General features: G+C 45.8%; 4 protein-coding genes and 1 long non-coding RNA gene across 7 annotated transcripts in view; 2 read left to right on the top strand and 3 right to left on the bottom strand.

The window, feature by feature from the left end:
• The window catches only part of KANSL2 (KAT8 regulatory NSL complex subunit 2), a 220339-nt gene extending 163337 nt beyond the window's left edge, over positions 1–57002 (bottom strand). The window contains exons 1-3 of the mRNA XM_030196841.1: positions 56978–57002; positions 28859–29117; positions 26793–26971 (exon numbers count right to left, since the gene is read on the bottom strand). Coding sequence (XP_030052701.1) covers positions 26793–26971; positions 28859–29109 — 430 coding nt within the window. The 5' untranslated portion in view covers positions 29110–29117; positions 56978–57002. The remainder of the gene's footprint in view (positions 1–26792; positions 26972–28858; positions 29118–56977) is intronic.
• Positions 57003–77008: 20006 nt separating this feature from the next.
• LOC115465945 lies at positions 77009–86275 on the top strand. The gene is made up of 3 exons (XR_003941481.1): positions 77009–77019; positions 79809–79810; positions 85776–86275. It is a non-coding gene; the product is annotated as an uncharacterized LOC115465945 (long non-coding RNA).
• Positions 86276–86368: 93 nt separating this feature from the next.
• CCNT1 (cyclin T1) lies at positions 86369–123078 on the bottom strand. The gene is given in 10 exon segments (XM_030196840.1): positions 86369–89486; positions 89736–89773; positions 89776–89805; positions 94113–94276; positions 94668–94713; positions 95093–95155; positions 96051–96111; positions 97354–97482; positions 121444–121525; positions 122923–123078. Coding segments are annotated over 10 exon segments (2109 nt in total). The 5' UTR covers positions 123066–123078; the 3' UTR covers positions 86369–88133.
• Positions 123079–123478: 400 nt separating this feature from the next.
• TEX49 (testis expressed 49) lies at positions 123479–215664 on the top strand. 3 transcript variants are annotated; one of them, XM_030196837.1, is made up of 6 exons: positions 123479–123630; positions 156653–156793; positions 161589–161733; positions 207705–207813; positions 209049–209112; positions 209219–209335. In XM_030196837.1, the coding sequence occupies exons 1-5, from the start codon at positions 123546–123548 to the stop codon at positions 209076–209078; spliced, it is 510 nt and encodes a 169-aa protein (XP_030052697.1). In that variant the 5' UTR covers positions 123479–123545; the 3' UTR covers positions 209079–209112; positions 209219–209335. The 3 variants fall into 3 exon arrangements, with proteins under 3 accessions (XP_030052697.1, XP_030052699.1, XP_030052698.1); XM_030196839.1 differs by lacking the exons at positions 207705–207813; positions 209049–209112; positions 209219–209335 and adding an exon at positions 215385–215664; XM_030196838.1 differs by lacking the exons at positions 207705–207813; positions 209049–209112; positions 209219–209335 and adding an exon at positions 188241–188908.
• A 16122-nt stretch (positions 215665–231786) lies between these two features.
• On the bottom strand, positions 231787–262732 carry LOC115464311 (adenylate cyclase type 6-like). The gene is made up of 11 exons (XM_030194700.1): positions 262616–262732; positions 259689–259805; positions 259266–259424; positions 258986–259161; positions 258436–258471; positions 258247–258298; positions 258171–258212; positions 235020–235283; positions 234412–234616; positions 233813–233937; positions 231787–233360 (listed from the first exon to the last, which is right to left on the bottom strand). Exons 1-11 carry the CDS (start codon positions 262730–262732, stop codon positions 233232–233234), a joined length of 1422 nt encoding a protein of 473 aa, XP_030050560.1. The 3' UTR covers positions 231787–233231.
• Between the last annotated feature and the right edge of the window lie 2121 nt (positions 262733–264853).

Genomic DNA, 264853 nt, shown 5'->3' with positions numbered 1-264853 from the left:
GCTGTGTGTGACCACCACCTGCTGAGATAGAGAACATACAGAGGAGTTTCCGGCAGCACATGACCACATATAGGGAGGCAAAAGTTTGCTCTCTATCTCCACCTGCTGGTAGATGGACACAACCCACCAGTCTATGGATTGATCAGCTTGATGATATGGAATTTATCTTTAAAATTAAGCGTGGTCTGGAACACTAGAGGGTGGCCAATGTAACGTCAATTTTTAAAAAAGGTTCCAGAGATGAGCATGAAAATTATAGTGCAGTGAGCCTGACGTCAGTGCCGGGCAAAATGGTAGAGACCATTATAAAGAACAAAATTACAGAGCATATTCAAAAGTATAGATTAAATGAGACAAATCCAACATGGCTTTACTGAAGAGAAATCTTGCCTCACCAATTTATTAAATTTCTTTGAAGGGGTGAAAAAAAACATGTGGATAGAGGTGAGCCGGTCGATACTGTGTAACTGGAGTTTCAAAAGGCATTTCACAAAGTACCTCATGAAAGACTCCAGAGGAAACTGGAGAGTCATGGGATAGGAGATAGTGTTCTATTGTGGTTTAAAAACTGGGTAAAGAAAAGAGAGTTAAATGGTCAGTATTCTCAATGGAGAAGGGTACATAGTGTGGTTCCCCAGGGGTATATGCTGGGACCGCTGCTTTTTAAAGTATTTAAAAATGATCCAGAGATGGGAGTAACTAGTGATGTAATTAAATTTGCTGATGACACAAAGTAATTCAAACTTATCATTGAGGATTGTAAAAAATTACTTATGAGACTGGGAGACTGAGCATCCAAATGGCAGATAAAGTTTAATGTGAGCAAGTACAAAGTGATGCATGTGGGAAAGAGAAACCCAAACTACAGTTACGTGATGCAAGGTTCCACATTAGGAGTCAATGACCAGGAAAGTGATCTACATGTCATCGATTATACGTTGAAACCCTCTGCTCAGCGTTCAGCAGCAATTAAAGCAAACACAATGTTAGGTATTATTAGGAAAGGAATGGAAAACAAAAATGAGCACATTATAATGCCTTTGTATCACTCCATGATGCGACCGCACCTCTAATATTGTGTGCAATTCTGGTCACTGCATCTCAAAAAAGATATGGGTTGATGATCAGAAGCAGTCTATAGTTGCCAACAGTGCCTGTTTGCTCCCGCCCGATGATCAGAGCCAGTGAGTGTGTGTAATAACGCGCTTGCCAGCTCTGAATGCTAATTGCATGCAAATGCATGCAAAGAAGGGTCTCCCGCATTCATCCCTCATGATCAGTGGGCAGTGCGCCAAACAAGGGCACTGCTACCTCTGCAAACCTTACGCCAACTCAAGAGCTGGTGTTAGGATTTACTAGCGAGAGAGGAATGAGGGAGACCCAATGAAGAGGTATGACAGGTCCGTCTTACCTAAGTCACCCTTCCCCCTCCCCCAAAAAAAACACAAGGTCTGGAGGTCCAGTAGGACTGCTAGCTCCCCCCCCCCCCCCCCAAAAAAAAATACAAGACCTGGAGGTCCAGTGGGACCGCTAGCTTCCCCCCTCCCCCATCACACAAAAATGCCCTGGTGGGACCACTATCTACCTGCCCCCTCCACCCCCAGCGGCCTAGCTCTCCACTGTGTTGGTAGTAGTTGAAGGGAGGGACTAGCACTCCCTCCCTCCACTTCAGACGCCTTCCTAAAATGGTGGCATCCCGCCCTACCCTGGGATGCACCAGGTGGGGCTTAACCCATTTATGGACACCACCATTTTGGGAAGGCCCCCCTGAAGAAGAAGAGCTAGTCCCTCCCTTTTCCAAGTACCACCACCACTACAGAGAGGTAGGCCATCGGGGGTGGAGGGGGGCATTTTTGTGCGGGGGGGGGGGGGGAGGGTGAGTAGGAAGCTAGCGGTCCCACTGGACCACCAGTGTTTTTGTGCTTGGAGGGAGGGGCATGGAAGTCCACTGGACCTCCGGGTCTTGTTTTGGGATGGGGTGGGGGTGGGCTTAGGTTTGACAGGTCCGGGAGAATTTCCTGGACCTGACAAACCTCTTCTGCTGTTTGACAGGTCCCGGTTTTTGACAACCCGAACCTGTCAAACAACTTCTGCGGGAGGACTGTGCCTTGGGCGCATGCCTAGGCATAATCCTCCCGCAAAAGTACCCCTATGATCAGAGAAGTACCCCATTTTCAGAGCTAATAGCGCACATAAATTTGCATGCTATTAGCTTTGATCATAGGGGCGTTATAGCCCCGCGCTATTCTGGCGCTACTTTTAGAGTGCTGTTTGGAAGAACGCGGGGCTTCTGATCATTGGACCAATACTGAAATTAGAGAAGGGCGATGAAAATGATAAAGGGGATGGGACGACTTCCCTATGAGGAAAGGCTAAAGCGGCTAGGGCTCTTCAGCTTGATGAAAAGACGGCTGAGGGGAGATACAATAGAGGACTATAAAATAATGAGCGGAGTGGAATGGGTAGAGGTGAATCACTTGTTTACTCTTTCCAAAAATACAAGGACTAGGGGGCAAGCAATGAAGTTACAAAGTACTAAATTTAAAACAAATTGGAGAAAATATTTCTTCACTTAACATGTAATTAAACTCTGGAATTTGCTGCCAGAGAATGTAGTAAAAGCAGTCAGCTTAGCAGGGTTTTTAAAAAAGGTTTGGATAGCTTCCTAAAAATAAAGTCCATAAGCCATTATTATTATTTTTTTATTTATTCGATTTTCATTTTACAAGTATACAAACTTGTTTTAAGAAAAATTGGAAAATTGAGGTTACAATATTTCAGGAAAATCTATTATCATCATAAACTTTCCTTAAACCAATATAAGTCCACATTAAAGAAGTTCAAAAACACAATACTGTTGAAGCAATTAAACAAGTAATTATCATATAAAGAGAGCGAGCGGACGCATATTGGTCGTTATATTACCAAACATTATTACTAGTTGGAAGGGCTATTCCAACTGTCCTTCTAGATGTTATAAAAGTCTCGAGTTGGGAGGGATCAAAAAACACAAATTTTTCGGATTGGTAGGAGACTAAGCACTTGCAGGGGAATTTCAGAAAAAAAGTTGCTCCCAATTTAATCACTTCTTGCTTCTCCTGTAAGAATTTGTTTCGGCGCAGCTGTGTTTGCCTTGATACATCCGGAAAAATATTAAATTTTCAAACCCTTAAAAAGCTTTGCAGAATTTTTATATTATAGTCTTAATATCCAAAGTTTATCCGGTGACAAAGCCACCATAACCACCAGGGTAGCAGGTACTACTTGTTCTGTATCTGACAACTCTAATAGAGCAGATACATCCAGGGGTTGATTTTCTAATTGTTGTTGATTCCTGGGTGGAAGATAAAACACTTGTGTAAAAGGAGGTATATTCTCCTCCTTTATTTGGAGAGTCTCTGAGGTATAATTTTAACATCTCTTTAGGAGCTATAGTAGTCAAATAGGGAAAATTAACAAACCAAAGGTTATTACTTCTAGAGAAGTTTTCCATTATCTCTGCTTTTCGTCTTAAATTAATTAAATCTTTTAACATTGTATTTTGAACTTCTTGTAGTTATATTTCTTTAGCCTGTTGTTCGACCTGTGAATTCAATTGCTTAACTTTATCTTCCACACTGTCAACATCTTGCTTAACTTTCTGTATCTGGGGTATTAAGGCTTTGCCCAAATCAATTATAAAAGTGTCCAAAGGCAATCAAGTGTTACTTCAGGAGGTTTAATTTGCGAAACTGTAAATGAAAAGGCTCCTACCTCCGTTTGCTGTTGTTGTAAAGCAATACCTGCCCCACTAGAGTTGTTTCATTCCTCCATCGATGTTCCGATCAGCATGGCCAGCCCCACTCCTTCATGTTCTTCACTCACCCCCAACGTCCCTTCTACTACTTCCCCTTCCGGGGTTAGACTCAGTGACGCCGTTTGAGGGGGCAAGCCCACGAGGTACTGGAGGAGGAGGAGGCAGCGTTCAAGCATCGGGGCTCAATGAGACTTCCAGCTCTAGTGTATCCCGCATGCCTTCAACTGCCGCAGGAGACAACAGCGAGCCGCCCACCGGCGTACTAGCGACCCGAGCCCGCTGCAAGAAAGAATCAAGAGGGCCACTTCGAGTTGGGATTCCAAGTCGCTGGGGGACTACGGCTGCAGCTTTTCCCCTTCTCTTCACCAAAGCCACTAAAAAGAAGAATTCCACAGGAGCTCAAAAAAATGCGTCCGTCCTACTCGGCGGCCATTTTGAACCCCATAAGCCATTATTAAAACAGACGGTGAAAATCCACTGCTTATTTCTAGGATAAGCAACATAAAATGTATTGTACTGTTTTGGGATCTTGCCAGGTACTTGTAACCTGGATTGAACACTGTTGGAAACAGGATGCTGGGCTTGATGATTCAGTCTGTCCCAGTATGGCAACACTTATGTACCTGCTGGTTGAAGGACATTGTTTTAGACAGGTCTGGTTGTACTAAAGAAAATAGCAGGTAAGACCCAATTTCTCCATACTGAATACACCACTTGCCACAGCCCAACAACTTGAAGAAAGCTTTGATTTTAGATAGGCAAAACACAGTTAAAGTACTTAGGCGCACGGATTGCAGTGTAGCAGGCTAAGCCACATACACTGATTATGTACTAGTGATTTACAAAACTAGGAATACTTTAGATTTGTAGGTGAAACATGCTCCATCTTGGTTAGGTAGTATTTCAAACAACAAAATGACAGACCTTCGCAATTGTGTTAACTTTTCTATGTGCTCCTGACATACTATCTAGGGTTTTGCGGGAGTTGCAGGGACACCTGGGATAATTTAACTGGGGGTGCCACCTACCATGTGTTGGTGCTCTTTTGGTGAAGGAAGGAAGGAGGTTAATTTGTGTAAGTATTGAATTTGTGCAAGTATTATATAGTGTTACAGTTCAATGCAGTCATAGAATGGCATCAACGTCCTGAGAAACGGGTGCAGACTGAGATGTTGGTGGGTGGGGGTCTCTCCTGTGTAATATGTGGACCACCAGGGAAGGGGTACTGGCAGAAGACAAGGGGACTGGAGAATCCATTTGTAATGCATACTCTTCAGATAGGAAAAATGCATTAGTGGACTCTGGGGAAGGGAGAATGTATTTTTATGACTCAGAATTTGTACCTGGGCTGGAAGTGGTGGCTTTCAGGTAGTGGGAGCATGGTAAAATTATGTATAATCATACCTGATAATTTTCTTTCCATTAATCATAGCTGATCAATCCATAGACTGGTGGGTTGTGTCCATCTACCAGCAGGTGGAGATAGAGAGCAAACTTTTGCCTCCCTATATGTGGTCATGTGCTGCCGGAAACTCCTCAGTACATAAGTACATAAGTACATAAGTACATAAGTACATAAGTACATAAGTAGTGCCATACTGGGAAAGACCAAAGGTCCATCTAGCCCAGCATCCTGTCACCGACAGTGGCCAATCCAGGTCAAGGGCACCTGGCACGCTCCCCAAACGTAAAAACATTCCAGACAAGTTATACCTAAAAATGAGGAATTTTTCCAGTCCATTTAATAGCGGTCTATGGACTTGTCCTTTAGGAATCTATCTAACCCCTTTTTAAACTCCGTCAAGCTAACCGCCCGTACCACGTTCTCCGGCAATGAATTCCAGAGTCTAATTACACGTTGGGTGAAGAAAAATTTTCTCCGATTCGTTTTAAATTTACCACACTGTAGCTTCAACTCATGCCCTCTAGTCCTAGTATTTTTGGATAGCGTGAACAGTCGCTTCACATCCACCCGATCCATTCCACTCATTATTTTATACACTTCTATCATATCTCCCCTCAGCCGTCTCTTCTCCAAGCTGAAAAGCCCTAGCCTTCTAGCCTTCTCAGCCTCTCTTCATAGGAAAGTCGTCCCATCCCCACTATCAGTTTCGTCGCCCTTCGCTGTACCTTTTCCAATTCTACTATATCTTTTTTGAGATACGGAGACCAGTACTGAACACAATACTCCAGGTGCGGTCGCACCATGGAGCGATACAACGGCATTATAACATCCGCACACCTGGACTCCATACCCTTCTTAATAACACCCAACATTCTATTCGCTTTCCTAGCCGCAGCAGCACACTGAGCAGAAGGTTTCAGCGTATCATCGACGACGACACCCAGATCCCTTTCTTGATCCGTAACTCCTAACGCGGAACCTTGCAAGACGTAGCTATAATTCGGGTTCCTCTTACCCACATGCATCACTTTGCACTTGTCAACATTGAACTTCATCTGCCACTTGCACGCCCATTCTCCCAGTCTCGCAAGGTCCTCCTGTAATCGTTCACATTCCTCCTGCGACTTGACGACCCTGAATAATTTTGTGTCATCGGCGAATTTAATTACCTCACTAGTTATTCCCATCTCTAGGTCATTTATAAATACATTAAAAAGCAACGGACCCAGCACAGACCCCTGCGGGACCCCACTAACTACCCTCCTCCACTGAGAATACTGGCCACGCAATCCTACTCTCTGCTTCCTATCTTTCAACCAGTTCTTAATCCATAATAATACCCTACCTCCGATTCCATGACTCTGCAATTTCTTCAGGAGTCTTTCGTGCGGCACTTTGTCAAACGCCTTCTGAAAATCCAGATATACAATATCAACCGGCTCCCCATTGTCCACATGTTTGCTTACCCCCTCAAAAAAATGCATTAGATTGGTGAGGCAAGACTTCCCTTCACTAAATCCGTGCTGACTTTGTCTCATCAGTCCATGTTTTTGTATATGCTCTGCAATTTTATTCTTAATAATAGCCTCCACCATCTTGCCCGGCACCGACGTCAGACTCACCGGTCTATAATTTCCCGGATCTCCTCTGGAACCTTTCTTAAAAATCGGAGTAACATTGGCTACCCTCTAGTCTTCCGGTATTACACTCGATTTTAGGGACAGATTGCATATTTCTAACAGTAGCTCCGCAAGTTCATTTTTTAGTTCTATTAATACTCTGGGATGAATACCATCAGGTCCCGGTGATTTACTACTCTTCAGCTTGCTGAACTGACCCATTACATCCTCCAAGGTTACAGAGAATTTGTTTAGTTTCTCCGACTCCCCCGCTTCAAATATTCTTTCCGGCACCGGTGTCCCCCCCAAATCCTCCTCGGTGAAGACCGAAGCAAAGAATTCATTTAATTTCTCCGCTACGGCTTTGTCCTCCTTGATCGCCCCTTTAACACCATTTTCGTCCAGCGGCCCAACCGACTCTTTGGCCGGTTTCCTGCTTTTAATGTATCTAAAAAACTTTTTACTATGTATTTTTGCTTCCAACGCTAATTTCTTCTCAAAGTCCTTTTTTGCCCTCCTTATCTCCGCTTTGCATTTGTATGTCGATATCAAAGCTCCATCCGCAGGACTCAGCACTTAGAGAATTACACCCACGAAGGGACACTCTGCCCAGCTCACCACCGCCGAAACGGGGGAGGGGAATTAACCCAGCTCATCCCCACACAAATGGGGGAGGGGAATCCGTCCAGCTCATCCCCGCGGAGCGGGGGAGGGACACCACACCCGCCGATGCGGGGGGATCTGGCTTATCCTGCAACCGCAACCACGGGAGGAGCTGACTGACCCTAACACCGCCGAAGCGGGAGGGGTACAAAGCTGCCCTACAGCCGCACAAAGCGGGAGGGAGTGCCGGCAGAATTTTAAGTCTCAATCCAGCCCCGCAAAACGGAGGGGAGAGGAATGCAGCAGCTCACTGTAACACAAACTCGTCTTAACTCTTGAAGAATCCAAGTGAAAAACTTGAACACGAAGTCTTTCTGAAGTAACTGAAGACTAAACTTGAACCTGAAATGCAACCAGAATAAAAACAGTACAGATATCTGGGAGGGGCTATGGATTGATCAGCTATGATTAATGGAAAGAAAATTATCAGGTATGATTATACATAATTTTACCTTCCATATCATCAAGCTGATCAATCCATAGACTGGTGGGATGTACCGAAGCAGTACTCACCCAGGGCGGGACATTGAAATCCCTGACCTCAACACTGAAGCTCCAAACCGGGCCTCCGCCCGTGCAGCCACAGTCAAACGGTAATGCTTGGAGAATGTATGAGCCGAAGCCTAAGTTGCCGCCTTGCATATCTCTTCCAAGGAGACGGACCCGGCCTCTGCCATCGAGGCCGCCTGAGCTCTAGTGGAGTGAGCCTTCAGCTGGATAGGCGGCACCTTCCCCGCGGCCACATAAGCCGCTGCAATGGCTTCCTTGACCCATCTTGCCACTGTAGGCTTAGCAGCCTGCAGACCCTTACGAGGACCTGCAAACAGGACAAACAGATGATCCGATTTCCGGAAATCATTGGTCACTTCCAAGTATCTGATGATGACTCGTCTCACATCCAGATATTTAAGAGCAGAGTACTCCTCTGGGTAGTCCTCCCTACGAAAGGAAGGGAGACAGAGCTGCTGATTCACATGGAAGCGAGAAACAATCTTGGGCAGGAAGGAAGGCACTGTGCGAATAGTCACTCCTGCCTCAGTGAACTGCAGAAAAGGCTCTCGACATGAGAGCGCCTGGAGCTCGGAAACTCTTCTGGCTGAAGTGATAGCCACCAAAAAGACTGCTTTCAACGTCAGGTCTTTCAGAGATGCCCTCGACAAGGGTTCAAAAGGCGGCTTCTGCAATGCTCTTAGTACCAGGTTGAGATTCCACGCAGGCACCACTGAGTGCAGAGGAGGGCGCAGGTGATTAACTCCCTTGAGAAAGCGCACCACATCTGGCTGCGAAGCCAGGGAAGCACCCTTCAGGCGGCCCCTGAAGCAAGCCAGAGCCGCTACCTGGACTTTAAGGGAACTGAGCGACAGGCCTTTCTCCAGACCTTCTTGCAGGAACGCCAACACTGAAGCAATTGGAGCAGTGAAGGGAGAAAGTGAGCATGCTTCACACCACGCTGCAAAGATACGCCAAACCCTGGCGTAAGCAGTAGAAGTAGAGCGCTTCCTCGCTCTCAGCATAGTGGCGATGACCTTGTCTGAGAAGCCCTTCTTCCTCAGACGCTGCCGCTCAATAGCCAGGCCGTAAGACCAAAGGGAGAGGGATCCTCCATCACCACGGGACCCTGATGTAACAGGCCCTGCTCCACTGACAGCCGCAGAGGATCGTCGACTGAGAGCCTGATCAAGTCCGCATACCAGGGACGCCTGAGCCAATCCGGACCCACCAGGATTACCCTGCCGGGATGCTTTGCCACCCGGTCTAGCACCCTGCCCAACATGGGCCAGGGCGGGAACACATAGAGAAGCTCTTGTGTCGGCCACTGTTGGAGAAGAGCATCTACTCCCAGGGATCGAGGATCCCGTCCTCTGCTGAAAAAGCGCGGCACTTGGCAATTGGCCGATGACGCCATCAGATCTAGGCTCTGCTGGCCCCAGCGCTTCGTGATGTCCAAGAACGCCTGAGCAGATAGCTGCCACTCTCCGGGCTCCAAGGTATGGCGACTGAGAAAGTCCGCCTTGACATTCATGACTCCGGCAATGTGGGCCGCTGAAAGCTGCTCCAGGTTCGCTTCCGCCCACTGGCAAAGATTCATAGCCTCCTTGGCTAGAGGGGCGCTCTTGGTACCTCCCTGGCGGTTGACATAGGCCACAGCCGTGGCATTGTCCGACAGTACCCGTACAGGCTTCAACACCAGTACCGGGATGAACTCCAAAAGCGCCAACCGAATGGCTCCGAGTTCCAGGAGGTTGATAGACCACTTTGCCTCTGCAGGAGACCAGAGCCCCTGCGCTGTCCTTCCCAAGCAGTGAGCTCCCCAGCCCGACGAGGCGTCCGTCGTGACGACAATCCACTCTGGGGTCACCAGAGGCATTCCCGCAGACAACTTGTCTGTCTGCATCCACCAGCTCAGCGCCTTGCGCATTGCTGGGTCCAAGGGAAGGCGCACAGCATAATCCTCCGACATCAGAGTCCAGCGCTGCAGCAAAGAGTGTTGAAGTGGTCTCATATGAGCCCTGGCCCAGGGCACAACTTCCATCGTGGCCGTCATAGAGCCCAACAGCTGCACATAGTCCCAAGCCCGAAGGGGAGAGGCTACTAGGAACTGGTCCACCTGAGCCTGAAGTTTGACAATCCGATTGTCTGGCAGGAACACTCTGCCCACTTGGGTGTCGAATCGAACTCCCAGGTACTCCAGGGACTGAGTCGGGCGCAGCTGGCTCTTCTCCCAGTTGATGATCCATCCCAGGGAGCTCAAAAGAGCAACTACCCGGTCCACAGCTTTGCCGCACTCTGCATAAGAGGGGGCTCGGATCAACCAGTCGTCCAGATAAGGATGGCCTTGTACCCCTTCCTTTCGTAGGAAGGCCGCGATGACCACCATTACTTTGGAAAAGGTCCGCGGAGCAGTAGCCAACCCGAAAGGGAGGGCTCTGAACTGGAAGTGTCGTCCCAGGACTGCAAAACGCAGAAAGCGTTGATGAGGAGGCCAGATGGGAATATGCAGGTACGCTTCCTTGATGTCCAAGGATGCCAGGAACTCTCCTGCCTTCACTGCCGCTATAACAGAGCGGAGAGTCTCCATGCGAAAGTGCCGCACTTTCAAGGCCCGATTGACCCCTTTGAGGTCGAGGATAGGCCGGACAGAACCTCCTTTCTTTGGTACCACAAAGTAAATGGAGTAACGTCCCTTGCCAAGCTGACTTTCTGGCACCGGAACGACCGCGCCCAGGCGGATCAGATTGTCCAAGGTCTGCTGCACTGCCACAGCTTTGACCGGAGACTTGCAGGGAGAGAGTACAAACCCGTCTTTTAAGGGTCGGCAGAACTCTAGTTTGTAGCCGTCTCTGATGACTTCCAGCACCCACGCGTCTGAAGTTATTGTGGTCCACTCGCCCAGAAACGAGGACAGCCGTCCTCCAATCTGCACTGGGGCGTGGACCAAGACCCCGTCATTGGGTACGAGACCCTGGGGGAGGACCGGAGGGAGCACCTCCGGGACGGTGGTCTCTGCGAAAGGAATGCTGCTTGGGGGAGAAATTCCTCTTGAAGGAAGAGGGGGCAGAGGAACCCGACTTGCCCGGGCGGTACCGACGAGCTTCCTGCAACCGTCCTCTGGAGGTACCGGGACGAGTACTAGCCCGAGCCCTGACCTCTGGTAATTTCTTGCCCTTAGACGTGCCGAGATCGGTCACGATTTTGTCCAGCTCGACCCCAAAGAGCAGCTTGCCTTTAAAAGGCAACCTAGCCAGGCGGGATTTAGAGGCGTGGTCAGCAGACCAATGTTTCAGCCAAAGCCACCGCCGCGCAGAGATTGTCTGAGCCATGCCTTTCGCTGAGGCCCTCAAGACATCATACAGCAAGTCTGCCAAATAGGCTAGGCCCGATTCCAGGGCCGGCCAATCAGCCCTCAAGGAATGATCCGAGGGGGAAGCCCGCTGCACCATAGTCAGGCACGCCCTGGCCACATAGGAGCCGCAAACTGAGGCCTGCAAACTTAAAGCAGCTGCCTCAAAGGACGACCTTAAGGCCGCCTCCAATCTTCTGTCTTGGGCGTCCTTTAGGGCCGTGCCACCTTCCACCGGCAACGCCGTTTTCTTAGTCACCGCAGTGATTAAAGAATCCACGGTAGGCCACAGATAGGCCTCACGTTCACTCACAGCCAAAGGATAGAGGCGGGACATAGCCCTAGCCACTTTAAGGCTCGCTTCTGGGACATCCCATTGAGCCGAAATTAAGGTGTGCATGGCATCATGCACGTGGAAGGTTCTAGGCGGGCGCTTCGTCCCCAGCATAATGGCAGAGCCAACAGGGGCTGAGGGAGAGACGTCCTCCGGAGAGGAAATCTTCAAAGTGTCCATGGCCTGTAACAACAGGTTGGGCAAATCCCCTGGGCTAAAAAGCCGCGCTGCAGAGGGGTCATCCGCTCCATCCGAGCGGGGAACCGTCTCCTCCAAGGAATCCGCAAAGGACCGTTGGGAGACCTCAGACACGCTGCCCTCATCTACATCGGAGGAGACAAATTCCTCCAAGGCCTGGGAATCAACCCGAGGGCGTTTACCTCTGGGAACCTCAACCTCTTTACCAGACGAGGGAGCAGGGGCAGCGTTGTGCATGAGGAAGGCCTGATGCAGCAGCAAAACAAACTCGGGGGAGAAACCCCCCAGACTGTGCACTTCCGCAGCCTGGGCAACAGCCCTAGACGCACCCTCAACCGGCGCTAGCAATAGCGGGGGAGAGACATGCTGCGCATCCAAAATGGCGTCCGGCGCGAAACTCCGCGAAGGAGCCGCGCGGGAAGAACGGCTCTTAACTTTAGCCGCTTCTGTGCCGTCGCCCAAATTAAGGGCGTTCTTGGCATTAATGTCTCCAACCTCAAGGGCGGCCCAAGAAGAAGCCGTCCGAGCCGCGTGGCCGGCCAAGATGGCGGAGGCGAGGAGCGGGGGATGGGCGTTTATGGCGGGAAAAACCGCCACGCCGGAGGAAGGACCGGGACATTCATCGGTCACGAAACTGTCACCCAACAAGGGCGAATCAGGCTTTAAGACCCCCGCATCCCCTCTAGAAGCGCTCAAGCGACCCGGGGAGCGACCCTTTGCGCCCTCGCCTTCCGACGCCATATGCCACGAGGAGAAGAATCGGGGAACCCCCTGCCCGCTATAAAAAGGTAAAAATTACCTGCTGTCCGCTCCGAATTGTAACGACCTGGTGTCCCAATGAGTAGCTGCAATAGACGCTTAAATAAACGTCGAAATAAACGCCTTTAAGGACGTTCAAATTTTTTTTTTTTTTAACGGAGCCAGCGGGAGGGGGGAGAAAAGGAGGGACCTGGCACCACCAGGTTTGCACTTGCTCAAAAGAGCCCTCAACCCCAGGCACTCAACAAAACCTAAAAATTAGGCTTGGAGGCCTAGCCAGAGCTGCTGCTGTGTGTGACCACCACCTGCTGAGATAGAGAACATACTGAGGAGTTTCCGGCAGCACATGACCACATATAGGGAGGCAAAAGTTTGCTCTCTATCTCCACCTGCTGGTAGATGGACACAACCCACCAGTCTATGGATTGATCAGCTTGATGATATGGAAATGGGTTTTGCAGACCTTGGGGCAGTTCCTAAAGGATGGTAGACTGTGTCAACGTGAGTATGACTTAGACCCCAGCAGCTATTTCAATTACTTGGCAACTATGCCAGTGTGCTCATCGGAGGGTGGGAAGAAGAGCTGGGAGAGAGATGTGACATACTTTATGAAGTTGAAGGGGGGGGGGGTGCAAAAAGGGGCTAGTTTTGTATCTTTATGCAATACTACAGCTGATTCCAGAGGGGAATCTAAGTATTTGGTGGCCTGGGAAAAGGGATTTAAGTGTAATCCTGGAATAGAGAGAATGGTGGCAAGTATGGATGAAGCCGTCTAAAATCGCTATTGGCTAAGCTGGTGGATATTGCATATGATTTACAGGGATAATGGGATGGGCGCTTAGCACATACTAATGTGAATCTTAAAATAAAGGTTGCAAGGTTCTAAAGAAGAATGATGGTAAATGTATGTTTAGTTGCAGTCCGATATGAAGTTCAGAAAGCAGGAAAGATAGTTCAATTTCCAAGTATGATTTTGACCAGCGAATTTAGGATGCATATACTCAAAGTTGGCTGACAGCAGCAGGCAAAACCCACCAACCAACGCTGGGCAAGCACACCGGCACCGGCAGGAACTGCCCAGCGAGCCGGAACACACATACTGGAATCCCCCAGACTGGAGGACACAGAACTGGAACACTGGACTGCAATCCTCAGGACTGGAGGACACAGGGCTGGAACACACACCGGACCGGAACACACTGGACTGGAGCGCACCAGACTGGAACACACACCGGACCGCAACACACTGGACTGGTCCGTACAGCTTCACCTGCGCTTGGCCACTACCCCCCCAAAGTTTGAGCCCTTGGGTTCGAGTGGCCGGCAGGACTTACCGGACACCGGATGACACAGGGACCATGAGTGGAAACAGAAGTACTCCTAGACCTAAACTGACCTAAATGCTCCCAAGCCCTAAACCAGCAGAAGTGTTCCTAACAGTAAACTGACAAAAGGACTTCCTAAGCCCTATACTAACAAGCTAAACACAAAACTAACAAGCTCCCTAAGCACTACTCTAGCAAGCTAGAGACAAACTATCAAGGTGCTTCCTAAGCACTACTCTAGCAAGCTAGATACAAAACTAACAAGGTGCTTCCCAAGCACTACTCTAGCAAGCTAGACACAAAACTAACAAGGTGCTTCCAAAACCAAGAGGGAAAAGCAGGGGAACCACAAGGGAAAAGCAGGAAAGCTAAACACAAAGACACCAGTGCACATTGCAGTAACCTGGACCTTAGCAAAAGCAAGCAGGGAAACTAGACACAAAGTCAGAAGTGCACACTGCACCACCCTACCTAAAGCAAACACCACCGTTGCAAAGGCTCTGAAGGAAACACCACCACTTCCTTATCAAGGTCCTCCCTGATGATGTCACACTCCCTAGACCCAGGCAGCACCCTGAAACACAGAGCACACTGAAACCCATAGAGGCCCAACCCACACCAATGCAGCACCATGAAGCACTTGAAGCCAGTACACCCAAAGAGAGGTAGAGCTAACTCAGTCCACACACACAGGTGCAGTATAGTGAAACAATTAGAGTCATGCTGCTGGAAGCTGCCAGCACAGAGAGACAGAGCTAGCTCAGAAAGGACAGACACAGGAAACAGACGCCAGCTAAGAAGCTGACCACCAGGAAAAAGGTAAGTTTGAGAGGGGTTCTGACCACGATCATAACATCTTAAAGGGAGGTGCATCCACAAGTTCCACCAAATAACGGATCCTTGAAGAGAAAAAGAAGCCTACATATGTCCTCCGTTTAACAGATGAAAACAAATATTTTTGATGTTATTTTCTGGGGGGGGGGGGGGGGGCTACTTTAGTATGAAGGTGCATTGCTAAGTGCTGGAGGAATATAACTTGTTCAAAATGTTGAAGGTTGTAAAGCATTTACTATGTTACTATGATGCACAGAAGGAATAACTAGGTGAGAGTAAGGGTTAATATTTTAACCCCGATTTTCTTCCTCAAAAAAAAAAAATCCCTAATTAACTGGAAACTAAGCACCTACATTTACAGACAACATGCTGTAAATATATGAGAGATCACATGCCAAAAACAGAGTAATCAAACTCTAGTGAAAAATATTACATTCCACAAAAGGGAGCAATACCTGATATACGCTCCACACCTTATGGGATAATACACAGTGCTATATAAATGACAAAAATATAAATACAGATCAAAACAACCTGAAGTCACTCTATAGCCCCTCTCCTACTTAAAAATCACAGCTTATAGGTAATACTAGCCATTGAGCCCGTAAAAACGGGCTAGTATAGGAAAGGGGGGGGGGGGGGGTTGAAAGCCCCTTCCCGTCGTCCGGCCCGGGCCCTCGCTCCGCTATTGAAACAGCGAGGGAACGCAGCACACAGCTCTGCTCTGCTGAGCTGCTGTTGGCCTTCCTTCTTCTTCTCTGCCTGTGTCCCGCCCTCGTGTGATGTAACGTCGTCAAGGGCGGGACACAGGCAGAGAAGAAGGAAGGACGGCAGCTCAGCAGAGCTGTGTGCTGCGTTCCCTTGCTGTTTCAATAGCGGAGCGAGGGTGGGGGGAGCGTTAGCGACGGCGGTTTCGTCCCTCGCAAATGCGCAGTACAAACCCTCTCTGTTCTGCCCCCATCATCATGTATTGACGCGGGGGCGGGGCAGAGAGGGTCTCTACTGCGCATTTGCGAGTGAGTACGACACTCGCCATTTATATGTTTGAGAATTTTGTTTATTGTCAGCGCACATACATTTCCTGGATTCCTAACATTTCATGTGTATTTGAGGAATTTTAATATAATTTTTGTATTTAATATCTTTAGTTATATATCCCTGAGGCAGCCCTTATTGGGAGAAATGTGGATCACATGAGTAAAGCTTTAACAAAGAACTTGTTGTGTGGACCTTCGTCTGAGATCTATTTTTTTGGATTGTACAGACAGAACCACCCACTTTAGTAAAGGAAAGGAACCCTACAGGAAAGCGCCTGAATTTCTGAAATTCTCCTCGCTGAGGACAATTAGCATGGGATCAGCCAAGGGAAGTCTTGCCTCCCCGATATGCTTCATTTCTTTGAAGGCATAAACAAACATGTGGATAAAGAAGAGCCGGCTGATGTAGTGTATCTTGATTTTCAGAAAGCTTTTCTTCCTCATGAGACGCTTGAGAAAATTAAACTGTCATGGAACTGGAGGCAATGTCCTTCTGTGATTAGGAATTTGTTACTAAACAGAAGACAGAGGGTAGGGTTAAATGGCTATTTTTCTCAATGGAGGAGGATGAATAGTGGAGTGCCACAGGGATCTGTACTGGGACTGGTGCTATTTAACCTCCCAAGTGTCTGCTTGTCAGATGCTCCGCTTACTCGTCACATAGCTTCAACAATCTATGTACCACCACTGGCTCGACTCCGCTTCTGCATTCCTCAGTGGATGTTTTCCTCTTAATGATTACTCAGTTCGTATTTGAATTGCTCCACAGTGTACCAACTTTCTACAGTAGTGGATGGTGCCCCAGAATCTAACTCAAGGTCTTCCATTTCAGCATGCTCCATGTCACAAGGTTCTCAATACAGATGCCTGTGGTGGGGTCGGGTGCTCACCTTGATGGTCTCCACGACAACATATCAATCTTTACAACAGTCAAGAAGTTTCCTGTGAAGCTTATGAAATTCAGCCTTCTCAGGGGCAAGGAACTGCAAAGGATAGAGTACTCTGTAGTAGAGATTTTAAGCAGATTGTGGAACAAGCAGATTACACAACTAGGGATGATAAGGTAACTTCTCAAACCCAGTGCATTTCTGTATCCTATAAGTTGTATAAATCTTCTTTGGGGCTACCTGAACTGCCAGTGGAGTCTCCCAGTTTTTGATTAGACTATTTTTCATAACTGTATGAAGTGGAACAGTGATTACTTCTCTACAAAAGTCATAATCCAGAACCTCACAGAAGGTGTCACAGCGTTTCTGAATGAGGATCTTCCTCAGTCTCTAATTTGAAAGAAATAGCTTGAACATATCACAGACAAAACCCAGGAAAGGATATACTTTCTGGAGATGACCTACATCTCTCAGGTGGTGGTGAAGAATCAGATGTAATGCCATAGGACTCCTCAGCTAAGAGATCTTGTGGGTCCTGATCTGTCTCCCAGAGAGGTACATAAGTATTGCCATACTGAGACAGACCAAAGGTCCATCAAGCCCAGCATCCTGTTTCCAACAATGGCCAATCCAAGTCACAAATACATGGCAAGATCCCAAAAACGTATAACACATTTTATACTGCTTTTCCCAGAAATAAGCAGTGGATTTTCCCAAGTCCATTTTAATAATAATCTATGGACTTTTCCTTTAGGAAGCCATCCAAACCTTTTTAAACCCCGCTAAGCTAACCGCCTTTACTACATTCTCTGGCAATGAATTCCAGAGTTTAACTACATGTTGAGTGAAGAAAAATTCTCTCCTATGCATGCCCCCTAGTCCTAGTATTTTTGGAAAGAGTAAACAGACGCTTCAAGTCTACCCGTTCCACTCATTATTTTATAGACTTCTAACATATCTCTCCTCAGCCGCCTTTTCTCCAAGCTGAAGAGCCCTAGCCACTTTAGCCTTTCCTCATAGGGAAGTCCCATCCCCTTTATCATTTTCAATCGCCCTTCTCTGCAGCTTTTCTAATTCCACTATATCTTTTTTTGAGATGGGGTGACCAGAACTGAACACAATATTCGAGCTGTGGTCACATCATGGAGCGATCGCAAAACGGGTAAATTAGGCCTTACCTGCTAATTTGCTTTCCTTTAGTCCCTCCGGACCGGCCCAGAATGTGACTGATGGGTTGTGCACGCCTTCCAGCAGGTGGAGACTGAGAAAAAACTGTGACTCTAGAGAGCCAATAAGAGCCCTTGCCAGCCAGAGAAAGATCCAGTAATAGAGTATCAAAGCAGAAGAAAAGAAGTACCTAATCTGTGCATCCAAAAAACATGAGCAGCCACCGGCACATTGCCAACCAAGGGTGAGTGCCTGAAAACATATCTTTGTTTTTTTTTTTTTTGTTCTGTTTTTCAATAGAGAAACAAACTAGCAACACAGTTCCAAAAGAAAACCGACACGGAACCTCTGAAAACTCAGATATCTGAAGGGAGGGATCTGGGCCGGTCCGGAGGGACTAAAGGAAAGCAAATTAGCAGGTAAGGCCTAATTTACCCTTCCTTAGCATCCCTCCGGACTGGCCCAGAATGTGACTGATGGGACGTAACAAAGCAGTGAAATCATGGGAGGGACCCTAACAGCCCCGCCGACAACACGCGCGCCCCAAAATCAACCGAGCGACGACTGAGAATGTCCAAACGGTAGTGCTTAGAAAAGGAATGCAAGGACGACCAGGTCGCCGCCCTGCAAATGTCCTCCGGAGGAACCATACAACGCTCTGCCCAGGAAGTTGCCTGACCTCTCGTAGAATGAACTTTGACATGGTCCGGAACCGTTTTCCCGGAAATAAGATAGGCCGAAGCAATCATCTCCTTGAGCCAACGAGAAATCGTGGGTTTAGAGGCCATGAGCCCCTTACGCGCACCGCCAATCAAAAGAAACAACCGATCAGATCTCCGAAAAACTTCCGTAGATTTAATATAGTGCTTCAACACCCGCTTGACGTCCAAACACGTCAAACTCCGCTGCTCCTGCGAGCCAGAAAATGAACCTAAGACAGGCAAAACAACTGGCTGAGAAACATGAAACTGAGATACCACCTTGGGAATAAAGGAAGGCACCGGCCGCAAAACTACACGATCTGGACAGAATTCCAAAAAGGGAGACCTACACGACAAAGCCTGCAACTCCGAAACTCGCCTGGCTGACGCGATGGACACCAAAAACACTGCCTTCAGAGTTAAATCCTTCAAAGAACAGGACAACAAGGGCTCAAAAGGAGGTTTAGTAAGAACCGATAGCACCAAATTCAGATCCCACGAAGGGAACACACTTGACAATGGGGGACGAAGAAGATTAACCCCTTTAAGGAAATGTACCACATCCGGATGAGTAGCTAACGACTTCCCTTGGACAGGATCGCGAAAACATGACAAAGCTGCAATCTGCACTTTAAGGGAAGACAACGCCAAACCTTTGTCAAATCCCCCCTGCAAAAAATCCAAAATCTGCGACACCGAAGCCGTCAGAGGAGAAAGAGAATACTCCGAACACCAATCTTCAAAGATCCTCAAAGTACGTACATAATTCAAAGAAGTAGAACGCCGTCGGGAACACAGCATAGTAGCAATAACCTGAGCAGAATAACCTCTCTTTGCTAACCTAGCCCTCTCAAGAGCCAAGCCGTAAGACAGAATCGACCCGGATCCGGATGAGCGACCGGACCCTGCGACAAAAGATCTGGAGTGACCGGAATCCTGAAGGGAAGATCCACCAGAAGACGTCGAAGGTCGGCATACCACGGCCTCCGAGGCCAATCCGGTGCCACCAGAATGAGACGACCCTTGTGAGCCTCTACCTTCTGCAGCAGACAACCTAACAGAGGCCAAGGAGGAAACGCATATACTAGCCTGTCCGGCCAGGATTGAAGAAGAGCATCCACCCCGTGTGCTTTGGGATCTCTGCGACGACTGTAGAACAGAGGAAGCTTTGCACTGACTGCGGACGCAAACAGATCCATCCTGGGAGCCCCCCAACGATCCACCAACAGACGAAACGCCACTTCGCTTAACGACCACTCTCCGGGATCGAGGAGGTGATGACTGAGAAAATCTGCCTGAACATTGAGCGTTCCGTTCCAGCTATATGAGCCGCTGACAGAGCCACCAGGTTGACTTCCGCCCATTGCAGAAGCGGCGCCGCTTCTCGCTCCAACGGTAGACTCCTCGTCCCTCCTTGCCGATTGATGTATGACACCGCCGTGGCATTGTCTGACATTATTCGCACTGCCTGCCCTCTCAACAGATGACGAAACCTCTGGAGCGCTAGACGGATGGCCCTGGTTTCCAATAGATTGACTGAATAGCTGGTCTCTGGAAGAGACCAGAGGCCTTGAGCAATCTGCCCCTGACAGTGAGCACCCCAGCCTTGAAGACTGGCATCTGTCGTTACTACAACCCAGCTGGGCTGCTCCAGAGATGAACCCTTGGTTAAATTGGCTCTCCGTAGCCACCATCTCAGACTGGCCCTGACTTGCAACGAAAGTGGCAGATGGTGATAAAACGATCCGGTCTGGGACGACCACCTGGAAAGAAGGGACCTCTGCAAAGGCCGCATGTGACCCCTGGCCCAGGGCACCATCTCTATTGCTGCCGCCATCAAGCCCAGAATCTGAAGATAATCTCTTGCCAACGATCTGGACATCTGTAAGAAGATTCGAATCTGAGCTTGCAACTTGAGCACGCGAGCCGGAGGGAGAAACACACGGCTGAGCCTCGTATCGAAGAGGGCACCCAGATATTCTAAGGACTGAAAGGGCTGAAGATGACTCTTTTGTAGATTGACTACCCAACCGAGGGAGCGTAAGAACTCGACTACCCGAGCCGTCACCTGAACACTCTTGGAAAGACTTTCCCCGAATCAACCAATCGTCCAAATAAGGGTGGACTAACACACCTTCTGTTCTGAGAGCTGCCGCTACCACCACCATGATCTTGGTAAACGTGCGGGGAGCCGTAGCTAGTCCGAAAGGAAGGTCCCAAAACTGAAAATGATGGCCTAGAATCGCGAAACGAAGAAACCTCTGATGTGCCGGACGAAGTGGAATGTGAAAATAGGCTTCTGTAAGATCTAGCGAAGTCAGAAACTCTCCAGCCCGCACCGCAACAATGACAGACCGAAGAGTTTCCATCCGGAAAGGGGGCACCTTGAGAGCTCAATTGACCGCCTTGAGATCTAAAATGGGACGGAAAGTCTCGTCCTTCTTGGGCACCAGAAAATAGATGGAGTAACGGCCCTGACCTCTCTCCGCCGACGGCACCAGACAAATCGCTCGAAGATCCAGAAGCTTGCGCAGAGTAAGACGAACAGCCCCGGCCTTGATGCGAGACCGACAAGGCGATTGCAGGAAAGCATCTGACAAGAAACGAGCAAACTCTAATGTGTACCCGTCTCGAATAACCTCTAGAACCCACTGATCTGAGGTAATTTGGGCCCACCTCTCTTGAAATTGCGCCAACCGAGCGCCCACTGGGACCAGAGGCTGGGCCCGCACACCTTCATTGCTGCAAATTGGAAGAGGTGGAAAAGGAACCCCCTGTCCCCCGACCTCCTCCCCAAAAGGACTGAGTTTTTTGGGCAAATCTAGACCGAGGGCCTTGAAAACCTCTGGTTGAACGGAACCGACGAAAATCACGCCCTCTGCCACGAGCGGAAAAAGAACCGCGACCAGAACCTCTAGGCCGATCCTCCGGTAACCTCGGAACTTTAGCCTCACCTAAGCTATTCACCAGCTTGTCTAGCTCCTCCCCAAACAAAAAGGAGACCTTAAAGGGAAATTTACTCAGTTTGGACTTAGAAGCTGCATCCGCAGACCAACCACGAAGCCAGAGAGTAAGGCGAGCCACAACTGAAAAAGCCATAGACTTTGAAGAGGCCCGAAGCAAATCATACATAGCATCTGCCAAAAACGCAGAAGCCATCTCCAGCTTAGCCACATCGTGGTCAATGGCCGAAATATCATCCGAAGGACGGTCCAAAACCCGCTCAGACCACCGGAAACTTGCTCGTGCAACCAAGGAACCACAGATGGCGGCTTGCACTGCCAGAGCTGAAACATCAAAAACATTCTTTAACAGGGATTCAATCCTGCGATCCTGGGGGTCCCGCAGTGCCGTGTCACCATCTACCGGCACTGTGTTCCGCTTAGTCACCGCAGAAACCACAGCATCCACTACCGGAGAACCTAAAAGCTCTTTATCCGCCTCAGGAACAGGGTAAAGCCTGCCCATGGCTCTAGCCAACCAAAAACCAGAATCCGGACCCTCCCACTGAGCCTGGACAATATCCCTTATGTCTTGATGCATGGGAAAATCGACTTGCCGGCCCTGCGAATTCCTTTTATCAGCACATCCACCTTCCTAGTCTCAACCACAGTACTATCCGGGTCATCAAAAAGAAGCGTAGAGGAAATCTGAGAAATAAGCTCCTGAAGGTCATCCTTATGAAATATCCTGACCACCGAAGGATCCTCCCCTAAGGAAAGGGAATCACCCTCATCTACCGTCTGAGAAAAATCCTCTGAAAAAATCTCCTCAGGAAAGCCAGACTCCTCTACTAAAACCGGGAGCTCTGGATCAGGATCAAAGGAGTCCTCCTGCTCTGCCTGCAGGGACTGTCTGACTCTCTTTAAAGGCACAGCAGAGCTTCCAGCGAACTCTGTGCTGGAGGCACAGCAGGAGCTGATTGATGTAATAAAAATGCCTGATACATTTGAAGGACAAACTGCGGAGGAAATCCAGCAGCTCCCTGAGGTAACAATGAGGATGAAGCCTGTTGAACAGAAGGCATCAGGCCCAGCAAGATCCAAAATGGCGGGCGTTCCCGCCAAAATCGGCAATGAGGGAGCGGGAGACGCGACCACAACACGGGAACCCGAATCGGGCCCCCCCCCCCACGCCTGTAGCACCGAAGTCGGCGATTTAGCTGGTCCTACACCCTTGCTCCTCAAAAATCTCATCTGCCGTACAAAACTTACAGACTCCGCTTGAACCGAGGCCCCAACGCTGACAGATGGAGCAGCGCTGCAAGCGCTCCGACATCGCAAACAGCTGATCGCCAAAACAAACAACAGCCCCCGAAAACGAAAGTAAAAGTGCTACTCAGCAGAAAATAACAACGGAGCTGCCCTGCTTGTTCAAATAGACTCACACACAGTAGTGCTGACAATCACGGAGCCCAAAGCCCGGATTCGCTTTTTTTTTTTTTTTGAAAGAGCAGCTGCCTCTCTCTGCCTCTACAGTTCTCCCCAATGAGGAACTGGAGGAAATTCACAGGAGTCAGCCTGTTCCAGACAACAGACTGCTACTGAAAGCATCTCAACATCAATATTATGCTTAGTAAATAGGGAGGAATAGGGGGGAGGGACTCGACCATCCGAGTGTGGCACCCCCACGGACCTCAGCCCCAAATAAGCAGGTTTTTTTTTTTTAAACAAATGCACAGGAGAAACTGAACCTTTTTACCAGAAAAAATGACACTAGAGAAAAGAAAAGAATGAGACTGAAGGACTCACCACCTTCCACCTGCTGGAGACTGAGATTACTGGATCTTTCTCTGGCTAGCAAGGGCTCTTATTGGCTCTCTAGAGTCACAGTTTTTTCTCAGTCTCCACCTGCTGGAAAGCGTGCACAACCCATCAGTCACATTCTGGGCCGGTCTGGAGGGACGCTAAGGAAGGCATTATAACTTACCTCTCAGCTCATCAGCTTCCAGCTTTGACAGAGCAACAGTGGGCTGTTTTGGAGAGCCCTATTCGAGTGGAGGAAGTCTGTAAGGTAATTAATCTTCCTGTTGGGAAGTCTCCAGGTCTAGATGGTTTACCTAACGAATTTTACAAACCTTTTGCAGTCAAGTTGGCCCCATTACTAGCTGACCTTCTTAATGCTGTGCGTTCGGGAGAAAACCTTCCCCTTTCCATGATGGAGGCTTGGATCGCAGTTATTCCAAAACCAGAGCAGGACAAAACAGACTGTGCATCATATCGCCCTATTTCTGTACTTAATTCTTTTGTTAAGATAATAGCAAAAGTTTTGGCCAATCGGATGGCAGTAGTCCTACCTGATTTAATCCATCCGGACCAAGTGGGCTTTGTCCCTCAAAGGCAGGCTATGGACGATGTTTGTTGTATGGTTAATTTACTTCATATAACCAAGAGAGATTCCTTTCAGAATTGTTTTCTTGGCCTCGATGCTGAGAAGGCATTCGATAAGAGTCCATTGGCCGTTTATGGACCGGGTCTTAGATAGGTTTGGCCTTTGCTCTGGTTTTCGAAGCTCTTTACACTTCTCCCCGGGCGTGTGTACGTATTAATAGAGGTATCCCTGGTATGTTTCCCTTAACTAGAGGTACCCGTCAGGGCTGTCCTCTGTCACCCATGTTGCTTGCTTTAGTCATGGAACCCCTAGCGGTTGCAATACGCTCTGACCCTGTTTTGGGCATCAGTGTGGGGGATCGCGAGTATAAATTTGCTTTATTTCAGATGTTTTTTTTTATACTTGACCAAACCGCTGATCTCTTTGCCTAATCTCCATAAGCTTCTGACTGAATACTCTTTGGTTTTCGGGTTTTAAGCTCAATATGTCTAAGTCAGAGGCCTTGGCAGTCGGAGTCTCCACACGGGTCCTGGACTCGCTTCAACGGTCGTTCCCATTTAGATGGATGTCTAAAGGAATTCGATACTTGGGGGGAGTTTTGACCACGCTGTTGTCCGACTTGTTTTCTGCCAACTATCCTCCTCTCTTAAGGGAACTATATGGGGATATGGAACGCTGGGAAGCGAACTCTTGGTTTGGTAGGATCGCCATGTTGAAAATGAATATCTTGCCTCGTTTGATATACGTTTTCCAGGTTCTTCCTCTCAGTGTATCCCGGGCATTTCTCTCTGGTTTGCATGATAGATTAATTCGATGTATTTGGTGTAATAAGCATCCTTGTTTACCTCGTTCCTTTTTTTTTTAATCGGGATCAGAGGAAGGGAGGTCTTGGGGTTCCTAATGTCTTTTGGTATTACAAGGCCACTCAAGCACATGCTGCCCTGGAGTGGTTTCAATCAAGTTCTCACAAGCTATGGATTTATCTGGAAGAGAGCTCGGTTGGCCCTCGTTCTCTGCAATTTCTTATGCGGCTTCCACGTAGACATCGCAGACTGCTGAGGGATATCTGCCCTTCCGTTCATACTACCTTTTACTACTGGGATGCAATGTTTTCCAAGCCTGACTCCATTTTGTCTAAATTGACACCTATAGCATACAACCCTCTTTTTTCTCCCGACCTTGTTCCAGGGCCATTTACCCACTGTGTTTCCCTTGGCTTTGTGGTCTGGGGTCAATTATTTGATGATGACGACCTGATCCCTTTTGTTACTTTGGCTCAGGAATATTCCATGCCTCTTCATGAGAGCTATACCTATACCCAGTTGCAGCATTTTCCGTCTTCTGCTGCGGTAAAAGCACAGGTACTTCGGGAAGACTTTCCTCGAAGACCTTTGTGAGGACTCCAGGGGCACATGGGGCTTTATTTCATATTTGTATAAATATCAGTGAAAACATGTACAACCTGTTACACCGTTTTCATTGGCACCTGGAACTGGGGATTGAGATTGGGGATGATGACTGGAATCTTATTGAGAACAACATATTGAAGATGTCTATATCTGTTCCATTTAAAGAAAATGCTGTTAAGGTACCGTACAGGTGATATCTTACTCCAGTTGGTTTAAATCATATGTTTCCAACCATCTCTCCTCTATGTTGGAGGGGGTGTGGTCAAAGAGGTACAATGGGTCATATTTGGTGGACTTGCAATAAGGCCCAGGCTTTCTGGAAGGCTATCCGCTCTAGACTTCAGAGCTGGTTGGCCAAACCTATCCCATGGTCCCTTAAATATTTCCTATGAAGCCTATGGGACTTACTAAATCTCAGGCTCTACTTGTCAGGCAAGCTTTATCAGCAGCCAGAGTGACTTTGGCTACTCAACAGAAGGACCCTTCTTGTTCCTTCTTTGACGAAGTAGCTTAACAAACTTTGGTATATTTGTGAAATGGAGAAGCTTTGGGCACAACGTTGCCGCATTCAGGTTAAATGGAAAGCAATCTGGGAACCATTTCTACAACATTGTTCTTGTTAATGGAATTTGGGGACTCTGTCTGAGATGTGGGTTGTTTGTGTGTGTGTGTTTACTTTTGGTGGGTAGAGGGTGGGCTTCGGGGGGGGGGGGGGATTGAGGGGAAAAACTTTCAAAAATGTTAGAAGTATACATGTTATAATGTTCTAATGAGCTATATTTTTGAAAATGCTTTACCATGCTATGGCATTGTGCATTTTTGTTTTTACACCAGTTGTACACGCTTCTTATTCAGCAACACTATATATATACGTCATTGTCTTACACACTTCAATAAAGACTTCTTGAAATTAAAAAAAAAAACCCAAACAAAAAAAATCTAATCCTCAGAAGGATGTCTTTTCGTGGACTGCTCCTGCAGGACTAAAGCATGCACACTACTGTCTCTCAGCAAAGCAGCATACACTGCTGGGCTCTGGTCTCTGTCTCCCCAGAGTTACCAATACAGTCGTTAGTTCACATACTATCTTTAACCTGTCTGGCCTAAGTTGCGAGGTTCTAAGGTGAACTTGGCCTACCTATCGTGGTTGCAGTTCATAGATATGTGGTGGAGTCACATGCAGTTGGGAATCGCATCTTACCTCTGGGCCTCCTTAATCTAGTTGTGCCCTGAGCTTTTATACTTCCTGAACCATGCCCTGCTGGGTCCCCGCCCCCCCCCCCCCTTGGGCAGAACTATGAGCTTTAAATTAGCTGCAACTGTGAGGGAGTGGCAACATCCTATATATGCTCTCATACACCTATTTAATTTTTTTCAAGGGTGTTTCATTGGTGCTGTATCAATTAAAACTGACTAGCCATGGGCTTTGCACACCAGCAACTAATATTTTCTCATTTCTCACTGTCAAAATCCTGCAGGTTCTTACCTAGAATTCTGCTGGCCTCACTGCGACTGCTCTCCTGAATTTGTGATCCCAGATCCGATCTTGCATATGAGCTCAGTTGGCACAGCAGTGTTTCACCAGTTGGCCCATGGTTTGACTTCTTCATTTGGGCATGAAGTGCAAGGGCATTCTTGCGGGCATGCTCTGCACAGAATACCACACTGAGGAAAAAAATAAATAATGTGAAATAAGATTTCAATGTTGCTCTTAGAAATTATCTTTCTGTAGGTTGGACAAAATAAATCATATTGAGAACAGCAACTAGTGCAGATCTTCATAAAGAAATAAAACTGTATTCAGACTGTCCAATGTTTTAAGCCCCATCTAAACATAACTGGATCAAAATGAACCATAAACTTAAATGGAAAAAATTAAATTCATTTTGGCCATCTTTTGATAATTGCTGACCATTTGCAGCTTCCTCCCAATATTCAAGGATAAAAAAAGTCACAAAATACTAAACTTGATTTAAAAATCAATGCATACAGCGATGTATTTAAATTGTTAACCTATCATCGTGTATTTTCTTTCAATATATAAATCAGTATCCACTTCCTTCTTTCACATCTCCAATAAATAAGTGCCAGAGGAGCCCTCAAGGTATCCACAATAAATGATGCATAGAACTTAAGTCAATTAGAACAGTTTGTATTTCCAAACCGTCATTCCCAGTATCTCTAATTTCAATTATCTTGCTATTTAAATATTGCCCTTAGGCATCTGGGATCTATCAAAAAGAAAAGGATTAGCAAAAGTGTGGTAACTGCTCATCTTCAGTAGGACACAGCTAATGAACTGAAGAGGACTAGTCTCTGTTCCAGTACTGGAGTGGAAATGAACACTAGAATAAAACCTTTTCATTTTCAAATATGGTGTCAAAAGAGCATATGCTTAACAAATTTCAAGTCTTGATCAAGGTTTATTTTTCATTTGTAACCCTTGATACCCTCAGATAAATCAGTACTGTGAAATATGGCAAGAAAAGTTCAAATTGTTACTGTAGCAAAAATGTTAAAAAGACAGTTCCCAGCATTCTATGGCTTTAGGCAGATTCTGAAGAATCCACTTACTACCTTGCCTGCTGAAAAAGAAAAAAAAGAAAAAAAACAAACAACCCCCCCCCCCACCAAAAAAAACAAAACAAAAAAAACTAACAACTGAGCATCTTCTGCTCCAGTCTAGGACACAGAGAAAAAGCAGCTAGATGCATGGTAGGAGTGAGACTACTTTGGGCTGTCATGTAGGTGGGCTCCATGGGCCAGCTCATGCAACAGTTGAACCCAGTTAGCCATCCATGAACAACTTAATATGTGGCCATTAAAAAAAAAAAAAAAAAAAAAGCATGAGATTTAAGAACTAGAGCATACTTTCAAGACCCTGAAGTAACCTCACTTATCCCTCCTACATGAATTCCCTGTTTCTACTCCTGGCTTGGGACTAACCAAACAAGGTTGAGAGGGGAGATTGTTAAGGAGTAGAAAGGACATGAACCGTGAACTGGCCATAGGAGAGGAAATGTCAAAGGTAAGAAGCCTTTGAGAGGCTCAAGGAATGGAGATCAAGGTAAGATGGAGAGAACCCAAGAATAGGCCAAAGGGAAAGGAAAGATGATGAGGGAGAAGATCTAGGATAAAGGGGGAGAAGAAGCTGCAGAGAAGGGCAGCTCAAATGAAGATTAGAAAATGGGGTGGTGAGCAACAAGACTCAAGAAAAGGCCATTGGGCTGGGGGGGGGGGGGGATCCTGAGTCTGGGGCCCCCTCGTGTTTAACACAAAGTAGGAAAGAAAAAAAAAAAGTGAAGCAAGACCGGGGGAAGGGGGGAGGCTGAACTTGGTGGAGATGGGAAGGGGCAGACAGAGCATTGCACAGGAGAGTGAAAACCCCAAGGAAGAACTGTAGTAGCATGTAGTCCCCACTCACCAACCCGAAAAGAAGCGTGGTCAGCAGAAAACCTGGGAAATAAATTCTAGAGGAATATTTCAAAACCTCGCTTTTTTTTTTTTTTTAGGCAGCCAGTACCTTGCATTTCCAACCGTAAATGCACATACCCATCCTTTTTCTCAGGCTTAGGAACAGCATTGGGACATCTCTTGCCATTCTTCACGGATACATAACTGCATTCCCTGTATGATGCGTTCTTGTCCTCAAGGATGTGTTTAAGGCAGTACTCTTGACCATCCAGACGAGGCTGTGAGCACACACGATGGCTGAAGGAGCATGCCAGAGGCTCCTGAGGTCTTGGTACAGGTGTGAGACGTCCCCGACTCGATGACAGCACATGAATCCGAATTCTGTTCATACCCACACCTGCCACATGTATATAAACGTACAAGTCAACCAGGTGCTTTGTTAGAAGATATGCTATCACATGCCTAAGGATCATCACAGGGACAACCACCACAGGAAAGCTCGGGATAAGCAGACAGAACCCTTAGCTGCAAAGGGAAGAGGAGGAAGGGGCAAAGATCATGTAAGATCTCTGATGTTTTACAAACATGGATAGTGTACACTTATTCCTGGAGGAATTCTATATAAATTTTTGAAAATTTTGTACAGGAAGTTTTTAAAATTCTGCAAACTGAACAAAATCTTTGTATAATAAAGTTACAGTGTAATACAGAAAATTGTTATTCAAACATGCATACTTTTCATATTTTGTACAGAATTTCACTAAACCCTTGCCCACTACTAGACTTGACCCGCCTCAGATCTTTTCCCCTTTGACCCGAACACAGGCTTCATTTCTCCTTTTCTCCATAGGCAAGCAGAATCAAGTGATCTGATATCCTGACAGTGCCAGAAATAGTGCTCCTCCCAGAGCACAGACTATTCAGAAGTTTTTCTGCGCCTTGCAATCTTCCTACCCAAGCCTATGGGTCCTCTGTCTTATTCAGTCCATTTTTTTCCTTGCTCAACAGAAAAATCCGAGTTCACTCCTCTCTGATATTTAGTCACCTTTACTCCTCCTCAAAAAGTGCTCCCAAAACGTCAGCACACAATGGGGTAATTCTATAAATATAGTGCTAATATTTACATGACAGTTATGCTCATAAGTGCCTAGAACACTAGCATATAGCTTGTTGGAATTAAACTACCATCTTTATGCTGATAATTTGCAATTTTTCATCCCAACTGAGAAGTCACTTGACTATATATTTGTAAACATAAAACACAAAACCAAACCATAATCTAAGAAATTAAATCAAATGTTGTTGATTTGACTATTCCTATTGTAAAGGAGGACAAGTATATCTAGGCGTATAGACAAACTTCACATTATCACTGTAAGCTCATCTGAGAGATATTAAGAGTCGCTAAGAATGCTACATGAACTGTGTGACTGTACAACAGTCCTAAAAAAAAAAAAAAAAATCTGGAAAGTGCATGATAATGCCACACTGACAACTGCACCACACATTTTTGGGGAAGTCTAGATGCCAATTAGCCAACCATAATGATCTTGATGGACAACAAACAAAAGATTGCAAACATAAATAGATCACTTATTTAATGCTCTATGGATAGTAAAATTTTGAATTGCACTCTCCAGTAAACAGGGAGCCTAGCAAAATAGGAGTTATATGATCAAACCTAGAAGTTCTGGTAATAAGTTGAGCAGCTGAATTTTGAGCTATTTACAGCACTCAAAAAGTATATTTATTGGAGGTTCCCTCATTTCACCAGATCCAACTAGATAATTCTCACTCTTCAATTTTCAGGTGGCAGGACCCACACTATGGAACGGTTACCTTTGTTTTTATGAAATAATCACCAAGCCAGAGAGCTTTACAAAGCTGTTGAAGAGGTACTTATTTGGAAGAGCCTTCGGATAGGGTTTCCTTCATTATCCAGTAACGTATGACGTTTACTGCTTTCAAACACTACCACCCCCAAATTACCAACTCATCTTGCACTTACCAAGACTGCCTTGCCAGCCATGTTTGACTAATATAAAAGGAAAATTTTACCAGATTTCAGACTCCTCCTGTAGAAGGAAAAATTAGGTTCTTACCATGATAATTTTCTTTCCTTTAGTCATAGCAGATGAAGCCATTACGTATGGGTTATGTCCATCAACCAGCAGGGGGAGATAGAGAGCACTCAACTTTTCACAGTGCCTCATGGCCAGCTAGCTCCACTGCCTCTTCAGTATTTGAAGCTTCCAAAGCAGTATGGCAAACCGCAATGGGAATAACATGAACTTCCCTCACAGCGAACGATGGCCCCTTAACAAGGGCATGAACTCAAAAAAGGAGGGAATGAACTCATCCTCCTGGAGGGAATAAACTCGTCCTCCACTTTGTATAAACGGAGGGAATACTTGCATCCTTCTGGAGGGAATAAACTCATCCTCCCAAAACATGAACTGGAGGGAATGAACTCATCCTCCTATAACTGTAACAAGAATCCTGAAGACTGTTTTCCGACTCCCCAAGGAAGGAATATAACTTCAGGAAACAAGAACAGCACCTAAAATCAGAATCAATGCAATACAGACAATCATACAGGGAGGGCTCATGGCTTCATCTGCTATGACTAAAGGAAAGAAAATTATCATGGTAAGAACCTAATTTTCCCTTCCTTGTCATCAAGCAGATGAAGCCATTACATATGGGATGTAACAAAGCAATCCCTAAATAGGGTGGGAACAAGCCACACCACGTGCTAGCACCTGTGCTCCAAAACGCGCATCCCTCCTGGCAGCCACATCCAGTCTGTAATGTCGGGCGAAAGAGAGCTTAGAAGCCCATGTTGCAGCACTGCAAATCTCATGAAGAGATAGTGCTCCAGTTTCCGCCCAGGAAGAGAAAATCACTCTTGTGGAATGTGCCTTAAAGGCTTCAGGCAGAGCCCGGCCAGACAGCAGATATGCTGAAAAGATAGCTTCTTTGAGCCAACGGGCAATAGTGGCTTTAGACGCTGAAGACCCTCTGCGAGGACCTGCAAACAACACAAAAAGATGATCAGAGGTCCTGAAAGAATTTGTAATTCGCAGATACTGCAACAGAGTCCTGCACACATCCAAAAGGTGCAACTGCCCAAATGAATCTGGAAACTCCTCCTCAACAAAGGAGGGAAGAAAAACAGGCTGGTTTAGGTGAAACGCTGAAACCACCTTAGGCAAGAAGGAAGGCACAGTCCGAACCGTGACCCCTGACTGAGAATTTCAGAAAAGGGTCTCTACAGGACAGCGCCTGGAGCTCTGACACCCGTCTCGCCGAGGTAATGGCCACTAAAAAGACGGCCTTCAGTGTCAAATCGTTCTCTGAAGTACGCCGAAGCGGTTCAAAGGGCCCCTGAAGGGCCTTCAATACTAACCCCAGGTTCCAAGCTGGACAAGGTGCCCGCACGGGAGGACGGAGCCGAAGCACCCCTCTAAGAAACCGTGCCACATCTGGATGAGCAGCTAAGGACACGCCTTCAACCTTGCCATGCAGGATGGCCAATGTTGCCACTTGCACCCGCAGGGAATTATAGGCCAAGCCTTTGTGTACACCATCCTGCAAAAAGTCCAGAATCGGCGAGATAGGAGCCCGCAACGGAGAAAGCGCTCTTGAAACAAACCAGACTTCAAACTGGCGCCAAATCCTGGCATAAGCCACGGAAGTGGAGTGCTTATGGGCCTGCAGGAAAGTGGAAATTACCTTATTTGAGTAGCCTTTATCTCTCAATTGCGCCATCTCAATCGCCATGCCATAGGACCAAAGCGGCAGGCGTCCTCCATGGCCATCGGACCCTGTGACAACAGGTGCGGAACCAGAGGTAACAGAAAGGGAGCCTCCAACAGCATCTGTCGGAGGTCCGCATACCAAGGCCTCCTGGGCCAATCCGGAGCGATGAGCACTACTTCTCCTGGATGCAGCCGAATCCGCAGGAGCACTCGCCCTATCAAGGGCCACGGAGGGAAGACATACAGCAATCCCAGGGGCCAGGTTTGAGCAAGGCATCCAACCCGGCAGAGCGAGGATCCCTCCGTCTGCTGAAGAAGCACGGGACTTTGGCATTGGAACTGGTCGCCATAAGATCTATCACTGGCTTGCCCCATTTGGCACATATCTGCAGGAATACATCGTCTGCTAGTTCCCACTCCGCTGGATCGATCTGATGCCTGCTTAGATAGTCGGCTTGCACGTTGCTCTGACCTGCAATGTGAGCTGCTGACAGGGACTGTAGACGCAGCTCGGCCCAGTGGCAAATTTGTTCAGCCTGCACGGCTAGAGCTCTGCACTGAGTATCGCCTTGTCAATTTATGTAGGCCACTGCTGTCGTGTTGTCCGACATCACTCGGACAGCCAATCCTTCCAGGGTCACTTGAAAGGCCAGAAGCGCCTGAAACACCGCTTTCAACTCCAGGCGGTTGATAGACCACTCCGACTCGTCGGGCGTCCACAGACCCTGGGCATGCTTCCCCTGGAAATGTGCGCCCCAGCCCTTCAGGCTGACATCTGTCACCACTAGGCACCAATCGGGGAGCGCCAGCGGCATTCCCCGCCGCAGCATGCTGTCTGAGAGCCACCACTCCATGCTGAGTCGGGCCGCAGGGAGCCAAGAAAGTCTGCACTGATAATCCTGAGATACTGGAGACCATCGTTGAAGTAGAGAATACTGTAGAGGTCTCAGGTGCGCTCTCACCCATGGCACCACTTCCAAGGTGGCCGTCATCGATCCCAACAGCTGGACAATGTCCCAAGCTCGCGAGCGGGGCATCCTCAGGAACAGACGTACCTGATTCTGAAGCTTGCACCGCCCGAGGGTGTGTCGAACCTGGCCCCCAAATATTCTAGATATTGCGAGGGGGTCAGGTGACTTTTGGCCATATTGACGACCCAGCCCAGAGATTGAAGGACTGAAACCACTCTGGCTGTAGCTAGATGACTCTCTTTTTCTGAGTCTGCTCAGATGAGCCAGTAGTCTAGGTACGGGAGAACCTGGATACCCTCTCGCCTAAGAAAGGCAGCTACTACCACCATTACCTTGGAGAAGGTTCGGGGAGCTATGGCGAGGCCAAAAGGCAAGGCCCGAAACTGGAAATGTTTTCCCAACACCGCAAACCGCAGAAACTTCTGGTGCGGGGGCCAAATTGGTATGTGCAAGTAAGCTTCTTTCAGGTCCAGAGACGTGAGAAACTCTCCTGGCTGTACCGTCGCAATGACGGAGCGCAGGGTTTCCATGTGAAAATGCCGCACTCTCAGGGACTTGTTTAATTCTTTTAAGTCCAGAATAGGGCGAAAAGACCCACCTTTTCGCGGCACCACAAAGTAGATGGAGTATCAGCCGTAGCTGTGTTCGGCAGGAAGTACTGGGGACACGGCTCCTAACTGAATCAGACCTTGCAAAGTCTCCTCTACCGCCGCCCGTTTGCATGTCTCTCACTGGGGCATCGAATTCTATTCAGTATCCGTCTCTGATCAGGTCCAAGACCCACTGATCTGCGGAGATTTTGGCCAACTCCTCGAAAAAGAGGGAAAGTCTTCCTCCGATGACAGGAAACGAGGAGGGGGCCGGCGCACCATCATTGAGAGGGTCGCCCCTGAACTCCAGGCCTTGAACCGGCAGCTGCGGAACGTTTGTCCGAGCAAAAGGAGTTTCTCTGCTGAAAGCGGGCACGCGAAGTGAACTCAGCAGCATGCCCCGGGCGATACCTTCTAGCTTCACGGAAGCGAGGTCTGTAAGAGGAGCGGACCGCCTGACCCTTAGAGGAAGGCTTCGGCCTATCTTCGGGCAAGCGCTGAGGTTTGGAATCCCCCAGGCCCTTAACAATGTTTTCCAGCTCTTCACCAAACAGGAGAAGGCCTTGAAAGGGCAACTTCACCAACCTTTGCTTAGAGACCATGTCCGCCGCCCAATGTCGTAGCCAAAAAGTGCGGCGAGCCGCCACTGCTACAGCCATTTGTTTAGCCGAAGCTCTGACCATATCATAAAGGGCGTCAGCCAAAAAGGACAAGGCCGACTCCATCCGCGGAGCCACTTCAGATAAGGTCTCCGCTCCATCACCGGGCTGTTCCACTGCCTGCTGTAACCAAGCCAGGCAGGTTCTAGCAGCATAACAACTGCATGCAGACGCCCGAACAGTGAGACCTGCCAAATCAAAGGACCGCTTCAGAACTGAATCAAGCCTGCGGTCTTGAATACCCTTCAGGTCAACACCTCCTTCAACAGGGAGGGTAGTTCTCTTTGTCACAGCCGTGACCAGGGCATCCACTTTAGGCATTGCAAAGCGAGCCAAATGTTCCTCACTCAGAGGGTATAATTGCCCCATAGCCCTGGCAACCTTCAAAGGTCCCTCGGGGTCAGCCCATTGAGCCGAAATAAGCTCTTGGATGGAGTCATGTAAAGGAAAGGCTCGAGCAGGCTTTCTGGTACTAGCCATCCTTGGGTTAACAGAGGAGGCTGTGCCACTCCCAGGATCTTCAATCGAGAGGGCTTGTAGGGCATCTGAAATAAGCGCTGGCAGCTCCTCGCGGTGGAAAATCCTCACCGCAGACGGATCATCAAGCTCCTGTGGCAATTCTGCACCCGACTCTGGCTCCTCAGCCCAAGAAGTTTTATTTATTGCATTTGTATCCCACATTTTCCCACCTATTTGCGGGCTCAGTGTGGCTTACAATACATTGTAATGATGGAAATACAAGTTGTTACAACTTGATTATGGGTTACATTGTGAGGAGTTAAGTTAAGACAAAGTCAAAGTATCGTTAAGGGGAATAAAACAATGGAAAAAGAACGATGGAACAATGGAAGAACAACGGATACTAATAGGGCAACAGAACAACAGCAAGAGAACATTCGGGTATAACATTTTTATCTGTAAATTAAGGTTTAAATGTGATAAAATTATGGGGGATGAGAGTACAGAAGAGAATGTATTGATGCATTGCTAACAGTGTGTGTGGACTTCATGTGTTTTGATCCTTTCAATAGATTTTTTCAAAGAGATGAGTCTTTAATAGTTTGCGGAAGTCGGTTAGTTTGTAGATCGTTTTCAGGTTGCGTGGTAGTTTATTCCAGAATTGCGTGCTCATATAAGAAAAGGTTGATGCGTGCAGCACTTTGTATTTTATGCCTTTGCAATTAGGGAAGTGGAGGTTGAGGAAAGTTCGGGATGATCTTTTAGCGTTTCTGGGTGGTAGGTCTATTAACTCAGACATGTAGGCTGGGGCTTCGCCATGAATGATTTTGTGGACTAGTGTGCATACTTTAAAAGTGATGCGTTCCTTGAGTGGGAGCCAGTGTAGCTTCTCTCGTAAGGGTTTCGCACTTTCGTATTTTGCTTTCCCGAAGATGAGTCTGGCTGCTGTGTTTTGGGCTGTTTGAAGTTCCTCAGTATTTGCTCTTTCCAACCTGCGTATAGTGAGTTGCAGCAATCCAGATGGCTGAGTACAAGTGATTGCACTAGGCTGCATCCAAACCAAAGTTTCAGAGTGCTTGTCTGACACTGCTGTCTGGATGTCTCAACGCCACCTGAAATTAAATATGACCAAAATCAAGCTTCTCATTTTCCCCCCCAAACCCACCTCCCCGCTCCCCCCGTTTTCTATTTCTGTTGATGGCTCTCTCATTCTCCCTGTCTCCTCAGCTCGAAACCTTGGGGGTCATCTTTGACTCTTCTCTCTCCTTCTCTGCTCATATCCAGCAGATTGCCAAGACCTGTCGTTTCTTTCTTTACAACATCCGTAAAATCCGCCCCTTTCTTTCCGAGCACTCTACCAAAACCCTCATCCACACCCTTGTCACCTCTCGTTTAGACTACTGCAATCTGCTTCTTGCTGGCCTCCCACTTAGTTACCTCTCCCCTCTCCAGTCGGTTCAAAACTCTGCTGCCCGTCTCATCTTCCGCCAGGGTCGCTTTACTCATACTACCCCTCTCCTCAAGACCCTTCACTGGCTCCCTATCCGTTTTCGCATCCTGTTCAAACTTCTTCTACTAACCTATAAATGTACTCACTCTGCTGCTCCCCAGTATCTCTCCACACTCGTCCTTCCCTACACCCCATCCTGTGCACTCCGCTCCATGGATAAATCCTTCTTATCTGTTCCCTTCTCCACTACTGCCAACTCCAGACTTTGCGCCTTCTGTCTCGCTGCACCCTACACCTGGAATAAACTTCCTGAGCCCCTACGTCTTGCCCCATCCTTGGCCACCTTTAAATCTAGACTGAAAGCCCACCTCTTTAACATTGCTTTTGACTCGTAACCACTCGCCTCCACCTACCCTCCTCTCTTCCTTCCCGTTCACATAATTGATTTGATTACTTTATTTATTTTTTGTCTATTAGATTGTAAGCTCTTTGAGCAGGGACTGTCTTTCTTCTATGTTTGTGCAGCACCGCGTACGCCTTGTAGCGCTATAGAAATGCTAAATAGTGGTAGTAGTAGTAGCTGTGGAAGACGGATCTTGGGAAGAATGGTCTTATTCTTTTCAGTTTCCACATGCAGTAGAACATCTTTTTGGTTGTATTGTTTGCGTGAGTTTCAAGTGTAAGGTGGCAGTCAGTGACTCCAAGGATTTTTAAAGTTTCTGAAATTGGAAGATTTAGTGTTTATAGCGGTAAATTAATTTGTGTTATATTGGGAGGTAAGTATCAGGCATTGAGTTTTTTCTGCATTCAGTTTCAATCGAAATGCATCTGCCTAGGTGTTCATGATGTGTAAACTTTGGTTGATTTCATTGAAGATTTCTTTAATGTCTTGTTTGAAAAGGATATATATTGTTACATCGTCAGCGTATATATATGGGTTAAGGTTATGGTTTGATAGAAGTTTTGCCAAGGGTATCATCATTAGGTTGAAAATAGTTGGTGAGAGGGGTGATCCTTGTGGTACTCCACATTCTGGTGTCCATGCAGCAGACGTAGTTGAATTTGATGTGACCTGGTATGATCACAAGGTTAGGAACCCCTTGAACCAGTTTAGGACATTGCCTCCGATGCCAAAATATTCAAGTATGTGTAATAGGATTCCATGGTCGACCATATCAAAGGCACTTGACATGTCAAATTGTAGGAGGAGTATATTGTTGCCGGTTGCAATCATTTGCTTAAATTTAGTCATTAGGGTAATTAATACTGTTTCTGTGCTGTGATTCGATCGGAATCCTGATTGGGCATCATGCAGTATAGAGAACTTGTTTAGATAGTTTGTGAGTTGTTTTGTTACCATCCCTTCGGTTATTTTGGTTATTAGTGGTATAGATGCTACTGGTCTGTAATTAGTTATTTCGCTTGCGCTTTTCTTTGTGCCTTTGGGTATAAGTTCTGCCAGACCCCTCGGAATCCTCATAGCCCGAACACGGGGGGGGAGGGGGGGGTGCGCCCTTCTGCGTTTATCAGGAGGATAAGAAACAGGCAAACCCACTCCAAAAGGCCAGGATCCACCGGGGGGGGAGGGGGGGGCAGGCAGAGGGTCCGAAGATCCCTGTAGAAGAGCTCTTTTAAGCATGTATGCCCTATGCAGCATTAAAACAAAATCAGGGGAGAAAACCGCTCCCTGACCGCCTGGATCCTGCCCAGGGCTATCAGCTCTATTATTAGCCTCACTCAGAGGACCCCCCCCCCCCCGGATTCAGGGCTTTCCGTTGCAACGGAGGCCGCGCCATGTGGAAAATCCAAAATGGCGTCCGCTGCCAGCTCAGAGCGCGAAAGATTGCCACTCGCCATGCTCGGGCCGGCTCTACCGTCTGTACAGCACGAATTACAGAGCCCCGCTGCTGATTTGCGCTTGCCATATTTAGAACAGCGCTTTACAGTCTCTGTAGCCATCGCCGAAAACAGCGGTAAAATTCAAAAATGGCGGTTCGCGCCAAAAACATCCCGATCGCAGGCCCACCCCGGAGTCAGAAAACACTGTTACCTCACTAGACCGAGTATCACAGCTCCAGTCCTGCGGAAGAATCTCAAGAAAAAAAACCTCTTTTCCAAGATCGCTGGACTAAAGCGCGACGCAACTTTATTTATTTATTTATTTTAACGCTGTGAGGAAAGCAGAGGCAAAAGAGGTAAATAAAAACACTCCAGAGGCTCAGATAAGTGGGAAAGGCAGGGAAAGGCGAACCAATGTGCCTGCATCCACTGAGTGGGAAAGGACAGGGAAAAGCAAGCTAATATGTCCACATCCACGGGGCATGGGTAAGGCAGGGAAAGGGCTGACCTATGTGCCTTCAAACTGAAGCTGCTATAGCCTCTAACACCCCGGCTAACAACTGGCAAGCCAGGAGCCACCCCCAGGCAGATTTTTGATGGAGCTCGAAGAAGCTGCAGCCACCCTGCTTGGGGAGATAGAGAATACTGAAGAGGCAGTGGAGCTAGCTGGCCATGAGGCACTGTGAAAAGTTGAGTGCTCTCTATCTTCTCCTGCTGGTTGATGGACACAACCCATACGTAATGGCTTCATCTGCTTGATGACAAGGAAGCTTCACATTTACAACTCCAGATAACTTCACCATAGCCACAGTCTTCACAACCAATGTATTTATTTTATGTGGACTACATTTCTCAAGAGTATGAGGAGCGCCCTACTCAGTGTAGCTTCTAGAAATCAGACTATTCCTCCTCACTCAGGCACTCAGAACAGCAGGCTCCATCATCAGGCCTCCCACTAAACCAAATCCCTGTTTCCAGTGCATACACAATTCTTGAGAAAGTTGACAGCATACATAGCTATGGATACCCCAGCACCACCAGATGGAGAAACCAAGTCCTCTGTTACCTTGGTCCTCTAAAACACACGGCCGCAGCTTGCACGTATAAAAGTCTCTGGAAACCCTTAAGAAAAAGATTTGCAAACCCCTTTCTCAAGCCTGCCTACTTGATCTCAAGTATTGTGTTCTCTACCCCGCACTATGACAAGCTGTCACTTCCTTATTACCTTGTGGTTAAAGAATACATCTAAAGATGACCTGGCTACACTCCTTGAGAGAAAAGTTTATGACCACACGGCTGACACCGTTTATAAGAAATTCTATTCAATAAGCAAGGCTGTGACATCATGAACTTAAAGATCATTGCAATACCCTGCATGCTCTGTCTACAGACCCCACGACTTAGGCTTTCACCTCCAGGAACAGCTTCCCACTTACTGGTGAGCTACCTATTCCCATCATCTTTACCAGTCAACAAAACCAGCATATAAAATACCACTAATTCCAGAGAGTAACAGGTAAGATAGGCACAATACAGAACACTGCTCATAAGCCTCTGATAACACTCTAGGTACTAGACAACGATGCATTAGATGTCAATAATCCCAGGATGAAGCATAGTCAATGCTGACAAGGCCATATATCTGCTGTCAATGGATGAGGAAAGCTCCTGCTAGAACAGAGCCCTGCCAGCAGAAACAAAAAACAACAAAAAACACATAGCTATCAGAAAACAATGTGGGTACTACAACCTAGCTCCTTGTCTTCAAAATAGACACAGGCGCTACTGAACTCAGCTAAAAACTGGCAGGATTTGGACATCTGTCACTGCTAAGACATGACCCAAACAGAAGAAAAGATACATACAGGAAGGAAGATAAGAAATTCAGAGTGACATCCAACAGCGATAACCCGAGGAAGAACAGCAACTGAAACATTAGGCAAGAAACACCTTATGAGAGCACACATTTGAAAATGGAAATGAAGAGAAACCACACAATAACTGCAGACACCCAGACTATATAAGTCCATACCACGTAGATATTGCATTTGCTCATTAAAAAAAAAAATGTTTTTAAAGTTAAGGTAGTTTATTAAGCAGCCCCTCAAGTTCAGCACCATGAGAAAAATTACTCTCCAATAAGAGCAGGTAGAAGAACTGCCTGAGGCGGCTTGTAAACTGCATAACAAGGATGCATAAATAAAAATAATAAAATGGCAATCTGGAACTCAGTTTCTTGGGGAAGAAAACAGAAAGGTGAATCAAAGTAGTTTTGAATATACAAAAATATAAGAAAAACTACATCAAAGGAGACCTGATTTTAAGCATATCACTGCAGCAAAATACCATTCTAGGTAGAGGAGAAGTGCTCTGTTTAACACACCAAAAGGCAACATTTATCAATATAGGTGAGTTCAGTGCTCTAAATGTTTAAAGTTTTGTTCACTACACATAATAGAAACGAAGATCGTACTCTGTTTTTAGTGTGAAAATTTGACTGCAGCACTTAGGTGGTAGTGGGGAAGAGGGAAGGGACCCAGCACTCCCAAGTATTGCCCTCAAGCTCAAGTTAACTCCCCATATTCAACTGGTATTCAGTTAAAAACTGTACCAAGAGTCCGCCTCAGATAAGTAGACCAGAGGCACCTTAAACCCAATAACATCTCCCAGGGAAGGGGAAAAAGGGAAAGGGACTTGGAGACTTCCAAGTATATTCACAGACGGCTCCTATCATTCCTCCTCTTTCTGCACATCCGGAGGAAGAGTTACCTCAACAAACTAGAAATAACTACTTTAGGGGCCAACAGAGCTATTTTAAACCAAAGGACTGCACGATGTACCATCACCATCCACTGGAGACAAATACAGAGTGTTCTATAGCTGCACAATACCCCTAAGGGGTGATCACAAAGAACTACTTTCTTCCTCGGTCCCTATCATCTGGTCAAACAAAACCCACAAGTTGTAGACTGGTCAGTGGACAATAAGGAATAAATGATTACGCACGTCAGCCTAGAGTTCTGAGCAGTATACTATATCCTTCAAGTCTTCATTCATTATACTTAGCTGATGCTATTACCCAGGGACCAAGAGTGACTCACAGTGACCCTCCCCCCCCCCCCAAACATATTACAGATAAACCTCAACCATAGTCTCCAAATACTTGCCTGAACCAGGTCCTTCAATATTCAAAATCACTTGCAAAATCCTCATATAAACAGAAAACATCAATCTAGTTGTCCATGTCAACGAGTAAGCTGGTACCAAGTACTGCTATTTTTGCAGAGAGGCGCTAAGGAGCTGGCACTATTTATAACAAAATTGGATTTTTGTAATTCTCTATTTGGGTATGTCTTGTGCAGGCACAAATGGTCCAAAATGCTGCTGCTCCTTTACTTACTGATATTCCTAGATTTGAGCATGTCACACCTATTTTAAAATAAATTACATTGGTTACCAGTAAAATTTTGAATTATGTCCAAAGTGCTTGTTTTCATCCATCAACGCATTTATAGCACCAGTTCCAAAACATTTTATCTATGTACCAACCTACATATGATCATTACATTCTGAAACAGCTAAGCAATTATGTGTTGCTGCGAGTCGTCTCACAGATACACAATCTTTTTCTATTCCTGGGGCATATTTATGGAATCTACCTGGATATTTAAGACTTTGCTCAAGTAAACAGCAGTTTAAGAGACATTTGAAAGCATATTTTATGAAAGATTTCTTGAGCGATGACTTTTAGTGATGGGCAGGGCAACTTTTCCTGGAGAATTTATTATTGAATATGTGTTATGATTTTATGTATGTGATTATTGTAACCTGATCTGGTATAGGGCTAGGATATAAATATGAAAATAAATAAAATCTTCTGAAGGGAGTTTCCTCACAGCCACTTACCTTCCAGGAAAAAAAAGAAAAGAAAAGAAAACACACTGTCCTAGAAGACAGCTTCAGCCGCCACTTGGACCATCATTAGCGGTCCCTAAAACACGTCACTGTCAGATATTCCATGCCCGACACACACTGAACTGACTGGTTTGCAACCCATTTCAAAGCAAAAAAGATCCTCTCTCCTGCTCCAAGAGTCCAATATACCAAGCAGAAGCTTTTTCCATTCACCTAATTTATATTTACTCCCTTCCCCACCCCTTCACAAGCCACACACATCAGATGATCAAGAAACTTATGGTCCTAGTCATTCTTATTTCCTACTGACCTCACCAACCCTGGTTCCTATGGCTACTGAACTATCCAGTGCAGTGCTCCTTTGACTTCCCTTCCATCATTCCATTGCACAACAGCATGCTGCCTTCACCCCAATCTGAGATCTCTGAAACTACATGGATTTTGAAAGTCACCCAGTTTCAAGACAATCAGTCTCTTCCCATATATAAGAAATTGTTAGTGTCTTAAATTATAGGATTTGTGAGTGGAGGGGCACCAAATGACACAGATGTTGCGTCTAGTGTTTTAGGAAGTGCCAATCTTGCTCTACAACACCTCTTAGAGCTCCAAGTCTCACACCTGGTAGCCATATGTACTTGCCACTACTTAGGGGTTGAGAGAAATTGGCTTCCCCATTCACCATGTTTCAAAATTTATCAAGGGCCTTCTCAACCTGTAGACCATCACTGGCCTGAGACCTCATCAACCTCCATCAGCTAACACTGCCATCTTTCTCAATCCATGGCAGCAGCAGTTAAGTTCATAGTCCAAAAAAACCACTGTACTTTATGTTCTCTCTTCAGTGATCTGAATTGGTAAACTTTAGGTTCTAATGTACTACCCCCACCCATCCCCCACACACTCTGTTCATCCAAAATAAAATCCTTTCCACACTCATCCAAAATTTGTACTAAAATTGTCTGTTACCCAACAAATCAATTGTTCTCTCCACCCTATGCCCACCAGCAATGAACTTCCAAACTTGGACAGTCATTATGCATGTCTCTGCTACCTGCGCCAAATCACAGACATTCTGCAAGACAGCTGTTCTGCTGAGTCTGCTTGGGTTGTAGGAAGCAGCCAGCCAGCAACTAACAGAATCCTCGCGATCTGGATTTAAGATTGACAAGCACTGCAATAGAATGAGGCGCAATCTTTGGCTATAACCACATAATAATGGCTAAATAAAGTTGTGCAACCCCCCCCCCCCCCCCCCAAAAAAAAAAAAAAAAAAGAAAGTGAAGTTACTCACATGTAGTAGGTTTGAGAATATACATCCTGCTATCCTCAGAAAACTGACTAAGCCCTGCATCGACTACCCAGCACTCTAGAAAAAAATAAAAGCCTTTGGCATCTCTGTACCACACATGCACAGGTATCTTCCTACCCGACTCACTCGAACAGAACCAGAAGTTGATTTCAAAAAGCTTAAAGAATTTAACTCAGAGGGGAGGTGGGAGGTTATACAAGGAGAAATTAGACCTTACCTGCTAACTTGCTTTCCTTTAGTCCCTCCAGACCTGCCCAGAATTGAACTGATAGCTGGAGACTGAGAAACGTCCGACTCTAGAGAGCCAGTAAGAGCCCGGCCAATGTGACCCTAGCCTCAGTATTTGACTAACAAAGTAGGAAAGATGAGAAAGACCCAACCTTCTGTGACCTGTGGAATCTAAGCAGCCACCAAGCAGTCATAAAATGTGCTTGAACGACGGCAAAGCCGTGCAGTAAAGCTCACCAACAACTCCGCAAAGGAGAAGAAGTATGGCTTAACAGGTTTGTTTGTTTTTTTTTAAATAAACTGTCAACTCGCAGAGCAACTCCATCCTAGAACAAACAAGAAAAGAGCTCCAAAATAAATATAAACAACCACTCTTCAAAGAACACAGGAGGGACCTGGGCCGGTCCGGAGGGACTAAAGGAAAGCAAATCAGTAGGCAAGGTCTAATTTCTCCTTCCTTAGTGTCCCTCCAGACCAGACCAGGATTGAACTGATGGGAAGCTAACAAAGCAGTGGACATAAAGGAGGGACCCCAGCAAACTCGCTGTGAGCACTCGAGTAGCAAAAATCGCCTCCTGTTGACACTGTACATCCAGTCTGTAGTGTCTAGAAAAAGAATGCAGCGAGGCCCATGTTGCCGCCTTACAAATGTCTGCGGGTGGCACCAAGAATCGCTCCGCCCAAGAAGCTGCCTGTCCCCTTGTGGAGTGAGCCTTAACACCCTCTGGGACTGATCTACTGGCAAGTAGGTAAGCAGAAGCTATCATCTCTTTGAGCCACTGAGAAATAGTGAGCTGAGAAGCTGCCAAACCCCTACGCAAACCGGACCCAAGTACAAACAGCCAATCCATGCGTTGAAAGTTGGTCAGTAACCCTCAGATAGCGTTTAAGAACTCTTAATGTCCAACGTGCACAACTTCCTCTGAGACTCCGTACCTGAGGAAGACCCCAAAACAGGGAGGAAGACCGACTGGGAAAGATGAAACCGAGAAACTACCTTAGGCAAAAAAAAAAAAAAAAGGAACTGGGCGCAAAATCACACGCTCCTTAGAAAACTTCAGAAAAGGAGGCCTACAGGAAAAGGCTTGCAGCTCTGAGACTCTCCAAACTGAAGAAATGGCCACCAAAAACACTGACAGTTAAGTCCTTAAGGGAACAAGACGACAATGGCTCAAAGGAAGGACCTGTCAGTTCAGAAAGCACCAGGTTGAAATCCCAAGCCAGAAAGGCAGCTCTGACCGGTGGCCGAAGACTGACCCCTTTCAGGAAACGCAAAACATCTGGAAGAGTTAACGGCTTACCTCGCACCCGGCCTCAGAAACAGGACAGCGCCGCCAGCTGTACCTTGAGGGAAGAGAGAGAAGCCTTTATCAAAGCCACGCTGCAAAAAATCCAACACCGTAGCCCGGAAAGGAGAAATACCACCATCTGCACACCAAGCCTAAAAAATCCTCCAGGTAAGAATATAATTCAAATACAAATATAATACAAATAACCTCTCTTCGTTAAGCAAGCCCATTCAAGGGCCAGGCCATAAGACAAAAACCGAGCTGGATCTGGATGAGGGACCGGACCATTCCTGCCCTTTTCTCGCTGGCTTTGCCACCATAGCTGTGTTGCAGTACCAAAATTCATACCCTCCTGTTGGGGTCAAAAGTCTCTTAAGTGCCCCTGGTCAAGAACTTTTGACACATTTCCTGCTGCTTGACCAAGTCATGAAGAGCTGGTAAGATTGTATACAGCAGTTGGTTTTGTATTGTGTTGAGATATTGGAATTTGTATTGGATATTGATATGTGGAAAATAATAAACATACTTAAAAAAAAAAAAAAGATTGTATACAGCAAATGAGCATTGAAGTCTGGTACATCTTCCTCCCAAAAGAATCCAAGGTTCTAGTTTCCGAGGCATAGTCCCTGGAACTCCTCGCTCTTTTGACAGCGGATTCCATCACCATGGAATTATGGGGCAACTGCAGCCTATCAAAATCAAGCACACTGTGGAGCTGATCTTCCTGGGCATGACAGAGACCGACAGAGGGGATTCCCAGTTCCAGACGAGGTACGTGGACAGGTGCAGTCACAATCTCCTTAGGAGATGTGTAGTCCAGAACCTCAAGCATCTTGGCCCCAAGCTCATCCAAAGGACATGGAATGGCATCAGTCATTTCCTCTACAAAAGATGGAAATGATTCTCCTTTCAGGTAGAGGGAAGGGTTCAGAAGGAACCCCATAAGACTCGTCTGAGGAAAAGTACCTGGGATCCTCTGAATCCTATGAGAACTCCTCTTCAGTGGAAGATAGTATCTCCAGATGGGGTTGTCAACTGAACCTGCCTCGGAACCATGTCCTCAAGAGTGGTATTGAGAAGCTGACTCCCATCTCAATTCCGGCAAAGCTTCCTCCACCGACGTCGACGGAGTGACGGCTTGGGTGGTACTCCACAATGGGGCCACAAGCAGCATCAGAGGCCGCACCACAGACTGAGGGCCAAGCAGGTCTGCAATGGGAGAAAGGGTAGGCGCAGACACCCCCCCCCCCCCCCCGACACCAATGCACACCATTGCATAAAAGCCATCCAGCTCAGGGAGCAAGGCCCAGATGCGTTCATCAATGGCAGAAGCCGGGAAAAGCTGGGATACCAGCTGAGATACAGGTTGCAGAACTGCTGGGGTTGACATGGGAGCTGGCGAATTGGTACCTCCTGTATAAAGTGGGTCCTCCTAGCACAGACACTTCTCGGATGCCAAATCCTTCGACACACCAGAGCTCTCGGCACATGTCAAAGGTGACCGATGATACTTCTTGGCCTTCACCCGAAACTTGTCATCAAGGCTCCTCGGTGCCAATGACGATGTCAAATCCTCACACTGCCTCGGGGTCGGGTTAGATGATGGACGATCCTGGGGCCCTGTACAGCAGGAGACCTCAAGGAAGGTGGAGACCCACTTGATACTTCACTGCTCCCAGTATCTATGGGTCTAGTAGCAGCCATGCTGACTAACGCTCCTGGTGTGATGCTCAACATCGATGCCGACGTCGAGGAACCAGACTTGGCTCCAAAAATCCCCTCTCGTTGAGCCTCTCCAGAAAGCTGGGTCCTCTTCTTCATGCAAAGACAGAAAATACAGTTAGCAGGGCTATGGTCAGGCCCAAGACACTGAGGACACCAAGAATGGGTGTCCCCAGAGATTGTCCAATTGCACCGGGTACAGCGCTTGAAAGGAAGGGAAATGAAAATTCCATCAGGAACACAATTTAGAAAGAAAAAAAAATAGCCGGAAGGCACAAAAAATAGCTCTCCAAGGCCGAGCAAATGAGGGGATACTAAGAAAAAGCATCTACTCCTCTTGCGGAAAAAGAAGAACCGAGGAGACCGTGTTTGTACGCCAGGCGGGAAGGAGCTCATGCTCCACAAAGCTTTCATTTAGCTTTGGTAAATGCTGGACTGGGCGATGCTGATTAGTTATCACCCATGGGCGGGAAGGCACTCACGCTCCACAAAGCTCTCGTTTAGCTTTGGTAAATGCCGGACCGGGCAATGCGGATCGGCGTCACCCACTTGTAAGAATATAGAAGCCTGCTTGTCCTCAGAGAATCCTTAGCTACCAAGGTCACCAAAAACAATACTAGGACAATTAGATATGCAAAACGTTGAGGCCTAGAACTCAATCAACCTGAAACTATACACATACTAGGTGTGGAAGTACAGCTTGGAACAGAACAAGTGTGGCTTGGAGATTGGGGGGGGGGGGGGGGGGGTGTTGGATTCTAGACAAACTCTTCAAACTGCCCAAAGTGAACATCTGCTACAAGTGAGTAACTTTGCTTTACTCAAGGACAAGCAGGCCATTGTATTCTTATAGATGGGAATCCCTAGCTACCAGTTTCACCAAAAACAATACTAGGACAACTAGATACTCAAAACGTTGAGGCCTAGAACTCAATCAACCTGAAACTATAGCCATACTAGGTGTGGAAGTACAGCATGCAACAGAACAAGTCTGGCTTGGGGGGGGGGGGAAGAAAACAGTTGGATTCTAGCCAAATTCTTCAGGACTGCCTACCCAAACTAGCTATCATGTCAGCTACCTTGCTCAAGGCAGTAATGAGATGTCAATGTGTACACATGACCATTTCACAGATTTTCAAGACTCCCCTATGGAGGCTCAGCTCAAGTGGGCTACAGACATAGCCATGGCTGACACTGTAGCCTTGATATGACCCCTCAGGGTCAGCCCAGCCTGGGTATTGTTTAGTATAGAGCTGTCTGGTTTTGAAGATCAGCCAGCTTTGTACATATAAAACATTCCCTTATTTATGACCTAGTAGGGCAATTAGCTAGCTTGTATCTTCTTGGTCTTCTCAGAGACAATAGAAGGCTTGCATAGCCCTAGTAATGGGCCATAAATTTTAACAAGTGTCTGTTTGCTTCAGGACAAGTATGAGTGAAAAGTATTCGAAGGAGGGAGGTTACAAAGGGCAAATGGATAATTGGGATCAAGTGATTGGACAAAATTAAGCTTCAGTATTCTGGCTAAGCACATCTTATACCAGTCAGATTCTGATAGCTTCCAAAGGAAGGAAGAAAGGACGAAAAAAAAATGTCAGTATAGGGAAAATAAAATCTTACCTATATAAATAAGAATTCAATTTTCTGTAATAGTGGGATAGAAGAATTTTTATTGTAACAATTTACTGTAATAAATTTTAGCATTATAAAAGAGAATTTAGGTTGATAGGTTGAAGTTGGTTCTGGGTTTAAGGTGGAGATAAGGCTATGGGGTTTGGGAGGAAGGTTGGGGTCTCCACTATAGGCATGATTGGTGAGGTTGAGGCAAGGAATTTGCAAATACTTGACGTCCCTTCTGGGTTACCATGTAACAGTGGGGGACCCCCCCCCCCTTTTGTTCTTCTCCTTTTGGTGGTCACTGTGGAGTCATCAATAAATGCTGAAATTTGTATTTTGTAGAATAGTAACTGATAGTTGACGCTGTTAGAAGAGTGAGCATTCCTGGGCTTCAACCTAGAAGGTATGATGTCACATTATAGTAGTTCGGTACAGCCCTTGCTCATGGGGATTTCAGATTTAGAGGGTAGCGGGTGGTGGGTGTTGATGGTGGAGGAGTGGCCTAGTGGTTAGGGTGGTGGACTTTGGTCCTGGGGAACTGAGGAACTGAGTTCGATTCCCGGCACAGGCAGCTCCTTGTGACTCTGGGCAAGTCACTTAACCCTCCATTGCCCGCCGCATTGAGCCTGCCATGAGTGGGAAAGCGCGGGGTACAAATGTAACAAAAAAAAATGGTGGATATCATTCTATGTTGCTTTCTTATGTACAACTTCAGTGAATGTTTGTACTTTGAAAATAGGGGGAGGGAATGCTAAAATTTGATGATGGAATTGTTACAAGGGTTTTTACTCTGTTTGTATTGTGACAAATGGCTGTATACTGAACTTGCTGATTGTTATTTATGTTTTTGCCATATCAATAAAAATTGTTGAAATATAAGAGAGAAAAACTGAACTCTGGAGTGTTTTTTCCTTTGCCAGAAGGGCTTTCTTTCAGTCTCTTCTGAAGTTGTTCAGCTTCCCCTTTAGAAGCAAGGGGGGCTATACAGTATAGGTAAAGAAGATGAAATCTGCTAACCAATTAGAAACTAAATTTATTTAGAAGTTTGATATACCACTTAGCTAAAAGGTCAAAGCAATTTACAATAAAATAAAATAAAATTTTTATTTAAGAAAGAACGCCATGAAAAATAGGAAAGAACCACATTACACAAACCACAAAATACATGAATCAAGACAAGTAACAAGAGGAAGGACAGAAGTTAGGAGGGAGAAAAGGGGAAGGCAGAGTCTCAGCTCACAGGCCACTAAACTAACTGGAACCAAGTCCAAAAGCTGATGCCAAAAAGCTTTTTGCTTTAAATTTAGAAAAGGAAAGCTCAGCTCTTAAAATCAGCAAGAAAGCTATTCCAAGAGATGGGCCCCCCAAAAAAAGCAGAAGGTCACCAACTGCGAGCTGAAGTAACCACCACCAAACACACAACTTTCCAGGTCAAATACTTCAAATGACAGAAATCAAGTGACTCAAAAGGTCCATCAGCTGAGCAAGGACAACATTGAGATACCATGACAGCTGCAGGTATGTCAACAGCAAACCTCTCATGAAGTGAACAACTGGAAGCTGTACAGAGATGGGCTTACCTCCTACACAGTGAAACACCGATAGCACTCCAATGAACCCTTACAGAATTGGTTTTCAAACCAGACTCAAAAGGTGCAGGAGGTATTCAAGTAGATTTTGTAGAGGACAGGTAAGAGGATCTAAGGCCTTGCCCTCATATCAGACAGCAAACTTCCTCCACATAAATGAGTAACACCTCTTAGTGGCGTCTTTCCTGGAAGCCAGTAAGATGCAGGACACCCTCCCCCCAGGCAAATCCAAGGATTCAAATTCTACGCTGTCAACATCCAAACTGTGAAAGCCAAGGATTTGGAGGATGGAAGGCAGGAGAGAGCCATCTTCTGGGTGCTAAGGGTCAGAAAATATTCCAAATCTCCAATGGATGTTTGGAGGACATTTTCAGCAGAAGAGGAAACCATATCTGCCTCGGCAAGTCCTATGAGAGGTATCAGATGATATGCATACAGAGGTCCCTTCCCCAATGCAGGAGAAAGGCATTCAATGCTAGGCTGCCATGTGATCTAAGCCTGGAACAGACATTTGTTGAGATGAGTGGCAAAAAAAAAATATCCACCAGAGGTACCCCATGCTCAGATGATCTTGCAGGCTACACCCATGTAGAGAGCCCAAGCATACGATTGCAAAACCCTGCTCAGTCTGTCCACCAGAGGTACATGGCTTGAAGTATCATTCCATGTAGAAGTGCCCAATGCCACATCCCCACTGCTTCCTGACACGAGTAGGAACCTGTACACCCCCCCCCCCCCCCCCGATTGCTTCCATAGAACATTATTCTCAAAAACAGACATAGGTAGTAATTTGGTTATGTAGCCAATCTTCCAAGGCCTTTAGAGCGTTCCAAATGGCCTTCAGCTCAAGAAGGCTGATATGAGGATTCATTTCTGAAGTAGACTATCACAGCTGCAGCCGTGCCTTTATGTCCAGACCTTCTGATTCTCTATATCTGGCTCTGTGACCCCTCCAGACTCTTTCCCTGCTGTTGATGTTCCTGTTAGCCAAGCCTCGCTTTGGTGTCTCTGTTTCCAATCTTCATTGCCCAGTGTGACATCAGCCACCTCCTTTATAAGGACCCAGAAAACTTTTCTGCATTGCCTTTGCAATAGGTCTATTTCCATTTTCTTGTTACAGTTATAACTATGATTCTGAGAGAACTGGTTGTCTTGTTAGCTGTGCCTCAGGGCACAGCCTTGAGTTCTGTTCCTGCTCTTTGTTTTAGCCAAGCTCTGTTCTGTTTCCCTGTGTGTATGCTTCTGGTTTGAACCTGAATGGATCACTTTCATGTTAACTATGCTCTCCAGCTAGCTCTGTTCTGTTTCCCTGTGTGTGTGGTTCTTGTTTGTACCTGAATGGACTACTTTCCAGTTAGCTTTGTTTTCAAGCTCTGCCGATACTGTTTCTGAGCATGTGTAGTTCTTGTCAGTTTGTTCTGAGAGTCTGTAGTGCCTGCCTTGACCTTGATTAGTTCACTACTGTGCAGCTGTGTCTGCTGCCTCTCTGTCTACCTGGTCTTTCCCTTCCCAACTGTGGGTGCTGGTAAGCACATTGCTTCTTTGTTTGTTAGTCTTCCATGTAGCCTGCTTTAACTGTCTGCTGTGTTTGCTTCCTGGCTCTTGTGAGCTCTGCTCCTTGTCTGACTTGTGTTTGTAAAAGCAGCCTTTCCCTGTTGCCTGCTTTTTCCCCTTTGTCTCTAGTGTCTGTATTTGACTCTGTGGCCTTGCCTTTAGTTGCTTTTGTGCGTTTTCCCTTTTACCTTAGAATGACTGTGTGGCCCTGTCTTGATTTACTTCTCTGTATGCTTTGTTTGAGTCCTCTCTATGAGGATTCTGTTTGAGTGAGTTACCCTTCTGTTTAGCTAGGACTACTAGCGCAGCCCTGAACGGCCTTTCTCTGTGTGGCACGAGTGAGTTGCTCTTCTGATTAGCTGTGACTACTAGCGTAGCCCTGAGCACCCTCTCTATTTGGTTTCTATTTGAGTGAGTGGGTGGTTCTTCTGTTTAGCTGTGTCTACTAGCTCAGCCTTGAGCTACCTCTCTGTGTGATTCCTGTTTGAGTTAGTTAAGCCCATTCGTCCATATAGCTGTGGTTCTAAGTACAGCCCTGAGCTACATTCCTGTGTGGTTTCCCCTTCAGTCTCTCTTACTCTCATGACCAAAAGCAAACGCCGGCGCTAGAGGCTGTTAGCGCCATACTAGCGCCGGCGTTTGCTAACCCCTGGATTCAGTGTCTGGCTTGCCTCTGCTTCGTACCTTCTCAGAGGACTTGTCTGCTGCAGCCTAGCTGCAGTCCAAGGGCTCACCATCCCTGTACCCATGACATAGACTAAGTTCCTTGGGTGTGAAGCTCATCTACATGAGCTCCCCATTCTAGGTTGAATGCATCTTTTAACACCTTCTGAGGTGGCATAATGTAGAATGTTAGCCCCTCAGTCAAATTCAAATCAAATTATCTACCAGAGAAGGGCAAGAGCCAACTCTGGCAGAATTTGAATTGCATCTGTAAATTTCCAGCTGCGCAAGACCACTAGGAAGCTAGGTTACACTGGGCCACTCAAACTGAGTCGTCCCTTAGGAGCGACATGCACTATTGAGGCCATGTGGTCCAACCACCTCAACATTTGATGAGGTGTCCTGCTTGCTGCTGCAGACTTGGAAGGCTAGTACTGTCAAGGTGTCCGCCCTCATTCTGGGAGAAACACCCAAACCTGCAAAGTATTGAGCAGGGCTCCTATGTACTTCAATCACTGGACCGGGAGAAGGTGGGACTGGAGTAGTTTATGACAAATTCTAGGAGCTCCAACACCTGAATAATTAGGTGTATTGACTAACACTCCTTCTTGTGATGTGCTCTTGACCAGCCAATCATCCAGATAGGGAAACACATACTTTCCCACCCTGCGTAAATATGCCGTTACTATTGCTAGAGACACTTGGTAAACACTGGGGAGCCAACACGAGGTCAAATGGCAGGACACGGTACTGGTATTTCCCTATCCGAAACCAGAGACTTCCTGTGACTGGGAAGTATCAAAATGTTGATACAGACATTCAAGTCCAGAGAGCATAGCCAAATCATTTTCCTGAATCATGGTAAGAAGGGTGCCTATGGAAATCATCCTGAACTCTGACCAGGAATTTGTTCAGAGCCCTTAGGTATAGGATGGGACAAAATCCTCCCCCTCCCCACCATCTTCTTGGGCACAATTAAGTACCTGGAATAGAATCCCTAACCTTCTTGCTCTGGTGGCACAGGTTCAACTACATTGGTTTGTAGAGCAAAGATTTCCTCTACAAGTACCTGCTTGTGCTGAGAGTTGATGTATGAAGCTCTCAGTGGGCAATTTAGTGGTCTGACACCAATGCAAGGCATAACAGAGAGACTATTTGAAAAACCCACTGGTCGGAGGTTACAAGGGGCCACCTGTGTTGGTAAAAATTCAGCCTCCTCTGTACCGGTAGGCCATCCAGGACAGTTACTTTGAACATGGCTATACTCTTATGGAGCCAGTTAAAGCTCGTCCTTGGCTTTAACTGGGGAGCTGGCTGGGGCTTCTGAGGGTGGGACTGGTGAGACCAAGCACACTGGGTCTTGGGGTTCTGGGAAGATCAAGAAGGTGGTGGAAACCTACACCTTAAGAGTAGTAGGGTCATCGCCTAGGCCCACTCAAAAACCTCCTAGAAGGAGGCTGTAGCTGGAGGTTGCCAATACAGTTTGGATAGTATCTTTATGTTTCTTGATTTGGTCTGAGACCTCCTCTACCTTTATCACCAAACAGACTGTCACCTCAGCATGGAACATTCACCAATCTCTCCTGAACCACTGGTTCTGGATCAGAGACGTGCAGCACTATATCAAAAGAATTAAATGTGCCTCTAGCTAGATATTTCTGACACTACAGCTGCTTACTGGCCAACAGGCTCTGCAGCCTGTTGCTGTGGGAGAAAATCTGCAAGACTTGGTGTACTGTGGACCAAAGACTTAAGGCTCGTGTAGAGCTAGTAGGACAGGATACGGGCAATAAGCATCAAGGCCTCAAAAGCTTTCCACCCAAACAAGTTGTGTCTGAGCTGCTCTACCCAGGGGTGCTGAGGTCTAGGGAAGGTTCGACTAAAGGGAGTGGTGAGGCAGCTGGGCCCTCTTGAAAACAGAAGCATTCTGGATACAATACTGTGTATCAACCTTGTGTGCGGCCTGCACCGACAGGGGAAATTCCCAGTTCTTCATCAGTGCATCTTTAAAGATAGGTGCAATGGTACTACTCTTTCCTTTGGAGAAGACTTGTAGTCTAGAACAATTAACATTTCTGCCCCAGGCTCTTCCTCCATCTCTAACAAATAGTATGGCCAAAGCCATCTCCCTAACAAAGCCAATGAAAGAGATCCTCTGGTGGAGATTTACATCTCTCAAGTTGGGAAGAGATCAGATGGTATCCCATAAGACTCCACCCATGTGAAGTAGCATGGTCCTCTTGAGTACCATAAGCAGTCTCACTCAGACCTGACCAAATAAGTCTGCCTGCCTCAGCTAAGTGGAACAGTGTCCATGCTCCAAAGAGCGCTGAGGTACGGCCCTACCGTCTGACTCTGGGAAAATTTCTACCCCCGCGGTCGAGAACAGTAACGTATGTGTTGATGTCCATGTTGACACCCTTCAAGGCACTGACATAAGGATCTCTGCATAGGAATGACCTGAGCCTCAGAAAAAACCTAAGGCTGATCTGAAGCTGGCGCAGACAGTCAATGCCTCAGCAGTTTGCAGCTGCTGCATCTGCACCAACTCCTCTCTGAGCATGGCTCGGATAAACTCATCGAAGGAAGTCACCGGTAAAGGTGAGAGAGCTGGGAGAGAGGCAGCCTAATAGAGCATTGGTGCTGAACTGGAAACGGGGACCTGGCTGCTTGGAGACTTGCGCATCAGCACCTCTTCCAAAGAGGGGGAGCACTCCTCCTAGTGCTGGCACTTCTCAGGTACCAGCAAAACCAATGCCGTTACCATGTGTTGAAGACTGATGCTCAGCACTGCAGTCCTCTGGTGCCAGTGAGGACAATGTCAAACCCACACGTGTCCTCAGTGTTTAATGCTGATTAGTTCTAGGTATCATTTTTAGTCAGCGTCCGCCCCATGCTCCACTGGATGATATCACACATATGCGAGAATACAACAGCTTGCTTGTCCTCGAAGTATCTTAAGCTACAAAAGCCAAAGAGGGAAGCTTGGGAAAACTGGTACACAGAATTTTTATGGGTTCTGTGCAGGTGACAAGCCTGCTGTCCACAGAGAACCCCATTACAGGTAAGGCCCCATCTAGGTCAATCCACCATTTTACCTCGTACTTCCTGCTTTCTCCAGGATCAACCTCACCCTGCCAATTTTCTATTTCTCCCATTTTGCAGGAGCTAATGCAGAAAGGCTCGCGGTGAGCATGTGGCTTTGATCGTAAGCATAATACTGTGAAGGCAGAAAGTTAAATTTACTATACTTTTATGTACAGAACACTTGTGGCGGGGGAGGGAAGCAGTAGTATGCCGGATGCATGGGCACATGGTTTTGTGGTAAGCTTAGGCTCTTATGTACATGTCCAAAAGAAAACAAAAGCATCAGCACACCCTGGTGGCACCTGTTATGTACAAGCAATTTTTGCAAGGCATATATTTAGACACATAAGAACAGGGCCAATATGTACTTTCACTTTTGTTTTGTTCAGACATATGTATGTCTGCAACCTCCTGCCTGCCTCTGAAGCTCACAGGGGCTTCCTTCAGGTTACAAAAGGAGACAAAAACAACAGTAAAAAAAAAAAAAAAAAAGTTCTCTCCAGAAACCTTGTACATACCTGTACAAAATAAAAGTTCTCAGTATGTGTTAAAAGCTTGTTTACCTCTTCATTGCCATGGAATATGCAGTAGCCTCATTAGAATCCATTTTAAAGCAATATGCAGCCATACATAGGTTAACACCTACACAATACCTCTCCCCATTGCTCAGCACACATAACCCTTGATAAGCATGGATTAGTCCACAATAACTTTCTGCACCAGCACCCCAAGTTTCTCTTCTTTCTCCTTCCTGGCTCTCTGCTCCCTCTTTCCCAAATTTCTCACCCCCACCTCCCAGCTACTTACATCCCCTCCACCAACAGCCAGGCTCCAACTTTTTCATTGGTCTCACCTTAATTGTATCCTTCTCCCGTGGCACTAGGAATACCACGTGGTGCTGCAGTGCAGCATCCCTGCTACCACTGATGTTCTAGCCTCATCCCTAAAAGGGTCCATTTCCACCAACTGCCAGCCTACGTTGGCCCACTGTAGAAGCTACAACCCAGGTACCGCCTCTTCACCAGAAAAACTGATTTTACTTCCTAGAATTCTATGGAAATATACTGCACGAAAGTCATCCACAAAGCTACAAGGTTTGTATAATATATTCTATTGATCCTACTTTGATATCTTTTTGCTTTTTAGCAGGAAAGAGGCTATGTAAAAACCAAACAAACCAACCTTCTTTGCTGCTAATGCCTGGCGCACCAGCAATTTGTTGCTCGGGCCGTGGCCCGTACCTTTCTGCTACCTACGTATAGAAATAAGTGTACACATTAGTGAAACAAAAAACACACACACAAAATACTTTTTTTAACTGGATCCGAGGAACGTGAACTCCAAAAGCTAGCCAAAAATGTAGTCCAAAAGGTATAACTTGTTTTGTGTGTGTGGGGGGGGGGAGGGGTTTTAACATTTAAATCGTATTATAAACAAGAAAGGAAAATATACGGACGCAGAGTAAACAAATGAGACACCCAGTCCATAAAGACGGCACTCCCCACGAGACCTCCCCCACGCCTGCACTCGCCGCTCATTCTCCACCTCCTCCTACCTCCATTTTCTGACGGCTGCAGCAAGCGTAAGAACAAATGAAATGCAGTGTGATAGTAGGCAGTAATTTGCCCAGAGCGAGACAGCCAAGTTTAAGCCAGCGTGTGAAAGAGGGAGACACGAGCAGAACAGAAATCTCTCGAACGAGAGCCCTAAAAAGCAGATATACCTTCCAAAATCAGACAAGGACCCTCCATCTTACCTTCACTGCCTCTCCTCTCTCACTAACGGGCACCGCGCCACGCCACCGCCGTACCGTCCGCATTACTCCAGCTAACGCGCCAAATACCCCGCCCCCTCTCCTTCCACCACCATTGGTCCCCTAAACTGCCAATCATACGCAGAAGCATTCTATATCCCGGAAGAGAACGTTTGTGCGAGATTAAGGTTTTATGAGCTTGATTGGCTTGCTCAAAGGTCAATCTAAAGGATCTCAGTCCTCTCTTTTCATAGGGTGGATGGGTGTTGGGACTGAGGGCGAAGGGGAGCTGGAACTTGTAGGCCGAGCCCTTGCTGGTAATAATTATCCATATTGAAAAGGAAAGGTTTAGAGCGTGTGTAGATCTTACGGATAAAGGAAACATCCTACTCACTCCACTACCGAAAGATGCTAAAAAAAAAAAAAAAGCACAATGGACCTAATCAACTATCGACCAGTAGCATCTATTCCACTCATGACCAAACTCATGGAAGGCGCAGTGACAAAACAACTAACTGAATACCTATATAAACACTCAATTCTGCACGAGTCTCAATTGGGATTCCGGTCGAATCACAGCACCGAAACTGTACTAGTGTCCGCACTGAACCCATTCAAACAGGCAATTGCGACTGGTAACAACATCCTCCTCCTGCAATTCGACATGTCCAGTGCCTTTGACATGGTTAATCATGATATACTAATACACATACTAGAATACTTAGGAGTAGGAGGCACAGTTCTCAAATGGTTCAAAGGATTCCTGACCACAAGATCATACCAAGTAACAACGAAAGATCACCCCATGGATATCAGAGTGTGGAGTCCCCCAGGGATCCCCTCTCTCACCAACACTATTCAACCTAATGATGATACCTCTAGCCAAACTACTAGACAATCAAAACCTCAGCCCCTACATTTATGCAGATGACGTCAGAAGCATAGCCAGGTGGGGCGCAGGGGCAGCGGTCACTCCCCTAAAAAGCTGTTTTAAAAAGTGGCGCCTATGCGCCTCAACCAATATATTTTTTCTGCTCCCTCTTCTGCCGGCGCTCTTCCGTCCGCGATGTCACTTTTTTCTTCCCGATGCATTCTCCCTCCTGCGCCGGCGATTATCAGTCAGCCTGCCAGCGTCGAGGCTTCTGCTGCTTCTCCTCCTCAGGCGCGCGTCCCGCCTACTCTAAGCAACTTCCTGTTTTGCGCAGAGGTGGGGCGCGCGCCTGAGGAGGAGAAGCAGCAGAAGCCCCGACGCTGGCAGGCTGACTGATAATCGCTGGCGCAGGAGGGCGAACACATCGGGAAGTAAAAAGTGACCAGAGACGGGCAGAAGAGAGGGTGAAGCCAATTTGTAGTATTATGGAAGGAAAGGGGAAGACGGCAGGGAGCTGGATGGGAGGGTCAGAGTGAGAAAGGGAAGAGACACATGCTGGTTGGAAGGAGGAGGAAGAGAGGGGCTCGATGAGAAAGTCAGAAAGAAGGGGAGGAGAAAGATCTGGAAGAGACAGTTACTGAATGGAGAGTGGGAAGGGACAGGTGCTGGTTGGAAGGAGGAATAGAGGGGACAAATACTAGAAGGAATGGTCAGAGAGAAGGGGCAGGTGCTAGAAGGAAGAGTCAGTGAGATGGGTTAGAAAGGGGACTGATGGCGAAAGGAAGATGGAAGAGAAGGGACAGACTCTGGAAAATAGGGAGAGAGAAGGGAGAAAGGGGGCAGACATTGGATGGAAGGGGAAAGAGTGCAGGCTGGATGGAAAAAGTAGAGGAGGCACACACTAGGTGGAAGAGGGTTAGGGACTGACACTAGATGGAAGTGGGGGGGGGGGGAGAGAGGGGCATCCTATTATTTCACAGTTTTTTTTGCTAACTCTCCCCTCTTTTCCAGCACCTTCTCTTTGATATGGATCACCTTAAAAAGAAAGGATAAGATAAAACCTCTGTCCATGTGGGTGTTGTCTACAGACCTCCGACACAATTGGAGGACCTAGATAAAGATCCGATCGCTGATATTCAAAAGTTGGGGAAGAAAAGAGAGGTGCTGTTGATGGGAGATTTCAATCTGCCGGATGTAGATTGGACGGTTCCGTCTGCGAAATCGGAAAGAAGTAGAGAGATTGTGGATGCTTTTCAAAGTGCTTTGCTCAGACAAATGGTGTCAGAACCCACGAGGGAAGGAGCGACACTAGATCTGGTACTCACAAATGGGGATAATGTGTCAAATGTCCGAGTGGGTGCCCACCTGGGCAGCAGTGACCATCAAACGGTTTGGTTTGATATGACGGCTGAAGAGGAGGGTGGCCACTCAAAACTCAAAGTCCTGGATTTCAAACATGCTGACTTTAGTAAAATGGGGAAATACCTGAGGAAGGAGCTGATGGGATGGGAGGAAATACAAGAAGTGGAAGGACAGTGGTCCAGACTGAAAGAAGCTATAAATAGGGCCACGAACCTTTATGTAAGGAAAGTAAATAAAAGCAAGAGAAAAAGGAAACCGATATGGTTCTCCAAGCAAGTGGCTGAGAAAATAAAGGCTAAAGAGTTGGCATTCCAGAAATACAAAAAAACTCATGAAAAGGGACACGAGGAGGAATACCGGATGAAACTGAAAGAAGCCAAGAGAGAGATACGTCTGGCGAAAGTGCAAACGGAAGAACAAATGGCTAGAAATGTAAGGAGGGGTGGCAAAATTTTCTTCAGGTATATTAGTGAAAGGAGAATGACTAAAAAGGGAATTGTGAGACTAAAAGATACTGCGAACCGCTATGTGGAAAATGATGAAGAAAAAGCAAATTTGCTAAATAGATACTTCTGTTCTGTTTTCACAGAAGAAAATCCTGGAGAAGGACCGCGATGGACTGCAAAAAGTACAAATGAGATTGAAGTGGATAGAGCTTAAGGTGGACAAAGCCATGGGACCGGATGGGATCCACCCTAGGATATTGAGGGAGCTCAGAGAGGTTCTGGCGGGTCCTCTTAAAGATTTGTTTAATAAATCCTTGGAGACGGGAGAGGTTCCGAGGGATTGGAGATCGGCGGATGTGGTCCCTCTTCACAAAAGTGGTGATAGGGAAGAAGCTGGAAACTACAGGCCGGTAAGCCTCACTTCGGTTATTGGAAAAGTAATGGAAGCGATGCTGAAGGAAAGGATAGTGAATTTCCTGGAAGCCAATAAGTTGCAAGATCCGAGACAACATGGATTTACCAAAGGGAAATCGTGCCAAACGAACCTCATTGAGTTCTTTGATTGGGTGACAGGAGAATTGAATCAGGGACGAGCTATGGACGTAATCTACTTAGATTTCAGCAAAGCTTTTGACACGGTTCCCCACAGGAGGCTCTTAAATAAACTGGATGGGCTGAAGATAGGACCCGAAGTGGTGAACTGGATTAGGAACTGGTTGACGGACAGACGCCAGAGGGTGGTGGTGAATGGAATTCGCTCGGAGGAGCGAAAGGTAAGTAGTGGAGTGCCTCAAGGATCGGTGCTGGGGCCGATTCTGTTCAATATGTTTGAGAGTGACATTGCCGAAGGGTTAGAAGGTAAAGTTTGCCTATTTGCGGATGATACTAAGATCTGTAACAGAGTGGACACCCCGGAGGGAGTGGAAAACATGAAAAAGGACCTACGGAAGCTAGAAGAATGGTCTAAGGTTTGGTAATTAAAATTCAATGCGAAGAAATGCAAAGTGATGCACTTAGGAAGTAGAGATCCACGGGAGACGTATGTGTTAGGCGGGGAGAGTCTGATAGGTACGGGCGGAGAGAGGGATCTTGGGGTGATAGTATCTGAGGATTTGAAGGCGACGAAACAGTGTGACAAGGCGGTGGCCGTAGCTAGAAGGTTGTTAGGCTGTATAGAGAGAGGTGTGACCAGCAGAAGAAAGGGGGTGTTGATGCCCCTGTATAAGTCGTTGGTGAGGCCCCACCTGGAGTATTGTGTTCAGTTTTGGAGGCCGTATCTTGTTAAGGATGTAAAAAGAATTGAAGCGGTGCAAAGAAAAGCTACGAGAATGGTATGGGATTTGTGTTACAAGACGTATGAGGAGAGACTTGCTGAACTAAACATGTATACTGGAGGAAAGGAGAAACTGGGGTGATATGATACAGACGTTCAAATATTTGAAAGGTATTAATCCGCAAACGAACCTTTTCCAGAGATGGGAAGGTGGTAGAACGAGAGGACATGAAATGAGATTGAAGGGGGGCAGACTCAAGAAAAATGTCAGGAAGTATTTTTTCACGGAGAGAGTAGTGGATGCTTGGAATGCCCTCCCGCGGGAGGTGGTGGAAATGAAAACGGTAACGGAATTCAAACATGCGTGGGATAAGCATAAAGGAATCCTGTGCCGAAGGAATGGATCCTCAGGAGCTTAGTCAAGATCGGGAGGCGGGGCTGGTGGTTGGGAGGCGGGGATAGGGCTGGGCAGACTTATACGGTCTGTGCCAGAGCCGGTGGTGGGAAGCGGGACTGGTGGTTGGGAGGCGGGGATAGTGCTGGACAGACTTGTACGGTCTGTGCCAGAGCCGGTGGTTGGGAGGCAGGGCTGGTGGTGGGGAGGTGAGGATAGTGCTGGGCAGACTTATACGGTCTGTGCCTGTGCCAGAGCCGGTGGTTGGGAGGTGGGGATAGTGCGGGGCAGACTTATACGGTCTGTGCCCTGAAGAGCACAGGTACAAATCAAAGTAGGGTATACACAAAAAGCAGCAAATATGAGTTATCTTGTTGGGCAGACTGGATGGACCGTGCAGGTCTTTTTCTGCCGTCATCTACTATGTTACTATGTTTCCTCCCTACTGTACAGCACCTTCTTTCTATTTTCACTCCTCTACCCAGTATATTCTCTCTTGTTTTCTCTCACCCCCTCCAGCATCTCTCCCTAACACTCCATCCAGCTGGATGGAAGGGGATAGGCCTCTAAAGGGGTTGAGTGAGGGCAATTGCTGGCTTGGAAGAGGTAGGGAATCTTGGAGGATGCTAGAATAAAAAAAACAGAGGGGGGTACTGGACATTACACAGGGATGAGGACCAAGAAGGGGTATGCTGCACATGGGAGGAGTAGAGATATAGGGGAGATGCTAACATGGAAAAGAGAGAAGGACAAGGAGGAATGCTGCATACGAGGGGGGAGTAGGGTGTCAGGGAGAGATGCTGGATGGAGGTGAGGGAAAGAGGACATCCTGGACGGAGGGGGGGTAAGAGAAAATGAAAGAGAATATACTGGTCAGAGGAGTGAAAATAGAAAAAGGGTGCTGTACAGAAGAGAGGAGAAAGACGGTGATGGAAGAGAGGGGATAGCAAAAAAAAACCTATGAAATAGGATGAAGAATGGGAGGGCTGGAGTAAGGAAGATGAAAACTGTAGGCAGATGTGGTTAAAAATAAAAAGGAAGATTGAAGACTGAGTAGTAAAAATGAATGAAGTCTAAGAGGCAGAAAACTAAATGAAGGAAAGCTGAAAGGAAAAGATCAATTCAGAGGTGGATATAGGAGAGACAGTGAAGAAGGCAGGAAGGGAGAGAAGAAGTGGCAGATGCACTGGAGATCATTTGAAGAAAGTTAAGAAAAGCCGGAAACTGGAGACTGAGACAAATATGACGGGAAAAAGAAAACAAAATTACCAAACAACAAAGGTAGAAAGAAAAAAAAACATTATTTTTAATTCACTGAATGGAAAATGTCAGTTTTACAGTAAGTTTACACTGCTTTCTTTATATTTTGCAGAGTGCTGTTTTGATTTCTCTTTCTCTAGTGTTGCAGTGTGGCTTCTTGGGTTTTAAATTTAGTCTACATTATTCATATTTTAACTTTGTGGTAATTTATTCTGTACCTGGCAAGGGTGTTCAGTGTTTGTGACTGAGGCCAGGTACTCTGTTTAAGCATCTAGTTTCTGTTTAAGCATCTGTAAGAATTCAACTTGTTCCAGTTTTCTAATGGGCATATTGATGTTCTAGTTCCTACTGTAGTATTTCCTGTGTTGCATTTTTCTAGATAAGGTCTTTGTTGTGTTACTTCTGTAAATCAGTGGTGTTATGGTCAAGTATATTATATAGATTTTGAGTGACTTTTGTAGGCTTTGTATTACAGGTACAGCTGTTCCTCGGTAGAGTACAGGGGCATTCGTGCTAATGGTGTCACCAGACTCATGGCTGAAGAATGGAGTATTGGTTCTCCTGAACCACAGAGGAAGGGCCAGCGCCAGTGGCACCAGCACTGCACTCTTCAGTCATGATCATGACAACACTAGCAGCATGAGCACTCCTGGTTGACAGAGTATGAAGTGCAGCTAAGTGCTAAAGAGCCAATGTGGGGTGAGGATGCTCTAAGTTAAGAGTGTGAATGGTAAATGACTACAAATACTTTGCTTCATAGTTCAGGAAAAATTCAGTGAAAAATGTTTGGGCAATTCATAATGTGTTACCGAGCAGCATTCTTAGATGACTATCAGCTAACTAACCATAACAAAAATAATATTGTGCAATGCATTTCTCCACTACCAGGGAAGTAGACACATACTCATACTGTTTCCTATGGTTTCCAATTTGACTTCTGCTAGTTCAGTTGTGTGATCGTTGCTGGCACCTATTTTACAAAAGTCTGCTCCCCCTGACCTTAAAACCTAGCTACGCCTCTGGATGACGTCACAATCTACATCCCATTCAAACATGATCTAAATGGAGTGGAGGAGTGGCCTAGTGGTTAGGGTGGTGGACTTTGGTCCTGGGGAACTGAGGAACTGAGTTCGATTCCCACTTCAGGCACAGACAGCTCCTTGTGACTCTGGGCAAGTCACTTAACCCTCCATTGCCCCATGTAAGCCGCATTGAGCCTGCCATGAGTGGGAAAGCGTGGGGTACAAATGTAACAAAAAAAAAAATCACCAACGAGATCAACCAAAGCCTACAAATAATGCACACTTGGGCAGATGCATTCCAACTGAAGCTTAACGCAGAAAAAACACAATGTCTTGTACTCACATCACAACATAACACAAGAAACTTCTCCACTATAATCACACCATACTGCTCCCTTCCCATCTCACAAAACTTGAAAATTCTTGGAGTCACCATTGATCAAAACCTCACTCTTGATACCCACATGAAAAACACGACGAAAAAGATGTTCTACACCATGTGGAAACTCAAAAGAGTAAAACCTTACTTCCCGAGATACATCTTCTGTACCCTGGTACAGTCAATGGTAATAAGTCATCTGGACTACTGCAATGCACCATACGCCAGGTGCAAAGAACAAACAATCAAAAACTCCAAACTGCGCAAAATACAGCCGCCAGACTCATATTTGGAAAAACTAAATATGAAAGTGCAAAACCCTTAAGAGAGAAACTTCACTGGCTCCCACTTAGGGAACGCATTGCGTTCAAGATCTGCACGATTGTACACAAAATCATTCACGCAGACGCCCCAATCTACATGCTAAACCTCGTGGACCTACCTCCCAGGAATGCCACAAGATCATCCCGCAAATTTCTCAACCTGCACTACCCCAATTGCACAGGACTCAAATACAAGCTGATGCTTGCTACTACCTTCTCGTACATGAGCACGCAGTTATGGAATGCACTACCTACAGACTTGAAAGCAATCGAGACAACTATCTTTCAAAAATCTCTGAAGACATTCTTCTTCAACAAGGCCTACAATGAAAACCAATAACCTTACTAAGTCACCTCACCAACCCACTCAATTATAAACGCGCAACTCTACAACTACCCTAATCTCCTTCTTCTTCCTTCCCTATCACTACACATTACTAACTGTATCTAACATCCTGAAATGAAAATGTTAACAAACCTATGTAAGCCACATTGAGCCTGCAAATAGGTGGGGGAATGTGGGATACAAATGCAATAAATAATAAATAAATAAATAATGACCTTACTAGTGGAACCTGCAGTAACCAATCACAATTGACAAAATTAGGATCATTTCCAAGAATCGATCGAATCAGAAAGCTGCCGTACCTATGTTTTATGAGTAACCTATACTGAGTTTAACACTGACAAAAGGTAAAAGATAGATACAGCGGGATCCAAACACTAGAATGGTTTATAATCTCAAACTAATATACCAAAGGAACAAATTTTTTATTTAATACAAAAAAAGCTTTTAGGTTTAAATTTCTTTATTAATTTTATACAAAAGCAAAGTACAAAATATATGCATGAAAAGGCTTTAACAGTTGATGCAAGTTTCATCGAGGAAAGTTTTGCCGCATTGAGCCTGCCATGAGTGGGAAAGTGCAGGGTACAAATGTAACAAAAATAAAATAAGTAATGTTTTAAATAACATTTTTGGGGGGTGGGAGGGGGTTAGTGACCACTGGTGGAGTAAGAAGAGGTCATCTGTTCCCTCCAGTGGTCATCTAGTAATTCAGGGTACCTTTTTGTGCCTTGTTTATTATAAAAACAGGTCTAACTCAAAACGGCTTAGTTTTAGTCCCAGACGATTTTGTTTTGTTCTATTATGGCTGAAAAACGTCCAAGTCTTAGGAACGCCCAGATCCTGCCTGTAATACGCTCCCTTGTGATTTGAATGTACTTCTCATAGAATTTCATGCTACAAAACGGACTCTTCCCAAAGGAAAAATTCTACTCACCCCAATTCCCAAAGACACAAAAAAAAAAAACGCAAGCAAAATAACTAACTACAGACCAGTAGCATCTATACCACTAATAACCAAAATAACCGAAGGAATGGTAACCAAACAACTCACAAATTATCTCAACAAGTTTTCAATACTGCATGATGCCCAATCAGGATTCCGGTCAAATCACAGCACAGAAACAGTACTAATTACCCTAACAACTAAATTCAAACAAATGATTGCTGCCGGCACCAATATACTCCTCTTACAATTTGGCATGTCAAGTGCCTTTGATATGGTTGACCACGAAATCCTATTACACATAATTGAATATTTTGGCATTGGAGGCAATGTCCTAAACTGGTTCAAGGGGTTCCTAACCCTGCGCTCATACCAAGTCACATCAAATTCAACTACGTCTACCGCATGGACACCTGAATGTGGAGTACCGCAGGGATCCCCCCTCTCGCCAACCATCTTCAACCTAATGATGATCCCCTTGGCAAAACTTCTATCAATTCACAACCTTAACCCTTACATATATGCAGACGATGTAACGATATATATTCCTTTCAAACAAGACATTAACGAAATCTCCAACGAAATCAACCAAAGTCTATACATCATGAACACCTGGGCAGATGCATTCCGACTAAAACTGAACGATGAAAAAACTCAATGCCTCGTACTTACCTCCCAATACAACACGAACAAATTTACTGCTATCAACACACCTAAACTAAATCTGCCAATCGCTGAAACTTTGAAAATCCTTGGAGTCACTATTGACCGCCACCTAACACTGGAGACTCACGCAAATAACACAACCAAAAAGATGTTTTACTCCATGTGGAAACTGAAAAGAATAAAAACATTCTTTCCAAGGTCCGTATTCCACAGCCTAGTGCAATCACTTGTACTTAGCCACCTGGACTATTGCAACTCACTATACGCAGGCTGCAAAGAACAAATACTGAGGAAACTTCAAACAGCCCAGAATACAGCAGCCAGACTCATTTTCGGAAAACCAAAATACGAAAGCGCAAAACACTTGCGTGAGAAACTACATTGGCTCCCACTCAAGGAACGTATCACCTTTAAGGTATGCACCTTGGTCCACAAAATCATCCATGGTGAAGCCCCTGCATACATGTCTGACTTAATAGACCTGCCACCCAGAAACGCTAAAAGATCATCCAGAACCTTCCTCAATCTCCACTTCCCTAATTGCAAAGGCATAAAATACAAAGTATTGCATGCATCAACCTTCTCTTATATGAGCACGCAGTTCTGGAATACACTACCACGCAACCTGAAAATGATCTACGAATTAACCGACTTCCGCAAACAACTGAAGACTCATCTCTTCGAGAAAATTTATTGTAAGGATCAAAACGCATGAAGTCCATACATACTAATAGAAATGCATCAATACACTCCCTTCTGAACTACTCTCACCCCGCATTATCACCACACTTCAAACTTCAACCACAAATACAATGTTATACCCTATGTTCTCTTGAAATTGTTCTATCGCCTATCGTTTCCCCACTGTAACTTCACATGGTTTCCACGCCCTCACGATTTTTGACTTGACTTTGTCTTCCCATAACTCCTCACAATGTAACCCATAATCGTATTGTAACAATGTATTTCCATCCTTCACAAGGTACTGTAAGCCACACTGAGCCCGCAAATAGGTGGGAAAATGTGGGATACAAATGCAATAAATAAATAAATGTGTACCTGTCATCATTTTATGAAATCCACTGCAGTGCCCCCTAGGGTGCCCTGTTGCTTTCCTGGGATGTCTGGGGGACCAGTCTACCAAAATGCTGGCTTGATTTTGTGCATTTTGCACTTGGACTTTTTTTCTATTATTTTTAAATGGACCACAAAACCAAAACCTTGTAATAAACAGTTTTTCTTTTTTGAAAATTATATGCTTTCCTAGTCAGATGACTTCATATCGAAAATACCCCTTAACGTAACTTTATAAGTCTAGTGCTTTAAAAATATGCCTCTATGTAACTTTGTTAATCTAAGTGCTTTGAAAATACAGCTCACTGTTGTCCCACAAGTTTTTTTACTTTTCTTGGGTATCCAGATAATGTATTTGTGGCTTTTATTTTGGGGCAGAAAGTTATCTTGTATTTTGCTTCCTACGGTAGATGATCCCTTTTTATTTTTATTTCTCCTGTGCTGTACTGCTTACAGAGAATGTGATTTCTCAGTGTTTCCTTTTCAAATTTTGGTCCTTTATTCTGTAATTGGTGAGGATTGGTCTGTGTGAGATTCTTCTGACAGGATCAGTAGAACCCAATGTAGTCCAAAACAAGTACAGTCAGAAACAACATAATTTATACTTAATTGTGCAACCACCTTTACATTTCACCTTTGGGTTTAAAAATCAATGTCATGTGCATGTAAGGTCTTGAAAAATGAATTGACTACAGTAACATAGTAGATGACAGCAGATTAAGACCTCTATCGTCCATCCAGACAGTTTTTAGCCAATGCCCCAAATATGTAACACTTGGTAACGATAATGAAACAGTGATGGAAATATTCATATAGCAGGTAGCCAACAGCTGTTAATAATTAATTTTGTATGAACTTGGCAGCTAATAGTGTATGCTGCTTGCATTTTACATCCAAACATACTTTAAGTAGAAATAAATATATACATCAGAACTGGCACATTTAGACTGACTCTGGACTTCTGCATGAAAGTAGCGCTTCCCTTACAGTTCAATACCTGTCTTTTAAATGGTAGTAATAAAAAATATCAAGTGCATTTTTATAATATACCACTGCATTCCACAAAATAAAAGGAGCAAGTTCCCATATACCATCTGTCTTTTTTGATGTACCCACAAGAAAAACAAGATGTTAAATGCTCCCAGATTTCAACCTGATTAACGTTAAAAAAAAAAAAAAAGTTGTACTTATAAATAGAAACTCTGAATGTTGAGCACCTGAATGTCTGTTTTGATGGCACCTTACTAGGTGAAAACATCTCAGCACCAATCCAACGTGTACTAGGGTGTCCTTATAACCAGCCCCTCGAAATGACACACTGATTACGATTTAGAAGTAATTTCTACTCTAACCAATGCAAGGTTATTCCATTCTGACATTCTTCTATGTACATCCATAAGCTTCACAAGCCAGCATGTTTCCATAACTGAGATTAAATACATATGTTACTAGCAAGAACTGAGCACATTAATAGTATCTCTGTGAGTAGTCAATTTGTGAGCAATGTGAGCTGTTTTGATAATAGGGTTTGCTCTGAGCATAGTTCTGGATATAAGTTTGACTCAGGGAGTTTCTTCCAGATTTTTATTGTTTTATTAAATTTTAACTGCCAGACCTTCAACCATTCTTCTAATGTTTGGAGATCCCTTCTCATTGTTTCTACTCCCTCCAGAGTTTTCTACGCCACCTCCCAGAGATAAGGCCAGGACACATGGTCAAAAGCCTTTTCCACATCAAAATTCACTAATATTGCGTCTAAGTGACAGGCCTGAACATAATCAATAGCGGTGAGCAGTTTACAAATATTAGTCACTGCATTATGGCCTTTAACAAAGTTCATCTGATGAGATGCTACTAAAAGTTAGAATGATATTATTGAGGCAAATAGCTAAAATCTTTGCATGAATGTTCACATTGACATTAAGGGAGAAGGTGAAGGCATCCAGTCGCTAATGCTTCATTGTACACTGCCAAAAGAGTGTGTGACAGGGGGAGGGTGCTTAAAAGTCTTAAAAATTCAAAAGGAAGCCCATCCGGACCCGGGGTTTTATGTGCAGGTGAGGTACAAATAGCTCGTTGTACCTCTTCCTCGTGTAAAGGTGCATTCAGGGCTTCCAAATCACCCCAGGAAGTCTTGGAATAGGGGGTCCATCTAAAAATTGAAAACTAAGAGGGCCAGAGTCCTCTGATGCAGTGTAGAGCATTTGATAAAAATTGCAAAATAGGTAGATAATCAGTTTATTATTGGTTATTCCCTGCTGGGTCACATAATATAGGAACAATTGAGGACCCGCTGATGTGTAAATCAAATAGGCCAAAGAGTTACCCATACGGTTCCCATAACAGAAAAATTGATGACTATATCTTATACTATTAAGAGTGTGTTGATGGATTAAATCATTCAATGTGGTTTGAATCTGGTGAAATTGCACCCTATTTTCCATTGTTAGATTACATGCTAAGGCTTGCTGTGCCTGTTACAGTTGCCTCTGGAGCATTAAAATTTGGCAATTCAGGTGCTTCTTATGTGCTGCTAGGTAGGAGACGATGTGTTCTTGAAGCACAGCCGTTCCCATTTCCCAATAGAGTCCTGGGAGTAACACAGTGGCAGGCATTATTCTGAATCTATTCCTCCCATTTCTGAGATATACATTTATGAAAAATTGTATTCTCTTTCAGATGTATTTATTTAATATAATTTATTTAATATAATTTATACCCCACATTTTCCCACCACTGGCAGGCTTAATGTGGCTTACAACATTTAAGAAACAAACAGTAAAGTACAATAAAGTGAAAGTGATATGGATGGTGTAAAGTTACAGGGGTAAGGTAAAGTAATTGAGTTCACAAGGTCTTTATAGGATTTGTAGTCCAGGAATCACAGATGCAGGACTGGATCTTTAGGGTAAGCTTGCCCAAATAAGTAAGTCTTGAGAGACTTCCTGAAAGTCAGATGATCTTGAACCTTTTTACAAATTTAGGCAATGCATTCCACAAATGAGTGCTGATGTAGGAAATTGTGGAAGCGTCTGTGATTTTATACTTGGGACCAGAACACGCAGGGTAATGGAAGTTTAAGTATGAACAAGAAGATCTAAGTGAATTCCTTGGTGCCAAGTTGACAAGGGCATCCATATAAGTTGGGACTTCTCCATAGAGGATCTTATGGACTAGGGTGCAAATTTTAAAAGATAAGATGGCATATGCCTCAAAGGCCGGGGCCCTCCGCGGGGAAGGGTCAGAACCAAATGAACCAAGGCATGATCCAAAATGCCCACCTGGATGATATCCACTCTGTCCATCTGAGAAAAGGTGGATGTTGAGAGAAGGATATAATTCAAGCTGCTGTCAAAAAGATGGGCCCATAACACATGTAAAATCATATTCTCCTGGATGGAGAATTCTCCAGCTGTCAATGAGATCTAGACTAGAACAAAGTAAATCTCCCCTCTAAAGAGAGGAGGAGGGGGCCTAACCCCCCACCCCGAGATACAACATGGCAAACTGAGTAAAAGTTTAAGGAAAGCTGGATAGAAAAATCTATCGTAAATGTTAGGAGCATACAGTGATACCAAAAGATAGGGCACACCATACAGGGCTGTAGCAAGCTATGTGCAGGCGGTGCAGCCACGTAGGGCGCAAAAATCGTATCCCTTGCATTGGCTTCCCTTGGAAAGTCAGTGGGGTGTGGGGGCATGTCAAATAGGGCGTGTGCCAGGCTTACTCCATTCCTGACACCATATAGGGAACAATGTAAAACAACCCACCAGCCTTGGTCAGCAGTGTAACAATGATGCTCTTCAAAAGGTATAGCTTTATTTATAAGAATTGTCACCCCTCCTTGGTGGTGTATTGGAGCTGAAGAGTAAAAGCAATGGCCCACCCACTCCCTCCCAAATTTCTGGTGTTCTAGGGTACTCAAATGAGTTTCCTGTAGGAGCACCCCTCAGCATCGCATGGCCATGAAAAGTTTTTTCCCCCACTTAGTAGAGGAATTCACCCCACAAATATTCCAAGACATTGAGGCCCATCGCTTTGAGGGGTCAGGGGCCAAAAGGCTGTGGTTTCCATTCCTCAAAACACCAGAAAATTAGGGCACCACACCATAGAAACAACTAGCATATCGCAGCAGACAGTATCACACAGAGTACCTCCCTCTCCCCAACAAGAAACATAGCAGTAATGTGGGTAAAACAAGTGAATCCCTTAAACAGTTGACAAATACAGCAAATTTACATCCCAGGCTGCAAGAACAAGCGATGCAACTCATGTGGCAGAATATCAGCACTGCACATGTGGGGATTCCCTGGGCTCTATGGACTGATACTTTAAACGATTGTTTTGTGTGGTAAATCGATGTCAGCCGGGGGCTGGTGCATATGGAAGTAACGCTGCCACTGCTATGGGTTCTGGATCCTTTCGCAAACCTGCCCAATGCAAGCAGTCCTAGGCTTCTCCCACTGCCTTTACTCGATGGGACTTTCCTTGAATCAAAATGGCAAGTCCGAAAGGAAAAAGCTATCTGTAGTGAATACATTCCCGCTGCAGCAATTGCATAATTGGAAGAAATCTGCAACTATTTTGCAAAGTGGTAGTAGATAAATCTTCAAAGAGGGTGACATTGACGCCATGATGAAACAGCCTCCGTTTTCCACAATGCTAGAAAAATCTTTTCCTTCAGGGAGGAGGAGAAGTGAAAGTATGCTATTATGCCCTATGGGCTCTCAAACACAGTATCCTGTGCCTTAGAAATTTAATGTGGAGAAAGTTTGTGAGAGCCCTGCAAAATTTGGTAGCAATTCACTTGTACTAGCGTAATGCAGTCTTTCTCACTGGAAGGCCACGAAATTGAAATATTAGCCCAGTGGGCCTGATTTTCCAAATTGTCCAGCTTGTCAGCCAGCATTAATACGTTGTCCTGAGGTAGTGTCCGGATAAGTATCGATGGTGGTCAGATGCTTTGCATGATCATCAAGATGCTGCTCCACCTCCTCCAGGCACGTTCAAAGGTCCTCCAGTCCCACTGTGAAGGTCTTGTATTAAGGCCTTCAGCTCACCTAATCTTGTTGCAGCATCCACCAGTAGTGCCATTTTTAGCTCATGGAGCAGTTGCTGTAAATCTTGTATAGTGAGGGGCACCTGCGAGTCTCCCACCTCCAAATCATGTTTCCAAGGAGCCCTCCTCTGAGACTGGTGCAAGCTAATTAGGCCCCACTAGAGATCTGCTGGGCTCCTCACATGGCTGCAAGGAGAAATATTGCTTTATCTCATTTGGGTGACTTCCCCCCATTGGGCTGGTTTTGCTCTGGAGCGACTTGCAGGTAAGGAAGGAGGAGAAACCGAAAGTCACCCCAAAACAGGCTGGGATGTGCTACTGACACAAAAATTCAGAGGAAAGCACATGGAGCTTCAGGATAGAGCCACCATCTCGCCAATGACATCGCTGAAAGTCCAATCCCTTAACATTTACATTGAGTTCTTATCGACCACAACACGGTTCACAAAAAAAAGAAAGAACAGGCAAACCCTGAGAGCTAACAAAATACCAGTTTAGAAAATACAATCCCTGATATCAATAATAGAATTTAAAGGAACTGTATGCATATTTTAATGTAAGATGTAATACAGGTACCACAAAATAAGATTGCAGTAAACATCTTTGAATGTTTATAAATGTAGCAGACTGCAGCAAGTATAAACCATGAAAAGGATATAAAGCTGTTTTTTTTCTTGACAAGAAATGGCTGTATGGTATGTAAACCACTTACCGTGCGGCCATTTCAGGAGGTGGGGAGGGGGGGGGGGGGGGGTAAGTACCAGGTAAGCACCTGTGCTACAAAAATATTTTTGTACCACCAAAAATGATGCACGCTAGGGGTTGGAACTACTACAGGAGCCCCGCGGTAGTTCCAGATTGCACACACCAACCCTTTATTAAAAGGGCCCCATGGAGAATAATTTCAATATATGCAAAATATTTTGTAATATAATTAAGACCTTTGTGAAAATCAAGGGAGACACATTAAGTGCCACATAATAGATCTTATTACATACGGACATATGTTCCTGAGGCACAAGTGGAATTCAAATGCAAAGGAAAAATGTACATAACACAATTTGAACATCAATAAAGATTAAAGCTGGAAAGACACATGGCTTGACAGTCAAGAGTCAAGATAGGATTTAAGAGTTTTCTGGCTCATCAAAATTGCAGGAATTGTTGTATATCGTAACCCTCATGCGTGCCAGATAAGAGGCCATACTGAGTTTGTTAAGTCAATCTCAAAAAGATAGGGATTTTCTTTTTTGTACTGTAGTTTTATCCAGATCAGAATAAAACAAGCACTCTCATACCTTCACGAATTACAGGTGCTTTTAGCTTCACCTTTTGAAGAATGCTTAATGCCTGAGCATATTTTAGAAGTATGATAAATGGTCTAAGATATTCTAGTGATCAGCCCTTGAAAATAGAACATGGTGTGCGCGCTCAATATGTAATGGTTTATCCAACTACAGATCCAAAATTTTGGGTATGAGATTTTCAAGAAACAATTGGGTTTGTACCCTTAGCACTTTCAGTTATGCCGAGCACCCTCATGTTATTTCTGCGCGACCTGCTTAGTCTACCAGGTCTCTTTTAAGGTGGTCTATTTCTTTTTCTCTGAAGGCCGGTGTCCGCGTCAGTGGCGTACTTAATATGTGGTTTTTAACTTCCAGTAACTGGGCTTTTAAGTCTACAATATCTTCTTTCAGGGATGATAATGAATTATGGCTATCTTATAAAATCCCTTTTAAAGATAATATTTCCTCCATTATGGCCTGTGGTGAGATGTTGCTATTTTTATCTGAAGCCATCTTGGTTGGAGACAGTGGGTCATGCTTCTGTCACTCAGAGGTCAGCATAAGGTTAGAACCAGCTTCCAAATTAAAATTCTTACCTAACGTAGATTTACGGATAAGTATGGATAGATTTGAAGGTGAGTGTTGTGATTTTAATAATTGTAATCACAGGATTCTGTATTTGTGTTCGGGGAAGTCAGGAGATCATGCATCCATGTTCCTCAAGGCTCACCAGCAGCCCCCGCCCCCAGTTTTAGGTGGAAATCACTGGCCTGGAAAAAGAGGCAAATATCTACTGCACTGTACGATACTAAATAGAAAACTAAGCAGAGAATTGTGATTACCAATTTAGTCCACTTGGATATATGGAAATAAGGGTTAAGTTGTAGGTGATAATCCAATAAAAAGGTTATCAACCAAATTTGTTTGTTGACCTTTATTTCCCCAATATAAAACTGAAAAACTTTGGGGGTCGATATTCAGCCTGGTTCAAATGAGGAAAGGCTTCTGCCTGGTTGAACCATGCTGAACGGGCCAGCCACCAATACTCTAAGACAATTAACCAGGCAGTGCTGCTATTGGCTCTGACCGTCTTAGCACTAGGGAGGAGCCAACAGTTATGTGGGGAATAGCCACATTCAGTGCAAGTGCTTGCATAGCTAAATGGGCAGACAAGACAGCACAAAAGGCAGTCCTATTTTTGCTCACTTGCGGGCCCTTTTACTAAGCCACAAAAGCGTCTATGCGGACCAAAAGTGACATTTAATGCATTGTCATTACCGCCCGGTTACCACGTGAGACTTTACCGCTAGGTCAATTGCTGGCGGTAAGGTCTCAGACCCAAAATGACGCAGGGCAATTTTCATTTTGCCACGTCCATTTTCAGCAAAACATTTTAAAAAGGCATTTTTTACAGGTGCGCTGAAAAATGATTCTGCACATGCCCAAAAAGTGAAGATACCTGTAGCAGGTATTGTCCGAGGACAGCAGGTTGATTGTTCTCACATGTGGGTCGACATCTGCGGTGGTCCAGGAATCGGACAGCATTTTGCAAGCCTGTCATGTGAACGCGTTCCCTCAGTTAAATAAAAAAGCATAAAAGGAAGCAAATAACTCCAAAGGGGAGGTGGGCGGGTTTGTGAAAACAATCAGCCTGCTGTCCTCAGAGAATACCTGCTACAGGTAAGTATCTTCGCTTTCTCCAAGGACAAGCAGGCTGCTTGTTCTCACATGTGGGGTATCCCTAGCAACCAGGCTCACTCAAAACAATAAACATTGGTCAATTGGTCCTCGCAACGGCAAGGACATAACAGATTGACCTGAAACCATAAACAACTAACAGAGTACAGCCTGGAACAGAACAAAAATGGGTCTAGTGGGGTGGAGTTGGATTCTAAACCCCAAACAGATTCTGCAGCACTGACTGCCCAAACTGACGGTCGCGTCGGGTATCCTGCTGAAGGCAGTAGTGAGATGTGAATGTGTGGACTGATAACCACGTTGCAGCCTTGCAAATCTCTTCAATGGAGGCTGACTTTAAGTGAGCCATGACATGGCCCTCTAGAGTCAGCCCAGCTTGGGCATAAATGAAGGAAATGCGATCTGCTAGCCAATTGTAGATTGTGTGTTTTCCGATGGCGACTCCCCTTCCTGTTGGGATCGAAAGAAACAAACAACTGGGCGGACTGACGGGCTTTGTCCGCTCCACGTAAAAGGCCAATGCTCTCTTGCAGTCCAAGGTATGCAAACTGCTTTCGCCAGGACGGGGAAAGAATGTTGGCAAGACAATTGACTGGTTCAGATGGAACTCCGACACCACCTTTGGCAGGAACTTTGGGTGCGTGTGGAGGACTACTCTGTTGTGATGAAATTTGATATAAGGTGCATGTACTACCAAGGCCTGAAGCTCACTGACCCTACGAGCTGAAGTAACAGCCACCAAGAAAAGGACCTTCCAGGTCAAGTACATCAGATGGCAGGAATTCAGTGTCTCAAAAGGAACTTTCATCAGCTGAGTGAGAACGACGTTGAGATCCCATGACACTGGTGAAGGTTTGAAAGTTGGCTTTAACAAAAGCAAACCTCTCATAAAGCAAACTAAAGGCTGTCCAGAGATAGGCTTACCCCCTACGCGGCGATGAAAAGCACTAATCGCACTAGGGTGAACTCTTACGAAGTTGGTCTTGAGACCAGATTCTGACAAGTGTAGAAGGTATTCAAGCACGGTCTGTGTAGGACAAGAAAGAGGATCTAAGGCATTGCTGTCACACCAGATGGCAAACTTCCGCCATTTGAAAGAGTAACACCTCTTCGTGGAATCTTTCCTGGAAGCAAGCCTCGGGAGACACCCTCTGAAAGACCCAAGGAGGCGAATTCTAAGCTCTCAACATCCAGGCCGTGAGAGCCAGAGACTGGAGGTTGGGATGTAGAAGCAACCCCTCGTTCTGAGTGATGAGGGTTGGAAAACACTCCAATCTCTATGGTTCTTTGGAGGACAACTCCAAAAGAAGAGGGAACCAAATCTGACGTAGCCAGAAGGGTGCAATCAGGATCACTGTTCCACGATCTTGCTTGAGTTTCAGTAGTCTTCCCTACTAGAGGTATGGGAGGATACGCATTGAGAAGGCCTGTCCCCCAATGTAGGAGAAAGGCATCTGACGTTAGTCTGTTGTGGGCCTGAAGCCTGGAACAGAACTGAGGGACCTTGTGATTGATCTGAGTGGCAAAAAAATCCACCGAGAGAGTGCCCCACGCTCATAAGATCTTGCGGACTACGCCCATGTTCAGTGACCACTCGTGAGGTTGCAATATCCTGCTCAACCTGTCGGCCAGACTGTTGTATACGCCTGCCAGATAAGTGGCTTGGAGAAACATGCCTTGACGGCGTGCCCAAAGCCACATCTGGACGGCTTCCTGACACAGAGGGCGATATCCGGTGCCCCCCTGCTTGTTGGTGTAAAACATGGCAACCTGATTGTCTTTCTGAACTAAGATTACTCTGTTGGATAGCCAATCTATGAAAGCCTTTAGAGCATTCCAGATCGCTCGCAGTTCCAGGAGGTTGATCTGCAGACCTTTTTCCTGAAAGAACCAGGCTCCTTGAGTGTGGAGCCCATCTACATGAGCTCCCCACCCCAGTAGAGATGCATCTGTCATCAGCACTTTTCGTGGCTGAGGAACTTGGAATGGTCGCCCCAAAATCAAATTGGATCGAATTGTCCACCACTGAAGAGAATTCCGAAAGTCGGTGGACAGTTGGATTACATCCTCTAGACCCCCCACAGCTTGAAACCACTGGGAAGCTAGGGTCCATTGAGCTGATCTCATATATAGACGTGCCATGGGTGTTACATGAACTGTGGAGGCCATGTGCCCCAGAAGTCTCAACATCTGCAGAGCCGTGACCTGCTGAGACGCTCGAACCATGGACACCAGGGACAGGTTTCCGCCCTTGCCTCGGGGAGATAAGCTCGAGCTGTCAGTGTTCAGCAGAGCTCCAATGAATTCCAATTTTTGGACTGGGGTGAGATGGGACTTGGAATAATTTATGACAAACCCCAGTAGCTCCAGCACCTGAATAGTCATTCGCATGGACTCCAGAGCACCTTCCTTCGAGGTGCTCACCACCAGCCAATTGTCGAGATAAGGAAACATATGCACTCCCAGTCGGTGTAGCGACGCTGTGACTACAGCTAGGCATTTTGTAAACACTCTGGGCGCAGACGCCAGGCCAAAAGGCAGAACATGGTACTGAAAGTGCTGTGTTCCCAGTCGAATTCAAAGATACTTCCTGTGAGCTGGAAGTATCGAGATGTGTGTGTAAGCATAGTCCAGACAGCATAGCTGTAATGGTATCAGTTTATTATATTTTGCTGGATTATATATACACCAATATATTTGTGCAGCTTTTACACTGCAGCAGAGAAAATAGTTTCATTTCAAGCCCCTCTCTCCCCATTCTGTTTTCTGGGAACTTCTGAGAGCAGGGATAGTTAATTACAAACACTTAACAAACACAAAAGAGCTTCCTCTGCCCTCCCACCTAACAAAGGCATGACTAAGGTGGGCACCTGAATACCCCATTGAAAACAAAGAACTCAGAGGAAGACCATAAACAGGACATTTGCTTGTCAAAGGTATACCTGCCCCTCCCATCAGCTTTCAGACATGTGCAGAAAGGAAGGACTTGTAATGTGTATCTGCCCCAGAGACTGAGCAGGACATCAAAAGACCATTTGCCAGTAAAATCCAGACAGCAAGTCTCGTGATGTCATAAGACATGAGACCAAGGCTCAGGGGTCATGTGCAGACATGAGACCAAGATACCACAATGCTTTGCAAATGCCCAAGGGTAGTGTGGAAACCAGGACAAAGATCCACATGGCATATCCTCCTGCAGCTTGCAAGGTATAAAAGGACAAGCTGTTTCCCAAGAGTCAGACTCTCTTCAGCTGCAAGCAACTCAGATGATCCACTTACTGCAGAAGCCCTGTTCCTGTTCTGCAAACATGTGCTTACCTAATGCTGTTCATACTGTGTAACAAGGACTTGTAAGTAACATAACTTTTGATCTAGACCTGCTACTTTGTTCTATTTTATGCACAAATTCTCTGTTCTAAGATCCTTTTTAAAACCTACCTCTCGTGTGCAATTGTATATTAAATCAACCTTTTTGAAGCTAAATACGGTCTCTTTGTGTTCTGAGTATATGGTATCTTTTATATATACTTAATATATTTAATTTATTGCAATTATCACCTTTGGTGATTGGTGGAGAAATTAATATCCTAAAACTTATAAATACAGCACCTGCTCTTAAATTATAAAGAGAGGCGAGTTGCTCTAGAGCTATTTTCCCCAAAATAAATCATTTCTTGTAACATAGCCAATCGTTTTCCTGAATCATGGGAAGAAGGGTGCCTAGGGAAACCATCCTGAACTTTTCTCAGATAAGAAATTTGTTCAGGGCCCTTAGGTCTAGGATGGGACGCATCCCCCCTATTTTCTTTTGCACAAGGAAGTACCTGGAATAGAATCTCAGCCCCTGGTGGAACAGGTTCGACCACTTGGGCCTGTAGAAGGGCAGAGAGTTCCTCTACAAGTACCTGCTTGTGCTGGGAGCTGAAGGACTGAGCTCCCAGTGGGCAATTTGGAGGCTTAGAGTCCAGATTGAGAGTGTATCCTAACCAGACAATTTGAAGAACCCACCGGTCGGTTATAAGAGGCCACCTTTGGTGAAAAAACATTAACCCCCCCCCCCAACCGGCAAGACGTCCGGTACGGACATGTTTACTAAGGCTATGCTGAACTGGAGCCAGTCAAAAGCCCATCCCTTGCTTTTGCTGGGGATCCGCAGTTGCCTTAGGCGCACGCTGTTGACGAGAACGAGCGTGCTGGGACTGAGCTTGGGCAGGCTGCCGGGAAGCAGGAGTGTACCTATGCCTAGCATAGGAATAGGGAGCACTCCTCTTCCCTCCAAAAAACCTCCTAGATGAGGAGGTAGTAGCAGAAGACGCCCGGTGGCGGAGAGGATCCATAGCAGCATTGTGCTTCTTGATCTTGTCAACTAGATCCTCTACTTTCTCACCAAAAAGGTTATCCCCCCAGTAAGGAATATCCACCATCCGCTGCTGGACCGAATGATCCAGATCAGAGACACGCAGCCATGAGAGTGTGTGCATCACTATACCTTGGGCAGCGATCCTGGATGCTACATCAAAAGTGTCAAACGTACCCCTGGCCAGGAATTTTCGACACGCCTTCTGCTGCCTGACCACCTGGCAAAAAGGCTCGGCCTACTCCGGAGGGAGTGCATCAACCAAGCTGGACAGTTGCCTCTCCGAGTTCCGCAAGTGGACGCTCGTGAAGAGCTGGTATGTCTGGATCTTGGCAGCGAGCATAGCGGCCTGATATGTCTTCCTCCCAAAGAGTCCAAGGTTCTAGATTCTCTGCCTGGGGGCGCTGAGGCATAGTCCCTAGTACTCTTGGCTCTTATGAGGGTGGAGTCCACCACCATAGAATTGTGAGGTAGCTGAGACCTCATCAATCCAGGCTCACCGTGGGTCCGATGTTGGGATTCAGCTTTTTTTGGGATCACGGGATTAGACAGAGGGCACGACCAGTTTCGCATAAGGACTTCCTTCAGTACATTATGCAAAGGAGCCATTGCAGCCTCTCTAGGCAGAGAAGGATAATCCAGGACCTCGAGCATCTCAGCCCCGGGTTCATCCTCAACCTCCATAGGGAAGGGAATAGCCGCAGCCATTTCCCGGACAAAGGAGGTAAAGGACAGACTCTCTGGAGGAGAAAGTCTCCTTTCTGGTGGAGGGGAAGGTTCAGGGGGAATCCCATAGGACTCGTTAGAAGAAAAGTACCTGGGATCTTCCTCTTCCTCCTACAAACGCTCATCTTCAGTATCGGATAAAACATCCCTCAGAGCAGTCTGAAACTGAGCCTGCCTCAATTACTACTACTACTATTAAACATTTCTATAGCGCTACTAGACTTAAGCAGCGCTGTACAAATTAACATGAAAAGACAGTCCCTGCTCAACAGAGCTTACAATCTAAATTGGACAGACGAACAGACAGCTAGGGCTGGGGAAATTGCAGTGGTAGGAGTGATAAGTGAGGGTGTTGAGTAAAAGAGTCATGGTTAGGAGTCGAAAGCAGTAGCAAAGAGGTGGGCTTTAAGCCTAGACTTGAAGACAGCCAGAGACTGAGCCTGACGTACTGGCTCAGGGAGTCTATTCCAGGCATAGGGAGCAGCGAGATAGAAGGAACGGAGCCAGGAGTTAGCAGTGGGGGAGAAGGGGGACGACAGGAGACATTTACCCAGCGGAGTATCGGATAAAACATCCCTCAGAGCAGTCTGAAACTGAGCCTGCCTCAATGCCGAAGAACAATGTCCTCAATGGTGCCGAGAAGTCAACGTCCGCCTGGACTCCAGTGAAGCTTCCTCCACCGATATCGAAGGGGAGTCGACCTGGGTGGCAGGCGGCACCGAGGTCGGAGACCTCACCACAGGCGAAGGGCCAGATGCTGCTGCTGCAGCAGATGGTACGGAAGGTGCAAGCACCCCCGACTCCGACGCAGACTGGCGCAACAATCCTTCAAGAAGCTCTGGAAGCAGGGCCCTGATGGGCTCGTTGAGAGCCGCCGTTGGACAAGGCTGCGGGGTTGGTAAAGGAACCAGTGGCAGAATCTGTCGAGGCTCGGGAGCAGGTACCGGGCTACCAGAAGACCGACGCATCGGCACCTCCTGAATAGAGGGGGAGTGATCCTCTCGGTGCCGACGCTTCTCGGGTGCCGATTCCCTCGATACCCCGGAGCTCCCGGCACCGTGTGTCGAAGGAGAACGATGTCGGTGCTTCTTTGCCTTCGCTCGACGCCCGTCTAGACTCCTTGGTACTGATAAGGACGTGGAATCCTCACATCTCCTCGAGGCCGGGTATGATGAAGGTCGGTCCCGGGGGGCCTGCATAACAGGAGGCCCACTCGATGTCTCACTGCTCCTAGCGCGAGTTGGTCTTTCAGCAGCCATTACCTCCGCTCCCAACGCTGCCGACCTCGGTACCAATGTCGAAGGACTGGACCGAGCCCCAAAAAGCTTTTCTTGTTGGGCTTCTCGAGACGCTTGGATCCGTTTCTTCATACAAAGACACAGACTACAAGTGGCTGGGCTATGGTCAGGCCCAAGGCACTGACTACACCAGGCATGCGTATCGTTACCTGAGATGGTCCAGTTGCACCGAGTACAACGTTTGAAGCCACTGGAAGTCTTCGATGACATGGAAGGAAAAACGGCTTTGGCGAAATCAAAAGATGCGATTGTGTCTGTTAAAAGAAAAAGGCACAAGAATAAGGGAAAAAAGCCGGCCGTGTCAAAAAAGAAAGGAAACATCAAAACGGAGAAAAACTAAGAAAAGTAAAGGAACTCAATACTTTTTTTTTTCCAGAAACGATAATAAAAGAAAAAAAAATTGAAAACCAAAAATGAAGACTCTCTCCTGGGTCTGTGAGGCACAGTGAAAAACAACACCGCACCTCAACGCGGAGAAAAAAAACATCTGAGGGAACGTGTTTATTTATTTATTGCATTTGTATCCCACATTTTCCCACCTATTTGCGGGCTCAGTGTGGCTTACAATACATTGTGAATGATGGAAATACAATTTGTTACAGTACGATTATGGGTTACATTGTGAACAGTTATGGGAAGACAAAGTCAAAACATCATTTGGGGAGTAGAACAATGGAGTGTAACAATGGGGAAATGATAGGGCGATAGAACAATAGCAAGAGAACATTAGGGTATAAATTTTATCTGTGGGTAGAGTTCTAAGTGTGGTGAAAATATGGGGGAAGAGAATTCAGAGGAGAGTATATTGGTGCATTTCTGTTAGTGTGTATGGACTTCATGTGTTTTGATCCTTGCAATAAATTTTCTCAAAGAGATGAGTTTTCAATAGTTTGCGGAAGTCGGTTAATTCGTAGATCGTTTTTAGGTTGCGTGGTAGTGTGTTCCAGAATCGCGTGCTCATATAAGAGAAGGTTGATGCATGCAGTACTTTGTATTTTATGCCTTTGCACTTAGGGAAGTGGAGATTGAGGAAAGTTCGGGAAGATCTTTTAGCGTTTCTGGGTGGCAGGTCTCATAAATCAGACATGTATGCAGGAGCTTCACCGTGAATGATTTTGTGAACCAAGGTGCATACTTTAAAGGTGATGCGTTCTTTGAGTGGGAGCCAGTGTAGTTTCTCACGTAGGGGTTTTGCACTTTCGTATTTTGGTTTTCCGAAGATGAGTCTGGCTGCTGTATTCTGGGCTGTTTGAAGTTTCCTTAGTATTTGCTCTTTGCAGCCTGCGTATAGTGAGTTGCAGTAATCCAGATGACTGAGTACGAGTGATTGCACTAGGCTGCGGAAGACAGATCTTGGAAAGAATGGTCTTATTCTTTTCAGTTTCCACATGGAGTAGAACATCTTTTTGGTTGTGTTGTTCGCGTGAGTCTCAAGTGTTAGGAGGCGGTCAATAGTGACTCCAAGGATTTTTAAAGTTTCTGAGATTGGCAGATTTAGTTTAGGTGTGTTAATAGGAGTAAATTTATTCGTGTTGTATTGGGAGGTAAGTATGAGGCATTAAGTTTTTTCTGCGTTCAGTTTCAATCGGAATTCATCTGCCCAGGTGTTCATGCGACGGGCGGGAAATCAGTCCGCGGATGCGGGGAGTGCGATGCACGCGTGCCAGAAGACTCGGGCAAAACTTTTTAAATATTTTGCTTGCAAAATGCCGTCCGATTCCTGGGCTGATGGGGACGTCGACCCACATGTGAAAACAAGCAGCCTGCTTGTCCTCGGAGAAAAAGCGTCTACATTACCGCAGGCCATTTTTCAGCGCACCTTTGTAAAAGGGCCCCTTAGCTATTTGAGTGCAAACACTTACTGGCACTCACCTGAGCCTGAACACTCAATACCGATAGGATATGGCATGACACTGAAAAGCCAGGCTTAAACTGCTGACCACCACAGCTGAATAATCAGCCCATTTGTTTCTTCTCAAGCAGCTACTGATCACAGAATGATATACATACTCTTGGTTTAGGAACAATGTAACTCATATTATTCATCTACACCTCATAAAAAAAAAAAAAAAAAAAATCACACAGCATGGTTGAGTCACTTAACATTTATTTCATGAGATGGATAAATACAGATAGAAACTTATCAGTAGCAAGATATCAAACATCCAATATGCAGAATATAAAATTAATATACAACTTTACTGCTGTAGTATACAGAGCCCTTACTACAACTTTTATTCCATCATTCACATGACTATCGTGCCAGGCAGATACTGCAGCCACACAACAAACGGGAAGGTGCTTTTCTAAGAATCAGAGTCCACCACCAGGATCAGACTGAGGGGTTCTTTCCAGAAAAGGAGAACCAAGCACTTAGGTCAGGCTGAGGTCGCTGCCTGGCAGATAGGACCCAGCCAAAGACTCAAATAACTAATTGGTGGGAACAATGCTATTTAAACATTTTCCTAGAAACACACTGCTCTTAAATTACTCTGCCTTTACCAAGCTCAAGTATAAACTATGCCAAAATAGGTAAAGCAATTATAAATTAACATCCACAGAAAGAAGTATATTATAAACAAAAAGAGAAATCCTGGATGATAGAAGTGAAAATTGTTAAAAATTGTTTTGTGTTATGCAAACCATATGTTCCCAAAGTTTTAATCATCATACATTTCAACGTCAACTTATCGAAGTGTGATGATTAGAAATTTTTGATCATATAGTCCATATAAGCACAAAAAATGTTTTGTATAACAATTATTTGGGCTTTTAGCTTCTATCATCCAGGATATTTTTTTTTACCAAGATAAAAACAGCTAACTCCACTGGCTAACCATAACAACTAACCTATTTTCAAGAACCCTGTGGTTTTGCTGTTATGTTTTTTTCTTCAATGATCTTCAAATACTAGTCAACAGAAATCTCTCATCATTGGCCTCTACCTAAAACTTGCACTAAGATCCAAAGTGTAGAACAAGACTGACACAAAAATGCTTATTTTAAAATAAGCACCATATTACTCAAAATTTAAAAAAATAAATCAGAACACTTCCTTGAAAAACTCCACCGATGCAGTCAGTTTTCAAGCAATAAACTCTGTTTCAGATCATTCTCCTTACTCTGTTCTCGTTTCTTGGTGGCCTTTTTTTGTAACAAGAGTTCAGATGTAATGCATATCAATGCTTATGTCTGTCTATTAAACAAAACAAAAAACTTAGGGGTCTTTTATTAAAGCTTGAGTTATCTGTAGCAGGGCCCACAGGAATAAAATGGGCCCTTAAGCAGATAACTCAAGCTAAGCTTTAGTAAAAGACCCCTTAATAACATCAACAAATGGGTTGCAAAGAAAATAAACTTGCAACTATTATTGTTCCCACAATTAATTCTTTGAGCCTTTGATTTTTTTGTGAGCTTATATCCTTAATTTTCAGCTGTCGAGCCCAAACACCATAAGAGATCTATCATCTACAAGGAAATTCCTGAGATATTCTTGAGATCTGAGAAATGAATTTGTTCTTTGGTCTGATGTGAATAATAAAAATAGCAATATATAATATAAATTTCCATTTGTATGTGATTTACTTTTCAGCGAGCTGTAAACAAGCCACTTACATTTTTGCCTTTGTCTTGTCAGTTCAGCTAGATCAGGGGTTCTAAACCCAGTCCTCGGGACATATGCAGTCAGTTTTTCAGTATATTCACAATGAATATGCATGAAATGGATTTGTATACAATATAAGGTGGTGCATGCAAATCCGTCTCATCTATACTTGTAGATATCTTGAAAATCATTGGGCCACACCCAGTCAAGTTAAGAACCACTGAGCTAGATGTAATCTCCAGCCATGGCTTGAAGTGCTATACATGGGCAAAAGGAAGTAAGGACCCCCTCTCCCAAAATGATACAGTGAAATGTAGTCCTGGGGGATGTTGCACCTAACACCTGCAACCCTTTCCCCCAACAGCTGCTCAGTGCACCAACCTAAGGGACTACTACTTTGTAAATCTTAAAATGTCCTATAATTCATAAAATCCCAAATTTAAAAGCTTTAAATATAAAATATTGCAGGTGAGCATTACAATTAAAAGCTCCATCTCTATCCTAAAAAAAAAAAAAAAGTCCATTACACTCCCATTTACCCAGGAAGAGAACAAAACTAGATTAAGATAACCTTTTATTCCTGTGCTAGCTTTGTAGCTGGCAGTGCTGCTCATTTCTCACATGCATCTTAAGCAGACCTCAAGATAAGGAAATCTTAGGAATTTTATCAGATCCACTGACTACATCAAAACTTTGTTTCATATATTGAAAGGTGGCTTAAAGTTGCATAGTCAATGTTAGGTTAGAAAACATGCTGCATATTCACATATTTTTAGGGACTTTTTTTTGCAATTGGTTTCAAGTTTTTTTTTCTGTTATTCTATTTTTCCATCTCCTCTCTCCGTTCTTTCCTTGCATACAATCCAGTCATCAGTGTAAGAAAAAGCAAAAGTGGAGAAAGTCAGGAAAAAATACTTCACAGGACAGAAATTCTGCTCTGAAGTAATTATTTTCTAAAGTTCAGGTGCCACAAGAGCACATTTCTGTAATACCAACCAAAAGGACTGCTTGGTCCATCCCATGCCAGAAAAAATGGGAGGAAAGACTAAAAAATTCAGGTGAAATAGTTCATGTCATTTAGGAAGACCACACTACCCAATGTTACCATGATTCTTTGTCCCCTCTTACATTTTACCTGAGCTCATTCTTTTACCCCAACACACAATAAATGCAAATGTCCCAAATGTCACAGCCAGTACAACTATGCAAAATTAATTTGCAAAACAATAAATATTTATGTTTCAAAAGTTCTTGGACAACAAAGCACCACCTGTTTCCTTCTGCCCCTTGTCCTGGTCTGAGGCAACCTTGTGATCTGAAGAAGACACATGTCACCCCCCTCAGGGGTTTTCACATAATACTGGAGCTTCAAAGGGAAAGAGCCTGGATATCCACAAGGCTGGACCACCTTCAACTGCCTGGCTGGCAGCATCAGCAAAGGCACAAAGCTCTGCTGGCAGGTGGGAAATGAACCCTTCCATACTTTCACTCCCCCTGCCCTCCCTCCAAAAAAAGCCTCGTTTTAACCCAATGCATATTTACAGAGAATGCGGCCACATCACTACCTGATGAATATCAAGAAACCACAAGGAATAAAACTACAAATCAAATGAACCAGACCATGACCTTAGAATTACAAAAACTTACATTCTCATGTCAATCTCTGTGTAATTTTTTTTTTAAATTGCACATCAAAATCTTCATCAGAACATACAAAAACTAAAAAGATGGAAAAATGTGTAACAAGAATCTCCAGAGGTGGGCAGCACCTTTTCCATTCTACCAGAGAAAACAGGAACAATAGCGTCCATCAGAGCTTCTCAAAGCTCAGCAGCATAAAAGCCACCATTATTTCCAAGCTTTTGCACTTGGGACTACATGATCCTCTGCAGTTCTGACGGAGAGCCGTGACCACTTACTGGGGCCAGGACCTCAGACTGAGGGGATGCTTGGGAAATTGACCTCATATCCGTTACAAGAAAGATTCATTAAAACACTAATGGAAAAACAGTTTGCCCGTTTTTAGTTACAAAAGTTTCAGATATTTTCTCAAGAAATATTAAAGCCTGCCCCATGAATACAAAAGGTTCAAGCGTGGCACCCTCATCCAATCCATCACCACAAGGAGAAATCACAGGGGAAAAGGAGGAGCAGAATATGGCCATGTAGGAGGAAGCTTTTGGTGATGAAAAGGAGAGGACATAATGCAAAGGAAGGGTGGAATAGGAGGTGTGATGGAGAGGACTGAAAAGCAAGACATGAGGTCAGATAAAAAAAAAGAGAAAATATAGGGAAAAATACATGGGGATAAGGAGAGGATCAATAGAACAAAGACACAAGGAACAGCTACGATGGAATACTACAAAATGGATGATGGCTGGGGGGCTGAGGCGAGCAGGTAGGAGGAAGAGTTAAGCGAGGCTGTCTTTCACAGCTTTGATGCAATCTCATCTTTCACTAATGCCAGTAAAAATAATCCTAAAAGTTTTCTGAGGCAGTGAAGATTAAAATAACGTCCTCACAGGAGGACAGGATTTCCCAGCCACGTTAGTTCAGTAGTACCCCGTTTTATTTAGGAAGGGGTGGGAGGGGTGGAGGGGGTTCTGAGGGCAATGGAGGTGCTTGTAGTTTGTCTGTGGTGCCTGTTCTGGAAGTTACTGATGGCTTGCTACTCCGGTACTCTCCATAGTTATGAACAAACTGAAAAGCAGGAGGCTGTGTGGGCTGCATGCCCTGTGCACTGAGGAGGGAGTGCAGCATGTTTACTGTGTCCTGATACTCCACTGCTTGGCTTGCACTGTGCCCATTGGCCCCACCAGTGCTCTTGTCCGATTTCATGTGGCTGCTCTTGGCTCTGTAGCTGGATTGTGAGTAACTGAGGTTTGTAGGATCAGGGATATGTGCAGGGAGCTGAACTGATGCAGTGGGCAAGTTAGGGAAAGGGAATGTAATGTTGGACGACTTGGAGGATTTGCTGATTTTTGATGCAAGATCATGGGTTGATGGTTCCTCAGAAAGAGGTCTCTTCCGGGATTGACTGGACAACCCATAGCTCTTATGGACTGAAGAACTCTGCAGGCTGCTGCACTTGGAGTCACTTGGCCGTTTACTGGCCCCTGCTGACTGGTTGTGTGAATGTTTATGTGAATGATTGTGGTGATGATGGTGGTGGTGGTGATTTAATGAACTGCTCTTGTGTCTCTCTTTACTCTTCCCAACTGTTTCATCTGAGGAGCTGTGACGGACAGCTGCTGGCATTTTGATGCGCACTTTGATTTCACCAGGTTTCAAGGAAGGGGGCTTCTCACCCCCTGAAACAGACACTGGAATCCTGAGCTTGAGTGCCGTTTTGTCTGAAAATGACCGCTCAGGGTTCTCTGAGCCTGTGACTGGGGTTTTCAGGACAGCAGTGGAGGAAACAGACTCCTGCTGCCGAACTTCATGCTCTTTGTCCCTCTTCTGTTGCACTAGCAGGTTCTGAGCAGCATAGGCATATTGCTCTTTCACGCTGGCTTCCATGTTTTCCAGCTGACGCTTCTGGGCTGCTAACTCCTCTGCATGCTTAGCTCGGTACTCCTTCAGGGACACTTTCGAGGATGAAAGGCTCTTTGAGCTATGTTTCTGTGCTGCATGTCCAGTGGTGCTGTCCTGCACTAGAGGATGGTCAGTACCACTGTTTGCAGTCCTATGCCCTGGGGCAGAATCCAACTTTGGTATCACTGGTCCAGTGCCACTCGTATTTCCAGGGTCCTGTCCCACTGCAGAGGAGGCAGACAAGTTCATTAACCCTGTAACGGTGCTGTCAGAAGAACTGCGGGAAATCAAGCTGAGGATGGTCTGTTCCGACATGCACTCATCCTCTTCCTCCTCCTCCTCCTCTTCAGCTGCCTCCAACTTAGGCTTCCTGGCTGCCTGACAGGCCTGGGGACAGACAGATGAAGCAGTGTCAGTGTCACCACATACCAACTCCCATGCATAGGAAGGAAACGCTAATCATTGGGGATGGAGAGATTGGGAATGGCAGTCAGCTCTGAATTCTTACTCTCCTTTGAGCCCCATTTATCATCAATCAGCCATAGCTTTACTTGGTAGTTTAAACACAGATGAAAGGCAATAATGCAATTAGCTATATAGTAATCTCAGATGCTTCACTGTAAGGCTAAGACTCACCCTCCAGTTTCGGATGCGTTTTAGTCGGTTTGGGGTTTCTCCAAAATCTGTAGAAACTCATGTGTCAGTTCTAAAAGAAATAGAGATCAAATGGATCAGAAAAAAACAGGTATGCAAGCACAAATGCACAAGGAGAAACACTGAAACAGATGAGACAGCAAGTACAGCTATCACTGCTGCACGCACGTCTGTCAGGGGCAATGTGCGTGCAAAAATGTTATTTTATACAACTTTTTATAACCAGAGTTCAAATTTGTGCATTACAAGTGTACCCTGGTAAGAATAATACAAACAACATCAGAATTTCAAAAGTAATTGTTTTAATACAAAAAAATCTACTACTAGTAATCTGTAACCTATCATTAAAATAGTGTACGGTATCTGAAGATTGGAGGGTGGCCAACATAATGCAAACTTAAAAGGTTCCAAGCAAAATGGTAGCAACTACTATAAAGAAAAAAAATTACTGAACACAGACAGATATAGTTTAATGGGGCAGAGGCAACATGGACTTAATCAAGGGAAGTCTTGCCTCACCAATCTGCTACATATTTTGAAGGCATGAATAAATATGTGGATAAAGGTGAAGCACTTATTATGATGTAAGCTTTTGACAAAGTTTCTCATGAGAGCTCCTGAATAAATAAAAAAAAAAAAAAACATGAGATAGAAGGCAATACCTTCTTGTAGACTGGGAACTGCAAAAGATAGAAAACTGAGAGGAGAGTTAAATGGACAATTCTTTCAGTGGAAGGCCACAGGGAGCTGAACTGGGACCAGTAATTGTAACATATTTATAAATAATGTAGAAACAAGAATGATGAGTGCTATCAAATTAGCAGATGACTACTATTTAAAAATGCTAACTCACACGCAGATTGTGAGAAACTGCAGGAGGACCTTGGGAGACCAGAAGACTGAGCATCCAAATGGCAGATGAAATTTAATGTGGACAAGTGCAAAGTGATGAACATGGGAAGATTAACTCAAAAATTATAGCTACATGATGCAAGGGTCCACATTAGGAGTCAACACCCAGGTAAAAAGATCTAGGTGTCATCTCAGACAAGACAAAGTCTTGTGAAAGGTAAAGGGTCATGGATTTGATATACAGTGCACTTCATTTAAGTGCATGTTGGATAAGCGCATAACTGCATGCCATTCTTCGGTCCTGTTTTTGGCACCATCAATTTCTATGGGGACAAAATTCGGTTTAGCACACCACTGATAAGTGCAAGATTCACTTATATGCATGGTTTAAGACCGCTCCTCTGCATGAAAGACTCCGCATAAGCGCGTGCACGGAATATGGAAGCTGATTGGCGCGTGACAACCGAGATTTCAAATTTACTGCCCCTTTAACTGCCACAGGCAGAAGAAGCGAAAGAATGTTGTTGGAGTGTACACTGGGGTCATCGTCGTCATGGCGGAACTGTAAGACTAACACTGGCTGAACGAATAGAAGTTCTTAAAAAAATTAGAAAACAAAGTCAAGCATCTATTGCTAAAGAATATAGTGTCAATCCCAGTCAAATTTCACGTGTCTTGAAGCAGAAAGACCAGCTTCTGGAAGAGTGACAAAACAATACAAATCCACAACGGAAACGAAAACGGGCGGGAAAAAGATGAGGAGGTAGAAGATGCTCTTCTTCAGTGGTTTTCTCGAGTCAGGAGCAGACAGTTTCCTGACAGTGGTCCACTGCTTATGGAGAAAGCTAATCAGCTAGCTGAAAGTCTTGGACTAACTGAATTCAAAGCCACTGTTGGATGGTTGGAAAGATGGAAGGAAGAGGAACAACATAAAATTCAAGAAACAGCATGGTGAGAAACAAGACGCTGATGACTTTGGTGCTGAAAATTGGGTTTCAGTTCTTCCTACCATCTTGAACGAGTTTGCACCTTGTGACATTTTCAATGCCGACGAAAATGGCCTCTACTGGCGAGCGATTCCTGATGGAACACTTGCATTCAAACATGCCGAAACTACTGGAGGTAAAACGTCAAAGGACCGACTGACGATCCTCCTTTGCTTTAATATGGATGGGAGTGAGAAGTAGGAACCCCTCGTCATTGGAAAGAGCAAACAGCCCCGTTGCTTCAAGAAAGTTAAGCTACTTCCTGTGTCATACTAGGCTAACGCAAATTCATGGATGACTGGGGAAATTTGGAAGCAGTGGCTAAAGAAGTTAGACACTAGAATGCAGGCACAAAAGCGTCAGATTTTGTTGCTTTGTGATAATTGTGCTGCACACAGGGATGATGTCAGGCTGTCTAATGTCAAGGTGGTCTTCCTGCCACCAAACACTACCTCTCTGATCCAACCTATGGATCAGGGCATTATAGGCAATTTCAAACAACATTATTGGGCTCTTGTGCTACGTCGTCTGATAAGCGTTATGGATGACCAGACTGGCAAGGATAAACGTGCTGTTGAACTGGCTCGTAATCTATCACTGTTGGATTCCCTACATATGCAGAAAGAAGCCTGGAAAGTTACACAGGCAACCATTGTGAACTGCTACAAGCGGGCAAGCTTTGTTAAGGATATGGAGAGGGACGAAACAGGTGCAGCTGTTGCAAACGCATCAGATGAACAGGTTATTGACAACCCAGCCGGTGTTACTGAAGAGGAGTTTCATCGCTACGTAGCTGTTGATTACGATCTACAAACAGCTGAAGACAGCACTGATGTCAAGATAGGCACCAACACACAGGCAACAACGGCTGATGATGAAACAGATGAAGAAATGAGCAGCGAGGCACATGCTGACGAAATCCAACAACCTCCTCCTGTCACTTTTGCAAGAGCGCTGGAGAGTCTCAACACCGTGCGGGCCTATCTGGAGGCCACTGGATGTCAGTGCTATGACCGTTTGGCAGACGTAGTCTATGGAACTCACAGACCCAAGTGTACAGAGGACTATAACTGATTACTTCAAGTAAGCCTAACATCAGTTAACGGAGACTGTATACTGTACGTATAATAACAGTACTGTACATATGTTTATCAGATGTCAAGCTTCTTTGGGCCACAACGGTTAAGTGCACGCTCCGGTTAACTGCATGCATTTCTTTGGTCCCAGACCCCTGCACTTAAGCAGAGTGCACTATACTTACTGCATGCGTTGCTGCATCTCAAAAAAAGATGTAGCAGAATTATAATATGTACAGAGAAGGCTTACTAAATTAATTAAGGGGAACAACTTTGATATGAGGAATGGTTAGGGAGGCTAGGGCTCTTCAGTTTAAAGACGAGATGGCTGAAGGGAGATATGATACAAATCTATAAAATCCTAAGTGCAGTGGGTAAATGCAAATCAATTGTGTACTTTTTCAAAATGTACAAAGACTAGGGGACACACCATGAAGTAATACAAGTAAAACAAATCAGAGAAAATATTTTCTTTTACTTGACACACAGTTAAGCTCTGCAGCTGACTGCCAGAGGATGTGGTAAAAGCAGTAAGCTTACCTGAGTTTATAAAAGATTTGGACATATTACTGGAAGTCTATAAACCATTAAGATAGACACAGAGAAAGCCATGCTTATCCCTAGGCATATGTGGCAGACATTTGCTACTTTTTCAGATCTTGCCAGGTACTTGTAACCTGGAAATTGCAAAGGACCTTTGGTCTTACCTAGTATGGCAATTCTTATTGCTCTTCCTGTTGTGTTTTGGAGGGAAGAGACACATTTAAGTGCTTTCACTACTCTGTCTGTGACATTTCAGTATTCTTACTGCTGGGTTGCTGGGAAGAGGGTAGTGAATTACTGCTATGTGAGGGCAGAGCATCTCATGCTTTTACTGTTGTGTAGGAGGGAGAGGTGCTTTACTATTTTCAGTGCTTTCACTGTTTTATGTGTTTGTGGAGGGTGGGTGTATCAGTGCTTTCACTATTATACAAGGGTGCAGAGCTGCTCTGGGTTTGTGGTACTCTGTGGGGATGTCTGATGTTTGTACTGCTTTGTCAGTGCAAAGAGGCAACTGTGTCAGAACTTGAACTACTGTGTGGGGAAGGGGAGCCTGTCTTTGCTTTTGCAGCTCTGTATGGTGTGGGTGGGTGGGTGGGTGGGTGGGAAGGAAAGACAGTCTGTGCATAGAGGTAGGCTGTCTCTGGGCTTGCACTGCTCTGTATATATGGAGTTGGAGGTGTCTCAGTACATTCACCACTGTGGGAGGGGGTGCTTGTGTTCATAGTACGCATCTCTTCCAGAAATAGCACATTCTTGTTTATAAAACTAAGCAATTATCCAGACATCTGGTGGTTAGTAGAAGTGACTAGAGCAGCCCAAGCTAACCCAAAGAAGCCAAAGGCAAGACCTACTCACGTCACAACCTATTAATTTCAGTCCCACAGAACTGCTGCAGGACTTACCATCCAGAAGCTCCAGCGTGACTGTGACATCCACATACTCCCACCAGGGCTTCCCATCTGTGGACACTGGGATCTCCCAGTTGGACCACTTACACGCCAGGTGAATACAGACACAGGCCACAACTGGAGGGGTATACTGGAGACTGAAGGTGGTCAAGTGCAAGCTAACAGCAGAAGTAGGAACAGAGAAAAACACTGTGAGCAAAGACAACTGCTCATCAAACTGATTGCCAAATCTCAATGGCAACATTAACCATCCTCCAAGCTTCTTAAGCTCATACCTCCAACATCCATAATCCCCACCTCCCAAACATTAACCAGTAACATCAACATTCCACCCCCCATCCTTGAAGCACAAACCTCCAACATCAACCATTCTGAGCTCCCAAAATGCAGACTTTCATCATCTACTCAGCATACAGAGTACATCTTTGTCTATGCCAGCTCCTGGAGATGTGTGTGGGGGGTTGGAAGGTAAGCAGACTCTTAGCCTCAGCAGTGAGCTGCATCCTTTGGGAGCATGAGGAAAAATATGAAAAGGAAATAAACTCAAACCTGTTAGTTGCCATGAAGTATGATGTCTGTGCCAAGTCCTTACTCGCTGAAAAGTGAAGACACCACAGTGTTAAAAGAACCGAGATGCAACAAATGCCAATGAATGAGAAGGAAGTAATGTGCTCTACATTTAAGATGTAACAAAGGGAAAAGATTCCAATCAGTGCCAGACAGAAGTTACTAAAAAGTTCATTACATGGGACTTCTTACCCCTGTATAAATAATTTCAGATAAGCCATAACTGGATTGGCCACTGTTGGAAACAGGATGCTGGGCTTGATGGACCTTTGGTCTATCTCAGTATGGCAATACTTATGTACTTATTTAGAAAAGTTTAGAGAGCTCCTGCACTCACACCTGCCTTGTAAGGGGCTCCGTCTCTGGTACTACCTGCATGTACATGTAGTGTGTAAGGAATTGCTTACCTCGCACTAGCTGAGTACACTTCACCACATGTGTATGGGGATGATCAATTGTTATCTCAAACCCTGAAAGCAGAACAGCAGATAAAAGGAAGAGATTAATCCACAGCAATGCCAATCTTGCACAAATACATCATACAAACACTTTTTATAACCTTGTACTGGCATGTCATCACCATCTCCTCTTAATCCCTAGCTGGTTCCTCTTTCCCTTTATTCCTCTCTATCCTAACTAGGTCCTTTCTTGGCTTATCCCATCATCCTTTACAAGTTTTCATCCTAATAAGCAGGTTCCCTCTTTTCAACTGTGAGCATATCCCCCCTCCTTTGTCCAGAATCTACAAATTGCATGGATTCTCTCCTCCTCATCCCACATAGTTCTCCTCTTTTCCCAGATCCCTCTTGATGCCTTCCTCGTCTCAATCAGGATTAATCCAAACACCCCATACAACATGGAGACAAGTAAGCATACTCAGGCCTGAAGTTTAAGTTGTGCAAACAAAACCCTACTCTCCCATGCTATTCCACAGGTTCAGTCCTTTATCTTATCTGCACTCTACCTTGAACCTAATTATTATTTTGATAAAGAGAAATAAGTTTCATGCTAAGTTAAATTACATTGCACATAGAAAAAAAAACACAGTTATTTTGAGAGTGAGGCTTACGATATCCAACCAGAAATCAAACCTGTAAAAAGAAAATGAACAAAATACACACACACATACAAACTGTGCAATTTCCATTATTTCTACACACCAAGAGAGAAATATCAGTATGATTATTATTAAATTCCTCTGGATTTGTGGCATTCTCCTAAGCATTCCTTTCCAGACCTCAGGTCTTGCAGGCCAGCTGTGCACCTTGGCCTCGAACTGTGGAGAAGATGTGTGTTAGATTCGCTGGTCTGTGGGCCCTTCAGAGCTCCACTTCAAATGGCAGCCCGGACGCTTTGAAAACTTACCCAGGGTCTGCAGTATAATGCTCTCTAGAATGACCAGGTCTTGGGCTTGTTGCAGGTAAGCCTGGGGTTGAGAGGACAGGCAGGTTACTCACTAGGAGGTACTTGCTATACAGCCTGCACATGCCTAATGAAAGGGGGAACCTATATCCTAAAACCAGCTCATCCAAAATTTGCTCCTACACCCAGAATAAAACATTCCCTTCCAAATGGAAGAATCACATGCAGTTTAAGGCTCCACTATTTAATCCTCCATCAGTACTTCAAATTGTAACTAATTTTTCAATGGCTGGGTAAGTTACCTCATCCTGAAATCTACCCCACATCTGGATCATGGATAAAGCTTCCCCCTTTCAACAGGATCTGAGAGTCACACGGCAGTTAATCGTGGGGAAAGAAGATTTTGATGAGGAGGCAACATCACCATTAGCATTGAATTGACCTGTACACAACAATTCCTGCTGGCCAAAGAACATGTATAATCCTAGCAGGTGCTGCACACATCACTACTCAAAATGCAAATAAGCCCCAGCCCAACTGAGAAACACACCACCAGGTCCAAAGCAAAATGTGACTCTGGAAAGTTGCAACCTAATAACGTTATTTCTGATCTTCCTGTCAAATGTGACTTTACGGTATTCACCAGGCAAAACATTCTCAACAAAAACCTAGAGCCAACATTAATATTCCTAGCCCAGTTATCCTCAGGTAGAGCTCATCAGCCAGCTTTTATCATGCCACTCCTGGGAAATGTTCGTTAATGTTTAGTAAAATAATCCCTTACTTACTGCACAGCTGAATGGGATGACCCATTTAATCAAGTACATTGAAAACAGGCAGGAACAAAATTCCCCATGTTTCAGGCTGAAGCATTCCTTTACCCGAGACCATATAAATTATTTTCCAAAGTTAAAAACATACAGTAGCTACCAGAACACAGTCTAGGCCTGGAGTACCTTTCCATCAGAAACATGGAATATCATTTTTCTGCACTGCTTTAACCTCTCTTTGTGCAGCTGCTGGCTGTATAACCAAAGTAACTTCATGTAATAAGATGAACAGGTTGGACCTGAAATTATACAGCAGGAACCCCAATGAGTCACATGTTTAGAAAAGAACATCTGCATGAGATCAGAAACTGTGGTAAGACAGCCACTGGAACTTTTTAAGCCCTTTTACTGTTGGCAAGACTGAAAGGTACATTTCCAGGAACTGTGGCTGATAAAGACCATTGCTGAAGAATGAGGGCTGACCACTGGCTCTGGACTCCATTCTGATGCTCAAATGGGTTCACCTGGTAACCTACCTCGCGCCTCGTGTCAGGAGGAGGATCCTGAGGTTTCAAGCATGCATGAGCTACCTTAATTACATGCTCCAGTTTACGAGGCTGCTCCTCCACCTTTGCTGCCAGAAATATTGCTGCTGGTGCTACAGACTGAAAAAGAGGAGAGAGAAGGAGAAATCAAACCTTATCTTTAACAATAGACATCTACTTTCCTTCCTCATAGTAACATGGATTTGGATTTTAGATGTATTACTCATCTCTCTAAACCCCAGCTCAAGGCAAGTTACTTTCACGCACAATAAGCATTATTTCCCAAAGGGGTTTACCACTTAAGTCAGGGCTCAACAGTTTTTCTTTCAATCTATATTCCTTGGGGATTCTGTGCAAAAGTTTTGAAAATTCTGCACAGAATATTTTAAAATTCTACAGAATTTTGCATAGTCTATTTGCAATTTTTTCTTGTATAGAATTCCCCCATCATAAAGCCTAACTCCTTCCCCAAAGCTGAAATCCCCATCACATTTTCCTTCCACAGGCTCCATTCTCTCCAGCACTCTCTCTCCTCACCCTCCCAGCCTTCCTTACCCCCCTCTTTCTCTATCACTCTAACTTCCAGCAAACCCCTAATTCTCTGTCGCCAAAGCCTCCTTCTTTTTCCCTGGCACATACTCCCACTTTGCCTTATTTTCCCTGCCCACTGGCTCTGACCTCCTCTTCTTCCATCTCAGGCACATACACCACTTCACCTTCTTTCTCTCCCCCACCCCGATGGCACACCCTTAAGCTGGCTTCCCACACTCATATGGCATATCTTGATTGCGGTGCCCCCCACAGCACACCAGCAAGCTTGCTATACCCTCACTGCCCCATGGCACACCCCAAAGCTTGCTCTGCCCCCATGCCCCACACACTTGTGATGCCCTCCACCAACATGGTGTACTCCTAAAGATGTTCTCCTCCACCACTGCTCCATAATCCACCTCCCCTTCCCTGTGGCACCTACCCCACCACTTATGCTCAGCCTGGTTTGTCTCCTTGCTTGCCCCAACTGCACAGCAAGAGGACGTGTGACAGTGCAACTGCTTTTTTTTAAAATTTTTATTATGAATAAACGAAACATCCCTTTATCTCATGGCATACTGTAGCTCTTCAGTACATGGCCATAATATAAGGCCCGTTTCTGAGAGCAATGAAACGGGCGCTAGCAAGGTTTTCATCGAAGTGTGTATGTTTGAGAGTGAGTGTGTGAGAGACAGAGTGAATGTGCGAGTGTGTGTGTGTGAGAGAGTGATACTGTCTGTGTGAGAGTGTGTGTTCGAGAAAGAGAGTGTGCCGCAGGGGTCCCCCCTCCGTGTGTTGGCGTCCTTCCCGCTCCCCCCGTTTCCTTTTCCCATTTCCTTCTCGTCCCCCTCCCAGCCTCAGGGTCGTGGCCTCCCCCCCCCCCCCCCCAGGATCGTGGGCCCTCCGTCTGGCGGTGTTTTTCTGCATCGTAGTGTGTATGTTTGAGAGAGTGTGTGTGTGAGAGAGAGAGAGAGAGAGAGTGAATGTGCGAGTGTGTGTGTGACAGAGTGAGAGTGTGTGTGTGTGCAGTGTGTGTGTGTACGAGAATGAGAGTGTGTTTGTGAGAGGGAATCCCAGCTTCAGGGTGTTGGCCCCCCTCCCTTGGCCTTTCAGGATGGTGGTCCCTCCGTTGCCCGGCGTTTTTCCCCCTCCCCCATCTTCCCTCCCCCCTTCCCGCCCTCCCCCTTCCCCCCTCGCAGCTTCAGGTTTGAGTGCCCCCCCTTCCTGCGCCTTTCAGGGTCGTGGCCCTCCCTCCGACTGTGACGTTGAAGCTGGCTCCCTTCCTGGTACGGTCAGGCAGGCAGGCTGGCTCCCTGCGTCTGTCCGACATTCAGGCTGCCTGCCTTCGTCGCTCCCTCCATGTCTCCGAGTTTGTGCGGGGCGATGGGAATCCTGCGGAGTTGGAAAATGGCCGCCGAGGGGCAAGGGGAGATCACGTGTTGCCGATGCCTGCGTCCCCGCCTCCCTCCCTCCGATGTTGTGCGGGCGATGTTAGTCCTCCGGAGGTGGGAAATGGCTGCCGAGGGTCAGGGGGAGATGGCGTTTGGCCGAGTGTCATTGCACCGCCCTCGACGTAATGACGCGAGGGCGGGCCAGACACTCCTGGCCAAACCGGATATCTCTGGCTCCTCAAGTTTCCGGCTTGAGGCTTCATGGAACGTTGGAGGTGCCTTTTATTATATAGAGATATGCCCCATACATACATCCCCTCCAACCTCCTACCCCCCCCCCCCCCCAAAAAAAAAAAAAAATATCCACAGGAGCATGGACTGCTATATAGTAACAGCCTTGACTAAAACGTATTAGGCTTGTGGGGCACAATCCAACCACTCAGTATAAGCTGTCCATATTTTCTGAAAATTGAGAAGTCTATACAATGCCGTACACACGGACATCAGGTATACATGATTAAGCTTTGCCACCATTTTGGGTCTCTCAGATATCTCCTTTTGCTTCCATGCTGCAGCCAAGACCAGATAGCTCGCCATAACAATATGATATACCAGTCTTTGCTTTCGAACCAGCGTGTCCAGCAGGGCTATATTCAGCTAACAAGCCACACTTTTGTCTACTTGTTCACCAAGAATCTCTCTTATCAGTCCCATAATTGGGTCCCAAAAAACTGTTGCTTTGGGACAAGACCACCAGATATGTAGAAATGTACCTGTCTCACCACAGTCTCGCCAGCACAAATCACAATGCTCATAAAAAGTTTTAAGTCTAACTGGTGTGTAATGCCATTGATAGAATATGGGTACAAGATGCTCATTCATACTTCTGGCAATTGAGACCTGCAAGAAATTTTTAAAGATCTTCTCCCACTCCTCAGACTCATAATGCAACTGCTCTTTTGAGTCACAGGGCTGCACAGAAGCCCACATTGTTCAACCAGTCCGGCCCAGGATGGCAAAGGAATGGAGATAAGCTGCTGGTGCATGGCTGAATTCTGTGTAAGTTCTCTACTGCACAACTGTGCAGATACCCCCCCCCCCCCCTTCCCCAAGGAGTAAATCTAGGAGTCATCTTAAAAATGTAGCAGCCAGTTGTTGAGACCTCTACTGTTTTCTGATTATTTCCATGGGGAAAGAAACCTTAGTAAATTGTCAATCCTACAGAATATCACATTGTGCTTTAGGAGTCTGATTTAGTTTACTTTCATTTCCCACTGCATAGCACTGGCAGAAACCTGCAGGGCTGCTATCAGTAGCATACAAGCCCTTTACTAACAGCTGTGCCAGAGGTGATTCACAATTTTGGTTCAGTCATCAGATGTCGCACAGGATCTTTACCGGTTCCCCCCCCCCCCCCCAATCTCTCTCATCACCCCCACCACCCTACCCTTCCTCAGCTGCCTCTCTCATTCCCTGTCCCATTTTCCTTTTTTTTTAATCCCTCCCACCCTGTCCGCTCTGTTTCCTCCTCCTTCTCAATCCCCTTGTTACAAGTCCATTCCTCTCTCCCTTTCTATGCTCCTCAGTAGTCTGCTTCTCTTAACCCAGGAATCCCAACCTTCCTAGTCTCTCCACATACCCGCCTCCCCAGCAGGCAAACTCATGGAGAAATAGGGCCTACTTCACACAAAAGACAGATACAAGAGGGATTTTTGTTGTTTTTCATTTTTTTCCTCAATTTTTTTTTTATATTTTCCCCATTTCATGCTTCTAATTTTTCCTCCTAAGCTTTCCTTTTACTGTTCCTTTCCACTCTCTTTTCTTCCATTCCTTTTTCATTCCCTTTTTCTTTTTTTTTAATTTGTAAATATTTATTGATTTTGTATATTAACAAACATATTGCTTATCAAACAATCAATCACTGACACAATCCAAAATAGTCCCCTCCCCACCCAAGCAAGTTATACATTGAGTTTTTTATGTCATGTGAGTTAAATTCCGATATTGAGTCCATAACTCTGAGGATTCATTATAACGTCCCAATCTCTTGTCCGTAAGTTTCTCCATTTCACCGATCAAAGATAGCTTCAAGAGCCAGTCCTCTTCCGAGGGTGCCTCTAATTGCTTCCAATGCCTTGCTATGACAGTTTTTGCTGCTGCTAAACACATTCTTTTAAACCGGCTCTGCCATTTAGCTCCTCGTCTATTACCCAATCCAAGCAGACACCATTGAGGTTTGCACGGGAATGGCTTCCCCGTGTGGGCTGCTATCTTTGCAGCAACATTTCCCCAGAAGACCTGTATTGTTGCACAGGACCACCAAATATGTAGATAGGTCCCCTCCTCGTCTCCACATCTCCAACACCATTGTGAAGTCCCTGGAAACATAACATGCAATCTGTGTGGGGTATAATACCATCGTGACAAGATTTGAAAAGCATTTTCCTTTATCAGCACACAGGTTGAAGCTTTAGTAACTTCAACTAGAATCGCTGTAAATTCCCTTTGCAAGTCCCGTTCCCACTGAAGCATATAAGGACATTTCTCAAAGGTCCTACCCCTTAAAAATCTATACAATATAGAGATAGTACCTTTCATTTTCCCCAAGGAGCCCCATAAGTTCTCCAGTCCCTCATACTCCTCCGGATCCGCCTTCAACCACCCTTGTGTTTGTATATAATGTTTAACTTGTATGTAGAAGAATTGTTCAGTGCCTAAAATCCCATTTTGCTCTTTAAGCTCTGCAAAGGGAACCATTTGTCCATCATCCAGTAGATCTCTAAAGCAGATTATCCCCTTCTCTACCCATCTCCTCGCCACCGGATGATCCATTCCTATCTGAAACCCTGGTTCCCCCCCAATGTGTGCATAACATGAAGTAAGCCTGGACCGCCACAATTTACTTCTAACCACTGCCCACAATATTAAGAGGTGTTGCACGAATGGGTTGGAAGTCAATGTTGTGTATGTCCTACGTGGAAAGGAGGCCCAGAGTATTGATTTTAAACAATGGTTCGGCACCATAGATTGATCAAGTTGGGCCACCACTGAAAGCCTGTCTTGGCTCCATGCGGAGATAAACTTTAATTGAGCAGCCCAGTAATACCATTTGAGGTTTTCATTCCCTTTTTCTCTTCTGACTGCTCCCCCCCCTTCTCTGTCCCAATGCCCCCTTGCTGCATTGTTGTCCAAACAGGTATTCCTTGGGAAGTGACATGATCCAGCTGATGGCAGCCTAGCTGACAAGCTCCTCCAAGACCTGAGAAATAAGCTACCTTGCAACTCCACAATTGGGCAACCGAGTCAGAATTGTGCGGAGACGATAACTTTGGATGGTTGCAAGCAGTGTGTCTAGTCGTAAGATGCAGGCAGACCTGAAATCCTTTGCTTTTCCTGCGCAGAACGTAGCAGACCGTAGGGCCACTAAGATGGCGCTGGCTCCTTCCTTGCCGCGTGGTGAGCTTTTGACCACAGTGCGAGAGGGGGATCAGCTGGGGACAAGGCAAGCAGCATTGGATCAGCCTACCCTGAAAGCGCTGATGATGGAGTCAAAGGAGACTATGGAGAGCCTTAAACAAGATCCTTTAGCAGCCATTGCGAGTCTCCATAAAAAAATAGACGTAGGTCAGCATTTGAATACATTTGACGAGCGAGTAATCCAGCATGATTAGGACCTGTCTGCCTTGGGTAAGCGTGCCGATGCACTGGATAATAAGTATAAGGAACTCTGGACTTGCATAGAATAAAGCGAGGCAAAATAATCTTCGTGCAAGGGGAGTCCATGAACAGGACCCAGCTGCCTTTATGTTGCAAGTCTGCCATCAATTCCTCAGGGCTGCATCCCCGATGGTAGAATTGCCTATTGTTGAATTTGAAAGCATCCACAGAGCGCTGGCGCCTAAGCCGGTGGGCAGACCCCGGGATATCATCGTATGTTTTTTGCGGTTTCCTATTAAAGAACAGATTCTCCAGGCGGTGAGGAAAGTGGGGCATATCACGTGGTTTGGTGCCAAAGTGCAACTTTTTGCAGATATTTCAGCCATTACCTTACGCAGGCGGAGGGACATTCGTCCTACCACGAGATGCCTATTGGAAAACAATATTAAATATTGCTGGCTATACTCCTTCAGCCTAGCCTTTGGTTCACTTAATAAACAAGTCATAGTTGCCCAACCCTATGAAGCAATAGCGCTCCTCAAGGACGCTAAACTATGGGGAGACGACATGGCGCAATCCACCACAGAGGGAGGAGTGATTCATCCTTCAGATAATATATGAGAGGCAACCAGAACCACCAATGACATTGCAGTCCTTCTAATGCAACATAGTCAGCCTGAATATCTCAGTTTCTCACTGCTGAGACTACATCTCTGTGAGGTTCTACGTATTGTGGAAGTCCTGCCTGAAAGTGTCCTGAGGAACTGTTGGCCACATGAAAGTTGGGCTTTTGGGGGTGGGGGTGGGGTTCTCTTCATGACACGCTAGACTTGGTCTATTAACTGTGGGACATATGACATGTCGAGGTGGAAATGAGGGAGGGGGGGTCAGGGGATGGTGTCTTTTCTCTCTTAGGCCTACCATAGGAGGCCTGCTGATAATGGGGTTGGTGGAGGAAGGGGAGAAGGTAGGGGAGGGTTGGGGTAGAGTGATGTGAGTAGGGGGGTCAGTATGGTGAAATGTGTGACTGGAGGTGTTGTGATGAATGTCAGGGTAGGGTTTGAGGCTGGATTTCTGAGGCTGTGGAAATTTATGGATTAGTAGATAGGTTATAGATTTTGAAATGTTGAAGTGTTTGTCCTTTAATGTTAGGGGCCTCAATGCTCCAAGCAAGAGACATCTCTTCTTTAAAGAGGCGGAGAGACTGCAGATAGACATAGGTTTTATTCAGGAAACACATTCATTACCAAAGCATGAGCCTCTCCTTTGCAATAAACAATACTCTAGGATATTGTTTGCCTCTAATAGATTGAAATCCAAAACTAATGGGGTATGCATACTATTTGCTAATTCCTTCTACCCTACAATACATGAGGTAGTTAGATATAAGGAGGGGAGGTATTTGCTACTTAAAGTGGAGATTGATCGGCAGCTTTATACCCTGCTAAATATACACGCTCCCAATGTGGAGAAAGGCCACTTTTTTGGATTAATAGCCAAAATTCTCCTTGAAAAAGCTGAGGGTCAGTTATTAGTTGGGAGGGGGGGGGGATTTTTAATATGACCATTAATGTGACATGGGATAAGACTGCTAAGGTGGTGGGTTATGGACAGGCAGAGAGGAAGCAGCTACACACTCTGTTGTCACACTGGGATCTGGAGGATGTCTGGAGATTTTATCACCCTAATGATAAAAACTATACATTCCATTCGAGGGCTCATGATTCCTACTCTCGCATTGTTATGTGGCTGACAGGCAAGGAGCTGGTAGCGCGTGTGCAGACTGTCTCTACTGGGGCAATGACCTGGTCAGATCATGCACCGGTCCTTCTGATATTTGCCGAAACGAGGGTCGTCGGGTAGTTGGATATGGTGGCTCCCGGAGGCATTGCTGTGGGATCCCATGCTATACAGCAGGTGGAAAAAGTTTTAAAAGAATACTTTGAATTCGACAATCTAGAGGAGGTCTCTCCGGAGACTTTTTGGGAATGCCTGAAAGTAGTCTTGTGAAGAAAATTAATTGCTTTAGAAGCCAAATGCCATAGAGAACGGGTTCAGAGGCGCTCAGAGACATTACACCAGCTATATTCCCTAGAACAAGAACATAAACGAGGGGGAGATGGGGCATTATTATTACCCTGGATTGATAAGCTTAGAACAGAGATCAGGGAGCTTGATTTAGCTGCTATTAACGAGAAATTACTTGCCTTGTGACAGGAATATTTTGAAGGGGCTAATAGAGCTGGCAGACTGTTGGCCCGTAAGTTGAGGATGAGAACACAACGTAACATGATTCTTAAGATCTGAGACAGGTCAGGTGGTGAGCATCACTACTTAGAGATGATCAAAGACGTTTTTGTGCAGTTTTATCGCCAGTTGTATCAACCAGAGCTGGAGGCCACCCCTGAGGAGCTAGAGCAGTTCTTTGCACGTTTGGAGCTCCGGCGGAGGTGGATCAGCTCTCAAAACCCATAACAGAGGATGAGGTGGACTGGGCGATTACAGACGCACCCCAGGGTAAGGCCCTGGGATTAGATGGCTTCACCTCAAAATTTTATAAACTATTTAAGAGTCACCTAGTTGGCTCGCTAGTCCGATGTCACGTTTTCAAAACTGGAAACTCGGTTTGTGAGCCCTTGGGCCACTGCCGAGAAGCGGCAGCGGCAGGCAAAACCACCCCACACCAGAAGCAAGGCAGAACAGACGTACCGGCAAATCCAGGCAAGGTCTCTAGGCAGTCAGCCAGCAGGTCCAGGCAAGGGTTCAAAAGGCAGGCGGCAAGCAATGCAAAGTCCAGGTTCAGGCAAAGGTTCAAAAGGTAGGAAACCAGCAAAACAGAATCAGGTCCAGACAAAGTCTCTCAGGCAGAAGAGCACCAGCACCCACATACCAGGGCCTAAGACGCAATGCAAAGGCAAGCAGATATGTTTCAAGATGGCTAATAAGCCTGAAAGCAGTTGAGACTCAGTTGCTGCAACCACCAGGCAGCTACGGGTGTGGTGCAGGCTCAAACAACACAAGCAAACCTGGCAGCCTGGAAGATCCGGACTGGACTGAGCTAACATCTGGAACGGGTGATGGTCCATAGCAGCCACCCATTCTGGCCACCAGAGGGCGAGGAAAGCACAGACGTAACATCCGATTGTTGAATTATTTTATGGAGGGGTCAGTGCTCCCACGTTCTTGGCGATTGGCTGGGGTGTCTAATTCCTAAACCTTGAAAGGACCCCTCTGAGTGTGATACCCTGCTAGGGGTAGACTATAAAATCTAGCCAGTAGATTGCAGCGCTATACGCCCAGTTTGGTACAGGATGATCAATCAGGATTTATCCAAGGCCGCCAGACTCTAGACAACATAAGGTGGTTTTGCCATATAATCTGGCAGGCCCACAAGAGACCCACCCCTGCAGTGATGCTCAGTATAAATGCGGAGAAGGCCATTGATAGGGTTTCCTGGTCGTATCTCTTCCGGGTTTTTGAAGGAGTGGGCATTGCTGGGCGGGTTTTAGCTTGGGTCCGGACTTTGTACATGCAGCCCACTCTCGAGTTTGCGGATCAACATGGACTATATGGATAGTTTTGAGATGGTCCGAGGCACTAGGTAGGGTTGTGTGATCTCGCCAGTTTTGTTTGCCTTGGCAATGGAACCCTTCGCTCTTTTGGTCCATAGGTCAGACCAGATTGGAGGTATCCGATGTGGGCGAATACAGAATAAGATTCTTTTGTTCGCAGATAAGTACGTAAGTATTGCCATACTGCGTGTCATGGAACCCGGGATGGTGAGCTCTTGGGCTGCAGCAGACAAGTCCTCTGGGGAGACGCAGAGCAGAGGCGAACCAGGCACTGAATACAAACAGGATACAAGACATGGCAAATACAAGCAACACCAGAAAAGGGAGACAAGACCACTCAGGTGGGCCTCACGGCCAATCCGGAACCCACTCGTACAGAGTCCAAGTGTACGGCCCTCAAGGCCGAACTGGAACAGAATCAAACTAGAGGAAGGGAAAAGAAACAGAACGGAATCTCTTGAACAAGTAGTACTCAAGCAGTGCACACACACTGCACTAAACAGAGCTACAAACAAGAGGTCAAAAAGACCCTACACGCAGGCACAAAGAAACTGAAGGGGAAAAGACAACCCCACTTAGACTCACATGGTAGAAACCACAAGTAAAAGATAAAAAAAACACACAGGAAGGCAGCACAGGACTGGGCTTAGAACCCTAGCTATAAATGAATAGTCCTAACCAAGTCAAACAGACATCACAGAGAGGTAGCACAGGGCTGGGCTAGTAGTCCCAGCTAAACAGAAGAACCACCCACTCAAGCACAAACAAAACCAAACAGAGAGGACACTCAGGGCTGTGATAGATCCACAGCTATAAACGAATAATCCTAACCAAGTCAAACAGAAATCACACAGAAAGGTAGCTCAAGGCTCAGCTAGTAGTCCCAGCTAAACGGAAGAGCTGTCCACTAGTGCCACACAGAGAGGCAGCTCAAGGCTGAGCTAGTAGTCACAACAAACAGAAGAACCACCCACTCAAACAGAATCAAACAGACAGGATGCACAGGACTGTGCTAGAAGACACAGCTAAACGGATGAACAACCCAATCGTGCCACACAGAAACCGCTCAAGGCTGCGCTAGTAGTCACAGCTCAACGAAAAAGCAATCCACTCAAACACAACCAGAAACCTCACAAAAAGAACAAACAGAAAGCACACAGGAAACTCAAGACATGGCCACACAGAGGAACACTCATTCTCCATGGACAAGCAGGATGAGTCAGCCACACACTGGTGATGTCATCCGACGAGCCGGAAACGGATTTGCTCTCCCAGAGCTCAAAGGAACCTTTTGAGGAGGTCCCTCTGAGCATGTGCAGTGTGCATTATATATGTCCCTGCTTGGGCGTGTTGCCTCAGTTTATCTTATCCGCCCTGCAAACTGTCGGATTTTCTTGCTCTCTCTCTACATCCTGCACAAAAGAAACCAGCTTTTAAAAAATGCACGGGCTGCAATAAGAAAATGAGCACAGCAGATGCACACTAGGTATGTGTCCGTTGCTTGGGCACAGACCACCTCATGGCTGCCTGCCCCCTGTGTCTCCAGCACAGACTCCATGCTCTCACAGACTTCCTGGTTGAGCAAACAAAGCAGCTTCCACAAAAACAAAGGAAAAAAAGTAAAAGGGCTCTGGTTCTCCCCACAGACCAGGAGCACCCTTCCACAAACACAAAGGAAGAAAGGTAAAAGGGCTCTGGTTCTCCCCACAGATCAGGAGCACCCTTCCACAAAAACAAAGGAAGAAAGGTAAAAGGGCTCTGGTTCTCTCCACAGATCAGGAGCACCCTTCCACCTCGCTAGACGCTGCCATGCTTCCCACTCCTAACGGGGCTGCTATGCCGCCCTCCCCAACTCCCACAGGGATGGAGCCCAGCACATCTGCAGCTCAGAAAAGACAAACACCACCTTCCTCCTTGCTCACTGACGCTGCCCTGCAGACTACAGCAAGATCGCTGCCCTTCCAGCACATCAGCCTGCCTCCGATGTCTGAACCAGCCCCAGCTGCTTCCAGCACCAGAGCTCCTTACCTCTGTCTGGGCTGCCATTCCTCCTCCCCCCCCCCCCCCCCATGTGGGACACAGCTCAAAACAGCCTCCTGCTCAGGCTGCAAAGCACAAATAGCACAGCTTCAGACTCCCAGTCTCTGCCTTCTCTCCCTGCACAGGCTGTGACTCAAGATGCCGCCCCCTTAAAGGGCCAGCACACCAAAAACAGAGACACCACCAGTCACAGCACATCAGGGGTATAGGCAAGCAGTGTTGGGCACATGGAGCACAGGAAACGCCGGAGATCATCTTCCTCCTCTTCATCCAATGCCTCCTACTCACCCCGCAGACAGAGGCCCCCACTGCTGACACTCACCAAACAGCTGCTGGGGTTCTTCAGCAAGCTGCTTACTCAGCTCTCCGTCTCTGCCACAACATCCCACCAATGCAGAGGTACGGAGGCAGCTGCTACAGGGACCCCATGACCCTCCACAGCTGCACCACTACAACCATCCACCCCGGATGATTACCCCCATCAGTCCATCATTGAGGAATCCGCTCTCAAAAAGGCAAGGAGTTCCAGGACCCATGCCAATAACCCTCCAGGAAAAGAATTAAAAACACTGGACACAATTTAAAAAAAAAAAAAAAAAAAGGTAAATGCCAAGATCGATGCACACCTTTTCCAGCTAGTCCTATACAGCGACTCCCTCCGGAAGAGAACCAAGGATCTCCTGTCCTCCCTACCTTTGGACTTCAAAACTCTCATCTCCCCGGCCCTCCGCGAGATGGAAGAATGTGCAAAACACATGATCAGAGCCACCTTTGATGCCTTCGAGACCTCAGCATGCACAGCCAGTGCTGCAAGACGAATGGCATGGCTCAGCGCCTCTGCACTACACGAGGATACACACGAACACCTTGCGGATTTCCCTGCTCCGGGGAGAACCTATTCGGGGACAAGGTCAAAGAAACAAACTCTCTCCACGGATGGCCTGCTATGCCCTTCAGCAGTGCGAAGACAACAAGCCAGGCAATACCACTACTGCAGGCACCAGCACAGCGCTAAATGTTACAATGGGCCCTCAAAAGGGCAGTGGCAACGACAAAAACCCCAGCCATATGGCCCTTCCTATCAACAGAGGCAACGTCCAAGAAAACGGAAACATCAAAAACAAAAAACCCTGCCTCAAACTCCAAGGCGGCACCCAGTTTTTGACGCTGCACCAGCAGCAAACCCTCCAGTGGGGGGCCGCCTCTCTCTCTTTCTTCTTCGAAACCTGGGAAAGCATTACAACCGACAAATGGGTCCTCAGCATTATACAGCACAGATACAGGATTCGCTTCCAGGATTCGCTTCCATGCGATACCTCCAAACCAACCCCCACCCAGAGATATAACTCCGAAACACCTTAGCCTCCTCATTCACAGGGAACTCCAGACCCTCCTACATTCGGGAGCTATACAGCCTGTCCCTCAGACAGAACTCAACCAAGGGTTCTACTCCCGCTACTTTCTCATGCCCAAGAAGTCTAGAGGATTCAGACCCATCCTAGACCTCCGACATCTCAACACGTACGTCATAAAAGAGAAGTTCAGGATGCATTCGATAGGCACCATCCTCCCCCTGATCCAGAAAAACGATTGGTTAGCTGCACTAGACCTCCACGATGCATACAACCACATCCCAATCCACAAGGCACACAGGAAACTCCTATGCCCTACCATTCGGACTCTCCTCAGCACCAAGAGTTTTCATAAAATGTGTCTCATTGCCGGCAGCATACCTGCACAAAGAAGGGGTGTGTATCTTCCCCTACCTCGACGACTGGATACTTGTCGGACCATCACCCCTAGAAACCAAGAAGGAAATCACATCCACAGTAGCCCTACTCCAGTCACTGAGCTTCCTGATCAACGACACAAAGTCACACCTGCACCCCACTCAAACACTGGATTTCGTTGGGGCCCCAATCCGCACCAAATGCTGCATGGCCTTCTCGCCCCTTCCCAGGGGACAAGCTACACTATGCCTGATACAACACATCATATCAGCAAGACGAGTTCCAGCATGGACCCTCCTGCAACTCCTAGGACATTTCGCCGCATCCATCCATGTTTTACTTTTTGCTAAGTTACAAATGCGGCCACTCCAGTGGTACCTCCGGAAGAGATGGAACCAGCACACACAACCTCTCTTCAAAATAAATAAATAAATCACCATCACCCACGCCGCCCGCAGGTCTCTCACATGGTGGCAGGACCACCAAGTCTTTTACAGAGGGAGACCTCTCCAGTAACTGCAACACCAGTTCACATTCACCACGGATGCCTCCAAGCTGGGATGGGGAGCCCATCTCCTCCACCTACAAACACAGGACCCATGGTCTCCCTTCCGAATCACGCTACCACATCGACTTCCTCCAGCTCCGGCCCATCGGAAAGGCACTCCGAGCATTCGCTCCATGGATCTCCAACAAGAACCTCATGGTCTGGACGGGCAACCAGGTGACCATGTTCTACATAAACAAGCAAGGGGGCACAGGCTCCCTTCCCCTGTACAAGGAGGCGTACCGGATTTGGACATTCGCCCTCTCCAGACACGGCCTCCTACAAGCGTCATACCTACCGGGACTCCACAGCACGCTGGCGGACAGCCTCAGCCTGAAGCTGGACCCTCACGAATGGACTCTCCATCCGCAGGTCACAAAACAGCTTTTTCTCAACTGGGGATCACCACTAATAGACCTCTTCGCCAGCGAAGACAATACAAAGTGCAGACTTCTTTGTTCAAAACGACCTTCACCGCTCAGACTCTGCCACAACGCCTTCACGAGCCACTGGGGACAGCACCTGCTTATCCTCCAACCCCATTTTCCTGCAACGCCGCGTAGCAGCACAGCCAGTGCGCTGACTGGATCTCATCACACAACACCAAGGGGCCACACTGCACCCCAACCTCAACAAGCTGCCGCTAGAGCATGGAGGTTGAAAGGCTAACATTAGCTCCTCTTCATATTTCCCCGGAAGTCAGGGACGTCCTGCGAGTGACCAGACGACCCTCCATCAGGAAATCCTACACCCTCAAGTGGAAGAGATTCCAAGCATGGTGCAACAAGGCTCACATAGATCCCTTCTCACGCCACCTCCCAGCTGTCCTGCAATACTTGCTCTGCCTTTCACAGACGGGCCTCCGTACAACACCCATCAGTCCATGTCAGCGCCATTTTAGTTTTCCATGACATAGTAGACAGTGGGCCGCTGGCCTCTCACCACTACTACTACTAAAACTTAACATTTCGATTCTAGAAATTGTGTCTACAACTTTGAGCGCTAAGAGTAAAGTTGGAGAGGGAGGCGTTACCTAAGATTCGGCAGAAGTGTGAGCGCGTTCGGCGAAACCACTCCTTGCTGCTCGAGGATGAAGTGATTCCTTCATTTCAAAATGCCGCATACAAAACGAAAAGGAGCCGTGAGGCTTCCACCGCCGCCCGCTTCTTCTTCTCCACTTCGGGGTAGCATGGTCCGCTTCCTGACGCGCCCGTCACAGAGAGGAGACTGGGTCGCCTGCAGCAGGGGCAACCGGTGGAGCGGAGCCCCTGATGGGCTTAGAAACATCCTTATCCCCGCCTCCCGATTCTAAATGCCCTCCGTGTCCGGCTATAGATGTGGTGAGGGGAGCAGGCATCCAAGAGTCCAATAAGGGGAACAAGGAGCCAGAAGACGAAGGACCCATGCCACAGGAAAGTAGCCAGGAGAAAGAGGTCCTTGGATTTAAAGGACACATAACTCCGGAGGTTAATCTAGAGAAGATCTGGCTAAAGCTGAGTAAAATGGATTCTACGCTTCAAAATGCTTCAGAAAAGGTAAATACTTTGTCTTTGAAAATTGAGGACATGGCAAAAAATTTAGAAACGGTTAAAGAAGACCTGACGATTCAAGTAAAAGACTTAAAAAAAGATATGGATCAATTGCAAGACTTTAAAATGACGGTGATAAAAGATAATTTGGCAATACATAGAAAAATTGAACAGATTGAGAATTTCAATAAAAGACTAAACCTCCGTGTTTTGAACTTCCCCAAAATTCCTGATAAGACGCCTATTGAGTTATTTAAAAAATACCTGCAAGAAAATTTGAAAATGCCTCAAGAACTTATTCCTCATATAAATAAAATTTATTATCTTCCGACAAGTTCAGGTGGAAAAGAAGGAAAGAAAGAAGGTTTGGATGGTATAGACTTTAACAATTTGTCTGAAATTCTAGAACAATCTATTGAAATAGTTCCGCAAAGAGCCACCCTTTTGGTTTCGTTGGTATTCGAACAAGACCTCAATGCAATATTAAAGTTATATTTTAAATTTTCAAAGGTTCCTTTTTATGGAACAAAAATATGGATATTTCCAGATGTTACTAAAGTAACCCAAGAACGTAGAAAATTATTTCTAGCATTGAAACAGGATGTTCTCAAATTGGGTGGTTCATTTTTGTTAGTGTACCCTTGCAAATGCCTGGTCAGGTATAGTGGGATAAAGTATGTATTTTATGACTCAGAACAGCTAAAATCCTTTCTGGATATGAAACAGCTTAATGTAGAATTAGTTAAATGATATGTGACGAATTACACACTTAAACCGCATTTTTTATATTAGTGCTAATATACCTGTACAAAACTCCACTAAACTGTAATTCTCCCCTCAATTTGAGGTCTAAGGAAGCATGTATAACTTTTCCTTTGATTATTTTCTTTAACGTTTGTATTATGCTGTTTTTCTGTAACAAGTGATATGCTTGTAAGAAATTTGGAAATTCATGAATAAGAAAGATTTTCGTCGATTCGTTTTAAATTTACTACATTGTAGTTTCATCGCATGCCCCCTAGTCCTAATATTTTTGGAAAGCGTAAACAGACGCTTCACATCTACCCGTTCAACTCCACTCATTATTTTATAGACCTCTATCAAATCGCCCCTCAGCCGCCTTTTCTCCAAGCTGAACAGCCCTAGCCACTTTAGCCTTTCCTCATGTTCTGTTTACGCTTTTGAATCCTATGGAATCCATACCAACAGTGGAGGATGTGTTGGACAAATTTGGGCATGTGTCCGGATTTAAGATCAATAAATCTAAATTGGAGGTGCCAAACCTTATGGTCGTTGAACCAGAGTTAGAACAACTGCAAAGGCATTTTGCTAACAGATGGGCGGCCAATTCAATTAGATATCTGGGGGTCAATTTGACACCTACTCTGGAGGGACTGTTCCCTTCCAACTATCCTTGGTTGCTACGGAAACTTTTACAGGATTTAGATAGACGGCATGGTTTGCGTATTTCTTGGCTGGGCAGAGTACATGCCATCAAGATGGTATTGCTTCCCAAACTCATATCTATTTGTATCCCTACTGGTTCTGGTACCTTATCAGTTTTTCAGAAAGTTGCATAGACAAATGTTCCAGTTCATTTGGTGGGGGAAACCACCAAGGGTGCAGAGACAGATGCTTTTTCAGCACTGGGAGGGGGTGGGGGTGCCCAATTTTAGAGCATATTATCAAGCTGCCCAACTTATGATCGGCATAAAAGTCGGGTCAGAGTGGAGCAGTCCTATTTGGAAGGAATCCCATTGTAGGTGTTCCCTGGCTCTTGGCACAGCTTTTTAGCAAACTTATATGCACTACTAACCCTATAGTTACCTAGACCCTCAAACTCTGGCATACGACACGCAATCGGTTCCTCGCGGGTCAAGCTTATTTTTCAGCTACCCCCATACACTTTGCAGAGAGATTTACCCTGGGCCAGGAGAACCATACCTATACACTCTGGGAAGGTCAAGGTTTATGTACACTGGGGCAAGTCTGGGAAGGAAGAAGAGGTACAGGTAGATTTTTCAAAATTAAAGGAGGAATATGGGTTGGGTGGGAGGGACAATTCCCATATTGGCAATTGATTGATTTCATTCAGCATTGTGCCAGGGGGAGTTTCAGCTCACAATCACACCACTTGAACAGGCAATGCATGGGAGTAGTAGGAGGAGTTGTATGGGAAAATTAGGTTTTTACCTCGGTAATTTTCTTTCCTTTAGTCATAGCAGATGAAGCCATTACGTATGGGTTGTGTCCATCAACCAGCAGGGGGACATAGAGAGCACTCAACTTTTCACAGTGCCTCATGGCCAGCCAGCTCCACTGCCTCTTCAGTATTTGAAGCTTCCAAAGCAGTATGGCAAACCGCAATGGGAATAACATGAACTTTCCTCACAGCGAACGATGGCCCCTTAACAAGGGCATGAACTCAAAAGGAGGGAATGAACACATCCTCCTGGAGGGAATAAACTCGTCCTCCTTACTGTATAACTGGAGGGGATACATGCAACCTCCTGGAGGGAATAAACTCATCCTCCAAAACATAAACTGGAGGGAATGGACTCATCCTCCTATAAGTGAACATGAATCCTGAAGACTGTTTTCCAACTTTCTCCCAAGGAAGGAACTTCAGGAAACAAGAACAGAACCTGAAACAGATTCACAGCATACAGACAATCATACAGGGAGGGCTCATGGCTTCATCTGCTATGACTAAAGGAAAGAAAATTACCAAGGTAAGAACCTAATTTTCCCTTCCTTGTCATCAAGCAGATGAAGCCATTACATATGGGATGTAACAAAGGAATCCCTATATAGGGTGGGAACAGGTCACACCATGCGCTAGCACTTGTGCTCCAAAACGTGTATCCCTCCTAGCAGCCACATCCAGCCTGTAATGTCGAGCAAAAGAGAGCTTAGAAGCCCATATTGCTGCACTGCATATCTCTTGACGAGAGAGTGCTCCAGTTTCAGCCCAAGAGAAAGAAATCGCTCTGGTAGAATGCGCCTTAAAGGCTACAGGCGGAGACCGGCCGGCAAGCAGATAAGCTGAAAAGATAGTTTCTTTCAGCCAGCGGGCAATAGCGGCTTTAGACGCTGGAGACCCTCTGCGAGGACCTGATAGCAAAACAAACAGATGATCATAGATCCTGAAAGAGATAGTAACTCGCAGATACTGCAGCAGAGTCCTGCGCACATCCAACAGGTGCAACTGCCCAAAAGATTCTGGAAACTCCTCCTTATCAAAGGAGGGCAAGAAAATAGGCTAGTTTAGGTGAAACGCTGAAACCACCTTAGGCATGAAGGAAGGCACGGTCCGAACCGTGACCCCGGACTCTGAGAATTGCAGAAATGGGTCTCTACAGGACAGCGCCTGGAGCTCTGACACCCGTCTCACCGAAGTAATGGCCACAAGAAAAACGGCCTTTAGTGTCAAATCTTTCTCCGATGCTCGCCGAAGCGGCTCAAAAGGAGAAGCCTGCTGGGCCTTCAAAACTAGCCCCAGGTTCCAAGCTGGACAGGGTGCTTGCACGGAAGGCCGGAGCCAAAGCACCCCACTAAGAAACCGTGCCACATCTGGATAAGCAGCTAAAGACACGCCTTCAACCTTACCACGAAGGGAGGCCAACGCTGCCACTTGCACCCGCAGGGAATTATAGGCCAAGCCTATTTGTACACCATCCTGCAAAAAGTCCAGAATCGGCGAGACAGGAGCCCGCATGGGTGTGATCGCTTTTGAAGCACACCAAGACTCAAACTGGCGCCAAATCCTGACATAAGCCACAGAAGTGGAACGCTTGCGGGCCTGCAGGAGAGTGGAAATGATTGTGTTTGAACAGCCTTTCTCCCTCAATTGCGCCCTCTCAATCGCCATGCCATAAGACCAAAGCGGCAGGCGTCCTCCATGGCTACCGGGCCCTGTGACAACAGGTTCGGTAGCAGAGGTAAAGGAAGGGTAGCCTCCACTAGCATATGTCGGAGATCCGCATACCAAGGCCTCCTGGGCCAATCCGGGGCGATGAGGACCACTTCTCCTGGGTGCAGCTGAATCCGCAGGAGCACGCGCCCTATCAAGGGCCACGGAGAGAACACATATAGTAGGCCCGGAGGCCAGGAATGAGTCAAGGCATCCAACCCTGCCGAGCGAGGATCTCTCCGTCTGCTGAAGAAGCACGGGACGTTGGCATTTGAACTTGTCGCCATAAGAGCCATCACGGGCTTGCCCCATTTGGCACATATCTGCAAGAATACTTTGTCTGTTATGACCCGGTAGTGGTGAGCCCCTGAGCCCCAACTGAGCACGGCAGAGATAGAGTGACACCGCACTTGGTCAGGCAGCCAGACAAACCCTAGCTTCACCTGGGAAGCGACCACCGTTCACCGGGAGTTGAGCCCCCAGCTGCAGACGGCCACCAGGACTCAGGAACCGGCGGGGTTGCACAGCCGCTGACCAGGATAGCAGGAAACAGACACTGTCCAGAACCAGTACTCCAACAGGCAAAGAAATAGCCAGATCAGTCCAGAGTCAAGGCAGGCAGCAAACAAGCGAAATCCCAGATAACTAGCCAAGGTCTGGTCACAGGAAAAACAGGAACAGAAGGAAGTCGGTGAACAGCACTCCGACAGCAACTCCTCAGAACAAATGAGGCCGAAGCAATGAAGGCCTGGAGGCAGTGCTTTAAATAGTGAGGAAATCTGAGCAAACCACACTCAGGTGAAGCCAACATGGCTGCCCCCATAGGAGATCTTCCCAAGACCAAATATGGAGTTCCTTCCTGATCTCGTTTATACAAGATGGCCGCCCCTCCTGAGCTAGCCAAGATGGCCGCTGCCTGTGCTCTAAGCCAGATGACAGCTGCCAGACTTGGGAAACTGAAACCGACCCATCCTGGAGAAACATCAAAAAGCGGCTAGCTCTGCCGGACTGCACCTCGCCGGCGAATCAGACGCACAGGCCTGGAATCAGGTGAGGAATGTAACAGTCTGCTAGTTCCCATTCTGCTGGATCGATCTGATGCCTGCTTAGATAATCGGCTTGCACGTTGCTCTGACCTGCAACGTGAGCTGCCGACAGAAACTGAAGATGTGGCTCGGCCCAGTGGCAAATCTGTTCAGCTTGCACGGCCAGTGCTCTGCACTGAGTGCCGCCTTGTCGATTTATGTAGGCCACTCTGACAGCCAATCCTTCCAGGGTCACTTGAAAGGCCAGAAGCGCCTGAAACACCGCTTTCAACTCCAGGCGGTTGATGGACCACTCCGACTCCTCGGGCGCCCATAGACCCTGGGCATGCTTCCCCTTGCAATGTGCGCCCCAGCCCTTCAGGCTGGCATCTGTCACTACTAGACACCAATCAGGGAGCGCCAGCGGCTTTACTCGCCGCAGCATGCTGTCTGAGAGCCACCACTCCATGCTGAGTCGGGCCGCAGGGAGCCAAGAAAGTCTACATTGATAATCCTGAGAAACTGGAGACCATCTTTGAAGTAGGGAATACTGTAGAGGTAGGTCTCAGGTGCGCTCTTGCCCAGGGCACCACTTCCAATGTGGCTGTCATCGATCCCAGCAGCTGGACAATGTCCCAAGCTCACGGGCAGGGCATCCTCAGGAGCAGACGGACCTGATTCTGAAGCTTGCACCGCCTTAGCTCGGGTAGGTATACACAGCCCGAGTCTGTGTCGAACCTGGCCCCCAAATATTCTACAGATTGCGAGAGTGTCAGGTGACTTTTGGCCATATTGACGACCCAGCCTAGAGATTGAAGTACTGAGACCACTCTGGCTGTAGCTTGATAGCTCTCTGTTACAGAGTCTGCTCTGATGAGCCAGTCGTCTAGGTATGTGTGAACCCTGATACCTTCTCGCCTGAGCAAAGCAGCTACTACCACCATTACCTTCGAAAAGGTTCGGGGAGCTGTGGCGAGACCAAAAGGCAAGGCCCGGAACTGGAAATGTTTTCCCAACACCGCAAACCTCAGAAACATCTGGTGCGGGGGCCAAATTGGTATGTCCAAGTAAGCTTCTTTCAGGTCCAGAGACGTGAGAAACTCTCCTGGCTGTACCGCAGTAATGACAGAGCGCAGGGTTTCCATGTGGAAATGCCGCACTCTCAGGGACTTGTTTAATTCTTTTAAGTCCAGAATAGGGCGAAAAGACCCACCTTTTCGCGGCACCACAAAGTAGATGGAGTATTGGCTGTAGCCGTGTTCGGCGGGAGGTACCGGGGACACGGCCCCTAACTGAATCAGACCTTGCAAAGTCTCCTCTACCGCCACCCGTTTGGCGGCAGAACCGCATCGGGACTCCACAAACATGTCTCTTACTGGGGCGTTGAATTCTATTCTGTAGCCATCTCTGATCAGGTCCAAAACCCATTGATCTGAGGAAATATTGGCCCACTCCTCGGCAAAGAGGGAAAGACGTCCTCCCATGACAGGAAGCAAGGAGGGGGCCGGCGCACCATCATTGAGAGGGTCACCCCTGAACTCCAGGCCTAGAGCCGGTGGCTGCGGAATGCTTGTCCGAGCGAAAGGAGTTCCTCTGCTGAAAAACGGGCACGAGAAGTGAACCCAGCAGAACGCCCCGGACGGTACCTTCTAGCTTCACGGAAGTGAGGTCTATAAGAGGAGTGGACCGCCTGGCCCTTGGAAGAAGGCCTATCTTCGGGCAAGCGCTGGGGTTTAGGATCTCCCAGGCCTTTTCCAACTCCTCACCAAATAGAAGGCCTTGAAAGGGCAACTTCACTAACCTTTTGGTTAGAGGCCATGTCCGCTGCCCAATGTCGTAGCCAAATAAGACGGCGAGCCGCCACTGCTACTGCCATTTGTTTAGCCGAAGCTCTGACAATATCATAAAGGGCATCAGCCAAAAAGGACAAGGACGACTCCAGCCGCGGAGCCACATCCGAGAAGGGCTCCGCTCCATCTCCGGGCTGTTCCACTGCCTGTTGCAACCACGCCAGGCAGGCTCTAGCAGCATAACAACTGCATACAGACGCCCGAACAGTAAGACCTGCAATTTCAAAGGACCGTTTAAGTGCTGCTTCCAGCCTACGGTCTTGTATATTCTTCAGGGCAACTCCTCCTTCCACAGGGAGGGTAGTTCTCTTTGTCACCACAGTGACTAGGGCATCTACTTTAGGCATTGCAAAGCGAGCCAAATCCTCCTCACGCAGAGGGTATAATTGCCCCATAGCCCTGGAAACTTTCAAAGGTCCCTCGGGGTCAGCCCACTGAGCGGAAATAAGCTCTTGGATGGAGTCATACTAAGGAAAGGCTCGAGCAGGCTTTTTGGTACTAGCCATCCTAGGATTCACAGAGGAGGCCGTGCCACTGTCAGGCTCTTCAACAGAAAGGACCTGTAGGGCATCTGAAATAAGCGCTGGCAGCTCATCACGGTGGAAAATCCTCACCGCGGAGGGATCATCCAGATCCTGTGGTAATTCTGCACCTGACTCTGGCTCCTCAGACCACAAAGGCCTGCCAGAACTCTCCGAATCCTCACAGCACGACCACGGGAGGGAAAAAGGAGGTGCACCACAATCTGAAGGGGAATTAGCCCTTCTACACTTTTCTTTATGCCAATTATCAGGGAAAATAGCCTCAGTGGGCAGTCCCAGGCCAGAATCCACCGGGGGGGACAATAGAAGGGGCCTCAGACGACCCTTGAGGGAGAGCTCTTTTCAGCATGTATGCTTTATGCAATAACAACACAAAATCAGGGGAGAAAAACTCGCCCTGGGCACCCAGATCCCGTCCGGGGCTAGCCGCTCCCTGAACAGCCTCAATTCGAGGTGTCCCCCCCCCCCCCCCCCCCGAGCTCAGGGCTCTCCGTCTCTACGGAGGCCGTGCCATGCAGAGAATTCAAAATGGCGTCCGCTGCCAGCTCTGAGCGGGAAGAATCATCGCTCGCCATGCTCGGGCTGGCTCTTACACCTGTACAGCACGATTTACAGAGCCCCGCTGCTGATTTGCACTTGCCACACCGGGAACAGCGCTTTACATTCTCTGTAGCCATCGCCGAAAACGGCGGGAAAATTCAAAATGGCGGTTTCGCGCCAAAAACGCCCCGATCGCAGGCCCACCCCGGAGGAGTTAGAAAACACTCTTATCTCACCGGACCGAGTATCACAGCTCCTGTCCCATAGAAGAATTAAAGGAAAACCTCTGTTCCATTTTTTGTTTTTAAACGCTGTGAGGAAAGCAGAGGTAATAAGAACTCCAGAGGCTCAGATGAGTGGGAAAGGCGAACCAATGTGCCTGCATCCACTGAGTGGGAAAGGACAGGGAAAAGCAAGCTAATATGTCCACATCCACGGGGGCATGGGTAAGGCAGGGAAAGGGCTAACCTATGTGCCTTCAAAGTGAAGCTGCTATAGCCTCTAACACCCGGCTAACAACTGGCAAGCCAGGAGCCACCCCCAGGCACTTGTAACCACTTATTTCCAAAACCCTCTAAATTCAAATTTAATTAACATGGCCTTAGAGGGTTTTAGAAATAAGCCCTTTAATTACAAAGCACAACTACCTGCACTTGTGTGGTTCTGGGTAGGCACAAAACTTATGATAGTTTTTTTTCTCTCAAATACACATTAAATATTTTATAAAATAAGGATTTTAACTTTTTGCCTTTCCAAATTACAAATTCAGGTACAGTAAGGTATTTTCTTATCCAAGTGAGCTTACAAATTAAGTTGGCACATGATGCAGGACTACCACTGGGTGAAATGGGATTTGAACTATGGGTTCTTAGTTCACACATAACCTCAAAACACTTACATGCAGCAGTCAACAACTGTACAGACCTAACTCACTGCAACACAACCTCTTCAAGGGACTAGATCAAATACAGCGTCCAGTTCTTCTTTGTTCCAAAAGAAGGTTCAAACTTCAAAGCTACCTCCCAAGCTGTGGGGAACCATATACATTTTCTTGCCTTACTGTATTTTGTGTAAATCAGAGTTAACAACTGGTCTTTTCCCACCAACATACAGAATCAAGATTAGAAGGTGCTGTACAATGTAAGTTTACTATCTCAGGTAAAATTCCATTATAGTGTTATAGAAATTTAGGACAGTAGTTAAATTTTACTTACATTTCGATGAAACTGGGTAAAGGATTGGACCATGTAGAATCGGTGCATGTAAACAATAGCTGTGTTGATAGTTAGTTGAGAACTGGTGAAATCTGGTTAAGGAAAATTGAGAGAAATTCTACAAGTCCTAGCCTCAACCTTAAGACTTTAGAAAACTTATACCTGTGTTAACCCTTTCCAACCACTGCTCATGTTCTAACTCAGTAGAAGACAGTGCTAGTGTAGCATAACATTTTTATGCACATCTTTCTTACAAAATAAGTACCTGAATATATGTAAACCGCTTTGAATGTAGTTGGAAAAACCTCAGAAAGGCGGTATATCAAGTCCCATTTCCCCTTTATCACCATCAAGAGACTACTTCTCTCACCCGGATCTGGGTTTAACAGTTCACAAAATGCTAAGGGCACTAAAGGGATTCTCCCATATTGCATCTATAGAAGAGAAAAAAAGCTTAGCAAATAAAATATCTTCCAAAGTTTAAAAAGAAACCACCATCTCTATTTTTCTGCTGCTTACACGTTTTCTCTTTGGAGCCACATATGCACACTAACAAAAATCTATATGTAACATAATAAATGTCCCCAGATAAAAAAATACCTGCACAGTTCATCCAGGCTGCCCAACAATGTGGCCAGAGATGAATCGGGCACTCTGCATAGGTTTAATTTCTTCATGAATAAATGCTGGCATACTTAATCTCTGTCATTCCCTGCCAATTTTTGGGCAAAGACCACAGAAACCTGTCTGGCACTGGTCCTACTTCTCAACTACTGGACTTGTCGGAAGGCCACTCCAGCCTTTATCCTGATCCATTTTTTCCACTTATTTTACTTGTGTTTGTTCTTTATTAAATCATTTAATTCATTTGTAAATATAAGAAAATATATAGGAAACTGTGAAAGCCTCTCTTGGGAATCCACTGAATCAGAGACCGTACAGCCTAGCGGAATATTATACAGACAAAAGCCCCAAAAATATGACTTAGGACTTCAAGAGGTTTGACTGCTGTCCTAATCACTAGTATTCACAATTTAAAACAAAGTTAGACAATAACAAAATTGATTATATTTAAATGTTTAGCATGCTACTCTGACAATGGATTTCTATGCAGCACATTACTATAACTATCGCAAACCTTTTTAAATAATCTACCTTCCTACAGAAGAGAGGGAGTGACAAAGTGTGATGAAGTAGAGTAAGAAATACAGTACAACTTGAGGCAAGTGATTATGACGATTTAGGAATGCTATAGTATATGATTTCCCTATCCAGGGACAGAACCATCTATTTGGACAAACGGGACTATATGTACATGTAAATAGAAAATTATGCAGACTACGGAGGGAAAACATATACATACACATATATAACATAAACCTATATAAGCGTATGTATGTATTTCCGCACACGCCGGAGAACAGGCCCGGCTCTCGGCAGTGGGCCCAAGCCTCCTTCTCCTCCCGAACACACGGATACACATTAAGACGCTGGCCCATATCCTGCAGTAGATTGGCGGCTTGCTGGCGGTACGAAAGTTCTTTGTCTGGGTCAAGACCCGCGCGACGAGAGGGGCTTTTCGATAACTGCTCCCGACTGAAGTACCAGCGGCTCGCCTCCATAGCTCGGCAGCACGGCACGCACGTTGACGTACGCGCCCGACGCCTACGCACGCAACACACGTACGGCGCATAACGTAGGAAAGAACGCGCCTTCGATGAACGTCACTTCCTGTGGAAATTGTACGCAAATTAGGTGGAATAGTAGTGTGGAATTCAGAAGGTTGGATTGGGCAGGGTGGTAGGCGGTCGTTGATCGGTGATGTTGCGTAAAGCGGCGATATTAGTGTTTTTTAGGTTTCTGATATAGAGTCTGACTGTCTATTACATATCTTGTAGGCAGTGTGTGAAATTAATTATGAAATTCTGTTACGTTGTGATTGCCGGGGGGGGGGGGGGGGGTCGGACGGGCCACTCTGAGCTGCACGTTGATTGGCTTGATCTTGATGTCATGGTAACGGAGTAAATCTGCTCGTGACGCCAGCTTTCAGTCAGTGGTGCAGGTGAAGAAAGGTCAGCTCCCCTGCTACACTGAAATCCGCCATGGCCTTCTTCGGCTTAACGAAGCTGGGGCACCAAGATCCCTTCCTAGCCAGAAAATTGCAACCAGAAGTGTTAGAAAGTTCAGGTAATGCGTAGCCTTCCGACCAGACCACTCAGTTCCACCCGAAAGCTACAGGGAGACAGGACAGGCTGAATGAACACTGTAGGCAGAGTTGTAAAGAAATAAAAGATTATTGTCCTTATGTTTTTGCTTTATTAATTTGTGCAAGAGGAAAGGTGCCTTCAGCTTGTTGTCATGTTATATTGGTAAATAAGGATTTTAATAGTGGGAAGAGTTCTTTAGAGAAACATTTATAATATTAAGCACTAAAGCAATCTAGCCCTGGTGCTTTGTTTAGTAGTAGCACCTTGATTGCAGAATGAGTTTCTGATATTGTTATTGGGGATTCTGATTGTTTGGCTTGAGCTTCAGTGAGTGTCAGATGTGGAAGGGGTATTAAAAATTATTAAGGTCTTGAGTTGAAGCAGTGGATTTTGAAAAGTATAAATGCTTTGTAGAATTGTTGAAACTGTTCTAAAGTGTCTACATCATTCACTATGGGAATGTTACTGGAGTGAACTCTGATAGAAGTTACTTTGCATTGAAACCTCTTTTCTTTGAGATAGTTTGCTAGAAGGCGCCCGGCTTTGTTTTGTTGCAAATAGTATGGCGTTCCACCTTCAGATTAATGTTGGACACCAAGAGTGAAGTCTCAAATCATTCCGGTTCTCCTAATGATGCTTATGGACACCACCAAATCTTCATCGGTCCTTTTTCTCAATTCTATTTATAACTCTTTTATCTTCATAAAGTATAGTTGAATACTTAGCTTTAGTTTTAGACAACGGACACACTGCCAACATGGTCAGGTTTATAAGCATCAGGGAAGTGGTCCGCTGCAAGATTTAAAAAAAAAATCAATTACAAATTCCAACTTCTTCAACACGAATTCACTTGCAAAAACCAACCTATACTTTAAATTGTTCAACATCTTGCATAGTGTCTCTCTTCAAACACGGCAACAGCGCCTTCCGCTGAATTTTAAAATAAGACACATGATTTGAACACAGCGTGTGATAGGTCATTCAATTAAAACTCACAAAAGCAATTAAGTCAACATCCACCATTCCAGCTCCGCATTCAAACCATTGTATTAAGATAAAAAAAATTCATCTTTGCTCTTTTCATAGATGTTCAGAGTTGCCACCCTCCCACCCGAAATGAATATGATCAATAATACACCACCGGATATCACCTACTCTATTGCTATGGTCCAACTAATGTTGGACTAACGGTACTTTGTTCACAATTCTTGATTTATGCGCCATCAACTGTATTTTAACAGGTCTTGAAGTACAGTCAACGTAGATCAACTCACACAGACAAATGTTGAGTAATAGGGTATTCCCAATCCATGCATTCTATAGTAGAGGGGCACCATTGATATTCACCACAAGAAAAATGTCCCAGATCGTCCACATTGCCCTCACCCTAATCAAGCCTTTTATAGTTATGGTATTCACCAATTGTTTTCCACAACAAAATGCACAAATAGGATGTTGCTCAAATTCAGCATGCACCTGAAGCATCTGCCAGTGTTCAGTGTTTCAAGGTGTCACTCAATTCTTGCGCACTGGAGGATATAAATATCGCTCGATGTTTCCAGTTGCACTGAGGATTACAATAGCGGGAAGAGTCCTGGGGAGTCCTGAAAGAAATGGGCTGCATTAGTATTCCCTCTGTCGCTTTCCCATCAGGTATCTGCTCAACCGGAGCCCCGGTATGACTCAGCCTGGCAACAAGTGGTGGACACTCGCAAAAAAGCTTAAAATCTGTCAGCTGAGACGCTCATTGGACCAGCCTCTAAATACATTCTTCAGCTGGTTTTGACTGGGTGGTGGGACTTTTTTGGGCCACTCAAGAAGTTTAAACCACCAATATAATGGTGGCCTTTTGACTTGGGTCAATATATTGTAATGGCAAGTGAGTGCTGGAACATATCCCAGATATACTGAACATTTTGAAAAATTCTACTGGTTTCTTCTGGTGGAAGAAACATGAACTAATTCAAATATAAACCATGCTTGGTGGTGGGGAGGAGGGAGGGTTTTGGTGTATCGGCCTTCTTGTCATGGCATTATTTTCTCTAAAGAGAGGCTGATCCACTGGGGAAATGATCAGCATCACTTGGATGGGGAGAAGGGATGGGGGAGGAATTAGCAGTAGGGAGGTGGGGTGGGGATTGTTCCCTACTCAGAGGGAACAAGATAGTGTGCCCTTCTTGGGTTACAGTATGCACAAATCTATCATAGTTGAGTCTTGGAATTTTAATGGTTTGAATAATGCAGGTAAAAGGAGGAAGGCTTTCAGAGAGCTGGGGAGGCTTAAGTGGGATATTGTGTTTTTACAAGAAACCTGGCTCAGAAGGTGGGATAGATGGGTTTGATGGACCTTTGGACTGCCCCAGCACAGCAATGCTTATGTAATTATATATACCAATTTTGGATTTTTAAAATGTTTATTTGGTTTAGAATTCTGAATATTTTTTTGTTTGTCCTTAATTATATTGTTTTATGTGAGCTGCTTAGAGGTTGTGGCAGCTATTTTCAGGAAGATGCTGCAAGGGGCAGGAGCGAGGGGGATATTTGATCCTGACCCCATCAGACCACCAGGGATTGGAAGTAGGTCCCAGGAAGCCTACTGAAAGTGCGGGGATTGGGGGGTCATTCAGTGGGGGGGGGGGGGGGGGGTGAGAGGGAGGGGGATTCTTTTGATCATGGGCTGGGGGAGGGGGAACAGGAGGAGGAGGCTCTTGGTGGCCTGGAGGGGGCTCAGAGGTTTTAACATAGAAACAGAGAAAATGACAGCAGATAAAGGCAATATCTTGAATTCAGATTCCTTGTCTCCACCACCTCCACTGGGAGGTTGTGGGTTTGGAAAGCTATGTGGGTCCCAGACGGTATTTGGTGCTGGCACCCACATAGCTAAGCTGCCCAAATTAGGACAGCTTTTGAGCTGTCCTAAATTTGCCCATTTAGCTATGCAGATGCTGGCATTGAATATTGCCACCCCTTGTACCTGTTATGACTGGGGATGTGTGAGCCCTTGTGCCCCGACTGAGTACTGCGAGGATGGAGTGCCACCGCACTCGGTCAGGCAGCCAGGCAACCCCTAGCTTCACCTGCACTTAGCCACTGTCCCCCAGGAGTTGAGCCCCTGGGTTCAAGCGGCCGGCAGGACTTCCAGAACCGGTGGGGTTGCACGACCACTGACCAGACAGGTGGGCAAACAAACACAGTCCAGGAGCCCGTAAACAGCAGAGCAAAGAATAGTCAAAGAACAGTCCAAGGTCAAGGCAGGGAGCAACACAACACGTAGGTGCAACCGGTAAGTCACTGCTCCTATCCTGGAGCATACCACAAAGGGTCCAATGAACCGTGGAGCAAACTTGAGCGATGGAAGTTGCAGTCGCAGGTACCGGGTGCTAAGCTATACCTTCTGTCCCAGCAGGAACGTGGGAGCCACTTGTCTCCTTGGCCTTGACCGCTGCCCATCGTAACTGTGCCTGGACCTTCCTCCAAACCTCCTGAAGCGAACGGACCATGGGCTGCACCTGAGGTGGGACCTCCGCGGGGGAAATTAGCGGAGGTAGACGTGGATGGAGTCCATAGATGGTGCTGAAGGGTGTAGTCCGGGAGGTTGAATGCAGGCTGTTGTTATAGGCGAATTCAGCCCAGGGTAGCAGCGTGGATCAGTCATCCTGGCGCTGATTAGAGTAGGACCGGAGGAACGCCTTCACCGTCTGGTTGACCCGCTCCACCATACCATTAGTTTGCGGGTGGTATGCTTATGAGAAAAGGGTGGTTGCCCCAAAGGCTGAACACAATGCTCTCCAAAAGCGGGAGGTGAACTGTGAGCCTCGGTCACTGATGATCCTTTGGGGTAATCCATGGAGCCTGAAGATTTGGGTGATGAAACTGGCAGCAAGACTGGCAGCAGTGGGTAAGGCCTTCATTGGAACGAAATGAGCCATCTTGGAGAATCGATCTATTACCACCCAAATGACAGTGTTGGCCTGGGAAACCGGTAGATCAGTGATGAAATCCATGGACAGGTCCTCCCAGGGCTGCTGGGGTACCGGCATGGGCTGCATCAAGCCCCACTGCCTCTGATGGGAACTCTTAGTTCGGGCGCACACTGGATAGGTGGACACATACTGCAGCACATCCTGCGCCATCCGAGGCCACCAGTATGACCGGGAGATCAGATGGAGAGTCTTGTGGAACCCAAAGTGTCCGGCGAAGTGAACTCGGAAGCATGCCCCCAGCGTAAAACCTTCCTACAGAGACCCACTTCCTACGGGACGGCCTTCCGGCAAGCGGCGCTAGCTCCAGATATGGAGGGAATACAGGCTGGGTTCAACATGGGGCAGGGCTCCTCCTGGTCCTCGGGAGCCTCGAAACTGCAGGATGGCATCTGCCTGGACGTTCTTATCCCCCAGCTTGAAGATCAGGCGGAAGTCGAGCCATGCAAAAAACAGTGACCACCGGGCCTGGCGAGGGATGCGCTGCTCCCTCCAGCAAGTAGCGCCACTCTTCAAAAGCTAACTTGAGCGCCAGCAGTTCCCGATCTCCCACCATATAGTTCCGTTCCGCGGGGGTGAACTTACGGGAGAAGAAGAAACAAGGGTGCTTCTTCCCGGCCACAGATGTCTGGGAGAGCACGGCTCCTACTCCCATTGCTGAAGCGTCCACCTCCACCAAGAAGGGCTGGGTAGGATCTGGACTGCGGAGGACCGGCGCGGAAAGGAACGCTTTCTTCAGGGTAGTAAATGCAGCAACCGCCTCCGGCGTCCAGTTCTTGACATCAGCGCCCTTCCTCGTGAGGGCCATCAGTGGAGCTGTGATGAGGGAGTAATCCTGGATGAATTGCTGGTAGTAATTGGCGAACCCCAGGAACTTCTGCAATGCCCGCAGCCCCTGGGGAGCCAGCCAGTCACGGATTGCTGTCAATTTCCCAGGATCCATTTGCAATCCGGTGGAGGAAACGATATACCCCAGGAACGGAAGACTCTGCTGGTGGAACAAGCATTTCTTCAGTTTGGCATACAGCCGATGTTCCCGGAGGCACTGGAGCACCTTGCGGACGTGAGAAACATGCTGGGTCAGAGAGGAGGGGAAAATCAAGATGTCATCTAGGTACACGATTACTGAAGTGTAGAGCAGGTCTTGAAAAATGAAGTTCACGAAGTTTTGAAACACCGCAGGGGCATTGCAGAGGCCAAACGGCATTACCCGGTACTCAAAGTGCCCCTCGTGGGTGTTGAAAGCCGTCTTCCACTGGTCTCCCTCCCGGATCCGCACCAGGTTGTAGGCCCCACGCAAATCCAGTTTGGTGAAAATCTTGTCCCCTTGAAGGCGGTCAAACAACTCCAGAATGAGTGGAAGTGGGTACCGGTTCTTCGCCGTGATCTTGTTCAACCCCCCGGTAGTCTATGCGGGGGCGGAGAGACCCGTCCTTCTTCGATACAAAAAAGAACCCGGCCCCTGCCGGCGAAGTAGATGCTCGAATGAAGCCCTTGAGGAGGTTCTCTCGGATGTACTCCCTCATGGCACGGGACTCCTCGCGAGATAAGGTGTAAAGACGCCCTCGGGGTGGATCGGTTCCCAGCAGGAGGTCACTGGCGCAATCGAAAGACCAGTGAGGAGGCAACGTCAGCCGCCCGAGCACTGATGTCACGTTTTCAAAGCTGGAAACTGGTTTGTGAGCCCATGGGCAAAACCACCCCACACCAGAGACTAGGCAGAACAGGACTGGAACTCCGTACTGGAGTTGCAGCAGAGGCAAACAGGCAGGACTTAAGCAGAGCAGGTACCCTAAACTTCACCTGCACTTGGCCACCTTTCACCAAGAGTTGAGCCCCTGGCTTCAAGTGGCCGGCAGGACTTATAGGACAGGGCAGGACTGGAAACCCACTAGGCAGAACCAGGACTGAGGGTCAGAGGGGAAAGGAATAAACAGGGGCAACAAGGCAGGAAACTGGGCTAGGACTCACAGCAAAGACAACACAAGGCAGGGAATGGACAAGCTAGGGGACAGAAACTGGAAGCTGCAAGCAACCACAAAAGCAGGAAACAAACACTGACAAACAAGGGAAAGAACTAAAAGCTGCAAGCAGCCACTGAAGACAGACAGCACAGAAACCTAAGTAAGCACTACACAAAGAACTACAAACAAGGAGCAAGACTAAGAAACAAGCAAACCCTAAACTAAACATAGACTAACCAGAAACAGGCAAGAACTTCAGGCAAGAAACTAGAAGAAGGAAACAAACTCAGGCTGAAGTGCAACAAGCACCAACATACCAGGGCCTTAGACGATGCAAAGGCAGAGTGTATCAAAATGGCTAATAAGCCCAGCAGCACCTGGAGCTCAGCTGCAACAATCACCAGACAGCTATGTGTGCTGTGCAGGGCCAAACAAGACAGACAAGTCTGGCAGCCTGGAAGATCCGGACTGGACTGGGCTAAAGTCTGGAATGGGTGATAGTCCATAGCAGCCACTGGTTCTGGCCACCAGAGGGCGAGGTTAGCACAGACGTAACAGTATCTCCCCCTCAAGGCCCCCCCCCCCGACCTCCACAGGGAATTCAGGTCTCCACGGGTAACAATGGTGAAATCTACGGAGGAGCCTCAAAACATGACCAGGTGTAGCTGGACGGTAATCTGAACAGGAATCAAGAACTGACCCGGGACTGGTACCCAGACTGGAATCAGGACTAGAACTCGGACTGGCATCAGGGCTGGAACTCGGACTGGAACTCGCCTCTTGGCTGGAGCTGGAACTCAGAATGGGTTCAACATTTTGGCTGGAACTGGAACTCGATCCAGACTCAGCATCATGGCTGGCACTGCTGCAACTCGATCCGGACTCAGCATCCTCTGGGCTGGAACTCAAATTCGGCGTGGACTCAGCCTCTTCTTGGCTGGAACTCAAACTCGGAGTGGACTCAGCATCCTGGCTGGAGCTGGAACTTGACTCGGACTCAGCATCTCGGCTGGAGCTGGAACTTGGCTCGGACTCCGCATCTTGGCTGGAGCTGGAACTTGGCTTGGACTCAGCAGCTTGGCTGGAACTCAAACTCGGCAAAGGCTCGGCTAGGAGTGCCACTTGAACAGGCATCGAAGGCTCAGAAGCGCCACTCGAACTGGACTCGGAGGCTTGAGTGGAAGCGCCACTTGAACTGGGATTGGAGGCTCAGTTAGAAGCGTCGCTGGGCTGGACCTGGAACTTAGCATGGACTCAGCGGCTTGACTGGAGCTGGAACTCAGCTTGGACTCAGCAGCTTTGCTGGAGTTGGAACACAACGTGAAACCCCAAGGTGGCAGGCGGGCCAGATGCCCTCTTTAAGCTTTGGCTTCAGGAGTATTCTGCAGGGTTTGTTCAAAGAAAAGTCTGCCGCGGTACACCAGGAGCGTGATAGACGGGTCAATATCAGACACTGGATTATTCCAGCGCCCAAGCCAACCAACCCGCGTTCTCTCAGCACCCGCTTCGGGGGTATACCTCAAGGCCGGATCAGAACAGAGTTTTTCACGGTAGGCCTGAAGCGTCATCTATTCATCAAGAGCAGAAACTGGGTCGAGACCGAAATCCAACTTGGAACTAAAGACTGGACCTGGGCTTAGACCCAGATTACCAGCAAACTGGGCTAGGATTCACAGCAAAGATAACACAAGGCAGGGAATGGACAAGCTAGGGGACAGAAACTGGAAGCTGCAAGCAGCCACAAAAGCAGGAAACAAACACTGACAAACAAGGGAAAGAACTAGAAGCTGCAAGCAGCCACTGAAGACAGACAACACAGAAACCTAAGCACTACACAAAGAACTACAAACAAGGAGCAAGATTAAGAAACAAGCAAACCCTAAACTAAACATAGACTAACTAGAAACAGGCAAGAACTTCAGGCAAGAAACTAGAAGAAGGAAACAAACGCAGGCTGAAGTGCAACAAGCACCAACATACCAGGGCCTTAGATGATGCAAAAGCATAGCGTATCAAAATGGCTAATAAGCCCAGCAGCACCTGGAGCTCAGCTGCAACAATCACCAGACAGCTATGGGTGCTGTGCAGGGCCAAACAAGACAGACAAGTCTGGCAGCCTGGAAGATCCGGACTGGACTAAAGTCTGGAACGGGTGATAGTCCATAGCAGCCACTGGTTCTGGCCACCAGAGGGCGAGGTGAGCACAGACGTAACAACTGAACACGTCCCGGAAATCCTGATAGTCTTTAGGCAGCCCGGGCAACCCCTCCTGTGGCCCTTGAAGCGGGGCAGAGCAGAGCGGCAGAGGAGGCTTGACCTGCTGGAGGCAGTGCTCGACCCACCGGGACCCCCATTGCCCGATCTCACCAGTGGACCAGTCAATCACTGGAGCGTGTAGCCGGAGTCAGGGCAGTCCAAGAATCACCGAGTGATTGGCTCGGGCAAGAACCAAGAACTGGATATTCTCCTGATGCAATGCTCCTACCTGCAGATGCAGGGGCGAGGTGATCCGAGTGATGGTCCTGGGAAGGCTATCCCCCTGGATGGAGGTGACCTGGAGCTCCGGCTGACAGGGTAAAGTGGAGCTACCCAACTGTGACAGTAACTCTGCGTCAATGAAGTTCCCTCCGGCCCCGGAGTCCAGCAAGGCCCAAGTATGAACCTGACGCCCCTCACATTGCAGCTTGATGGAAACAGAGAACAAGTAGTCTGGAAGGGAGGCCAACCGGCCCAGAGCCACTCCCTTCATGGGGCTCGGCCCGGGGCATTTCCCGACTTCCCAGGCTTGTTTGGGCAGGTGCCCGAGAGATGGCCGGCCTCCCCACAGTACAAGCATAGATGCCTTCGGAGGCGGTGGGCCCTCTCCTCCTTGGACAGGCGATGCCACCCCATTACCATGGGTTCCTCCTTGGTTCCTTCCGAACCTTCCTTGCGGGACCCAGGCGTCTCTGGGCAACGGGGCAGACCCCTGGATCTCTGCACCACCGGCTGCATGGCCCTCTCCTGGAGTCGTTCCTGGAAACGAATGTCGATTCTCGTGCAGAGTGCAATAAGGGTTTCCAAAGTAGCGGGGATCTCTCTTCCAGCCAGTTCATCTTTTATCTGGCCATTCAGACCCTGCCAGAAAATAGCCGCTAGGGCCTCCTGGTTCCACCTGAGTTGTGCGGCCAAGGTACGGAACCGGACAGCATACGCCCCGACCGACCCGGAGCCCTGCTGGATCTGCAGCAGCTCCCCAGAGGCAGAGGAAGGTCAGCCAGGCACGTCGAATACCATCTGGAACTGCAGCAGAAACTCCTCCAGGTCTGCCAGAACTGGACTCCGCTGTTCCCATAGTGGAGATGCCCAGGCCAGGGCGGCACCAGACAGCAGAGAGATGATGTAGGTCACTCTTATCTTGTCGGAGGGGAAGACCTCCGGTTGTAACTCAAACAGGATTTGGCACTGATTGAGAAAACCATGGCATGCTGCTGGGGTACCATCGTACCGCAGAGGCTCTGGAAGTCGTAACCGTGCGGTGGAAGCCTCTGCTTTAAGGCCCGGAGGAGCCACGGAGACCTGTTGCTGGAGTGCCGGCAGCTGGTTGCAGACCTCCTGCATTCTGCTGGACAAATGCGTTATTTGAACCTGCTGTTGATGCAATACCTGAGCCAGGTTGGAAAGCTCGGTTTTGTCTGGCGAGCTCATGGCTTCAGCCTACTGTTATGACTGGGGATGTGTGAGCCCTTGTGCCCCGACTGAGCACGGCGAGGATGGAGTGCCACCGCACTCGGTCAGGCAGCCAGACAACCCCTAGCTTCACCTGCACTTAGCCACTGTCCCCCAGGAGTTGAGCCCCTGGGTTCAAGCGGCCGGCAGGACTTCCGGAACCGGTGGGGTTGCACGACCACTGACCAGACAGGTGGGCAAACAAACACAGTCCAGGAGCCCGTAAACAGCAGAGCAAAGAATAGTCAAAGAACAGTCCAAGGTCAAGGCAGGCAGCAACACAACGCGTAGTCCAGGAACAAACCAAGGTCAGGAACACAGGCACCGAAGACAAGAAGCACCGGTGTGGATCTCAAACACAATTGAGGCCGAAGCAATGAAGGACTGGAGGCAGGGCTTTAAATAGTGTAGGAATCAATCTCAAACATGTGCAGCTGATCCAAGATGGCTGCCCCCATCAGCAGAGATGCCCAGCGTCCAAATATGGGCTTCCTTCCTGAAGCTAACCAACCCCAAGATGGCTGCCACAACCCGGGATGCCCATCCCAAGATGGCCGACCTATCCTGGAGATACCACAACAAAGATGTCTGGCTATCTCCGCCGGACCGCGTCTCGCCGGCAATTCAGCCATGCAGGCCTGGAGCCAGGTGAGGAACGTAACAGTACCGCCCCTAATTGGCCCACTTTTTAATGGCCGGTCAGAGCCCATATTCAGCAGCACTTCCTGGTTTATGTGCCATTGAGTATCAGCAGTTAGCCAGACCCAGCGGTTTAAGCAGACAGGATCTTCTCCTGCCCACTTAAATTGCTTTTAAAGTGGCCGGATTGTGTTCAGTCAAGCTCTACTAGCCAATCTGTGTATGTAATGCTGCAACTCTCCACAAAATGACAGTATATAAACAAATGAACAGCCCTGAACTTAGGAATAATCCGCTCATGTCTGATTCAGCCCTGATATTTGATGGTAAAAGCATTGTTGCTCACTTTGTAACAGGTGTTTTCTGTAGACAGTCGGACTGATCTGCCAAGCAATCCTTCCCACCTCCCTGAGGGCAGCATTCATTCTTGAGCTGTGGAAACTAATTGAGGAGCTCTGGAGATGTTGCATGTGGGAAGGGGCTGTGGGATAGATGTTCTGTCCTAGCCATGTATAGTGATGTGTGCCTAATCAATCCTGCTGTCTACATAAAACATCTGTTTCAGGTGAGCAGCAATGCTTTGCTGTCTTGTATGTAGAGTAGTGTGGTAGCCGTGTTAGTCCACAAGATACCACCGTATCTGCTCTGACCCAGGGGAAAGAGACAGACACCTTAAAAGCCTGAGTGCATCCTTCAAACAGAAAGGCTACAACCCCAAAATAATCTCCAAGAATATTGCCTCCTCCCTCAAAACACCCAGGGAGAATCTGCTACAGTACAAGGAGAAAAAATCCACAGACAGAATTCCCCTTGTAGTGACATACAATCCAGAGCTGGAAAAACTGAGGAAAATCATAAGAGATCTACAACCTATACTCCAGGAGGATGAATTACTGAAAGAGATATTCCCATCCCCACCAGTACTGGCCTTCCGACAACCACCCAACTTAAAACACAAGCTAATCAGAAGTAAACTTCCATCACAGACTGAAAAGGAACAGAAGGGCACACTTCCCTGTAATTTATCCAGTTGCAAACTATGCCAAAATATTTCACAGGACCCCACAGTTACCCACAAAGGAAAGATATTCAACATAAAGGGATCTTTCACGTGCTCATCTTCCAATGTGGTATATATCATTCAGTGTAAAAAATGTAACGAAGGATGCTATATTGGAGAAACAGGCCAGATGCTTAAGACAAGATTCAATTTACATAGACATCACATGAACAATACTGGTGCCAGTAGGGTTCCCACGCCTGTTGGTCAACCTTTTACAGGACCAGGACACTGTACCAGTGACTTCACAGTGAGAATCCTGAAAGGTAACTTTAAAACCATACAAGAACGTAAGACCTTTGAAGTCAGAATGAGCAGTTTTATAAACGACCTTTTCCATGTGTAAAACAGCATATTTGCTGTGGAAAACCCTTTATAAAATTACCTCCTAAACAATAAAGACAAAAAAATTGCATTCAAAAAGATGAACCCAGAGAAGAATAGCAGGTAAAGTTGAGTAAGACAAGGAAAGAAATCGGGACAGCAGCAAGGTAAGGTTGAGAAAGAGGAAAACAAAAGTGATGACATTTGGGGGGTTTTTTCAAAATATATCAAGGAAAAGATTAAGGCCAGAATTGGAATTGTAAGACTGAAAGGTACTAAGGCTCAGCATCTGGAAGGTGACAAGGAAAAGGCAGAACTGCTAAACAAATATTTCTGCTCAGACTTTGAGAAGATAACAGCAGAAAAAGATCATAAAGCCCATCCATACCAACAACCTCCTTTTGTTCCTCAGAGATCCTCTGTGCCTGTTCCATGCTTTTTTTTTTTTTTTTAATTCTGGTACTGTCCTCATTTCTACTCGAAGGCTGTTCCATGTATCCACTACCCGTTTTGTAAAGAAATATTTCTTTAGAATCCTTTTGAGTCTACCCCTTTTCATCTTTATCCTAAGACCCCCTTGTCCCAGAACCTCAAAGGTCTGTCTTTTGTATATTTATATCTTGGATATATCCATCTTCTTCTTTCCTGTTTCTTCAACGTATACATGTTTAGCTCTTTATTTCTGTCCCTGTATGTTTTATTACTAAGACTGTTGACCATTTTTAGTAGCCTTCCTCTGAACTAGCTCCATCCAGTTTATATCCTTTTGATGGTGCAGTCTGCAAGTTTTATCAGTACTCAAAATGAAGTCTCGCTGGAGATGTATTCGCACACTTACACATCTTTTTTTCCAGCTGACCATTCCTCTCCTAATGCACCCAACCATTCTTTTGGCTTTTCCTATTCCTATCACCTTTTTTTTTACCGGTTTGGCCACCTTAAATACCACAAGACTACCACTAGTGGTCAAAACCATTTTTTTACTGGAAGCTGCTGGGGCATGAATAAGTTGGGTTTGTTCCTACCCACCTTGCCCCTGGAGCACCAAGGATGGTCAGGTAGGCCTGGGAGTCCTATTGGGATATTTTTATTTATTAGGACTTATGGAGGGGGGCCCTTCTATTGTTGGGGTTAGGTCCAGAAGGGGGGGTCAGAAGCAGGGGGTGGTTGTTTCATGTTAGGGGGTGTCCATTGTGATCGGCATCAGGGGGTTGCATTATATTTGGGAGACTGTATTGATCATGTTGGGGGGGGGGTGAGGACATGGAAAGCTACAGGATGGTATTCAGTGCCAGCACCCACATAGCTAAGCGAGCATAGTTGGAACCACACAAAAGGTATCCTTACCTGCCCGCTTATTTATGCAAGCACCAGCCCTGAATGTTGCTGGTACCTGATGAAGTTCTGGCTTCTCCTTGACTCTGTCACTGGGACACCCCTCCATTGCCCAGATGCAGGATGGCTGGTGAGAGCTGATATTCTGCGACACTGCCTGGTTAAGTGCCGCTGAATATTGGTGACTAGCCCACTGGGCGCAATTTTGAATATGACCATTGAGTAGAAATATTAAGCAATACCACTTTTTTTTTAACCTTCAGCCTCAACACTTTTGAGCTTTATAATTCTAATTTTTTAGATTAACGAGTGACATTACTGTTTTACATGTACGTTTAGTGGTAGATAGAAAAATAAAGATAGATGATAACATACAAAATAAGAGTAACAACACTAAGATATACAGAGAGGTCAATAAAAAGAACAATACCCAGGTTCTGGTCCTGATCTACATTGTTTCTGGTCAGCAGGATACAACACATTTTGCTGCTATTGCTGCTGTTTCTCTTCTTTCCCTGATTGAGTGAACCATCTTCTCTTGTGCTCTAATAATGAGCCATACTGTTTGGTGATCAATAGATTCCATATTATCAGAAACACTCTCCTAGTTTGTAAGCACCAGATCCAGTATTTCCCCCTCCCATGTAAATGTTTTTACCAGTTGCTAAAATAATTTTTCCTGTAAAGAATTCAGAATCCCCTTTCTTCTAGATGACACTAAAGCCAGGATGTTCCAATCAATGTCTGGCAAATTAAAATCTTCTGCCAATGACACTTTCCCTTTCATTGCAATTTTTGTGAATATCTTAAATCTCTAGTCCTGCTTTTGAAAGAGATCTATCTATATATTACTCTGATATAAACAGATGTGTGTTAATCTAGAAAAAGGGAATGGAACATTGTCTCCTCATTACTTCATAAGTCCTACTGTTCTGTTGCTTTAAACTCCTCTGTCTTTCCTGAATAGATTATAGCCTAGTATAATTATATCCGAGCCATGGTTTCCCATGTATCTCAGTTCCATGACCCTCACTAAATCCAAGTCAGATTCCTCCTTTACAGCCTGAAGTCAAGGAACTTTATTTTCCTATTCTACTGTAATTAATATGTACAAGTTTTCAAGATGTTGCCCTTTTCTCATTTCTGTATCAGTGTTTTAATTTACTTGCCTGTAGGTTTTGTCCACCCATCCCCATTGATCCTAGTTTAAAGCCCTGAGCAGGTTATCTTATGGGGTACTAGAAGACACTTCTCTCCTTTTTCGATGAGTGGATGCTCTCTCTGCTCATCCCATGGTCCAGGAAACTGGAATCCTCATTCATGCAGTTGTGTTTTCATCTCCAGAATGTGAGCTGCTCTGCTTGTTATCTTTATTCTCAACGGTGAGGATTGAGAACACCACCTGTGCATCTATCTGCTTCACCCTATCTCCAGGAGCCATGAAATCACTTTTGATACATTTAGGGGATACTTAGGGGCTCATTTTCAAAGCACTTAGACTTTGTAAGTCTGAGTGCTTTGAAAATATGCCTCTTAGCATCATTGTGCCAGAAAATAATAAGCTTAATGAGTCTCAGCAGTTTCGCAGTGAAGTCTTGGATCTTGGCACACAAGCCTCTTGGGATATTATATCTGGTTGGCATCTGAATGCCTTTGAGAAGAGTTACTAACCACAGTACCCTTTGCATTATAGGCACAGTGGCTTTTACACATTCAGATTTCTCTTCTGCCGCATACAGTGTTACGTACTAGTTTATCTCTAATGTATTAATATGGAGTAGAGGTGTCATTTTTTTTCTGACTTCTCTAACCTTTGTCCAGCTGACATCTTGTAATCTGGTTTCCTTGTCCCCTTTAGTAGAGTCTCATCTTAAATTCCTCAAGATGCATTTTATTAGTATACTTATGGTCTGGAGGCTTCTCAGCCTCCTCTGGCTGCCTGTTTCCTGAGGGAGCTGACTGGTAGAATTCCTTCACATTGAACTGGTTTCTCTGGACTATGATATATGTCTGAATAGAGGCAGAAATAATAACAATGGTAGCTTTGGAGGGGCATAATCGAACGCAGACGCCCATCTCCATGGGCGACTATCTCCGAGAACGGGTCCACGAAGGGGTGGGCATCCATCTTTTGTTTCAATAATACGGTTGGTGCCGGGCAAATGCATCGGATTTGGGCGGATTTGAGCTGGACATTATCGGTTTTCAGCAATAATGGAAACCGAAGCCGCCCAGCTCAAAAACGAACAACTCCAAGGCATTTGGTCGTGGGAGGGGCCAGGATTCATAGTGCACTGGTCCCCCTCACATGCCAGGATACCAACCTGGCACCCTAGGGGGCACTTGTAAAAAGTAAAAAAAAATTTTTTAAATACCTCCCAAGTCCTTAGTTCCCTTACCTTGGGTGCTGAGCCCCCCAAAACCCACTCCCCACAACTCTACACCATTACCATAGTACTTATAGGTGAAGGGGGGCACCTAGATGTGGGTACAGTGGGTTTTGGGGGTGTTTTGGAAGGCTCCCATTTACCAGCAGAAGTGTGACAGGTAGGGGGGATGGGCCTGGGTGCACCTGCCTGAAGTCCACTGCACCCACTAACAACTGCTCCAGGGACCTGCATAGTGCTGTGATGGAGCTGGGTATGGCATTTGAGGCTGGCATACAGGCTGGAAAAAAAAGTTTTTAAAGTTCTTTTTTTTTTTTGTGGGAGGGGGTTAGTGACCACTGGTGGAGTCAGGGGAGGTCATCCCCGATTCCCTCCGGTGGTCATCTCGGCAGTTGGGGCACTTTTTGGGAACTTGTTTGTGAAAAAAAAGGGTCCAAAAAAGCGGCCTAAATTCTCGCTACTGCCGCCCTTCTTTTTTCCATTATCGGCCGAGGGTGCCCATCTCTCGGCCGATAAACACGCCCCAGCCCCGCCTTCACCATGCCTTCGACACCCCCCCGTCAACTTTGTTCGTTCCCCCAACAGACTGCAGTTGGAGGCGCCTAAAATCGTCTTTCGATTATACCGATTTGGGTGCCCATGAGAGAAAGGCGCCCATCTCCCGATTTGGGTCAAAATATGGTCGTCTTTCTCTTTCGAAAATAAGCCAGTTGGTGATGTAATGTTTCCCACCTATCCTTCTGCTGACTGGAGCTTTAATACCCGTTGAAAGAAATAAAGACCTACTAAGGTCCTTGCCTTTCTCTCAGCTGTCTTCATGTATAATCATATAACCTCTTTTTTTGTGAGATCTAACCCTTTGATTCCCTGTGTGTACTATTGTTTGCTTGCTCATCTGTTAATGGGGTATTGAGCAGTTTATCTTATCCAGTCAGACTACTAAAATGTGTTTTATATATCTATCAGATATTTATTTATTATTTTGTTTATTTTGTTGCATTTGTATCCCACATTTTCCCACCATTTTGCAGGCTCAATGTGGCTTACATTGAGGCATATTTTCAAAGCACTTAGCCTTCCAAAGTTCCATAGAAACCTATGGAACTTTGGAAGGCTAAGTGCTTTGAAAATACGCCTCATTGTATCGTAAACGGCGTTAGCCGATTTCAATATGAACAGATAGAAGGTATGAAGAGTTGCAGATAATATTATGGTAGAATGAATTACATGTATGGTAAATACAATTGGGGCTTAATGAGGGAGAGAGAGAGTTAGGATATGTCCATTACGGTCTTTGGTTACGTTGTATCGCAGGTGCCAGGTTTTTTATGTTGGGTCGGTAGGGTATTCCCTTTTGAACAGATATGTTTTTAGTGCTTTGCGAAAATTCAGATAGTCGAGCGTAGTTTTTACTACTTTAGGTAGTGAGTTCCACGGTTGTGCGCTCAAGTAGGAGAAGCTGGATGCATATGTGGATTTGTATTTGAGTCCCCTGTTGTTTGGGTAATGGAAGTTTAGGTATGATCATGCTGAATTTATAGTATTCCTGATTGGCAGGTCGATGAGGTCTGTCATACGTATATCCCGGTGCCTTGCAGTAGATAATTTTGTGAACTGTCGTGCAGATTTTGAAAGTGATACGTTCCTTAATTGGAAGCCAGTGCAGTTTTTCTTGGAGTGGTTTGGCGCTGTCAAAGCGTGTTTTTCCGTATATAAGTCTTGCTGCTGTGTTTTGGGCGGTCTGAAGTTTCTTTATAATTTGTTCTCTGCATCCTGCGTAGATACCATTACAGTAATCTGCGTGGCTTAGTACCATTGACTGTACCAGGTTACGAAATATTTCTCTCTGGAAGAATGGTTTCACGCATTTGAGTTTCCATATTGAGAGAAACATTTTCTTTATGGTGGTTTTCGCTTGGGTCTCTAGTGAGAGGTTTCGGTCGATTGTTACTCTGAGAATTTTCAGGTTGTCTGAGATAGGGAGGGTATGTTCTGGGGTGTTGATATTTGTGGGTTTGTATGTATTGGGATGTGATGATAAGTGTGTTTTTTCTGTATTAAGTTTTAGTTGGAATGCGTTTGCCTGTGAGTTCATGATGCTTAAGCTGAGCTTGATTTTGTTGGTGATTTCTGCCAGGTCATGTTTGTAGGGATGTATAATGTAACGTCATCAGCGTAAATAAATGGGTTAAGGCCTTGGCTAGTGGGACCATCATAAGGTTGAAAAGGATCGGTGATAGTGGTGATCCTTGCGGTACTCCGCAGTCTGGAGACCAGGGTGGCAATATGTTTATGCTTGATTTCACTTGGTATGTTCTGGTGGTTAGAAATCCCTTGATCCAATTAAGAGTGTTTCCACCGATTCCGAAGTAATCTAAGAGTCTTAGCAGTATGTTATGGTTAACCATATCAAACGCACTGGATATTTCAAATTGGAGGAGAGAATGCTTTTGCCTGTTGCTATCTCCCACTTGAATTTAGTTAGGAGAGTGAGTAGTACTGTTTCGGTGCTGTATTGAGGTCGGAATCCTGATTGTGAGTCATGTAGTATAGTAAATTTGTTTATGTAGTCATTGAGTTGTATGGTCACCAGTCCTTCCATAAGTTTGACTACTAATAGGATAGATGCTACTGGGCGGTAGTTGGTGATATCGTTTGTTTTTTTCTTGGTGTCTTTTGGTATTGGGGTAAGCAGGATGTTACCTTTTTCCTTAGAGAAAATACCCTGCTGAAGCATGAAGTTTAAGTGGGATGTTAGATCTGTTATGAAGTGTTGGGGGGCAGATTGTATTAGGTAGCTGGGGCATATGTCCAATTGACAGTGGCTGCTGGAGTATCTTTTAATCGCCTGGGTAACTGTGTCGACGGTGAGGAAAGCGAAGTTTGACCATAATTGGTCCGCCGGGTATTCACCAGAGGTTGGGTCTAGCCCATTAATGAAGTTTTCTACGTTCGTGTTATCCAAAGGTATAGTTTTGCGTAGGTTTATAATTTTGTCGTTGAAATATTTAGCCAGGTTTTCTGCAGATGGGATGTCAGTGTTGTTTGTGATGACCGACGTTGTGTCTAGAAATTTGTTCACAAGATGGTATAATTTCTTCATATTATTGTAGTCTGGCCCAATTTTAGTTTTATAGTATGACCTTTTGGTCTGTCTTATTGCATATTTGTATTTCCTTTGTATTTGTTTCCATGCGTTGAGTGTATGTTAGTCTTTTATTTTTTTCCATGCGCATTCCAGTTTCCTTGATTGGGTTTTTAATGTTTTCAATTCTTTGTTGAACCACGGTGTCGAGTTGTGTCTGCTTGAGGTTCTTGTTTGTAAGGGTGCTATTGCGTCTAGTATTTGTCTGCATCTTTTGTCCCATTCTGAGAGGTAACAAATTGAGTCCGTTTGTGTTGTCCAATCATTTTTGTATATTTGTTGCCAGAAAGTGTCCGGTTCTATTTGGCCTCTCGCTGTATGGGTTGTGTGTTCACGTGTGTGGAGAGAGCCCTTTTTCCACCATTTTAGGGATAGGTTTCATTTGTAATAGTCGGTCCATGGTGTTTCTGTCCATCTAGTTTGTGTTATGGTTATGTTCTGGTCAGTGGACAGTTTGTATGAGATGTGGTCGAGTGTGTGACCCTTCTTGTGGGTTGTTTGTATGTGTGGCCATGTGAGATCACATATGTGAAGGAAGTCTTTATATTCTCGTGCATTGGTAGAGTTTGGGTCTTCTAGGTGAGGGTTAATGTCTCCTAATACTAGTATGATGGAGTTGGATACGCATGTATTTGAGACGAAGTCCATGAAGTCTGCTTGATTTTCGTTCCAGTTGCATGGTGGTCTGTAAAACAGGACGCAATTTAGGTGGTCAAGTAGGGTTTTGTGTGTCGCGTTCCCGAGGGCCTTGGCATACTGTCAGGCTTCTTCCCCGGGAGCACTGGGTTTGTGAGTCCTTGGGCCACTACCGTGGAGCGGCAGTGGCAGGCAAGATCACCTTCAAGGTAGAAATGAGACAAGACTGGACCGGAATCCCGGACTGGAGTTCTACACAGGAATACACAGGACTGGAACGCACCGGACGGGTGCGCACTGGAGTGGAGCCCGCTGGACTAGAACACACTGGAGTGGACCCACTGGACTGGAACATACAGGAGTGAAGCCCGCTGGTCTGGAACACACTGGAGCGGAACCCACTGGACTGAAACCCACTGGACCGGAACCCGCTGGACAGGAACACACTGGACCTAGGCTTCACCTACGCTTAGCCACCTTTCCCCGAGGGTTGAGCCCTCAGGTTCGGGCAGCCGGCAGGGCTTACAGGAAAAACCGGAACTGGAACTTGCAAGCAGGAACAGCAGGAATCAGGATACAGAAGTGCCCCCAGGCACCTAGGCGAAAGCAAGGCAGACAGGCAGGGAAAGTCCGGGTTTCCGCAGAAGGCAGGTTCAAAGCAAGTCTCAGGGCAGGCGGCTAGCAAAGCAGTAGTCAGGTTCCAAGCAAAGTCTCTGGGCAGGCGGCTAGCAAAGCAGTAGTCAAGTTCAAAGCAAAGTCTCTGGGCAGGTGGCTAGCAAAGTAGTAGTCAGGATCAAAGCAATGGTCAGGTCAAGGAGCAAGACTATGGCAGCAGCTCCAGTATCAAAGAGTACTGGCAACAGCCAGAACAAGGGCTGAAGCTCCAGAAGCAAAAGAAAACACACACGGGAAAAACCAGAAAGCAAAACACGAGAAGACTAGGAAACTGAACACAAGCTATCAGGAAAGCTATGCCCAAGCTAACCAGTCATATACTAGAAACATACACAGAGCAAACACAGGAGAACTAGTAAAGCTGTACACAGGCTAACAAGCAAAGCTGTGCCCAAGCTAACAAATCATACACTAGAAACATACACAGAGCAAACACAGGAGAACTAGTAAAGCTGTACACAGGCTAACAAGCAAAGCTGTGCCCAAGCTAACAAGTCATACACTAGAAACATACACAGAGCAAACACAGGAGAACTAGTAGAGCTGTACACAAGCTAACAAGCAAAGCTGTGCCCAAGCTAACAAGTCAAACACTAGAAACTCACACAGAGCAAACAATGTAGCAGTGTACAGAGCACTCTACATACCAGGGCCCTTAGACGAAATGCAAAAGCAAGGGCTGCAGTCTCTAAGTGATTAATAAAGCCCTTCAACACCAGAGGCACAGCTGCAGCAATCTCCTTGCCTCCAAACAGATGCTTGACACACAGAGAAGTCAGCCCACAGGAAGGAACAGCGGGAGCCATCTTGGATACTGGCATAGAGGAGTCGGCAGCCATCTTGGAAGAGGCATAGCCCACACAGGTGAGGTCCAGTAAGGCAATCAGTACACAGAGCCAGAGAGAAACTAAGACAGAGACAGACACAGAGACAAGCAGAAGCCAGCACAGCCACTGACTCCCAGAAACAGGGTAAGAATGAGGGTGGTCATGGCCACAGACGTGACAGTACCCCCTCCTCAAGACCCCCCTCTCGGTCCCCCTGAGGAGTTCAGGTGTCCAGGAGTAGCTATGGTGAAACCTCCTGATGGGTCTCAAAAGCCAGACATAGATCACGGGACTGGAAGTCACAAAGAAGTTCAAAACTGGCAGACAAAAGTAGAACTTGTGACCAGGAGGCTCCTTCGAATCACCACGGGGCAACCTCAGGAACGTGGATGCATCAAGAGGAACAAATTTCAAAAGGAACCCCTCCCTGAGGGAACCCACAATGTCCTGGACCTCTTGGCAAATCCATGTAATGACAGGAACAAGGCTGGAGCCACTACCCCAGCTGACATCAGAAGCTGGGCTGGGGCCCGAAGTGGCATCCCCATCTTGACAGGAACTAGAAGTCTGAACAGAAGCAGATCTGGAACCGGAACCTGGGTTGGCATCCAAAACAGAGCCGGGATTGGGACCCGGACTGGAATCAACCCCTTGACTGGAACTGGATTCAGGAACCTGACTGGAACTGGGACTCAGTAAGAGGTCAGCTTCCTGACGGACACTGGAACTTAGGGCGACCTCAACATCTTGGTCGGACCTGGAACTGGAAACGGACTCAGCCTCCTGGCTGATCCTGGAACTCAGAAGAGATTTAGCCTCCTGGCTAACACTAGATCTCAGAGCGGACCCAATATCTTGGCTTGAACTGAAACTTGGAACCGACTCAGCTTCTTGGCTGATCCTGGAATTAGGAGCGGACTCAGCATCTTGACTGGAGCTGGTGCTGGAAACGGACTCAGCCACTTGGCTGATACTGGAACTCGGAAGAGATTCAGTGGCAGGGCTGGACGCACCCCTCTGGCCGGACTGGGATGTCTCACTAGCGTTAGCTTTGGGGATATTCTCCAAGGCTGAATCAGAACAAAGTCTATCACAGTCCTCTTGGAACGTCATCTCATCCTCAAGCGCAGTAATAGAAGCAAAACTTATGGGCTGGACGCCCACGCTGGAATCAGGAACGGAACCGGGACTAGGACCCGGGCTGGCATCCAAGTCTGAAGTGGAACTGGAACTCTGGACAGGAGCTGGACCGGAACTGGGACCCGGACCAGAATCAGAGTCTGGACTGGGGCAGGAACTCTGAACCGGAGCTGAACCGGGACTGGGACCCGGACTGGAATCGGAGTCTTGCCTGGAACAGGAACTCGAGGCGCCCTGTGCCTCCTGGCAGGGACGGAACTTTAACTGAGGCTTGGCAGAAAACACCCTTTGGACAGGGATCGGAGGCTCGATCTGAGGCGCCGCTCGAACTGGCCTTAGGAGCTTGATTGGAGGTGCCCTCTGGACTGGAAGCAGAGGCTCCACCTGAACCACCCTTTGGACTGGCACCGGAGGCTTGGTTAGAAGCCCCCCTCGAACTGGACTCAGTGGCTTGACTGGACGGGTCACTTGGACAAGAACCAGAGACTTGACCCGGAGTGCCACTTACATAGGCCTAGGAGACTCCGTCAGAAGCACCCCTCAGACTGGACTCAGAGATTTCAAAGAGCATGCCATTTGAATGAGGACTGGAAGCTCGGCCCGAAGCGCCACTTGAGCAGGAATCAGAGGCTCAATCGAAAGCTTCCCTCGGACTGGACTCGGAGACTAAAGTGGAATCGTTACTTGAACTGGAAGCGGGGACTCGGTATGAAGCACCCCCTGAACTGGACTCAGGCGTCTAGGTGGCGGCACTACTTGGACTGGAATCAGAGGCTTGGTCCGACGTCTCACTCGGCCTGACCTCAGAGACATGGTCAGGACCGTCTCTCGGGCTGACCTCAGAGGCTTAGCTGGAGGCTTCACCCGAACAGGCTTCAAAGGCTCCGCTTGAAACTCTCCTCGGACTGGACTCAGCGCTGGTGGACTGGAATCCCGAACAGGAGCTAACCCACCATGGTACCGCCGGCTGCTCGGCTGAGGCGGCTGCAGCGGCTGAAGAGACCAGAGCGGAGGAAGTCCCCGGCGTCTTCTTTCGGCCTCAGCTTCCGAAGTATCCCGCAGAGCTGGCTCTTCCAGAAGTCTGAGGCGGTACTCACAGAGCGAGATAGCAGGATTCATATCAGAAACTGGGCTATGGCGGACCAGACGCCACCAGAGACGCTTTCTTTCAGCTGCTGCTTCAGGAGCATCCTTCAAGGCTGGATCGGACAAAAGTTCCTCTCGGTACTCCCGAAGCCTCATAAAAGGGTCCAAAAAAGAAACTGGGCTGGCATGGAGATCAAAGGCAACATCAGAAACTGCACTCGGATTGTCCGTAGGGAACGAAGTTATGGGCAGGCAGCCCACCGGGAGCGCTGCTCTTGCTGGATCAAAGTTGAAATCAGAAGTTACACCCGGATTGTCCATAGGGAACGAAGTTATGGGCAGGAAGCCCACTTGGACCGATGATCTTGCCGGACTCATGGCCTTTGCATCCTGTCGCGTTCTCGAGGGCTTTGGCATACTGTCAGGCTTCTTCCCCGGGAGCACTGGGTTCATGAGTCCTTGGGCCACTACCGTGGAGCGGCAGTGGCAGGCAAGATCACCTTCAAGGTAGAAACGAGACAAGACTGGACCGGAATCCCGGACTGGCGTTCTACACAGGAATACACGGGACTGGAACGCACCGGACGGGTGCGCACTGGAGTGGAGCCCGCTGGACTGGAACACACTGGAGTGGACCCACTGGACTGGAACATACAGGAGTGAAGCCCGCTGGTCTGGAACCCACTGGACTGAAACCCACTGGACCGGAACCCGCTGGACAGGAACACACTGGACCTAGGCTTCACCTACGCTTAGCCACCTTTCCCTGAGGGTTGAGCCCTCAGGTTCGGGCAGCCGGCAGGGCTTACAGGAAAAACCGGAACTGGAACTTGCAAGCAGGAACAGCAGGAATCAGGATACAGAAGTGCCCCCAGGCACCTAGGCGAAAGCAAGGCAGACAGGCAGGGAAAGTCCGGGTTTCCGCAGAAGGCAGGTTCAAAGCAAGTCTCAGGGCAGGCGGCTAGCAAGGCAGTAGTCAGGTTCCAAGCAAAGTCTCTGGGCAGGCGGCTAGCAAAGCAGTAGTCAGGTTCAAAGCAAAGTCTCTGGGCAGGCGGCTAGCAAAGCAGTAGTCAGGATCAAAGCAATGGTCAGGTCAAGGAGCAAGACTATGGCAGCAGCTCCAGTATCAAAGAGTACTGGCAACAGCCAGAACAAGGGCTGAAGCTCCAGAAGCAAAAGAAAACACACACGGGAAAAACCAGAAAGCAAAACACGAGAAGACTAGGAAACTGAACACAAGCTAACAGGAAAGCTATGCCCAAGCTAACCAGTCATATACTAGAAACATACACAGAGCAAACACAGGAGAACTAGTAAAGCTGTACACAGGCTAACAAGCAAAGCTGTGCCCAAGCTAACAAGTCATACACTAGAAACATACACAGAGCAAACACAGAACTAGTAAAGCTGTACACAGGCTAACAAGCAAAGCAGTGCCCAAGCTAACAAGTCATACACTAGAAACATACACAGAGCAAACACAGGAGAACTAGCAAAGCTGTACACAGGCTAACAAGCAAAGCTGTGCCCAAGCTAACAAGTCATACACTAGAAATATACACAGAGCAAACAGGAGAACTAGTAGAGCTGTACACAAGCTAACAAGCAAAGCTGTGCCCAAGCTAACAAGTCAAACACTAGAAACTCACACAGAGCAAACAATGTAGCAGTGTACAGAGCACTCTACATACCAGGGCCCTTAGACGAAATGCAAAAGCAAGGGCTGCAGTCTCTAAGTGATTAATAAAGCCCTTCAACACCAGAGGCACAGCTGCAGCAATCTCCTTGCCTCCAAACAGAGGCTTGACACACAGAGAAGTCAGCCCACAGGAAGGAACAGCAGGAGCCATCTTGGATACTGGCATAGAGAAGTCGGCAGCCATCTTGGAAGAGGCATAGCCCACACAGGTGAGGTCCAGTAAGGCAATCAGCACACAGAGCCAGAGAGAAACTAAGACAGAGAGACACAGAGACAAGCAGAAGCCAGCACAGCCACTGACGAAATAGTGTGACAAGGTTGTGGCCACAGCCAGAAGGAGGCTAGGCTGAGTAGAGAGGGGTATAACCAGCAGAAGAAAGGAAGTGTTGATGTCCCTGTACAAGTCGTTGGTGACGCCCCACTTGGAGTATTGTGTTCATTTTATGGTGGCCGTATGTTGCTAAGGATGTAAAAAGACTTAAGAGGTTCAGAGAAAAATGATGAAGATGGTATGGGGTTTGTGTTACAAAACATATCAGAAGAGACTTGAGGACCTGAATGTGTATACCTTGGAGGAAAGGAGAGACAGGGGTGATATGATACAGACATTTAATATTTGAAAGACATTAATCTACAGGCAAACCTTTTCCAGAGATGGGAAGGCGGTAGAACTAGAAGACATAAATTGAGTTGCAGAGGGGCCTACTCAGGAATAATGTCATTAAGTAGTTTTTCACAGAGAGGGTGGTAGATACCTGAAATGCCCTCCCCCAGGAGGTGGTGGAGATGAAAACGGTAATGGAATTCAAAAATACCTGGTATCAGGGGCGTAGCCAGACAACAGATTTTGGGTGGGCCTAGGCAAGAATTGGGTGGGCACCAAGTGTTCTTCCCCCCCCCCCCCCCCCAAAAAAAAAAAAATATATTATCTCGGCTGGTGGGAAAACGCTTCTTTCCACCTTGGCAGCAGGCATGCACTGAAAACTGAGTATGCGCAGGTACCGGTGTTGTGGAGAGTAGCATTTTCGTTACCATCAGCTGGGGGAGCTTGGGATTCCCACCGGTTACCACTAAACATGTGCTACTGTTGGGTGGGCCTGAGCCATAAATGGGTGGGCCCTGGCCCACCCAAGCCCACCAGTGGCTACGCCACTGCCTGGTATAAACACAAAGAAATCCTGTTAGAAGGCATGGAACCAAATAAGCTTAGCAGTGATTAGATGGCAACACCAGTAATTGTTATTGAACTCAATCTTGTTTGGTATAATGTGGGATACAAATTTTATTTCTTTATTAGGATTTATTTACTGCCTTTTTGAAGGAATTCACTCAAGGCGGTGTACAGTAAGAATAGATCAAACATGAGCAGGAGGCAATTAGAGCAGTAAAAATATTCGAACAACAATACAAAGTATGGCATGGTATACTACTTAAATAACACTGGGGTAACACTACGTCCTGGTTCCAGATTATATAACTATACACTTCATAGAAACCGTTGTCTACTTCATATTTAATTTTTTTTAGTTTTTCAGTTATGCTGTGAACCAAACACACTCTATTCAAATATTATTAAAAGTGCTCAGTGAAGTGCATATTACTTAGGCGAATCAACTGGAAAGGTAATATGACTCTTTAGGCATCATCGCACTTGCGCCCTCCCTAACCACCTGTAGCTAAAGTGCCCTAGATATACATACTGTTTATTGTTAGATCTTTAATATAGCTTAATTGCATTAGATATACATAGCTATTAATTGATAGGCACTTAGCTGCAGGCTGGAGTAGTTCGATGTAATTCCACTATAACGATTATATCCAGTGATCACCCAAGTGATCGGTGAGTAGGTGAACCATCCTCAGAATGTAGCAGTACATCGACAGTGGAATCCAGACGGATTTTGGTTCTCCTGATGACGCGCAAGACAGCGAAACACCATGTGTGTTGAGAACAAGAACAAATAATCCTGTTGTGATCAGAAGAATAGTTAGTTATGAAGCCGCGTTAAGGATGGCGGCATGAACATAAGAATTAAAAAAAAAGATTTCACCTACTCACCGATCACTTGGGTGATCACTGGATATAATCGTTATAGTGGAATTACATCGAACTACTCCAGCCTGCAGCTAAGTGCCTATCAATTAATAGCTATGTATATCTAATGCAATTAAGCTATATTAAAGATCTAACAATAAACAGTATGTATATCTAGGGCACTTTAGCTACAGGTGGTTAGGGAGGGCGCAAGTGCGATGATGCCTAAAGAGTCATATTACCTTTCCAGTTGATTCGCCTAAGTAATATGCACTTCACTGAGCACTTTTAATATTTGAATAGAGTGTGTTTGGTTCACAGCATAACTGAAAAACTAAAAAAAATTAAATATGAAGTAGACAATGGTTTCTATGTAGTGTATGGTATACTACTAGCAATGACAACACAATATGTACTAGAACATTGTAATTGGTAGTGAAGGGTAAGGCAAAGTTGTAACATATAGAAGAGTAAGAGAGTAGGAAGAATAAAAAGTAAGGTGATTGATTTGAAGAAAGTTGCACGTGAGGTCAAAGAGATGGTTAAATATTATCTCAGCTAGGGTAGGAGTGGATAAACATGTCCCGCTGCAGTATGTGCAGCCCGAGTCAATCCTCATGTGTGTGAGTGAGACTAACAAGTTAGTTACTTGTCATAAATAAAGAAATAAATCAGTAAGCAAAGCAAGTGCTGGGCAGACTTCTATGGTCTGTGTCAGGATCATGGCTGAACAGATTCAGCTTCAGCCATACTACTTGTACTGATTTTCATTGGCTGAATGTGCCTGCATCTGTTCACACACACACCTCATAGAGTCCCTATGACTCTAATGCACTTTATCTCATACCCAATCCCTGAAGAGACTGTCAGTTTGCAAATGGATGAAGGGGAAACACACCATTCCTTGTCATCAAGCAGATGAAGCCATTACGTATGGGTTGTGTCCATCCAACCAGCAGGGGGAGATAGAGAGCACTCAACTTTTCACAGTGCCCCATGGCCAGCCAGCTCCACTGCCTCTTCAGTATTCTCTATCTCCCCAAGCAGGGTGGCTGCAGCTTCTTCGAGCTCCATCAAAAATCTGCCTGGGGGTGGCTCCTGGCTTGCCAGTTGTTAGCCGGGGTGTTAGAGGCTATAGCAGCTTCACTTTGAAGGCACATAGGTTAGCCCTTTCCCTGCCTTACCCATGCCCCCGTGGATGTGGACATATTAGCTTGCTTTTCCCTGTCCTTTCCCACTCAGTGGATGCAGGCACATTGGTTCGCCTTTCCCTGCCTTTCCCACTCATCTGAGCCTCCGGAGTTCTTATTACCTCTGCTTTCCTCACAGCGTTAAAAACAAAAAATGGAACAGAGGTTTTCCTTTGATTCTTCTATGGGACCGGAGCTGTGATACTCGGTCCGGTGAGGTAAGAGTGTTTTCTAACTCCTCCGGGGTGGGCCCGCGATCGGGGCGTTTTTTGGCACGAAACTGCCATTTTGAATTTTCCCGCCGTTTTCGGCGATGGCTGCAGAGAATGTAAAGCGCTGTTCCCGGTGTGGCAAGCGGGGCTCTGTAAATCGTGCTATACAGGTGTAAGAGCCGGCCCGAGCATGGCGAGCGATGATTCTTCCCGCTCAGAGCTGGCAGCGGACGCCATTTTGAATTCTCCGCATGGCGTGGCCTCCGTAGAGACGGAGAGCCCTGAGCCCGGGGGGGGGGGGGGGGGGACTTCGAATTGAGGCTATTCAGGGAGCGGCTAGCCCCGGACAGGATCTGGGTGCCCAGGGCGAGTTTTTCTCCCCTGATTTTGTGTTATTATTGCATAAAGCATACATGCTGAAAAGAGCTCTCCCTCAAGGGTCATCTGAGGCCCCTTCTATTGTCCCCCCCCCCCGGTGGATTCTGGCCTGGGACTGCCCGCTGAGGCTATTTTCCCTGATAATTGGCATAAAGAAAAGTGTAGAAGGGCTAATTCCCCTTCAGATTGTGGTGCACCTCCTTTCTCTCCCCCCCCCCCCCCCCCCCCGTGGTCGGGCTGTGAGGATTTGGAGAGTTCTGGCAGGCCTTCGTGGTCTGAGGAGCCAGAGTCAGGTGCAGAATTACCACAGGATCTGGATGATCCCTCCGCGGTGAGGATTTTCCACCGTGATGAGCTGCCAGCGCTTATTTCAGATGCCCTACAGGTCCTTTCTATTGAAGAGCCTGACAGTGGCACGGCCTCCTCTGCATCCTAGGATGGCTAGTAACAAAAAGCCTGCTCGAGCCTTTCCTTTGCATGACTCCATCCAAGAGCTTATTTCCGCTCAGTGGGCTGACCCCGAGGGACCTTTGAAAGTTTCCAGGGCTATGGGGCAATTATACCCTCTGCGTGAGGAGCATTTCGCTCACTTTGCAATGCCTAAAGTATATGCCCTAGTCACTGCGGTGACAAAGAGAACTACCCTCCCTGTGGAAGGAGGAGTTGCCCTGAAGGATATACAAGACCGTAGACTGGACGCAGCACTTAAACGGTCCTTTGAAATTGCAGGTCTTACTGTTCGGGCGTCTGCATGCAGTTGTTATGCTGCTAGAGCCTGCCTGGCGTGGTTGCAACAGGCAGTGGAACAGCCCGGAGATGGAGCGGAGCCCTTCTCGGATGTGGCTCCGCGGCTGGAGTCGTCCTTGTCCTTTTTGGCTGATGCCCTTTATGATATTGTCAGAGCTTCGGCTAAACAAATGGCAGTAGCAGTGGCGGCTCGCCGTCTTATTTGGCTACGACATTGGGCAGCGGACATGGCCTCTAAGCAAAGGTTAGTGAAGTTGCCCTTTCAAGGCCTTCTCCTATTTGGTGAGGAATTGGGAAAAAAAAATTGTTAAAGGCCTGGGAGATCCTAAACCCCAGCGCTTGCCCGAAGATAGGCTGAGGCCTTCCTCCAAGGGCCAGGCGGTCCACTCCTCTTATAGACCTCGCTTCCGTGAAGCTAGAAGGTACCACCCGGGGCGTTCTGCTGGGTTCACTTCTCGTGCCCGTTTTTCAGCAGAGGAATTCCTTTCGCTCGGACAAGCATTCCGCAGCCACCGGCTCTAGGCCTGGAGTTCAGGGGCGACCCTCTCAATGATGGTGCGCCGGCCCTCTCCTCGCTTCCTGTCATCGGAGGACGTCTTTCCCTCTTTGCCGAGGAGTGGGCCAATATTTCCTCAGATCAGTGGGTTCTGGACCTGGTAGAGGAGACTTTGCAAGGTCTGATTCAGTTAGGGGCCGTGTCCCCGGTACCTCCCGCCGAACACAGCTACGGCCGATACTCCATCTACTTTGTGGTGCCGCGAAAAGGTGGGTCTTTTCGCCCTATTCTGGACTTAAAAGAATTAAACAAGTCCCTGAGAGTGCGGCATTTCCACATGGAAACCCTGCGCTCTGTCATTACTGCGGTACAGCCAGGAGAGTTTCTCATGTCTCTAGACTTGAAAAAAGCTTACTTGCACATACCAGTTTTGCCCCGCACCAGAAGTTTCTGAGGTTTGCGGTGTTGGGAAAACATTTCCAGTTCCGGGCCTTGCCTTTTGGCCTTGCCTTTTGGCCTCGCCACAGCTCCCCGAACCTTTTCGAAGGTAATGGTGGTAGTAGCTGCTTTGCTCAGGCGAGAAGGTATCAGGGTTCACCCGTACCTAGACGACTGGCTCATCAGAGCAGACTCTGTAACAGAGAGCTATCAAGCTACAGCCAGAGTGGTCTCAGTACTTCAATCTCTAGGCTGGGTCGTCAATATGGCCAAAAGTCACCTGACCCCCTCCCAGTCTCTAGAATATTTGGGGGCCAGGTTCGACACAGACTCGGGCTATGTATACCTACCCGAGCTAAGGTGGTGCAAGCTGCAGAATCAGGTCCGTCTGCTCCTGAGGATGCCTCGCCCGCGAGCTTGGGACATTGTCCAGCTGCTGGGATCGATGACAGCCACATTGGAAGTGGTGCCCTGGGCGAGAGCGCACCTGAGACCTCTACAGTATTCCCTACTTCAAAGATGGTCTCCAGTTTCTCAGGATTATCAATGCAGATTTTCTTGGCTCCCTGCGGCCCGACTCAGCATGGAGTGGTGGCTCTCAGACAGCATGCTGCGGCGAGGAATGCTGCTGGCGCTCCCTGATTGGTGTCTAGTAGTGACAGATGCCAGCCTGAAGGGCTGGGGCGCACATTGCAAGGGGAAGCATGCCCAGGGTCTATGGACACCCGAGGAGTCGGAGTGGTCCATCAACCGCCTGGAGTTGAAAGTGGTGTTTCAGGCGCTTCTGGCCTTTCAAGTGACCCTGGAAGGATTGGCTGTCAGAGTGATGTCGGACAACACGACAGCAGTGGCCTACATAAATCGACAAGGCGGCACTCAGTGCAGAGCACTGGCCGCGCAGGCCGAACAGATTTGCCACTGGGCCGAGCTGCATCTTCAGTTTCTATCGGCAGCTCACATTGCAAGTCAGAGCAACGTGCAAGCCGATTATCTAAGCAGGCATCAGATCAATCCAGAAGAATGGGAACTAGCAGAGGAAGTGTTCCTGCAGATATGTGCCAAATGGGGCAAGCCCGTGATGGATCTTATGGCGACAAGTTCAAATGCCAAAGTCCCGTGCTTCTTCAGCAGACGGAGAGATCCTCGCTCGGCAGGGTTGGATGCCTTGACTCAGCCCTGGCCTCCGGGCCTACTCTATGTGTTCCCTCCTGTAAAGTGGATCCTCTTTCCTCCTGGGTTGCAGCTCTTCCAAGAAAAAAAAACAAACCAAAAAAAACACACTCCTGTATGGCTCCCCTTTTTCTCAAAAACAAATATAATGAAGCTTTCTATTGAATAGGAGGAACGTCCCTCCTTCTCTCAATTGCTTCTCCAAAACAACAAATAATGCTACACCGGGTAGGCTTCAACCGCTGCTTTCTCTCCCGGTCCCCTGGAGAGTAGCAGGGAAAAGAAAAAAAAAAACCCCAGGCGCAATTCAGCCCTGGTTTCAAAACACAGTTCACTTTTAGCCAAGCTTTAAAACACAGCTCAGTTCAGCTAGGCTTTCAAAACACAGTTCAATTTTAGCCAAGCTTCAAAACACAGCTCAGTTCAGCTAGGCTTTCAAAACACAGTTCACTTTTAGCCAAGCTTTAAAACACAGCTCAGTTCAGCTAGGCTTTCAAAACACAGTTCAATTTTAGCCAAGCTTCCAGAACACAGCTCAGTTCAGCTAGGCTTTCAAAACACAGTTCAATTTTAGCCAAGCTTCAAAACACAGCTCAGTAATGGCTTTGCGCGGGCTCAAAGCCTAGGGTCCCACCCTCTTGGTCAGTCATACTCCTACCTGACCTCCTCCCGCTTGACCCGGCTTGGCCCCGCTACTTCCTTGGCTTTCGCTGAGCCAGAGCTGAAAAGTCCATCGGCTCTTCCCGGGTGTTCTCCGGTTCCGTCAACTCCATAGGGCAAGGCTCACTCTCTGCCTCTCCCTCCTCAGGAGCCCAATCCATATTCTCTTCACCCCGCCCTTCTCCCAGCTGCTCACCCTTTCTTTCATTAAAGCTCTTTGGTGTCTCTTCTTTCTCCACCCACCTGTTCCACCACCTCTTCCACCAGGTTGGAGAATCAGCCTTACTCCTTCCCCTGCGGCCCCCCTCTGGAGACTCCTGGGAATGCACATAGTTTCTCTTATCCTCAGGTTCCCTTGGGGCATGTTGGGAGTTGTAGTTCCTTATTTCTAGTTCTTTCTTGGGGAATGCCTGCCTATAACGGGGGTATTCTTGCTTAGCCCAGGGTTCCCCTGAGGCATGCGGGGAGTTGTAGTTACTTGCTCTCCTCCAGGAGGATGTGTTCATTTCCTCCTTTTGAGTTCATGCCCTTGTTAAGGGGCCATCATTCGCTGTGAGGAAAGTTCATGTTATTCCCATTGCGGTTTGCCATACTGAAGAGGCAGTGGAGCTGGCTGCCCATGAGGCATTGTGAAAAGTTGAATGCTCTCTATCCCCCCCCCCATGCTGGTTGATGGACACAACCCATATGTAATGGCTTCATCTGCTATGACTAAAGGAAAGAAAATTACCAAGGTAAGAACCTAATTTTCCCTTTTGTCACACTGTAAGTGTGCACTTTTCAACTTGTTTTCTAATTTGGGGCCATTTTAAATCTGGGTTAGTATGATAAATCTTGTCAGAATATTCTACCAGAATTATCAGATTCTTAATTGCTTAAAGAAGTAGACTGGGCAATTGAACCAAGAATACAGTTAATTGTTTGCATCATTTCAGCCAGCAGCTGCCAGCCAGGAGCCCTAAGAGTTCAGGTTCCCAGTGAACTCTCAAGGAAAAGTTTTTGGGGAAGGTGTAGCTGAGTCTGTTTATCTATAGACACTGTTCCTTCCTTTATACTGGTTTGTCCTTTCAGGACAGGAACTCACAAGAAAGAAGCTGATTCCACACAAGCTGCCACCCGTCAACTCCACAGAAGGTACACTGGACAGCTCCCTGCACCAAGGCAGTCATGAGAAGTGTATGGAAATGGTGAAATGTTATCAGCTCAATAAATGTAGGTGAAGATGACACATATTTAAATTGTCCATCACGAGCTAAAGAACAACACTACTCCATTATTAAGTATAAAGTTTTATTAAACTCAGTGCCTCTATATCAGTGCATAGAGTAACTGCACCTTGAGTATTTATACATTTACTAGTAAAAAAGGCCCGTTTCTGACACAAATGAAACGGGCGCTAGCAAGGTTTTCCTCGGAGTGTGTATGTTTGAGAGAGTGTATGTGAGAGTGACTGTGTGTGTGAGAGAGAGTGAATGTGCGAGTGTGTGTGTGTGAGAGAGAGAGTGAGTCTGGGTGTGAGTGTGTCTGTGAGAGAGAGAGTGTGTGTGTGTGAGAATGAGAGTGTGTGCAAGTGCATATGTGAGACAGTGTGAGAGAGAGAGAGTGTGTTTCACACAGATACAGTGTATGCGAGAGAGAGAGTGTGTGTGAGACACAGACTCTCTGTGAGACTGAGTGTATGAGACCAAGAGAGTGTGTGAGTGACTGTGTGACACATAGAGTGAATGTGATACAGTGTGAGACATAGAGTGTGTGAGAGACAGTGTGTGAGAGTGAGAGAGAGAAAGACATTGACTGTGAGAGAGAGAGAGTGTGTGTGTGACAGAGATTCCCCCCTCCCTCTCTGGTGTCAGGCCCCCCCTCCCTCCCTCTCTCTGGTGTCAGCCCCCCCCCCCCCCCCCTCTCTGGTGTCTGAGCGTTACTGTGCAGGACGTTGAGCTCTGGCTGTGCTTCAAGGAACTGACCAATCCTATTTAATAGAATGCACCTCCAACATTCTGAAGCTGAGAAACCTCGTGTGGTTGGTCACTTCTGCTTGTGAGGAACCCGGAAGTACGTGATGTCAATTCAGGAGATAGATACAGAGAGCAGGAATGCCTCAGCCATGCAGTCAGCTTCAGAATGTTGAAGGTGCGTTTTATTATATAAGGATGGTTATCCCATGCCCTAAGAAGGAAGGGGAAAGGAGAAGAAATTTTGGATTTTAGTTGTAGCTCAAAGTGAGTTACAGTCATATACAGTAAGTATTTTCCTGTTCCCAGAAGGCTTACATGGAATAATATTCAGCTGTCATGGTCTGCATTCTTTTTAAATGCTGGCTATAATGGTCAAAAATACCTGTTTAGTGTGGCAATTTTCAGACTGCTATCTGGATAATTTATCTAAATAAGGACATCCTTCTATCTGTCCTATTTGGAAGGCAGACTGAATATTGCAACTCTCTGGATAAGTTCCGCCCTAGCTCTGTCCATGCTCCATCCCAGCACTATCTAGATAGTGCCTATGAATATCTCAGTCAGCAGCATTTATCTGGATTGCCAAGATGTTATTTGGATAAGTGCTTTTGAATCCCGACACATAAGTTTGTACCTGAGGCAATTTGGAGGGGGGGGGGTGTGAAGTGACATGCCGGAGATCACAAAGAGATACAGTGGGATTTGAACTAGGCTTCCCTGGTTTTCAGCTTCTTGCTCTAATCATTAGGTTACTTATCCACTAGAAAAGGTACAGAGGTCAACAAACATTGAAAGAAGTATTGGAACTGTTCCTCTACAAAGAAAGGTTAAACAGGTTACGATATGGTGGAGGTTTATAAAATCATGAGAGGTGTAGAACAAATTAATAGGGAAAGTTGTTTCAAATCACAATAAGGGACACTCCATTAAACTAACGCACTGGTTCCCAAATCTGGCCCTGGAGGCACCCCAGCAAGTAAGGTTTTCAGGATACAATGAATATTCATGAGGGAGATCTGCATGCACTGCCCCCACTGTATGCAAATCTCTCATGAATATCATTGTAGATATCCTGAAAACCTGACTGGCTGGGTTGTCTGCAGGACCAGGTTTGGGAACCACTGAAGTAAGATTTTTAACAAATTTAAGGAAATAATTTTTTTCAGTCAGTTCACAAATAATAGAATTTGTTGTTGGAGGATATGGTTAAAGCTAGTAGTATAACTGGGTCTCCAAAAGATTTGGACAAATTTCTGGAGAACAGACCCATTGACAATTATTTGATATGCTTGGGAATTCCAACCTTGTACTTCTGGGAGTAAGTATGAAAGAAGGGATCTCTCTTTTTAATATCTATGGGGTACTTCTTTCAGGAGACGAATTGGAGGCTTGATGAACATCTTATTTTCTGTAAGGTTACAGGACCTTGATCTTCACTCCCACTCCTCAAGGGTTATCATTAGATTAGATTTTCAGGCCATTCCTAATTAATATGCATAAGGGAGATTAGTATACAGTAGAAGTGACAGGTATGCAAATCTCTCTCACATATATTCATTAGGAATATTCTGAAAACCTGACTTGTTGGCTATAGGAGGAGCTAAACCAGTCAGTGCCTGTAGTTTTGTCAGTGAACTGTATCTTAAAAATCTCATAGACCTTTATCCCAAGCCAAGAGGGACAATTATTTTTCATTGAATTAATACTTTTATATATGATTGTTTTTAAAATAGAAGCAGAAGCCTAAGCATTCTGAACAAATTTATTTATTCCTCAGCAACCCTCCAGACCAGTCAAGATGCTTGGGTTATGCACGCACACCTGCTAGCAGAGGGAGACTGAGAGAGCACCTGACTTTGAACACTGAATATGTATCCTGTGCAGAACCCCAACCAGTCAGTATTTCTCAGTCTCCAGCAGAGGGTAGACATGCAGTCTGTGCAGGCTGACTGGTCTGGTAGGCCCCGTGGAGTGCTTTGGGCTTTGTTTTTCTAACTTTTGGAAGCTTAATACTATTTTTTTTTTTGAAAAGGAAGTAAAAGAGTACAAATAAGTACCTGTATATGTAAGCTGCATTGAGCCTGCCATGAGTGGGAAAGCGCGGGGTACAAATGTAACAAAAAAAAACAACCCTGTACCACTGGTTCCTTATCGTGCTTTTGGTAGTGTGGGTCCAGTGGGGCCCTGTTTTCCGTCTTGGGGTGCTACATCCAGGTGGCAGGGTCCTTCCCCCTCCCCTGCCCTCCATTTGGAGTGGACAGCTATGTGCCTCTGCTGCTGTGTATAGGCAGCAGACTTCAGTGCCTGGAACCCTGCAGCAACCAGGTTAAAAAAAACCCCACTTTGCAGTGAAGGGAGACCGGGCTGTGGAACGGTATTGTGGTGACTGTCCAGAGGGGGTCAGGGAAGTGGTGTATTGTGCCAGAGAGGTCTTAGTTCTGGGGTTGCCCTCCCATTGTGCTCTCTTTACCATTCAGGTACCACAGTAATGTGTAGCCAAGATGCTGTGATGCCTCTTGTGCAAGTGCCGGGGAATAGAAGCACCCAGGGTGCAGTGCAGGCTCTGTGGGGAGCCAAAATCATCTTCAGCAGTGGCATCGGAGTTGTCGGGGGAGCAGGGCACGTCCAGAGCAGAGCAGGTCTTACCAGTAGGTTCTACAGCGGCGAACCTGATTTTGGCAGGAATCACCACCATTTTGGATTCTTCCTGCGCTTCAAGTCCACTGCAGCTTATTCTGAAGGTTCCCCTTCCAGGCTGTGCGGAGTGCTGGGGGGGGGGGGGGGGGTATTTTAGGCCTGGAAGGCAGGGGACCTCCTCGGGGAGAAGTTTCAAGTTTGGTACCCGCTCCTGTGATGGCAAAGTGGCGTCGCATGGACTGGGGTGATGAGGTAGATGACTCATTGCTTCCCATGTCAGTTGAGGGTTCAGTGACATTGAGATAGAGGATTCTGGTTTCCTGGAGCAGGAAGGGGAAGCCGTGATGCCCAGGGAGGATCCGTTGGTTGTCAGGATTTTTCGTGAGTAGAGAATGACATGAGGACGGGGATCTGAGGTAATGGGGACGGGGACAGAGCCTCTGGGTACTGTCCCAATGTCATTTTCTACTTTGAAGCCTGTTAATGAACTGGACTGTTGTTTATGTTTGAGTGATGCAGACAATGATATTTTGATTTTTTGGAAACACAGGCAAACATGCTGGCCACAACTAGTGAAATTTGCATGGGGGATTCTGTACGTTTCCTGCTACCAGTACATCTAAGAAGACATTTTCTATTGCAGGAAGGACTGTGGAGGACAGGAGAGCTAGGCTGAATCCTGAGATTGTTGATGACTTATTCATTCACAGATTAAAGTTCTTCAAAGGGCACATTTCTCCCCCGCTAGGGCATACAGAACAGGTTGTATTTTGTACCCCTGGACATTTTAACAGGGTGGATTAGGATTCCTTGGGGTAGTAGAAGTCAGCTATTGTTGGGGTTGGAAGGGTAGAGGGTGGGGGAGAGGGAGGTTTATTACAGTTGCTCGTTGTTACTAGTGTTTTCTATTTGTGATTTATAAATAACAGTTCCACAGCATATTGTTCCTTTTATACTTTAATAAAAAGATTTAAATATAAATCATAAGTGTTAGAGGCTCCTGCAGATGAGGACAGAGCCCACGGGTATGGGGGCAGGGCCTGTGGGGACAGGACGGGGATAGAGACAGGGCCTACGGGGATGGAGTGGGGTTGGAGACAGAACCCATGGGGACAGTCTTTGGCCCCGTGTCATTCTCTAGTCATGAGAAAAATGTTTCCTTATAGTTACATCCTGTTTGTGAATATAAGCTGAAACTGTTGGTTTACTACTATTAAAAATAAATCTTGGGTTGTTAGGAGCAGAAGCTATGCCACCGTCTGCAGTGCTTACACACTCTGCAAGATTCCAGTTCCAGTCCATTTAGGTAATTTTTTTTTTTCTTTATCTCTAGAGATGTCCAAAGTGCCAACTCACTGCCCCCACATCAGCTTAGACACTACAAGAAAGGTGTCAACATTTGTTTTCTTTTCCAGCACCAAATCAGACATACAGGTCCCCACTCACCACTTCTCAGCAGTATGGCTGGTGGATCCCAAAGGACCCCAGAATCCAACTGGAGAAGGAAGAAGCCTGGATTCGGACTCCCCGCTACCCAAGGGTCTGGAGCCCAATGTCCAAGTGAGTATTGCGTAGGAAACCCAAGACTCTTGCTAGCTCTGTTCCATCTTCTCTTTAAATAATTGCTGTCTTCCAAAAATCTTAAGAGAAAGAACCCTATTTCATGCTAGTGACATTCCTTCATGGTGACAGTATCTTACTGTGTTGAATGAGCAGTGATGTGGTGGTGTGGGGAAAACTCCTCTGCGACCCAAAAGTATGGGTGCTGGCAGGGCTTTTTTTGTGCTGGTATGCACTGGTACGGTGTACCAGCACCTTTTTTTCCCCTTGCCGCTTATCAAATCTCCAGCAACTGCCGCTGCTGCTTCTCTCAATGAACAGCAGCGGCAGCCAAATCAAGCAATAGCAGTCCTTCCCCCAGTGGCGTACCAAGGGCAGGGTGGTGGAGGTGGTCCACCCCAGGTGTAAATACAAAGGGGGGGTGCTCCGCTCCCGCTGCTCCTGACCTGTCCTTTTATTCAGGCTGCCGACGCCGATGTTACCTCTCCTCTGCAGTCCCCAGTCTTGGCCTCCACCTACCTACATTCAGCTCCCTCGACAACCCCCTTCTCTCTGCCACCTGGCCTTCCCTCACTGTGTCCTGCCCTCCTCTGATGTAACTTCCTATTTCCGCGAGGGAGGGACACAGCGAGGGAAGGCCAGAGGCGATCTGCTTGTTTCACAGATGTGAGGCACTGCATACTGGCACTGCATTGCCGATTCAGAGATTTAAAAAATGCAAGGGGCCGAGTTCTGGGGTGTCGAGGGATTCAGCATCTGAGAAGTGTCAGTGCCAGGAGGACCACTTTTCCTCCATACAAGTGGTACTGATGTGCTCTTCTACCACCAGTCACCAGCCGGCTCCAGTATTGACCCCGGTGGAACTGTAACCTGTCTCTCAACCAGAACCCCAGCTTTTCCTGATGTTGGCCCTTGATAAGCGCATCCGGGCCTTGCTTCCTGAGCTGCTTGATGGCCTTAAGCAATGGTGTGTATCAGCACTGGGGGTACTTGCGCCTACCCTGTCTCCTGTTGCGGCCTTGCCTGGCCCTTAGCCTGAGGTGCGGCCCCAGTGTCGACTGCCACCCAAGACGGGACCCTCTGGATGTCAGTGGAGAATGTTTTGTGGAGTCGAGACGGGAACAGACTCCTTGACGCAATTCTCAAGGACATGGCTCCTCTGCATTGAGGCAGGCTCTGTTTTGACCCTCCCATAGAGAGGTTTTGTCTGACACCGATGAGCACTCATGGGAGTCAGAGGAAGATCCCAGGTACTTTTCCTCAGATGAGCCCTATGGGATACCCTCTGAACCCTCCACCTGAAAGGAGAAAGTCTGCCCTGGAGAGCCTTTCATTTTCATCTGTTGTAAAGAAAATGGCTGACTCCATTCCATTTCCTTTAGAAGTGGAGGACAAGCCTAGGGCCAATATGCTTGACATCCTGGACTACACATCTCCTTCTAGAGAGGCTGTGATTACCCTCTCCATGAGGTACTCCAGGAAGTCCTCGTTAGGAATTCGGAGTCCCCTCTGTTGGTCATGGTACTGCCCAAGAAGATCAATTCCATGTACCGGATCCACAGCACACCTGGATTTTATAAGCCTCAGTTGCCTCACAATTCTATGATGATGGAGTCTGCTCTCAAAAATTCCATGGTGGTGGAGTCCACTCTTAAAAGAGTCAGGAGTCCAAGTGACTATGCCTTGGCGTCCCTAGGTAGAGAAGCTGGAATCCTGGATTTTTTTGGGAGAAAGATGTTCCAGACCTTTTCACAAGCATCTACTTGCAAAACTCAGTGTGCAAGTTGATGGACCTGGCTGAGACGCCTCATCCGGAGCAGGCCAAATCACTTCACTAGATGGCCAAGCAGCAGAAGCATGTTGAAAGTACTTGGCCAGGGCACTTATGACACTTTTGACGTGGCATCCAGGATCTCTGCTCAGAGTATAGCAATGCGCAGACTCTCATGGCTGTACGTTTCTGATTTGAAACATTCTGTTCAGCAGCGGTTGGCGGATGCCCCATGCCGGGGGGATAACCTTTTTGGAGACGAGGTTGATGAGGTCACAGAAAATCAAGAAACGTACATATACCATTTGTTCTCTCTCCCACTGAGTGCCTTCTGATTCTACCTCCTCAGCTAGGAGGACTTTTGGCAAGCCTAGGAGGAGTCCCTGTTACTATCAGACAGGGCTGGTGTTTGAGTCTCTGGCGCCCCCCCTACTGGGTCCAGCATCTCCTTTCTCTCCCTCCCCCCTTCTCCCATCCCGCACCCTTTTTCAGCCCAGTGCCTTAAAAGGTGAAGAACAAACTTTTTTTTGTTTTTGTTTTTTTACTTGACAGCTTTTTAATTTATTTGAAAGGTTCCCATATGTAGATATAAATATCATGAAATAAAATTGAATATCACTAAAACTGCTTAAAAATTATTGTAACTTGTGGAAACAGCACTAATAAAGGCTATATTTTGTGTTCCTTTTTCTACACTGTTCTATAAATATAGTAATATATGGCCAAATTTCAGTGAGGATATCCTGTTTACAGATGGGTTCATCTTGACTGTTGTTGTAATCTGCCTTGGGAAGCCTAGTGTTATAAAGATAGGAAGTAAAATTAAACTCTTCTTTCATTGAGGCATATGGAATCACATCTTCATCTCATCTCTTTTATACAAATAGATTATTGTGTTTTGAGCATGTTTCAGGGACAAGTGATTTTCATAAGTCAAAATAATAAAAAAATAAATACTTTCTTTCATGCAGATCTCTCATTTGTTTTAACATAACTAAATGGGCTTTAAGCCCCTAATGCAGTCCTTTGGTTTCCTTATATTTTGTCCTTGTGATGATTTATGATATGCCAAAACCTGCCCCCCAACTTATATTGTGCCAAAACCTGCCCCCTCACACACACAGTAATGCTGCCCATCCCCCTCCAGCGTACTAGAGTCCGACTTTGCTGCCCGCCCTGATGGTGTAGTGGTCTCTGCGGCAATGGGGGCAGGAAAGAGTCTCACTCTTTCCTTGTCATCAAGCAGATGAATCCATTACGAGTGGGTTGTGTCCATCAACCAGCAGGGGGCGATAGAGAGCACTGAAAAACCATAGTCCTCATGGCCAGCTAGCTCCATCTGCCTCTCCAGTATTCTCTATCTCCCCAGCAGGGTGGTCGCAGCTTGTTCAAGCTCCTTCAGAAATCTGCCTGGGGTGGCTCCTGTGCTGTTGCCAGTTGTAGCAGGGGTGTTGTGGCTGATGGTGCCCACTTTAAAGGCATATAGGTATGCCCTTTCCCTGCCTTACCCGGCCCCCGATGTGGATGTAGACACATAGGCAAGCCCTGTCTCTGTCTTTTCCCATGCTGTGGATGCAGGCACATAGGTTCGCCCTTTCCCTGCCTTACCCGGCCCCCGATGTGGATGTAGACACATAGGCAAGCCCTGTCTCTGTCTTTTCCCATGCTGTGGATGCAGGCACATAGGTTCGCCCTTTCCCTGCCTTACCCGGCCCCCGATGTGGATGTAGACACATAGGTAAGCCCTGTCTCTGTCTTTTCCCACGCTGTGGATGCAGGCACATAGGTTCGCCCTTTCACTGCCTTTCCCACGCTACTGATCCTCCGGAGTGGAATAAAGTTGCCTCTTGCGCTGTTGCCTCCAACTGTCCTCACAGCATCAACAAAAAAAAAAGTCGCTTTGCGCTGTAGCGCTGCGATCCAAGAAAAGAGGCTTTCCTTCAGTTGTGCAGCGGATCAGAGCTCTGTCGACTCAATCCGGAGAGGTAAGAGCATTTTGAAGCTCCTCCGGGGTGGGCCCGCGTTTGGGGCGATTTTGGCGCGAATCCGCCATTTTGAATTTACCGCCGTTTTCGACGATGGCTGCGGAGGTGGTAAAGCGCTGTTCCCGTTGTGGCAAGCGCAGATCAGCAGCAGGGCTCTGTAAATCGTGCTCTTCTGATGTCAGAGCCGGCTCAAGCATGACGAGCGAGGTTTCTTCCCGCTCTGTGGAGCTGGCAGCAGGCGCCATTTTGGAACAGCATGGCGTGACCCCCCGCTGAGGCGGAGGGGTGTGAGCCTGGAGGGGAGCCTCGAATGGAGGCTAATATGAGAGTAATTTCCCCCAGACTGGAACCGGGAGGCCAGGGTGAGCCATTCTCCCCTGAATTTGTTTTGTTGCTGCATAAAGCATTTATGTTAAAAAGAGCTCTCCCGCAGGGGTCTCAATCGGCCCGGCTGCCTGTGTCCCCTCCAGTAGAGCCCGGCCTTGAATTACCGTCAGGTGCGTTTTCCCCTGATAGATGGCCGCAGGAAAAGCGCAGAAGGGTGGATTCCCCTTCAGAGAGTGGCGCACCCCCGTTCCCCCCCCCCCCCCGTGCTTCGGGATGTGAGGAGTCAGAGGGGTCTGGCAGGCCCTCATGGTCTGGAGAGCCAGAGGAAGGTGCAGGATTGCCACTGGATCCGGATGATCCTTCCACGGTGAGGATTTTCTACCGCGATGAGCTGCCAGCGTTGATTTCTAATGCATTGCAGGCCCTTTCTATTGAAGATACTGCGAGTGCTGAGCTCTCCTCTTCTAATCTGAGGATGACAATTACTAAGAAGCCTGCTCGAGCCTTTCCTTTGTATGACTCCATCCAAGAGCTTATTTCAGCTCAATGGGCAGACCCCGAGGGGCCTTTGAAAGTTGCCAGGGCTATGGGGTAATTATACCCTCTGAGGAGAATTTGGCGTGCCTAGCCGTGCCTAAAGTGGATGCCCTAGTCACAACTGTGACAAAGAGAACTACCCTCCCGGTTGGAGGAGGAGTTGCCCTGAAGGGCATGCAGGACCAATGCCTTGAATCAGCTATAAAGCGGTCCTTTGAGATTTCAGGCCTATCCTTACGGGTGTCTGCATGCAACTGTTATGCTGCCCGAGCCTGCCTTGCTTGGTTACAACAAGCAGTGGAACAGCCCGGAGATGGAGTGGAGCCCCTTGCGGAGGTGGCACCGCGGATGGAGTCGGCCTTGTCTTTCTTGGCTGACGCCCTTTATGATCTGGTCAGAGCTTCGGCTAAACAGATGGCTGTGGCGGTGGTGGCTCGCAGCCTGGCCTCTAAGCAAAGGTTGGTGAAGTTGCCCTTCGAGGCCTTCTCCTATTTGGTGAGGAGTTGGAGAACATTGTTAAAGGCCTGGGGGATGCTAAACCCCAGCGCTTACCCGAGGACAGGCCGCGGCCTTCCTCCAAGGATCAGGCGGTTCCCTCCTCTTACAGACCTCGCTTCAGAGAAGCTCGAAGGTACCGCCCAGGGCGTTCTGCTGGGTTCACTTCTCGTGCCCGTTTTCAGCAGAGGAACTCCTTTCGCTCAGACAAGTGTTCCGCAGCAGCTGGCTCATGGCCTGTTCAAGGGTGACCCTCTCAATGATGGTGCGCCGGCCCTCTCCTCGCTCCCTGTTATAGGAGGATGGCTTTCCCTCTTTCACGAGGAGTGGGCCAAGATTTCCTCAGATCAGTGGGTCCTGGACCTGATCAGAGATGGCTACAGTATAGAATTCAATGCCCCGATAAGAGACATGTTTGTGGAGTCCCGATGCAGTTCTGCCGCCAAACGGGCGGCGGTAGAGGAGACCTTACAAGGCTTGATTCACCTAGGGGCGGTGTGCCCGGTACCTCCCGCCGAGCTCGGCTCTGGCCGTTACTCCATTTAATTTGTGGTGCCGCGAAAAGGAGGGTCCTTTCGGCCTATTCTAGACTTAAAAGAAGTCAACAAGTCTCTGAGAGTGTGGCATTTTCACATGGAAACCCTGCGCTCCGTCATTGTGACGGTACAGCCAGGAGAGTTTCTCAAGTCTCTGGACCTGAAAGAAGCTTACTTGCACATACCAATTTGGCCCCCGCACCAGAGGTTTCTGCGTTTTGCGGTGATGGGAAAACATTTCCAGTTTCGGGCCTTGCCTTTTGGCCTCGCCACATCTCCCCGAACCTTTTCAAAGGTAATGGTGGTAGTAGCTGCCTTTCTCAGGCGAGAGGGTATCCGGGTTCACCCGTACCTAGACGACTGGCTCATCAGAGCGGACTCTGCAGAAGAGAGTTATCATGTTACAGCCAGAGTGGTCTCAGTACTGCAATCTCTGGGTTGGGTCGTCAATTTAGCCAAAAGTCACCTGGCCAGGGGTATGTATGACACCTTTGATGTTGTGTCTAAGATCTCTGCACAAAGTATAGCGATGTGCAGACTCTTATGGCTGCGTGTCTCTGACTTTGGACCCGGCAGTCCAGCAGAGGTTTTCCTTGGAGATAATCTTTTGGAGAGAAGGTGGAGGAGGTAGCAGACCTCGTAAAGAAACACACTGATACCATCAACACTCTTTTCATGCAAGTGCCTTCTACACCCTTCACTTCTAGGAGGTTTTTGAGCAAGTTGAAGAGAGGTCCCTACTACTCCCAAAGGCGTAGATACACTTCTCGCCCCTCTCAGTAAGTTCAGTCCCAGCTTGTTCGTTCTCGTCAACAGCATGTGCAAAGGCCCAACCGACTCCCCAGTCAAAACAAGGGGCGAGTTTTTGTCTGGCTCCAGCAGAGCAAAGCCACAATCAAAGTAACTGTACCTGATTACCTACTGGTAGGAGGGAGGCTGAGTTTTTTTCCAAGAAAGGTGGCCCCTCATAACCTCCGATGGGTTCTGCAAATAGTCCATCTCGGTTTCGCTCTACATTGGCGAAGGAGATCACCAAATTGTCCCAAAGAGTGTTGTTCATCACAAGATGGTACTCACAGAGGAACGCTCCACTCTTCTAAAGGCCCATTTGGTTGAACCCATTACACCAAGGGAAAAAGGACAGGGATTATATTCCAGGTACTTCTTTGTGCCAAAGAAAACAGGGGGAGGGGATGTATCCCATCCTAGACCTGAGGGCCCTGAACAAATTTCAAGTCAAAGAAACATTCAGGATGGTTTCACTAGGTACCCTTCTCTCCCAATGATTAAGGAACAAGATTAGCTATGCTCTCTGGACTTAAAGGAAGCCTAAACATATATCCTGATTCTTCCAGGTTACAAGAGGTATCTCAGATTTCAGGTGGGAACACATCACTTGGTAGCACTTCCTGCCATGTGGCCTCACATCTGCTCCCAGGGTTTCTACCAAATGCCCTCAGTAGTAGGCGCAGCATCGCTACGCAGACTAGGAGTCCATGTGTTCCCTACCTGGACGATTGGCTGGTGAAGAGCACATTGAAGGAAGGTGCTCAGGACTCTATACAGAGAACTGTTTGGGTGCTGGAGCTACTAGGGTTTGTTTTAAAGTACCCCAAGTCCCATCTGCTCCCAGTTCAACAATTGGAGTTCATTGGAGCCCTGCTAGATACATGGCAGGCTTGGGCTTTTCTCCTTGTGCCAAAAACAGATGCTCTAGTTGCTCTGGCCACTCAGTTTCATGCCAGCCAGCAGATCACAGCTTGGAAGATGTTGTGGTTACTAGGCCACATGGCCTCCACTGTGCATGTCACTCCTTTGGCACATCTTCACATGAGAACTGCTCAGTGGACCCTAGCTTCCCAATGGTGTCAGGCCTTGGGGAACCTAATGGATGTCATCTGACTAACTCCAGAGTTAGTTCAATCACACCTCTGGTGGACATTTAAATCCAATTTGACCATGGGACTTCTATTCCAAATTCTGCAACCTCAGAAGGTGCTAACGATGGATGCATCCCACTTAGAATGGGCTTATTTAGATGGGCTTCACAAGGTGCTTGGTCAGCTCAGGAGACGTATTTTAACATCAACCTTCTGGAGCTCCAGGCAATCTGGAATGCTCTACAGGCTTTCAGAGATCAGCTGTTCAACCAAATTGTTCTCATTCAAACAGACAATCATGTTGCAATGTATTACCCAACAAGTAGGGGGGTATGGGATCATACCCGCTGTGTCAGGAAGCTGTCAGGATGTGACAATGGGCTGTCCAGAACAGGATAGCTCTCATAGTCTCATTCCTAGTGGGAAAATCCAACATCCTGGCTGACAGACTGAACAGGGTCATGCAAATGCATGGGTATTGCCCACAAAATTTTCTGAGAGTGGGGCACCCCCTTGGTGGATCTCTTTGCCACTCCTTACAACCAAAAAGTCTCTCAGTGCTGCTCCAGAGCACATGACAGACTAGCGTTGGTTGCCTTCCTCCTACATTGGGCAAATTCTGTATGCATATCCTTCCATTCCTCTTGTGGGGAAGACTTTGCTGAAACTCAGGCAAGACCATGATCTTAATCACCCCATATTGGCCCAGGCAAATCTGGTTCCCACTTCTTCTGAGATTATCCTCCAAAGAACCTTGGAGATTGGAGTGCTTTCTGACCCTCATAATGCAGAACGAAGGATCTCTTCTACATTCCAACCTCCAGTGTCTGACCCTCATAACCTGCATGTTGAGAATTTAGAATTTGCTTCGTTGCATCTCCCAGAGGAGGTTTGGTGTGAGGGCAGAGCCCTCGATCCTCTTCCTAGCCCTACACAGACCCTGCTTGAATATCTTCTAGACTTCTCTAATTCTGGTCATAAGACTAACTCTGTAAAGGTTCACTTCAGTGCAATTAGTGCTTACCATCACCATGTAGAAGGTAGGCTTCATCTCTGGACAGCCTCCACTTCATGAGAGGTCTGCTGTTTTCAAAGCCCCCTATCAAACCTCCACCTGTGTCATGGGATCTCAGTGTTGTTCTAACTCAGCTGATGACTTGGAAGGTCTTGTTTTTGGTGGCAGTTACTTCAGTTTGCAGAGTCAGTGAGCGTCAGGCCTTAGTAGCGGATCCAGCTTACACAAAATTTTATCATAACAGAGTAGTTCTCTACATGCACCCTAAGTTCCTGCCTAAGGTAGCATTGGGGTTCATCTAAATCAGTCTATCATCCTTCCAACACTCTTCCAAACCTCCTGCCCATCCTGGTGAAAGCGCACAGCACACTTTGGACTGCAAACGAGCATTGGCCTTTTACCTGGAGCGGACTAGTCCCTATAGACAGTCCACCCAGTTTTGTATTTCTTTTGATCCCAATAGGATGGGGGGTCACCATCAGGAAATGCACAATTTCCAATTGGCTGGCAGATTGCATATCATTTACTTATGCCCAAGCTGGGCTGACTCTTGAGGGTCATGTTAAGGCTCACAATGTCAGAGCCATGATGATACTGGTAACCCACTTGAAATCAGCTTCTGTTGAAGAGATTTGCAAGGCTGCAATGTAGTCTTCAGACCACACATTCACATTCCACTATTGCCTTGAGCAAGACACCCGATTCGACAGTTAGTTTGGACAGACAGTTCTGCAGAATTAGTTTGGGGTCTAGAGTCCAGCTCTGCCCTCCTAGGCCCATTTTATTCTGTTTAGGCTGCACTCTCACAACCATATGTATATAGTTTCAGGTTAATTGACTTCTTTGACCTCGCCGTTGCTAGTTCCTATTGTCTTAATTTTGTGTTTTCTGTGAGCTTGGTAGCTAGGGATTCCCACTTATGAAAATAAGCTGGCCTTCTTGCCCTTGGAGAAAGCAGTTACTTACCTGTAGCAGGTATTCTTCGAGGACAGCAAGCCACTTATTCTCACATACCCTCCCACTTTCCCTTGGAGTTATCTCATTTAGCTGTGTTATTGTACTAATTGGTCCTACGCTCATGAGTCGGGTGAGTAGGCACCCATGCACATGTGGTAGCAGCGCTGCCTCAAGCTCTTAAAGATACAGTGCACTGGGCAGCGTTTCCGCACTGGGTACTGTGGATGATGTCACCCACATGTGAAAATAAGTGGCCTGCTAGCCTCGAAGAATATCTGCTACAGGTAAGTAACTTCGCTGTATAGAAGTAAGAAATGTAATTCTCTAGTTAGAGGCAGGTCCTTGTGGTAAAGGTCAGAGTCTCATAAATTTGGGATAGAAAGGAGATGTTAAAATATTAAAATCTCAGTGCTTGAGGACTTGTGTTTTCAAGGCAGGGACTGCAGTTCTTCAATATAGGTGTTTCTTATGACCTGGGTCCAACCGATTAAGGGTTCCCCATGGAGTGTACAACAAACACATGAAATGAAGTGCTTCACATACAATGTGGGTTCTATGTATAGTTCTTTTTTTTTTTTTTTTTAATAATTTTTATTGGTGGCACACACCACAACACATTAATTAACATAATGTAACATAACATCATACAATTCGTTGAGCTCTTAGCAAGCGCCCTATGATGCATGCCATCTTTTGTTTTTCCCCCCTCCCCTCCCTCCCTCTTCTTTCCCCCCCCCCCCCCCCCATTACTCTCCCTCTCCCCTTACGATCCATTTAACAGTTCAGGATCCTGCTTCTCGCAACAGGTGTTAGTGTATCCCAAAAGGGTAGCCAGGTTTTACAAAATTGGTCTCCCCTCTTTGAGGCCAGATCTCCTACTTTCTTCTTTTCCAACATACAGCATTGTGTCGCGTCTCTCGCGCTTGCCGCGCTCTCGGGGACCTTGGCATCCTTTCAGGCTTCTTCCCCGGGAGCACGGGGTTTGTGAGTCCATAGGCCACTACCGTGGAGCGGCAGTGGCAGGCAAGATCACCTTCCAGGTGGAGATGAGACAACCCCGGACTGGAGTTCTACACAGGAATACTCGGAACTGGAACGCACCGGACGGGTGTGCACTGGAGTGGGGCCCGCTAGCCTGGACACACTGGAGTGGCCCCACTGGACTGGAACATACAGGAGTGAAACCCGCTGGACTGGAACACACTGGACCTAGGCTTCACCTACACTTGACCGCCTTTCCCCGAGGGTTGAGCCCTCAGGTTCTGGCAGCCGGTAGGACTTACAGGAAAACCCGGAACTGGAACTTGCAAGCAGGAACAGCAGGAATGAAGATCCAGGAGTGCCCCCTGGCACCTAGGCGGAGGCAAGGCAGACAGGCAGGGACTGTCCGGGTTCTGGCAGTTGGCAGGTTTCACACAATGACTAGTAAACTGTACCCAGGCTAATAGAAACGCAATACCCAGGCAAACCAGTCATACACAAGAAACATACACAGAGCAAACTCAGGAGACTTAGGAAGCTATACACCAGCTAACCACAAAGCTGTGCCCAAGCTAACAAGTCATGCACTGAAAACATACACAGAACACTAGCAAAGCTATACACAGGCTACAAGCCACACGGTGCCTAAGCTGGCTAGTCAAGTATAAGGAACAAACACAGGGAACTAGCAAAGCTAAGCACAGGCTAACAAGCCAGACGGTGCCTAAGCTGGCTAGTCTACCCTAGGAACAAACACAGAGAACTAGCAGAGCTATGCACAGGCTACAAGCCAGACGGTGCCTAAGCTGACTAGTCTACACTAGGAACAAACACAGAGAACTAGCAGAGCTATGCACAGGCTACAAGCCAGACGGTGCCTAAGCTGGCTAGTCTACACTAGGAACAATCACAGTCTTGGGAAAGTGGCTAGCAAGGGCGGCTAGTCTAACACTAGGAACAATCACAGTCTCGGGATAGTGGCTAGAAGGGCGGCTAGTCTAACACTAGGAACAAACACAGAGAACTAGCAGAGCTATGCACAGGCTACAAGCCAGACGGTGCCTAAGCTAACTAGTCTAAACAAACACAGAGCACTAGCAAAGCTATACACAGGCTATAAGCCAGACGGTGCCTAAGCTAACTAGTCATGCACTGGAAACAAACACAGAGAACTAGCAGAGCTATGCACAGGCTACAAGCCAGACGGTGCCTAAGCTAACTAGTCATGCACTGGAAACAAACACAGAGAACTAGCAGAGCTATGCACAGGCTACAAGCCAGACGGTGCCTAAGCTAACTAGTCTAAACAAACACAGAGCACTAGCAAAGCTATACACAGGCTACAAGCCAGACGGTGCCTAAGCTAACTAGTCATGCACTGGAAACAAACACAGAGAACTAGCAGAGCTATGCACAGGCTACAAGCCAGACGGTGCCTAAGCTAACTAGTCTAAACAAACATAGAAACTCACACAGAGCAAACACTGAAACTGTGTACAGAGCACTCTATACACCAGGACCTTTAGATGAGATGCAAAGGCCAGGACTGTAGTCTCCAAGTGATTAATAAGCCCTTCAACACCAGAGCCACAGCTGCAGCAATCACCTTGCAACCAAACAGAGGCTTGACACACAGAGCAGTCAGCCCATAGGAAGGAACAGCGGGGGCCATCTTGGATACTGGCAAAGAGGAGGAGGCGGCAGCCATCTTGGAAGAGGCAAAGCCCACACAGGTGAGGTTCAGTAGGGCAATCAGCACACAGAGCCAGAGAGAACCTAAGACAGACACAGACACAGAGACAAGCAGAAGCCAGCACAGACACTGACTCCCAGAAACAGGGTAAGTCTGAGGGTTGTCACGGCCACGGACATGACAGTATCCCTTCCTCAAGACCCCCCTCTCGGTCTCCCGGAGGCGGTCGGGTATCCAGGGGTAACTATGATGAAACTTCCTGATAGGTCTCAAAAGCCAGACATAGATCACTGGGCTGGAAGTCACAAGGAAGTAAAAAACTGGCAGACAAAAGTAGAACTTGTGACCAGGAAGCTCCTTCGAGTCACCACGGGGCAACCTCAGGAACATGGATGCATCAAGAGGAACACAATTCAAAAGTAACCCTCCCCTGAGGGAACCCACAATGTCCTGAACCTCTTGGCAAATCCATGAAATGACAGGAACAGAGCTGGAGTCACTACCCCAGCTGACATCAGAAGCTGGGCTGAGGCTCAAAGTGGCATTCCCATCTTCACAGGAGCTAGAAGTCTGAACAGAAATGGACCTGGAGCTAGCCGGACTGGCTTCAACCCCTTGACTGGAACTGGATTCAGGAGCCTGACTGGAACGGGAACTCAGCAGAAGGTCAGCCTCCTGACGGACACTGGAACTTAGGACGACCTCAACATCTTGGTCGGACCTGGAACCGGGAAGAGATTCAGCTGCAAGGCTGGACGCACCCCTCTGACCAGACTGGGACGTCTCTCTAGCCTTAGCTTCAGGAATATTCCCCAGGGCAGGATCAGAACAAAGTTTATCACGGTGCCCTTGGAACGTCATCTCATCCTCAAAAGCAGACTCAATATCTTGGCTGGCCTCTGCACTCTGTGCAGACTCAGCACATCATGGACTCAGTATCTCGACTGGCCTCTGCACTCGGTGCAGACTCAGCATCTTGACTGGAACTACAACTCGGTCCAGACTCAGCATCTTGACTGGACTTGCAACTCGATCCAGACTCAGCATCTTGACTGGACTTGCAACTCGATCCAGACTCAGCATCTTGACTGGACTTGCAACTCGCGACGCCCTCTGCCTCCTGGCAGGGACGGAACTTTAACTGATGCTTGGCAGAACACACCCTTTGGACAGGGATCGGAGGCTCGATCTGACGTGCCCCTCGAACTGGCCTTCGGAGCTTGACTGGACGGGTCACTTGGACAAGAACCGGAGACTCGACCCGGAGTGCCATTTGCACAGGTCTCGGAGACTCCGTCAGAAGCACCCCTCGCACTGGACTCAGAGGTTTCAGAGGGCTTGCCACTTGAACAAGGACCGGAAGCTCGACCTGGAGCGCCGCTCGAACAGGAATCCAAGGCTCCATCGAAAGCTTCCCTCGGACTTGACTCGGAGACTTCAAAGGGCGTGCCACTTGGACGAGGACTGGAGGCTCGACCTGAAGCGCCACTTGCATAGGAATCCGAGGCTCCATCGAAAGCTTCCCTCGGACTGGCCTCGGAGACTTCAAAGGGCGTGCCACTTGAACGAGGACCGGAGGCTCGACCTGGAGCGCCACTTGCATAGGAATCCGAGGCTCCATCGAACACTTTCCTCGGACTGGCCTCGGAGACTTAAGCTTCCTCGTTACTTGGACTGGAATAGGAGGTTCAGTATGAAGCATCCCCTGGACTGGACTCAGTGGCTTAGGAGGCAGCGCTACTTGAACTGGGGTCAGGGGCTTGGTCCGACGCCTCACTCAGCCCGTCTTCACAGACATGGTCAGGACCGTCCCTCGGCCCGAACTCAGTGGCTTAGCTGGAGGTTCCACTGGACTCCCTCCTCGAACTGGATTCGACACAGGTGGACTGGGGTCGTAAAGAAGAGCCAACCCACCATAGGATGACCGACTGCTCGGCTGAGGTGGCTCGAGCGGAGGAAGTCCCCGGCGTCTTCTTTCGATCTCAGCCTCCGGAGTATCCCGCAGAGCTGGGTTTTCCAGAAGTCTGAGGCGGTACTCGCAGAGCGTGATAGCCGAATCCATGTCAGAAACTGGGTTATAGAGGACCAGACTCCAGTAGACATGCTTTCTTTCCGCTGCTGCTTCAGGAGTAGCCTTAAAGGCTGGATACGACAGAAGTTCCTCTCGGTACTCCCATAGCCTTAAATAGGGATCCAAAAAAGAAACTAGGCTGTCCTTGGAATAAAAAAAAAAATCAGAAGTTCCCCTCGGATTGTCCATAGGGCACGAATTTATGGGCATGAAGCCCACCTGGACCGATGATCTCGCCGAACTCATGGCCTTTGCATCCTGTCGCGTCTCTCGCGCTTGCCGCGCTCTCGGGGACCTTGGCATCCTTTCAGGCTTCTTCCCCGGGAGCACGGGGTTTGTGAGTCCATAGGCCACTACCGTGGAGCGGCAGTGGCAGGCAAGATCACCTTCCAGGTGGAGATGAGACAACCCTGGACCGGAACCCCGGACTGGAGTTCTACACAGGAATACTCGGAACTGGAACGCACCGGACGGGTGCGCACTGGAGTGGGGCCCGCTAGCCTGGACACACTGGAGTGGCCCCACTGGACTGGAACATACAGGAGTGAAACCCGCTGGACTGGAACACACTGGACCTAGGCTTCACCTACACTTGACCGCCTTTCCCCGAGGGTTGAGCCCTCAGGTTCTGGCAGCCGGTAGGACTTACAGGAAAACCCGGAACTGGAACTTGCAAGCAGGAACAGCAGGAATGAAGATCCAGGAGTGCCCCCTGGCACCTAGGCGGAGGCAAGGCAGACAGGCAGGGACTGTCCGGGTTCTGGCAGTCTGCACAGGCTACAAGCCAGACGGTGCCTAAGCTAACTAGTCATGCACTGGAAACAAACACAGAGAACTAGCAGAGCTATGCACAGGCTACAAGCTAGACGGTGCCTAAGCTAACTAGTCTAAACAAACATAGAAACTCACACAGAGCAAACACTGAAACTGTGTACAGAGCACTCTATACACCAGGACCTTTAGATGAGATGCAAAGGCCAGGACTGTAGTCTCCAAGTGATTAATAAGCCCTTCAACACCAGAGCCACAGCTGCAGCAATCACCTTGCAACCAAACAGAGGCTTGACACACAGAGCAGTCAGCCCATAGGAATGGCTCCTCACCATTGTGGGATTCCAGGCGAGTCCGGTTGTAGCCACAGTTGCAGTATGCTCCGTTTGCCCATCAATATTGCTCGCTTTAGAAAGGCCTTAAGTCCCTTTGGCGAGCCACCGCATATGTTATAAACATCAAAAAGCTGTCCTGGTGTTGGTTTCCACTGTACCCTCCACATTTTTGATATTTGCTTTCCTAGCTCTGTCCAGAAAAGAGTCACACCCGCACAGAGCCAGAACATATGTCCCAGGGAGGCCCCCACGTGCCCGCACTTAGGGCAATCGTCTGTGGTTCCCAATGATAGTTCTTTTTTTTATCTGGCAGTTTCCTTCTGCTGTTTTGGGCTTTCAGGTCAGTCAGAACCAGTACTTGGATCTGGCACTTTCAATTGCATACACGTAGCAGTTTTTCCTTTATTTATATTCTTCACCCAACTCTCTCAGCTTAGTTATGGTAGCAATAGTCCTGGACCAGGGGCAGGACCAGTTTAAGGCAAAGGCAAACTAGGCATGTATCTAGTGCCCCTAAGTGTAGAAGAGTGCTGTCAGGACTCAGAGGCTATGATTTTCCAGCTATCTGGATTGTTTCAGGATTCTGCACCTTTGTAAATTAAAGGGCCGATTTCAAAAGGGATAATCAAACCCTGTTGAGCAAGCCAGTACCCAATATTTAGTAGCACTTAACCAGAGGGCCAGGGACAGAGTTAGGGCAGAGTGGCAACTTAGCTGGTTCGTGGAGATTTTTAGTCCGCCAACCAGCTAAGTAACCACATAAAGTTAGGACAGCAAAACAGTTGTTCTAATTTATGTGGCAAGTTAACTGAGCACCAATCTGAATACTGGCTGGCAAACATCCCCAGTTATTCAGTGCTGGGAGCCATGCATGCCCTGGGATTAGTTCAGCCTGTGGCTGGAAGCAGCTTACCGCCACTGTCTGAATATTGACCCTTAAATGTCTCAAAGCCAGAATAATAGCTGAGTTTCTGGATATTTTTCAGAGTTTATAGCTCTCTAATCCTGCCTCCTTTCAGTACAGAGACTGTGGTAGGATCCAACCAATGGGAAGGCTGCTTAGCCACAGGAAGGAGGGATTGAGCTGTGAGAGAGCGCTGCAGGAAGCCTTGGAGAGAGCCAGTGGAACCACTGGGTAACCTGGAGAGGGTTGTAGACAAGGGGTAGAAACGAAAAAAGAAATGGGGAAAAATGTAAGAGGTCTTCAGTTGCAGGCTCAAGAAAAGTTGGTAACAAATGCAAGAAATTTAGATGTTTAGGTTTATTAAAATAAACCTTTAACTTCCACCCACTTGATATGAACACATTCAAAACACAATATAGTGAAATCAAACTTATAGTGCTAAACACCTTTTAATAATGGAGGAAAAGACCTTAAAAAAAACCCAGCATGGTATTTCACAGAAATTCTCTGATCTATAGTAGCCCCTGGGTATCCATCATCATGGGTCAAAAACCTCCCATTTTTAATAATTTTTCATTGTACATATTTACTTTGCTATTTTAAAAACTTTCTTCATCAAAATCATGACAAGCAGGAGCAATAAAAATAAAGCACACAATCTGAGGGCGGGACCACAGGAACAGCTGAAACAGAAGCGAAAGAAGAGGCTGTGTGAAGCGGCGTCCCTGCGTGCAGGAGGTAAAAACGTTTAAGTAACAGACGGCTGTTATGAGGGGTAGGGACAGAGAGGTGGGGAGGGGGGTCCAGAAACGACAGGGGAGGGAAGGGGGGGTCTTGTATGACAGAGGGGGGGAAGAGGGTCCTGAAATGACAGAGGAGGGTCCTGAAATGAAGAGGGGTGAAGGGGATTTTGAAACGACACGAGGGGGTGAAGGGATTCCTGGAAAGCCACTTGAAGGGTAGGGGCGGGTCCTGGAAGGGGAGGGGGGTCCTGGATCAGGGGGTAGTGGAGGGGATGGGAAGAGGAAGGAAAGAAGGGGAGGGGGAGGGGTCAAGAAACTCGGGGAGGGGGGAGAGGCGGAGTGGGAAGGGGAGAGGGAACATGGGAAGAAGTGGCAGGGGGGGTCCTGGAACTCACATGAAAAGAAGTGGCAGGGGTTTCTGGAACTCAGACGGGGGAAGGGGAAAGGGAGGGGGAGGGGAAGGGGGTTCTGTAAACTCTCGGTCTCATACACTCTCGGTCTCACACACACTGTATCTGTGTGAAACACACTGTCTCTCTCACACTGTCTCACATATGCACTCGCACACACTGTCATTCTGACACACACACAACACACTCTGTCACAAACACACTCGCACCCAGTCTCACTCTCTCTCTGACACACACACACACACTCGCACAGTCACTCTCTCTCTCTCACACAGTCACTCACACACACACACACTCTCAAACATACACACTACGAGGAAAACCTTGCTAGCGCCCATTTCATTTGAGTAAGAAATGGGCCTTTTTTACTAGTTAGATATAATAGGCATTTCTGAGACCTGGTGGAAGGAGGATAACCAGTGGGACACTGTCAAGGTACAAATTATATCCTAGTGATAGGGTGGATTGAATTGGTGAAGGGGTAGCATTGTATGTTAAGGAGGGCCTTGAATCAAATAGATTGAAAATTCTGTAGGAAACAAGACACATCTTGGAATCCGTATGGATTGAAATTCCATGTGTAAAGGGGAAAAGGATAGTGATTGGAGTGTACTACCATCCACCTGGCCAGGATGAACAGACAGATGTAGGGTTGCCAAGCATACTTTTTCTCAGGTTATGTCAGGCTTTCAAGGCAGAACCTGGGTTCGTGAGCCCTTGGGCCACTGCCAAGGAGCGGCAGCGGCAGGCAAAACCACCCCACAACAGAGACAAGGCAGAACTCTGGCAGGGACAGCTAGACTTCACCTGCACTTGACCACCATTCCCCAGGGGTTGAGCCCCCAGGTGCAGGTGGCCGGCAGGACTTACCGGACAGGGCAGGAACTGGAACCCAACTAGGCTGAACAGGGTAGGACTAAGGGTCAGAGGGAAAAGGAATATACATGGGAAGCAAGGCAGGAAACTGGGCTAGAACTCACAGACAGACAATACTACACTAGGCAGGAAATGGACAGGCTTAAGGGTCAGGACTGAAAGCTGCAAAGCAGCCACTAAGAAAGGAAACACAGACAGGTAAGAGACAGAACTGAAAGCTGCCAGGCAGCCACTAAACAAGAAACACAGACAACCAAGAACTAGACAGAGAAATACAAACAAGAAACAAGACTGGGAAACAAGCAATACAGTACAAGATAAACTACACAAAGACTACACTAGAATCAGGCAAGAATCTCAGACAATAAACTGGGCTAGGCAGAAGTGCACAGAGCACACCAGCATACCAGGGACCTTAGGCGATGCAAAAGCAAACACAGAAGTTTCTAGGTGATTAATAAAGCCCATCCGCACCTAAGGCTCAGTTGCAGCAATCTCAAGGCAACTATGGGTGCTGTTCAGGCACAAACAAGAAAGACAAGTCTGGCAGTCTGGAAGATCCGGACCGGACTGGGCTGAAGCCTGGAATGGGTAGGGACAGCAAGACAGTCTATGGCAGCCACCGGTTTTGGTCACCAGAGGGCGAGGGGAGCACAAACCAAGAAGCAGGCAGAAGGCATACTGAAGCATAGAGAGGCTCAACACACACAGGTGCAGTAAAGTGGAGTAATTAGAGCCATGCTGGAAGCAGTCAGCACACAGAGACAGAGGCAGAGCTAACTCAGGCAACACACACAGGTGCAGTATAGTGGAGTAATTAGAGCCATGCTGGAAGCAGCCAGCACACAGAGACAGAACTAACTCAGAAAGGACAGACAGAAGCCAGCTCAGAAGCTGACCCCCCAGAAATAAGGTAAGTCTGAGAGGGGTCACGACCACAGACGTGACAGGTTAGCTGTTTTGTTATTGATCAGATAAAGATTAACATTAGAGGAGGCAATCATGCCCATCTTCTACTTCAATGTAAGCAACATTGGATTTTTAAACTAAAACCTTTGGAACTGTAGGTTTGAATACCATGATTGAATGGGTAGTGTTTCTATAAGAACTTTCACTGTAGAAGCCTAGACATTCTCCATAATTAAGTGGAGTTTGTTGGCTATCACAGTTTTTGGATCCATGCAGGCGCTGTAGTTAAATGGAGCCAGTCAGCTGATATGTATGTGGTGTCGGCGTTGTAGTGCTGGCACCATCTTTGAAGATTCTCTGAAACTGAGTGCATTATACAGGACTATCAGTGCTTTTTTCTGACATTTTTATCTGTATGCTGTAACATTAAATTGAAGGATTTGATGAATAAGATAGAATATTTTTGGAGTCATGTTACTGCTGTGCATGATAACACCGTCCTTAAGCTATTAGCGGAGCCTTGCTCTATATAAAATAATGAAGCAAAATGTATAGAAGATGGTGAATGGACAATAATTGAGTGATGAAGTATTGCTATATGTCCTTTGAAGAAACGATGGACGAAACGGGACCCCATTGGGATAATTAAGTTAATTAAGTGTCCTTCATTTTTATTGCTCCTGCTTGTTATGATTTTAATGAAGAAAGTTTTTGAAAGAGTAAAGTAAATATATACAATGAAAAATTATAAAAAATGGGAGGTTTTTGACTCATGATGACAGATACCCAGTGGTTACTATATATTAGAGAATTTCTGTGAAGTACCACGTTGGTTTTTTTTTTTAGGTCTTTTCCTCCATTATAAAAAGGTGTTTAGCTCTGTGTTTTGTTTGTTTATTATAAACCTTGCTATACCGCATGTACCAAACCAATGGATCTAAGCAGTTTACAAAACTAAAAGCCAAGAAAGGAACAGCACAAACCATACCCACAAATCAGCAAGAAAATCAATTATTCCAGAAAAACTCATACATTACCAGTCAGTAACAACAAAACGAAAAACATCCAGCCAATAAGAACAAGGAAAGCTAGTCTGCACAGAATGGTGTTTCTCCATTTCATGCTTTCTTGTCTCAAATTTTATCCTTCCTTTCAAGAGGGATTCAAAAAAGGCTTGGCTGTCAATTCACTCAAGGTTCAGGTGGCAGCGTTGGCGTGTCATAGAGGCAAGATACAGAATGCCTCATTGGCTGCTCACCCTGATATAGTGCAATTCCTCAAGGGAGTCACTCATCTATGTCCCCCTCTTTGCAATATTTGTCCTCAATGGAGTCTTCAAGTGGTTCTTAAGGCTCTTCATTAGGCCCCCTTTGAGTCCCTTCGTTTGGCAACTATCAAAGATCTTACATTAAAGGCAGTATTTCTAGTTGCCATTTTGTCGACATGGAGAGCTTCAGAGCTTCAAGCTCTTTCTTGGAGGAATCCCTTTCTCCGCTTTTCTGACTTGGGAGTTTCCATATGGACAGTTCCGTCCTTTTTGCCGAAGATTGTGTCTACTTTTCATGTTATTCAGACTGTGTTTCTTCTTTCTTTTTACAGGGAGGCCTATTCTGTAGACTATGCTTCCCTGCAACTGTTGGATGTGAAGCATGTCCTTATGCGCTGTCTTTCTGCTACCAATGATTTCAGACTGATCATTTTTTTGTGCTTTTTGCGGGACCTCGGAAGAGGTTGCTGGCCTCTAAAGCGACAGTGGCTCAATGGCTTAAGGAGGCTATTTCTTTGGCTTACATTCTGAGGGGTAGATCTGCTCCCATGCATGTCAAGACTTATTTTACCAGGTCTTTGGCGACTTCTTTAGCAGAGCCTAGGACAATTTTGTTGGCAAAGATCTGTTGGTCAGTGACGTGGTCTTCTTCTCATTCCTTTAAGCATTACCGTTTGGATGTGTCTGCTCGAGCAGATGCTTCCTTTGGGGCCATGGTTCTCACTGCAGGGATATTGCAGACCATCCTGTCTTAAGGATTGGTTTGTACATCCCATTTCGCTGGACTGATCCTTGGGACATAATGGAAGAAAAAATTAATTACCTGATAATTTTCTTTCCTTTAGTCCCAAAGGATCAGTCCAGAGCCTGCCCTTCTGTGATGGTTTTGGTTTTTCTGGGTTCTATGTAATTTCAAATGTTTGTATTGTTCTGGTTCTGTTATTTCTAAGGCATGAGTTTTGCCCTTTATTTCATAATTCTTTTTCTATCTGTGTCACGTTTTCCAAAGCAGGAACTAGGATTGTGAGCCCTTAGACCACTGCCGAAGAGCGGCAGCGGCAGGCAAAACCACCCCACACAGGGATAAGTCAGAACTCTGACAGGGACAGCTAGACTTCACCTGCACTTGACCACCGTTCCTCAGGAGTTGAGCCCCTGGGTGCAGGTAGCTGGCAGGACTTACCGGACAGGGCAGGAATTAGAAACCAGCAGGATACACATAGGGTCTAGAATACACAGGGAGGCTAGGCAGAATACTAGACTAGGACTCTCAGACAGACAAAGGACAGAACTGAAAGCTGCAAGCAGCCACTGAAACAGGGAACAAACACTGATAGACAAGAGACAGAACTGAAAGCTGCCATGCAGCCACTGAAACAGAAACACAGACAACCTAGAGCTAGACAAAGACATACAAACAAGAAACAAGACTGGGAAACAAGCAATACAGTACACAAGCAATACAGAACACAAAGCTACACAAAAACTAAACTAGAATCAGGCAAGAATAGAGACTATAAACTGGACTAGGCAGAAGTGCACCAGCACCCCAACATACCAGGGCCTTAGGCGATGCAAAGGCAAAGTAGAGAGTTTCCAAATGGCTAATAAGCCCAGCAGCAGCTGAGATTCAGCTGCAGCAATCACAAGGCAGCTACGGGTGCTGTGCAGGCTCAAACAGGACAAGCAAGTCTGGCAGGCCGGAAGATCCGGACTGGACTGGGCTGAAGTCTGGAACGGGAAACAGCACACAGACAATCCAATGCAGCCACCAGGTCTGGCCACCAGGGGGCGAGATGACTGAGAGACTGAAACCTGGGCACGACCGTGACAGTACCTCCCCCTCAAGGTCCCCCCGACTTCCACGGGGAATTCAGGTCTCCATGGGTAACAATGGTGAAACCTGCGGAGGAGCTTCAAAACATGACCAGAGGTAGCTGGGCTGGAGCTTGAACTCGGCTTGGACTCAACATCTTGGCTGGAACTAGAACTCGGCTTGGACTCAGCTTCCTGGCTGAAACTACAACTCGATCTGGACTCAGCATCTTGGCTGGAACTGCAATTCGATCCATACTCAGCATCTCAGCTGGAACTGAAACTCAGAGTGGCCTCGGAATCATCTTGGCTGGACTTCCAACTTGGAGTGGACTCAGCATCATCTTGGCTGGAACTCAAACTCAGAGTGGACTCAGCATCATCTTGGCTGGACTTCAAACTCAGAGTGGACTCAGCATAGGCTGGAACTCAAACTCAGAGTGGACTCAACCTCATCTTGGCTGGAGCTCAAATTTGGAGTGGACTCAGCATCATCTTGGCTGGAACTCAAACTCGGAGTGGACTCAACATCATCTTGGCTGGATTTCAAACTTGGCTTGGGCCCAGTGTCTCGGCTGAGACTCAGAACAGAAGCTAAAGTGGGCCTCCAAAAAGGCGGCAGGCGAGCCAAAAACTCGGGACTTCTAAGACGTCTTCTTTCCACAGTAGATTCCGGAGTATCTCGCAAGCCTGAATCGGAGATAAGTAGGTTGCAGTACTTGAAGAGCGAGGTCTTAGGATCAGTGGTGGAAACTGGGTTTATCCGGAAACCAAGCCCCCCCCCCCCCCCCCCCCCCGAGGCGTTCCCTCTCAGCAGCAGCTTCAGGAGTATTTTTCAAGGCCGGGTCAGAACAAAGTCTATCATGGTAATCCTGGAGCGTTATCCCACAATAAAGGTCAGAAACTGAGGCGAGACCAGAATCCAAACAGGAACTAGGAGCTGCCCTCGGCCAGAACCCCGGAGTGCCAACAAAGGAAAAAGTCATAGGCTGGAGACCCAGCAGGTAGGGTGATTGTGCCGAGCGCATGGCCTTTGCATTCTGTCACGTTTTCCAAAGCAGGAACTAGGATCGTGAGCCCTTGGACCACTGCCAAGGAGCGGCAGCAGCAGGCAAAACCACCCCACACAGGGATAAGTCAGAACTCTGACAGGGACAGCTAGACTTCACCTGCACTTGACCACCATTCCTCAGGAGTTGAGCCCCTGGGTGCAGGTGGCCGCAGGACTTACCGGACAGGGCAGGAACTGGAAACCAGCAGGATACACACAGGGTCTAGAATACACAGGGAGGCTAGGCAGAATACTAGACTAGGACTCTCAGACAGACAAGGGACAGTACTGAAAGCTGCAAGCAGCCACTGAAACAGGGAAAAAACACTGGTAGACAAGAGACAACTGAAAGCTGCCATGCAGCCACTGAAACAGAAACACAGACAACCTAGAGCTAGACAAAGACATACGAACAAGAAACAAGAATGGGAAACAAGCAATATACAGGTAGTACACAAGCAATACAGAACACAAAGCTACACAAAAACTAAACTAGAATCAGGCAAGAGTACAGACTATAAACTGGACTAGGCAGAAGTGCACCAGCACCCCAACATACCAGGGCCTTAGGCAATGCAAAGGCAAAGCAGAGAGTTTCCAAATGGCTAATAAGCCCAGCAGCAGCTGAGATTCAGCTGCAGCAATCACAAGGCAGCTACAGGTGCTGTGCAGGCTCAAAGAAGACAAGCAAGTCTGGCAGGCTGGAAGATCCGGACTGGACTGGGCTGAAGTCTGGAACGGGAAACAGCACACAGACAATCCAATGCAGCCACCAGGTCTGGCCACCAGGGGGTGAGATGACTGAGAGCCTGAAACCTGGGCACGACCGTGACAATCTGGAGTTTTTTCTCTGGAAGTCACTCTCTTTCATTGCTTGGTTATCGAATACTGACTTGGTTGCTAAGCACAGGAGCTATGAGGCACAACTTGTTAGAGTTCTCTATCTCCATCTGCTGGCGGATGGTCACAACCCATTTGTCTGGACTGATCCTTTGGGACTAAAGGAAAGAAAATTATCAGGTAATTAACTAATTTTTCCATGAACAGCGGCATAGCACCAGAAGAGAGAGAGTTTGTGTCTGTCTGAAAAGATGAAGTGTGTGCATGCATACATAAGTGAGCCTGAAGAATGAGTGCATGCATTTGTGTGTCTGAAAATCAAGAATATGTGTGAATGTGTGTTTGTCTAAAGAATGAGTGTGCAGGCGTGTATCTGAAGGGTGAGAGTGCATGCATACCTGTATGTTTCTGTGTTGCTGGTGAGGATAGTCTCATTAGTTTTGCTTTGGCTGGAGTGGAGAAGTCTACTAGTATAAATATATCTGTGTGCATACCAAGTGAAGGGAAATTTTCAGCCTGGGGAAATTTACCCAGCTAATTATTTAGTTACCTGATCAAATTCCTTTAAAGCTGTCCTAACACTGCCTCTACTTTGTCTGTATCCTTTCATAAGCACCAAAGAAAGCTAAATATCATTTTCTTTTGCTTCTTCCATTTGTGGAGCTCTTTTTGTAGCAATTTGTTAATTTATACCTCAGAGTCATGAAAATGACTTGCCCCAGCTTCTCTGGTTCTTCATTCACTGTTCTAACCACTAGGCTACGCCACTCAAAGCATGCGCTTGCACAATCACCATGCCCACTCACAACCTGCTACTGATGTTACCCCTAAAACTGGAGAGGGAAGTGTGGGTGGGGTAGGCCATAAATGAAAATCCAGGTGAGGGGTTAGGGCAGGGAAAGAGTGAATGTGACTGGGAGAGTGATAAAAGAAGTAGGTAGGGGGCCCAGAAATGTATGTTTGCCTAGGGCCCATGCATCAGAGTTTCATTTGGATCTCTGTAATCATTGACTGTAAATCTGGTCACTATTGGGCTCATTTTCGAAAGAGAAGGGCGCCAATCTTTCGACACAAATCAGGAGATGGGTGTCCTTCTCCCAGAGTCGCCCAAATTAGCATTATCGAAAGCCAATTTTGGGTGCTCTCAACTGCTTTCCGTCGCGGGGATGACCAAAGTTCCCGGGGGCATGTCGGAAGCATAGCGAAGGCGGGACTGGGGCGTGCTTAACAAATGTGCGATCCCAGCCGATAATGGGAAAAGAAGGGCGTCCCTGACGAACACTTGGACGACTTTACTTGGTCCTTTTTTTTTACGACCAAGCCACAAAAATGTGCCCTAAAAGACCAGATGACCACCAGAGGGAATTGAGCATGACCTCCCCCTACTCCCCCAGTGGTCACTAACCCCCTCCTACCTTTAAAAAAAATGTTAAAATATTTTTTCCAGCCTTTATGCCAGTTTCAAATATCATACCCAGCTCCAGGACGCAGTATGCAGGTCCCTGGAGCAGTTTTAGTGGGTACTGCAGTGCATTTCAGGCAGGCGGACCCAGGCCCATCCTCCCTACCTGTTAAACTTGTGGTGGTAAATGTGAGCCCTCCAAAACCCACCAGAAACCCACTGTACTCACATGTAGGTGCCCCCCTTCATTCCTAAGAGCTATGGTAGTGGTGTACAGTTGTGGGTAGTGGGTTTTGGGGGGGGCTCAACACACAAGGTAAGGGAGCTATGCACCTGGGAGCTTTTTCTGAAGTCCACTGCAGTGCCCCCTAGGGTGCCCGGTTGGTGTCCTGGCATGTGAGGGGGACCAGTGCACTACGAATGCTGGCTCCTCCCACAACCAAAGGGCTTGGATTTGGTCATTTCTGAGATGGGCCTCGGTTTCCATTATCGCCAAAAATCGGGGACGACCATCTCTAGGGACAACCATCTCTAAGGTCGACCTAAATGTGGAGATTTGGGCGTCCCCAACCGTATTATCGAAACGAAAGATGGCCACCCATCTTGTTTCGATAATACAGGTTTCCCCGCCCCTTCGTGGGGACATCCTGCGAGGACGCCGTCAGGAAAACTTGGCGCCCCGTTCAATTATGCCCCTCCACGTATCACTGTTGCACAATGACTAGGACTCCTTTTCCCCAGGGCCTACTAACTGTGCCTCTGTGACAGCCTGAGCCCTAACTATCCTAGGGAGTGGATGACGTGAAGTGAGAATTGAACCTATGTACTGCCATTGCACATTGTTGTTGAGCCACTAGACCAGCTCCTGTACAAATCCATTTTCTGGGTAATTCAAGGTTAACAGACCCTTTGTTAACATTTTTATCTCCATTACAGATTTGTGAATGAAATGACAAAAACAAATCCAGACTTCAGCCTCTTTTGACTTTACTGTTTGGAGTGGCTCCTCTGAGATTCTCATTGCCTCACAGCTTATGGATCCCATGAAAGTCGAAATAAAGTGTGTGGTGTAGAAAAAGTATAAAACATATTTTGTTTTTTTTAATACATGTTACAGGAGGAATAACTATTCCTGTTTTTAGTACATGACAGGAAAACACATTTCCACTTGGTCCCTTTGTCATCGCTGGTACTTTAGTTACCATGCTGCCCGATAGTCAAAATTATTTAGCTGGCTGCTGACTGGTTAAATCGCTTGGTCAGGGCTAGTTGCTAATATTCTGTGGCAGCTGAATATCACGGTTAGTGGCGAACACAAAGCTGGCTATCATGGGGGCGTTCCACGAGCAGTTTCAGTACTTGACCGCTTAAGTGCTCATATTCAGCACTTAAAGAGGCCAGGGTTAGTGCATAAATTGGACTGCATAATATTCTGTCCTATCTTTTTTGTATCCATACATTTTTATTGAAAAAGCAAACAAAAGAGCATTTATGTTTGCAATGTAGAAACTTCGTAATTCTGTGTAAATTGTTCCCTCCCCACTTCCCTGTCCCAAAAATAGCAGCAACAACAACAACTCTAGAACATGGAAATATCCCATCAGTTCCCCCCCCCCCCCCCCCCCCGTCCCTCCCCTCTCCTCTCTCATAAATAAAAGATTCATATGAGTCTATTCTTCCTTGTCCAGATCATATCTACCATGTAATCGAGCAATTAATATTTCCAATTCATGAAGTTGAGCCACTCGTACCAACCAATCTTCCACTGTAGGCCCAAAAATTCTTTTCCAGTGAATCGAAATCACATTCTTTGCAGCTGCTAAACAAAGTCTTTTAAGGTGAACCTGCTATCGAGTTCCCTTAGTATTAGTCCCAACAACAGTCCATAGGAATCAATGAAAACCCAGTCCCCAGAACCCTAATTAATTCCATTACCTCCCTGGATCAATATTGTTGAATAATCCCGCACTCCCACCAAATATTTAAAAAAGTTCCCTTGGCCCCCATACATTTCCAGCATTCATCTGTCATCATATTAGGGAACATTATTTTCAGCTTCACAGGAGTGTAATACCAACGAGTCACCACTTTGTATGCATTTTCCTTAACACATAAATGGAGGATTTTTAAACCTTTCAAAACACTCTTTTTCATTCACTCTTTGTGATCTCTCTCCCTAAATCCTGTTCCCAATGCTCCATTAAACCAAACTTCCTAAAATTCCACCCCCTAAAAACCTATAAAATAACGATAAAGGTCTAGGCCACTTAACCAGACCCTTCCACAGTGTTTCAAAATGCTCTATATCTTTGGGGTGTGTATTCCTTTCTATACTAGCCCTGTAATATGGTACTAGGCCTGTAAGATGGCCCTGCTAGCCTTCAGCTTTCCTAGCCTTGCTGTCTTCAGCATATTTTTAGTTTCTTCCTGCAGCTGTGCATGTAAGTTACAGTGCTTTCTCAGGAAATGGAAAGTACATGTTACATGTCAAGGTGACACTTGGAAGGAACTGAGGCTTATGTGGTCCATATATGGCAGAAACATATGGATATAACATTGGTGGTGATGAGAGACTGAGGACCCTGCGAGCCCAAGATGTTCCAACGGAAATATGTGTTCAGAGAAGAAGGACGCAAGGTGTTTTATAATATTTATTTGCTTGCTACATGGGTATTTGCATGCTGTGAGCACGCTTTACTGATAAGGAATTAGCCAATTGCCACAAAGTGTGCATGTGCACACAAGAGGGGAGGATGATACAATGTGGGAAATTGCCATATATGTATACATATAAAAAATAACAGAATATTACAGGAAAATCCATATATGATCACAAGTTAGTTTAGGAGAAATCACATGAGTTAGGAGAAATGAAACCTACAACAGTATATATGTAATAACTAAGAGACATGGGCTGAGCAGACTTTGTTATTCAGTCTTTGCATTTGCCTTTTTCTGTGTGACAACCTGTTCCAGAGAGAACAATTATTTTGTATTGGCTTAATGAGATACCAATAAAGATTTTTACTGGTTGCGCCTGTATCTAAGTCTGATTGTCTCTCTTATTTCCAGCCCCTAGGGCTGAAGTGTCCTCTCCTCCTATGGGGCAAGGGACAGAGGGGATATTACAGGGGTCAGATTGAAGCCACCCTTGTCCCATAATATAATGTTTAACTTGAAAAAGGAAATATACCTTAAGGTAAGGGGATATTTTTTCATATTTACAAGTACTCAAATGATATAATTTCCTCTACATCAAAGAATTGTCTAAAACATGTTAACCCCATGCTCCCCCAGCTAGCAAATACTCCACTTTCCCTGCCCACTCATGGCAGGCTCAATGCGGCTTACATGGGGCAATGGAGGGTTAAGTGACTTGCCCAGAGTCACAAGGAGCTGCCTGTGCCTGAAGTGGGAATCGAACTCAGTTCCTCAGGACCAAAGTCCACCACCCTAACCACTAGGCCACTCCTAGTCCATTAATGTTCCACGAACCCACTTGAATTCCCATCTGAGTGTTCCCCCTCTCCCCACCTCCTCCCCCCTTAGATCCCCTCCCCTGTCTGTGCCCCTGATTCCCCCCTGCCCCCCTCATCCATTCTGGCTTTGTCCGCCCTCTGCCAGCCCACTCCACCAAGGAAGATCACCCCTTCCCTGAGCAGAACCCCTCCCACCCTCCATCCCCCCTCCAACATTGCATTCATATCCCCACTTCTTTCCCCCTTTACACACTCTCCCGATTCAGGCACATGCAGAAATAAGCAGTTATAAGAACCAATAAAGATCAGTTCTCTGTAGTCTCCTCTTTTTTTTCCTTCAAGTGTTCTTTTCTGCCAAATGAGCCGTCTAGGTTTTCTATCAACTACCGTTTGCCATCCTGTAGAACGCAATGTGGATGCTCCCTTTGCGCTCTTGTCCAGCTTAATTGGTATCCTTTTTTATAATCTCCTCCTCTGCCAACTCAGAGCAGGTCCTGTTTTCATCTTCCTCTGAATTGCCGAACTCCACCACCATATTGGATGCTTAATCTCCTGCTTTGCGGTTCGGCGTCAGCTGCCCTCTGATATGTATTTAAACTTCTCCAAACGCTTTCTGCATCGTATTAATCTTCTATCCTGTTGGTGGAAGTTTCCACACTGAGGGGGATTGGAGAGGGTTATAATTCAGCACATTACCCGCTGCTCTAACAGAGTTGAAGCTTCAGGCGTCCGTACTCGAGCAGTGATGTCACTTCTTCCCCCCAAGTCTGTCCTATCTTTATGTGGTAAACCCATAGCGGCATGTGATGAATATTGACTTAAGCGGCTATATGTTAGTTCACTTAAAAATAACCGGATATTGAAAACCGAAGCCCATACAGGCCTCTGCTCTGAATATCTGGGAATAACGCTCAACACTGATGGCTGAATATTAACCCTATAGTGTTTTAGGGAGGGGATGGTCTGTTCACTTTGATTGGGGGTGGGGCCTGAAACCAGAGCCCATCATGATTTTGTTTTCAAACCTGAAATTATTTGACTAAATACCTGAGGCAATGGGAAATAGTGACTTGCCCAAGGCCATGAGAAATGTCAGTTGGAGAAGTAGGATTTAAATGCAGGTCTCTTTGGTTCACAGAGAACTGTTCTTTTTGAGTTTGTTTGTTTTGAAATTGCAATACAAGTCACTTGCACAGTAAATAATATGATAGCAACAATAACCATATGAAAAAATAAAATAGAAAATCAACTACCATCTATTAAAAACCACATATTATGGGAGCTTATAATCATAACAAACATTCATGAAGAACTTATAAAAGAAAAGGGGTCTGGAGATAGATTACACAAGGCTCGAGATATATCACATAAACAGAGTTAATCCCTAGTGGAACCAGATGGAACCACTAGTCGATGTGCATCCAAAAAGAAGCAGTCAATTGTCTAGGCTAGAAACAGATATGTGTCACAGATTTATAGTTGACAATACATTTACATGGAAACTTGAGGGAAAGGGCTCCTAGTTGAAGATCCCCAGGTCTCAACAGCAAAAAAACCTCCCTTCTATATTTTTGATTTTCTTTTGTCCCCTCTGTAAAAATACAAATGTCTAAAAATACACATTTTTGAGTTAAGAAATAAATCCGCCCTGTGCTTTAAGAAAAGGTGAAAAATACAGTCTGTGAGATTTCAAAGCAAAAGACATCAACAATAATGACAACATCAGCAGCAAATCAGAGTCAGACATTTCCAATATAGCAGGAGTATCTAAATTTGGAGTCTCCAGCTGATCAGGCAACCCTTCACTAGTTTTCTGTTAGCTCTTGGAAGAAAATAAATTTGTGTAATAGAAGGCATGGTCTCGGGTGGCACCTTCAATATTTCAGTCAAATATTGCACAAATACTTCTTTAGGAGATCTCATCGTCAACTTAGAAAAATTTCATAATTGCAGATTCTCCAAGGACAAGTAGGCCTTCGTATTCTCACAGCTGGGTGACGTCATCCAAAGGAGACTGATGTGGATACTGACTAGTTAATAGAACTTTCTAGGAGTGTGCCAGGGAGGATGTGTTTTGTGTTCTACTCAAAGTGCGCTTGCTCTCTCATTCTGCTTTCCCGTGCAAGTATTTTTTCTTTACTAGGCTATTATTTTTTTATTCTTCTTTTTCTTTTGTAATTTCCCTTTATTTTAATTAGTTTTTTTGGCTCTTCAGGTTTCCTTTATTTTTCGCAAGCTGCTAGGCCTGTTTAGGCTGGAGCACCAACCTCAATTTGAACACTACCTCTTTCTCAGTTCACAATTGAGGAGTTTAATTTGGCCACAATTTTTTTCTCGATGTCCCATAAAGTCCCCAGTGGCTTCAAGAGGTGCACCCACTGTAATAAGTGATTTATTTGATGGACCCACACTCCGTGGCATAGCTAGGGTAGTTGACACCCGGGGCCGGTTTTTTTTTAACACCCCCCCCCCCCGAAATCCAGCACTAGGCATACCGAGAATACAAAACACTCAGGACCTATAGAGCAATTCTACCATACCATAAGCAGTAATTTGTACGAGTCACACAAGGAAAAGGAAAGCATCTTAAACACTACAGTGAGCACTAGAACATCAATTCACCTATTGTAAAATGAAAACAGACAGATTAGTACAGATCGTCGATCCTGCACAGTCAATGCCAACCGAAAGCCATGTCTTTTTCACAAACACAGATACACCCTAATCCACTATAGAATAATCATAAACTTTCTATTTAGACAAAAATTAAACTGAACCCCCGATGCCAGACTCTGCATACAATGCAACACCACAGAAACAGAAAATGTCCCCTAGTACTGTGCAAAATATAAAGACAGCAGATGTAAATTTGAAAAAACTAACAAATACCAATCACCACTTTACAAATTAACAAATAGAAATAAAACAAATACAGAAAATAAAATAATACCATTTTATTGGACTAATACATTTAGCTTCCAGAGGCCAAAATCTCCTTCCTTAGGTCAATACAGTATAGTGCTGTTACAGTATCCTATCCTGACCTGAGGAAGGGGGTTTTGTTCTCTGAAAGTTAAGTAAAAATGTATTAAAATTAGTCCAATAAAAAGATTACCTTATTTACCCCAGTCCCCTTCGCCCCTCTGAGCTCCCCATTCCCCTTCTCCCCTATGAGCACCCCTCTGAGCTCCCCCACCCCTCCCCCACCGCTCCCCAATCCCCTTCTCCCCTCTGAGCTCCCCCACCCCTCCCCAATCCCCTTCTCCCCTCTGAGCACCCCTCTGAGCTCCCCCACCCTCCCCAATCCCCTTCTCCCCTCTGAGCACCCCTCTGAGCTCCCCCACCCCTCCCCTCCCCAACCCCCTTCTCCCCTCTGAGCACCCCTCTGAGCTCCCCAATCCCCTTCTCCACTCTGAGCACCCCAATCCCCTTCTCCCCTCTGAGCATCCCTCTGAGCTCCCCCACCCTCCCCAATATCCTTCTCCTCTGAGAACCCCTTTTGAGCTCCCCCACCCTCCCCAATCCTCTTCTCCCCTCTGAGAACCCCTCTGAGCTCCCCCACCCCTCCCCAATTCCCTTCTCCCCTCTGAGCTCCCCCACCCCTCCCCTCCCCTCCCAATCCCCTTCTCTCCTGTGAGCTCCCCCTCTCCCATCTGAGCCCCCCCTCCATCGAGAGCCGACAGAGCCCTCGTCTCCTGCCACCACCCTGCCCTTTTTTTTTTAAATCCATGCAGAAACGCACGCAGCGCTTCGTGTCTGCCCTGCGTGTGCTGTGAAGGCAGAAAATCGTCTCACTGGCGTTGGGCCTTCCCTCACTGTGTCCCGCCCCCTTCTGAGGTAACTTCCTATTTCCTCAAGGGCGGGACACAGCAACGGAAGGCCCAACACCAGCGAGACGATTTTCTGCCTTCACAGCACGCAGAGCAGACGCGAAGCGCTGCCTGCGTCGCTGCATGGATTAAAAAAAAGGCAGGGTGGTGGCAGAAGACGAGAGCTGTCGGCTCTCGACGGAGCACCCCCCCACCCGCTGGCACCCTGGGCAGACCGCCCCCACCGCCCCGCCCTTGCTACGCCACTGCCCACACTCTTGGTGCATCAAATGCCTTGGGCCTGACCATGAACCTAACTCTTGTTCTTTCTGTTTAAAAATGCAGATGAAGACACAGAGGACGTGGCAGGTCCAACAGGAGAAACTTGTTGGCTCCTTGAAGGCTAATACATTGTCATCGGCACTGGACGCATTGACCTTTGCTGCCAAGACTAACATCCAGGTACTGAGAGCAGGCTTCAGGACTGGTAAACATCAGACCCGACACTGAGGACACATACAGGTTCAATGTCATCCTCATTGGCACTGAAGGACCGCGATGCTGAGCATCAGAGAAAGCCCAAGAAGCACAAGCATCAGCCTTCATTGATGCAATGTACCCGAGAAACACTGGTACTGTGAGGAGTGCTCCCCCTCTTTGGAAGAGGTGCTAGTGAGCAAGTCTCCAGGCAGCCAAGTCCCTGCTACCAGTTTGGCACTGACGCTTTCTTAGGCTGCCTCTCTCCTGGCTCCCCGACTTTCCCAAAGCCTTTCTTCAATGAGTGGTTCTGAGCCATGCTCAGAAAGGAGCTGGCACAGATGCTGCAGCTGCAAACCACTCAGGCATTGAGGACACTTGTGCCAGGTGAGAATCAGTCCCAGATTCTTCCTGAAGCTTAGCCCATACCTGTGCAGAGATCCTAGACGCTGGTGCCTCGAAGAGTGTTGACGTCGACATCAACGCATACAGTACCACTCTTGATGTCGAGGGAGGAAGCTTCTCCGTAGTTAGAGAGTAGGGTTGTACCTCAACACTCTTTGGAGCATGGACTTGGTCTCATTGAGCTGAGGCAGGCACAGACTCATTCAGCTAGGTTTGGTGAAGTGTCTGAGTGGGACCATACATGGGACTCAGAGGAGGACCCACACTACTTCTTGGAGAAAGGAGTCTTAAGGGGTACCCTCTGATCCCTCCCCTCCCTCAAGAGAGATGTAAATCTTCACCTGAAGGTGTCTTTCCTTGGTCTTGTTAGGGGGATTGGCTTCTGCCATCCCATTTAAGTTAGAGACAGAGAAAGAATCTAGGGCAGAAATTTTAAATGTCGTAGACTACGAGTCTCCTAAGGAAGGGGTTACAGTACCATTGAACCCTATCTTTAAAGATGCACTGACGAAGAACTGGGAATTTGCACCTAAGAAGGTGGATACACCGTATCATATCCAGAAGGCTTCCGGGTTTGAGAGGGCCCCACTGCCTCATCACTCTCTGGTGGTCAAATCTGTCCTTAAACAAGCTAGGAGTTCCAATACTCATAACTCAGCGCCCCCAAGTAGAGAGGCTCAGATACTGGATTCATTTGGGAGGAAAGCTTTTCAGGCCTTGATGCTTATTGCCCACATCCAGTCCTATTACCTCTGTATGAGCTTTTACTTGCAGACTTTGGTCTGTAGTACACGTGGAGGGGCATTTTCAAAACAAGCGTCCAAGTTGCGATTTGGACGTCTTTGCAAAACATCCAAATCCAGGGGCGGAGAAAACCGTATTTTCAAAAAAAGATGGACATCTATCTTTCGTTTCAAAAATACCGTCAGAGATGTCCAAATCCTTAAATCTGGACGTCCCTAGGTATAGACGTATTTGACTTTCGGCGATTTTTTAAACCAAAGACGTCCAGGTCAAACACGTCCAAATGCAAGCCATTTGGACGTGGGAGGAGCCAGCATTTGTAGTACACTAGTCCCCTTGACATGCCAGGACACCAACCAGGCACCCTAGGGGGCACAGCAGTGGACTTCATAAAAAGCTGCCAGGAACATAGCTCCCTTACCTTGTGTGCTGAGACCCCCAACCCCCCCAAAACCCACTACCTGCAACTGTACAACACTACCATAGCCCTTACAGGTGAAGGGGGGCACCTATATATGGGTACAGTGGGTTTGTGGTGGGTTTTGGAGAGCTCGCTGTTTCCTCCACAAATGTAACAGGTAGGGGGGTATGGGCCTGGGTCCGCCTGTCTGAAGTGCACTGCAGTACCCACTAAAACTGCTCCTGGGACCTTCATGCACTGTCATGGACCTGAGTATGACATCTGAGGCTGGCATGACATATTTTTAAAGATATTTTTTGAGGGTGGGAGGGGGTTAGTGACCACTGGGGGAGTAACAGGAGGTCATCCCTGAATCCCTCTGGTGGTCATCTGGTCATTTTGGGCACCTTTTTGTGCCTTATTCATTAAAAAAACACGTCTGGGTTAAAACATCCAAGTGTTCGTCAGGGACATCCTTGCTTTTTTCGATTATGGGTGAAAGACATCCGAGAGTTAGGCATGCCCAAGTCCCACCTTTGCTATGCCTCCGACACGCCCCCTTGAAATTTGGACATCCTTGCGACGGACTGCAGTTGGAGATGTCCAAAATCGGGCAGAGCAGAGCATACAATTTAAGGAAAAAAAATTCTCCCCCTCCCCCTCATAAATACAGTGCATCTGATTGACTGCTGAATATTACTAATACAGATTCAGACAATAAGAAAGGCATTTCAAAGTGCTAACCTGCTCTGGCCAGCAATTTATTCTTATGGAGAGAAGTTTAGAACATTAACATAATGAAAAAAGTGTCACTTGAAGATCCATTTGACTAGTTATGGTGAAGCGGGATAAAGATGATGTGATTAAGTTATGGTCAAACTGGCAGCCTTCCACACATTAAAGGAATAAGCTGCCTCTCCTACACTGTGCACTGTTGCTGCAGTATGAAGACCAGTCCAAGCCAGAAGCTGAAAATATCAATGCTGATGAGGGGTAAGCTTCCCTCTTCTATAGCCTCAGGAAGAATACAAAACCACCATTCTTTGTCTTGGTGGCTTTACTCATTAAGACATACAGAGTTCTCGGCTGCAGGTTTTAAGATGAGCTTCCGTGGTGATTCGAATAGAGCTTTATTTTGAATATGCATATACCATGTTATGATATCAAGGTGTGGGGGATAGTAATTAAGCTTGATGCAGGATATAGAATTGGAGGCTGTGGATGTGTGTGAGTGAGCTGGGGGTTAGGTCTTAAGGAATACTGAGGTCACTTGGTGTTGTATTAGTGTTATATATGTATCTACCTATAATAACTGAATAAAGGTTATTTATAAAGTATGATGTATTGAATAATGAATAGTGAGGACAGAGTGGATTGGGCTCCAAAAGAGAATGCCAATAGATCACAGTGAATGCTAACAGTCACCTACATCCTTCTTAATCAGAAATGTAGCTTCACCCTTTGTCTACCCATTCAAAGCCCCACATGTCCCTGCACAAAGAGTGCTCCTTTATAGTTCATGTCCTCAGCTGTAACCAACCTAACTGGACAATTCAGTAGATCATCAATGCAGCTTCTCTGCTAGATAGTCACATTGGTTATTAGATGAGCAGATGCTCTCTTCTCTTTAGGCTCTGTCTTACAGTCTTGCTATCTGCTTTCTTCCTCCACTTTGTGTTCTGTATGCTTCAATTGACTGTAGAAGGGACTCATTAACCAGCTGAAGGATGTGTTACCAAGATAGTCCATCATGTCATTCAGTGATTCCTGGATTTTTTCAGCTGTTTTTTTGCTGGTGCTAAGTTGCTCAAACATAGCCCTCAAGGTGATGGGAGAGTTGAACCTCTGGTAAAGATTCAGCCATTGTGATGGTGGATTTGGTCCTGGATGTTTTGGAGGGTAAGCCTTGGATTCTGGTTACCAGACTGAGGCAGGTGGTCTGAGAAGCTGCTAAATCAAATCCTGGACTACAGCTAGAATGTACAATTCAGTGTGCTAAAAAAAATAAAGGGAGGTTATTGTTAGAAAATTTGTCAGATTGCTTGATTCTAATTTGAAATGCTACCTCTTCCCCAGCACCACCTAAACAGCTTACAATTGAATATAACTGAGTGAAGCACAACCAGTTGGTACAAACATTCCCCTGTTAACTGGCTCCTGAACTTCTTTACACTAAGATGGCCAATGCTCTTAGGGGGTAGTTTAATCAAATTCTAGAACAGTTTGAACCCCTGTGTTTAGGTTGCCTTTGGATTGTTATGTAGGTAGAAGCAGGTGCTCAAAACATGCTTAACTCTATTTAAGTGTCCCTAGGAGTGAGAATGGGAAAAGGGGATTGTGCTAAGTTACATAAACCAATTTTCTACTGACTGATTTACAAAATTACTCTTGCCCTGTCACTGCAGGAACATAGTCAATGTCACATTGTTCTCCAAATACCTATAGAACTTCACAGCCTAAGTATAGCATTATGGCACCCTTTATCTTTGAAGATAAGTTAGTTATGTTGGCTTTATTAAAAGTGTCTGGGCTAGCCCAATCTTAAGTGCTTTTAGGGAAAAAGCTTCAGTAGCAGGCAACATTCAAACATAAGCTTAATCTTTGGAGCAGGTGTTAGATGTATGCCTAACAGTAGATCACAGCTCCACCCCTGGGAATGCCTATGTGCGATCTATAAGAGGCAGGGGTATAGTCAGCCCTCCAGGTTTTGGGAGGACAATGCATTCCTCCCTTCTCCTCTATACCCCCCCCCCCCCCCATCCCCATGTTAGCTTCATAATGCACGTGAAACAGATATGCAGGTGACCTTCCAGAATTTCCTTTCCATTGTTTACAGGTCCTGCCATGTCATTTGCATGTGACCCAAACACAACTTACATATGCACATGTAGAGTGAAATGCAACCTAATGGTAGTTTGCTACATTGCATTTCAAGCTTGAACAAACATACAGTGGGGGAAATAAGTATTTGATCCCTTGCTGATTTTGTAAGTTTGCCCACTGACAAAGACATGAGCAGCCCATAATTGAAGGGTAGGTTATTGGTAACAGTGAGAGATAGCACATCACAAATTAAATCCGGAAAATCACATTGTGGAAAGTATATGAATTTATTTGCATTCTGCAGAGGGAAATAAGTATTTGATCCCCCACCAACCAGTAAGAGATCTGGCCCCTACAGACCAGGTAGATGCTCCAAATCAACTCGTTACCTGCATGACAGACAGCTGTCGGCAATGGTCACCTGTATGAAAGACACCTGTCCACAGACTCAGTGAATCAGTCAGACTCTAACCTCTACAAAATGGCCAAGAGCAAGGAGCTGTCTAAGGATGTCAGGGACAAGATCATACACCTGCACAAGGCTGGAATGGGCTACAAAACCATCAGTAAGACGCTGGGCGAGAAGGAGACAACTGTTGGTGCCATAGTAAGAAAATGGAAGAAGTACAAAATGACTGTCAATCGACAAAGATCTGGGGCTCCACGCAAAATCTCACCTCGTGGGGTATCCTTGATCATGAGGAAGGTTAGAAATCAGCCTACAACTACAAGGGGGGAACTTGTCAATGATCTCAAGGCAGCTGGGACCACTGTCACCACGAAAACCATTGGTAACACATTACGACATAACGGATTGCAATCCTGCAGTGCCCGCAAGGTCCCCCTGCTCCGGAAGGCACATGTGACGGCCCGTCTGAAGTTTGCCAGTGAACACCTGGATGATGCCGAGAGTGATTGGGAGAAGGTGCTGTGGTCAGATGAGACAAAAATTGAGCTCTTTGGCATGAACTCAACTCACCGTGTTTGGAGGAAGAGAAATGCTGCCTATGACCCAAAGAACACCGTCCCCACTGTCAAGCATGGAGGTGGAAATGTTATGTTTTGGGGGTGTTTCTCTGCTAAGGGCACAGGACTACTTCACCGCATCAATGGGAGAATGGATGGGGCCATGTACCGTACAATTCTGAGTGACAACCTCCTTCCCTCCGCCAGGGCCTTAAAAATGGGTCGTGGCTGGGTCTTCCAGCACGACAATGACCCAAAACATACAGCCAAGGCAACAAAGGAGTGGCTCAGGAAGAAGCACATTAGGGTCATGGAGTGGCCTAGCCAGTCACCAGACCTTAATCCCATTGAAAACTTATGGAGGGAGCTGAAGCTGCGAGTTGCCAAGCGACAGCCCAGAACTCTTAATGATTTAGAGATGATCTGCAAAGAGGAGTGGACCAAAATTCCTCCTGACGTGTGCAAACCTCATCATCAACTACAGAAGACGTCTGACCGCTGTGCTTGCCAACAAGGGTTTTGCCACCAAGTATTAGGTCTTGTTTGCCAGAGGGATTAAATACTTATTTCCCTCTGCAGAATGCAAATAAATTCATATACTTTCCACAATGTGATTTTCCGGATTTAATTTGTGATGTGCTATCTCTCACTGTTACCAATAACCTACCCTTCAATTATGGGCTGCTCATGTCTTTGTCATTGGGCAAACTTACAAAATCAGCAAGGGATCAAATACTTATTTCCCCCACTGTAATACTTGGCTAGCAAGTTTGTGTGTTACATCCTAATACATAGTGAGATGTGTGTCTTTGTACCAAACACTCAAAAAGAAGTGGTACAGGCCTACAAAGTTTCAGTTCCCAAAGGCCCACACCGATATCATAGTATGGCCTCACAGTAGGCCTAGGTTAAGAATTTATACCTGTGCCTGTTGTCAATTATATGCCTTTTGCCATCTGGCTGCTTTATCCAGGTACACAGAGCAGAGCTCTAATACAGCCCTGACTTGTATGTTTTGAGTTAACTTGTTTAGCCCACATACATCTGAAACACTTTTGAACTAATGATGCATATGCAAAACTAATATTTTTAAGGTACCTATTTTCCCCCCACACACAGTGTGACTTACATTAAGATGGCAAGTTTTCTAAGTATTACATAGTTTAAGGGGTACTCTGCTCGGTAGCTTAACTGACATTCATTATCCTTTTAGTGCAAATAAGGTTTCCCCCCCCCCCCCCTTGTTTATAGTTTCCCTGTCCCAAACAATTATTTTAATAAAAGCTGCCTCATTAACATGCCACCTACACCAAAGTGTCAAAATGTAAATATAGGCCTTCCCACACACTGTGTTTGCCTTTTCCATCTGATACCACAATACAGGATGCAATCAGTCTGTATCGTGTTTGGTCCTTTATGACACTTATAATAATTTATGGTGTACAATTGCACATGACTGTTCTATTATTTATTTATTGCATTTGTATCCCACATTTTCCCACCTATTTGCAGGCTCAATGTGGCTTACACATGCACTTATGTATTGTCCATGTGTTGCATTTCACCATTAAACACTGAGTGGAGACTGATCACAGCCCGGCACATTCATGCAGCTGTTATGGTCATTAGTCATAGCATGCATGGACATCCAACAGCTTTATTTTATTATTGATTTTGGTAGCATCATTTGTTTGTTATCACTAGCTGTTGCAAGTCTTACATCTAGTTATCCTTTGTTAGTACACAAAACAACTTCATACACGATACCACAGACTTTTGTAACAAATTGAAAAACAAGCAACTACCACCAGGTGTTATTCTGGACACAAAAGGTGTAGAATCTGTACAGCAACATTCCCCATTCAGATGGCATAGCTGCATGTGATAACATTCCTAAAAACATCCACCCAGGACCACCAATACACACCAGAAACTAATACAAAATGGATAAGTTCACTCTAACTCACAACTATTTCTGTTTCAATAATGATATTTATCTGCAAATCACAGGCACTGCTATGGGCACCAGGATGGCATCACAATATGCAAACTTTCATGGCAGAACTGGAGGAGTGTTATGCTGCGTGCATTTGGCTATGCTATTCTCTGACCACAGAAGATTAGACAGGAATCAGAAAGAGAAAATGTCTTTTATTAATCACCAGCACAAGATCAGATATCAGCAGCAAGTTGTGGAAAATAGCAAACTTACAAAATCTAACATCAGCAGTTTTGGTAATTATATATATATATAAAGTCAGGCTAATTATATAAAGAACAGCTGAAAAGAGAGGAGGAAGAGAGAAAGGGGCCAACAACAATATCACCAATTCTACGTTTGTATAAAAGTCAGATGACAAAGAGAAGGGAAATAAAATATAAAGAGAAAGGTGATTAGTTGTCTGTTGTAAAGAAATAGTTCTTACCAAAAGTAAATAAGGAAAAAAGTGTATTTCCTGGATAATTCGCCTCTAAGCAACGTCATGAGTCGGGACAAAAAAAAACAAACCCCACTTGCCAGAGGCTCAAACCAAGGGGCTCTTTGTCTGCAGCGTAGGTTTACAGTACTATGATGCCCAGTCACCTCTCCCCTACCCTGAACCAATCATAGGTCCTGCATGTGTGCTGGAGACTTGCAATAGGGTCCTTACCATCTCGTAACTGAAAAAGTTATGTGAGGCTGCTATAGCAATGGGGGTCTTAGAGTTTGTGTTTAGGTAAACATTCCTGTATGTAACTGATAGTAGAGGCTAACAGAAGCACACAGAAAACAAAGATGGAGGATGGAGAGTAGTGCAGCATACCTGAAATAGAATATTATAGAACAGGAGACACTCTTAAATACATATCCAACTAAACCCTTAACGTACTTCCAGTATATTGATGATATTTTACTCCACTGAAGTCAAATTTGTAGACCACAATCGAAAAACAAATAATGTTTTTCTTTTGTTTTTTTTTTTCTACTTATTAGTTAGAGAAACTGCACAAAGACCATAAAACTAGTCAGGTGTCATGACAAACTTCTGTGTCCCCGCCATTAAATAATGGACTTACTATGTCTTACTTCAACACAAGGCTACTTTGCAGCGTTGCCTCATGGGAACCAATGATGGTCTCATTGTTAAGATCCAGCTGTTGGTAAGAAGTAGACTACATTAAATGCCAAATTCATCAAGAGACAACAGCAAGAAGGTAGAAAAGTTCCTGTACCTCCCATTAGATGTGAAAGCATCTAAGTAGGTCACCGAGAGGTGTATTTTCAAAGCACATAGAATTTAAGTTCCATAGGTAAGTACTTTGAAAATGAGCCCCTAAGTAAACTACAAACCTGCTTGCTACAATTACACAATATCATCTGAAATGGAATAAACAGGATGTGGTAGGAATGTGTGCTTAAGAGGACATAGGAAATAACACGTTTCACATTTATTTATTTTTGTTACATTTGTACCCCGCGCTTTCCCACTCATGGCAGGCTCAATGCAGCTTACATATTATATACAGGTACTTATTTGTACCTGGGGCAATGGAGGGTTAAGTGACTTGCCCAGAGTCACAAGGAGCTGCCTGTGCCTGAAGTGGCACATTTTCCCCTGAAAGGACAGGAAAACACAGCAAAATGTTAATATGTTGAAGTGTGTGCCCTCCCCTCCTTGTTTGTTCATTCTGAAGGGAGAATTCAAAAGTGACATTATAGAACTACAAAAGCTGTATCGTGATTCTTACCAAAATTCACAAACAATATCATTAATTACCCTACAAAAGTCATGAAAATTATGTGGATTCCTGAGAAGAAAATGAGTTGACCTGGATTATAAAATTGTGAATGGAAAAAAAAAGTACAAAACCTGAAAATTCCCATAAACAAGGGAAATATGAAACATTTTTAGGCTATACAGTACATCCCAAGAACATAGAATGCACATTGAGCTGTTGAGGGGGATTTTACTAAGTTTAAGCTGCTGAGTGTTACATAAATGCTTTATTCCACCGTCCTTCTATTTGCAGTTGTGTAACCTGGTACAAGGCACTTCATCTGGTGTTGCTTTAGGAATCCAATTAAAAACAAACTCTTAACACAAGATGCCTGATTCACTGTTGTAATTTTGTTTAAATATGCCATTTATGAACTTCTAGCTTTAGATATGAAGTAGAAAACACCCTGGGAATAAACTGCAAAGTTAATAGAAGTGCAGTTCGTAAACAGAAAGGGGTAAAAAGTTCTACTATTTTGCACATTATGCTATGCTGACAGGACACCGGCCACCATTATCTCCCCACTTTGAATAGTGCAGTGAGTAAGTTCATCTTCAAGCCTTCTGATCTTTCCTTCAGATCACAGTTACCAACATTTCAAAGTGATGGAGTATCAAACAGGAGCATAGCAACCTAGAAACACACCCTAGCCAGCGCACCCCCAAGCTCTCCTGCCTTGCCCACTGCATCACAGCCAAACAATTTTGGCACCCCCGCCTCCCTTGCACCATGATGTATAGAGCCGTTTGGTTTTTCAGATCAGACAGCTTTGAATGTAACATTCCCTTATTTTTGATCTAGTAGGGCAATTAGCTGGCTTGAGTCTTGGTTTTCTCATAGACTATAGACAGGCTTGCTTAACCCTCGTAATGGGCTATAAAGTTTAACAAGTGTCTGTTTGTTTCAAACAGGCTTTGAACTTAACACAGGGACATTTTCAGTGAAGGACCACAATGAGTGATAGGTATTCAAGGCAGAGAGGTTACAAAGGGCAAATGATTAATATTTGAGAAAAATACCAAAGAAACAGAATTATGTGAACGTGACCTTAGAGGTCAGAGTTGAAGAATACCAGATAAGAGAGAAAATATAAGGCATTAAGTGATTGGACAAAATTAAGCTTCAGTTTCCAGCCTGGGTACCTTTTGTACTAGGTCAGAATCTGACAGCTTCCGAAGGAAAGAGAAAGAAAGAGAGATTTTCCTTATACTGAAATTTGGACTAACATAAATAAGAATTCAATTTTCTGTAATACTGGGATAAAAGAATTTTTATTGTAACCATTCATTTACTCTAATACATTTTATCATTATTATAAAAGAGACAAAAACTGAACTCTAAAGTATTTTTCCTTTGCTAGAAGGGCTTGCTTTTTTTGTTTTTGTTTTAGTTTCTTCTGTTCAGCTCCCTTTAGAGGCAAGAAGGGAGTGCCCTATAAACAATGTGCAGCCACACAACTAGCTACAGCCTTGGTAGCTGGCAATACAAGTTACTACTTTGTGGGCAATCTCCTTCTCCGTGTCCAATATTGGGGGGGGGGGGGGAGAGCTGGCTCCTGGGCTTCAAATTATGAGCCCCTATCGTATGGACTTTTTTGTTTTCAATTTAATACTAAGGGGCTGTGGGTGCCTGTATATTCTGTTCTATATTAGGATTGGCATAACGTCTTAAAAGGTGTTCTCTACTTAGATGAACCAGTCCCATCACTTACTTTGTGGTTTCAGTTTTTGGATGATGGGGTTAAAGAGTATCATCGCTGCAGCCCTCACAAGTACAAAGCCCTTCTCTGCCACCTCACAATCAGGCTTCAGGTATGGATGGTTCTCTTTTGTACTGGTGTAAGGAGACAACACCAGGTCACTGGTAGAGCTCCCCAATGGCAGGTTAGCCACCCTCTCTATCATATTCTGAGTAGTAAATATGTATGTGGTATGCAGTTGCATGCTATAGCAAATGTGAGCCCTTATAGAACAGTACTTAAGACGCTTTTGCATGTAAGTGCTAATTTTCTCTGCATTTGTGCATGCGAAAGAGTGCATACACCGAGTCCCTAATTATAGAATTGCCCTTATTTCAGCACAGAATGCTGCTTTATAATTTCTCAAGTCCTTATACCAATTTACAAAGTCTTCCTGGTATGCCAGCTGTTCTACAGCCATGTGCACGGCAGTCTTGTGGCCACTACCATTTTAAATGTCTCACTGCATGCTTTCCTCCAGAACCAAGTTTGTCTCCGCTTCTTTGCAGCCATCACTGCTTGATACTGATCTAGTAGGGCTTCAGGGGGTGGGGTGGACCTAGGGTCTCAAATACTCAGTTCTTTATTAGTAGGTTGTGCAGAACTTGGGGGCTCAAGTGGCTATTCCAATCTATGACATCACTTCCTCCCATTCTTGCTCTCTTAACTTGGGAGTCACCTGCTTGTAGTTGCTTTATCCAGCTTGTCCGTAGAGAAAGCTAGGTTATTTATATATAATAGGGGGATCTCCATGGACCGCAGGATAAGCCAAAGAATCCCTTCTACCTTCTCCTTCTAGTTAAAGCTGTTAGCCCTTACCCTTACATAAAGTCAGCTCTGAAACAAGCTGAAGGAGGTAGCATTTACCACTAAGAAGACTCTTGAACATGGTTTCTGTGAGAGCAGGTCTGAGTTGGTGCCATCGGATGATATCTTCTATCTGTAGCTGGCTTCAGGGCTGGCTCAAGGGTATCTAATGCCATAAGTAAACCTTCAGCTTTGCTCTCTGCCATCTCCCTCCTCATTCCTTCTCCATGCTACTGCCACCACCCTTCTACTTCCACCTGGGTCTGAAACAATAAAATGCTCAAGACCCGCCACATCTTACCCCTCTGACACAAACTTCCTGTCTGAGGGGCTGGAATATAGTAGAGATGCCAAGGGGGCCAACCCACAGCTCCACCCCTGGTACATGCTGATTAATGACCAGCAGCAAAAAAATGGGCTGTCAGTGGCAGCAAAAAATGATGTTTTATGAAGGCATTTCCTGCTGCCGCTGGATGGGGAGGCCACTCAGTGGGAGATCCCAGCTCCTTGGTAGGCATGTGGGAGATTTGGCAGGTCTGATGTAGCAAAGCTTCAGCTTGGGCCTGTGCTTAAAGCCCCACACTGCACTGACAGTAGAATTAAAATGTTGCTGACCTGACATCCTTGACAGATACCTACTCCACCTAGTGGTAGGGCTAATCCTGGTTGCTGTCCACTGAGAATGTCTATTACAGGTAAGCAGTCTAGCTTTCCTCTACTAGAGAGATCACCATGCTTGTGTCCATGGTGCAGGAAATTACAGTGAATCAGCTGACATCACCACAGGGGATAAAGAGATTGGTAGGACATATTGCTTCAACAGTGCATATAATAGCCATGCTAATGGACAGTATACTCACAGCGGACTGAGGGATAGATATTATGCAGCCTAGAGTAGAGGTTAAATGGATATCTTTATTAGAATTGATATACCCCCTTTTCTTTGAGTTGTTTTGTGACGTAGTATGCCTGACCACACCATTCTCTCTGTAGCTTTTCAGGTTCTGTTGGAGTTTGCTTGGATTCAGGAAACATACCTATGTCCACCTTTGGTTTCTTTACCGATACCACAAACAAGAATACTTATGGTAAAAGCCTTATGGTATGTGAAGAGGAAAATATCCATCTTATACACTACCCCAATATGAACATTGCTTAACTTCATCTCTTGATGCTTATTTCAGGTAGGTGTGACTAACTCCTGCCAACCATATCCTCTGTCATATCATGTCATGCTAGTTACTCTTCAAAAGTAATTAATTACAGTTACTAGGATAGTGGATAAGTAATCAACTACTTTATTGATTAATGCAAGAAAGCAATCGACTAATGTAACTAATTACTAGTAACTCAATATTGCACAACACTGCCCACACCATCATTGAGTGCACCTTTGGCCATTAGGAAGACAGATCCAAATGTCTCAACCATTCCAGAGGGGAACTACTCTATAGCCAGAAAAAGGTTGCCAAGATATTCATGGCCTGCTGCATGTTGCACAACTTTGCACTGCAGCAAAGACAGCCTCTGCCAGAGGGACACAGCAGTAGCAGGCAGACCAAGAGGATGATGAACCCCTCCCCTCCACCCACAGTCCTGACCAGGGACCACACCAGCTGGGGGTCCACACCAGACAAAGACTCATACAGACTAATTTCCAGTAAAAGTCATTGCAGTATTTATTTGTGCTAGAGAGCGGGTGAAAGAGAGGGCAATCAGCACATTTTTATTCCCCAAACCTTACCCGATTCCCCAGCCTGTGCGGGTGTCCTGGGTTCCCAGGCCATGGATGCTCTCCTTGAGGAGCAGCATGTACACCATATGTTCCATAGAGATAAGATTAATGGGGTCCGCATCTGGCGGGTTGGCTCCAGCCTTCTGCTTGACAAACCTCTTCAGTTGCCTCCATTTTCTTTTGATGTACTCTATATCTCTGTTTGTGTAGTGGACTGCATTATTATCATCCATTCTTTCTGCCTGGTGTAAGCACAAATAGTTTGCCTGTTGGGAGCAGATTGGCATGGTGTGCCACTACCTCCTTCCCTGGAGCTCTATTTCATCATAGCAAGTGTGGGCTGTGCAGGTTTGAAAGTCCTGAGATGTATGTATCAGCTGCAGGCACTTAGAAGTTTAGAGGATAAACATTTTTTTAAATTAAATAATGGTTCACATATGAAAAAGTTTTGGGGAGAATGACATCCAAAATAAGCAATTTAGATGCCACTTTCAACCCTCAATGTTGCCTTAACGTTGCTAAGGGGAAGGTGGCTTATCATCAGCCAGGAATCCCAAATACCTGGGAAACTGATTCTTATGCTCTCCATTCTGCCCCCATAGCATCAAGCAGCTGAACCTTGGGAACCATGAGCCAGCTGGAGTCCCAATTTGTCACTGTCTCCAGGTAAGCAGAGACTTCTGAACCTACCCTTCCCCTTCTGCTCGGGGGATGACCTAAGATCTGATCTTCCCCATGTTTCAGCTAACTAAGGACTCCTTCCTTTTTGCAGGACAAGATACAACACAGGCACTGATCAGCAGCAACACAAGAGACAGCAGTAGACTTTGCAACACACTGCTTTATCCTATTTTTGTATGTATTGTTTTAATGCTGAAATAAGGTAACTGTGGGGATATGTGCAGATTGTACCCCAGTGGACACACTCATTTGTGGCTGCCTTCATGAGGAGCTGGGTGGAGGTTGAAGTCCCTGGGAATGGGACTCTGCACAATGTGCTTTTCATGGCTGAGGTTCACAGGGGGCACATTCTGCAGATTCTCTGCAGCTTTGCCCTTCACCTCCCTCTTCAGCTGCCTGATTTTCTAGCCAGTCCTCAAGATCTCCATTTCTGTCAAACTCCACTAAGCTTGGCCCAGCATTGAGGTTTACAATATTCAGAATCGTGTGCCTGTATCCATGTCCTGGCCCTCATGTTCGGTAGACCCTGAGGCCAGGATGCTTATCCTAGGTTTAGGATTCCCTGAAGCTACTGCTGAAGTCACACACAACCTGCTTGGTTGCCACCTGCACGGTAGCAGTGGAGGGTCATGCGCCTGCTGGGGGGGGGGGGTGGGGGGGGGTGGGGGGGGGGGTGGGGGGAGTATACTGGACAAGGCATCGGTGTGTGCACCGTGCCTAGACTATTCCCCTGCCTTCTGAACACAGAGTAAACTCTAGTCTGTGCAATGGCAGTGGAGGCCTGCTGGTTTATACCTGACTGGTTGCTATTGCGAGACAACAGACGTGTATAATAGTTCCTTTCCCTCACCATGTATATATCCTCATATTTGTATATAGTTGTTTTCCCTTTCCTCACCTGTAATTTTATATGATGTTTTAATTATGTAAATGTGTATAGGAATCAGCTGTTTGCACATCTTCCCAAGCTCAGTCATGCTGGTTGTAGGCAAGACAGTTGCTGAACACAGAATAAACTTTAGTTTGGGCACTGCCTAGGAACACCAGCTGGTTGGTATCACACTGGTGGCTAGTGTGAGACAACAAACCTTTACTAAGATTAGCTGTATGCAGTCTGGCAAATGGGTGTGGGTCTGCAGGGTACAGGGGGTATATGGGCAGTGGTGTGCTGATAAATTTTTAACAACAGGCTCTCTCCCCGGTCCACCTTGGCGCCCCCCCTGTCCACCACTGCACCCCCCCACCTACCTCTGCCCCCCCCAAAATTGCAGAGCTGGCTATAGCCGGGGGGGGGGGGGGCAATGCATTACTCTCTCCAGGAAAATAAAATTAAATGATCCCAGATTCCAATCTAATTCATGTTTAATATGGGATAAAATGCCAAATAAGTAAATAAATAAATAAATATAAACTTTTAACGTTCAGCACCTGATTCTCAAAGTGGACATATTCCAAACACTATAATGAAAATAAAATTATTTTTTTCTACCTTTGTTGTCTGGTGACTTTGTTTCTCTGATCATGCTGGCCCAGTATCTGATTCTGCTGCTCTCTATCTGTTCCCTTGACTCCTTTTCCAGGGCTTCCTTTCCATTTATTTATTTTCTTTCCTCCTTTCTTCTTCATTTCTGGTCCTCTGCAGACTTGACTGTATAGTGGATCCAGCTTCTGCCTATTTTCTCCATCCACGTGCAATTTCTCTTCTCACTTCCTTTTCCCTCATCTAATCTCCTTCCTCTATCTTCCCTCCATGTCCAGCATTTATTCTTTCTCCCTTCCCTCCCCTCCATCCATGTCCAGAATTTCTCTTGCCCTCCCCTCCATCCATGTCCTGAAACTCTCTTCTCTCCCCTGACCCCTCTGCCCATCCATGCCCAGCAATTCTCTCCCCTGCCCCTCTGCCCATCCATGCCCAGCAATTCTCTTCCCTGCCCCCCTCTACCCATCCATACCCAGCGATTCTCCTCCCTCCCCTGCCCTCCTGCTCCCATCCATGTCCAGCGATTCTCCGTCGCCCCCACTCTCCCCTCCGGCTCCCATCCATCTTTTTCTATTACCTCCGTCGAAGCGCCACAATATTTAAAGCCTTGCTGCCAGTTTCTAGCCTTTCCTGCTTGCTTCTGATGAGTTCGTTCGTTCCCTCAGTCCCGCCTTCGCGGAAAAAGGATTGTACGTCAGAAGGCGGGACTAAGGGCACAAACTCATCAGATGCAAGCAGGGAAGGCAGGAGACGGGCAGCAGGGCTTTAAATAACGCGGCGCTTCGAGGGAGGTAATATAAACTGACAGATGGGAGCGGGAGGGGACAGTGGGGGCGAAGGACATTGCTGGATATGTTTGGGAGTGGGAGGGGAGGTAAGCATGGCCTGTGATGGCGCCCTCCTGCCATGCTTACCTCGTGCAATGGAGCCGGCTCGCCCCGAAGAACAACCGGCTCACAAGAGCTGTCAAAATTTAACAAGCAGCTCTTGCGAGCCGGTGCGAGCTGGCTCCAGCACACCACTGTATATGGAGCTGGACTCCTGGTGCTAGCTGGTTGGCATAGACATGGTAATGTTTAGGGCAGGCAAAATGTGGACTTCGTTAGCTGCTGCCCCCTTCCTGGGGCAGTAGTACAAAGGTCTACCTATCCTCTTTGTGAAGGGGACACCTCTGATGGGAACTTTGTTCCAGGCACCAGCATGGAGCTGGACTGGGGGGCCAGCATGCTGGTTTCCACAAATGCTTATGTCACATAAAATCCAGCCCCATTAACCCCAGCTATCCCACAGACCAGATCTCTGTAGGCAACATTTATTTATGTAGATTTTGCTCACACCTTTTTCAGTAGTAGCTCAAGGTGAGTTACATTCAGGTACACTGGATATTTCTCTGTCCCAGGAGGGCTCACAATCTAAGTTTGTACCTGAGGCAATGGAGGGTTAATTGACTTGTCCAAGATCACAAGGAGCAGCAGTGGGATTTGGAGCAGTGGTGGGATTTGAACTGGCCACCTCTGGATTGCAAGACTGGTGCTATATCCACTAGGCCACTCCACATTGTTAAAGGATTATGCAGTTTGTAAACCCCCAGGGGACAGATTGCCCATCTACATCCCCATTGCACTCTGTAGCTATCAGCCCTGTCCTGTGACCTACAATGCTGTTTCTCGGCACTGCAAGTTTGTTTTCTTATGTCTAGGTTACGGTGAGATTGGCATTGTTCAACTGGCCATCCTCCCCAACTCCCCAGAGGGACACTGGTTGGGATGTGACTATAGGTCACCTGAGAGTGGGTCCTTTCTTGAGACCACAGCTTTGGCTATATATGCCCCTGCCAGTTCCTGGGGGCACCCTGACCCCTCAGGTGGAGTGGAGATGCCCAAGGAATTTAGCTTTTTTATAAGGGATTACTCTATATCTTTTATCATTCTGTTCACCCTAAAGCTGTTAGACTTTCAGTCTATTATAGAAATTGCCCTGGAAGCAACAAATTAAATATGCAAACCATGACCACAGGTACCAGGCTTACATGAGAGATGATTTTGTAAATCCTCTTCCTACATGTAAAAGCCTGTTTTACACACAGCAAAGGGCTTTCATACAATTGCGCAACTGGATACATGCATAAAAAAGTACACACACGAAGTGCATGCCTACTTTTATGCAATCTACATATAGGCATTCCTGGGCACAGTTTGGGTGGAGGAAAGGTAAGAGTTGCAATGTACACATTTTATAAAGTACAGGCAGAGAGTACATGCCCAAGTTCACATTTACATCTGCTACAGAAAATGTGTGCCACTTGGGCTGGTTCTAGGAGCCTGTTTTATACGACACATAGGGGCCTATGTTGCCTTTATATACTACTCTAGATTCTGTGGTACCAAACAAACTTAGAAGGAAAGTCAAATCCAAACAGTAAGTAACCAAAACGTCCTATTTTCCAAATATAAATTTTTAGAGTTGGACCGTCAGATGGCATATCTGGCCAAAGCTCTCGTCTCAGGAAAGGCCTCACTCACAGATGCCTTACAGCCATGGGAGAAGGGAGTGGAAAGGGAGAATGCAGTCATGTGTGCTTCCCACCTCCTCCCCTGTGTGGAATCTGCTAGTAGCTTCCATATACCTTAAATCTGTGTCAGGTGCTAGAGTGGGCAACCTAGGTTCAAAGGCTATTGCTGGCTGGGGCAGCCCATTACACACAAGGCCACTGAGGATTGGGGCAAGATTCCCCAGGGCCCAGCCTCTAAGGGGGGCCTGCCCAGCACTGGCATGGCTCATATGGTTGATTGGTCTCTCCTGCTCCTGTGTGTTGTAGAGCAGAGTTATCGTGTTAAATCTGCTCTGCTGGCCACAGGTCCTTCTGTGTGAAGTACTTCGTTTGGATGCATCACATAGCAGGAAGAAAGACCTGTGCAGCAGAGCGGAGCAGAAGGCAAGCAAGTAAGCAAGCAAGCCCGGGTGGGGTGGGGGTGGGGAGGCAGGAGACAAGCAAGTAAGCAGGGCCTGGGGTGGGTGGTGTTTGCTTAAATACCAGTTCTTCTTTTTATTCTCATTTTATATATTGTTTTCACTGTTGTAAATATATATATATACGTGTTTTTTTTTGTAGAGTCCTGATGCAGGCCTAGTGGCCGAAACACAGCGTGTCGAGTCTTTTGATTTAATAAACGTTTGTTTCTTCAGAAACACAGCGTGTCGAGTCTTTTGATTTAATAAACGTTTGTTTCTTGAAGAATCCATCTTTCCAGTGTTTGGTTTCCATGGTCAAACATCCCACTTTTTCTTCTACTACTTGAGGTGTGGTGTGACAGCCTTGGGGTAGCAGGTTCAAGTCCCACTGGGTTTCCTGTGATGCAGGGCACATTGGATCCTTCTCGATTAGGCAACCCTCTGGTAGAGCACTTGACATTAAGGATGAGCTGCTCTGAATGTGTGGCCCTTTGGCCACCTCTTCCCCCCCCCCCCCCCCCTTTCATCGTTCTACAGTTTCCCTTTCCCAGGATATGCCTAGGAGTGTTTCAATCACAGCAGCTGTCAGCCTTGCAGATCAGGGAATGTACACATATTTTAGAGTGGTCTTAAGGCTCCCAGCTCCTACCATCTATAGCATGCCCATGAATCATGGGGTAATGTGCAACTACTGGCATCTGTGAAGGTCCCAAGCCAGCTAAATTGGCTGGAGCTCTTCAGCATGGAGAACAAGTCCTTGGAGGAAAAATTGATAGTTGTCAAACTTGGGGAAAGCAAACCATTATTTATTCCAGAGGGTAAGTAGCATGGCATCTAGCAAATTTTTAGGATCCGGTCCCTATTGCAAATAGGATACTGAGCTGGATGGACCTTTGGTCTGATGCTGTATAGCAAACCTTATGTCAGGAGTTTGCCTTTTTTTTTTAATTTGTTATTAAAGCTTGCTTAAACTGAATGAACTGAACTTAAGAGATTTTTCTATCTGGCCAGAGATATAGGATAGAAAAATCTCTTAAGTTCAGTTCATTCAGTTTCAGCCCCTGCAATTGCCGGGGTTGCCATGCCCCAAAAACTGCAGAATAGTTCTTGGTTCTCTGCCAAGGTTCAGGTCTGGCTCCAGTCAGACCTCAAAGCAAAACTTATAAGGTTCAATCCGGCAATAACAAATTGCTTACCTCAGCCAAGTCGCACTTATGGAAGTGTAGCTTCAGCGTCATATGCTAGGGATTGAATAATTCTCTCCCTGGTCCTCCTTAAGCTGCTTAGCCTGGCCCTGTCTTTTATACTCCCAGGTCTAGGCTCCACCCCTCCTGGATCACTTTCTCTGGGGCTGGATCAGTGCTCTTAAGGTGGCCCCTGGATATCAGAGGGACTGTTCTTAAGGTGGCCCAGACTATCGGGGAGACTTTTCTCAAACCATCATCCATTCTAATTCTTCATCTAATTTATAATTTAAATTATTAAAATACAGTACTGGATTTTTCTATTGAATACAGTTTCACCTATGGGTTTGAATGAAGAATTAGAATGGATGACAGTTTGAGAGAATTGGCTGTAAGCGATCAGCTAACCTTTATGAAAGAATGGGCAGAACACTGCCATATTGATATGTTTTCTGTAAACCGCTTAACACATTTTACAAAGCGGAACATAAAATGAATAAATCCAATCCAATATACAACACATTGAACATTTCTACCTGAGAATGTATATAAAGTAAAAAAAAAATTCAAAATTGTATAACTGTGCCTAAAGTACTTTTAAGAATCTTTACAGGGTTTGAATGTGATTTTTTTTTCCATAGGAGCCTGTTCCTTGACGCAGTGTGGTGAAACATGTCATGTTGGGAGACTTGCTTGCTATTAAGATAAGTGACCCGTTTATATTTTGAGAATTGTGTACTACAAGAGGAGATATAAAATTTGAAAAAAAGGATCTACGAAGATTTTTGGTAACTATAAAGCAAAAATGTATGTTGCCGAATGTGCCATCTGAAGTACAACTCTAAAAATGTAAATATACAGTATTTGAAAATAGGAAAGGTTGGTTACCTATTGCCTTTATAAATTAGACACCTTTTTGGACTTCCAACACAGGTGGTCTATTACAAAATAAAACCCTTAGAGTTAAACAAGTGCTAATGATTTCTACAAGTGTCTTTTTGAGGTTGTGGAATCAGGATGGGATGACAGGGCAGTTGGATCCTCTAGCCAATAAGGATTCCACTTCATACTTTTCACTGATAAGAAAACAATGTTTATATCTGAGATAAAGGGCTTTCTTGGACTTCCCCAGTGCCTTAAATCTGTCAAAGGTAAAACAGAGCTGAGGCAAGAATTTAAACCAAAGACAAAGATAACAGATTTCTTACAAATATTCAGATTTTATTGATATTTAAATATATTAAATATTTCAATGAAATACATGGTGATTTTCTCTCTTTTTAGTGGTTATATTACAAAAAAAGTTCAGATTTTATATAAAGATTTTTCTTTTTTTGCAAAACGAGACAACAGCAAAGAAGAACTTCCACCCTGTTTGGGCTGACAAGAAAGGAGATCAGAAAGTTCTGAGAAAACACACAAATCAAATCCAGAAATAATACTTTTTTTCCTCTTTTTGTTTTGTTAAATAAGACTGTGCAAGACAGAGTTGGAGTTCATAAAATAGAGACGAGAAACAGAGCACGAGCTCCAAGCAGCCCGGCCCTGCAGCTCATATTAGAGTCCTTGGGTGAATCTTTTTACACGTTGTTCTGATCCAGGGTACAAAACACTTGAATGCTGGAAAAGTCTGGTGAACAGCCACCGTGTCAGACGGGTAAGTACAGTGAAACATGCAAAACATGCACAGCTGGCACAGAGCTTTTCCCCAGGGGGACACGACTGTTGGGTGGGACCTCTAGGGGGTCCTTCCCCACCCACACAGGGCATTTGCTCTGTTTCAGCATGAGACAACTTCTGTCTCTTTCAATGAAGGCCTAATATAGGCTCAGTATAAGTGGAGGTGCTCTCCCTCAAAAAAACAAAACAAAAAAAACTCAGCAGCCAGTGAACTAAGCCCCATCATGATTTATCCTTCCCCACAATGGGCTAATGTAAATTATAGATGACTATTTTCATTGGATACTTTGAGAGCCGCTTCCGAAAGGCCACTGTGTGCAACGGGGAGCACTACTCATTGGTCAGTGCAAATAATAATAATTAAAATAGCATAAACAGTGAAGCATGCTTTCCCCTAAACATTATGGCACTTAAATCACCTGTGTCCTCTGATACAAAGAAATACAGGGAGTAGCTAAGTAGGGTAATGAAAGAGATAGGCATCTTTGATAAAAGAAATTGCTTACTCAGAATAGGTGCTCTGTGATGACAGCAGTACCGACAGTCACCAGACAGGTCATGTGACTCCGCCTTATTCAGGCACAAAGGAAGTTGCCAGAGCTTTCTAGACATATGCGGTACTTCTATGCACTGCTGGACCTACAGTCACTCACTCAATCAGATAGCAAAGCTTAGAGAGCAAGAGACACACCCCAAGGAGGCACAGGCAAGTTGTGCAACTTCTAGTGTTACTATCGGAGAATACTTAGAGGTAAGCAAGTATAGTTTTGCCTACAAGCAGGTGCAGCAGAGCCATAAACAGATGTCTCAATGAAAAAGTGATTGTAAAGTAAAAAGAGAATGACTAATTCTCACCAACAAGCAAATATGAAATAGTGTTACAGAAAGGACCTCCAGTTTTGTCTCTCCTTTCCTGCAACTCCTCAAAAGAATAAGAATGCTAAATAAAATGCAAAGGCAGGGGAGTAGTGTGATGATCACGTTACTCCCCTGTCTCTGCCTTCCCCTCATAGCGGATCCAGTTTCTCCACTTTTGTGGTTGTTTGCTGTTTCACAAATAAATTGCAAAACCATAAAAAAAATAGGCCTTAGAGGGGAGGGAATTGGGCTCTCCTCCAAAAACAGGGGTATGAACATAGGGTCTCCAAACCTAGCGTCTTGACTAGAGGCTATGTCAAGACAGTAATGGTGATGAATGTGTGGCCTGTACTCCATGACTCAGCTTTGTATATCTTTTAAGGAAATAGAACTCAGACGTTCAACCAACACTGACATGGACCTTGACATACTCTAAGGTTTGGTCTGCCAGTGCATAACAAAGATGCAATCAACTCCCAATAAGAGATAGAAGAATCCGTCACTGCAAGCCTGATCGTTGGAAATCAACAAAAAGTAACTGGAACAGAGAAAGTGATGCCAGATAAAGACCCCATGGCCTATCTAGTCTGCTATCCATGCCAAGATCTACAATATTTTTATTCCCTTAGAGATCCTTTGCGCTTGGACCATGTTTTCTTGAATTAAAATACAGTCTTTGTCTCCATCACCTCCACTTGCTGGCTATTCCGTGCATTCCAACCAACCTTATTTCCTTAGATTATGCTGTCTACCCTCTCACTTTCATTCCATGCCCCCTCATTCTAGAGTATTGTTTCAACTAAAAGGTGCCCATCTCCTGTGCATTGTTGCCAAAGTGATATTTAAATGTTTGTCTATCATATCTTCCCCTCTCCCACCTCTTTCTAAAGTATAAATACTGAGCAAGTCCCTACAGTCCGAAGCTCTATGAACTGGATAGACTGCTATCAGAAAAGCAACTGTCTAGGTCAGGTACTTGAGCTCTCAAGAGTCTTCAGCAGCGCTTATCACACTTTGTGGCTGTGACACCATTATCGCAGCCACAAAAATCATGCAACCTGTGGAGGGGATATTTCTATGGACAGCCCTCCCAGGTAGCAACCTCAAACATGGGTTTTGTGACCCTATTTGGAATTACAACCCATAGTTTGGGAAGCCCTGGGCCAGAGGCTCAAGTAACGGCTTTTATCAATTTCCAGATATTGAGGGAGGCTGCAACTGAAGCAAACCCTGCAAAAACAGCTAAAGACTGGACAGAAATATGGTTCTCTTGTGGTGATAAGCATCAGGTGCCCCAAGGTGAGCCCTACTGAAGTCGGTGTGCAGGAAACCGTGCCTAGAAAGCTATAGAAAACATTCTCCATGGTGTGTCACAAAAAGGAGTCACGCAACCCTCTGTATAATTCCACTGTACCTACGTAATATATATAAAAACTTTCTGGAGTTGGGAGTATAGTTTGTGCACAGAGGTAACTGCTTCTGCTAATTATAAAGCAGTGTATGGGGGATTAGCTAATCAGACCACCCCATATTTTAACCTATGTACAGTGAGATAGGTATGTTTCAGTTGTGTAGGATGAGAACCAGAAGCTCTATCCATCAGCCAGACAGTAGCAAATATTCTTTGCACTGCTGCTGGGGTGCAGTACATCATCTACTAAAGGATGCCTCAACAGACTATTGCAGAGTAAAAAAGCAGAATTTACTCCCTTCTCTCCTACCCAAAATATCAAGGCAAGATCTGCAAATGCTTTATATGAAGTTAACAGCCATAACAGGTATTGTCTTAGTCAACCTGGATGAAATGGTATCTGATACCTTAAGAGATGACACATGCAGTAACAATGAAGGGCATTGTATTCTTCAAGTGAAAAAGGACTACAAAGCATTTGGTGTAAGAGCATGTATTAGCACAACCAGAAAAACGGTGCTAATTAGACAGGGAATATCCAAAAAGGCCTATTTTGACATTTAAGCACCATCCAGGAAAGTACATTTTGATTGGTTTTTCATTATGAATTGAGGCACCAATGTTCAGAAGCAAATGTGGGCAGCTAGAGGCCATTAGCGCCAGACTAACACCCACATTTGCTACTGTAGAATACTCAAGAGCTGACGAGCACATGAACCAATGAGCTTGCTGGCTCACTTTACAATGAGCATGCAAATGCATACTGATGAGGTAATTCCTTATTCCTCCCCCAATGCGCCAAACGGGTGCTCTTTCCGCTGAAAACCCTATGCCAGCTCAGAGCTGGTGTTAGGGTGTCTGGAGTACCCAGCCGGCTGGAATCCACTGGATAGGTAGGGTTCTCTTTGCAGGTTAGGGACCCGGCACAGATGACAGGAACTGAAATATGGCTCTGGTTAGTTGGGGAAGGATTCTTTCACCATGGAACAACTGTATTGGCTCTTGCAAGGAAACACTGGTTTGGCAGCCTAGGGAGCAGATAATCGTCGATTCCACATAATCCCATCCAAAGAAAGTTTTCCTCTCTTTCTTACCCCTTTTTGTCTCCACTTTGAAAGGAGAGGAGGTGGGAAATGATCAAAGAGCTCTGAACCTGATTCTGTTCCCAAATGGACTAAAACAAACCTCTTCGCTTGTATGGAAGCCACTGCAATCTGGAGCTGGCCATGCTGACTCTGTTCATGGACCCAATGGAGCAAAATACAAACCACAGGAACTAATGAACAAATTAAGAGAACTAGGGTTCTGAAGAGACCTCACCAAAAATGGGAAGTGAGCAAAGATACTAATGGAAAAGTTACAAAAGGCAAATGTAAGATCTCTAATGCAACAAAATCAAAGAAAAGAAGTACTTAACTGATGATATCTTAAAATGACTGGAAGAGGAAGCATAAAAAGTAAAAAGGAGCTGGAAAGGGCAATAAAATAAAGATACCAAAACAACCACAATTGGAGGTAGTAGACAGGCTAGTAAAGAAAAAAGGTGCAACACAAGGTGACAATAGGACATGTCAGGAGGCTGAGTGAAAAACAGAGGCAGGAGAAATATCAGTTACCTCCTCCATTTCCTGCTATTTCCTAGCCTATATGGAGATTAGAATTTATTTATAAACTGCCTGTATCTAATGTGGGAGTGCAAAACGACATACAGAATAAAATTCAGACAAATAAACAAGGACGTCAGGTAAATTAATAACAAGTCCCCAGATTCATACTGGTAGCAGAGTAAACCAGGCACAAAAAATGTCAATCAAAACAAGTAATCTCTCAAGTTTTTCTTGAGAGATGAGGTGAGGGCCAATTTTCAGGCAGAAGGGCAGTCTGTTCCATTCCACTGGCGCCATCACAGAAAAAGCACCAGCTCTAATTAAATCCATGCGGAAACATGGGAGATCAGGCACAAGATGATTACCTTCTTCCTGCGATTGTAATGTACGTACTGGCACATACCACACCACTGCTCCCTTCAATTAGGCAGATGAAGTTTGATACAATGCACAGTGTATAAGCAGCAACAGTTTATACAAGAGACGACACTTAATAGGTAACCACCTTAAATTTTTAAGGTATACAGTCACATGCTCTGGCCTAGTCAACCCAAATAAGCGCACTGCTGAATTTTGTGCCACTTGAAGGGCCTCAATACAAAATGATTAGACAATCCCAAATAAATAACATTACAATAATCCAGGCTTCCCAAAACCATGGCTTGACCCACTTTCCTGAAATATTTCCATGACAACAAAAGCTTCAGTTTACGTAGCATGCGCATCTTGAAATACACATTGTAAACACTTGTACTTGAGATTTAAAAGAAAACATAGTCTTCAGTAAAACCCCTAAATTCTTTACTTGCAAAGAATTATTAACATCAACTCCCAAAAGGGATAAACTGGCAGGCATAATGATTGCTGAATCATAAACAACATACATTATCTATGTTTTCTTGATGTTTAATTATAGATTGATTTTGAGTCACTCATTGAAGGGCAGAGTCCAAAGTTTATTTTAATTTGCTAGTCCAATCAGGATCAGTCCTAGTCAAAGGGAAACACCCCCAATATTATCCGCATATACCCTACACAAAACTCCCAAAGCCTGCAAAATTGCACACAATGGACATAGATATTGAAAAGCACTGTTGATAAGACTGATCCCTGAGGGGCACCTGTATATTACGTATTAAAGAATTCAGGAGGGGACAAGACTAAGTAAGTTAAATCTGATACATGCAGTTAAAAGTATGATCGGTAAAATTAATAAAGCTATAACTTCCATAAAGGGACTATTAATGGATATGGTATTGTACAACATCAAAAAAATTACTCCTACCAGTAAGAACACCAGGCCAGAAGAAGTGGAAAAAGATAGAACAGTGCCTCCTTGGAAAAACACACTGAAGGAAATATAAAATCACTACATGCAGAAGTGTCACTGATAGGCAAGTATCCAAAAGGATCAAGATCAGATCATCAAGAATAACGAGAAAGATTCAAAACACCAAGTCGAAAAACACTACACTAATGAAAAATAACCTTAAGTTCCAATAGCAATTTGAAAGAATCAGCAGAAGCACAGCAACAATGGTGATGTGATGAAAATGGAAAACATTTACAGGGAACCCAAAACTACTAAATCCTCTTATAAACTCTTTGGACTATGGGTTTAGCCTTAACCCTAAAGATACTACTGACAAACAGATAACATTGTACCTGCTGGTTATAGGTGATTTCAAGTTTTATAACTCCAGTGACTGCTGCTTATAGGTGATTTCAAGTTTTATAACTCCAGTGATCAATGATTAACACAACAGAGTTTTAAAAGTTTTTCTGATGACCTCAGGGTGACTTTTGGGTTAGATAACGTACTAAGGGTACCTTCTTTAATGGGGATGGGATTTGATATACCTCCTTTCTGTGGTTACAATCAAAGTGGAACATATTATATACAGGTACTTATTTTGTACCTGGGGCAATGGAGGATTAAGTGACTTACCCAGAGTTACAAGGAGCTGCAGTGGGAATCAAACTCGGTTTAAAAGAAGTATAGCTGAAGGCTGTGAAAAAAGGAACTTTAGCAGGAAAGAGTATATAAATATCTAGGACTGGAGGAAAAATGAATCCAGCACAAACTGCTGAAAGAAAAGATTAGCAAAGATTATAGGAAGCTGAAGCTAATATTGAAAACTGCTTTAACAGCATGTAATAAGAAACGAGCCATCGATCAGCTTGTACTCCTTGTGTTTTCATATAGCTTTGAAATTTTACAGTGGCCTCTGAAAGACTTTGAAAATTTTAGCATAAGAACAAGAAAACTCCTTAATGCTAATGAAATACTCTATAAGAATCAGTATATGCCAAGACCATACATTCTGAGAGCTGAAGGAGGAATGTGCCTCACAGAAATTGATTACACATACAGAGCCACAGTCTTAGATACCAAGTATATTTAACAGAATCAAAGAATTCAAATATGCACAAAGTGAGGAAGTGTGAAAATAAATGTCACCAACTGGTCTCCATCTTTAAACTAGAATAAGCTAGAACCCCCCCCCCCCCCCCAGAAGGCACAAGAGAATCCACCAGCACCAAAACTTGTAAAATGCGGGAAAATTGTTTGCTGATCTAATTCTTTAAAGTTTTAAAGAATAAATGACAAATTGAGCAAGAAATACAGAGCATATCTTCAGGACCTTACATCAGTCAAAACCAGACAGAAAAATGGTTAAGGATGGGTAAATGAAATCTAAAGATAAGAGACTGGTAAATGAATCCAGGACTGGTTTACAGATGAAATGGTTCAGAGCCAGCAGAGAAAAACAAAAAACCTATAGCAAAAACAGTAAATGCAAACTTAACGTAAAACAGAAAATGGTCACATCTTGTTGCTGGCTGCAAACTTTTAGTTATTAGGAGCTCCAGGCAAATCAGCTTTTAGGACCCTTGGCCTCCCTCTAATCATGATCACCCCAATACCAGCCTTCCCAAAACAAAATGGGTAAATGGTCTCTTGGAAAATTTTCCACCCTCTCTGCTGGTAAAAGTACCTCCTTTTTCTTTGAGTTTGTCTGGTTGTCAGGACCTACAATTTTGCTTGACTGCAGCTGCCCTTTGGTATCCCTGAGAAGCAGTGCAGGCAACTGCCTAGTTCTGCCTATCAGCTGGACTGGCCCTGCTCAGGATGTGCACATTGTATTCTGATGATGTCTCATATAATGTCAATAAATCGGTAAGGCTTGGAGCTTAATGTCTCCACATACTGAGGAGACCATCACCAAAAATGCCACCTCCCTGGTTAAGTACTTGTGCCCATAAATCTAGAGGCAGAAAGGGGGCTTGCATTAACTGAGCGAATACCGTGTTGCTATCCTCTGGCACCAAAGGCTTTAATTTAAACACACCCCAGCTTCTTTTTACTGGAATCTGCTTCGAAACGAGAGGTATTAGCGGAATAGAAGCCATATTGTTATGATATTAATCTGAGAACCAGAGGCTGTAAAGACAATGGTTTCCTTTTATAAGGTGGCGATAAATAGATACTGCACCAAGATGAATCTTTAACAGAGCTTAATAGTTAGGGTAGATTCTCAACAATAACAGAAAATATTCAAGCACTTTTTGGTATGAAGCCAGGGAAGGATCTTGGGCTTTCCCTTGTAACAGATGACAAACTTCCTGCATTTAAAACAGTTAAGACTCTGCAGATGCCCTTCTTGAGGGTAGAATACTACCAATCATTTCTATAGTGCTGCTTTTAGCTATCTTTGTGGAGACAAGAGATTTCATTAAATTGTCCTCAACATCCACACCATGAGAGACAGACTGGATGTTAGGTGTATATTGTCTTTATAGATGCCAGATCTGATCAAAGCATTTTACATAAAACCAAGAGAAAGCTTTCAAATTTAAATAGTGCATTCTAAACAAAATTCTCCAGAAAGAAAAAAAAATTATAGAAACACTGTTAGAGCAAACAACATTTCTTGAAGCAAATAACCATATTATAAACAGAACCTCATGGAGAAAAACGTGTGCTCAGAGGGACATCTTATCTTAGCCTCTAGAAAGCCAACAAAGGCCACCCTAACCATTATACACAAAAAAACTTCTAAAGTGAAAATTATGCAGCATCAAAAAGTATTTTGAAAAGACATATAAAAACCCTCATCAGAAAAGAACAGTCCTCAACTTTGTTAACAACTGCCAAGATGGCGGCGTGAGCAGACGCGTGCGAGGGTGCTCCTAATACCTACTCAAAGTTTGCGCAATCGAGTTTCCTCGGACACGAAAGAGGAAAGGGAAGCCTAGTATGCCTACTTCCACAGGCAGGGTGGATCCCCCTCTTTTGCGACAGATGACATTGCAGGAATTGGGACTCCGAGCGCCGGGAGCTGGAGGTGCCGCTTCGGGAGGTCCAGAAGATCTTGTGGACTGGAGCGCAGAGGGAGTTTCGTTGAGTCCTCCCTTGATAATAGTTCCTCCAAGACCAGGAGGGGAAGCGAAGGCAACGAGCAAGCATCGCGCCGAGTCTGGAAGTCGGTCCCCTGCGGATGTGGAGACCTCGCTGCCTCGTCGACGCCAGTGAGAGAGCCAGCTCAGACGGGTTTGCTGTCTGAAAGAACCCCTGGCGAACCCTCCGTGACTCCTGGAGTTATGATTAAACCATCTGCTGTTACAGTAGAATTTCTATGGGAAGCAATACATGGCTTGAATACCAACTTGCAGCAAATTTCAGGTATTTTGAGGGGAGATGTAGCTGAACTAAAGCAAGCCCAGACTGTGGTAACATCTAAAATTGCAGAACAAACGCTTAAAATGGAAACCTTTGATAAAGACTTAATAGCGGTGAATTCCTCTACATTAATGTTAATTAAGAACAGTAACTTCCAGCAACGAAAAATAGAATATTTAGAAAACCAGATTAGGGGGAATAATTTACGGTTCCTTAATTTCCCTAAGTCTCCACTTATTCCAGCACTAGAGATGGTTAAAAAATATTTCGAGAGGTTTTAGGTGTCCCTTTTGAGGGATTTCCACCTATTAATAAAGCACAGTATATTTCAGGAGCTGGAATGAGTAAATTGCCTTCTAACCCTCAATCTGGTTTAAATTTGACAGAATTCCTAGAGAACTCTATGGAAGTTATAACTGAACGAACCACACTGTTAGTAACTTTTGCTCTGCAATTAGATCGAAATAATATATTTAAACTTTACTTCCGGCCACATGAACTCTCCCTTCCTTGGATCAAAAATACAGATATATCTGGATTTTTCCAGAGAGACTCAAAGAAGAAGAAAATATTTTTTGATGTTTAAAGAGAGGGTTCTTCGAATAGGAGGGTACTTTTTGTTAAGGTTTCCTTGCAAGTGCTGTGTCTCTATGAATTCTACTAATTATATTTTTTTTGATCCAGGAAAGTTAATAGAATTTACTTCCTCTAAAGAATAAATGCTGTAATAGTTTTTGATTGCTAAGCGCCTATCCTGGCTGTGACACCTTAGGCTCTGTCTGCTCTATTGCATTTCTTTGCTTTTGTCGTTTTATTTTATTTCCTAGATCTTGGACCAACAAATTGTGGACTAAATAATATTAGTGTTTTTGCCTTGGGTGGATAACTAATGTTTTGTTTTCTTACTGAAATGTATATTTATGTTATTGCATAAATGTAAATTGAATAGTTTATAAAGAAAAAAGAAAAGAACAGTCCAACTTTCATGTAAAAAAACCTCCAATGGTTTGTCTCTCGGCAGCCCTGTCCAGCTTCATCTTTCCATGCCAGGAATGTGCACTATGCACACAAGGAAGTGCATTTCCCATGTTGTTTCATGTTGATTTTTTGGCCAAAACAGAAAAACACCTGAAATTTTGGGTTTTTCGTGCATTGATAATAGTGCGTGCACTATTAACAATATTACTCCCATAATAAAAGAAAAAAATACCCCAAACAACAAAAATTCCCATAAATGGGGATTCAGGGTGGTGCGAGTTGCTTGAAGCTATTGCTGCATTTGCATCTACCATTGCTTCCTCAGACTATTTTCTTCTTTTCAGAAGGTGAAGAGACCAGGGAAAACTAACGCTTTACGTAAGGCTTCCCCTCAATCGTCACAGCCTATGATTCTGCAGCTGGTAAGGCTGCTGAAAGCAACAGCAGCTTTGTCGGGTGAGGTCCTCGCTGTCAAGGAGAATCATCTTGAAGCTACATTGAGCCCCGGATGCCGGGAACCCTTTCCTCAACTGGGGAGTAAACATTACTCGGAGGCTGACCCAGTTCCCTATTTGGTCAGTGTCAGCGGGAGGGAGCGTGCATGCTGCCAGGAGTAGAGAAAGGTCATGTGGGCATTTTCCATTTTAGCCCCACAAGACCCCCTGCTACCCAGTCCTTGTTAGAACTAGCGAAACCTACAGTTGTAACTTTGGATGGTATATGGGCTGCTTTGGTAACTGGAGAAAACTAAGTGGCAAAGTGAATAATACGGAAAGGGCCACTGAGCGGTTGGATGACCACTTTAATACTCTAGAGGAAATGTTTTGGGACACAATAGATAAATGACTTGGGACAGCAAATAACACCCATTCAAGTGACAAAGGCAATGATAATTAAAGATAATGTGTTGCTGCGGAATACGCTGGAAATACTGGAAAATAAGACAAGGAATGTGAATTTAAGGGAAGGGAAAGGGGAAATGGGATTTGATATACTGCCTTTCTGAGGTTTTTGCAACTACATTCAAAGTGGTTTACATATATTCAGGTACTTATTTTGTACCAGGGGCAATGGAGGGTTAAGTGACTTGCCCAGAGTCACAAGGAGCTGCAGTGGGAATTGAACTCAGTTCCCCAGGATCAAAGTCCACTGCACTAACCACTAGGCTACTCCTCCACTCCTAAACTTTCCACGGTCCCCTTCCATATCCCCAAAAGAGGTTCAAGAGATTCCTATGGGAAAACCTTGGATCACCGGAGTGGGCATTTTCTTTTTTTCAAAGCGCTTTTTATCTCTTTATAAAAAGAAAAGGGAAGATCAGGGATGATATTCAAGATCGTGCAACTTTGCTGGGGACTTTTTTTGTTGTTGTTACATTTGTACCCCGCGGCTCAATGCGGCTTACATGGGGCAATGGAGGGTTAAGTGACTTGCCCAGAGTCACAAGGAGCTGCCTGTGCCTGAAGTGGGAATCGAACTCAGTTCCTCAGGACCAAAGTCCACCACTCTAACCACTAGGCTACTCCTCCACTTTTTGTGTTCAAGATAGATAAAGATTCTATATTGAGGCTTTACTTTCCAAAGCAACAAACTATGGGCCCCGTTCACTAAGCCGCGCTAGATGCAAGCTAGCATTTTTAGCGCGCACTGTGTAGGCGCCCACAATGCGCACGCTAATTCTATGCACCCGCTTAAAACACTAGTTCACCTTAGTAAACAGGGCCCTACGTTTCTGGGCCATTAGGTTTGGCTTTTTGCTGATATCTCAAAGCAGACTCAGGCCAAATGTAAGCTACTTCTTGCTTTAAGATCTGAAGTTCCGTCCATGGGAGGGCAGTTCTTTTTATAGTTTCCCGTTAAATGTTTGATTAAATACGGAGGACATACTTATGTTTTTTGGGACTCAAAGCAATTAAGAATTTTTCTAGATTCAAAGAAAAATGTTTCTTAGTAACCAAGGAGCCGATGCTCAAAACTTACCGGATTTGTAGCATTTCGTTTAGACTGGTTTTAGCCAGTTTTGTGTTTATGTTATCGTGCAACTAATGCACAAAGGTTTTCGGCACTGCTTTTACAGTTTGCAGAAGCAGCGACCGAAAATGCAATGCAAATGTATTAAAACAAGCTCAGTAGTATTAAAAACGATCTCATTAGAATTAAAATGAGCATTCTGTGCAATACACAGATGTTTCCCTGCAATGCACATAAAGAATCCCTACCTATAATGTTCAAATTTTTATGGCAGGTCGGAGATAGGGTTACATGTGAAAGGGCAGCTTCTTGGTGGAGAGGTCTGTTTGGAAATTTTTATAGTATCTGCACTTTTCAGGTGCGTGTATTGTATGTTCCACCTAGAACAGTACAGAAAAATGTACTAGACAAAAAAAAAAAAAAAGGGTTATCCTGATGCACGCATGAAATGTCCGTCTATGATCCAAGTTTACTTAAAATTTCCTATCTCACCCTCTGGGGGACCATCAGAATGGATTACAATCTAATAAACAACAAAAAAGGGATAGAGAAAATTAAAAAATGAAAAAAAAAATAGAGTTAAAAATAGGAGAAAGAATGCGACAGAGAAAGGATAGGGAAGGAGGGATGAACTACAATAAATGCAACAGAAAAGTGGATGGAGAAAAACATAAGGAAGGGGAATGCTTCGAGGAAATCAGGACTCACGGTTTGCTTTATGACAGGGTCTCTCGCTATAAAACTTTGCTGCAATAAAACCCATTCTTATAAGTGTCTCTTGTGTGTCTGTCTTGTGCATGGATTCTGCTGCAATATGGATGGAGGCTTCTTCCTGCATGTCTATGACGTGGTTGTTGGAATTTCTGCTTTTCTCCCTCTCGGGCATGCGGAGAACATCGATGCTTAACATGAGAATGTTCTATGCATGTGCTAGGCATTTTCCCTAACGAACTGCACCTAGACTTTCTGCATCCCACTTGCATACAATTTTCTTTTAGCATTTATTGCTGTTCCTCATTCGGTAAGTTCAGCCACGGCTATAAAAAACGCAGATGTGAACGATGATTTTTGAACATTGAACCCCAAAGTTAGTCAATTATATCATCCAATTATATAACTCAGATCTTGGACAACTTTAAATAGTTTAAATAGCATGCCTGTACCTTTATTTTCTTCTTTTTTTTTTTTTTGATTACAGCCACCATCTCCTTTTGGATTTCTGGGATCCCCTCACTATATTGAGGGTTTTATTAGTGACATCATGAATATTTAATTGTTTCTTTTATTACTATTTTCCTTTACTATTGATTAGATGTCTTTGTGACTACTGTGTCATCCTTCTGGGCAAAGATGTTTTCATTTGTTTGATTTTTATAAAATTTGCATAAATAAAATAAAATAAAAAATCCCATAAACAAGAAGGGAAAGGAAAACACAGATCTTTGGGCTGCACACCTCTAATGCACACCGCACTGACAATAATGGCATCATCTTACTCTGTTAAAAACACCGACCAGGGAGTTTACTGAGACTTTACTATAGTGCTTCTTTAAGGTACTTGTAATCAGCAGCAGTAAAACACAGTAAAGGAAATGATGGCAGAGACAGAGACCACCTGACCCTCAGTCTGTCTAGCATAGATCTTTTTAGAATGCAGTGATCACTAACAGGCCCTTTTACTAAGCTACAGTAAAAAATGCACATCCTAATGCAGGACTTTCCTGTGTGCTAAGCTCATTTTTACCACGGCAGTAAAATAGAGCATTTTCTATTTTTAGTTTTGCAGGTCCTGAGCTAATTTTTCAACTGGCCTCACACAACTTGCAAAAAATTAATACAAGAGTACTTACGCCTCCTTTTTAGAAGTTACTAAGGTGCCCCATGTTAAATCCACATTATACCAGTTGGTATGCGTTAATGTGAACGTGCAAGCTGGACAACACTATCACGCCCTGTCCATGCCACGCCCTCTCCAAAAATTAAATACAAAAAATACATAGCAAGCGATTAGCGTGCACACACAGAGAAATCCTGGACGCTTTAATGCATCTTGCGGTAAACCCCTTTCAGCATGCTAAACCAGTGATAGGGCTTAGTACATCTCGGTGAAAGGGCCCCTAAGTGAACTGAGAAAGGCTGAACCTTTGACTTGCCTGCTGATGCACTGTAATCCAGAGACAAGAAAATTCAGGGATCGTCTGTGTTCTCACAATTCAATACCATTGCGTAGAAATTTATGGAAAACAAGAACATACAGCTTAGCTTATTCTATGGTGTCACTGTGAAGTGTCAAAGAATCAAGACACACAGGCCACTGTACAGCTGTGACAGATCACAGACCGACACAGCCCTCTGTCCAGCTAGATACTGGTGAAAAAAAAAATATATATCTGTATGTATAAATATCTACATACACGCATACACTCATGACAAACCAATGAAAGCAATTCCATTTCCTCTTTCATTAGTCATAACCAATCACAGTAATTAAATATCTACACAGCCCTTATCTCATCATTTAGCATAAGCCAGTCTAACCAATTTCCCTCCAAGTAAGGAAAGTCTGGGGGATAAGCAGCTGGAATCATTTGAGTACAAACAAGCCACAACCTGGTAGACAGATCAGTCCAGTGAAATGTACTGAAAATGGTTCCATGCACACCTCAGATTTCAATGTTTACTTTTAGAAAATAGACTCTAGTGTTTACACTTTGGACTTCATTCATTTTAGAAAGGTAGTGTTGAATTAAAAGTCGCACCACACATTCTTGCCTCACCTCTTCCCCTTTGTTTGTGAACACAGTCGCACGTATCTTTTCATTTGCTATTTCCTCCTAGGAATGCAGTTTCTCTCCTAAAATGAGCCTTATCCACTACATGACAGGCTTGCTTCCCACCTCTCTGTCTTCCTGCTGTACAATGGTGTTTGGTCACGGTTTGTACATTTAGTTACCTAACAATGGACAGTGAAAGGATGAACTTTCTGACCCAGCAGAAGCAACACCAGTTTAAGGGCCTTGCAGAATCAATTTCATCCATTCTCCACGCCTGTAGTGTAACTGAGAAACAGCTGTGCAAAGGGTGACCCACAAGATATACCAAAGGAGGAAAGAAAGTCTAAAACATTGACTTCCCACAATCACAACACATGCACCCCATGCATTATCTGACTAAAGAGGAATACTGACCCCGGAAAATGTATTGCACACACTGTGTTGACTGTGAAGCATCATTACAGATACACACAGACCTTCAAATCAGCCCTTCAGCACTATAAAAAGTTTCATTTTCAGACCAAAGCATATATACACGGTACTGGACATTTTTGGTGTTGGATCGAAATAGTTCCACACCTTGCTACTCAGCTCCATCAAAGCTTGCCAAACCCGAGTTCATTCCCACTCGAACAGCAGAAGCAGCTACTGTGGTTACTACCCATGTAGAGAGGTATGTAGCCATCACAGAAAAATGGATGCCTCCACTTCATGGGAAAATCTGATTCAAAGTTTGCAAACCCAAATCGGTTCTGTGCAGTCTTCTGCACCTTTCTTGACATTTACACGACCAGTTTCTGCCACAGAGAAGCCTGGGTGTGCTGCAAGAGATTTCACAGCAAAATCTGAGAAAAATGGCAATGGACAGAGAAACAATGGGAATCGGCAAGGAGCTGGCAGCTCAAGCACAGCAGGCAGCCTCAAACAAACACAAAAATCAACTTTTTTTTTTCATAGAACATTTTTTCTTTGGCACCATGAATGGAACTGCACACGCTATGAAAATCACAAAGGTCTTTAACTTTCTGGAGGCAGTTTACATAATTTGTTTTTTTTTTTTACTGTAAAATGGAACTCCAGAATCTTCCCTGGCAATGTTAAGAGCATGCACAAATATTGGAAAATGGCTCCTCTAACACTGCAGTGGCATTCCACCTTCACGAGATGTCCTTGCTGAATCCTATTTGCTGGGAAAAAGCCCCGGGACTATGATCTCAGTTCATAAAGCCATCTGTCTTCAAAAATCTTTAAAAAACAACAACAAAAAAAAAAAAAACCCCAGTGACCTCCAACCTGGATGCAGTTTTGGCAAATGAAACACAGGATAAGATTCACAATGAAAAAGACACAGGTGTTGTGAGGTGACATAGTACAGTTATCACCAAAAACTGGTTAAGATTTTAAAATAATAAATTTAAAAATGCACCACCACACCACTGGAATCAGAAGTACCGGAGAACCTGCGCCTTCCTGCCTATCAAATCAGAACCAGAGGGCTCCGGTATCACATGGGCAAGAGACTCCGCAGGCCAAAGCAGAGCAGCATGAGAGATGGTTGGACTTTGGCTGCTTGGTGGCAGATTTTGACAAGTCTGTACCGTTTTTCATGCAATGGCTCATGTGAAAATATGCACCCTACCACCACCACCAGCTACTCAAAGTCTCTCTATACAGCTCTGTGGTGTGAAATGAGGAAACCTCCTAGACATTCATTTTAACTAGGTCCCCAGACCAGTACAAAACAAATGTTCCTCTCCTTTAGAAAAAAAGGACAAAGGCAGAGAGGAACAGAAAAGCGAGGATGGGGCTTCTGACAGAAGCAGAGGTGGATTCTGCAAGGAAGAACATGTGCAATTGTGAGAGAAATGGTGCTCCATATCAGCTGCGTATTGCCCCTTCTATATCACAAATGCTACTATGAAAGGAAAGGCGGAGGATAGCTGGAGAAAAATGAGTGCAGATACGACACTGCAGAGAGCTGATGAAAAGAACAGTCAGTCTGGTCCACAGCTAGGAAACACTGCCCTTCCTAGAGTCAGGGCTACCCCTGCTTCCTCATATCGCCACCAGTAACCACTCTCCTACTTACTTGTTCTTTGGTCAACTCTTATGAAGGAATTTTGTTACTTTCCCAATGAAATAATTAAAAGAAAATGAAAATGACTCTTTCACAATAAATAACTGCTGAGTACCATCTGGGAGGGTCTGGGAAAACTCTGTAAGCAAGTACTCCTCTCCTGCCCGTGCTGTCCTCAGGAAGAGTGCGAGGTCCAAGCCTGTGACACGTAGTCACAAAATGAAGTCTTCTGGAAAAGGCAACAACAGAGGCGACGGTAAAAAGAAAATGCCAACATGTTGACAAATGTCTATGTGTGGACTCTTCCTCCTAGACGTCATCCAGGGGCCCACTCACTGCCTCTCTCCAAGCTGTGCAGAAGTCAGGACACCAGTCACTCGGTCACTCCTTCTTGAAAGATCAGGTCCTCCAACAGGGGTCCCTCTGCCCCTCAAAGCTGAAGCTTCTGCTAACTGCTTATTGGTCCATCATTCAGGAAGTATGTGGTCATTTCCCCTTTCCCTTTGACCTTGACCAGCCCTCTGCACTCCAGCTTGTAACCTTTGGCTGCCAATACCTGGTACAGGTCTGTGGTTACCTGCAAAAAAAAAAAAAAAAGATACACCCCAAACAATGAATAAATCAAAAGACAAACACCCCCCCCCCAGATATCAGTATTTTCCTGTAAAACTAAATATTTTTCTTTCTGTGCTCAAACCTACATAGCTCCTTTAAGTAGCATATCTGATCTATGCCTGTAACACTGCCCTAGAATGAGCTGCTACACTTATCTAAAGTCTTTCTAAAGACCTGAAAGATGCCTTGGGTTTCCCCTTCTCCTTTCCTGTAAATCCATTTTTCCAGAGGAGATGCCTCAGGTAGGGATTTACACAGGAGAGCTCTACACCGATAGACAAGGTACGTATCAACCAATTAGCGCTCATGATGTTCAACCACCGAACTCCTCAAACAAATGCCATACGTCTTTCACCCTGACTGCTTATCCTAAGATGACCTCTTTCCTTTTACCCCCCACAACAGGGCTGTTACCTGTATGCGGTCAGGGACCCCTGTACTGTCCATGCGACTGGCCACATTCACAGTGTTACCCCAGATATCATACTGGGGTTTTCGTGCACCAATGACCCCTGCGACCACAGGGCCAATGTTCAATCCTAAAAAGATAAAAAAAAATACATAAATAATTATAATGTATCCTAGGTGCTCATATGCTGCAGGTCATAACTGCCCACACTTAGCTCTCTGCACTGCTCTTTGGACAATGCCCAGATGTCATTCAGCGCAGCATTTGGCTCTTCGAACACACTATATCTATGAGTATCAACTGCATGGCTGGATCTCTGCATCCATACTTCTTCCAGGCTTATGTCTCAGCACCCCAAGAACCTCACCCTAACACAATCACAACACCCACACTTCAACTGCAAGACTCTCCACATCCACTGCTCCCCATGCCTCCCTGCAACTTCCCCTTCCCAAACCTAGGACTCTCAGCACTCCCATTGCCCCTTCTCCTAATCCTCAGTATCCTTATCCTAAGACTCCCCACAGTCCCAGCACCATCACTGCAAACTCAGGGTTCCCACTTCCCAGCACCCCAACCTCAATCCCTAGAATGGAATTCTCACCAATTTTCATTTGGAAATTGTTGAAGGAATGCTCGTTAATGTACTTCATCTGTTCCATGAGCTTCATGGCATAATCAGCCAGCGCAATGATGTGGGATTTGCCCTCCTTGTCATATGTGGTGTCATTCAGGCCAGATGCTGCCATGTAAGTGCTCCCAATGGTTTTAATTTTCTCCAGCTGCCGATACCTCTCTTCACTGATAATCTGCAAGGGAAAAGGAGGCAATGGTGACTAAAAGCCTTTCCTGCAGAATGTAATCCTACAGGGAGCAGTCTCAGGACTATCCAATAACAAGATCTGAGACATTTAAGCTCTGCTTACATTATAGCTTTGTATGGCATTCACCCAATAAAAATACTGGTTTGTAGAACTAGGACAGCACAGGAACCCACTGACCAACTTCTGACACAGCAAACACAGCTACACAGGGTAATCAGTGAAGGTTTGGGATGGGGATTTGAAATTGGTCAGGGGATATGTCAGAGAGCATAAGACAGTAGTGAAAAGCACTCATTAACCCATTGAAGCTTATCTTCCAGTTAGTGGCTGTTTCCCCAGGGTGAGAGGATGAAGGACTGCATCATGAACATACCAGAGGACACCTCACCTCATCAAAGTCGGCGATGATCTCATTTAGTAGCCGAAGACACTCCACCCCTTCGTTGTTGGCTTCCAGTTCCACATAGAACTCAGAGAAGTTACTAATGGAAGCGAACATGACGGCCACGCACTCACAAGACTGGTAATAGAGCTCGTCATTGCGCCGTTCACGTGCCAGGAAGTGTGCTGCCACATCCTTGGGGAGGATATTATGAAGAAGCCGCCGGTTGTAAGCCTGAAGCTCTTCCATGTCTTCCTTCTCTCCAGTAGCCTAAAGACCAGGCAAAAGTTAGAAGCTGGCCAACTTTTTCAGAATAAAAATTTCTTAAGGTGAATTTACTTTCTACTAACTCACTCAATTAGGTGAACCTGGAACAGCCTGATTTATACTTAATGCATGATTATAATTCAGATTTTTAAGGATATTTCTAGGCATGTGAAAGAACAAACCCCATATTGGACCAAGCTCTCTGGTTTGAGCTGGATGAAGAGGTAACTTTACCTTATCTATAAAACTCAGGAACAATGCTACAACTTTTCGGAAGTTTAACAGACCAGCAGTCACAAAAGTAATTTTATCTCACTTCTTGTTCCTAACTGTTGGGATCTGCATTTTAGGGCTAGATTTAAGCCACTTAAATCCTAAACAAACACAGTAGGGGCTAATTTTTATTTATTTTTGTTACATTTGTACCCCATGCTTTCCCACTCATGGCAGGCTCAATGCGGCGGGCAATGGAGGGTTAAGTGACTTGCCCACTTAATCACTTTGAAAGGTCTACTCCTGGACATGGGTTTTTAATTTAAAGAAAATAAGAAGACCTCTGGGATTAATATGAGGGTCTGTTTTTGGCTCCCCATCCTCAGGAGGCATTCAGTTAAAAATAAAAGAAGGCAACGGGAGGTGAGATAGAGGGGGGTCAAGGAGAGCATATGACAAGAAAAAAGGGGAGGAATTTGGAGGGGGTAATGATAATGGCAGTGGTGATTATAGAATTTGCAATTGTTGTAATAATTTATATAACATTTTACGGAATATCATGTAATCACACTGACCCTGGGGTTCCAACATTTCGTGCCCTAATAAACAAAACCCGCTGCAAGAACTGATTACAAATTTTCTTAAAACTTGAATAGTGAAGCACTAGATAATCTCTAGACCCAAGAACAGCATTAAATGGTAGAAGATCAACAAGAGAAAACACATAGAGGCATATTTTCAAAGCACTAAGCCTTCCAAAGTTCCACAGGTTTCTATGGAACTTTGGAAAGCTAAGTGCTTTGAAAATATGCCTCATAGTAACATAGTAGATGACGGCAGAAAAAGACCTGCATGGTCCATCCAGTCTGCCCAACAAGATAAACTCATATGTGTATACCTTACCTTGATTTGTACTTGCCTTTTTCAGGGCACAGACCGTACAAGTCTGCCCAGCAGTATTTCCCGCCTCCCAACCACCAGTCCCGCCTCCCATCACCGGCTCTGGCACGGACCGTATAAGTCTGCCCTCCACTATCCTCGCCTCCCAACCACCAACCTCTCTTCCCCCACCTGCTCCGCCACCCAATTTCGGCTAAGCTTCTGAGGATCCATTCCTGCTGCACAGGATTCCTTTATGCATATCCCACGCATGTTTGAATTCCGTTACCGTTTTCATCTCCACCACCTCCCGCGGGAGGGCATTCCAAGCATCCACCACCCTCTCCGTGAAAAAATACTGCCTGACATCTTTTTTGAGTCTGCCCCCCTTCAATCTCATTTCATGTCCTCTCGTTCTACCGCCTTCCCATCTCCGGAAAAGATTTATTTGCGGATTAATACCTTTCAAGTATTTGAACGTCTGTATCATATCACCCCTGTTCCTCCTTTCCTCCAGGGTATACATGTTCAGGTCAGCAAGTCTTTGGTCATACGTCTTGGAACGCAAATCCCATACCATTCTCGTAGCTTTTCTTTGCACCGCTTCCATTTTTTTAACATCCTTCGCAAGGTACGGCCTCCAAAACTGAACACAATACTCCAGGTGGGGCCTCACCAACGACTTGTACAGGGGCATCAACACTTCCTTTCTTCTGCTGATCACACCTCTCTCTATACAGCCTAGCAACCTTCTCGCTACGGCCACCACCTTGTCACACTGTTTCATCGCCTTCAGATCCTCGGATACTATCACCCCAAGATCCCTCTCCCCCTCAGTACCTATCAGACTCTCACCGCCTAACACATACGTCTCTCGTGGGTTTCTACTCCCTAAATGCATCACTTCTAGCTTCCTCAGATCCCTTTTCATGCTTTCCACTCCCTCCCGGGTGTCCACTCTGTTGCAAATCTTAGTATCATCCGCAAATAGGCAAACTTTACCTTCTAACCCTTCGGCAATGTCACTCACAAATATATTGAACAGAATCGGCCCCAGCACCGATCCCTGAGGCACTCCGCTACTCACCTTTCCCTCCTCCGAGCGAAACTCCATTTACCACCACCCTCTCTGTCCGTCAACCAGTTCCTAATCCAGTTCACCACTTCGGGACCTATCTTCAGCCCATCTAGTTTATTTAAGAGCCTCCTGTGAGGAACCGTGTCAAAAGCTTTGCTAAAATCTAAGTAGATTATGTCTATAGCACGTCGATGATTCAATTCTCCAGTTACCCAATCAAAGAATTCAATGAGATTCGTTTGGCTCGATTTCCCTCTGGTAAAACCATGTTGTCTCGGATCTTGCAGCTTGTTGGCTTCTAGGAAATTCATTATCCTTTCCTTCAGCATGGCTTCCATTACTTTTCCAATAACCGAAGTGAGGCTTACCGGCCTGTAGTTTCCAGCTTCTTCCCTATCACCACTTTTGTGAAGAGGTACCACCTCCGCCGTTCTCCAGTCCCTCGGAACTTCTCCCGTCTCCAAGGATTTATTAAACAAATCTTTAAGAGGACCCGCCAGGATCTCTCTGAGCTCCCTCAATATTCTGGGGTGGATCCCGTCCGGTCCCATGGCTTTGTCCACCTTTAGCTTTCCAAGTTGTTGATACACACTCTCTTCCGTGAACGGTGCTATTTCCATTCCATTCTCAGGTGTACTTTTGCCAGTCCCTCGCGGCCCTTCTCCAGGATTTTCTTCAGTGAAAACCGAACAAAAGTATCTATTTAGCAAATTGGCTTTTTCTTCATCATTATCTACATAGCGGTTCGCTGTATCTTTTAGTTTCACAATTCCCTTTTTAGTCATTCTTCTTTCACTAATATACCTGAAGAAAGTTTTGTCGCCCCTCCTTACATTTCTACACATAGCCACGGCCTATACAGATAAAAGCACAAAGTTTAAAAATGACCCTTGATTTTATTATGAGCCAATGCAGCTTAGATAGCAGCGAAGATGTCCTCTCAAAATGTGAAACTTTACAGACTTCCCTGCAACCAGCATAGATTGCACTGCAATAGTTTAATTGTGACAAAACACGTGTCTACACCAGTGGTGTAGCTACGTGGGGCCTGGGCCCCAGTAGATTTGGCCCTGGACCTCCCTGCCGATGACCCTCTCGACCCCCCCTCCCGCCGCCAACCCTCCCCCGCCGCCGTTCGCTACCTTTGCTGGCGGGGGACCCCAACCCCTGCCAGTCGAGGTCCTCTTCTTCCGGTGCAAGGCTTCATTCTGTTTCTGTGAGTCTGACGTCCTGCACGTACAACGTCAGGACGTCAGACTCACAGAAACAGAACGAAGCCTTACACCGGAAGAAGAGGACCTCGGCTGGCAGGGGTTGGGGTCCTCGCCATCAAAGGTAGGTGATGGCGGGGGAGGATTGGCGGCGGGAGGGGGGGGGGTCGAGAGGGTCGTCGGCGGGGGGGGGGGGGGGGGGGCTAAAATGTGCCCCCTCACCTCGGTCTGGAGCCCCCTCCCACCGAAGTCTGACTACGCCCCTGGTCTACACTAAGAATCTGAAAGAAGGATATAATTCCCCTCAGTTTCAATATGGTTTTAAAGGATTTGGACACAACACTGGATACTTGTGGCTCAAAAGTTAGATGACGATCAACAACCACTCCCAGTACTCTTTGTGTAGATCAATGGTGTTCCTAGCTTGTTCGCCACCTGGGGCGGGTCGCCACTGTGCCCCCCCCCCCCCCAAGGCACATCACCTGACCTTTCCTCCTACCAAGGGGGTGCGCAGAGCAGGCACGCGGCTGTCGGCTCTGCCGATCCCCTGACATAGAACAAGAATTAACGTCAGAGGGGGCAGGGGACCGGCAAAGCCGACAGCCATGCATCTGCTCCACACACACCCTTGCTGCTTGCACCCGGGGTGGACCCCCACATCGCCCCACCCTTGGTACGCTACTGGTGTAGACCTCAATGGATAAACAGTGTGGTCGATCATAAAACAGTGTAAAAGTGAATGATCAAAAGGATTACTGAGTTAATAGTTCAGTACTGAACTGGACTGGTATTGGAAACTTATTTGCAGTATCCACAATAAAGACATTTGAAGTTTAAAAAAGAATGCAAGCACTGAGCCTTCTAGGGCCTGCTCCAAAAGGGGCACAGAATTCAGAAGCTGAAATCAAAATCTGCAAATGATAAGAGACACGCAGCCCTCTTTCATTATTTGGGATCATCTCTGCAGTGTCTCCCATGGGCCAAGACAATGCCCTTGGTCCCAAACACAAGGGTTTTCTGCCACAGAGGCAGCTATGAGCAAGATGGTTTCACACTGTTCCTTCTGTGGAAATGCAACAGCAAGGGAACCAGTCAGCAGACCTGGCAGTCTCAGTCAAAAGATGTCTACAGCCATGCAATTCAGCTGGAAGGAAGGGGAGAGTGGAGCTCCATATGGCTGTATTCAAGGTAAGAGTCATATGGGGTCATATGGAGGAATGGCCTAGTGGTTAGCGCACTGGTCTTGCAATCCAGAGGTGGCCAGTTCAAATCCCGCTGCTGCTCCTTGTGATCTTGGGCAAGTCACTTAACCCTCCATTGCCTCAGGTACAAACTTAGATTGTGAGCCCGGCTGGGACAGAGAAACATCCAGTGTACCTGAATGTAACTCACCTTGAGCTACTACTGAAAAAGGTGTGAGCAAAATCTAAATAAATAAATATACCACCAAGTTGGTTCAACTGCAGCTCACATAGCAGAAAGCTCAAGGGTTTTTTTTTTTTTACATAAACTAGCACCTCTGAAGCTGCTAAGCTATGGCTCTTTCCAGTCTACAAAAAATGACTGGGGAACAGCTGCAAGAAGAAGGAGCAGCAAAAATGTGTAGCTACTAGCCTATCTCCCTTCCTGAGAGATGGCACCCTTAATTTCTAACTTGGGTAAGTAACAGAATCTGAACCTGTTATTGAGGATCTCATACAAATCTACAGCTTGCTTTTAGGTGAAAGAGTTCCAGTAGTTGTTACAGTACCTACAGAAACCTGGTTTCTTTCTTGGCTAAGGAAAAATTAGGTCTTACCTGATAATTTTCTTTTCATTAATCCTTTCCACTGGTCCAGAACCTGTGGGATAGTTGTGTCTATCAACCAGCAGGTGGAGATAGAGAACTGAAAACCGAATAGAGACATATCTCTCTTGGCATCCGGGTTAGCTCCTCCGTTTTTATGTTTGCAAGCAGTAAGGATAATACTCAGAATAAACGTAACAACCTTAAATAACTTGATAAACTAACAACAATACTAACCACTAAACATGTGTGGACCTCACTCATCTTTGGACAACTTGTACAGAACAAGAGATATGCAGGAAGCACTATGCAAGGTGACAGTCATTATTTAGCCCATTACTTCGCACAGACTAAACATTTCAGAAACCTTAGGCGAGCCTCTGGAATAGTGGGAAGGACTAACGGAAAGAAAAGTATCAGGTAAGACCTAATTTCTCCTTCTATTATGTAGCTTCTCACTATTCTAGAACCTGTGGAATGTATAAAAGCAATCCCTAGAGTGGGTGAGATCCTGGCGCTGCCGACCTAAGGACTGAAGCCCCAAAACTGACTTCAGAGTGTGCCGCAACATCCACCTGCAGTGCTTGGCAAAGGTATGCAGCATCCACCACGTTGCTGCCTAGCAAATATCAACCAGAAAGGTAGTCTCCACCCAGGATGTTACTGTATGTCTCGCAGAATGAGCCTGAAAGGCCTGAGGAGCCTGCTTCCCCGAAAGCAAATAAGCTGACGTGATAGTTTCCTTCATCCATCTAGCAACTATGGACTTGAAAGCCATGAGGCCAAGCCTCTGCTTATCAAAAAGTAGAAATAGTCTGTCCAATTTGTGAAACTCATTTGTGACTTCCAGATATCTAATGAGGAATCTACGCACATCGAGAAGGTTCAAAGAAGAATACTGAGCCTCTTCATTCTTTCTGTGAAAAGACAGAAGCTCCACAGATTGGTTGAGATGATATGCTGATACCATTTTCAGAAGAAAGGAAGGAACCATGTGCAGGGAGACCCCCCCACCTTCGAAAAGCGGAGAAAGGGATCCTGACAAGAGAGCCTGAAGTTCCGAAACCCTACACGCTGACGCAACAGACACAAAGAATGCTGTCTTTAGCATAAGATTTTTCAAGGAGGCCTTCCAGAGTAGCTCAAAAGGAGGTTTCTGCAGAGCCCAAAGGACTAAATTAAGGTTCCACTCTGAACATGACATACGAAGGGAGGCTAAAAGCGGCCCGCTCCCCTTATGAATCGAACGATATCTGGGTCAGCCGCAAAAGATGTCTTTTGTAGTTGGTCCCTGAAACAGACCAAAGCCACAACTTGAACTTTTAGAGAACCCAACACCAATCTCTGAAGGCCTGCTTAGAGAAACACAAGGATGCCTGTGACTTGAGCAGATAAGGGAACACCAGCCCTCGAACATCCTCCATACCCTCACACATGCCACGGACATAGAGCATTTCCGAGCCTGAAGCAATGTAGCAATGACCGAATCGGGATAACCTTTTCATCTCAACCGAGCCCTTAAAATGGCCAAGCCATAAGACCAAAGGGAGCATGGGATCCTCCATGAGCACCAGACCTTGTTTCAGCAGGCCATGCACCTGCTGAAGATGGAGAGCATCCCAGTACAGCAGTTGAATCAGGTCCACATACCATGACCTCCACGGCCAATCCGGGGTCACGAGAATTATTCCACCTCAGTGCAATGTGATCCTTTTCAACATACAATATACCAACTGACCAAGGCTGCAGTAAACTATCATAGTAACATAGTAGATGATGGCAGAAAAAGACCTGCATGGTCATCCAGTCTGCCCAAGACAAACTCATATGTGTATACCTTACCTTGAATTGAATTTGTACCTGTTTCTTTTCAGGGCACAGACCATATAAGTTTGCCCAGCAGTATTTCCCGCCTCCCAACCACCAGTCCCTGCCTCCCATCACCGGCTCTGGTAAAGACCGTATAAGTCTGCCCTCCCCTATCCTTGCTTCCCAACCACCACCCCCTCTTCCCCCCACCTGCTCCGCCACCCAATTTCAGCTAAGCTTCTGAGGATCCATTCCTTCTGCACAGGATTCCTCTATGCATATCCCATGCATGTTGAACTCCGTTACCGTTTTCATCTCCACCACCTCCCGCGGGAGGGCATTCCAAGCGTTCACCACCCTCTACGTGAAAAAATACTTCCTGACTTCTTTCCTGAGTCTGCCCCCCTTCAATCTCATTTCATGTCCTCTCGTTCTACCGCCTTCCCATCTCCGGAAAAGATTCGTTTGCGGATTAATACCATTCAAATATTTGAACGTCTGTATCATATCACCCCTGTTCCTCCTTTCCTCCAGGGTGTACATGTTCAGGTCAGCAAGCCTCTCGTCATACGTCTTGGAACGTAAATCCCATACCATCCTCGTAGCTTTTCTTTGCACCGCTTCCATTTTTTTAACATCTTTCGCAAGATACGGCCTCCAAAACTGAACACAATACTCCAGGTGGGGCCTCACCAATGTCTTATACAGGGGCATTAAAACCTCCTTTCTTCTGCTGGTCACTCCTCTCTCTATACAGCCTAGCCTATCGATCCCTATCGAGCCTGATTCTTTCCAACAGCTGAAGAACTTAGGCATTTTGGTATTCCGTTTCATCACCATCAAGTCCAGAAGCGGAGAATCCCATCAGTCCACTATTGCCTTGGTTCCCTTTCGATAAGGAGGCTGCAAGAAGAGTGGAGCGACCAGGCGGAAGAACTCCAACTTGTAACCTTCTGTAAGAATATCCAGAGCCCACTGGTCTCATGATTTTGGCCCACTCCTCCTGAAACTCCTGAAGACGTCCTCCCACCGGAGGAAGATAAGAATGGACCAGCCTTACACCATTGGGATGCTCGGGAGACATTGGGCACCCTAGCTGACAGAGAGGAGGATTTCCTGTCTGCATGAGAGGAAGATTGGTGTACCTGAAAGTGGGACTTCTGACCATATTGCTGACGACCAGGCCTACCTTCTGCTGTCTTGAATTCGAGAACCCTCGGAAGACCAGAGGCTTTCGGCTTTTCCTCAAGCAACTGCTGTGGCTTAGTTTCCCCCAGTCCTTTCACCAGGTTATCGAGATCTTCTTCAAATAGTCATCTGTCCTAAAAGGGCACTTTAAATAGACGTGACTGATGCTGCCTCTGCTGCCCAATGCCACAACCAGTGCTGCCAATGTGCCATGTCAGTCAAAGACATACTGAAGGCCATAACCAGTAACATGTCATAAATAGCATCTGCCAAGTAGGCCAACCCCGCTTCCAGCTGGCAGATATGGCACCCATCTTGTGTTTCAGACTGCTGATGCCACTTCAGGCATGCTCTTGCCACGAACGAGCTACATACTGTTGCTTGAAGGTCCAACAAGGCCACTTCAAAGGCTTGTTTCAGTGAGCCTTCGAGCTTCCAATCCTGTAGGTCTTTTAGAGCAATGCCCCCTTCCACCGGCAAGGTGGTATTCTTAGTCGCCACTGTAACAAGGGAGTCCACCCTGGGAAGCTGCGGTTTCTCTTTCTCCTCTGTAACCAATGGGTACAGGAGAGCCATGACTCTTCCCACTCTTAGCCCCGCATCTGGTGAGATCCATTCTGCTATAATCAGGTCCTGAATGTCAGGATGCATCAGGAAGGCCTTAGAAGGACCTCTAAGCCTTCATGATCGATGAAGATGGAACTCCTGGTGCTGAAGGAGAAGGCTCCTCAGAAATAAGAGTACTGAGCTCCTCTTTATGAAACAACCTCAGTACTTTCGGGTCACCTCCCTCCTGTAATGGCTCCTTCAACGATGGCTCCTCTGAATAGACTGAGGCCACATCGAATAGTAGTAGTAGTAGGGGGTGAGAAACTAAAGCACCTTGCAGCAACTCTGACTGACCCTGTCTCAGTAAATAGGCCTGGTGTAAGAGCAATATAAATTCCGGAGAAAACAAAGATCCAAATGGAGCTTAATGCTCTGCGGGCCCTGAGGTTGTAAAATGGCAGCTGTACTGCGTGCGTGATCAGAGAGAGGCTGCTCCTTACTGCCAGTTGGCTGATAAAATGGTACCGACTCCCAATCTCTCCTGCATCAATCTGCATACCAGCTGATAAAATGGCACAGACTCCCAATCTCTCCTGCATCAATCTGCACACCGGCCCTGCTGGAGAGCCTGAAGTACCCGGCATATTTGGAAGCTTTGCCAAATCTAAAGACATTCTGCCGCCGATCGTTTTTGGCATGCACTGCAACACCTCAATGAAGGCTGGTGGGTCCCACAACAGGAAAACTGCTTAACTGCATCACGAAACCCTAGCCACCCACCTGGGGTTACCCGGAGGCCACTTAGAGGGTCTATCCCCAGCACAGCTCATGTTTGCCTGCAACTGCCGCTTGTGCTCTACACTAGAACCCTCCTCCCACCAACTGAGTCACAACCACCTCTGGGTGAGTCTCCTGCTCCCAATTTATCCCCAGTGATTTCTAGGTTACTGGAGGCCACACTCCCAGTTGTCCCTCAGTTCCCAGAAAGCACTCACAGACCCAACACACAAACAACCAGGATTCTTTATCAGTCCAGAAAGGCAGAGGCAATAAACAACTGTTTACTGTCTTTTAAAAAATCGAACAGTGGAAGAAAACAGTGCAAACAGCAAACAATACCAGGTAACTGAAATATGGATCAATTATAACACTAACTAAACATTTGCTTAGTTCCTAGAAAGTATCTGGGGAGGTCAGGACATATAATTCACCGAGTCACAGCAGAGCCAATGTCTCTTTTCTCTCAGGCAAAGACTGAACTCAAAACCAGTAAAGTCCAAATGAGATGATCTCCTGGACCAATCAGAGTCCAGTCAACAAGATTTGAAAGTACACTGCTGCTTGCTTCCTGCTTGTGTTAAAGGAAAAGAACATTCAGTTCCCTGTAACAGCTTTACAGCAAAGAAACACCAACTGCTGGTCAAATAAAAACAATACACTTCAGGACATAATTAAAACAGGAAAATATTTAATACATTTTACATGCTCAAAACACACAGTTCCTTCACAAAGTGCTTCCGCGGGAGTTGCCATTCACCCCAATTAGCACAAGCACAGCACAACATAGTACAAATTTTGAGTCAGGATCCGTCCCCTGCACCAAGTAAAACTCGCAGTTCTCCGAGCAGTTCTGAGTCAAACTTTAGTCAGACTTACCACTGCCGGCTGCTCCCTCAAGTTCACAGTCTCCACAAGTCTTACACCAGATGAGAAAGAATCAGGATTGATACTCTGTCTCACGCTCTTCCTTCTCCTTGTTTTTTTTTTTAAGGTTGTTGTGCTGGAAAAAGAGAACTCCACAAGAAACAGGGGAGAGGTGAATGGAGGGAAGAAGTAAATTCACAGGGCACCAGAGACAGGGATCTGAAGATCTCCAGGTATGCCTCTGCAGATTCAAGCCACCTGCAAAGCTCAACTGGGATCCAGTTGACCAACTGAACCAGGAGCAAATCACTCAGAACCAGAGGCTGAAAAGTGTGTCCATTCACCTGCTGGAGATAGAAGATACTGAGGAGCTGGACTGGATGCCAAAAAAGATATATCTCAGCTTAGTTTTCAGTTCTCTATTTCCACCTGCTGGATGATGGACATAACTATCCCACAGGTTCTGGAATAGTGGGAAGCTAAGTAATGAAAGAGAATGCTAATTGGATCAACATAAATGTTATGTAGATATGAAGCTATATAAAGTATGAAGGTTTGATGCCAGAAGCAGTGAAAAGAGCATTAACTGAACTCTTTCTGAATTAATCATCTTTAGCACAACACACACACACACACACAGAATTTCCGGTCTGTATTCCACCTTCAATATCCCGGGAAACTTTTAGAGTGATATTTTTACAATTCTAAGATTTCCTGGAAGGCAGTGGTTATCTGGATGACCACCCCGTCACACTATTTTGCAATCCTGATGTTATCAGACACTATCATCCTAAGGGTTTCTTTCCTGCTCTGTACATATCAGTCTCTCCCCTCTTATTGCATACAGTTCCTTTGGATCTTGGCACCCCAAATACATCACTCTGAAATTCTTTATATTAAAGCTTAGCTGGTACGCATTTGACCAGTCTTCCAGTTTGTGTACTCTTTCAGGGGTGTCCACTCTGTTACAGATCTTTGTTTCACTGTCAAAAAGGTAAAACTTTTTAGATCTACTACTCACAAAGATAGTGAACAGAATGAGCCCCAGGAGCAATCCCTGAGGCATTCCACTTGTCGCCTCCTTCCTCTACATGATTCTTATTTACCAATATCCTCTGCCATTTATCAGTCAGACAATTTCATATATAGTTTTCCACCCTGGGGCACGGCCCTAGGCTGCTCATTTAACTCATGAGCCTCCTATGATTAATCAATGGTTTTGCTGAAATCCAAGTAGACTACATCCGCAGATATTCTCTATTTAGTTCTCTGGTTACCCAGTTAAATAAATCAAGCACATCAGATCAGCGCAATCTGTGTTAGTAAAGCAATACTACCAATACTGGACTGTAGAAAGCTCATTATCCCTGCTCTCAATACTGTCTCCGTTACACTGAAAAAATAGAAAATGACAGTAGATGAAGGCCATACAACTAAACTTGGTTCTATAATCCCTTCCTCTCCTTCTGAGATTCTCTGTTCCGGTGCTGTTTTCTTGATACAGATGCAGTCTTCATTTCTACCAGTTCTGCTGGGAAGCTGCTCTATTTGGCCACCACCATTCCCATAAAGAAATATTTCCTTAGCTTATTCTTGAGTCTATCCCCTTTAACTCTCATCCTATGACCCCTCATTCCAGAGATTCCTTCCAACTGGAGGTATTTAAAAAAAAATGTCTCCATCATATCTCCCCTCTCCTGCCTTTATTCCAAAGTATAAAGATTGAGACCTTTAAGTCTGTCCCCATTCACTTCCAATGAAGACCACTGACCATTTCAGTAGCCGCCCTCTGGACTTGACTCCACCTTTTTGAAGATGTGGTCTCCGAAATTGTACACAGTACTCTAAATGGGGTCTCACCAGAGACTCATACAGAGGCACTAGTACCTCCTAGTTTCCTTCTGGCCATTCCTCTCCCTATAAACCCAAATCATCCTTCTGGCTTTTGCTGTCACCTTAAGATTATCCGAAATGATCACCCTTTTTGTGCCCCAAAGTATTTCACCCCCTGTACTTTACTACTCCTTTGGGTTTTGCTGCCCAAATATATGACCCCACATTTTTTTTAACATGAAATCTTAACTACCAGATGCTAGATCATTCCCCAAGTTTTGCTAAATTGCATTTCATGTTATCCACATCTTCTAGGGTGTCTACCTCGTAGCAGATTTTATATCATATGCAAAGAGATGAACCTTGACAACCCTTCTGGAGTACCACTTACAAAAGTGCTGAAAAGAACTGGACCAAGGACCGATCTATGCAGCACACCACTGATTATGCTCCTTTCCTCACAGTGAGCTCCATTTACCACTACTGTTTTGTCATCTTCCACTAAACAAGTTTCTAACCCATACCAAGGGCACTCAGTTTATTTATAAGTCGCTGCCTGTATTGAAGGATTCGCAGAAATTTAAATATACTACATTTAGGCACCAGTACTTTTCCCACCACCAAGCTAAATCTTATTGGCCTGTAGTTTCCCACCTCTTCTCTGTTATCACTTTTGTGAAGAGAAATCACATCTGCCCTTCTCCAATCCTATGGAACCGATTCAGGATCTATTAAATACACCCTTTGTGGACCTGCTAGAATTTCTGAGCACTATTTGTATCCTGGAATCTCTCTCATCCAGTCTCTTGGCTGTGTCCATGTTCAGTTTTACAACTGCAATTGGTGCAGTATTTATTCCATACTCATATATACCTTTGCTAATCATCTGTGGTCTTTTCCAAGAATTTTCTTCATGAACACAGAGCATACGTATTTGCTTGGCATTCCACTTTTCTTCATCATGCTCCATACATTCCTTCCTGGTACCTTTATTCTTTCAGTTCCACCTTTGGCCATTTCCTCTCTCCGACATACTTCATACTTCATGTAATATCTTTAGCCATTTGTTCTGCTAACACTTTTGCCATCTTGATGTCTTTTTTTTTTTTTTAAATTACATTTGTACCCCGCGCTTTCCCACTCATAGGCAGGCTCAATGCGGCTTACATATTATATACCAGGTACTTATTTGTACCTGGGGCGATGGAGGGTTAATTGACTTGCCCAGAGTCACAAGGAGCTGCCTGTGCCTGCAGTGGAAATAGAACCCAGTTCCCCAGGACCAAAGTCCACCACTCTAACCACTAGGCCACTTCTCCACGCCATACATTCCTTCCTGGTACCTTTTATTCTTTCAGTTCCACCTTTGGCCATTTCCTCTCCGTTCTTTCTCTCAGTTAAAAAAAAAGTATTTATGTATTTATCCTATATTCTTTTCTGTGTTCCTTTTATTTTTTTAAATATTCCTCTGTACTTTATGAAGGTACCTTTTTTGTCTTTACTTATTCATCCACTTCCCTGGAGAACTATAGCATGCTCTTTTCCTCTTCCACCCTGTCAACAACTCCTTCAAGTACTTCTCCATTTTCCTGAAGTCAGTATGTTTGAAATCAAGAACTTTGCGTTTGTGGGTCTTGGCTCCCTCTTAGCTTTTACCATACCATGTGGTGGTCACTGCTATCCAGGACAGATGCTCTGTCTGTGAGTGGGAAACATAATCAATCTCTATTTCTTAATAGTTTCATGATGAGATGAATATTTCAGTCCACATCTGGCAGAATGAAGTTTACCAGCAACATCACTGCCTCCTTCATTCCCAATTTTTGGATATCTATGGGCAGAATCAGATCTCTGTTCAGTATTTGTGAGCTGTAAGTCTTTAGATGAAAACTGGGTGGATGAAGTGTCATCTTCTGTTTTCAAGATCACTCACAATGCATCCTCCTTTCTCTAAACCCCCTGCATTTCAGTTGCAGAAATACTAGTTTGGCTTTGGCTTTATACCACATTTTTTGAAAATTTCCATTTAAATGTGGTTTACATGCCGAATAAAATAAAATAATAAAACCTTATGTTTGAAAAAAGAAAATGTTTTTTAAACCTTTTCTGAATGCTAGTACAGTTCACATATCCCTCACTCTTTCCCCTTTTTGGTCATCTCTGTCCCTCTTGAAGAGATTAACTCATCAAACCATGTCTCAATAACAGCAAAAATATGAAGTCTGCCACCACCATTAGGGCCTGCAGATGTTGAATTTTATTGCTTACACCACAAGTATTTGTGCTCATTGGTTTCCAGCTTGCTTATATTCTTTATAACCTCATACCTGATCTCCTCTGTCTGTTTTGTTACTGAGGAGTAATTACTATGATGGCTTATTTTGTTATTTTCCTCACTGCTGTCATGCATTTGTTGGGTGTGACACCCTGAACTCATCTGCTTTCATGTGCCACCCTCATCCTTCAGTTTAAATGCCTGACAATCTCTCACCAGGTTTTAATCACCTATTTAAGTCATGTGTATGATGAAACTTTCCCCATCCTTTCAACAAAGTGCTAAGTACTTATGAAAATGCAATAATCTTTACAATAGGTTTAAGTGTCCCCTATGATACAAAGGTGCACCATGACATCATTTGTCCTCAGGTGCATTACATGATCAATTTTAGAATTCTTACTATCTTTTCTGATTGCACTAAGCATTTTGTTTGTATTCCTGCCAGGATCCTGTAGGGTATTTCACCTTCTATGTCACCTTGCAACCTCGTTTCCAAATTAATGTCTCTGATAATAGAGTCCCCTAGCAGCAGGAATGTTCTATTTTGAGATGCTTTGTCAGTGCCTTGGGAATTGGCTTGCACTGAGTGTCTCTCCATCTCTGGCACTGCCTCAGATTCCATTTCATCATAATTTCCAATAGAGCAAAGGTATTTTGCAGGAGCAATATCTGAATGAGTGGCTCTCCTTTGTCATGGGTTGTAATGTACCTGAGCTCATTGTTCCTAAGTTGTTTTATTCTTTGTGGATGCAGAAGTGAACTGTCAGGATGCTTCCTAGATGGTGTGTTCCTTCAATTATAGCATTCTGCTCCTTTTTCATTGCAAATTGTACGCTTCTGGATGGCCTCTGCCTTAGAACTAGGGCACATTTATTGTGCTGAACAGCAGTCATTGGTAGTTTTGTTTGATATAAGCTATAGTATAATCCAGAATATCAAAATTCAGTAATATTGCTTGAGTGTTAATGTGTCCTATGAAGACTATGTAAGAAAATCAGACTGAGGTGGGGGAATTTAGGTGGCAATGTAGTTTAGTAGAAGAAGGGAATGGGCAAATTTTGTCAGCAGAAACCCCTAAACCACCGCCACCACACAGGCATACTTTTAGTACCAAGGGAGTCACAGCAGTGAAAGGATGTTTTTCCCCCTTTCCCTATGAAATTGAAAAAAAAAGATCTGATCAGCTTGGTTTAAAACCATCTTGCTCCCTTAAAAGCTAGGTAGAGTTTATTATCTTCTATTCCTTGAATAAAATTTGTTCTTTTTATATTATATTTAAAAAACTTTTTAAAAGAACAATAAAAAGATTTTTCTATAATTTGTGGAAATTAAGAGCAATCAGGTCTTCGAGTCCTTAGCATTCAGAACAGCCCTAGCAGTTCTACTACCATTCTTGAATTATTGCAATTCGCTATATTGGTCTTTAAATAAACAATCATTAAAGCGACTTCAATTATTACAAAATACATCTGCTAGACTAATCTTCACTTGGGAAATTTTTTTTTGGGCTAGTCCCCTTTTGAATAATTTACATTGGCTAAAGTTAGAATCCAGAATTCATTTCAACATTGCTTGCTTACTGTACAAAAGGTTTTGTGGTCTAAACTCGGAGTGAGTCGGTGAACTTACTCGAGTGCCCCTAGTCTTTATGCTTTTGCAACGAGTAAAAAATTGATTTACTTCTACTCGTTCTACACCACTCAGGATTTTTTAGACATCAATCATATCTCCCCTTATCTGTCTCTTTTCCAAGCTGAAGAGCCCTAACCTCTTTAGCCTTTCCTCATACAAGAGGAGTTCCAACCCCTTTATCATTTTGGTTGCTCTTCTTTGAGCCTTTTCTAATTCCGCTATATCTTTTTTGAACGCAATACTCAAGGTGTGGACGCACCATGGAGCGATACAAAGGCATTATAGTATTTTTGGTCTTATTTACCATCCATTTTCTAATAATTCCTAACATCCTGTTTGCTTTTTTGGCCGCCGCCAAACACTGAGCAGATTTCAGAGTATTATCTACAATGACACCCAAATCTTTTTCTTGAGCGATGACCTCCAAGGTGAACCCTAGCATCAGGTAACTATGATTTGGATTATTCTTTTCAATGTGCATCACCTTGTATTTGTCCACATTAAATTTCATCTGCCATTTGGATGCCCAGTCTTCCAATTTCCTAGGTCTTCTTGCAATATTCATAGTCCGCATGTGTTTTAACAACCTGAATAGTTTTGTATCATCTTCAAATCTGATCACCTCACTCATTGTTTCCGATTTCCATGTCATTTATAATATGGTAAATAGTGCCGGGTACCAGTACAGATCCCTGCGGCACTCCACTGTTCACCCTCCTCCATTGAGAGAAAAGACCATTTAACCCTACCCTTTGTTTTCTGTCCAATAACCAATTCCTAATCCACACCAGAACCTTGCTACCTATCTCATGACTCTTTAATTTTCTCAGGAGTTTCTCATGAGGAACTTCATCAAAAGCTTTCTGAAGCTTTTTGACCATCCCCTGTCCATTCCAACACTGGTGTCTAATACTACCAATATACTACATTACATTGGAGTTGTCTAAATTGGTAATGGAAGAGCAGTGATGGATGTAAAAATATATGTTATCCTATGTCTCGGGGGTATTTCTTCACCCACCCAACGTTGCCCCCCCCCCCCCCCCCCTCATGAGGAAGATCTCCTGACAAATGTCACCTAGAGGCATTGGAGAAATCAATCACACTTATTGATTAGCTGGGAAGAGAGGGAATCTCAGGGTTCCCTCAAACAGAAGAAACATTTCTGAAGATCTGGAATCCCAAATGGGGTCAATGACATACAGTCACTGACACCATTTGGAAGAAACTTAAATACTTTATGATAAGACTGGATCTGTTGTTTCATACAGTTATTCTAATATGACTATCTCATGGGACAAGGAGTAGGGGGAGTGTATAGGATCAGGGGTGCCATAGGAGCCAAAGCCTTTGGGGATTGCATACAACTTGTATTTATAACCAGGGATGGGTGAGCAGAGTGGGGTTGCTTTGGGTTATGGGAATTGTAGACTGGGAGGGGAAGAATGTAATACAAGTTGACTTCAAATTTTCTTGATGTCTTAAAGTTTTATATACTTATGCATGTTAACCATGAAAAATTTCAATAAAATTGTTTAAAGATAATGTATCTGCCGTCATTTACTATGTTAATATGTATGTTGCCTAAAACTTTGTAGAGTTTGGAAAGCAAACCCTTCTGTGAGTCTGATTTAAATAAGATCATATCCAACTTAGAAAGTTTGAGGTACAAATTCATTTTTGCTTCATTTTCCAATAAAAACGTTCTAAGCTGGAAAACAGCACTGCTAGCTGGTTGAAACAACTCTGAAAGCGCCGTTCTTCACGTTTGGCTTAATTTTCTGCATTGGAGTAGACACTCAGAATATATGCAATGCAGCGCTTTCAGAGTTGCTTCATCCTGCTAAGCAGTGTTGTTTTGAATGAGTTTGTCATATTTTCTATGCTTTTACTGAGAGTATTCGTTCATGCTTGACCCCCTGAGGCAGGTGTAATTTACACCGAAATATGACCTGTATCGGGTCTATTAATTAAAGGATTCTCCATTGTTCCGTCTTGAAGGCCCATTTGTGTAACCTTTTTTGATATCTGTTTGTGTACTTTTGGACCCTCTCTTTTGCTAATAAAGTTCCTTAACATTAATTCCCATATTCAATACGTCCCTTAGGTATGTGAAAAGGGAGTTGGGAAAATAAAAATTTAGGGAGAACCATCATTTGAAGGCCTGCCACTCTCCCCCACCAAGATAGTGCTAAGGTGCGCCACCTCGCTAAATTTCCTCCGATTTGTTCTGTGAGGTTACTGTAGTTTAATCGAAGATCTTTAACTGAGCCAAGATGCATATACCCAGGTATTGGATCTCCTGATGGGTGACCCGGAAGGACAAATTTTGAAGCACCTCCAGGAAGGCATTAAAATTAAGCAATTCAGTTTTATCTGTATTCACCTTAAATCTCATAACCTCCCCAACAGAGTCATCTCTTGCAATAATGCAGCAGAGGTAGCTGGGCCCCTTATAATATTAGTGTCATCTGCATATAGTAACACTTTTAAGTTTCTCAACCTTCACTTCTATTGGAGAGATCGTAGGGGAGGCTCTGACCCTAGCCACAAGTGGCTCTATGGCTAAAGGGAAATGGGACTTGATATACCGCCTTTCTGTGGTATTTGCAACTACATTCAAAGCGGTTTACATATATACAGGTACTTATTTTGTACCTGGGGCAATGGAGGGTTAAGTGACTTGCCAACAGTCACAAGGAGCTGCAGTAGGAATCGAACCCACTTCCCCAGGATCAAAGTCCGCTGCACTAACCACTAGGCTACGTAGGGGAGAAATGGTGCACCCTGCCTTGTTCCCTGGTCCCAACACAAATTCTTCTGACTTGATTCCATTAACCACTACAGAGCTGAAGGGTTGGGCCTAAAGCACGCTGACTTATGATCCAAAAACTATCCCCAACCCCACCTGACTTAGGACCTCAAATAAAAATTTCCACTTAACCTGATCAAATGCCTTCTCCGAATTTACAGCTACACACACAGCACAGTCTTTACTCCTTTGAAGGCACTAAATCTGGTTGATATCCTTGTGAACATCATCTCTGAGTTGTTGTCTCTTCATAAAGCCCATCTGGTCATAACAAATTATTTTGGTAAGATGTCCTCCAACCCTGTTAGATAAAATCTTCATAAAATGTTCATATCATTATTGAGCAGGACTATTGGCCCATAGCCAACACACTTGGTGGGGTCTTGTCCCGGCTTGGGAAAGACAAATAAATTGTCTTATACATAATGGTGGGGGTGGAGGGAGGAGCGAGCCCTGTAATTACCGAGTTAAACATCCTTGCCAATACTTCTGAAATCACCCTTTGTAGGATAATATAGTATTCCCCCCAGCAACCCATCCTCCCCTGGGAAGGTGCTGTAGTACCTGTTCTACTTCCTGAGGGAAAACGGGAGAATTCAATCTTTGTTGATCTGCCAAAGACACCTGGGGGAATGATGCACCTACCAAATACACCCTAAGTTTTCAACCAGACATTGAAGTTCCAATGAATATAGATGTTTGAAAAACGAGCAAAACTCCTTGTAATGTCAGCATAGGAGATCTTAATGCTACCATCTGATCCTAGAATCTTGCCAACCCACCTCTTATTTAGATGTTGTAATTGCCATGCCAGTAGCTTTCCTATCCTCTTCCCAAATTCCAGAAAATCCTTTCTAGTTCTTATCTGGAATTCAGTTTTACTAACATCAAGTAAATCTAGTTTGTGTTTTAAGATCTTTCAATCTGACCAGAGAATTGGATAGTGGACATGTGCTAGATGTAGTCTACTGGGAATTCCGTAAGGTCTTTGACAGTTCCTCATAGGAGACATATTTGTGAGCAACACTGCTGAAAGGTTAGAAGGAAAAGTTTGCCTTTTTGTGGATGACGCCAAGATTTGCAACAAAAGTGGACACCCCTGACGGAGTGGACAACATGAGAAAGAGATCTACAAAATTAGAAGAATGGTCGAATGTTTGGCAGTTAAAATTTAATGTGAAGAAGTGCAAAGTGATGCACTTAGGGGTGAAATCCCAAGAGCAAGGATTTTATACTGATATTGTAATCCACCTGGGGACAAATGACCCGGCCAACAGATAAGCAAATTTGGAGCACAGAGTGTTCTAGAAGCTTGGAGGGGACTCAAATCTTTGGTTCAGACTACAGTTTTTCTGAAGTTATTCGTATATATAGAAAGGGAGAGGAAAGACTACGTAAAAAGAGGAGTTCAATAAGTGGCTTGAAGCTGGTGTAAAGAAGAAGTTTAGATTACATAGAAGATGGGGCAGTAAATGGAAAAATAGCAGGCTGTACTGTAATGATTGCTACATCTTCTGTAACAGGAAAAAGGAGATCCTTGGGGACAAATTCAAACAGTATGTTTCTGACATTTAAACTAGAGGGGTGGGGTGACAAAAGGAAGCAAGACACACACGAAAAAAATGATGGAAGTGGGGAAGGTAATGTTATAGAGAAAACCATTTAATAACACATAGAAAACAACAAGCACAAACGCTCGTGCCTCAAAGTAAAAAGGGTTCAAGATTTCCAAGCCCTGATGTCGGAGGAAAACTTGGATACTGTTGCCACTACAGAGACATGGTTCAATTACTACTACTAATAATAATCATTTCTATAGTGCCTAATAGATGTACACAGCACTGTTTTTGTACCTTGGGCAATGGAGAGTTGGTTGACGTGCCCAAGTCACAGAGAGCATGTAGTGGGAACTGAACTCAGGTAGCCAGGATCAAAGCCTACTGCACTACCACTAGCCACTCATTCACACCATGAATGGAATGTGACCATACTGGGCTATAATCGTTTTAGGAAGGATAGGGAGGGCTGAAAATGTGGAGAGTGGTGCTGTATGTGAAAAATAATATCACAGCAGCAGAAATGCAGGGAACCTGGGAAAAGGAAGAAGCTATATGGTTTGCCTGGTTCTTGAAGAGTACATGGAGCCAGTTTAAGAAATACTTGAAAACACGTTTTTTTCTTAAATGTGGGATTGAGTTTTCTGTTATGATACTGATTTGAAGATAACAGTCCATTATGTTGTTTTGGCTTTATATATATGTTTTAAAAACTGTACGCTGCTTAGTTGTAAGCGGATCATACATTTTAAATACATTAAAAAGAAAAAAAAATTAACACCCAGCCAGCCTGGAGACCTCTTTTCTTTAATAATTTCTTATATTGCAAAAGGGCCCCTTGTTTTCCTCACAGTTTTCAACCCTAAGTCTGGGAACACTTGCAGCTCCCATATTTTGCTGTCTGCTATCTTCAGAATATTTTCCGCTCCTGGGTATCACAACAGTTAAGAACAAATGCCCAGGGAGACAAATTCAGGTCTGGTTTGGGGCATAATTCTCTATGCATCTCTCCAGTTCAAATGATGGCTGTGTTGGAGATCTTCTGTACAAACTGGATAGGGTTACCCGCCTTCTACTGCCTTCAGGAATCCCCAAAATTCTTAGTTAGATCTTCTGCTGCGAGTTTCCTGTCTTCCAACTTACTGCCAGGAATCACAGCCACTTTTTCCAGCTTCCTCAGTCTCTCTCCTGCTCTTGTTCCATTTTGACATCGTGTAGTCTCCCCTTCCATTTGCTCTACTCATTCTCTGAAGACCTCCAGCTTTCATCCAATTTTCTGTTTACAGTGTCTGCGATCTCCATTTTTGTGCTCTTAGTCTTGAATGACCAGTGGTAAATCTGGTCTTAAACTTGAGAGGCAGCAGCCGTCTCTGGTGAGCGATCCAGTTCTCCGTGGGCACCAAATTTTTTCCACTCCTCCGCCAGCGCCTGGCTTTGCGCCTTGTTTACATACATGTCTTTTTATCAGACAAATCGCTTTTGGTTTCTAATGTGCAGCATGAGAATGACCCAGCAACAGCAATGCTTCACCCTCGTCCCAGCAGGCGAATTTCACCAGTTTTAAAGAACGTGCGGAGAGGAACGGGAGAATTCAGAGAGGGGGTTGTGGAGTGACTTAATGACGTTTTAAGCTGCATGGCTGACAAACCGTAAGTCTTCCATTAAAACCTGTTCGACATACCTATTCTCCTGCTTGAGATTGGTCAGTAGCAGGCCCTATGTTACGGTGTTCTCTTCAAACAATGAATGCCTGGAAAAGGATTTTCTCCTATTTAGGAAATGGCTAAAGGCGATTTATTTGTACAAGCTGCCTGCCTGAAATGGGTGACTATATATAATCATAGCTGGAGTTATATTCAGGTTGGAAAGAAATATTATTTTACTTCATCTTGTCTGGTGCATTTATATAGTCAATAAGAGCTTTCCAGGGAACCTATGAATTTAACGCAAGAGGTGACATGTTTAAGAAGGAAAACCCACCTGATAAAGGAACCTGTGTGCTTTCCAAAGCACATCACCTTGTAATCATACTCATGAGGAAGTGAGAAAAGGAATCACAGCCTGCAAATAACCAAACTTATTTTTATGCAACCCCTCTGTTTAAAGAATCCAACCAGCACAAAGGTGAAGGAGCAAAGGGGAAGGCAAGAAGACAGGAGAGAGGCAGCATACCTGAGAGTAAAGTGCTTTGTTTCAGATGTAAATGTGGTGACAGTGCAAAGAGCATGTACTCCAGACAATGAGAAAAAAGCTCATATATGTAGATTCAACTTAAACATGGACTTTTACAAGTTCTGTTCTGCTATTTCCAATCCACACCTCACTGCTGTGATAGGAAAAAGCATTTCCCTGCTCTACCAGTTTTAGGTGCCCACCAAAGAGGACAATGTGCAGGAGAAAGCTGGGGTTCACTCCCTTACACCTGTAGCTTCCATAGAAAGTCCAGTCGTGCTGTGGACTCCACCTGCTGGCGTGAAGGTACAGAGCAAGCACGAAACCATTAGAATCACAGGGGTCATGTACTTCAGTGCAACTTTCCCACCTGCCAGGCTGTGGAGATAAGGAAAGCTTCAGTTCTGGTGCACCAGAAAAAGAAAAGCCCTTTCCACCCCAAAAATGAAGAAACACTCCAGACGCACACCACAAGGACACTATCAGGAACCCTGACAAAGACCACCAGTACCTACCATTCCTCATGGCTCTCAGTCTGGTTGAGAGGAGATCTGAAAACAACAGAACTTGCATCAAATTCCTAGGCAAACCATCAAATGCACACCAATAATGCACTATTTGTGACAGCTGGCAGGTCAGAAAGGAATATGAAGAAGAAAAGGAAAAAGAAAGAAGACGAAGAAGGGAATACTGCTCTACTTCCTTTTTTTGGCCCGACTGCTTCCTCCGGCTCCTTTGGGCTTCCTGCTCAACTGGAACCAACTTCTATTGGGCTATGGCACCATGAACCTTCATTTGCACCACATCAGTCTTTCCCCCCTATTTATATATCCCCTCTCCCAACTCAATCCATACATTGCAGCTCACTCAGAAGCCAGCTAATGTAGAGCCTATGTGTCATTATACAGCCACAGCGAATATCCCTCCCCCCTACCAGGAACTAAGAGTACTGTCTCTGCAGCTTGCCCAGCAAAAGCCCAGCTTGGGAATTAAATCCACATCCTTCCAATGTGGCACACAGCCAGCCCATGCTTCACCCTGCTGTACGTATGCTTGTTAACTCACAGGTTGTTGGCAGTGACCAGCAGGTCGTAGTTGTCAAAAAGAACCACCTCAGGCCCCTCCACCACAATGATGTACAGAACCTCAATAGAGAGCATAAGGAGCAGCTTCCCAATGCTGCTGATCTGCAGGAAGACGGAGCAAGCGAGGAGACTCAGCAGGATACTGTAGTTAAAGTACTGTGAAGGAAGGTGGAGAAGAATCCGTGAGGGAAAAACTGCCCACACCTGCGCAACTCTGCTTCCCCTCTATTTTCACAGAGGGCACATTATGACCCTCATACCTCAGGGAAATTACAAGGTGGTGTGTTTTCATCACAGGGGGCCACTTCCATGTCCAGAGAGTAGTTGAGATTCATGATGTCACACACAACCACATCCCTGTGGCTGATGTTCAAGTTCCAGGCCGCACAGTCTCGCAGTGCTATGTGGTTACATGCAAACTGTGGGAAGAGAGAAAGAAGGGGACAAAAACAGCAGTATAACCATGGAAGCATAACACTCCTGGGACAAGCAGCTTAAGAGCACCCTAAAGAGAAGAAAGCAGATCAAGGCAGCAAGCGCACCAACTGCACACAGGAGAGAGCAAAGTGGAATCCTAACCTAGAAAAGAGAGCACAAGGTAAAGCACCATTGTCATCTCCCACAACACCTGAGCTGAGCACAGCAGCGTGTGCCACTTCTCTACTGCAAAAATTTGTGCCTACCATGTTGATGAAAGCAGATATGAAGACCAGAAGGATGGTGAAGATGCCCATGAGCGTGCTGTTCGTCCGAGATTGAACAATCTTGCGGGATATTCTCTGCAGTGCCACAGGGAAAAGCTGGAAGGGGCAAAAGATTGGAGGGGCTCAACCTTAGTATCAGAGCATGTATCCAAAAGCAGCCTCTGCATTCCCCAAACTCTCAATCATCAAATATCTCAAACAAACAATTACTGCTAAACAGGAGCAGGCAGCCACGCTGAGGGAGACCACATACTCGCTGTTTGTGGCAAAACAGAGATCCTTATCCCTGTCGTGATTTCTTGTTTTGGGACCTTTGTGTTCCCCGGTGAGAACTTCCTCCCACTGCAGACCCTTAAGTTACAATGCAAGTGACTACGAATAATCCCTATCAGCTGGAAAGCTCTCCTTTGTATCAACAAGGATTGAAAGGGTTATAAAAACTGGTTGCACAGATGCACAATGGAGGAATTTTGTGTCTTTCCCCTGAAGCTGTAATATAATTGTATAGCATTGCCTTACAGAGAGACACAAAAGTCAGTCCTTGCTTTCAGAAGCCTATGGTGTAACTGGTTATACAATGGTTATGCAAAGTTATTGGTCAAGAAGCCAGTGTCCTAAGTTATGACTGGTTCTAAAATCATGAACAGCAGAAGAATCTAGCCCAGAATGTTTTCCGAAATATGTCTTTAGGGGCACAACCAGGACTCTGAAAAGCATTCTGTGGACAATTCCCAGAGATTATGCTGGTACTGGCTAGTTAAAGTAAACTTTGATTGGGTAAGAGTTTATTGTATAACCCCTCTTTGTTTCTGTCTCCCCAGACCAGTACAGAATGCATGGGGTTATGTCAATGAGCCAGCGGATGCAAACCGTTTAAGAGCTGTGAGCTCTGCCCTACAACAGGCACCATTCAGGCATAGCTCACCAGTATTTCCTTCTCCAGTGAATGGTGACATGCACCCCTGTACAGTTCTGGGCTGCTAATGTAGCTCCTGGGCCCAGCTGAAGAGCCTGCTACCCAACTGAGCTAAATGGGTAGGAGAGGAATCCAGGTCCCTCCATTAACTAAACTACCATGGGATCGATTGCCCCCACCTCCCACTCCCATTTGCTCCTCAGGCTTGCCAAGGGGTAGCAAAAGGATTTTATTGGGAAGGAACCCCCCCCCACAAATTTGAGCTTCAGGCTACATGGGAGCAGTGGTAGCGGGAAGAAGCTCCTGGCCAGAGGCATTGAAGAGGTGCTCCTGGTGTGGGAACTGGTGCAACAGTTCTGAGCAGTATGAACTTGATATGGTGAGTTACCTGGAACCTCCTCCCTCAATTCTGAAGTCCCAAAATGGCTGGAAAGTGTCAGGTGAGCAATGGGTTCATGCTTCCTTGTGTAAGTCTCAACCGCAACTCAGAAGCAGCCATTTTACCTCACAGCACAGGAGCTGCTGTTAAGCCACCAATTCCAGCTTCTCAGGTCTCAGAAGTGGTTTTTTTCCATTTCATAATCAGCCCTTGCTGATGTGTCAGAAAAGCTGAAGCCTTGCCCCAGCATAGGATCAGATTCCCCGCCCCCCGAGTTTATTCTACTTTTGCATACAGCTGTCCCTATGTAGTAGTTGCAGGACCTACCCATAAGCCCTAGAATTAGAGAAACTCGAGGCACAGGGTGCTGTGCAAGCTAAACACCATGACTAAGAGTATTGGAGGACTCAGAGACCCACTCAGTTGCATCTGGTGGTACCTGCTGATATGGATTTGGACTGCTGGAGCACAGAGCCAGTGACTTAGGTAGAAGGACAAGCTGACCCCTTGGTAGAAGGGGGGAGATATTGATAGCTGAAAGGAGATGATCCTATGGTACTGCATCTCTTCCAGAAGGAAGAGCTTCAGGGGATGATTCTGCATGCATTACAGGCATTATGTATATGGAACCTGCCACCCAGGAACCTGGATCTTTGAGACCCTTGAGAATAGGGTCTATCTGTAAGCTCCAAAACCCTTCCTGATGCATCAGGTTATCCAAGCCTTTATCTTGGCAGAATCTCCAGAGAGTGAGCTTCGAATCAGAAGGGCCATGGGTAAGCTCCTCTACCTTGAAGAGATTGCTTGCGTTGGAAGCAGTAGTTCTCCAGCCCAAAGAAATGCATGAAAAAGGGAGCTACACCAACTGAAAGGAGTAAACTGAGCTCTCAGGATCTCTCACTTCAGAATGGAGACTTTGCATTTGGTCATCACTGTGGTGGGTGCAAAGGAGTTCCTCACAGCTCTGGATCTCAAGGAGGCAATTTGAGGTCTGCATCAGAAGTATCTGCAATTCTCCATTCTGGGACACCCAGTTTCAAATACTTCTCTTTGGGCTAGCTATAGCTCCTCATATTTTTTCCAAAGTCATAGTGGTAGTGGCAGCAGCAGTGTGTAGAGTAGGTCTCATGGTTCATTCATGTTTGGATAATTGGCTCAGTTGGCAGTCTACAGCCTGGGTAATTCAGTTACTTCAGTCCCTGGGATGGAAAATCAACTTCAACAAGAGAAAGCTGGAGCTGCCCTAGTGCATGGAATAACTGGGAGCTCTTTCATAACCTCTGGGGAAAAGAATTATTGTCCAAACAAAGAATTTAAAGCTCCAAATTTGGGTCACTCCAAGGCACAAGGTTTTATAAGCACATGTTATATGCAGATTCAAGGATCCATGGAGGCAACGCTGAATCTAGTCCCCTGGGCTCAGGCTCTTATGTTACTCCTGCAGTCCCTCTCTTCAAAAACGACAGTCGCCACAACATCAGGATGCCTTGATTGAAGGAAGCCAAAGCCAATCTGTGCTGGTGGTTGAACTCTCAAAATCTGATGAAAGGGATGGTCACTGGTTGGGTGGTGGCCACAACAAATGCAAGTCTCTTCAGTTGGCAAGCTCACTGTTTGGACCAGGTCATTCTGGGACATTGGAGAATGACCAAGGTGTTGTGGTCGATCAACTGCTTTGAGATCTGGGATATCTGAAAAGCCTTGTGGGCCTTTCAGACTCTGGTGCATGGTAAGGCGGTCAAAGTGTTTTCCGACAATGCCACAAGTGGTGGCTTATGTCAGGTAGCAAGGAGGAATGAGGAGTTTAGCAGTAGCAGCAGAGGCTGTCATGTTGATTCAGGGAAGCAGATTCATTCATTAGGGAAAAGGAAAGGGGATGGGACTTGATATACCGCCTTTCTGTGGTTACAATCAAAGCAGTTTACATATTATATACAGGTACTTATTTTGTACCTGGGGCAACGGAGGTATAAGTGACTTGCCCAGAGTCACAAGGAGCTACAGTGGGAATTGAACCCAGTTCCCAGGATTAAAGTCCGCTGTACTAACCACTAGGCTACTCCTCCACACCAGAGACTCACCTGCAAGCATTACCAGTAGCACAACACAGCAGGGATCAAAAATGTTCAGGTGAACTTTTGAACAGATGTGCTCTGGAGTTGAAGAGGGCCTTTGCCATGATTACAGAGTGCTGGGGAGTCCCAGTGATGGATGTGATGGTGTTTAGCCAGAATACCAAAGGACCTCTATATTTCAGATTGAGGAAAAATGGAGCAGCTGGAGTGGATGCCTTGCTGCAAAGCTGGCCTTCAGCAGAAATGTGGCATATTTTTCCTCCCTTCTTCACTTCTATTGGTTCGAGTGTTTGAAAAAGGCAGTGTCTCATCGTGGATTGGTGAATTCTAGTCATGCCAGATTGGATCAGGCATCTGTGGCACGCAGACTTGATCCAGTTATTTATTTATTGCATTTGTATCCCACATTTTCCCACCTATTTGCAGGCTCAATGTGGCTTACAGAGTTTTGGTAAGACATAGAGGCATATTTTCAAAGCACTTTGGGAGGCTAAGTTTCATAGGTTTCTATGGAACTTTGGGAGGCTAAGTGCTTTGAAAATGAGCTTGATAGTCATTCCAGGATATCAGATACAATTAGTAATGTACTAAGATTAAGTAATGGAAGAAGAAGGAAGGTGTTAGGTAGGCTAGTATAGAAGGTGGACTTTAATAACTGGGTGGGTTGGTGAGGTAGTTTTGTAAGGCGAGGAGAGTCTGAAACGTCTGCAAGGGAGAGGCCTTCTATGGAAAGGGCTTGTAATCATGGATGACCCATCTCACTTTTGTCTTGAGAAGGTAGATCTAAGATGCAAAGGTTATGTAGACATAGTACCATGGACTTTCAGGCCAGGAAGCATTGTACTTTGTTAGCTTATGCAAGGGTCTAGAGAGTTTTTGAGGCAAGGCGTGCTGAGGGAGAACTTTTGCCATTTTGGGCATCAGTGGCTCAAATATTGTTCTTCTTGCAGAATGGACTCCAAAGTGGTTTAGCTTTAGCTTTCCTCAAGGTTCAGGTGGTGGTGCTAGCATATTACTGTACTTGCTTGAAGGTGCTCCAGTAAGCTCACATCCAGATATTTTTTTAAGGGCGTGGCACACATATTGGATTGGATTGACTAACTTGATATACCGCTTAATACCGAAGTTTTAAAGCTACGTCTTGTGGTTCCAGCATGAAATCTTAAATGTTGGTTTTAAGGTTGATGGCTATACCTTTTGAGCCTCTAAAGAAAACTTCCTTGAAAGATCTTACCTTGAAGATGGCATTTCTACTTGCTGTTCCTCAGACAGAAAGATTTTGGAGTTGCAGGACTTTTCTTGCTGATATTCCTTTTTGCATTTTATGGAAGCAGGAGTTTCCAAAACAATATCAGCCTTCCATATTAACCAGGTGAGTTGCTTCCCTTGGGAGTACGATTTTAATATTTAGATGTCTATAGAGTATTACTGCGGTACCTGAAGGTAACCAACGAGTTTTGTAGATTAGACCAACTATTTGTCTGCACTGGCTGAAGGAGGTGATCATTTCTGCTTATCTGCTTAAAGGTCTGGAGCTCCATTGTGAGCTCATGTGACCTGGGGTATGGTAGCAGCATGATCAGCAGCAGCCTGGGCAATTTCTTCAGTAAAGGTGTGTAAGGCTGCCACTTGTTTACTAAGTTTTACAAACTGGATGATTAGGCCAGAGATGATGTTGCAATCCTATTGGCACGGGAGTCATCGTCCCACCTAGCACAAGGATTGCTTTGCAACATCCCATGCATTCCTGACTGGTCTAGTGAGATGAAAAGAA

Source organism: Microcaecilia unicolor, chromosome 3 (assembly GCF_901765095.1).
Source record: "Microcaecilia unicolor chromosome 3, aMicUni1.1, whole genome shotgun sequence".
Classification (NCBI taxonomy): Eukaryota; Metazoa; Chordata; class Amphibia; order Gymnophiona; family Siphonopidae; genus Microcaecilia; species Microcaecilia unicolor.
Note: the sequence above shows the minus strand (reverse complement) of the source record. Positions and strands in the feature narration are given on the sequence as shown.

Bases quoted from the DNA above. Each gene is read 5' to 3' on its own strand.
- TEX49 (XM_030196837.1), top strand. From the start codon at position 123,546: ATGGCCTTCTTCGGCTTAACGAAGCTGGGGCACCAAGATCCCTTCCTA. The intron at 161,734-207,704 runs GTGAGTATTGCG...TTCTCTCTGTAG, and splicing joins GTCTGGAGCCCAATGTCCAA to CTTTTCAGGTTCTGTTGGAG. The intron at 207,814-209,048 runs GTATGTGAAGAG...CTGCCCCCATAG, and splicing joins CTTATGGTAAAAGCCTTATG to CATCAAGCAGCTGAACCTTG.
- LOC115464311 (XM_030194700.1), bottom strand. From the start codon at position 262,732: ATGCACCAGAGTCTGAAAGGCCCACAAGGCTTTTCAGATATCCCAGAT. The intron at 258,299-258,435 runs GTAGGTACTGGT...TTATCTCCACAG, and splicing joins ACTGAGAGCCATGAGGAATG to CCTGGCAGGTGGGAAAGTTG. The intron at 235,284-258,170 runs GTGTAAGGGAGT...CCTGGTCTTTAG, and splicing joins ACTTTCTATGGAAGCTACAG to GCTACTGGAGAGAAGGAAGA.